The sequence below is a fragment of the Aspergillus clavatus genome, genomic scaffold (assembly GCF_000002715.2).
Source record: "Aspergillus clavatus NRRL 1 1099423829800 genomic scaffold, whole genome shotgun sequence".
Classification (NCBI taxonomy): domain Eukaryota; kingdom Fungi; phylum Ascomycota; class Eurotiomycetes; order Eurotiales; family Aspergillaceae; genus Aspergillus; species Aspergillus clavatus.
In genome coordinates, this window is record NW_001517099.1 from 987889 (window position 1) to 1250415 (window position 262527).

Genomic DNA, 262527 nt, shown 5'->3' on the forward strand with positions numbered 1-262527 from the left:
TGTCTTTAGTATCTACGGAATACGTAGTATCATAGTATGTCGTCGTAGTTAGTCTACTCCGTAGGAGGTAAATAAATTATAATTTATTTCTAGTGTCTATCTACGACGACCTACGTACACTACTGAGTCTCCATCTATCTAAGTAGGCACCACGAACTAACTAATAACTAGCTATGGTGCCAGATGACGGACTATGGAGTAGTAGTAGTACCATACATAATATTGTTTTTGATTTTTTTTTTTTTTTTTTTTTACTATTTTTATTATTTTCTTTTTAATTTGGTTTTCTTTCTAGACTGTGGTGGACTGGTGGCAGGTGATTTTCCACTTAATATTTCATATGATTTTTTTTTTTTTTTTAAATTAAACCCATGGTATTTTTATCCCAGCGATAAGTCCTGTCCTCCATAAAAAAATAAAATAAAAATACCCGGGAGGTATGTCATCATGGGTCAGGAACCAGACTCTTTAATATTTCTAAATTTTGTTTCTCGCGTGAACTGTTTCAAAATAAAACCAGAATGATTTATTATTTTGATTATTCCTGTGTTATGTATGATATGATATGATATGATATGAAATGAAATGAAATGAAATGAAATGATATGATATGACATTGATATGAGATTGATATGAGATTGAAAATGATATGGAATGAAAGACATGGTCTTTTGCCTTCTACAACACCTCCCTCCATTATTATTATCTCTCTTGATTTACAAGTCTTATAATCTGGGGCGGAAGATAACATGGATACACCCCTTCTCCGGTCTGCACATCACACCAGACGGCAAGAGACAAGAACAAGATGGTCCAGTCCCGTCCAGCTCCCGTTCCCCCCTCCCCTCCAGTCAGTAGGTAGAATACTACTACGGAGTAGACGAAACTGAAAGACTCTAATAGTAGAGAGATAGTCCTCTCGCATTTTAATATTTGATTCTGAGAAAGCGGAGACCTTCTTCGCACGGGAGGTGAAACTGCTTCCTAGAGAGGTAGGTCGGCTTGGATCTTGGACTGGAAGAGTGGGAGAGCGGGAGAGTTTGAGCAAAAGTATCCTCTCTCTCTCTTCTCTTTCTCTCCATCACGGACTCCCGTATCTCGCTCTACTCTAGCATGATAGCATCTCCAACTGACCCAGCGATGCGAAAATGTCGCGCTCTTCCTCAATTCGGCCACAAATTGGGTAAGATCAACCTTTTTTTTGATTCTGGGCAGACGATGGAGACTCAGTAATGGATCCCAGTGCTGCCGCTAATGGCGAAAGAGGGAAAAATCAAGACCCACCACCTCGGCCGGGGAACCCAAAGGAGTCTTAGTGAAGTGGCGCTCAGAAGAGCACGAGTTGGGAGTTTGGGGGGGCCTGGGCTGCTGGACGCACTACTCCGTATGTATAACGGACCAAGACAGTACCTACCGAGATGGGTACATAGGTACTGTATGGAGTATCTGCTGTGTATCGCTATCTCCCGTCAAGGTTGGTCCTCCAATAGTTAATCCCCTACATTATGCCCCAAAACAATTGGAAACGACGGACAGAAATCAATTTACCCATAGTTACTACCACTGAGATAGTGGTTACCAGATAGAAATGCGGAGAATGCAATGGGACGCCTTGTCTTACCATACACACAGAATGGTCAATGGATGCGATGATTCCATCGACCGTGTGGACGGTGTCGGCAAATACCGCAGCGGCGCAGCAGTGTCTTGAAGCCAGTAGGCATCCCAGGCAGTTGTCTCATGTTATGGTGTTGTGGTAATATCACAGACATACTAGCTGAGTGAAAATCGGTGATTGGTTGTGTCGAGATTGCCACATACAACTCTCTATATTCTACAAGCGAAGATTGGTGCTTTACCACCTCACCTGAGCGTTCGGAAGGAGGATGAGGGATAATATCAGTCCTCCAGTCACTGTGCCCTGATGACATTTGATCTCTCTCTCTCTCTCTCTCTTTCTCTCCCAGCTGACGCGCGCCTACTGATTGATCTGACCATCCAGCAGGTGACAACGAACATTCTAGGTGATAACCTTCCAAACGTTGTTGTTGTTGTTTTTTTTGGTGCTTTACGAAGAATACGGTGTCCTCCGTATCCTATCTATATCTACTAGGTAACCTTGGGTATCGCTCATTTACCAATGAAGCACACATACATCCCATCCAGCTTATCAGTGGCTCTTATTTTCCCATAGGTTTGGTGACTGGAAAGACATATGGGGTCCAGACTCCAGCCACTCATAGAACAGTTTAGAGACAATGTTTAGAGGTGGGGGCGGCGCTGCTCTTTTTTTCCCTTCCCACCTGCCCAACTTTTAGACTCGATAGATAGTAAAGTAAAGTCCTAACTGAGGTATTTTGAAACGAAAAACGAAAGAAAAAAAGGTGGTGTGGCAGTACCCTTCCCAAATTGTTCGCTGATAGCAAAAAAAAAAAAAAAAAAAAAAAAGACGTAGGCTACTACTTACTACTGGACTGATGATCCTGGCTCTAAGCCTTGTAGGTACCTAGTACTAGTAGTAAGTCATTGATTGTTGGCCATCCCTCTGGCCTATCAGATCATCAAGAGGCTTGTCTGTCAAGGACTTACGCACGTACTGTTGTCAGTTAAAGTGTGAAAGTACTAAGGTATGTTCCATTTCCATCCCATTCAGACCCGACCGCCAAAAGTTGGCAAAAAAAACAAAAGGTGTGCTGGGTTCTGCTTGAGCTGCATCGAACACCAATAGACTCTGCCCGTGATGGAAGGGATTGACTCGCCCGGCTAAGCTAGACGGCCCCGCTGGGATATTCCCGTTCGCCAATTTGGGGTTAGGGAAACGCTGGGACTGGGACTGGGAGGTGACAACCCACGCTGAGGGAAGATCATGATGGAAGATGCAATGGATATTGTATGGAATCACCAGAGCTCAAATCAAAGTTTTGGTGACAATTGATCCAATGAACCTATGGGATCGAAAAGACTTAGGTCATGGTGGACATTGATTCCAGCTAGATACTAATAAGTACTGTACTTCAACCTCAGGTTTCAGGAGGATCAGCAAGTGGGATGAGCGAGGTGAACTGTGAAAGGCAGTGCGAAATGTGATAGCCAGTCATGGATCAGAGCCAATTCCCCGTGCTACTACTGTACTGACGCTGCTCATCTAAATTTCAGAGTTTGCTGGGATTGGTTGACGAGGGACGGGTGTGTTCTCAACTTCTCCGACTTCAGCACGCAGTGATTTCTCTTTTTCCTGTTCCACGTCGCTTTAGGACGTTCCCTTCAGTCTCGGGAACCTACTCCGTAAGTCCCAAGGCAAAAGAAAATAGAAAAAAAAGACATGAAAAAAAATAATAATAATAATCCAAGTGACTAGTGACATGAATGCAATTTACGTCAGCAATTATTCTTCTGTGGCGACCTGGCGACCTGGCGACCTGGAGACCGAGTATCAAGATGTAGCAGCATGATTGATTGCTTCGAGCGGCGGTGAAACGGTCCTGAACAAGGGTCCACTGTGTGAGTCCGAGAGTATGGCATGGTCCTCTTCTCATGGCTGCTTCACTCTCACGATGGCTGCTTATCAGAACTATGGACTATCTACTACTATCTACTCTGTAGGTACCAGTCTACCAAGGTATTCTTCGCTAGGACCCGATTGGGGGCGGGGGGCACTGTATCCGGAATCAGTTCTACTGGAAATGATCCAGTCTCTTAATACTATTGTCATCAATATTATTCCACTGTGTAACTCCTCTGCCTCTCTGATCATCCTAGGCTGTACTCCCCGGGATTATTGAAGTCTACTTCGTCGGGTAAGAATTGCCTAGTAGTAACGAGAATATGCTAACTTATCGAGATTGATTTTCTGGGGAAAACGAAAACCTTCAAGGTTTGAAGACGCATGATAGGCTGGATCGGCCATTTCCAGTCCTAATTTTGGGGGCAGTCGAAAATTGGCGACAAGTTACAGACCGGAACTAACTGCTGATAGTCTGATAATGATACTCCGTAGTAGCGTTATGTATGTACATCCTCCGGAGTAAAGTACTACCTATATAAATTACTGTGGGCTCATGTGAACACCACCTCAGCAAAGTTACAAACCAACCAACCAAGATCCCGCCTTACCTCGGAAGCACCTACTTACGTCTTACGGCTGACGGGCCATACTGATGAGGTGTTATTGGAAATTTCGACCTGTTCCATCCACTTCCAACGGTAACTGCTTAGACGATCAATTCTGACCGGGCTACTGCAGGAACAAATGCGGAGACTGCAGATTGCAGCCTAATAGTTATAACTAAGTCTACCTACTGATATCGGCAAATCAGTGGAAGGACTCTCGGCAACACGTACACTCAGACGTCAGCCCTTGCTTAATCAGGATGTGACTATCAAATCAATAAATCGTCTCTCCCAGTCGCTCTCTTTCCCGGTCGATTCCAAATCACTAACTAGGTACTGAGAGTGGAAGGGGACACCGCTTGTCTCGGGCAGGTGTTCCCGAAAGAGTAACTCCAACGCCGTTTTTTGAAGTTCGAGGGACTTGCTCCATTTCGTGAGTTTCATGATTCAGATGGTGGGGACCTGCTGATCTTGATGCTTGGTGCTCATCATTTTTGCCTGTTTGCCTGTTCATCCATACCTAAACTGACGTTGAGTGTTCGACACATCATAACCCACTCTGATGTCGATTGTACTTGGTCTTATCATCTTGGAGGCAAGAGGGCCGGCATGATCAACAGCAACATGAAACATGATGAGCATACTCTAAGACTCTTAAGTTGGAATGATGTACAGGGCAGATGAAAGTGACAGGGCAGATCGTTCAAGCAAGGGGTTCGCATGAAAAAAAAAAAAAAAAAAAAAAAAAAAAAGAGTTGTCCTATGTCACATACATGTCTTCCAGACGCAATCGATATACTGGTTTTTTTTTTTTTTTCTTTCGTGTTTCTCTTCGGGAAGAGAGGGGGGGATAAAGAAAACAGCGTCAATTTGGAATTCAACGCCCAAGCACTTACCGTACCTGACATCTCTGTGCGACGCAAACCATCGCGATGGACCGAGTTGCCGATGATTGTTCCCAAACCAGGCTATCCAGACTCCAGACTCATTAATTTGCCGTTCCCACTATAGACAGGATTCACAATTGACCCGAAAAATAAAATGCTGAACAATCTAGTCATACTATCCGGACATCCATTAGGTGTCTAAAGATAGCACCGCCCTCGATTGGGTCGTTCCCCTGACCTTGAACGACGGGAAGGAAAGCTTCCGACGGCCGAAACGGTCCCTGGGCCTGATGTGCAACAATAAGACATCATCTCAACCTGCATTTACTTCCAGTCGTTCTTCTACGGGTTTGATGCCATATTGGAAATGAACTTATGCGCTGTTCTCCGGAGTCTAGAGCCCACAATGACCACCGACTATTTACTGACCCTAGTACTCAGGAGTTTAGTTAGGAGATTAATAATATCCTTCCTGCCTCTCGTCCGCGGACAACAACTACCGCTACAACTCCATCAGACAGGCTTACCCACCCATAATCTAATTGAGGCCCAGTACTATTCACGACTATGGGATCATATAGATTAACAGCCCATATCCACTTGACCAGCTAGTCCTGAACTCCTGATGCATAGAAGCCGCACCACTACCTTCGAGAAGAACAATGAAGCCATAGCTAACGTGCCTAGCTCAGCTGCCACCAATCTAGGAGACAACTCTAGCATCCACTGTATATTAATCGGGATGGATCATGGAGCCTCCTACTCCGTAATTTCAGGGCCTAGGTAGGGGACGGTCGCATACAATCATCTGACATCCGGAGGTTGAAAAAGCCGTAAGGAAAACTGGAACTCTGTAAGGAATGGTCCCTCGAGGGTGAATAGCATGAGAGAAATACTCTGTGTAAAAGAAACTACTTAGAGAATGGATTTATGTGTAACCAGTTAACCATGCTTTCCCCTGTTCATCATTACTACTGTTGCCACAACGGACAGTGCCACAGTCCATAGTTCATAGTCCATACAAAGAAAAGAAAAGAGGGGAAAAAAAAATAAGCCGTTGTCGCACAGACAACAAAAAAAAAAAAAAAAAATTGATTGAGGGATCACATTTTTCACTCTCAATTAGTGGCTATGGGAACAAAGCAAGAGGAACAGGAAAGAAGCTCGCCACCCGTTTAATATAGATATCGGATGGTTCCTCTGATTCTAATAGAGAGTTGATAGATCACCGCCGTTGGAGCATGTGATCCTACTGGATCGGTGGTTCGCGGGCTGTTTGACTGTTTGACTGTTGAAACTTGGGCGTCGCCAATTCGTTCGTTCGATGATTTGACTGTTGACAGCTCTCGATGACTTGCCGTGACAGATACTACTAAGGTCGAAGGTGGAGTGGGCTAGCTAGCGAGCAACAGGGGACTGCCAATGGTGCCAGACTGCCAGTGGCATCTAAACTCGTTAGCGGAATGGATAGCCGTTACTTACTTTTCCTCTTGGGGTGAATTATTTACACTACTCATTATTACCTGAGGACTTCCTAGTTCCTACGAGTCTACGACAGAGTACATGGTTACATTTTTACAGACCTACTAGTAAGCTACCTACCTACCTAGTTAACAGGCTAGTAACTCCTCCGTAGTCCGTACCTACCGCCATTTTACCCTCTAACTCCTTCCAAAGCCACATAGTCCGAGCGCATGATGACCGAAGGACTACCGTAGCCTAGAACAAATAGTTCCAACCGTTGTCTTGCATGATGGAGACGTCGATCGCTAACCGAGGCTGGTGGCATTGTCAAATGGAGAGTCCGAAAGAGAGTTGGAGTCTTGGAGACAACTGACAACACACGAAAAAACGCACGGCGATATTATTTTTTTTTTTTTTGCAGAGCTCTTTATTCTACGGGGTTTAGATAGATGCGGGTCCCGCATAAAACTCCAAACCTTCAGACTCCGGAGTTCCAGACTTTTCAAAAATTTCAAACAACTACAAAACTAGTACTTAGTAGAATGGCTATGCCGGTGTCCGGGACCCTTTTACTTCTTGAACCTTGGAGGTCCTGAAATACTGAAGATTACCAGATTGGGCCATTGTGGGTTTGGATGGCGCATCCGCGGATAGCGGACGGGGCGGTAGTCCGAGCCAGCGGCTTCGCGGGAAGGTCCTCGCTCTTCAGTATGGACTATGGACTAACTACTCCGTATGGGATTCCGGAGCTGGCGACCGTGCGAGTGAAAAGATAGGCCCTGGACGAGTGATTTATTTTTTTTTTCCGGACGAATCAGCTTTGGGGATGATTTTTGATGTTGTTGTTTTGGTGTTGTTAGGACTATGAGGACTTGGATGTCTGTTGACCGTTGACTAGTCACTTGGAAGATACTTTGTGTGGCCATATTATCATCTATTATTTGCATGCTAGATTCACTTCATTTCCCAGAGATCCATTTTGATTGAACTTTTTTTTTTTTTTGAAAATTTTCAAATGTCCGAGGTGCAGGATGGATAAAGACATCATACTATCATCCAATATCGCCAGCAAAAAAAAAAAAAAAAAAAAAACCCCCCCCATATCCAAATGACCGTATGATAAGTCTCAAATTTGGTTCCCAATGTCCACCGCAATGAACATAACCACTTAGCTTCTACTTCTCAATTAAACATGAGGACATGAGCATGCTCAGTTCCACAGGTACCTACCTATCCAAGTACCTCCTCCGTTTCCTGTCTCTCCATACTGTCGTTGCGATGGAGCAAAATCACATCATGCAATACCGGAGTGGGGAAACGGAGCTCTGTAGTCTGTACAGACTGCAGAGAAAGCGGCTTGGGACTTCCAGTACCATGGAATCTGGACACTTCTTGTTGACTAGATGGAGTTCTTTAGCCTGTCATGCCATGCATGTCAATTGTCAACTCAGTTCAAGATACCCTACGGAGTTCGTCTCGGATGTGTTCTGCGACTGCGACAGGCCTCTGAAAACTGCAAGGTAGCGTTCTCCTGCAAAGCTTATTATCAACGTACCAGATTACAGGGTCAAATACGAGCATACCTTATCGTATCTTAGGACTCGGTGCCTATCTCGCTCTCAGTATCCTCCACAGTCCGAGATAACCCATGGAAAACATCGGATCTTGAATGAACAGATATCTACGGAGTACGCTGCAAGATACCTCCTCCACTACCTTACCTCCTCCATTGTGTTATCATACAACCGTAATACAAGGCTGTTCTGCCTCTTCCTAACAATCAGTAGATATAGCTGCTAGCTAGCTATCAACGCCAAGCATCAAGCGAATAACAAAATAATTGCAAGCAATCAGCAGATCCTCCCACTTAGCTAACTGGCGAGGGCAGATGGGGGCACAACCCGTACCTGAGGAGTCCTTGACCTCAAATTGCAATTTGCAACCCATCTTGACGGTGTACTCCGTAGAGTGTAGACTAGACTAGACTAGACTACCCAGTACCCAGTCTCGCGGTCGAGCACCTCAAAGTAGAAAGGAAATGGAAAAAACGTAGAATGTTGGTAAGCTCAGCATCTGAAACAGACTATGCGCATCTGGGCTCACCAATCAGGGGGGAAGGTCGACTGACTTGGTAAACACCAGCAAAGGTGGCGACGATGCCCAGTTGGCGTTGCATCGATATTACTGGCAATTATAAATCCCGTGTGGATGTTGTCGATCCTCATTGATGCTAATGGTGTCTATAATCTATCTACCTTAGCACCTAGTAGTGGTTAATCTCGCTAGGAGGAGCAATTAATCTAGCGAATCGTTGGACTTTACTGGTTATTACAGAGTACTCCCTAGTCCCTACCAGCATACCTAGAGACTAAGGTAGGATAATATTACCATATTGGTGATGAGGTAATTGCCCTTGTAGATTCCATAGTAGTTACTCCGGAACTAGGTTCAGTTGCAATTACAGACCTCATTCCTCCAAACCTCAGACGGTTAGAACCGACGAGTCTAAACATTGTCACACCAGAGTCAGTTTTGGATCAAGGATAGAAGACACCTCGAACATTCGACTGCCTTTTGACGTGAAGGTTCACATATCAACAGTGCTCACTACTACTCGAGAGATACTACCTTCAGGTAAGATCTCGCCAGGTTTCAGAGATAACTAGATAGCAGGCAAGTGCCCTCCGGGTCATATGGTCAATACTCAATGCTCTCGAGTCTTTCTTGGTCACATCTACTCCGTAGGTATCTCTTTGCTATGACAATGATCCGGCCACCCCCAAGGTGGCGTAATATACGCATTATCTCGGGGTTTTTCGGGTGTGCATCACTAGCAATTGCGTTGTCATTGTCGCTCTCTCCGTACCACCGGACAACCTCAAGGAATCCGGAACGGAGTACCATCTTGTCGGTATGGCCTAGTTGGCCGCGGCACTCTGTCTATACATATCGTATGTCATTATCGACGCCTCGACGGTAGGGGGGGGGGCTGTCAAACATGCAGCAAAACAGCCCTAGGATCAACCCTCTACCACCGCCACGCAGCCATCTTCCTCGTTTGGGGCGTCGGATATCTGGAAGGTGGGCATCGCGGATGACAACTGACCTAGGACTCCATGCTAGTACGACTAATGCCTGTCGATAGGGCCTTGGAAATTATTCCACGATTTGCGGGGGGGCGAATCCAGAGATACACTACAATATGCGTGCTCGCTCGTGCCCAGTCCCTACTGGCTGCCATGATCTTGAAGCCGGGAATATATTGCTGTTATCGACGTGGTGGTCTATCTAGACCAGCCACAAATCCATACTAATTAACTGTGGCCACCGCCAATTTAATATGTACGAGGGATCCCACTAAGCGAACGTTTCATTGTCCCAGGTGGGTGGCCAAGTCGCCCTGGTGGCTGGCCCTAGAAGCAACCAAACTGATCCATCCTGATGCCGTGGGGGGAAGGACTGTCCAGTACTTGCGCTAATCGAGCGACGGGCGAGAAAAGAAGCTCGTTTGTCAGTGATTGGCAAGCAGAGATCATCAGCTAGGCCTTCAGAGCCTGCGTTTTCTTTCTTTCCTTTTTCCAAATTCCAACAAGGCACCTTTTACTAGTGGGGGGGGGGCTATTGTGATTGATCGTCGACTGAGACAGACAATCATAAGAGGGAGGGCAAAAAAAAAAACCTAGGTTAATGGCGTCAACACGTGCATCGTAACAACCGTCCCAGGGCCCATTCTGCTCCCACGGGCTGGACTTGCGAAGCTACTGCATGCTAAGTCTCTACGCGGGATGTACTCCGTACTCTATAGACACTCGACTGCACTAATTCGCCACGACTGCTTGAGAGCTTGACGACAGTACTACCTTACAGGTGTACGGTTGTACTAGTTGCAGTCAATGTGGGGAGGCCACTCTAAGCGCTTGTCACTACTGCATCGTACCGTAGATGGACATGCACTGCAGCCACCGCTTCAGTCTAAAGTTGTTCCTGCGCTGTCGAGCCATCAATGACCAACTGGCATTGGCTGTAGTGACCGAAGCTAGCCCATCCCTGGTATGTAGCTGATTTACCGGCCCGCTGATCGAGGTGGTTAGTGTTGAAACTCGAAGCCGTCTAGGACGAAAAAGTTGGGATCAGACTTCCCATTCCAAGATTCCAGGAATCCAAGGTCCTCGCGTCGTCGAGTTTCGCTTTGGGGGAGGAGGCTTTCGAAATGGGGCAAATGAACCATTGTCGGGATTGGAGATTGGGTGGCATATTGATTCTCGAAGGATGTCGAGGCTCAGAGAAGGAAAGTAGAAAGAAACAGAGTTTGGCTCGCCATGGGGAAGAATGCCATGGTTGTGGTGTTTCTGGTGCCTCCTCGAGACGAAACTCTAACCTTGATCTCTGAAGCTATTGAGAGCCGGGGTGAACTCTCGACCTGTGCCTGTCTTATCTTTGCCGACCCACGAATGCTGTTCGCTGGTGCGGGTGACCAGCTGGCAGCTGCTCCATGACCGTTCCATGTTTCTTCCCGTGATGCGATGGCGTCTACGCCTCTCTAACTAACTATGGCCTACGGTCTACGACTACGAGAGGCTCAGTGACGAACGGTGGTTCACAATCTCCAAGACTCTTTTCCACGACCCTTGGCGACATACAGAGTACAATTGTTGACGTCGTTTGGACAATATATGAAACCAGAGTGGAGGACAGAATGACTCGGGTAATCGGGTTAAGAGCCTTGTGAGGAGCCTGTCTCTCACTACCGGCGCCTCTCGCTTCATGGTGCTGTTTGTGTCATAGTGGTCCAGAAAACTGCAAATATCTATTGAGGTGTTCACCCGTGTCCCAAAATTCTTCAGGGCCGTGTGGGGAGGGTCTGCAACTACAAGCCCCTACTTGACTCCCAGAGTCCCAAGCGGTCAAGCTGGAAGGGAACCGGAGGCTCCGAACTTCGAAGGGAGCCATTCACAACTTTGGGGCCGGTAGCCGATATGGAGGCATGCAGACTCCAAAATGCAAATACCGACGGGAAAATCCCTAAATGGGAAGCTAAAGGAGGGCCTATCGAATAATATGGTCCCGATAAACCCAGGCGAGAACTCTATCTGGGTAGGATTTGCTCCATATCGCACTACTCCACAGTCCGACTACCCTCTTCCAGTTCCAGAGGCTCATACAGTCAGTCATACTTCCCAGACGAAGAAGCTGCTGTGTTTAAGTGTTATCGTCAGAGAGGGGATTTGCCAATCGAGTTTCGAAGCCGTGGGACGCCTTCGCAAGTACTCTATACGCGGCCACGTTTAGACCTGGAACAATGGGGGTATGGATATGGGTCTGGAGAAGGGCGAGAGATACGGCAGAATACGAAGATATGCTTGCGAGCCTTATCTGAGGCTTCTGAGCCGGCGATGACTACTGGGTTTTCTGAGTCTAGCTCTTCGAGTCCTTTGGTCTTGATGAGACAATGCGCCCTCGACAGTGCTACTGTTCTTCACCCATTTGCTGAGATTGGCATCTGCCGCTCCAATAGTCCAGAGCTGGATTCACCTCAAATCCACCATCACGAGAAGTGAAACCGATGGGCCTCCTGAGCCAGATGCCCAATTCCCAGAAGTCAGAACGGGGGATCACAAACAAGATTTGAAAACCTTTCTGGTACAGATCTCCGGAGCTAAAACAATGGTGGCTGGTCGTTCCCTGGGTCGGTGTCGGAGGTATTGCAGACTTACCATGAATCACGGTACTGGTAGTTAGAGAACACGAGGAAAGCTGGGGCAAACCCTTTGGGAGTTGGGCCCTGAAGAGCTGGGGCCTTGGGTTCTTGAGCTGTGTGGCTTTTTTTTTTCTCCTAATCCTTTGCCTGTGCTTTTTGAAAATCTGATTGCGAGCTGTGGGGAAGCACGGTTGCTATGATGCTCACGCCGGTACTCCGTGGTAGGTTCAATGGTTACACATGATCACCGGGGAGGTGAGGAAATCAGCCAAATCGAGATAGTTCAGCTTCGGGAGACGATAAGCTGGCACCTGGACCTCTTCCTGGTTGAAGCTCCCGAGAACTTGCAGCTGGATACGAGCAGCCGTGCTGAATGCATGTCTCGGTTCCAAGGGTCTTGCACCCAATCGCTAACACGCATCAGCATCAGCATCGCCATCAGCCAGCGTGCTGTTCTATCAGGGTTCGGAGGGTTCTCCTAGATCCAGACGGGAATGGAAGCACACGGCTATTCCCAACTCCAACGCCAACCAGGGAAGACTGATTGAAGCTTGTAGATAGATAGATAGATAGATAGATAGATGGAGAGAGATAGCAGACTTTTCTACTCCGCGTCCACACAGACCATCAAGGGAACAACCGGTGGTGAGACCGTGAGGACAGCCACATGATGCACGATGCCCGACATGAAGCAAATGACCAGCCACACGGACAGAAGCATTGATCCCTGTACAGTCGAAGCACGAAGCACAGAAGACAAAAGTTACGGAGTTCAAGTGAAACCATAGAGGGCTACGAAGGAAGACGACCGCTGCAGCTATCTACGGAATATCTGCAGTGTTACAACTTACAAGAAGCTTTGGCTCTGTCTGTCCATTGCGCGGAAACAGCTCCATCCAATCCTCGAGATTGCAGCACAATAAAAAATGTAAACAAACCGAAGGGGAAAAAAAATTCATCCCCCCCAACACCACCAGATCAAACCCAATAAATCTGCATTTTGTCGACGGCCTCAGTGGATGTGAAATTTGAGATCATGCTCCCAGTGGGAGACTCAGTCTCTTCCTATCATATATTCATCCATTTATCTCATCACAGGCCTACACCCTGTTACATTTCATGGTGTACTCCAACAAGGGAGATCTGATGAAAAGAAGAAAGAAGAAGAGAAAAAGAAGGAAATCTCCAAAGAAAAAAAAAAAAAAACAAAACCCAGAAATAATTCCAAACTCGCTTGGCCATACTACTACTACGTAAACACACACACACAAAAAATTCTCAATCAATTACATAATCCCCCTACCTAGGTAAAAATTCCCATCCGATCGGAAGAATCCTTTCTCCGTCATCCGAGAGGAAAATTCCCCAGCCCGGAGAGCATAAATAGCCTCGCACGCAGCCAGCCTTCTTAAAATTTTTTTCTTTTTCTTTTCTTTCTTCGTGCGGCGACGCAACTACTATTTCACCCGTGTTGCCTGGACATCAATTTCTCTGTGATGTATCCCCAGGTGTCAGTTGTGTCACAGACGAACGGAATTGCACACCGGTTCTACTTTATTGGTCTTTCTGAACTTCTTCCAAGGATGAGACCATTTGGTTTGGGATCGGACAAACTGCTTCTTTTTTCTATCTATCTATCCGTTTTGGTGATGATAGAAGAGGGCTTCAGAGTTAGATGTTTAGATAGTTTGTTTTTTTCTACACTACAAGAGAAAAATCTTAAAACGCATTTGCTGCAGGTGTTCGGTTTGCTGTCGTAATCATAAAATCCTAAGTAGTCTTCGCATGTCTGATTGCACATTCTCTGGCCGAGAGAGAGAGGGTATCATTGAATTATTCGCCCGGCTCGTCGCCGATCTTCTCCAGTTTGCCCATCTCCCTCTTCTCACCCGCTTCGCCAAAGATCCTGATCCTATCCACCCGCAGCTTCTCGCTGTCGCCGTCGCCGTCCACGAAGAAGACCACCAGCGACGTGACGTTCTGGAACTTGACAAACCGCAAGTCCACCTTGGCCGTCGCCGTCTTCGCATCCCAGTCCTCCGGCTGGATCGTCACGGTCTGCACGGGAGGGATCCCGTCCGCCTCGTCGAAGCCCAGCACATGCGATCGGTTCGTGTACAGCTGGACCGTCTTGGGCCGCATCGGTGCATCCTCGTCGTCCTCCGACGCAGACACACACGACGTGATCTGCAGCGAGTGGACCTTGAGCGTCGACTGGAACGGCACAAAGAGCATCAGCTGCTCGTCGGTATCGCTCTCGACCCAGTCCACGGGCGCGCCCTCCTTCGCCTTGCCTCGCTCGCTGAGCGCCGACGGCTTCGACGACTCGAAGAGTGTCTTGGCCGTGCCGAAGTCGCTGTCGCGGTTCAGCAGCTCCACGCCCTTGGGTTCGTGCTGGTCCGTGATGTCGCTGTAACCCTTGGGTGCCGCCGCGCCGATCCAGCCGTTGCCCCCGCTCAGGTCGCCCGAGGCGTCCCCGGAGTCTTCCTTGCTGGCTTCGGAGGCGAGCTTGCGGACTGCGTCAGAGAGGGCCTTGGGGTCGGCGCCGCGGACGGTCGAGATGGGGCGGCCTTGCTGGAAGACGATGAAGGTGGGCATCCTGTCGTTCGGTGTTAGTGCCTGTCCTGTCTTTATTTTTTTATCTGCCCCCCCTCCCCCGTTGCCCCATGGTTTGTTTTATGTTGCCTCCCTGGTGGGTATGTGTAGTTCTGTAGGTGGACGTACGCTGTAACGCCATAGGCACGGGCAATCTCCTGCTGCTGATCGACGTTGACCTTGGTGAATGTGATCCGGTTCGGGCGTGAGAGCTGGCTAGCCAGCTGTTCGTATGCGGGGGCGATCTGCTTGCATGGCCCACACCAGTCTGCGTAAACTATATCCAGGTTGGGAAGAAAGCAGTCAGTATCATGTTCGGAGTGAGGGCAAGGTAGGAAAATGCAGTTCTCGCGGGGTGGACGGCGTGAGCAAGCAGGCGCGGGGCGGGGAGGGGAATCAGCCATGGAGGAGGATGAGCTTACAGTCTGCCACGACGAATTTGGAGGTTGTCAGGAGGGAGCTGAATTGCTCCTTTGAGGAGATATGGATCGGTGCCGACATTGTGGCGGCTGTGATTCGACAAGAATGCAGAGAGGGATGGAGGAGAGAGGAAGTTGTTGACAGATGGAGGAGCTGGATCAGTGTTGGTTTTCTATTTCTGTTTTTGGGCGAAATATGTCATCAACAGAGCCCCCTCGGTGGATGGCAGGAACACTACCTGAGCTACTTATGCTACACCTAAGGCACTGATATAGGGAAATTGGAAATATTTCTATAGAATTTATCGTTCCCCTGAGATGTCGAGCATATGAAATTATCCTCGAAAAGGAATTTTCTAGCTACAAAGCCCAACTTACAGCGGCTCTCCGTGTTGTATATATATATCTCCCTCTCTCTCTTTCTCTCTCTCTTTCTCTCTCTCTCTCTCTCTCTCTTCAATCCCATCAATCCCCACATCATAGCCACCAAGCCCACGTAGCTATACCCCATAGATCGCAAAGCAACTCGCCTTGCCATGTACCAGTGTACAGTCGTACAATATGCCGCTCAGGTACCTGTCACCCTTGGGCTCGACCTCGCACCGCAGTCGCAGTCGGTATGATGTGTCTCACGTAGAAGCCATCGTGACTTGATCTCACAGGAAAGGGATAGTACTCTAACCATCGACCGACCACGCGATGATGCGACCACGGCATCAAGTTTGGATTCAGACACACCGTCTGAAAAGAGAAGCCATGACAGCTCAGCCCCCGGCTCCTGATGCCCTCGGCACTGCATCTCGACGCCCGTAGGAAGAACAAGTCTCTGCCCTCAGCCCCATCCCTTCCAGCGCAGGATATACACCCGCTGAAACATTCAGAGCCATAACCGCACACCAAGTTATAGTATCCTCCCCCCCGCCTCCACCTTCATCCCTGCCCCCCTTCCACGGCAAACAAAATCTTCATCCAAAGACTACACCCCCGACACCCAATCACCACCTCGCCCTGCTCAACCTCCTTCTCCAGATCCGCCTCGGTGACCAGAAACCCCCTCTCGTCACCACACCGACACCCGCGGAACCAGCGCGCTCCGTCCTCGCGCTCCTCACACTCCAAATCCTCCAGATCAACCACCTCCAGTCCTGTGTGGAAAGCCGCCGCCGCCGCCGCCGCCGCCGCCGCGTTCTCGCCTGCGGGCCCGCGCCCGACCGCGCTGGCCCGGTCTAGCCGGCGCAGGCGGTCGTACTCGGCGCGCAGCGCGGGGTCGGAGAGCGTCTTGTACGCGGCTGTGATTGCGTCGATGGTGACGGTGGGTGTTGCTTTTGCTTGGGTGGGGGTGGGGGGTTCGGCGCTCGGGGTTTTGTCCGGGTGGTGTTGGAGGAGGGCTTTGTGGTAGGCGAGTTTGAGCTGTTGTTTGGAGAGGGCTGTTGAAGGGGAGTAAGGGAGGTTGAGGATCTCGTAGTAGTCGTGGTCGTGTGTGATGGTGTGTGATCCCGTCATTTTTGCGTCGGTGGGAGCGGTGGGAGGACGAGTTTCCCTGGTGTAGATGGGGGAGTTGCTTATTCAAAAAGAAGCTTTGCAGATCCTTCGCTTCTTCGATCTCCTTGTTTCGTGGTGTATTTGAGGAGGATACTGATTAGTTTAGAATGAGCCGATGACTTCTGGTGGTGGATGGGAGGAACCCAAAAAATTGTTGGCGTTCGTCCCGCTGCCACCTCGGAGGTTATTCGATTCCGCTGCTCTTGTACATGGACAGTGACGGCGCTCGAACAGCTAGCTACCTTAATGGTCGGAACATGACTTTTTTTTCTTTTCTTTTTTACAGTATGAAACCAGTCTGTGGGCAACATAGAGCCGAAATGGTCTACAAAGTCAAGCCAGAAGGCTGACGGCCAGTACAGGTCAGTGAATATGTTCAATAGCATGGTAGACTATCCATCTAGATCTTCAGACATATCCCAACAAGATATCAAATATTCAAACCAAAGTCATGACAATTTTGTCACTTAATGGACATGGGCGACAGACCACATGTCGGATATCAAGATGCAAACTAACCAAAATGCATGCTACCAGGACAAATACAACGAAAAGAAAAACAGAATCAGAAGTTTTAAAAAGAGTTCAAGCGACCGTCTATTCAGAGGGCTTGAAGACATAGCGGTCCTCGGCCTTGCTGGTGAAGGGAACACCGAGCTCGAGGAGCTTGACAAAGACGTCCGAGAAGTCCTTGAAGAAGGCATCGCTATCCTTGGCATAGCGGTCAACGTGCTTCTTGAACTCCTTGTCCTTGATCATGGCCATGTCGCTAGGAAGCATCATCAGGGTGCTGGTGGTCTTGTCGGTGAACTGGGTAGGTCCGTTCCACTTCTTCTTCTGCCACGTCTCCTCGGCGAGGAGGCGGAAGAACTCGTTGGAGAAGACGGTAGGGCTGAAATCCCAGGGGCCATCGAAGCCAGAGCGGTCGGTGTGAGCACGGCCCAGGGCATGGGCACCCATCAGGGCCACGATCTCCTGGTCATTGAATCCCATGCGGTAGAAGATGTCGCGGACATGGCGCTGGTCCTTGGAGGCGTCGGGGAGACGTCCGTCAGGGGTGCAGGCAGCGACGTCCCGATCCTGACGGCCAGGGCGCCAGGGGATGGTGGGACCACCCAGCTCCTGGATGGCACAGGAACCGGCCAAAGTCCAGAGATCCGAGTAGGTGATCCAGGGGAACTGGGCCTTGATGGGCTCCAGGAAGTCCCGGGCAATCTTGAGACCAGCGTTGGCGCCGTGGTCGGATTCGGGAGCGAATCTCATGGTGGCACCGTTGCTGCCACCGGTGCCAGTCTCCTTGTCATATGTACCGCTTGCGTGCCATGCGAGGCGGACGAGGACCTATCGTGCGAGGATGGCATGTTAGCTCTGCAAGTTACAATGAAGGAACCTTCTGGTGGGACTTACAGGTCCATAGCTGCCATCATCATAGTCGGTCTCATTGGCCAGACGAGCAGCAATCGCATCGTACACCTTCTGGTAGTCCTCCTTGCTGGGGACGAAGTTCTTGGAGTCCACCGAATCGCTGCCGTTCAGGTAGAAGTATGCACCAGCACCACCGGCGACGGCCAGACCAGCCCACAGGAAGACGCTGGAGGAGGACTTGCCGGAGTTGGCCTCCGAGGCATAACCCCGACGAGAAGCAGCGCGGAAGCCCTGAGCGGGAAGAGCAAAGCGAGCGCCACGGACAGCGGGACGGAAGGAAGAGGTCGCCGGAGTGGAGCGCAGGAAGGCGCGAGAGGCAGATCTAGCAGCCGAGGCCATTGTGATGGAAGGCGAGGACAAGAGTATCAAGAAAGGAAGGGGATAGTTTATATGTATTCTCTCACGAAATGAAGGATAGAGAGTGAGTGGGTGTAAAGAAGAAAGAGTACGATAGTACGTAGTGAAGCAGAGAGAGAGAGAGAATCTGACAGATGGACAGAAGGGAAGAGGAGAAGAGGAGAAGAGGAGAAGAGGAGAGGAGGAGAGGAGGAGAGGAGGAGAGGAGGGTGGGAGAGGGATATCTACGACTAATAATCATAATAATCATAATAATCATAATAATAATAATAATAATCATACTCAGTTACTAACTAGGTAGGTAATCCTCCATAGTCCATAGAAACAAAACGCCGTGCACCAATGAAAGACGGCAGATTGGTGAGCTTCTGGGCCCGAATTCTTGACTCAGCAGTTTTTTCTCCGCATTTTCTTCGTCTAGTTCTGCTTTGAAGAAGGGATCGTGATTATGAGAGTCGAGGTACTACTGTGTAGTTAGTACCTAGTCTGGATACCAGAGCCATGAGAGGGGAGGCTGCGAATCTGTGGACGTGGCAATCGTCGGATCCATGGTGCTGAGGGCTCTCTTGCCTCTTGCTGTCTGGATGTCCTTCGAGTGTATACATCATTGTCTCTCAGGATGTTATCATTCAATAATCAACTAATCAATACTACGGAGTAGTATCCATCTATCCCTCTCATTGAAGGCATTGAGCAACGAGGATAGGGTGGATCCCCCAGCAACCATTGGTGATTATTGCATTACTAAACAGGAACACTCTGTTTCGCAATTTGCACAGATGAATAACCCCACAATTCACAAATCACAATCTGTTGGTGGTGTTGATGTTCGTGTGTTCCTGTGCTCTTGGGTATCTCCAGCAGTCCAGCTAGTCTTCTCATCCAGACTCTACTCGATTATTCATCAGCTTCAATAGTAGTTACGGGCTAGAGACTAGACTCAATAATATGAGATAAGCTGAATAGTTTCATCCCATCTCCCTCACTTCCTAGCTGGTGTGCCATATCGGATTGACGCCACCAACCCCGAGGGAGGCAGAATGTTCAAGCTACCTCCATCATCCTATCCTCTACGCACGCTCAGGAGCAGGAATAAAATCAATATTTCCATTTCTATCAATCAACACAACATAATATAATATAGGATGTCCGTCGTAAAAAGTCCTGCTGCTCGAGAGAGACGAACACCAGGGTGGAGTAGACGCAGCTCTGCTAAAAACTGTTTGGTTTTGATCTTCCACTGAACGAACAAAAAAAAAGCATACGACTTGGCCATTGAAAAGACTAGACGCCTGCTGTGTGGTTGTCAGATAACAATTGCAAACAAGACATCATCACGTCTTGGAAGGAGTCGAAAAGAAAATCTACAATAGTAGCTCACACATCAATGAGCAAGACAAGACACTGTTGTGTCACTTGTGTGTTTTCTGAATTGACTGGGTCAAAGAGAGACAGAGAGAGAGAGAGAGAGAGAGAGAGAGATGGAGAGAAGCAGAAAATTCAAACCGAGAAGAAGAAAACTTCAAGTGGTGGAGGAAGTCACCTGACTTAGTGCTGGGTCCACGATCCACGTGACCACTCCTTGGCAGCCCTTTATATTGCACCTCTTGTCAACAACTCTTTTCTCTCTTCTTTTTTTCTTCTTTTCTTTTCCATTACACTTTTCATAAACTACGAACGCATAATCAACCTCCAATTCCTTCCTATGGACCATAGGATGGCAGGTCATATTGGCGTACTAGAAGGATCCGGGCAGCACAAGGCTCCTCTACCGTACTGGAGTTTCCTTTTGGAGACTCTTTGAGTGCGATGGTGAAGAGCCACCTGTTGCCCACACATTCATTTGACTTTGGTATCATGTTGTAAAATTGAAGCTTTCAAAGAGAAAAGACACACGGGATAGAGATCCCGACCTCATAGTCATTCCGTAGTATGTCATGGAAAGTGCACCACCAATCCCAGGAATTCTGACCGCTTGGGTAACTTCACTCTGGTGCGCCCTGACTGATCGACAAAAATGACTATCGAATAAGTTCAGCTTCGAGAAGTGGATGCCAGGATCCAACGAAAGAATGTCACGGACCAATCGCGCACTTGGCACCGTGGTCAAGATTCGAGAATCCGGTGGTGTCTTGGACTTAAGAGTTAAGAGTTAAGAGGATCATGATGTCCCCTGGTGCGATATGGATTTATCTACCTACGGAGTATATATACATAAAGATAGCACTGGAGCACGCAGCCATCCATCTCCATACTCCATCAGACATGCCAGTTAAAAATAATAAGAGCACTGTTCTAGTAGAACCTCAACCAAGTTCTAGCTAGATCAAGTGCCTTCCTGTGCATCACGAACTGGTGTTGGCCACTGTCAGTCATCCTGCTCTTTTTCTTCCCCCACACCCACCATTGATTTGTACTATTATATCATCCCTGGCCACTTCTTGTCCTCTCCTGACCATTCCTCCTTTTCTCTCTTTCTTCTTCTCCTTCTCTCTAGCCGTTCATTATTCATCCTTCTTCATCTCTATTCATATCTTCCTTCGACCTGCGGGTCCCTCCCTACATTTCTATCCTGTAAATATGGTTGCCGTTCCTATTTAAGATTCCCTCCCCCCTATCTCCCGCAGACGGAAGCTCGGCCCGCTCGCTGCAACTTTCGCCCCAATCTTTGGTGAATAACCTCAGGCTTTCCTTGACCGGGGGTTTTCTTTGGCTTCTACTTTGCTGGAGATTCATTCATCTCGTCTTTTCTTGTCGCTCATTGTCTCCACAGGAGGATCCGGGTTCATCCTTCGAGGAACCGCCATCAACATGCCCAGCGCCGTCAGTAAACGGCAGCAGCAACGGAATGAGAAAACCTTGCAGGACCTCATCCGCTCAGTTCCCGGTAATGATCGATGTGCAGATTGTGGCGCATTCAACCCAGGTATGTCGATGCCGATGTCGAGTCGAACTCGTGAGCCCACGCAGTTTGCTAACAAACGCGCGCCTTTCCAGGATGGGCCAGCTGGAACGTATGTATACCGCTCGATTGTACACGACGCACCCGCCAGAATGAGGAAGCTGATTAGATGGGATATAGATGGGGATATTCCTTTGCATGCGATGCGCAGCTTTGCATCGCAAGCTGGGCACGCACATCTCCAAGGTCAAGTCCCTGAGCATGGACACATGGACATCGGAACAGGTGGATGTGAGTCGAACCGCGCTGGGGCAACAAACTGATAAAGACCCCTTCGCTAACACAAGACAACCCGTCCAGAATATGAAATCACACGGAAATAACCTCATGAACAAGATCTTCAACCCCAAGAGCGTTCCACCCCCGGTTCCCATGGATGTCGACGAGGCCGATTCGAGCATGGAACGGTATATCCGGCAGAAGTATCAGCATCGCTCGTTGGAAGATGGGAAACCGAAGCCCCCGAGCCGGAATGATTCTAGCTACGATAGATCTCCCGAGGGCTCACCACCTCCCCTGCCGCCCAAGTCCGGCAGGTTCCCCGGTCTCGGCTTGCGGTCCGCCTCCTCCACCTCCAACCTGCACCGGTCGTTGAACAGATCCTATGCTACCGACTCGCCGCCATTCCGGAGCGTATCCAATTCCCACTCTGGTTCCCAAGGTTTCGGCGCTTCCGTCCGTGACACAAACGATGCGTCGTTTGATGCGAAGATGACCACACTGAGGGATATGGGGTTTACCAACGAGCGCCGAAACGCCAGTGCATTGAAAGGCTTGGACGGGAATCTGAACAAGACAATCGAGACTCTTCAGAGGCTGGGAGAGGGTCCTCCCACGCTGGGACGGACTGCGGCACAAGTCAATGCTGCCAAAAACACGTCGGACAACCCGTTTGATCAGCTTGACTTCAAACCGGTCACCCAAGTCAATGGCTCCTACAACCCCTTTGACGTGCCAACTTCACAACCGCGGTTGCAATTGCAATTGCAACCACAACCTGCGCAGTCTCTGGAAACATCATTTCAGAATTTGCAGGTGTCACAGCCCTTGTTCCCGCACTCTACTGGGGGATATCCTATTAACCAGTCTTCACTTCCTCAGCCTCTTTATCAGCAACCGCTAACCCCTCCCGTTACCTCGACCTTCGCCCAAAGCACATTTGCCGCATCCCCACAAGCGTTCGACGGCAGCCAAAACCCATTCTTTCAGTCAGCCGCGCAGCCACAGGCCAGTTTCACAAGTACGCCGCTCACCCAGAGCCCTGGCGTGGCTCCGACGAACCCATTTTTCAGCCAGTTCGGAGCCTCGGGGGCTTCGGGTCAGCCGCAATTTCAAACAACCCCCGGAAGTGCATTGCACAACCCGCCCCGACATGCAAATACGATGCCAGCGGTATCTTCCACATCGCCTTTCGGGCCGATGTCATCTTTTCAGCAGCAGCAACAGCAACAACAACAGCAGCAGCAGCAGTATCCGCAGAGTCAACTGCAGGCTCATCTGCACTCCTTCCAGCAGGGCCAGGGCAGTCAAAACCCCTTCCACGCCATGACAGCCCAAGTTTCGCCGCAGACTGGTGGCTATCAATCTCAATACCAGTCACAACTACAGCCTGGACTGCAACAGACAAGCCAGTATCTTGCCGCACAACCCACCGGCCGCGTGGACAAGGGTAGCATTCTTTCCTTGTACAGCCTGCCCCCTGCACCAGGAAGCACTGGGATATCCCAACCTCAGCAATTGCAAGCCTCCTCAGGAGTGTCGCTGCAGCCAGCACCGCAGATGCAGCCGATGCCCAGTATCAACGCTCCGCCGCAAGCAGCTCCCCAGCCGACCGCTGATCCCCAATTCGGCGGATCCCGCAATCCCTTTATGAACGGGCAACCCGGCGCTGGCACGAGTTTGGGACTGACAGCGCCCCCGGCTCAGCTGAACGGCACCTTCCCACGAACCCACATGAGCCAGCAGAGCGTGGACATCAACGGCTTCCAAACGGGCCGGCACAGCCCAGACGCCTTTGCCAATCTGAGCGCGCGGTACGGTTAGCGAACCCCCCACCCCCCCCTGAGACTCGGATGGTATCCTTTCTTCTATGTATTTATTTTTTGCACCATTTTTGGGCAGGTTGGTGTCTGCATCATACCAAAACCGGCGTTTTCTTTTTCTTTTTCTTTTTTCTCCTCGGGGGTCCAGGCAATACATACATACAGACAGACAGATTGGAGACTGCGACCGATGGCTGGATCTTTGGATATCTAAGCATACCATATAGTATATATATATTAAAGTACTCTGTTCACAGACGGATAAAAAAATTTGGATAAGACTCAGACTCGGAATCATTCATCTTCAAGTCCACGCTAGATGCATCTGATCCAATGCGAAGGAGATGGCTGTAGCACGTATGTACAAGAGAAAAAAACAAAAACAAAAACAGACAAGGTATCATGCAGCGGAAAACAAAACACCCCTCCTTTTTCGAAACCCCTCAAGACCAGAGATCTCGATCCAAACTCTTCTTGCTCTTGCTCTTGCTCTTGCTGTTCTTCCCTCCCCAGCCCTTGAACCAGTCGCTCGTGCCCGCGCCGGCGCGCATCGTCCACGGCGACCGTGCCGTCCAGAGCTGTGGAATCGGGACACCGAACCAGGTCCGCCGCTTGGGCTGCCATGGCCACGACCACGAGGTGGTAGCCGGCCACGGCCAGGGAGACCATGAAGCGGACGGCCACGAAAGCGCGGGCAGGGACAGCGACAGCGACGGCGTGGACGAGAACCATGAGCGGAAGGGGACGAGGTCCCACCCCCGGTTCCAGTTCCAGCTGCGGTGCTTCCCACTTGCCTCGCGGCGGAAGCCTTCGACGATGCGGTCGAATTGGCGTTCGCGGGACTCGGTTTCGCGCTGGCGGGTGGCGGTGCGCCAGGCCTGCTGCTCGGCGGGATCGAGGCACCAGACCACGATGTCACCGGTGCGGCGCCAGTCGTCGTGCCAGGCGGTGTTGAAGGTGCGCTGGCATTCGGCGTAGGAGGAGGCGCGGAGGAGGCTGCGGAGGGTGGGTTCGAGCTGGGCGAAGAAGATGAGGTAGTCAGGCCAGTTGTGGGTGGTGCTGGGCGGGTTGAGTTGCGACTGCGACGGTGGTGGCTGTGAGGGGGAGAGGTAGGATGGTTTGCGGGGGATGTGGCGGAGGCCGCCGATCATGTGCTCGCGCAGGAACTGGGCGGGGTTGGCGTAGAACTGGTCTGCTTCATCGAGGTAGGTGGCTTTTTGGGCGTCGGTGAGGCCGACGGGAGGTTCGCAGGATAGAGCCCAGGCGTGGATGGTGGGGTAGACGAGGTGGGAGCGCCAAGGGGTGCTGTGGCAGGGCATGAGGAATCCTGCCGTGATGCCGCGCTCGGAATGGTCGTTGTTCGAATGATCCAGCGCGGAGGGTGGACTGGAGTGGGCATCATGTTGTTGCCGGAGGTAAGAGAGCGTGTTGAGTGGGCCGGATGCGTGCGTGATGGTGGTGTACAGCGCGATGACAACATTAACCAGCAAGAGAAAGATCAGAGTGAGTCTCCGGGGCATGTATGACCGTGACGAACGGAGCACGGCAGGCATGAAGTAGTCGACCAGCGGCGGCGCCGTCAAGATGTGGAGCGATGGTAGCAGTGGATAGATGAACCTCACTTCCTTGTGCGAGATGAGGGAGAGCACAAAAGGCATGATCACGCTTATCAATGCCAGCTGGGCCGGCATGAGCGGCTGCAACTGTCCCGATGCAGACAGTCGTAGCTGGGCCAAGGCGCGATACAGGCCGACCAGGGTGAATGGTAGCACCGTGGTCAGGAGGAGCGGGAAACCCTGCGAGAGGTAATAGTGCCAGTCATTCTTCCCATAGAAAACGGCCAGAGATTGCGCAATGTTGAAATGCAAGAATCGCAGGGGAGGAAAGGTCCAAAATCCGTAGAACAGGCGATCTATAAGGACCGAGAGGAGCAGGACGGCGGAACTGAAAGCCGTTAGCGACCATGTCCTATCTAACAAGGGCACGGTAGACTTACCCGCACAGCAATGCCTCGCGCACAAGGGTCTTTCTCTGTTCCCAAGAAGTCCGAAGCCATGCGACACCGGCTAGAGTCAACCAGATGAGGACGTTTGTCGGCCGTAGGATACATGCGATGGCCGCGAGGACAAGGCATCGGCGCAATCTGTACGTCGGTTAGAATATTTCTGCAACAGGGGAACTTATCCCGCTGTACCGTTTCGCCCGACTCGAATCCGCGGAGTGCTTCCTCTCACGGCGCTCCCTGCTGGCTGCGCGTGTCGTCCTCCGCTGTCCCGCCGATGAACTGGAATTTAATGACCAAGACCAAGGCCAGAAGTAGAGAGCGACGATGGTGATCGTGGTTTCGAGGCAGTTGGACAGAGTCCGGGTGGAACAGAACCACTGCCAAGGGCTAACCACCGTGAGGACGAGCTTGTATCCCAGTCCAGTCAGCCTCAGCCGCCATATTGCGCAACATAACAGAAAGAACTTAAACATACAGTAGCCCAGGCCTCGTAGCTTCGAGCACCATACACATATCGAGCCAACTTCCAGGTATAAAAATCCCCGACCCCGGCGATCACGGCCTGCGCGGTCTTAGGGGCGGCGACGAGGAGATCCGCGCGGGTTGCGGGGGAGAGACGGAGAAGCTGTGCGACGAGATCGGCGGCGGAGTAGACAGCGGCGAAGATGAGAGGATGGATGGAGGATCTCAGTTGGTGCTTCCATTCCTATATTATTCGTAGGGATCAATCGATTAGCAACCGGAACATCGTGACTGGCTGGTACGGGGAATCGTATGCGGCTGCCAGCAAGCGGATTTGTTGGTTTTTTGGGGGAGGGGGATCGCGACTTGACCACTCACCCAGGTTATCCAGGCCCCCTGATTGTCTCCAAACGCGGTCTTCCATGCGGGCTCAAGCGATTGGAAGAATTCATCAGGCTGGAAGAAGGTACGAACGGTGAAGGCGTTGAGAAGACGAAAGGCGATGAGGAAGAACAGGAGATTGGTGGAGAGGGAGGAAGCTGTCGTTGTTGACGATGATGATGACGATGATGGAGGAGAATGTTGCGGCCTCAGGCGCGAAACGGGGGACGACAACGAGGGAAACGAAGAAGAGGAAGAGGAAGAGAGTTGATTCCTCGGACGCGATGAGGACATGGTCGCCAGTCACAGAGCCAGGACGCGAGGACTAAACCAAAAACCCCCCGGGATATGATAACTCGGTATCAATTCCTGATTCCTGAGTCTTACTCCAGGCCAAGAAGTCCAGGCTGGCTGGGCCGGCAGAAAGCGAGGAGATCCGCCTTACAGTGGAGGCGCGGAAAAACATGAGTAATGGCCAGGACGACAATGGCGGATTCTCTCGGGACTAGCGGGGAGTAACTAGCAATCTAGGACTAGGAGACTAAGACCTGCACATTGACATAAGGCAGTTGAATGGACCACATCCTCAAGGTGTTAAGTGAGTGGTAGTCACCCGGAGTGGATCAGCAGCATCATGGCGGGTAGACCTGCACTTAGCGATCTCCAGCGGGTAAACCTGCACTTAGGGGTTCTGGAGAGACCGCTCCAGCGGGTCTTATCAGGTTATACAGAATGAAGAGCTGGAATGCTTTTTTCACGGTCTTCAATTCCAGAAACAGCCTCAGAGAATCTGGTGTGGCTGATCAGAGTATTAAAAGGGCTAAAAGGGCGGCAACTTCTTTCCTCTTCTTCCTCTCTTCCGGCATCATTCATTCTTCTTTCTTCCGCTCCCCCCCCCCCCCCCCACACTATACCCGTACCCAACTGTAACCCCATCCTTGATCCCATCTTTTTCTTCCTCCTCACAGTCTGAGAAGTGAGAAGTGAAAAGTAAAAACACTCCTTCATCATCATCTCCATCAACCCATACCATCCCCATCTAATCTTCCATCCACCATGTCGACCAACGGTACCAGATCCTACCACGCCTCCTCCACCAAAGAGGCTATCCAGGCCGAGAGCGAGTTCGCAGCACACAACTACCACCCCCTCCCCGTTGTCTTCGCTCGCGCTCAGGGTACTTCCGTATGGGATCCCGAAGGTCGTCACTATCTCGACTTCCTGTCGGCCTATTCCGCCGTCAATCAGGGCCATTGCCACCCCAAGCTGGTGGCGGCCCTGGTCGACCAAGCCCAGCGATTGACCCTCAGCTCCCGTGCCTTCTATAATGACGTTTTCCCCCGCTTCGCCGAGTTTGTCACCAAGTACTTTGGTTTCGACATGGTTCTACCCATGAACACCGGAGCGGAGGCCGTGGAGACAGGAATCAAGATTGCCCGCAAGTGGGGTTATAAGGTCAAGGGCATTCCGGAGAACCAAGCGATTGTGCTGAGTGCGGAGAACAACTTCCACGGACGTACGGTATGTCAGCGAGAGAAGGTGGACAGGTGAATTGATCTGAGCGACACAAATCAACTGACCAGTTTGTTTGCTTTTTTTTTCCACAAATCTAGTTCGCTGCCATCTCTCTGTCGTCCGACCCCGAGTCGCGCGAGAACTATGGTCCTTATCTGCCCGGTATCGGATGCACAATCCCCGGCACCGATAAGCCCATCGCGTACAACGACAAGGTCGCTCTGCGGGAGGCGTTTGAGAAGGCGGGCCCCAACCTGGCCGCTTTCCTGGTAGAGCCAATTCAGGGTGAGGCGGGTATTGTCGTTCCCGACAACGACTACCTGCAGGAGGCGCGTGCTCTGTGCGACAAGCACAATGTCCTCCTCATCTGCGACGAGATCCAGACGGGAATTGCCCGCACCGGCAAGCTGCTGTGCCACGAGTGGAGCGGAATCAAGCCCGATCTGGTCCTGCTCGGTAAGGCCATCTCCGGTGGCATGTATCCTGTGTCCTGTGTCTTGGGCCGCAAAGATGTCATGCTCACCATCGAGCCTGGCACCCACGGTTCCACCTACGGTGGCAACCCACTGGGCTGCGCAGTGGCCATCCGGGCGCTGGAAGTCGTCCAGGAGGAGAACATGGTGGAGAGAGCGGAGAGGCTCGGCCATGTTTTCCGCAACGGTCTGGAGGCCATCAAGAGCCCCCTCATCCAAACCGTCCGTGGCAAGGGTCTGCTCAATGCCATTGTCATTGACGAGTCCAAGACGAATGGACGCACTGCCTGGGATCTCTGCATGCTGATGAAGACCAAGGGCTTGCTGGTGAGTAGTCTGTGTGGTTTCGGTCGTGCGTTTAGCTGCTAATTTTCGGAACAACAATAGGCCAAGCCAACTCACCAAAATATCATTCGCCTTGCTCCCCCCCTCGTGATCACCGAGGAAGAGATTCAAAAGGCATTGGACATCATCGCAGAGTCTGTGTCCGAGCTCCCCAACCTCACGGGCGAGGCTGAGGACAAAGTCATCCCCAACGGGGAGAAGCATGTCAAGATTGGTCTGGATGATTAAATGGAGGTCGAAGAAAGGCCTGCAGCCTCATCAGGTCATCCAGGGACGTCTGCTACTCCACGCACAACCCTGTAGACGATGAGAGAAGGAACTCTTGTTGTTGGCTGTGCTTAGTGAGTATATTCCAGTCAGACACAGTCCAACTGTGTTCTAGTCAGTGGAGATGGAACGAAGCGAGTCTCCGTCCGAGCTGAAGCCGACGGTTCTTCACCTCGTCCATCGATGAATTTCCCATCCGCAATTGGGGGGGAGATGGCGATCTGATGTATGTGAAAACGCAGCGACGGAACCATTTTTATGATAGAAGCCGTGTATGATCCAATTGATGAACCATTTGCTATTTCTTCAAGGTCATTAAATACAAGAACAAGAATCAGTAGTTAAATCGACGTGGAAAGCGCAGCAGAAACGTTGCGCTGGCTGGGAGCCTGAGGAGGCTTGAGGTATTTAATGCGCAGCAAAAACAGTGCGCTGGCTGAGAGAGCCTGAGGAGACCTGAGGTATTTAATGCGCAGCCCCGCGTTCTCCTTTTTTCCCCTCTTCTCTTTTCCCCTGTCCATCGCTGGTCTTTTTTTCCCTCATACATTTTTGTAGCGCCTTCATCCATCCATTTCGATATTTAATATCGCTCGAAATCAACCTGGACTGGCTATCATCTTCACCTGCATCAAACCCGAGGCATCCAAACCCAAACAAAACAACAACCTAGCTACGGTTAGGACTCGATGAGCCAATCACAATGGCGTGAAAGTGGACGCTCACTACTAGAGCTTGACCCAAGGCTAGTTAATACCTAGTCTACATATTCAACACACATTCTTATTGTCATCTTGAAGGATAATAATATTCACTAGAGGATAACAGGTTTAAGAGTAAGAGCCATGGCTCCAAAAAAAAAAATTAAGTGCCGTGTCCAACGCAACGCACGATCATGATTTCGAGATGTCGCGCTGATCCAGAAGCTCAAGGTATCGTCCTAGCACCATGACAATGCACTCCTCGTTAGCACTTCACTTTCCAGTCAGGATTTCGCAGAACTAATTATGGCCGGCTTACCGGCCAACGCCCATCGCTACACGCAGCACTTCCAGCAGTCTTCTGGCGACAGCTATCTCATATTCGCCCTGCCCTGGCGGCAGATGACCATCTGCGACTACTGAGAGATACAGCATCAAACAGAGCCCAGGAGGAAGATCCCGAATATGTACCGCCGCATCGGCCAGGGTATGCTGGAGGAGGTGTGCGATTTGATCGAGCAGTGGTGGCTCGTCGGCACCATTTATTTTGAAGATGAGTTTGGTGAGTCTGAAATCGAGTTCTAGGCCCGTGTGGAAATGGGGTGGTTGGGAGGGGAGGAGCGTCTCTGCGTATTATTCATACTCGGCTTGAAGCAGAGGCATGGCTGCCTGGTGCGATATGTTGTCCCGATGGCGAGAGCCTGGCGCAGGTCAGTGACGAATCAAGCATCCTGGTTCTATCACTTATCCTCATGAGCGCCGTATCTATCATGTAACCAAGCGCCATCTCTTCCACAGTGCCCTTTTGATATCGCCAAAGCTAGACCTAGTCCAGGCTAGCCTGCTTCTATGCTACTATATGCTCACTCAGGGTATGATCGAAGAGGCTTCCATGGTCATTGCAGCCTGTGAGGGATTTATCCTCGCTACCTGGATTCTAAAGCACATGCTATCGATCATCCAGTTGGAGAGAGGGTCAATGAAGAAGAGGAGCTTGTCCTGGAGGTTATTTTCTCCCGTCAAACCTACCCGATGATCCCTTCTCCGGGACGGCACCACCATCACAGGATATACTGCGCAATACTGTTTTACTTTCTCTTCAGGTAAGAGCGCTAGCCTTTGGTGCACAGATTGGAGGTAAACGCTGGCTAGATCCGAGAAATTGATGTTGTTTGACAGCAGTACCAGACAGAGGAAACTCTGGGGCGTCCCCTCACAACTCAAGGGAGAGGTTGCTTCACTGTCACTCTAGTGAAGGGCAGCTGGATGCGGGAGATCATTCTTTCTGATTGGTGTCATTCGAACGCTCCTCATATGAGCACTGCAATGAGAGCCTGCTAGTGCTAGCAGTGTCGGTAACAACCCGGAATGACTCGATTGATATATACTTATATATATAAGACCGAGACATAGACAAGGACTTACTTTTTTGCAGCGCCCGCACTGAGGTAGACTTTTATCGCATTTTTTCTTTCGAGCTCTGCAACCAATGCATGAGCGGAGAGCTTTCTCTTCTGTCATCTATTAACATCCTTGGAGCAGCAAGATATATTTTGTAGCCAAGAACTGGAAATCACCCATTGACTGTCTGGTCTAACCAAACACAGGCTTATGATTATTCTCTGTTTCACTATTCCAAAAAAAAGTCTTCATAAAAATATCCTTGGTTACAATGAATTAATAATAATAACAATATACTTTTCTGACGACTCGGAGTACGTGAACAAGCTCCCCGATGAGGTAAGCGGCTAAGAACAACGGCGGACGGCCGCTCTGTCGTGTACACAGCTCACATGAGCAGTCTGGACTGCTCATATGAGCCATACCCCATACATGTGACCGCCAAGACCATTAATAAGCATTTATGGCTCGCGCGACCTAAAATATTACCATACTATCTTACCTGAAATCTAAATACTCATATTATTTTATCTGAAAATCAAATACAGAGTAAGCTTTAATAAACTTAAGAAATCTTAAAGTTAACTACTTTCTAAGTACTTAAAAACCTAAGTACTTAGAAATTACTTATTATTTATTTTTTTATTTATATAGAAAAAATATAATATGAAGTAACTTATTATACTTATAAAAGATAATAGATATTATTATTTTAAGTACTTAGAAATTACTTATTAACTATTTAATAAGTACTTTCTAAGTACTTACTAAGTAGTTAATATAGTTATCTTTTACTATAGTTATTAATATATATATCTTTAGTAGAGAGTAATATACTTATCTAATATAGATTATTAAAAATAATTTTAAGTACTTTCTAAGTACTTAAAAATTTTTTATATACTTATCTTTCTAAATAAATTCTAAGTACTTTCTAAGTACTTAGGTTTTTAAGTACTTAGAAAGTAGTTAACTTTAAGATCTCTTAAGTTTATTAGAGTATTTAATTTAGTAAAATAACAGAAAGGGTGGTGTGAGCTGAAATCTATTTTAGTATGGTAAAGGGTGGTGCGAGCATCACATGACTTATTCTTGTAATTTACAGATTTACTGCTCGCCGGAGTAAAATTACGAGCTCATCCGACCTGCAACCACCCGCTCTGTCTGCTCTGTCCAGTTTGTCCGCTCTGTCCGCTCCACGCTCGACATTAACATGACGCTTACATATTCAACGGCAGCTGAGAGAGTCAAGAGCACTGAGGGGCCTTGAGTTGGGTGGTATCTCCATGGCTCATTCCCAATGTCATTGACCATAAAAGCGTCGTTGGCACCGTCTGCTACGACATAAGAGATACAAATCAACGATCCATCAGAAGCTTTTCATCCTTCGCAGAAACCGACTCTGTGCGTCGTGTCTATCATTTCTACTGGGAGAAAATATGTCCAAACTACTGGTCATCTGCGGCGCTACTGGCCAACAGGGAGGCTCTATCGTGGAGACCATCCTGGGCGACCCTCACCTGTCCAGCCAATATCGCATGCGGACACTTACCCGCGATCCCAGCAAGCCCGCGGCCCAGAAGCTGGCTTAGCAAGGAGTGGAAGTGCTGCAGGGAGACCTAGACGATGCAACCAGTCTCGGAGAAGCTCTTCAAGGGCGCGAATGCTGCGTACGCCTTCACCGAGACGGTGCACGACGAGCAGATGAGGGCACGCGACTCCGCGCGAGGAAAGGCTCTGGCCGATGCCGCGGTGGCCGCCAGTGTCGAATTCTATATCTACAGCACCCTCCCCTCTATCACTAAGATCTCCGGCGGCGAATTCACACGCGGCGAGCACTTCGATGTCAAGGCCGAAGTCGAGGACTACATCTGCTCTCTGCCCATTCGCAGCGCCTTCCTTTCTCCCGGCTCGTTCATGCAGGTCTTCCTGGGCATGATGCTTTACATTCAGGACTTTGGCTACTGGGGTCCGGAGACTGAGGAACTCCTGGTGGCCAGCGTTGCAGAAGCGCATGGAAAACTGACTACGCTGGAGGGATTTTTCGACAAACACGGCGTGAATTTTCAATCTGGTCATTGAAAAGCCGCAGGGGGTGGGGTATACTTGGAATAGGAGATGTCTGCAAATATGTTGACTATAGAGTATAGACCAAGAAAACAGTGAATTAGCAAGATGCCAAACAAGTCTTATTTCACGATACTCTCTTCCCATGAGCGGATTACCTGATGACCCCTTAAAGCAGCACCGACGTAGTTTTTCTCCCCGGGAATAACAATAATATACCTAGGCACCTACCTCAGTCACATGACATAAGTCAGGTGAGACGTCCTTCTAAAAACCAATTTTAGGAATGACTATCTATCCTCCGTCGTACCCTTACAACCTCGTACCTGGCACAGAGCGCTAGGTCCTAGAGGTCATTTCGCCATGGCCTTCCAAGAGATGATTGACTACCTTAGGCCTGGGCCGAGGAGGAAAAACCGGTAAAGAGCCTGCTTCTTCGGATTTAACCAGGACTATCTCCTGGGAACATTGACTCTATGACGCATTGGGTATGGTTATCTTTATCATCGCCGATTTTTCGGCTGTTCGATGTCGCCTGAGCGCGATTATAAATCTGCCAGCCTCCCAGGTGGTATTTCTCCGGTCCATTAGGGTGAGATTGGGCAGAAATATCGTGGAGAAGGGCCGGATATCATAAGTTACTTACTGGTGCTCGTTGCCACTCGCCTGTACCTCATCGACAGTCATGCAATCATGACCCATGGATACTGTATCCTGAGATAACCGAGCAGCTAAAGGTTCCCCAAGTTGTCATTGAGGGTATGCGGTTACTTTGCGACCTTGTGTCGATAATTCCTATGCTTATTCATACATCGTCGCCCTTGATTGCAAGGTTAGGTCTCGTGCTAGCTCTTTGTATCAGACATCGTGGTTTGCGCATAAGAGCTTCACCTGATATTGGCAATCTTCTTCCGTTTGTGGCCATCAATCATCAACTAGGGCCCGTACTTCCAGGAACTAAGAGTCATCCCGGCAACGGATAACTATCTCTGAGAGAATCCAATTCAGGCAAAAACTCCTTGCTTGCCTCGTGCATTCCATCCGGGTTTACCTTGATCCTTACAGGCTGTTGAATTTCACCTGGGGCAAATCGCAATTTATGCATTGTCGAGAATCTGCTGTTGCTGATAGGAGGAATTAAGAGGCCTCAGGAAAATTCGCAGCATATCTCATTAAGCAAGCAGCTGTTATTGCATTCCCCCCAATCCCCACTGATGCCACACCTCGGACTGTTACGTCATTGTTCAGTATCAGGGATGGTGACTGTATAGCGCATCGACACGTTAAGGCCGATCAATTGGGGGTTTCTCGCTGGTTTATCATCGGGATGGCTGTGAATGTGAACCCCCCAACTCAAGTGGAGGTAGTGGTGCCAGACAATGAGAAAGCATTCGAGAATCAAAATCGAACAGAAAAACCAGACGCCAATGATGCTGTTCCTCAAACACGGCCCTCTATATGGCGCAAGCTGAACCCTCTACGACTGCAGAAAATACCCCCCGTCCCACAAGAGAGACAAGTAACCAAGGAATATGGCGCCAATATCTTTAGCCATATATTCTTCGAGTGGATGACGCCCTTCATGAAGGTCAGTAAGAGATTCCGAGTTTGGAAAACAATCCGAGTATTCACAAAGCTTGTCTAGGTTGGTTATCTCCGACCACTAGAACCACAAGATATCTGGACCGTCAACCCGAAAAGAGCAGTGGAGATCTTGTCAGACAACCTAGACGTAGCTTTCAAGAAGCGGATTGAACGGGGAAGCAAGCGGCCACTCGCATGGGCCCTGTTCGACAGCTTGAGAACCGATCTAATCATTGGCGGCGTGTGCCAGCTTGTCGGCATGCTATGTCTCGTCCTATCGCCATATCTGGTCAGGCATCTGATCGCATTTTCAACCGAAGCATATGCGGCTCACATCACTGGGAAACCCGGACCGTCAATTGGACCGGGCCTCGGGTATGCCTTTGGCCTCTACGCGATGCAAGTGTTACAGAGTCTCACCATGAACCAAGCCCTGTATCGAGGCATGCTTGTTGGAGGTATGGCCAAAGCGGCCCTTACCTCGAAGATATTTCTGAAAGCCATGAAATTGTCGAACCGTGCGAAAGCCGGAGGAAAGGCTCTCAAGAGCGCCGAGGACAAAGAGGATGCATCCCAAGCAACCAAAAAAACATCTAAAAAGGGTGCGGGAACTGCTCAAGGCGAGACGCCTGGCTGGAGCAATGGACGCATCACGACCTTGATGGGTGTGGATGTGGATCGCATCGACAGAGCCTGCGGCATGCTTCATCTTCTCTGGTGCTCGCCTATCGGCCTCATTGTCGCGTTGGTCATTCTGATAATCAATATTGGCTACAGCGCCCTTGCTGGATACGCACTCCTTGTTCTCGGCATGCTCGTACTCACCTGGGCGATGGGTCTCCTCGTGCGCTTCCGTAAAGCCATCAACAAAATCACCGATCAGAGGGTCACCTTGACGCAGGAAATATTGTATAGCGTTAGGTTTGTGAAATTCTTCGGCTGGGAAAGTAGTTTCCTGCAACGACTCGAGGCAGTCCGAAGGCGCGAGGTAGACTCAATCAAGAAACTCTTGTTCGTCCGACACGCCGTTGTAGTGTGTTTGGTCTCGTTGCCCACCTTTGCATCGCTGCTATCTTTCGTCACGTACGCATTGTCCAAGCATGGCATGTCCCCGGATCGCATCTTTGCGTCTTTGGCATTATTCAACGTCCTGCGTATGCCACTCACGATGCTCAATATGACGATCACGCAAGCCACCGATGCCTGGACGGCTATCACCCGAATCCAGGAGTTTCTTTTGGCCGAGGAAAAGTCGGACCCTATCGAATGGGATATGGGTCTAGATAAGGCCATCGAGGTTGAACGTGCGTCATTCACCTGGGAGCAGGTGCAAACCGCCAAGGGAGATGAAAAGAAAGAAGTGAAGCCGAAGGGGTTTCAGTCGTCGAAGGTAGCGCCCAGCAGTACTCCGGACACTACCAGTGACATGACAGAACAAGAGCCCTTCAAGCTTCGGGATATCGACTTTGATGTCGGCCGCAATGAACTACTGGCTGTGATAGGAACGGTCGGCAGTGGCAAAAGCTCATTACTGGGGGCTTTGGCAGGCGACATGCGATTGACTGCGGGCAAGGTCCGCATGGGTGCAACTCGATCATTCTGTCCACAGTACGCCTGGATACAGAATGTTTCGGTGCGGGAGAACATCCTGTTTGGTAGCGAGTATGACGAAAATTTCTATGACAGTGTGATTGATGCCTGTGCCCTGCGATCTGACCTGGAAATTTTCCCCAACGGGGATGAGACGGAGATCGGGGAACGGGGTATCACCGTTTCAGGGGGCCAAAAGCAGCGGATCAATATCGCCAGAGCCGTTTACTCACGGGCGGACATCGTCCTGATGGACGATCCATTGTCCGCGGTCGATGCCCATGTGGGGCGTCATATTATGGATAGGGCCATCTGCGGCCTGCTGAAGGATAGATGCCGGGTACTGGCGACCCATCAGCTTCACGTACTGAGCCGGTGTGATCGGATCATTGTCATGAAGGAAGGCGCTATCGACGCAATTGATACGTTTGACAATCTCATGCGAGATAATGAGCAATTCAGAGATCTGATGTCGAGCACTTCGCAGCAAGAAAAATCAGAGGATCCTGTCGATGGCCAGGATGGTGGCGAAGCGCAGCCGACAGAGCCGGCTCAGGGCCAGGCCAAGAAGGCCAAACCAGCTGCCGCCTTGATGTCCAAAGAAGAGAGGGCAACAGGATCAGTGGGGTGGAAGGTGTGGAAAGCGTACATATCCGCTACTGGATCGTTCTTGATCAACTGCGGTGCTTTTCTGGTGCTGTTGGCATGCCTCAACTGCGGCCTCATCATGACTGGATTGTGGGTATCGTACTGGACGTCCAACAAGTTTCCGGCCCTATCCACAGGTCAGTATATGGGGATCTACGCCGGGATCTGTTCGGGACAGACTCTGGCCCTCTACTTATTTGCTCTCCATGTGACGATTGCCGCAACCTACGCGAGTAAAGCCATGCTACAGCGGGCGATGTACCGAGTCTTGCGCGCACCAATGTCCTTCTTCGACACGACGCCTCTAGGACGAATCACCAATCGGTTTTCAAAAGATGTCCAGGTGATGGACAGCGATCTTGGAGATTCCATCCGCATGTTCGCTTTCACGTTCACGCAGATCCTCTGCACCATGGGACTGATCATCGCTTTTTACCACTACGTGAGTGGCTCATGAAGAGTTCTACTTATAGCTAGCAGACGCGCTAACAACTGTGACTAGTTTGCCATTGCCCTGGGTCCTCTCTTCATTCTTTTCCTCCTTGCCGCAACATACTACAGGGCATCTGCGCGGAACCTCAAGCGGCATGATTCAGTACTCCGCTCGACGGTGTTTGCCCGTTTCGGCGAAGCCATCAACGGGGTCGCCAGTATCCAAGCATATAAAATGGAAGGGTACTTCCAGCGCAACCTTCATGAAAGCATCAACTCTATGAACGGCGCATATTTCTTGACCTTTTCCAACCAGCGGTGGCTCTCGATCCGCCTTGATGCGATCGGCAGTCTTTTGATCCTGGTGGTTGGGATTCTGGTTGTAACCTCTCGCTTCAACGTTGGTCCTAGTGTATCTGGTTTAGTCCTTTCGTACGTCCTGAACATCACGCTGAGTCTGCAATTCACCATTCGGCAATTCGCCGAGGTCGGAAACAACATGAACTCCGCCGAGCGGATTCACTACTACGGCACCGATCTGGATGAGGAGCCTCCTCTCCACTTGGCCGACGTGCCGCCAAGCTGGCCGGAGAAGGGCAGAATTACCTTTTCCGACGTACAAATGCGGTACCGCGACGGACTGCCACTGGTGCTCAAGGGCCTCACGATGGACGTGCACGGCGGTGAACGCATCGGGATCGTCGGGCGCACAGGCGCCGGCAAATCCAGCATCATGTCGGCGCTATTCCGCCTCACTGAGCTGTCCGGCGGCAGCATCAAGATCGACGATGTCGATATCGCCACGGTGGGGCTCCTCGACCTGCGTACGCGCCTCGCCATCATCCCACAGGACCCGACGCTCTTCCGTGGCACGATCCGCTCGAATCTGGACCCGTTCAACGAGCACACGGACCTGGAGCTCTGGGCCGCGCTCCGAAAAGCGCACCTTGTCGGCCAGGAGGTGCCGGCGCAGGAGGACGACGACTCGCCTGACGGCACCCTCACCCCGCCCTCGGTGAACGAAAAACAACACGCACCGCAGCGCCTTCACCTCGATACCACCGTCGAAGAGGAAGGGCTGAACTTCTCCCTGGGTCAGCGGCAGCTGATGGCGCTCGCGCGCGCGCTGGTGCGCGACGCACGCATCATCGTCTGCGACGAGGCGACCTCGTCCGTCGACTTCGAGACGGATCAGAAGGTGCAGGAGACGATGACGCAGGGATTCCGCGGGAAGACGCTGCTGTGCATTGCGCACCGGCTGCGCACGATCATCCACTATGACCGCATCTGCGTGATGGACCAGGGGCGGATTGCGGAGCTGGGGACGCCGCTGGCGCTGTGGGGGAAGCCGGGGGGGATCTTCCGCAGTATGTGTGACCAGAGCGGGATTACGAGGGAGGACTTCCAGGCTGTTTATACTTGAATAGAAGGTATGTATATATATATATATATCCGGGGTGATTATAGAGCTGGATGTTGGCTTCTGCAATCGGACGGGTAGATTTGGGTTTCATGATATAGACACTACCTTTGAAAAAAAAAAAAACAGCCAATCGGGTCATCATATCCAGTTCATTGAAACATAATACCGGCTACAAAGCTCAAGCCTAGGGGAACCTAGCATCACAAAAGTCAAGCCTAGCTCCAATCGACAGTACTGGGTGTACAAGCCGTCTTGCCGACAGCCCTGTCATACCACGCATCTCCACAGGACACACATTATCAATCGACCCACGGGACATCGGCAGCTCCATCTGAGCTTCTTATTCGAGGAGAACGCATGCATAGCCAGCCTATCAGACTTGGTCTACTGTCCTTGGTACTTCGGTTAGGTACTGTCCTCAGTAATCTACCAGCTCAGCTCCTGGGGGGTGGTAATGGTACCCCATTCTGTTCTGTTCTGTTCCTGCTTGTGCGTGGTTTGCACGGACTGTATCCATGAGGAGTTGACTCCTGGAGCGCGAGGCAGTACAATGCCCAGCATGTCTATCCCAAACGTATATCTGTAGGACGGAGTACTTTCCCCCTACTCTCCATCTTCTCAGCATGGAAACCCAGCCCATAGGATAGACCAGAGGTTACCTGTGACCACACTCACACTCCCCAGGCCAAAAAGCTAGGCACTCTCTCCCCAAGGAACCATCCCCCGTGATCCAACGATTCAGGCAACTAGCCCCGAGTCCCGAGTCCGACGGGCCTGATCTGATCTGATTGGCATCTACCTATATCCCTTTGTGCCTGTGCCTGTGCCTGCGCCTGTGCTTGAGCCTAAAACCTGGCCACTCACTCCCACTCCCACTCCCACTCCCCGGATTAAGAAAAACATGGCAGCCTAATCTGTACTAACTCCCGCGACGACCACTTTTTTTTCTCTTTCTTTCAGGCACGGCGGTGGAGCCAATCTCAGCCCCTGTGCGCGTGCCTGCGCTAGCGGTTCCAGGAAATCCGGATGATGGGTTATGACTTATGAATATGGAGGAGGGCGAGGATAAGGTGATTGGGGATTGGAGATCTGGGGGGGGGGGGGAGGGGGGATTAAGCTTATTTTGACTTGTGGGCTGTGGTGTAGTTTGCTTTTGGACCCTGCTGTGGTAGTAGGTTGACAGATGTAGATGGTTATATATGAAGCATTCGAGACCCTTTCTTATACCCCCCCCCCCCTTCCCCAATCTAAGGGGGACTTGGAAAGAGTGTTGATAGTGATACCTGTGATGGTACGCATATAGGTAGAGACACACGTGACATGTATCAACCGGTCACCCTGTAGGACTCGGACTCGGGATCTCGGGGATTTTCCGCTCCAACAAAAAAAGTCTGGATTATTTATTATTCGATAAAAAAAAAAAGACCATAAAATGATGCTTTGAAATCAATCATGAGAATCAAGCTAAATTAGTTCTCCCTGTCTTTCTGCAGGGTCTGACTCACTGTCACAAGTCACAAGTCACTAAGTCATAGCCTGCCCCGACGACCCCGCTCCACCTCGGACCATTACTGGGAATGGGAGGTTCGTCGCAAGGCTGACTGACAGTCGAAAAGTACCAGACCCTGTCGGCTGTAGGTATAGGGGTGTGCACAGGACCTCAGGATTGACATGACGAGAGTGACGTGGTCACGCCATGGCGTAAGTTGAGTCCTAGGTGAATAGATAGATAGATAGATAGATAGATCGATAGATGAGAAGATGGAGGACTAGTTGACTGCTCACTACTAGAAAAGGACTCAAGAGATCGGTGGGGTTCGAGATGAGATGATGTAACATAAGAACAGCTGAGGGGATTCAATTCCTCTACCAGTCTAGTCTACTCTGTAGAGATCATATGAGTCAAATTCGTATTCAAACACTTACTACTCTGTAATAATAATGATTATTATTTATTGAATACTAAACCCTTATAGTATTATCAACCAAGTAAGAAGAGTTCCATACGACATATACTTCGGAACTCGGGGATTGCGGATATCCGGATTAACCAACACTTTGCCGATGCTTAGGTAATGCTGTCAGTGGACGGGTGCTTCGGGTTGCGGGTCCGAAGTCGGGACAAGTTGCCTGATTCGTTCTTATAGGAGAAAAGAGGGTTACCTTATGTACTACTATGTACTCAATTCAGTGCATAGCTGGAATAGTTCGTAGTACTCTGTAGTAGTGTTGGGATAAGCCTTGACAATCCGTAGTTAAGGCCCTTAAGGGAAGTGCCACAGTCCACAAGTCTACAAAGTCTACAGCCACTAACTACTAATTTACTAGTCAACTAGTTAGCAACTAGTTAGCAACTCTAGCAGAGGAGAGAAGTCTCGGCATCTTCAACAACATCTGACATCACTATCATTGATCACATCCTACATAGCTCTTCTACTACTACTACTACTACTACTACTACCACCACTACTACTGGTCCAAACTCCAGGTGGGAGGTTGGAGAGATATGCAGGCCTCCATCAGACAAGAAACAGCGGTCTGACAATCGCATCTCTCCAAAAGATCCTCCATTCTGAATCCTAAAAAGCTGACTGACTCCGGATCCTCTGCCGTCTTATCCCGTCCTGATTTAACGATCATTTCCTCCTCCACTTCCGAGGTTTCCGTGTGCTTCCAGATCTGGTGACAAAAGAAGTAGTAGGGGGGGGAAAATTAACCCACATGTTCTCCCATGGCGAGTCATCAATGGCAAATCTTGAATTCGGTGCCCTCTCATGGGACAATCGAACCGTTCGATGTGAAAAAAGCAGAAATTAAAATTGACAGGAAAAATTTGGCCCATTGCTTTGAATTGCTTATAAATTCCTCCTACGCCCCGCCCCTTCCAACCAGCATGCTTTTTGGGCTTATATCATTTACGTTGGACGACTTTCTTCTCGGTGTGCATGGGTAATGGGTTCACCAGCAGTTCAGCCTCTATAAGATATAATCCTGGCGAAACCCGATCTTTTCTTTCCAACAACCCCCTTCCTCCAGAGAACAGCTCAATTCCTTACTGCTTGACTTTCCATCAGATACTAGCAATTCTCTCCTCCCCCCCCCCCCCTCCCCAGGATGATGGAAACACAGACCGCAACCGCGCCAGTCTTGGCGTCATCGCGCCAGTCCGGACGTAGTTCCGACAGCAGTAGTTCGCTGGACGCCATTGCGCAAGAGAAACAGAGACTGGCCGCCGCCAACTTCGCTTCCTCGACGGACCGAGACCGTCCGGACCTACACAACGCCGCCTCCCCAAAACGGTGGAAGACCTTCTGGACCGCCTTCCGCTATCTGCAACACTTGACCCCCAAGCAGGTCGATGATTTCATGGCCTCCTACGTCATCTACAACCTGGACTGGTCCGACGAGAAGCAGATGATCGAGACGCTGGGCCCCAACTACCAGGACAAAGTCGGCGACTGCCTCAAGGCGTACTATGGCGTGCTCAACCACCTGTGCGCCCTGGGCGACGTCGAGAAGATGTACATCCCCCCGTTCATGAGCAAAAAGGCCACCGTGCTGGAGAACCAGCTGCTGTACGAGGAGTCGATCGCCCGCGACATCGGGCTCAAGGCCGGAGATCGCGTGCTGGATCTGGGTTGCGGCCGCGGGCGGGTGGCGGCGCACATGACGCAATTTTCCGGCGGCGCCCAGGTCACCGGCATCAACATCGATCCCAACCAGATTGCGCAGGCGCAAAAGTTCAACGACAAGCGCGGCTTCCGCAACAAGTTCGTCGTCCAGGATTTCAACTCCCTGCCGCTGCCCTTTGAGGACGAGTCCTTCGACGCCTTCTACCAGATCCAGGCCCTGAGTCTCTGCAAGGACCTGACCGTCCTCTTCCGCGAGATCTACCGCGTCCTCAAGCCCGGCGCCCGGATCTCGCTGCTCGACTGGGTCAGCTTGCCGGCGTACGATCCCACCAACCCGGAACATGCCGAGCTCATGCGGCGCGTCAAGCCGCTCATCGGCGCCGTCGGCACCCCGACCCCGGAGGTCCTGGAACGCGCCCTGGCCGACGCCGGGTTCACTGTCCTGAAGTCGGACAACGCCAGCTTGGACGGCTTGCAGGCCCCACTCATCGACACCGTCGACATCTACTTCCGATCCATGCGCCAGGTCATCCTGGGCTTGGTCAAGGTGCATGCGCTGCCGCACCACTTCAAGACCCTGATCAACCGTCTGTGTCTGGATGGCCAGGCGTTTGTCAAGATGGACCGCATGCGCCTGTGTTCCACGAGTTATCGGATCATTGCGCAGAAGCCTCAACGGTGATCGTCCCTTCATCCATCCCATCCACCTTGGATCCTCGTCTCTGGATCCCCGCGGACTGGAGCCGCATCATCAAAGTCAACACGTTCTGCTGGCGGGATGAGACCGGAAGAGAGGGGAGAAAAAAACGCCACACACAGACAGCAAACCCAAAAAAAAAAAAAAGAAAAGAAAAAGAAAAGAAAGGGAAATACTTATAATCCACTCCGTATATACACGGCACGCCGGACTATAATCGGCACATGTCGACCCCCAGCAGACTAGATCCTCAAGGATGAGAAATCTGCATCTTCCTGAGATGAGGATCCGAGGTCCCGGTCTAGCATCGTGGGACAGCCGACAACGTGGTCAAAGTGTCTTGGACTAAACTCCCACGTGTGTTCTGCAGACCCGGATACCTACCAGCTTGTCGGATTTTTTTTTTTTTCGACATGTCTCTCATCAGTCATCACTTCATCTCAGAGCTAATAGCCACTGTGTGGCCTTGTATAGATTTTTGCATTTGTTAGGGTAGCATTTGTGGATTTGGTCTAGTTGGTTTCTTTTATGGTGTTTTTTTTTTTTTTTGTTCCCTTTTTTTTTGGCGCCTCGAGTTGGATACCCAATGAGAGGGGGAGTCTGGAGGCTTCATTTTGAACATAGAGATCTATTTAATAGTATATAACTTACCGAGTATATATATATGGACAAATATCAAATATCAATCAATATCACTGTATATTATCTTCTATTCGATAGGTGAATGGGCAGATCACCCACTATCACCACCACCCCCACTGCCTTGCCCTTACAGCCATCCATTTGCGCACGTTGCGGCCAACCCCATGTAATCGTATACTAGATAGATAGTAGGCTGGAGAGCAGCTCTCTTTCAACTCTTATGATCCACTATCTCGTCCACATGTCTGGTTCCAACCTCCCATCTCACTATTCCCAGATGTCAGAGTAGGCGTTTGGTTTATTTAAGTCATGTTCTTCCAAGTCCAATATCCCCTCCCCCCCAAACTGGGTCCCCATTCTCGTCATGCTCCATCGCCCTGCCGACTCAAGTAATTATCATCACCTACGGTATTAATCCTACCAGTCAAACCAGAACGAGAAAGAAGAATGGGATTCATATTCCCAGCTCCCTCCCAGCTCTGTCATTGTCGATCAGCAGATCAGCACGATCCCACTCCCACGTTGTGTCCCACTGCTGCATAAGTGAGGAAGTGACTCCATCGCTCGAGTTATTATTTTTATTTTCTTTTTTTTTTTTTTTTTTGCTTTATCTTGCTGGAGAGCGTCATTACAGGCACCGTGCATTACTAGTCACTATCGTGATTTCGTTCGATGGTCTTTGATATATATGCCCGCCGGCCGTCCCGTACCGCGGTCATGAGCCCTCCCTCCCATTCCCATTCCCTCTACGACATCGAAAACTGGCCGCTCCCTCCCTCCCGTCGCGAAAGCACCTTCTCCTCCTCCACGGGGTCGTCTGGATCCGCCATCCTGGGTTCCCCGTCGTCGCCTCTGTGGCATTCGCCCCCCACCCCTGCGACCTCGCCGGGGACGCGGTCGAGGGTTCCCTCGCTGCACGAAGACGCCGTGCGTCTCCAGCTCCACCCGGCCGTTACGATGTATGTGCGCTCCCTCCCTCGTTTTTGACGTCTGCTCTGCGGAAAATCGTGTTGTTCTGACGATGGTGTTTAGATCGTTCGTCCGGAATAACAAGCTCTTCAAGCTGAGATACACCTACATCGACATCTGCAAGGATGTCACGGGGACGCTGAAGTGTTTCGAGCTGGGCGGCGGAGTTGGCCAGCAATCGCCGTTTATCCACAGCTGTAAGTCAAAAGTCCCTCTTTTGGGATCGAATCCAAATCACTCCAGGAAATTTTCAATCTCATAACCCAACCCAATGACTTGTAGTCCATGGCACGAAACTCCCCGTCCCGCACCTCGAACACCCCAAACTCTGCGACGAACCTTCCCTCCGCATCTCCTTTCTGGAGGAGCAAACCGTCCAGAGCAACTGCACCGTCTTCACCACCCAGATCTCGTACACTTTTGAAGATTGGCGGGGTATGTCACTTCTATTCTTTTTTTTTTCCCTCCCTCTTCGGGATATCTCTGTGTGGGTGGGTTTTGGGCCGCTAATCCGAGACAGACTGCGTGCAGTTCCAGGAACTCGTCCTCGCCGCGAAACTGGTCTTCATCGCGGGCATCGCTGAAGCGAAATCCAAAGGCCGCGGTGAAGAATGCATCAGTCAGAACCTACGGGTGCTCCGCGGGCCGAACGGGAAACAAGTGATGCTTTTCTTTGCAAATTCACAGCGCAAGGAGCTAAAGCGTTATGTCTCGATACCTTGTATGTGTTCCATTTGATTTACTTAATGCTCTACTCCCTGGGGGCTTTGTTTTTTTTTTTTTTTTTACAACGAGGAATCTGACTGGATGGGGGCAAATAGTAAACTGCATTGACACGGTCAACCCGGGCAAGAAGGCTGGTCGGCCGGTGGTGCTCGAACTCCAACCGAACTTTGACATTTTGGCGCAGATGAGGGTGTTGAATATCCAGTTCCTGGATGACCAGGGTATGTCCCATGTCCACATTCACCTCTCACAAATCACCGAACAGACCGGAACTGACGCTGACGTTGACATCGCTCCAGATCGCAAAGCATTCTGCGCCTTTCTCACCAATCAAATGCTATAACCTCGTCACATCCCTGTGGTCTCTGGCTGTTCAGGGAGAACCAGGGGCCGAGCCTTTTTTTCTTTTTTTTTTTATTTCCTGCACACAATCACACTACATACTACATCCGTTCAAATATCCCTCGCCAAAAATCGGCTGGCAGCGACGATTATTGGAGTACCGGATATCACCTGGACCCTACTTTCTTTTTTCTTTTTTTCTTTCTTTCTTTTGATTTATGCGGGTCTTAGCACGGAGTTCTGGGTTGCGGGGCATGGGGGGGGGAGGTATACCTATTATTGATTAACTTATATTTGTTGCACATTTTACATAGGAGCTCGGAGGAAATACCCAGGGGTGCGATTTTTCGTATTGGATGAAGGAGAGACAGATTTGGGCTTTTTAGCTATGGTACTTGCTTGTTTTTTCTTTTTCTTTTTCTTTTTGTTTGGACTGAGATGATGGACTACTGAGTAGTGAGTACTGACTAGAGTAGTTATCAATGCGCGTAATCAGCGCAGAAAATGAGACCATCCTAATCATAATAGTATATATCTAATAAAGTCTAATCCTTCGACCCAGACGCTATGATTACGAGTCAAATCCGACACACGTGGAAATGAGGCCATTGCATTGCGGTGGTTGTCAAGAGGATATACACAGTACTCCGTCCACAGCTATCATAGGTATCATAGGTATCATTCATATGTATGATATAGGGGCTGCAGGGACATGTCCGTATACCAAGATATTAACTGTATTCACTATTATTACTTGAATTGTCCACAAACAGGGCTATCGACTTTCCATCCCCTCTTGTCTTTATCATCATGTTACATAGTACTTATTAGTCCTTAATATTATGTCTTAATATTATTATGTCTTTCCCCTTGTAAAACAATCAGTCAATGTGACCAAGTGGACCCCCCCCCCTTCCAGCGAACTATTCCTGCGCATCGCTGCACGTGCAGATCAAGTGTCAAATTGCCTCTCTTCCATGGCGTCGCTCTTCAAACGCCCCACGCCCAGTAGTATGTTTATTGATCATTGTATAGTGTATCGTGTATAAAACTGGAGATACTAGATAGACTCTAGAGCCATGTCCTCCGTACAGAGTACAAGGCTAACTAACCCTCTTCCCTACTAACTACTACTAGCGAGCTACCAGACACGAGGCGATCCGAGCCTCGTGCCAAATAAATCAGCTAATGAGGGCCTTTTTGGCGTGGGTTGACCTGATCGGATCGGATCTCTGACCCCTCGAGGTTCCTCTTATCTACCATGTTTCTGGCTACGCTACCACTACCACTACATCCTCCTATGGCGACTGTGTTTGGAAGGTTGATGTTGATGTCGATGCCGGTCTACGACCATCACTACTTTTTGAAGCAGAGAACCCTTTCGATCTTGATTCTATTTTATTTCCTTTTGGCGGTTTGGGGGATTAGACATGGGGAAGTTGCGGACGAGGCTGTATAAGACCGACCGTGCGCGCGATTTCGAACATGAGCAGGTATGTCTGCAAGCGAAAGATTCAAGATGATTTCCCGGTTGGAATGAAATGGATTGGATTGGAATGGAATCGGTATAACTAATGCGATGATGGGGAATAGGACCGCCATGTTCGTATGCGCCAGATCTACGAAACAATCGACAGACAAGGCTTCCAGTGGATAGTCGTCCTGGTTGCGGGCGTCGGTTTCTTCCTCGATGGATATACGGTGCGTCGCTGGCCATCTTTTTTTTTTTTCTTTCAGAACGAACAACAACAGCAAGGGAGGCTGGCTAACTGCAATCCCTAGCTCTTCGCCAGTAACATGGCCCTGCCCATGGTCAGCTACGTCTACTGGCCCGACGACACGACCTCGAAACGGCTCGCGTACATCAACATCGCCACCCTGACCGGCACCTTGCTCGGTCAGGTCCTCTTCGGCTACCTGGCGGACCGCAACGGCCGCAAGACGATGTACGGTGTCGAGCTGATCTTGCTGATTGCGTCGACCTTGGGCGTGGTGATGGCGTCGCGCGGCGAGCACGACAGCATGAATGTGTTTGGGTGGTTGGTTTGGTGGAGGATCCTGGTGGGCATTGGCGTTGGAGCGGATTATCCGCTCAGCGCGGTGATTACATCGGAGTAAGTGCTTGTCCAGGACGGGGTGTTTGTTCGGAAAGACATGAGAGAGAGAAAAAAAAAAAAGGAGTGAGAAAGGCTGATGCTTTGAGTGAGGATAGGTTTGCTCCAGCGAAGCACCGTGCCCGGATGATGGCCACCGTCTTCTTCATGCAGCCGCTCGGCCAGATCGCCGGCAACATCGTGACCCTGATCGTCGTGGCCGTCAGCAAGGAGCAGGACCATGCGGACCTCACGCGCACCTTCGACATCATGTGGCGCTGGGTGGTCGGCATCGGGGTCATCCCCGGGGTGATCGCGACGCTGTTCCGGGTCGCCATCCCGGAGACGCCGCGGTTCCTGCTCGAAATCGAGGACGATCCCATCACGGCCGAGTTCGACGCCACCGCACTCTTCAACGAGCCGCCCACGCTGGACCCCGAGGACAGCTGGAGCCAGCTGCCCATGCCCGCCATGTCGATCTCGACGCAGATCACCGCCACCACCACGCACGCCGACCGGCCGTCCTCGCAGACCGAGATCCTGCAGCCCGCCACGCTCAACTCGCACTGGCACCTCACCCGGAGGGACATCGTGGAGTACTTCTGGACGGAGGGCAACTGGCGCACCCTCGTCGGCACCGCCCTCTCCTGGCTGCTGTTGGACTTTGGCTTCTACGGCATCGGCCTGTCCAGCCCGCAGTTCCTCGCCAAAACCTGGGGCTCGCTGAGCATCCACGGCCCCGCCCCCATCTGGCAGACCAACGACGCCCCGGGCGCCAACGTCTATCAGATGTTCATGGACAGCTCCATCCACGCGCTCGTCATCCTCAACATCGGCAGCTTCGTCGGCGGCCTGCTGCTCATCCTCTTTATCAACAAGATCGACCGCACCGCCCTGCAGAAATGGGGCTTCCTCGTCCTCGCGGCGCTCTTCATCGCCCTCGGCACCATGTTCATCACCGTGCACAAGGAGGGGCCCGTCGCCGTGATCTTGTACATCATCGGCCAGGCCTTTTTCAACTTCGGTAGCACATCCCCCTCTCTCTCTCTCTCTTTTCTCTTTCGTGGGTGATATACTAACCGACCCAACCCACCCTCACAGGCCCCAACGCAACCACCTACATCATCCCCGCCGAAGTCTTCCCCACCCGCTACCGCGCCACCTGTCACGGCATCAGCGCCGCCGCCGGCAAGCTCGGCTCCATCCTCGTGCAGGTCTTCTCCTCCTACTACAAGTTCGGCACCGGCCCCGGCGACGAGCCCACCATCCGCCACGGCTGGATCCTCATCATCTTCAGCGTGTGCATGATCCTCGGCGCCGCCATCACCCACTTCTGGGTCCCGCCCGTACAGCGCGACGCCACCGGCCGCGGCCAGTTCTGGGGTGGGAAACCCCAGTCGCTGGAAACCTTGGCGTTAGGCCGGCAGGGGTGGAGAAGTCGGTATGCCGTACAAGGGACGAGGGAGAGGGTGAATGGCTTTCCGTATGAGATGAGATAGCAGAGGTGTGGGATTTTCTTATTCGCTCTTTTTTTTCTTTTCCTTTCTCCTTTTCTTGTATATATATAGACTTGGATGGGTTGTAACTAGCCATTGTGGTTTCCGAATGATATCCCAGATTGGCTGCAGCGAGTCGTAGAGTTACAGGTCTAGTGTTGTATCTCAGCCAGCAGTATGCAAGTATTCGAGAAAGTGAATATTCAGGTACTGATGGGTGCATTCTCATTGGCCAAAAACAAGTGAAAAACGCCCGTGTTCCGTCAACTAACTTATCAATGGAAAGAAAATAGAAAAGAGAGAAAAAAAAAGAATGCATCATCCGTGAATCGAACACGGGCCTCGTCGATGGCAACGACGAATTCTACCACTAGACCAATGATGCTAGTTGTTGAATAACAGACATTATTTTTACCTTATAAGGCTAGCAACAAAAAAGGTAGAAAGATAATAAAACAAATGCTACAACTACAAGCAACAGCAGACTTCTGTATGGCACCGGCGGTTCCTGTCAATCTCACTTAGTCGATAACTCCTTAATCGCTGCTTGGTTCTCTCTCTGGACTTTGAGCGAGTGCGGCGACTCTTCTTCGGATGTCCTCTGGTTTACTTCGTGGTTCGACTCTTGTGGGCAGGGCATGAGATGGGTTCTACCTAGTACGTTTCACCGTTGGTTGCTGGGCATGATGGGGGTGGTATATATTGGTATCATGTGGTGTACTTCGGTCATGTTGGTTTTCTGCTTCTACCTGGTTTGCTATATATTTCTCCCTGTGAGACTATGCCAGTGCGTGAGTCCTTGTGTGGTTGAGGTGTCCTGCAAGCCTGTCTGTCAGATGTCAGGTATGTATATATATATATTCACCTGGCGTATCCCCAGCCCGAAATACTCTGGATTACAACCGAAGGCCCGGAGGGTTCTAGGTACAAATGGAGGGTCTCGGCTGGGATGAGGATTATACCGCAGGTCATATCCATATAAGCGTATTAATAAAAATATCATCTTCCTGCCAGGTAGGTTGTACACAGGGATAGATCTATCGGTGATATATGTCCAGCAGCTATTAGAATATATTCTCCTATTTGATATAACCAAATATCAACCAGCTCGTATAGCTCAGTTGGTAGAGCGCGTGACTAGTAATCACGAGGTCCGCGGTTCAAATCCGCGTGTGAGCATTTCTTTTTTTGTTTTTGTCTTTCTCTCTACCGTTTCTTGAAACCGAAATCGATTGATCGTTCGGTTCGGTTCCCCTCTGTCTTTTTTGATTTTCTTCATTTTTTTTTTTTTTTTGATATCAATTACCATTCCAATTCAACCTAGACTAATCATACATGTCAACTGCACTACGAACGCAATGTACAGCCCCCCCCCGCATAGTGAGGCGTCCCCTGCAGGCTGTCAAAGTTCCATTCATCCGCACAGCGCTTGCTAAGCTGATCTACAGGTATATATAGCGCTAGATAAGCTGTTCTCAAGATATACACCAGCAGTTTAACGCAATTGATCGACAGATCGTGCGGGGTGAGCGGGGTGCGGTCTCGGAGATGCTCCTAGCTGCTGGTGCTACCGTCCTAGGCCTTAGCTAACTGCCGGACTAGATCCTTTGTCAACTGGGAAAGACCACGACTTGTGCACTGATTGAATCGTCGAGAGACGTGGAACAGAGTTCGCACCTGTATACCCCCTCCTACAACAGCCTCAGGCTCTCGGCGCAATGGAGGACAGACAAACGGGGAAATGGAATTGGTGACGCCGACAAGCAGCAATGCCACTCCCCCCTGCTTGCTGAGGTCTCAAAAATGGGCATTGTTCTTCCTGTGCTGTACGCCTCGGCTGGCTGAGACACCTTATTCCCCGCACCAGGGCCGCCCCGCTTCCTGGGGTGATTACTTATTTGAGACGTTTTAACCTCGAGCTCTCCCTTCTTCTCTTCCATCCCACCCATCTTCTATCTCAGATTCGACAGAAACAAAATGACTATCCCGATCACTGCCCAGCCATCCAAAGACCGCGTGGAGCCGGACTCCGTCAATGTCCCCGTGGGGAAGTTCCCCCCGACGGCCTCATCCACGGAGATCGATGCCCCCCAAATCGCATCGGACGTGGTCGATAGGCTCAACAGCGCCCTCAGGCAGAAGGACTACAAGGCCGCTTCCAACCTGTTCATGGAAGATGGCTACTGGCGGGACCATCTAGGTTTATCGTGGGATTTCCGCACCCCCAAAGGCAGAGACAACATCGCCGGCTTCCTGGAAAGCGCCGCACAGCTGCCGCAGATTGAGATCGACCGGTCGTCTCCCATGCTTGCGCCCAGTGTTGGACCCATCGATGCGTTTGGGGACGTCTTCGGCGTCGAGTTCTGTATCACTTTCACGACGGAATCAGGGAATGGGAGGGGTGCCGTTCGGCTGGCGGAGAAGGATGGCGCGTGGGAAATATTGACTCTTTTCACGACTCTGAAGGAGCTCAAGGGGCACGAGGAAGCGGTCAATAGCCGTCGTCCTCTGGGTGTGCAACATGGGGAGCAGCTGGATAGGAGAAACTGGCAGGACAGACGGACAGCGGACTCCAATTTCGAGGGAAAGGATCCCGCTGTTGTGATTATCGGTACTTCAACTTTCGATTCTGAAGCGAGTGTCCCAAACTAACAGGAATAGGCGCTGGCCAAGCTGGTCTTACGGTCGCTGCCCGTCTCAAGATGCTCGGCGTTGATTCCCTGATGATCGATGAAGAGGACCGTATCGGAGACAACTGGCGACGCAGATACCACCAGCTCGTCCTCCACGACCCCGTCTGGTATGACCACATGCCATACCTGCCATTCCCCGCCCACTGGCCGGTCTTCACCCCCAAGGACAAGCTGGCGGAGTTCTTCGAGTCCTACGCCAAACTGCTGGAACTCAACGTCTGGACCAAGACCACGCTCAAATCGTCCGCATGGAGCGATGGGGACAAGCAGTGGACCCTGGTTGTCGAACGGCGGAAAGAAGATGGTTCGGTGGAAACTCGCACCCTTCACCCGCAGCATGTCATCCAGGCCACTGGCGCTTCCGGGAAGAAGAACCTTCCCACATTCAAGGGGTTGGATTCTTTCAAAGGTGACCGGCTCTGTCACAGCTCCGACTTCGCGGGCGCAAACCCCAACTCCACGGGGAAGAAAGCAGTGGTCGTTGGGTCTTGTAACTCGGGCCATGACATCGCGCAGGACTTTTATGAGAAGGGATATGAAGTCACGATTGTGCAGAGGAGCTCAACCTGTGTGATCTCATCCACAGCTATCAGAAAGATCGGGCTCAAGGGTCTGTATGACGAGAACGGCCCTCCCACCGAAGTCGCCGATATGTTCCTGTGGAGCATGCCGGCCGAATTGTTCAAGGCGCAGCAGATTAAGGTCACGGCCGCCCAGAACAAACACGACGCCAAGCTCCTTGAGGGACTGGAGAAGGCGGGCTTCAAGATCGACATGGGACCGAATGACGCGGGTCTCCTGATGAAGTACTTCCAGCGTGGCGGCGGTTACTACATCGATGTTGGTGGCAGCCAGCTCATCGTGGACGGCAAGGTCAAGGTGAAACAGGGCCAGGAGATCGCCGAGATTCTTCCGCACGGGCTCCAGTTCGCGGACGGCACGCAGTTGGAGGCAGACGAGATCGTGTTTGCGACCGGATACCAGAACATGAAGACGCAGGCGCGCCTGATCTTTGGCGACAAGGTCGCTGACCGAGTCCAGAGTGTCTGGGGCTTCGACAAGGAGGGTGAAATGCGCACCATCTGGAGACAGTCGGGACACCCTGGATTCTGGTTCATGGGGGGCAACCTGGCGCTGTGCCGGTACTATTCGCGGCTGCTGGCGCTGCAGATCAAAGCCCAAGTGGAGGGTCTGACGAGTGTGAGCGAGCGGTAGCGTATGATCTCTAGATAAGGCAAATGAAGAACAATTTTTTTTATCATAAGTCTCAACCCAACCACTTCTCCCGCGCCGCAACCCAAACCCCAAGCGTCAGTATCAGGGTGTAGACCGCGCTCCGGAACTGCTCCTCCGCCATTTTAGACCCGCTGGATGAAGCCGTACTTGTACATCCCGCCAAAGCCGCCAGCGGCATGCGCTCCCACCTACTGATCCGAAACCCCCGTCTCGTCAGCGACGCAATCCGCACCCTCCTCCGCGTCCTGGGCTGGACGATCCTAAGCACGAACTCCCGTCCCTCGCCGTCGCCATCCCCTTCACCCTCACCCTCACCCTCACCCTCACCCTCACCCTCACCCTCACCGCCACCCACAGCATTCTCCGACGACGCAGACGCAGATGCAGACGAAGACACCGACTCCACCCCCTTCCCCTTTCCGCACCCCCACTCCAGCACTCGCTCCCCATCCCGAAGCGAAAACCGATACCCGCCACCCGGCAGCTCACCCGCAACCCAGACATCCCCGGACCCAGGGAACCGCACCTCCGCCTGCGCCTGCGCCTGCGCCTCCGCCTGCTTCTTCCCAGCCCCGTCTTTCTTCCTCGACCCTTGGTGATTGTATATAACCCCCACCACGGCCCCGGCGCCCACTAACCCCGCATTGGCATCCCCATCCCCATCTCCATCCCCATCCCCATCCCCCGACCCAGCCGTAGCCGTCGACGCACACCCAAACCCCTCACTCTGCGTGATATACATATCCGCAGCGCGACACTTGGGCAGGTTCCGGGCGGGGCGGGCGGTGAAGCGCGCGGGCCGCCAGATCTCGAGGACGGGGAGGGGCCGGTTTGCGCGGGTGAGGCGCTGGATTTGGAGGAGGAGTTTCGGGGTTAGGCGCAGCGGGTGGGATTTTGGTGGGGGGTGGGCGAGGGGGAAGAAGGGGGCTGTGCTTGTGTGTGTGCTTGTGCTTGTGTTTGTGTTTGTGTTTGTGCTTTGGGTTTTCGGGTTAGTTTTGGGCTTTTGGAGGAAAGTATAGATAGGGTTTGGGGGTGGAGTGGAGAGGACCTTGGTTGGGGTTCGGTGTCGCTGGCGCTGGCGCTGTTGGTGGAGGAGATGGAGGAGATGGAGGTCATTGTTGATTTTTAGAGAGAGGGAGAGAGAGAGAGAGATGAGGTTGAGTTGAGTTGAATTGAATTGAATTGAATTGACTTGTCTATATGTAGCTTGTACTCTGAGGTCAGCTTGGGAATAGATAGGGCTAGGACGATAATTTATACTCGACGAAAATGCATCCTCCAATCTGGATAGCTGCGCTGGACGTCGTATTCGTAGGTCAGACAAGCTCTGGTATCAGCACAAGACAAAGAACTGCGCGATATTATTAGACAGACAAACAGACTAGGAAGGGGTCTAGATGGATAGACTCAAGCCATGACAAGGCTAGTCCTTAGTCCAGGCTAGACAGCGCTGGGCGCATTGACGAGTACGAGGACTTTCTGTTCTGGAATCTGAATGCCTCAATTCGTTCCGTCTGCCCGACTATCATCTCTATAGAAGCTTTGATTTACGAGTATGATCAGGTTGTGGCCTCAAACCTTGTGGATGCGCACAGCTTCAGGCAGCGAGATTCAATATCGCCAATCACAAGAGCGGATAATTGAATTCGATTGTGTCAGAGCAGGCACCCAGAAAACGAAGACCCACCAAGTGTTTTGGTTTAACACAACAGTTGAGTAGAAGTGGAGTGTTCTATTGTTGGGGCAGCACCTAGTTAGTATACAGAATACAACAGAGTCCTACAGGCTATTCCAACGCTCATCCACCTGTCGCAGATGTTCCAGCTTATCGGCCCACTCATCGTGGAACTCCTCGATTTCGATGCCACGCTCTCGGGCAACCGCATATAGCCGGTCGCACGCCGCCCGGGCTTCACGAAGTAGTAGCTCTGGTGCCTTGGCCTCTCTCTTCCCATCCCTGCTAGTCTCGGAAGGCAAGTCGAGGACAAACGCCAGCTTCTCTAGCTTGGGTAGGTACTCCTTTGACGCAAACGACTCGATCCATTTCTCCCACTGCTCCGACCGACACAGCGACACCGGCCCGCGGAAATAAAGCGTCGACAAATTCGGCGGAAACTTCGCGTAGAGATTCGGCAGGTACTCCGGGTCCTCAAAGATCTCGCCCACGCTGAGCCGCAGCGTGCGCAGGTTATCCAGATGCGGCAGAATGCCCACGAACATATTCTCCCGCGCAAAGTGGAAGTCCAGCCCGTGCGTGGAGCGCAGCGTCAGCGTCCGCAGATGGTCTACCACATGCGGCAGCGCCACCGCCATCCGGCACAGCGCGTCCAGCGCATCGTTCTCCACGATCTCGACGGTGTCCATGAGAACCTGCGCGGGCGGCTGGTTCGCCGACTCCACCTGCGGATTCGGCTTGCTGTACTTGTCTGTCATCCACTGCGCGACCAGCTCCGGGATCGATGTGAACTGGAGCCGTCTCTCCTCGGGTGTCCCCTCCCCCACCGTGATGTACTGTGGCGTTGCCTCCCCGCGTTCAATGGCGGCGCGGTGCGTTCGCAGTAACTCTGCGTTCGTCGGGCCCTCGAATCGCAGACCCGAGGTGAAAATGAGGGCCAGGTGCTTCACGCGGCCCTGGAGGATGAAGGGGCTCTGGATGACCTCGCCGCTGGCGGAGTCGATCTCGAGCCGCTCCAGCGGCCAGTGCAGGGGCATCTCCTTGTCGTTCAGGCCCTCACTATGTCCGCTGTCTAATTCCAGGTCGCGGACATTGGTGAAGTGCTCGCTGAGGATTGCCCATTCCTTGTCTGAGGGGGTGTTTTCCTCGATGCGGAGCGAGCTGGCGTCCTGTGGGATGTTCTGTAGTTGAGATAGGAGTGCCGATTTGTGGTTGTCCAGGTCTTGGCTGTGTGGACCTTGCACGCGCACTGTGGGGGTGGGAGTCTCTTTAGGGACATTTTGAGCCGCATCTACTGTAGCAGCGCGGAATTGTGTCAGAATTGGCCAGGATTTGGACAGCCCAGCGGCCTTGCCCAATGTTTTTCCAAGCGGCCGAATTGTTCTGGCTGTGGGCGGGAGAGACCACAGTCGCCCCTTGAGGCATGTAGATAAGTAGCGACTACGCTATTTTGTTTAGCTTTGATACGCAGAGTTATAAGATGGATGATACCTACCATGATGCTTTGACTTGCGAGATGCTGAGGCTGTTGACATGGAGTGTTGTAGTGTCGTCGAGTTCCGATCCATCCCTTATCGTCTATCGCTTATCGATAGCTTGTTTGTTTGGACTGTTTGTCTTGACCTTATATCCTGCCTGAAGTGGCCTGAATTGACCTGAATTGGATGCCTGAATCTATCTATTATTCACTCAAGATCGAAGAGCTAAAGATCCGTGAATGCATTTGACTTCTCACATCATTCACTCCATTTTCTCTTTTCCCCATTAATTTATTTCACCCATTGAGTGTTCTAATGGCCAATCATATCCTACCCCCAATGACTTCGCCAAACACATTCGTGACTCTGTCCAGTCCAACACAACGACAAGACCTTCGAGCTGAAAGGAGTCGGGACACCACTCGCTAAGTAATGATGATATAGCAGCTTGAAAATACACCGGTTCCAAAGGCTTGGAGACACGCTGTATGGGGGTACGGAGCACTCTCGCTTCGGACCGCAATAGAAAGCCTATCCTTCGAGGCGAATTCGTCGTTTCCAGTACCTCCTCCGACACCAGCTCAAGCGCAGATACTGTAACTGAGTTGACAGGCACTGTTTGAAAACTACGTCTCCAAATCTTGTCCTGTGAGTTTCATCAATAGTGCTGCTCACGTTCAACGTCTGTTGAGGCAACGCATGACTTCACTTGGCTTCAGCATGTCTGAGGACAGGCTAGCTGCCTACTTCCCATGTACTTCAGGAAGAGACTAGAACCTTGTTCTCTGCGCTTCGAGGAGCTTCAGGAGACAGCAAGGGATATACTGACTTCGATGGGACGTGTACCAGCATGAACTAATATCTCCCTCGAAAAAACTTTAGCCAGCTAGCTAGTTCGAATTTTAAGGACTCTACACATCCCAGTGTGAACAAACATGCAACCAACCTACATCGCAACAATCAATCCAAACACCGTATCATACAGAAACCAACCAACACCCTCAAGGTAAAGCAGCAACCAACCCCAAAACCCCCGCAACCAAAGGAAAAACCCCCCGAATCACATTCAAAGCCTCCCACCGATTCAACAAAGGCTCAACCTCCCTCGCCGGCAACTCAGCCCCAACCTTGGACTCCGCCTTTGCCTCCAGCTCGTGGTTCGTCCCCATCATAAACGCCAACGTATACGGGACAATCCCCACCGTCAACACCGCAGCAGCGCTATACAGGACTGTGCTGCCCTGCGGTGCCAGCAGCGATAGCGCCGTGCCCTCGCGCACACTCCAGGCCAGGTACAGGAATGCGGCGGCCGTGGCGGCCGCGAGGGGCGGGTTCTGCGCCTTGCCGCGGGCGTAGGCGTTTTGCCAGAGCTTGGCGGCAGTAGCTGGGGGGATGTTGTTTTCATGGAGGGCTTGGAGGATGCTTGGCGTGAAGCCTATGCTGTAGACGAAGATGTTGCCTGTTTGGTGTGTTTTAGTTGGTGGGATTGTGTGCTTGGTATGGGACCGATTGGGTTGGGAGTTTTACCTGAGAGCCAGGCAGCGCCGGTCAGGCCGACTACTTGGGCTGCGCGAAATGCGGGTGGGAAGGCGCTCATTGTGGTGTCTATTGAAGGTTCAATTGATATATTGAAGCAGTTGAGGTAGAGCAGTGGTCTTTATAGTTTTAGAGGTAAGGTTTATGACGACATGAATATTACGATTGGAGCAACCAGATATATGAACCAAAGCATCTCCATACACATTCTAGTGGGTAACCAATACTTTCATGATCCAAAACTACCGCGTCAGGCCATCTATCAAACCTTCGACAATCTACTTGACATCGTGCTGGTGGAATGTCGGACATTGGAATCTTCATCGGCTTTTGCGGCTTTTGGAGGCCGATAAGAACGGATACTCGGTGAATTTAATGTTATTTCTGTATATTTCTGGAGAGAGCTCTTAAAATTAAAAGAAATAAGATAAAGGAGGACAATCGGACAACTCCCTAAGGTATATGCTGACATGAGGTACGTTGAGTGCGATGCTGAGTAGAGAAGCATACTGATTTCATTGATTGAGAATAGTTAAGTCATATACAGAAAAGATATACCGGACCGAAGAGGTTTGGCAATCAACCCTTCTGACTCTTCTGGTGAAGGATGTGTCTCTGTCTGTGTTACCGGCTCTTTCTCATCGTGCTTCTCTTCTGACCCTTCTAGTGGAGGATGTGTCTGACTTCACGATCATATGGTCTCGAATGCGATCAGAGAGCACTGTTCACCCGGGACCCTACAGGCTGCCCGCCTGTATTTTATTGTTTTGATCTCGCCTCTTCTACCCCCTCCCACTTCCTTTCTCCTTTCGTTCCCTGCGGTCCGACTTCGTTGAGAATCATCCCCGCCCCCTTCTCTGGCCATTGGTCATCATAACGTTTTTGCTTCGAACCAGTTTATTCACCGATCACCATACACACTATGCTCCCTGCGTTTCTTCCTCGGAGGGAGGGAGCAGATGAGGAGGCCGCGAAGTGTACGAGGTCCTCCACCTGTGCCCTTCGGATGCTGATCGATGTAGTCACTCCCGAAATGCTCATACAACCTGATCTAACCGTCGTTAGGTTAATAGGTTCCAATAGTGGCGCTGGTGTATGCTCCATAATCGCTTATAACCTTCTACCGGCGGCTGATCAAGGTGCAGCCCCGTGTTCTAGGGTTGAGTTACTCCCCTGCCTTGTTGAATCCCTTAAAGGGAATGTTGTTGTGGTTGACCTTGTCGAGGAGCCATTTCATGGTGTGCTCTAGGCATTTGTCCTCCCCTGACTGGGAGGTGTCCGTGCTATGAAAGATGCTGGCAATTTGGGATCTTGGCTTTCTGCCATCAGTTCTATTCCGATTGAACTTAACCAGCTTGTCTTGCATTGGCAGGATGAACTCGTGGGGGCGTTTTGTCTGGTGTTGAGCGTCGGAGTCATGATTGAAAAAGGGGAGCGAGGGTCGCAGTTCCAGATGATTAGGTGTCTACCTCTCCCCTGCTGGGGCTTGAGCACCGCAACCCCCCCAGGAGTGGCATGGGCGTTCGTCCCAGAGAGGATCATTGATGTGGCTACTTGTCCAGTTACTGAGAAAAGCAAGCCAGGTCTTCTTGCCTTGCTTGGGGGCACACCACCATGATGAGAAGGTGTCGCGTCCGCGCGCACCCCCGTCAGGTAGGAAAGGGGTCCAGGTTGCCTTGCTCTGTTCCGTGGGAAAGGTGACTGGGCGTTCATGGATGTTGGGGACACCTAGAACGCTGTTAAGTTCTTGCAGGAAACCCCTCAGTCTGGATAAGAGCGTCTGAGGGTCGATTGGGGGTGCCTCAGTCCAGAAGCCCCCCTGTCAAGTCAAAAGTACCGCTTGGAGAGAAGTTCTAGCATTGTATGTTAGCTACTGTCTTATGTGAATACCCAAGATCTTGCCTTGTAGTCCGCATCAAGTGCTAGTTCGCAGTCCCTCCACGCCGTGCACACTGGTCACTAGGAATATCTTGTTAGACCTTCCCTTTCTTGGTTCATTGGACCTGGAACTTACCATATCACTCGACAAGGGCGATATTCCATGGACTATGTCCGATGTAGCTATCAATTTAGAAGCAGCTAGACCGTCCCTGGCTCAACATCCTCACCGCAGTAATGGGATTTTCTTTGGCATTCAAATTGTCGCAGGGAAGTAGAGAGAGGACATGGGTGCTCTGGATACCAGCTTTGTCTCGTTGGCGGCATATAATTCCCATAATAACGGCAGGGACATGGAACAGCCCTCGACTGGTGATATCTGGTGGGTCACCTGATCGTCGGGGTATCACCACAGGTCTTACTACCCAGGTGCTACCACAGTACCCCGGGGCATAGAAAGCGGAGCGTACATGTATAAGACGCGAGTGAAAGTACAATCTGCTCATGGGCAGCTTGATGAGGGTACTCACGGTCTCTTGGAGAACAGTCAGCCGCGCTTGTTTAAGGCGATTTGTAATGGTAGTGGTGATGCCGAAGATGATGGGGAAGATAGATGGTTGTTCCATTCTTTATCTTCGTTGAGCGAAAAAGCTATCTGCCTATCTTGCCAGTTGACCAATTGACATGCACGTTCTGTCCACAAAGTGTGACAAGAATGTTTGGCCAGCGCATGCGAGGACATCTCCACATGAGATAACACGCAGATGGTTGCAGAGCTATCGTAGATTTTGGTCGGCGCGCGTTGAATCTGGACCTGCATCTGTAGCGGATACCAAAAACGTGCAACGGCTACCAGGAGCAGAGGGAGCCAGAGAGGTGTTGGTCCTACCAGAGATGGAGCAGGAACTAGAACTGCAGGAGTACCACTTGCAGGCAGCGCAGCGGCAATGGCATGTGCGCAGAGGTAAGTCACCACGTGGAATGAAAGTAGAACACTCCCTATGCCAGAATTTAGTACGAGTCACCAAGTAGAACAGCTGGAGTGATAGAGATCTCTGTTGGGCGAACCTGTGCGGAACTATCCGATGAGACCCAAGCCAAGCAGACGATGACATGGATGCCACTACTAGATGCCTGAGAGGGCACTAAGATGAGTGGTAGTCGTTTTAAATCGTATGAGAGCACTCACCACGTTCTTCCTCAATTCTCTCCAGGGAAGCCTTGCGAATCTGGTAGATGTGTGATGGTGATAGAGTGAAGAAAGTGAGAATGTGTGGATGAGGGTAAGCAGGTAGTAACACAAGTAAATGTAAATAGGAAGCTGGTGGGCAGATACAATAGCAACAATAATAGCAGTGAATCGACAAAATAGAACATGGGTTCATCTCAACAAGCACCGCTTTGATATGGTCAATGGTGCGTTTATCGAGGATTCCTCTTCATGTGCAGTATTGGATCTCTTTCCTCTGCGCTCCGGTGCTGGTTGGGGTGGTGGTGAGTCATTAGAGCCGCTCTGTGAGGAAGGCTGTGGCAAGCCAGGACTGAAGGATGGTGTTCCCAGGTTTGATTGTATGCGGCCGGCCAAGGGGATATCTGCTTTCCATACTAGTCCATGTATGTTCTTGATAGTGTTGGGGATAGCACCAGGGATGGACCAGCACCTACCACTATTAGGTTTGATTAGGAATATGATTGGACCTGGCAAGCAGTTATACCCGATTTCTTCGTAAGAATAGAACCCACGGCAGACAGACACCACCAATTGCCATTTCCGGTGGTGGAAGCAACAAAGAAGAAGACGCTTGTCTATATAGGAGCAGGCTGACGAGCAAGAGAGTATGGACTGCGCGTGACTCTCCAAGATCTAGTTCTCATTCAAATATCAGGCGGCACCATTGATTGGAAAATGCCTTGAATTCTCACCAGAAGAGGGGCTGAAGCAGAATCTTGAAGACTCCCGGGCCATCAGCTCGATGAGTTTGAGGTGATAATCACAGGAAGATTCTTTTCTTCAACACACTGTCCTGAACCAATCAAAGTGTGTCATATGATATCTCGTTGAGGATGACTGCCCATTCCCTCACAGATCTCTTGGGAGCGGAAACAAGCAGCGCAAGCCTTTTGCTTGCGGCCCGAAGCCGCGTAGCGGTTGCGGCAACAGGCTGACGCAGCTTTGCCCAGACTGAAGATGTTCACTGGTTAGTACAAGAAGATATGACAAGTCCCGAGTGGAAGAAGCTCGTAAGTTCAGGAGCCAGGATAGCCAAGTACTCACCATCAAAGTTTTCACAGGCATTGATAAACGTCTGGATCACTCATAGAGATTTCAAGTGTGGGCACCTGAACGATTTTCCTCCAGGTGGCCCTCGACGGTGCTCATGACATGATGATCCAACACCAAGGGAACTTTGTCCGGTGGTGGACACTCTCCAGAAAAGCGAATTTAGGCATTGCAGCAAGGGCAACGGGTATAGAATAGAAACAAATGACGAGCTCGTATTCAGGAAGTCAAGCATGAGCCGGTCCAGAAGGTATGCTGAGGGATCTCCCAAATTTCCAAGGTGTTGCTGTAGCAGCCGTCGTTCTTTGGTTTCTTCGAGCTGTGTTCTGCGTGCTGCAGAGGGCCTAGTATTTCACATGCGATGTCAAAGCTTGAAGCTTTCCAGAAGGTCAGACCAGCTATGTCTAAAGGGTGTGCAGCTTGAAGACTTACCATCTCTTTGGGAGTTCAGAGAAGAAAGCACATGTTGGATGGAACTGCCTTGTCTCCGTATATGTATATATATATATATATATATATATGTAATGAGACAGAATGGTCAGGATGGTTCTGAAGAAGCTTGTCTATCGAAAGATGGGAGAGAGGGAAAGATGCGGGATTTATACTCAAGATGGAGAGAAAGTCTCATTCACTCCAGAGGGAATTAGAGCAGATTATTCAGTAATGAATCAAACAAACTCCATTCAATATGATGAATGATGACTCTATTGTCGGACGGATATTTGCATTGTAGAACTGCTCCCGACCAACGCGTGAATGGAGACGGTCAGCTCTAGGGCAGCCAACGTGTTGTGCAAATCACATAATTCTACTCTCATGCAAGCTCCCAATAGCCTGAGGTACAGTAATATCCTGAAAAACGCCTCTTGCGGTCAGTCTGGCTGATCTTTGGTCTACAGAGAACCCGACAGCTGACCGGATGGATGCATTTTGACTAGAGCGATGTTGTCTTCCGGTGCAGGAAGTCAGCAGGGCCAGAAAGACGCGAAAATAAAACAGCGATGACTTCAAACGAATTCAATAGTCATGAAATCAGGAAGTAATTCCTATTCCTCTATTGTAGAATCGCGGATGCTTCTGTTTCTCGACGCTGTGACCAGTTGGCCACTTACTGATCGAACATCTATCTATCTATATTCTATACGAGATTACAAACTCCAGGGAAACTCTCTCAACCACTCTGAACCGTTGAATCGGCCGTCTGACAGCCTACCTGGACGACGATCTCGCCATAAGCCACAGTTTTTGAACAATTTCATCTCCGTGGGAAATACCGGTGATGCAGGGATGACTCATACACACCAAAGAAAAAAGGACTCGATCAGAACGATCCAAATAAACAAGACACGGAAGGGATGGGGGAAACACCTTATGTACTAGTATTGACCCCTCCATAATCTCATCTCATCTCAACAGCCCTCGCACAACAAAAAAAGAAAAAAAAAAAAATATGACCCGCTGCACGCTCATCCCCATCAACCTCCACAACCCGGACGAATACGCCGAGCTCAAAGCCCAGCGCGTGCAATGTGGCTGGGACTCCACCGACACCGCCCTTCTCAAATGGCGCGCCAAACAAGACGAGAACCTCAAGTCCTTCTTCTGGATTACGGTGCCGTCCGAGTCCGCGCCCTCCAAGGCCATCCGCGTCGGCCACATCTCGCTCGACGCGTACTCCGACCCGCCCGATCTGGGCCTCGCCAGCCCGGACAAATCCACCCTTACGATCCAGAACTTCTTCATCCGCCCGGAGCACCGCGGCAGCGGGCTGGGGAACCATGTTCTGGCCCTGGCGGAGGGGATGGCGACGCAGGAGCCGTGGGGGAGCCCCCGGTGCCGGTTTGTGACGATTAATACGCTGAGCAAGCGGTATTTCTACGCGGAGGGGCCGGAGGGGAAGGGCATGTGGGCGCGACTGGGGGGCCCCGCGCCGAAGATCTGTAACGCGGAGTGGTATGAGCGACGGGGGTATGTGTGGTGGAAGTCGGAGCCGCGGTATCAGGAGCGGACGTCTGAGGGGGAGGAGGTGCGTCTGTGGGCGGATTTCATGCGCAAGGCTGTTATGGATGGGGAGGTGTAAGTAGATGCGACGGTGGGATTCAAGCAGGGATGCTGGACATCCAGTCCCTTGATGATAGAAGAGAAGGAAAGAGAAGAGAAGCATGATGATCGTCAGATAATCAAACAAATCTATGCAGGCCGTCGATCTCCATCGACAACCCGCCGTTAAGCTTCGTCAAGGGTTGAATCGTCTTTATCTTGTCCCTCTCGTTGTCGAGCCGTTGAGCATAATCCCCTTGCGTAGATCCAGCCATGATCCAACCACGCCTGGATATACTTCATCCTCCAAAGACATGCAGGATCGATCCTCATCTCAAGAACACATAAAGAGAGCATCCCATCCCGATCCCATCTCATCCCATCCTCACTCCATCATCATCAACAACATCAACATCACCACCACCAACACCACCACCCAAACTCCCTCCCCAAAATGCAGTTCTCTACCATCCTCTCCTTCCTCGCTGTCACCAGCCTGGCCATGGCTGCGCCCACGATTTCCCGTACGTTGTCCCCGCTTCCTACAAGAACCTCCCCTAACAGCATCTAGGCCGCCAGCTGGGCAACGGCGTTGGCGTCGGCGTCAACCATGACAACATCCCCATCCCTGTGACCGTGCCTGTCACTGTGCCCGTCAATGTGCCCGTCGAGATCAAGGATACCGACATCGCCAACCATGCGCTCGAGGATACGCTCAAGAACGGGGTGAATGTGGACGATGTCCTGAACCCGCCTGTCAATGCGGGAGTGCTCAGCAAGGGTGTCAACAATGCGAATGAGCTCAAGGTGCACCATTCCTAGATACAATAGGAGACGAGGTATGTTTATCATCTATACTTGAGGTTGATGGATGGGTGAGGAGTGGCTGATGTGGGCAGATAAAAATTACTGGTAGATATATGAGAGAAAGATGAGATGTATTTAGATCACTATAGATTCCGACTGCTGGTATAGTTAGTTGCATAGTGCATGATCAAAATTAATTATCTATGCCCTGGATTTTTCAAGACGACACCATTCCTTGTCATCATTGCCAAGTAAGACACGAGTTACATAGATCTATAATCCATTGTAAGGACAATGCCCGCCTGTATCCCCGGCTCCTCCTGCATGGCTGCTCTTGGGTTACAACGCTAAGCGCCTCGGTCGCTGATAACCAGCAGCTATAGCACCACCCTTTCGCTTGGCAACACGGCCGCCCTCCTCTGAATGGCAGGAGAACGATGAATCCCCTCATGTAATCTCCGTTGTCCGTCGGGGTCAGAATGATATGAGATGATTCTCTGGGCTGTGGTATGCGGGGGTGCAATGTTCCCCAAAGCATATAAGGTCCGCGTCTCAGTCCGCCGGGCTGTGAGCAATTAAGCAGCCAGAGAGAGGCCCGCCCAGGTTCCAAATATGAAGGTGTGTCGCATTGCCTCCTGGAGAGTTTTGTAATTAGGAGATAATAACAACAGCTGGGCAAGTGGTCCGTTCTTCTTCTGGTCGGCTGCACAGCTGCAATTGACATCCCTCGCAAGCCCTTCCCTCCCACGGGAAGCGGCCATAAACGGCTGACCTTTAACGAAACGGTCGTCAAGCCGGTCATTGCTCCCTCGTCTACCGCTGTGGAATGGATCTCCACCGCCGAGGACGGGGACTATGTCTTCCAGGATAGCGATGGCAGCCTGAAGATCCAGAGCATCGTGACCAACCACACCCAGACCCTCGTCCCGGCTGACAAGGTGCCCGACGACGCATACAGCTACTGGATCCACCCCAACCTCTCCTCCGTCCTCTGGGCGACCAACTACACCAAGCAGTACCGCTACTCGTACTTTGCCAGCTACTACATCCAGGACCTGCAGTCGTTCAAGCTGGCCCCGCTCGCGTCGAACCAAGCCGGTGACATCCAGTATGCAAACTGGAGTCCCACTGGCGATGCCATCGCATTCGTCCGCGCGAACAACGTCTACGTCTGGACTGCCAAGTCGACGACCCAGATCACCACGGACGGCAGCGCAGATCTCTTCAATGGTGTCCCCGACTGGATCTACGAAGAGGAAATCCTGGGCGATCGCCATGCGCTGTGGTTCTCGCCCGACGCGGAGTACCTCGCCTTCCTGCGGTTCAACGAGACCGGCGTCCCGACCTTCAGAGTGCCATATTACATGGACAACGAAGAGGTGGCGCCGCCGTATCCGCGCGAGCTGGAACTGCGGTATCCCAAGGTGTCGCAGACGAATCCAACGGTGGAGGTGCGCCTGCTGAGCCGAGCCACCGGAGAGGTGTCTTCCGTTTCGATCAAGGCGTTCAATGCCACTGACTTGGTTATTGGAGAGGTAGCCTGGCTGACCGAGACACATTCCCAGGTGGCTGTCAAGGCGTTCAACCGGGTTCAGGACCAACAGAAGGTGGTCACGGTCGACGTGCTCTCTCTCAAGACCAAAACAATTAGCGAGCGGGATGGTACGGATGGCTGGTTGGATAATGCGCTCTCCATCACGTATATCGGCCAGATCGGCGACTCCAAGGCGGAATACTACATCGACATCTCGGACGAGTCCGGCTGGGCACACCTATGGTTGTTCCCCGTCGCTGGAGGGAGGCCTATGGCCCTGACGAAAGGCGAATGGGAAGTCACTGCGATCCTCAGCATCGACAAGCAGCGCCAGCTCGTGTATTATTTATCAACGCAGCACCACAGCACTGAGCGCCATGTGTACTCGGTCTCGTGGAAGACTTTCACGGCCACCCCTTTGGTCGACGACACCGTCGCGGCCGTCTGGTCTGCCTCCTTCTCGTCCCAGGGAGGATACTACATCCTCTCCTACCGTGGACCGGACGTGCCCTACCAGGAGCTCTATGCCATCAACTCCACCAAACCCCTGTGCACCATCACCAGCAATGCCGCCGTGTATGACGTGCTCAAGCAATACACCCTCCCCAAAATCAGCTACTTCGAGCTCCGTCTCCCCTCCGGCGAGACCCTCAACGTCATGCAGCGACTCCCCGTAAGCTTCTCGCCGAGGAAGAAGTATCCCATTCTCTTTACACCCTACGGCGGACCCGGTGCCCAGGAAGTCTCCAAGGCCTGGCAGTCGCAGACCTTCAAGTCATACATCGCCTCCGACCCGGAGTTGGAGTTCGTCACTTGGACCGTCGATAACCGCGGTACCGGCTACAAGGGCCGACGCTTCCGCGGACAGGTCGCGAAGCAGCTCGGCCGCCTGGAAGCGCAAGACCAGGTCTGGGCGGCGCAGCAGGCCGCCAAACTCCCCTTCATCGACGCTGAGCATATCGCCATCTGGGGCTGGAGCTACGGTGGTTACCTGACGGGTAAAGTCATCGAGACCGACAGCGGTGTCTTCTCGCTGGGTGTGCTGACGGCGCCGGTGTCGGACTGGCGGTTCTATGATTCCATGTACACGGAGCGGTACATGAAGACTCTGCAGGAAAATGCGAACGGGTACAATGCTAGCGCAATCTGGGATGTAGCCGGTTACAAGAACGTCCGTGGAGGGGTCTTGATTCAGCATGGCACGGGAGACGACAACGTGCACTTCCAGAATGCGGCGGCGCTGGTGGATCGGTTGGTAGGTGAGGGCGTATCACCGGATAAGCTGCAGGTGCAGTGGTTCACGGACTCTGACCATGGCATCCGGTACCATGGAGGAAGCGTGTTCTTATACCGACAGCTGGCGAAGCGATTGTATGAGGAGAAGCATCGCAAGAAGAGCGAGGGACATCAGTGGAGCAAACGTTCCCTTGAATTTTAAATCCCCAGGAAACTAGCATAGTCAATTCATGATATTTGGTTTCAGTATATCTCCTAATTTGTTGTCCATCATGTTCCATCATGTTGGGGGGAAGACTTCAACTGCAAGAGAGTGACTTGGCGAAGAGAAGTATTGCGAGCCAGAGAGAGTGTTGGACCGAACAGGCAGGTGACCCGGGTCACATGACTATACTGACCAGAGACGGCGGAGTCATTCCACGTGACCATGTCCTCCAACGCGGTACGGAGTCGCTAATGACTACTACAATACCGCGCTCAAGCAGATTGCGTCCGGAAAGGCATTGCACTAGGCTGAGAAGCTGAGTATTCCTTCTATTCACTAGCTAGAATATCAATGGCTTGATGAGGTCTGAGATAGCCTGCTACTTGTCCAGAGGAGGGCCTTAAGAGGCATTACGAACGGGTCTCAAGATTCAATCCCCTAGGACAGGAAAGTTTCTGTATCATGTTAGAGAATCCAGAGCAAGATGTCCGATGAATATACTCTGCCAAAGTTGTCAGATTCCAAAAGTCAAGCAAGGCAGACAGATGGTCAGTGAACGTGGCTGTGAGAGTCTGCCTGCGGACGAGACATCCCCGGTCTAAGCCTCACCTCGTAATACTTTAAACCCCCCCAGTATCGTCTCACCTGTCCCTCAGTCCACTTGTTTACAATCAATCATCTTCTCCGAAAATGTCCCTGTCAGTGTCAGCAGCTGAGATTCTGGTCTCGGACCTCCCAACCAAATCAGTCACCTTGACACCGATCAGAGCGACCGTGGTCCGCGAGTTTAAAACCACGATCCAAGTGAGTGTTCCCTTCTCGGAACTTCTCGATTCCATGGCTAACCTGTATAGCCCGGCCAAAATGAGATCACCATTCTCGGGATCGACCCCAAGGTTGATGTGGATTCCATTCGCGTCGACGGCTCCGGCCCAGCCACCATCACCGACATCCAGACCCAAAAGGTGCCTCGACGGGAAACCTTTGAAGACGTCTATCCCGAAGACTCAGACGACGATGAACTGAGCGATCAGGAGCCCGATTCGGACGCCGACTACGGCATTGATGACTCGGAGCTTCAGGTCGTTCGTACGGAGATCGCAAGCGTCGAAGCCACCTTGGCCAAGGCTCGGGGCAACAAAGCGATGTCGCTGGCCGTGTCGAGCTTCATGGACGGCTACGGAAAGAATTTGAAATTGGACAATGCGGATGCAGCCAAGTTGAACGACTTCCTTCAGCTCTATGTCCAACAGCACTCGGTCGAATGCGAACGGCATCACAAGTCCACCGTCGAGATCCAAGAAGCGGAGAAAAGTCTGGAGCGGCTCCAACGGAAACGAGCGCGTCTGGAAACGGCCTACGACAAGGCTAAAGAAGCGGCTCTCAAAGATATCCGGGAACAGCACAAGAAGCGTCTGCGCGAGCGTACGGACAAGCTGAAAAAACAGCAGCAACTGAAACTTGAGCGGCAGAAATTCTGGACCACGGAAGTCAGTCAGGTCGTCGTGCACCTGGACAGCCACTCGGCGCTGACCCCCGGGTCCAGCCGACGCAGCTCGATTGTAGGAAAACCCGGCAGCGCCACAGACGAAGCGGACGTGACTCTGCGTCTGGCGTACGTGATTCCCGGCCCACGCTGGGTCTCTCGCTACGATCTGAGGATTAGCACCCCTTCCGCGTCCGCACAGATGATATACCGCGCCGAGTTCCAGAACACTAGCGCGGAGACCTGGAGTGATACCCAGGTGACCCTGTCCACCTCGCAGGCCTCGTTCTCGGGACTTGACGAGCCCATTCCCCACCTGCAGGGCTGGCATATCAAGCTGGAGCCCAATCACGGAGACGCAGGTCAGCCGTCTTGGGACAACATCTTGCGCAGCCTCGACGAGTCCGGCCATCCCATCCGCCCGAACCAGGCACTGGCGCAACAGTCGTACATGCAACAGTTGGCGCAAATGCAGAGAATGAACCAGGCGCGGCTGGCGAATATCCCTCGGACGCAGCAGGGCTTGCAAATGGCGACACGGCCGCCCTCTGGAGGGCTGTTTGGAGCATCTTCCAATGTACAAAACCCGCAGATGATGGCGCAGCAACAGGCATGCATCGAGCGGGGAGAGGCGCTGCACGCTTCGGCAGCAGCATCAGAATCAGCCCCGCCCCCACCTCCAGCTCAGCGTTACGGTGCTGGCCCAGCCCAAGGAGGTCTGTTCGGCGCGCCGCCAGCACCACCAGCGGCACCAATGGCCGCAGCCGCACCGCAGCCGGCTTCGCTTTTTGGAGCTGCCGTCAACCGAGCGCTGGGCTGGACCAACGACAGTGGCGGCGACCACCATGAAGGGGCCGATGACGCCGCGGGGCAGGATGACGACGACGACGACGACGACGACGACGACACTCGCTCGACGCTCGCCGCCACTGACCTGGAGCACCAAGACTCGGTCAAACAAGACTACGGCCTGACGACAACATACGACCTCCCCGGCCGGCGCACCCTGATCCCATCGAGCGTCTCCCGCCGCCACGTCCTCGCCGAGCTCGAGCTCAAGTCGCTGACGCTCACGCACATCATCGTGCCGCGGGTGCGCGCGGCGGCGTTCCTGCGCGCACGCATCCAGAACACCACGGCGGTGGGCATCCTGCGCGGGCGGGCAGGCATGACCGTCGACGGGACGTTCCTGGGGACGACGAACCTGCCGAACTGCGCGCCGAACGACGCGTTCAACATTTCGCTGGGCGTCGACCCGTCGATCCTGGTGACGTACGCGAAGCCGTCTGTGCGGCGCGTCACGGGCGGCTTCTTCAGCAAGGAGCACACGGCCGTGTTCCGGCGGGCGTGCTGGGTGAAGAACACCAAGGGCGCGACGGTGGATCTCATCATCACGGACCAGGTGCCGCAGAGCGAGGATGAGAAACTGCGGGTGCAGATCCTCGAGCCGAGTGGGCTGGAGAAGGAGGGCGACCAGGTGCGGATGACGATGGAGAAGGGGAAGGGGCGCGGGTCGGTGGCGCTGGGGAAGAACGGCGAGGTGAAGTGGCTTGTGAAGCTGGAGCCGGGCAAGGATATCAGATTGGTGCTGGAGTATGAGACCAAGGTGCCGCAGGGGAGTCAGGTTGAACTCACCAGGGCGTGATCAATCATTGAACCGTTCTATCTATATATACTCCAGTGCAACCCACTCTTATGAAACAAATCAAACTTGATTGATCCTACCACTCCAAACTCCCCGGCATCTTCCTCCCCGTATCCCCATCCCTATCCCCATCCCTATCCCCATCCCCTGTCTGATCGGTTACCCCCCATCTCTCCCTCCAAACCGCCACCTCCTCCCTCCACAAATCGTTCACGCACGGGTCGCACGAACTCCCACAACACACGCCCAGCCCCGGGGGCGGCGGGGGATCATCGTGCGCGCGGGCCGCCGCGCGCAGCAGCTGCTTGCGGCGCACATTTGCGAGCCGCTTTGCGGCTTTGATACGCGGGACGTCCTCGGGGGCGTAGAGGGGGGTTGGTATTGGTGATGTGGGCATGGTTTGATGATATCTGGATGAGTTAGTTTTTTTTTTGGTTGATTTCCAATGGGGGTGAGCGATGTTTTACTTTATGGGGTTTTGTTTGTTGTACAGAGTATAGATTATGATACCGTACAGCGTGAGGATGGGAAATGGGTAATAATGGAGATACAGTAAGTAAGTAGTATGGCAAGGCCGAGGGGAAAATGGAAGTACAGACTACAGACTATAGACTACAGACTACAGTACGGACTCTCGGAGTACAGTAAATTGATGGAGAACATCCCGGGAGTCCCCGTGGTGTGGAGTTTGGATGCGGAGTGTGGGGGATCAGGATCAGGATCAGGGAAGGATAAGAAGAAGAAGAATCAGAATGACAAGAGTAGAAGAACTTGGAGGGAGACTTATTGTTGATCGTGAATGCCTAGTTGTCTACAGAGAGGATTCAGCTTCAAGGCTATATGGTATCTTAATTCGTGTGGATATATATCTGAGTGCAGTGTGTATTTTCTAGGCATGAATAGGATCACTTCCCCAGGGAAGGGGGGGGGGAGAAGAAGAAGGTTGCCATGTCAGGCAACAACCAGATGCTTCGTCCTTGTCCCTCTTTTCATCACTTGTCTTTCAGTGTCAATATCATGTTTTCGAGGGACCATTTGCGTCTGCACCTAAAGGCTATAGGTTGCTCAGACTCATTCAGACTAAGCGGTGAACTGTAATCCAAGCTCAACGATGCGACAAACCTACGACAGTGATACAGAGGGAATATTTGGTCTCTATATAGGATAGAGCAGGAGCTTGTCCTCGGTACAGACCAAGTTATGTCTACTCCGTGGTAGTTATACTCTGTATATAGTTAAATATATCCTCCAAACCCTGATGTTCAACAGTCACATGACACCGTCGAACACCAGCAATCCTGCAGTCCGCTGCATATGCGACCATTCATAGTCACATAACCTAATGCTGCTGCTGCTGATACTGATGCTGATGCTGATGCTACACCGCAGATGACTGCGAAGCCACTACCGAGTGGAATATTCCCGTGGATTGTCAGCTGCAGGACGGTCTGACCTGACATCGGTGGATGCCGGCAATAATGGCGGTGACTCGGTATCTGCACTTATACCTATACCTATACCTATACCTATACCGATAGTCTACCTGTCTACTGGAGATGTGATAGATTGATGGATGGATGTGATATTTCCATGGATATGGGTAATAGATGTATCTCTGCATGTTCGACTTGACAATGAATTGTTGAGTGGTGACGTCTGCGATCCGGATGGCCGAATCAGCGGCTTAGCCGGGGATCCCTGCACCGAGTTTTCACGACCAACGAACGGCTTTGATATTTAGAGAGTACAGAGATAGAATACAGACACCAAAAGACAGAGGTCAAGCTCCCAGGAGTTAGTGGCCATTTTAAACTCTATATGTACAGTTTATTGAGATGATTGCTGGAGGGAAAAAGTAGTACATGATATATCAAAAAGACCACCACAGATTACCTCTCTAACACACACACACACGCCCTTGTCCAACGCAGTACACAACTGCGGAAAAAAAACAAGGGACTTCACCACAACTTTCCTTTCAAACTGTCGAGTTGTAATGGCGGGCGAAAGAAAAGCGGAATTGTCGTGATGTTCGGATGGGGGGGGAGGTTTTGTTCGTAGGCCCCCTCCCCCCTCCCCAAAAAAAAAACAAAGCCATTTAAACGTACTTGCACATCATGGCAACCATCAGGTCGAACAGACCGATGGCCTCAACGAAAGCGAAACCCAGAATGGCGTAGGAGAAGAGCTGGCCACGCAGAGCAGGGTTGCGGGAGACACCGAGGAGGAGGGCACCGAAGACGAGACCGATACCGATACCGGCACCACCGAGACCGATGGCGGCAGAGCCCATACCCATGTTCTGGGAGACCTGGACCATGGCGTCGGCGATTTCAGAGGAGTACGCGCGGCGGGACTGGACGTTGGCGAAGACCTGGCGAGCGTTGGCCTGGATGAGGCTGGGCTGCTGACGCTTGACGGTCTGGAAGGGGGTCATGGGGACGACGGTCTTGCGCTGGGTGGTGAAGGTGCGCTTGGGAGCCAGCTGCAGACGAGCGGCAGGGCGGGCAACCTTGGTGGTTGCGGCCATGGAGGTGGCCAGGCGAGAGGCAAAGACACGAGAGGAGGCCATTGTGAAGATTTTGGTGGTTTGAGATTGAGGTTTCTCAAGGTAGGAGAGGATGATGGGTGTGTGTGTGAGAAGAGAGGAGAGAAAAAGAGAGGGAGAAAAAGAAGTTTTGGGGGGGGGAAGAAAGGGAAAAAGGGAGCGGGAAGGGAAGGACTAACAGAACCGGCCGCGTAGGACATAAAATACTCAGCAACCGAATTTTCGCCTTTTTTGTTCACCCTGTTTGGTATTAGTGCGTGGTTGGGGAGCCCTAGACACTGAAGCTGTACATGGGAGGTCCCATAGGACCATAGGACCATAGTAATTTACCATACTGTATCGAGAAGTTCCCTTAGTTACCTCAGTTACCTCAGTTCCCTCAGCTACCTTTCCCTCAAGTTACTACAGAGACCAAGCAGGTATCTACTGTCCTGTAACTATCTCCCTCCCGGGTTTGTCCGGGTATTGGCCCAGCGGTGATGCTGCTGGTAGCCTGGTACAGCCAATTATTCAGGGTCCTTGCAGGCCGCGTTCTCCGTGATCCACCGCCCTTGAGAGAGCATCTTCCCTCTTTTTTATTTTTTTTTCCCCTTTGGTTTTCTATTTTCTAACTACCTCTCAACACTCTATTTCTATCGAGAACGGTTCAATTGACTTCTTCCCATAACTTCCCAGATTCCCATACCTGGGGAAATGGCTGGGACTTAGCTTAGTCTCTCGGGGAACAGGACGAGGACAAACGACGCAGAGAAGGAATCAGGAATGTCGTAAATTTTTTTTTACTTTCGCAGTGGATCCGAATTATGGGTCCAAGAGAGTGGAACGACCCACTTGATGGATCCGCAGTCAACCAATCATAATGCGCACCCGCCCCAGTTGACTCTAACTATCTTTCTCGGACTCAATCAAACCGGGCCGATTCGGACTGCGGCTCCACCAAAGCCGGAATTGGGGCGCCAGGAATGGCCCCAACAGGAAAAGCCACCAGAGCGAGGATCCAGGTCACCCGAGGAAATCGAAAGAAACCAAGGGCGAATCCAACAAATCACATCCAGCCACGGGCTTCGGATGGAGGGAAAATAGCTCCCCCCTTCCGAGGGAATCCTGTCTCACCGGGTTTGGAGGGATGTCTCCTAAGGATTCCTCTAGGACAAGGAGCTCTCAAAGGTCAAAGGGGTGAGTGAAGACTCCATAGTCCATACTCCGGACTCCATAGTAGTCAGAGCTCTCTCATCCTGGAGACTCCAGACTCACATCAGACTGAAAAAAAAAAAGAAGCTATGGACTGAGGGAAGGCTGGGTTATATATCTATCTATCGATCTATCCCCCTGAGCTATCCCTGAGCTGAAGCTCTCCCCTGATTCTGGACACATCAACTCACCGATACAGACGACACTAGCATGCTTCCGGTGTTTTAGCCTGGGAATCCTGCCTGATCATCCTTAGGTCATTGAGGAATTGCCTTGGAATGTGGTTCTCATACTTTTTTTTATTTATTTTTATTTTATTCCTCCGTACTCTGTCCTGGTCTTTGTGTCATTTATCTATCTACAGAGTACTCTGTATAAGTATAATAATATCTACACAGTACGAATAGATCCTCCATATCTTACATATTCACAGAGTCGAAGTGCAGAACCAATCAACATGGCTAGTTGTGTTATCCATGCCAGCTCCTGCATATCAGCCTCATCTGGTGCTGCCCCTGTCTGTTTGTTGAGTGCCTGACTGCCTGTTCTCCGGCATTTCCTGCTCCCATCATCATTGCATATGCAGTCTTACGTAACCCTGCCAACTGCATTCCAACCTCTTCTGCCTTCTCTCTCCTACAGACTGCAGTCCTACGAAAACTTCAATTGACCCAACAACAGAAACACTTATAGAGTCCAGAGCATTTATGGAGTACAGAGATATCATCATTGATTGATACCTTGTACCTTTACCTCTTCTCTCAAGCAGTTTGAGGATGAGTGATCTGGAGCTCGTTACCCGCATCCCGTCAGAACCATCCTCCCCCAGAAGCTTTCCTGCATTTACCCGAGCTTAGTCATCGCAACTGCAGCTTGCAACAAGTTTCCATTTGACACTGCTCTACAAGATTTACTGGTGAAACCCCAATCTAACAGGCTCGAAAACACATTGCATGTCATGTCAGAGTGCTCATTATTACTTCATATCTAGTCAGATGGAAGGACCCGAATAATCGAACGCTGTCACCACTCAAGATGTTATGCACTGTTAGCTAGCGGCGTCTTGAGACGGTCCCGTAAGAGACGGCGATTCATAATGACCCCACAGACGGTTGAACAACTCTGCCTCCATCCTCTCTGCTCCTTGAGGTTCTTCCTGGATCTGCCCCATCATGTCAGACCCTTCAGGAAAGTCAAACTCGAAAGCGGCTTCTCCCTCCCCACGCACATTGCAGAGCACCGCCTGTTCATAGTGCCATTGGAGTAGTGCATCCAGGACGTGGGTTGGATCCCCAGGCTGTCGACAGACTGGATCGAGGATCCGTCCATGAAGGTCCCAGGTGTGGGGTTGAAAACTGACTACTTTGTATCCGTCGTTAGGGTTAACTGCTAGAGAGTACCAATCCCAGAGATGATGGATGGCGGAATCGAGTAGCAGTCCGTTCTGGAGGGAATTGACCCCAAGGGGGTCATTATGCGTGACGACATGTTGGAAACCTTGGCTCGCAAAGATGCTGTCCAGAGCAAGGGGAAAGATGTGAGCGGCATCAAAACCAACCCAGATATCATGTTCCGCTGTCCTATTTATTTGACCCGTAATAACGCATCGTCCATCCCGCGCGCGAACTTGTTGGGCAAATGAAGCATTGCGCGCAGTATTGGAGAGAGACAGTGTCCTTGGGTGGTAGCACTTGTGGCTCACCTGCATTTCTGTGTCGGGGACAGAAGGAGTAAGAATGTAGCGGCCATGCTCCAGAGGCTGGTCACTGGGTACCACAGGAGCAGTCGATCTGTAAAGCCGAGTTTCGAATCCCCCAGAAGCATGGAAGACAAGATAAATCATGTCCAGAAATTGTCTTGTGGTCAAGGTGGGAGCAGCACTGAGGCCACCCTTGATCTCTCCAGGGGCGTGAGAGAACTCGATAAAAACATTACGGGTCGATGCACGACGGGAGGCCATTTCGATGACTGGTGACCTTTATGACAATATCTCTTCCTCTTGATGTGAGTTCTGTCGGTTGATGGTCAAGTCAGTCGACTTGAAGGATGATGTTCCTGATACGTTTACATCAAGAGCATCACATGATCACTTCCATGTATCCTTGAAGCTCCCATCATCTTGCACCATCCACCGACAGCACTCACATCAAGAGGAAGAGTGTTGACGATCACCGAGGACCTCACCATGACTGTCGCACGCGCCATGCGATATAGTTCGACAGGATTTGTCAAGGCTTGTTGATCTCGCTACACCTGAAGACCCCTAGGCTGCAGCTGCAACTAGGTGCAATATCTGATCCTACTAAAGACCAGAAAGGTGCCAGATCTTGCGTGGTATGACTCAATCAAGAAAATCGAGTCGATCAACAGGATCAAAACCCCATTTCGAGATCTGACGCATTCCAATTCTGTCACCACATGCCCCGGCACAAGGAACCATCAACTGAAGTCACTTCCAAGTACCAGAAGACTCTCGCGATTGAAAATTGAAGTTTATTTCTTCATCAACAAATAAACATTCAATCTGATGGGTGTATTTATCAAGCACGATCAGGATGCCCTGGCGGCAATGCATGCTCAATGTATACCTGCGCTAACCACCAGATGGAAGCATGACATCTGCCACTGCCATCACTGACGGAGTCAAAAGCCTCAAGGCTTGGGACGTAGACTCCGCTCATTCCTCTGATGACGGCATGTACCATGCGCAGGACCAATTGGCACTCCCAGATCGGGGTGATGCTGATATTGGTGGGGGATTGACTGACTCTGGAATGCTTCGCATCACAACAAGAACAACAACAAAAGGCACGTCTTTTGGCCGGCCTCCTGTCGCGGGTCCGTCATTGCCCTCAGAGCCCCCTTCGAATCTGTGACAGGGGCATCTCGATTATACTCCCAGCATCCGTACATTATCCGTACATCAGCACAACGTTGTCTTCCACTTCCACTTGGTCGACCTCCGCGACCTCGACGACTACCTTGAAGAGGAGCACCACTCTTCATACGACCTTCATTCCAATCACCCACTCACTCCACTCTGCCCACCACTGCCGGCTCAACAATACCACGACCAACTACCACCTCTCCCTCGACCCTACAACCCAGTACAATGTCCCCCGGCGCACAGGCCGGGATTGTGGTCGGTGTCCTCGGCATTGCTGCCATCATGCTTGGGCTTGTTTTCTTCTGGCTGCACCGTAAAAAGCGCGCCTTGCAAAGGGCTCTTCGCCCCGAAAAGTATCTCCCGCCAGATGACAAGTGCAACCCGGTTTCCAAATTCGCCTCTGGTCTCTATACTAGCAGCACGTCGACTATTTTAACTGTAGCGGAGATGTTCAAGCATCCGAGCAAGGAGCGCGCGACCTCCATCACCGACGCAGGCAGCAGCATCTACTCCACCAACCAGACGCACGGCGGCTACCGCACCTCGAACACCGTCTGGCTGTGGAAGCACCGGGTGGCCACATTCGCCGACCGGACGTACAGCGCCACATCAACGGCTCTGCACACCATTGCGGAGAAGCTCCACGCCGTTCCCAAAACGGAGGAGCCATGCTCCGACACCAGCAGTCGACACTCGCACGGCTACATCTTCGCGCAGGAATTCCGGCACCTGCCCCCGCCGCCGCCCCCGAAACCAGCCAGAGTCCAGAAGATCGTCTCCCGCCTATACCACAGCCACGGTTCCATCGCCAAGCCCGCAGCGGGCAAGCTCAGGTCCCTCGAGATGAACAACGCTGCGTCACCCTGGAGCAGCATGAGCGGTCGCAACCGGTACCAGGTGGAATATGACCAACACCAGTTTCCGCCACCGTGCGAGACCCCCGATGCGCTGGACCTGGTCAAGGTGCGCAGCGTCTCATCCGGAACCGTCGCTCTCAGTGATCCCGCCGCTATCAGCGTGGATGCGTTGGCAGGCCGCATCTCCGGCGAGAATCTGCCCCCGCAGCAGATGCGGAGCGCCAAGAGCGCGAGTCCCGCCCCATCCCACCGCTCCCCAACGCAAATGGAAGTCCCGTCCGTGAAGCTGTGGACGACGCAGATATTCCGCGTGGAGATGGATTTCGCGCCCCGCCACGACGGACACCTAGCGGTCCGCGAGGGACAGGTGGTGCGACTCGAGCAGATCTTTGACAATGGATGGGTAGGTTTTTTTTTTTTTTTTTTTTTTTTTTCTGGCTGAGATCCCGAAATCATGCTAACGTGGTGTTGCGACGCAGGCACTGTGCGTCCTTCTCGAGACCGATACGCAAGGCCTCCTCCCGCGCGCGTGCCTATCCACCTGGCCAATCAAGGAACGCCGCCACTACGCGCCCAGCAGCACGTACTCCGAGCGCGCAGGCGTCTCCCCGACGGATTCGCAGTCCATCCGGTTCTACCGACAGCATTCGCGGCCGAGCACGCCGAAGCCGTCGAGTGTGAAGAAACAGGCGATTTCGGCGTCGTTGTCGACGGTCTTCTGCGTTTAACTACGGAGCATAATTATCTCTATTGTCTTCTTGTGGATACTTCCTGTACATAGTATACTCATAGCATACCCCGGACACAGCCCAGCCTCCAATACCATGCACTACATCCAGAAGCATATCCGTCAGGATACCGCGCATGAGCCGACCTGCAGCCGCAGAGTTCTGCGGTAATCACTAGTTGTCTTTGACGTTTGGAGCCAGATCCGCTTCGAGGAGGAGGAGGAGATACGGGTTGGAGATCGAGGTAGAGGTAGAAAAGAGCCAAGACGGAGACGAAGCAGATGGCAGCAGTACAGTACGACGTCAGCGCACCGCATCGATGCACTCCTCGAGATGCTGCCTGCGGGGACCGTAGCATCCATCTCTCCGCAGTGGTATTTGCATCCTGCAAGACAGGGGAACGGCCTGATGCTGGGGGTTAGAGTTCCTTAGAAGGGGAAAAGAGGGAGCAAGCACTCATCACTCGGGCCCCGACACGAGCTGGTTGAGTATGGCTCCCCCCCGTGTGATTGTACAAGTAGCGAGCCTTAGGACCCAAGGAAGAATAAAATCCACATAGGGAACATGATTTGTAGACCGACGGGGTAAGTAGATCCAAGATTGGGGTTGCCATGAGCACGTTGTCTTAGCTTTCCAAATACAGGTTTCGCGTAAGCTGTGATGGATGATGACGCTAGATAAGTAGAGAGTAGAATATGACAGCAGCTTAACATGCCAACCAAGCACTAGGAGTAGAGAACGAAAGCTAAAAGTTCTGACCTTCGAATATAGAACGCTGAATTGAAGAGCATGGGGGTAATTCCGGGGGTGTTGCGGGGGGCGGGCGGGGGCGGAGAGAGTGAGATCGGAGAGTCTGGGGGGCGGAGCGGAGGATGAGGAGGACATCACCCAGTAGTGAGAAGCCCTAAATCGCGAGTGTCTACAACACTGCCTATCTCCAACTAATTAATAAGCTTGTATCATTCCATGATTTGGCTCGGATTGTCCCATGAATCATGATACTCAATTGATGGATAGCTGTAACCTCCCCACACGGGGTGATGTCATGACCACATCCCCAAAATAATAACCTCAGTTTTTCCATTTTGTTTGAATATTTCCATCTCAATTGTATATAGTAGCTATGACAAACGATCCTAATCCCCCAACGTCTCCTCTCTCCCGGGCGCTGTTCAAGTTCTCACCGCAATGGTTCCTCGTCCCCCAAGGCACCGGCAGCATTGCGCTGATCCTGTGGCAGCTGGACTATCAGTTTGGGGCTCTACACATCCTCTCCAAGATCGTCTGGATCTACACCATTGTGGTCCTGGGTCTGGGTGTCATCCTCTACCTCCTGCGCCTTATTCGATACCCCAAACACGTCGTCCATGAGCTCCGCCACAACCTCATCGAGACCTCCTGTCTCTCCAGCATCGCCATCACCTACACCAGCATCATCCAATTGGCCGCGCTGCAATACCGCGACTCCCACGGCGTCGGCATCGCCGTCTACGTCCTCTGGTGGATCGACGCGTTCCTCGGCGTCGTCGCCGTCATCGCCATCCCCTACGTCCAACTCCGCCTGCAGCCCTCCGGCATCGAACACCTCCCCCCGGCCGTCCTCCTCCCGCTCATCGCAGCCCTCACCTCCGCCGCCGGCGCCGGCACCCTCTGCGCCGCCGCCCCGATCTCCGCGCGCCTTCAAGTCCCCGTCATCATCGTCGCATACCTCCTGATCGGCGCCGGCCTGGCGCTCGCCCTCGGCTACGACGCCATCATCCTCTTCCAGCACTTCGCAGACGCATACCCCTGCGCCGATATGGTCTGGCAGGACATGATCATCTGCGGGCCGTGGGGCCAGTCCGGCTTCGCGCTGCAGATCCTCGGCGACGCGGTGCGGAAGACGTTTCCCGCGTACGGCCGCGGCACGCTGCTCACGCCGCAGGCGGCGGAGCCGATCGCCGCGCTGAGCCAGTTCGCGGGCGTGCTGTCGTGGGGGTTTGGCACGTTCTGGTGGTGTTTTGCTCTCATGAGTATCGTGCATACGCTGCTGGGGCGGCCCGGGGGGTGGAGAGCGACGCGGTTTCATCTCGGGGTGTGGTCGTTGGTTTTTCCCTGGGTGGGTTTCCCTTTTTTTTTTCTTCTGAGTATAGTAGTTCACTCGATGGTGGAGCTGCTGCTAATGGTGATGATGATGGATAGGGCGTGTATACGAACTGTGCGGTGTATCTGGGCAAGATCATGGACTCGCCTGCGTTCAAGGTGTGGTCGACAGCCCTCCTGATCATGTTGGTGATTATTGCGATTGTGTTGACGCTGTTCACGCTCAAGGGGATCATCACGGGGAAGATTCTGGGGTTGGAGAATGGGTGGAGGGAGGAAGCGTATCTGGATAAAGAGGCGTGATTACTCCTATAATGACATTGACGGCCTGTCTTCATCACCTACTCCGGGCGAGATGGACAGATACACCTGTGATCTATGCATTGACATCTATCCACTAGCTCTCTATGTCTATAATGTAATAGAGTCTATCTATAGGACCAAGGTCAAATCTCAGGTGCCCTATGAAAACTACAGCACCAAGCCACAAAGATGAAAGTTAGCCCTATTAGCTGAGTAGCTGTAGGTCCTAGAGTTACTCTATATACTCCTGGGGTTTTACCTCTATATCTCCCGGTTATCCTTCTCTCATAGGTATAACAGCTCACATACGAAGCCAGTAAGCCATATCTCCCATCTTGAGCCTCCTTCCTTCATAGTTAGATAGTGAATAGCACCATCAATCTATCTGCTCCTCTCATCTCTCTCCAGATTCCCCACCATGGCCCTTCCCACGCGAGCATACTTGGGGCTGAGGAAATGCCATGGACACATTCAGCGTCCGCTCTACCATTTAGCATCGCCCATCCGCTGCCTCTGGAGCCCCCCTCAACGATCCGTCGTCCTCATCGAAACTCGATCTCTCTGTCACTCTGTCTTCTTCTTCTTCTTCTTCTTCTTCTTCTTCTTCTTCTTCTTCTGTAATGTAAATCTTTGATACCGCGCGTCGCTTGAACCGTTCTCTCACTCGCCACGATCAGCAGCGTAGCCCACATCAACTCAACCCAGCATCAACTCTCCACGTCGTGCATGCTCTCCCGGTGGAAAGCACCCAGCGTCTTCAATCGGACTGATCGCATGTAGTGTGCCTGTTCGTGCGAAGGCTGGAACCGTGCCTCGTGGGTATGGGCTGGGTAGAGTTGGCGCGAGAGTGCGGCGCCCAGAGAGACGGTGGCAAGACAGGCCACGATGACGATGACGATGATAGCGGGGGTCGTGAGGCCCATATTTTACCGTAGTCGTGTCTTTTGCTGTGCTCTAGCAGTATCTTCAACGCGGTTTATCTGATCTGAAGTGGGGAGGGGAGAAGGAAACAACCTGACTGCTACTGCTTTGCTGCCTTGATGTCAGGCAGCCGCTGACTCTTCTTGCATGGTGATATCACTCTGATTGGTGCAGTCGCTTGCCTAGCTAAGAGATAATTATAGAAAATGGGCTTATATCGACTACTAATGGATCTATCTCTTCTTGAATGTCAAATTCAAGGCCCCCGGGTACAGTACAAAGTTATCCTGCGCCTTCTCAACAAACGCCCTCCCGTCCTCCCCCGGCGCAAACTCCACGTCGAAGGTTATGACTAGCCTGGCCACCGTCGCCCGCAGATTCATCAACGCAAGCGGCCGTCCAATGCAGCTGTACGGGCCGATGGTGAACGGCGCAAAAGCCCTCTCATCCTTGATCAGCTCTGGGGACTTGTACCAGCGCTCGGGGATAAACTCGTCCGCCCTCTCGTAGCATAGTTCGGCTGACAAGTTAGCTTCGTCTTGTGTCGATTGAACATAAAAAAAAAAAAAAAAACAACTTACATCGTCCCATGACATATTGCGGACAAGACACCGTCATATTCCCTGGGATATATACCCCATCCACCACGATGCCCTCCTTGGGTGTCCGCCGCGCCAACAGTCCCGGCACGGGCGGATACAACCTCAGTGCCTCATTGATCACCCCGTTCAAGTGGTCCAGGTGGGCGATCTGCGAGCCCAGAAACTCGCCATCGTCCGCACCGGTCGCATACGGCGCCAGCTCGGCGCGCAGCTTCGCCATCTCCCCCGGATGCCGCACCAGCTCGTAGAAGATACTCGACAGCGTCACGGCGGTGGTATCGCTGCCCGCGACGACGATCAGCCGCACGTCGCCGTCGAGGTCCCTCCGCTCCTGCAGCGTGGGGGCCCGCTCCTTGTACGGCGCGAGCAGCGACTCGCTGATGTCGGGGAAGTAGGTGTCCGTCTCGGCATCCACGCGCTCGCCCTCTCGGATCCGCTGGTCGAGTCTCTCGCTACAGAAGTCCAGCAGCCGCCACCACCCTTTGCTCGCGCCGGGGATCGCGAGGAGGAGCTGGGCGGCCCACGGGGGAAAGAACAGGCCGACTTGCTTCATGCCCTCGACGAGCAGGAGGATGGCCCAGTGTTCGTGGCCGGTGGCGAGGCTGTCGAAGCCGCGGCCAAAAGCCAGGTCGCCCATCACGTCGAAGCTGTAGAGGTTGAACCATTTGCAGATGTTGACGGGCGTGTCGGCCAAGTGGTGGAGCTGGTCGACGAGCTGCTGGCGGTAGACGCGGATGCGCTGCTCGTAGCCACGCAGCCGTTTGTCGCTGAACGCGGGGCTCCAGATGCGGCGGCGGGCGGCGTGCTCGGCGCGATCGCGGCAGTTCTGTAGTGGCTGGGATGGGAGGACCAGGTCGTACACAGAGTCTTTGACGCAGGCGGATTGATTTCCGTAGATGGCGGGGACGGCGGACGGGAGGATGAGTGAGAGTTCTGCAGGGCCGGCGCGCACGATGGGGCCGTATTGCCGATGAAGGGCCAAGAGGGTGGTATGGTTAGTGTGCTTGGGGGTGAAGGACCAGAAGCCTGAGAGGCGGGCGGCTCGAGGGCCTGGGAAGCGGCGCAGAGGATGGAGGAAGAAGCGGTAGACCAGGAGGCTGCTGTAGAGACCGGCGAGGTAGCGGAAGAAGATGTGCGAAGTTGTCGTCAGGGCGCTCGACCAGGGAAGATCGTGAATGTACTGGTAGTAGAGGGTCGTCGAAGCCACAGCAAAGACGAAGAGCTGCAGGTAAGTGACGCCGAGGAGGTGATGGTCGCCATGGCGGAAGTAGAGGAGATGGCTGAGGATACCAGCGATGGTCAGGATGGATGAATACATTGTGAGAACGATGACCTGTCCGGCAGCAACAGCAGAAGAGAAAAAAAAATGGGGTGTGAGCGTATTTAATCTAAACCTCCAACTCATCGCTCGTCTATTAATGGGCCATCTGACGTGAGAACAAGCTCACATGCAAGGATGCAGATATGCAGATATGCAGCTATACTAGTATGTAGGCCCCCCAGGAGTGGCTGAAACCAGCTCAGCCACCCGAGTGATCAAGCCTGATCAAGTGTATTGGAGAAGAGAACCTATATATAGAACTTAACAGGACTCGGAAGTCCATTTACAGAGCGGCAATAATGGCATTGTAAGCCGGCTTGGGGTTGTAGTTGCGGTCGAACAGCAAGGGCGAATTGTCCTTGCGCCAGGAGTTCTTGTCGGAGACACCCCAGACGGTGATGCCGATGCACTTTTTCACCTCCAGGCATGCCTTGGTCACGGCCACATACTCGCTGGGGTTGGCACCCTTGATATCCAGCTCGGTGATGGCGATTTCGGAGACACCAGTGGAAGCAAGGGCCGACAGAGCTGTATTCGGGGTCAGTACATCGAGGATCAAAAGGGGGAGACATGGGAAGACTTATCCCTTAACGCCGGATGAGCCACCTTGACTAAGATGGGATTGCGAGCCTAGAAAATCATCAGCGACATCCGCGTGAGACGAAGACAGACCGTCAACTTACCGATGCCGTCGATGGGGATCCCAGCAGCCAGCCACTTCTTGACATGCTTGACCATAGCCTGGGTCTTGCCATAGTTGGCGGAGTCGAGGCTATTGTTATCGTGAGTATATACGTCTTTTTATATCGGCACAGGGAAACCTACTTGTAGTCGTTGATGTACAGCTTCGCATGGGGATCGACGGCGCGCGCCGTCTCAAAAGCAATGCGCACAAAATCCTCGCCCAGCACACGATAGAAGACACTGTTGCGCAGGCTGCCGTTCTCCTCGAAGATCTCGTTGACCACGTCCTATACCCCATTTAGAACAGTCGAGCCTCGCGTAAGAAGGGGGTGGGGGGGGGGAAACCTACCCAAGCGTAGACCTGGCCCTTGTAGCGGCTCATGACGGTGGTAATGTGGTTCTTCAGCACCGAGGTCAGGGTCTGCTTGTCCGAGATGGCCTTAACCCACGCGGGGAGCTGAGAGTACCAGACTGGATGGACCGATTAGAACTGTTTGAGGAAATGGATGAAAAGAGAAGAACATACCTAGGGTGTGGCCCCGGACCAGCTTGCCATTCTGCTTAGCATAGTTGACCTGTTTCCATCAGCCCCTGTACCTACGGCTCTCCCTATGAGATCCAAAGAAAAAAGGAGGAATACCAGGTGATCCGCGCCGGCAAAGTTGAATTTTCCCCGGGAAGCTATTGCAAAGTCAGCTCCGTCGACTCGGGGACACTTCCCCCGGAGGAAAACATACGCTCAGTGGCATCCCACTTCATGCTATTCTCGGGCGTCAGGGCGCCAAAGTCTGCCTTTATGATGGCTGAGTTCTGCGGGATGGATAGAGTGTTCTGGTCGCCGCAGGTGCCAAAGTACTTCTTGCCGTGGGACTTGAAGGCATTGTTGATGCTGGAGGTCTGGCGTATGTCGATGGCTGCAGCCGAGCCCAACGAGAGGAAGAGCGCGCAGCTGAAAATCTTGCTAAGGACGACCATAGTGCTGGTTGATTTTGATACTGAGTGTAGAACAAAAGAAAGAATGTGAGTGTGATTGACGGTGGAATGAATGAATGAATGAATGAATGAATGAATGAATGGATGGATGTAGTCTGATATCGATGGTTCCTCGGTGGAATATTCTCTGTCTTTATACACTCTCGACGATCCCTTTCCTCATCCTGTCACGGAATTCGTTTCGTCCACTTCCCCCCGGAGCCTGGCCGATAGATTTAGGCTGATTTTCTGTCTCCGCCCAATTTATATGAAGCTTTGTTAATTTGTCTCAGTCTGAGACTCGCCGTGTTTCAGCTATGATCCCATTGCGCTGTTGCCCCCCGTTCGCAACTTCGACGAGATACTGTAGAGGGCAGGTGTTCTTCGGGATTTCCAGACACAGAATTACCGATTGTGCATATGTCAAGTTAATATATTCTGCTCCGTGGACTCTTAAGCTAAAACCAGGAGGCATCCTTCATCAACCCATCCCGCCGGAGTAGGGCTTCCCTTCCCAACATGGTAAAACGCCGCCTGGACTGCAGCTCATCCTTGATATCCGCTCAGGAGCCGATTGACCTGATTGAGCACGGCTTTCATCTGAGCCCCTAAGCACTACTGTCAGCGTCTGTCTACACTCCGTCGAAAAAAGAAACATCCAGAGAAGTCAATCTCACCCCCTTTCTGATCGGTATCCGCCCCATATCAGCCCACCCCATTCCCAACACCCATTCGGGTTCGACAGCATCGTGCCCCCCCTAGATGAAATGCAGAGTATTATCCTGGTATCCACCATAGCCTGCGGAAACAGGACGATCATCTCGTTCGCATCCGCCCACCGCAAATACCCGGTATTCCGCACAAACTTGTCCCCAATCTTGCCTCGGGCCAGCTGACACCCCATGCAGCGCAACATGCAGCGTGCACTTCGTCCCGGCCTGGCACGCAAGAGGAACATCCACATACCCCGTGCCATCCATCCCAGCGGCGCCGTACGACCCCGTCTGCTCGAACGCCAGCGCCGACCCGGATAGCGCCCCATCGTTGCGCGCCTGCAGGTCGCCGTAGAGTCACTTCAGCACCGCGCCTGCCCCGTCGTATCCGCGGTTGCTGATGTATGGCGAGCTGGCCGTGCCGCACGGATTCTCGCCGTCGCCGTCGAAGTCCGTGGGGAAGGTGTGTGCGGCACCCTTAGTGATGATGTAGGTCATGTTGCTGGCGTCGACGAAGCCGGCCAGTTGTTCCTGCAGCTGTGCCATCACGTTGGGGCCGACGGTTGTGTCGGCCGTGCCCACCTGCAGGTAGACCTTGCGCTGGGCGAGGTTGGAGACCGGGGCGATCTGGTTCCTGCTCCAGGAGGTCATGTGCGAGGTGGGAAGGGTGAGTGAGGGGATGTTGTTGTATATGCAGGTGAAGTACTATTTTTAGATCCGATATTCCTTTGCGGAGTGCAGACTGAAGATGCGGGGCTCCCTAGATTCCTTTGGCATGCTGAATTAGATGCTGGCAATGGATTGGCCAACAAAGCCTCGGCTGCGTCTATGGCGTATTTCTGGTTCAAAACTGCGGGGATTTCTCTGTCCTCGTCCCTCTCCAACTCTTGAAGCCACTTCGACATGCAACACTCGGATCCGTCGTAAACAGTTCTCCAGCTGCGATGCCGTCCGGGGGGGGCAGTCGGTGTCAAGCGGAACCGACAGTGCAGTTTCGTAGTATGTCTCCTTTGATGGGTTGACAAACTGCAGGATTCAAGTTGATGGCAGCGTAGTGGATGGGCGGTACCCAATCCATGAATCGGCTCCAGAACAACAACTCGCGCTCAATCGCCCCAGATACTGCCCACTGGCTGCAGGCCATCTATGAGAATATCTTCGAAGCGGTGTTTGGCTCGTGGCTGGGCAATTACAGCTGTCCCTTCGCGTGGAGACGTGTTCCAACCTCCTCACGGCCCCAGCTGACACTGACGCTTCCCTCCAGATTCGGCGAACACGGATGGATACCCTGGCCACAAGCCAACGCTCCTCTCCTCTCCTCTCCATCAGCATCGCCTCTCTCTCTGCCGCCAAGGCGGGTTGAGACGTTTAATGCTACGTATCGGCCGTCAACGGCCTTTATTAATTAGTACTTTAGATTCGAGCTCTATAATATCTCTAATATTAAGTTTAGTATCTTAATTTCTTACTCTAGAAATTAAGATACGGCGGTTGCCGTTCCTGGGCGAGGTGACCAGACTCCGGTGGTGTGAGTTGGGATGTATTGTTGTTGTTGTTGCATGGGCTTTGTGTATATGTGTGTGGACTTGAGGGACTTGCTAATGGTTGACGGCTGGGTATCCTCTGCAGTGTAGCCTTACTCTCCAAGGTTTTTTTTGTTATTAAGCATATGCCGCCTGCTAAACTCACTCCGTACTGACTGGCCTTCACTGCTTTCTCCTACTCTCAACTACTTCCATTGACCTTGCTCTCTATGTACCTCCCTCTTGGACCACTCTCATAATCTATATCCCTATCAATCCCTCTTCCTTCGAGTGAAACAAAAACTCGACAGGCGATTGGCCATTTGGGACATGCCTCTAGACTAGAGTCTTCAACTCTAGGCTTGAAGAATATAGATGTGACAAGATGGGAGGAGGTTCAACTGCATTTGTATATTCATTCAAATCAAGTGTGATTTCTTGTGATATGTGTGGAGTTAAAGCGAAGCTATGTTCTCCTTTATGTACAGAGAGTTCCAACCACTTTATCAGACGTCGAATTTCGAGCCGTAGTTCCAGTCAACCAGGAATCAGGATTACTGCGTTGGCGTTGGCGTTGGTAGTTGTAGTTGTAGTTCTGATCCGATCATCCGGGGTCTCCAGATCCTGCATCTTCCAATCTGATCACCCGTAGACTTAGATTGCCAGGACACCCAAGCCGATATGAAGATGCCGGAACGAATTTCCTATTCCCGCTTTTGCTTTCGAAGGGATTCGGCCGGGCCGGTGGTATGCGGTTGGTGGTACTGTGGAGCCGCCGATTAGGGCAGCTTGGGAGTTGGGACTTGGGTATTGGTTTAGGGCTAAGCCTAGGGCCGCCGCCCCGCCTCCCCGCCGTAGTGACATAGTTTTCCCGTTTCTTGGGCTTCCACCACCCCGATCAAACCGGACCAGACAGAAACAGGAACTGAGGGATTGAGGACAACTCCGAAGATGGAGTGTATTTTTGATTATGACGTGATGTGAGAAATATGCATGTGGATTATTCATTTTGATTTTTTTTTGTTTTCCTTTCACGATTCAGCTTCGATCCGATCGAGCTGGCCGTGGAGGAAGGCGCGCCCCTCTGTGTTGGCGAACCCGCCGATCCCGAAGGCCGGGATGATGCGACACATGCGAGTCAGGGACGCGCCGATCCAGTCGCGGCCGACGCGGCCGAGACGTTCCTTGGCGGGCAGCTGGATGGGCCGGTTGTAGAGGTCCAGGCCGAGGAGGTGGATTGGGGTGCTGATGAGCTGGATGGAGGCCGGGACGGCGAGCTGCGCGATGAGGATCTTGAGGTACTCGCTGGAGGCGATGGAGTCTGGGATTGAGGCGGAGACGAGCGGGGGGAGGTTGAAGGAGCCGAAGATGGTGAGGGCGTCGCGGACGAGGAAGGCGGAGTAGGTGGCGAGAGGAAAGGAACGCGTGACGGTGCGGATCTTGGGCGGCGTGGCGGCAGCGGATGGAGCTGGTGTAGGGGTGGGAGCTTTCGCGACGGGAGCCTGGTGGCCGAATAGCTGGGCGAACTTGACGTCCTTCCAGATCCCCACGGAGGAGTTGACCACGAAGGTCGAGAGGAAGGTGGTGGTGCCTGCGATGGCATGGTCGACGGCGGGGTAGACTTTGCTCAGGATGGTCTCCGTGGCGTTTGCAGTCGCGAAGGTCGCGGTGTAGAGGGACCAGACGAGAAGAGCCGGCCGCGATGTGAGGAAATTTGCAGGCTGCGTGATGGAGAGCCAGAGGTGTCGGCGAAAGGCCGGGAGAAGCGGTTGGTTGTAGGATGACTTCTCGACGACCAGTCTGATCCTTGTCAGTGACGGGATTGGGCTGGCCCGGTTTGCGGTCACCACTCACCGGTCGAGGATCATGACAGCGGGAGTCACCAGGGTTGCTGATCCTGCAGCTACCAGCAGATCCGCTGTCAGGAACTCGGCGAGCTTGTTGCGTTGGCCGCCGAAGGGGAGTGAGTGCCGGACAGGGTAGTCTTGATCCATGTCATCTACTGCGACGGTAATGGATTGTAGACAAAGGATGGGAGAGATTCAAAAAAAAAAAGAGAGACGATGTAGAACGCTATTGATATGCAAGTGGACTAGTAGGCGATCTCATAGTTAGCCACACAGCCGAACGAGGGCGTTGACGTGTACATGGACATGGATTCAGACTCGAAACACACCTATAACGACGCTAAGAAGATGACGAGACAAGGAAAAGAATGACGATAGAGACCAGGTCCAACCGAGCAGGCACAAAGCACACAGCACACAGACAACAATCCAGATATATCTATCTTCTCTACCCAGCTGAAAGCCTCCTTTGGCAACTGTTCCATACCTCTGAGATGGCCCATTTTCGGCGGTGGTGGCCAATCAGACTGCCACCGGGCCGGCAACCCGGGTACAGTCGGTCGGTGATTGTGGTGAATCTCTGCTAATTATTTAGTATTTTATTTATATATTGATTGGCACTGACGGCGAATGGCTCTCAAAGTGCCGATAGGGAAAAAAATTGGGAACAAGCGATACCGAAAGCCTGTGTCTAGGTTGTTATTGGGAAAGCTTCTGCTGGGAAGTGGATCGGATTAGCAATTGTATCGACCTTGAAAACCGCCCAGCCAGATTGGGTGCTCCTTCTAGAAGACTTGGACGATCTGCATCATTGTGATTACTTAGGGTTGGTCTGTGGTCTGTGGTCTGTGGTCGTAGTTACTGGTCAATCGCTCAGGCACCAAGGCTGCTGAAGATGCCCTAGTGACGAGCCCTGTGCCCTATTACTCAATTGGGCAGTATACCCCGCGGTCTTCCAGTCCTCGCGTTGTACTGTGTAGTGAGTCAAGGCTGACAATCCTGACTGCCCCTCGCATGAAGTTCAGATACTCCTACCCTACCATGGGACTGGTGGTGCAGCTGAATGGCTTCTGTATGCCATGCATCGGATCAACTTACCCCTCCCAAGGTCCATGAAGAGAAACAGGGGCAATGCCACTACTCCGTAGTGACTATGGAGTGCTGTGACGAAAGAGACCCCGCCTAGGACGTAACACGTTAACACTCAACAAGTGAACAAGAGGCAAACGTGGCCAGACCAGGGGCGAGGTGGCTCATAGCCTCAATGTATGAAGTGGTACAAAAATAGCAAGAGAACATGTGACTTGATGCCTCAGGCCGCAACTCCGTCTCTGCTCAGGGGTAACTGGAGACTGGGACACCGCTTCTTGGGTAGAGCAATCATGATGGTCATTATTAAAAACTAATCCTTTCATCAACTAAGTAGCAATTTGATTAGGCTCATGAGTGAATAGCAGCCTGTAAAATATACCCAATCTCGCAACGCAAATCTATCATCATGAACGGCGGCAACCTCGGCCAGTCCCTGTGGAGCGTAGTCAGTCGTCGAGACGTAGGCCCAGGATCTCATCGCTCCGTGGTGCCGCCCGGTGAAGCTGAAGCATAGCATCCGGGTCCAGCTCCCAAGTAAACGCCATGTCGAATTTCGAACGAACCGGTTATATGCAACCCCTTTACATAATCACACAGCAGGAGTTCTGCTTCTTCGCAGACGTGTAGAACATCTTGCTCTGGGCGCTGAGTCCCTCACTCTTGGAGACCAGGTCGTCGATCTTCTCGCCTCGTTCCAGAACCTAACAACGGGTCAGCGACCGCTAACCAAGCGATCTTCACGACAATCAAGACTCACGCTCTCGATGGTCTTGTGCAGCACGATCTTGGTCTCATCCAACTCCTTCTGAATCTTCATGATACTATCCACTTCCTGCGGGTTCTGATAGGTGGTGATGTAGGTCCTCAGTGCGGGGAAGGAAACCGGGTTGCGCGAGGCGCCCGCGGTGGGATTCTGGGACAGGAACTCGTCGAGGACCTTGGAGAGGATCTGATGCGCGGCGAGCGAGGGGTACTCGTTATCGCTGATGATAACGCCAGCGATGCCTTGGGTGCGGGCGTAGACGTGGAATGTGAAGTCTGTCTGACGTTTTAGACGAAGCGGGCCATCGCCTCTGATACACTGCGCAACATACCCTGCTCTTGGATATCCTGTCTCTGGCCCTGTTTTGTGCGCTCGGCCACGGTCTTGCTGAACATGGTCATGAACTCGCTGATGCTGCCGCGGGTGAAACGGGAGTAGCTGCTCAGCTCGCGCTCAGCGCAGAGCTCCACAGCGGGTTGCTGGGCATTTTGGAGGATCTACCACGAGTTGAAAGGGTTAGATACAGCACAGAGAGATCGGGAGTTGATGGCCTACTCCGATGTAAACAATCTTCATCGTGACGACGGGGGTTTATCTCTAAGATTGACTGACGTCGGCAGAACAGCTGGCCCAGATCAGGTGCGGGGAAGACCCTCGGAGCGGAAAAAAAAAGGGGGAGCCTGTTCTGCCACCGCCTGCCGGTTTGGTTTCATCGTTTCATCCCATCTGGCCAGGACTCGAAGCATCCAGGGAGTCGATGGACAGGGAGATGTTCTGGATTGCAAGGGTCTACCATCCTGGACTGTATAACGAATGTGCACTCAATCAGAGGCTATCCTTAGAAAGGTGTATCCCCATGCTCCCAGCGATCCCTCACGAGTGTTGTTGAGGTGTGGCTGTTCTACCTGAATGTATCCCTTGCTGTGTGGTATCCAGACCGGTTCATGCTTCTCATTGATGAGATCAATTCCAGCGATCCTGAGCGATAAATGGATATGGTAGTACCAGGGGTCACATACTAAACAACTGCCCGAGCAACAGCTCCATATCTCGGGCTGATATGGGAGTCTACCCACATTCCACACTCTCACGCTAGAGTGCTCTCCCCGATGCTCAGGTTTTCTCCAGGGATGGCATGAAAGCTGATCGTTGATTCATCCCTATAGCCCTGGCCCTGGAATGATGGATCAACACGATCTAAATAGTCAGTCTTGATACTGGAATGTAGCAGCCTCCAACCTTCATAACCAGAGCGTTTTCCTCTCGACAGCACTTGGTCTTTCCCTTCTTCACACACACACACACACACACTCTCTCTCTCTCTCTCTACCACTAGTCATAATGAAGTTTGCTCTTAGCATCGCAGGCCTCGTCCTCGCCGTCTCGGTGGCCGCTCGCCCCGGCTCGAGCCCCCAGTTCCCGATCCTCCCTAGCGGCATGACCGTGCAACAAGCTGCGGAAAAGTGCGGTGACCAGGCACAGCTCTCCTGCTGCAACCAGGCCTCGATGGGCGGCGACAGCACCAACATCGACCAGGGTATTGCCGCCGGTCTGCTCAAGGACGTCCTTGGCGGCGGGAGTGTGAACCAGGGCGTGAATCTGTTCCATCAGTGCGCCAAGCTCGACCTCCAGAGTGAGTCCGCGATTCAATCGGTTTTGAATATACGATGTGCTAAGAAGACAAGTTCCAATCATTGGTGTTCCCATCCAGGACGCACTGAACCAGAGATGCAAGCAGAACGTGGCTTGCTGTCAGGCGCCCAAAGCGGATGCGGTAAGTACTTTTTGTTCTCTTTTGCAGAGAGGCTCGTGCTAACACTCGGTGTAGAGCAACGACGGAGTGGCTCTCAGCTTGCCTTGCATCGCACTTGGCTCGGTTATTTAGATTTCTCCTAGAGGTCCTGAGCTGTATCTTTCTCCTGTGACGTTTCTGTCTTGATGTATCCATTGTAATAGGATTGAATCCAATTGTCTATCACAAACACGTTCCAAGCCACGAATATACATACAAATATATATATGTCTCTCTCTGTCTGTCACACACATGATCTCAAGCCATCCCCCTCGCAAAGATCATAGACCTACGCCTTGACCCTCGGCTCCCGCACCATACAGTACAACTAACCAGTCAGCACACATACTTCGCCAACAGGGGCGGGCGAGGGCGAGGGCTTGGGTTTAAAAAAAAAAGGAGGAAACATACCTTACACGCATCCCAGCCATCAACACACTCAATCTCCCTCACCAACCGAAACCCCATCTTCTCATAGATGACCAAATTCGGCTCCCCCTTGGAACTCTCCAGATAACACGGCACGCCCTCGGCATCCGCGCGGCCCGTCACCACCTCCACCAACTTCCGCCCCACCCCCATGCCCCTCAAGCCCTCGCGCACCGCAATCACGTTACAGAAGTAGTAGCCGCGCGGGTGCGTCCACAGGTCCGCATGCGTGCGCGCCTGCAGGTCCTTCCAGATCCAGTACCGGCGGAGGTTGAGCCCGCCGCGGCCCCAGAACCGGAGGTTCGAGAGCAGCTGGCGGAAGGAGAGGAGCCAGTCCTGCGTCCAGGTGGACCAGGAGGGGGGCTGGGCGGGCGGGTGCGGTGGTAGCCACCAGCAGACGCCGACGATGGGGGAGGCGAGCGCGGGTACGGCGGGGTGTTTGTCGGTGGGCGTGGGCCGGTATTTGGCGACGTAGATGGGGGCGTTGCAGTTGAGGCCGTGCAGGAAGTGGGCGGTGATGGAGGCGGCGTTGCGCTGGGGGTTGAACTGTATGGGGTGATGGGAAGTCTTGTGAGAATACGGGACTTGGGATTTCCGCTGGGGAAAAAGGGGAAGAGGAGGAGGAGAGAGACGTACTGTGGCCGGGTCGTCGAACATCCAGCGGAAATACGGGTCGTCGGCGAAGGCCTTTTGGATGCAGACTACGGCATCGGGGATGTCGCTTTTCGTCAACGGGAGGATATCGATGGCCATGTTTGATTTATTGATTCCAATTCAGATTCAGATTCAGATTCAAAATTCAGATTCAATTTCATTCAATTCAATCCAATTCAATTTCTACTGGCTCTGCGAGTAGGCTGCGATAAAGATATAGTATAGGCGTGTGAGTGTCGGCGGAGCGGCATAAGAGAGATCGCCATCTAAGGGGGCCTTGGCCTGGCTGGAAGCAGCTGGAGGGGGGGGGGGGGGAATGAGGTTGTTCAAGAAGACGAAACGATGCGTTGGATAGAGTATCAGTCAGTCTGGAAAAGTTCTCTGTGTCTGTTCCATTCCCAATCATCAGACGGAGGCAGGGTACTATCTTATAGACGAGTCGATGTCCTACAGTGGCGGTCACGAGGGGATCCGTACGGGGCAGTTCCATGCGGTTCTCCCAAGAGGATCGATCTATGATGCCAAATAATCGCCGCGGCCATTGAGGGACCAGCCCTGCAAAAGCCAAGTCGAACGCCTCGTACGTCCACTCCATCCCGCCGCAGACAAATCACAAGGGCCGCCCATTCGGCCATCCTGTCTGCCCGCTGCGGGATCGCCAAGGCTCTAGGCGGAATCAGGCAGGTTCTTGCGGTGGGAGAGAGTTGCTTATCAATAATACTAGGAGTAACTTACTCCGTACGGAGTAGTCAGTCCTGAGTTGTTGCTAGCCCGTAGTGTAATTCGGTAGTCTGCGGGGAATGTGGATCGGATATCGCTTCAGTTGTGGAGTTTGTCTACTAAGTACTTAATCGTCGCGGCTAGATTAGCAGATTGAAGATTGTAGATAGATAGAGACGAGAGAATCTAGAGATAAGGAGGATTTGATTTGCTAAACGACTGTGGGCTCATCGATTTGACCGGACGAGAGACCGAAGCTTTGCAACAGGTCACACAGTGGAGGCAGTATAATCTCATTCCCATGTCATTCTCTCAATAATAATACAGCAAGCAAGGAACCCATAATCCAATAAAGCTTTGCATCAGGTTGCTTAGTCGGTGTACATAAGTACGAGGGACTACTACTAAGTCGGTAGCCTGCAGTTCCAAAGCCCCAAAAGCAGCCAATCTAGCCATCGACAAAGGACACGCTTATCCCCGGGCCTTTTTTTTTTTAGATTCGATTGCGAGGACCTGCCTATTATTGAGGGTCCAGATCTCGTTCACCCATCATACAATACAACCTTCGCAAAAGCTGAAACTTCTACTCCGTACGTTCTTCTGTAGACACCGGATCAGGATCCCTAACCATTACCACATATCGCTGACTCCCGTCGCCACCATACACCGAGTAATCCATCACAATTTCACCAATCTCCGTGAATCCATACCGGCAGTACAGCGGATACCCTTCATCCGTTGCCTCGAGATAAATCCGTGCTCCTATCTCATTTGCCTTCTGCAGCCCCCACCTCAACAGCGCCGACCCAACGCCCTTGCCCTGATGCTGCGGATACGTCGCCAGCAATTCCAACACTACAGTCAAACCCCCTTGGATCAACATTCAAAGACAATGTAATAAAATAATCTAAAAAAAAAAAAAAAAACTCACTGATATCATCCTCCTTCGCATGCGTCGCCCGCGTCTCCTCCAACACCTTCAGAAACTCCTCATACACCGCCAGATTCATCCCTTGCGGCCGCAGCTCCTCCACCTGGGCGGCCTTGGCCCGTCCCTCGTCGGAGATCGCGATCGCCCCTGTCTCCCGCGCGGGACTGGACGCCGGGAAGAGCCACCGCGCGGTGCCGAGGATCTGCTCGGCAGCATCGGTGGCGACGAGGAGGTGGGTGCGCGGGTTGGTGAGCTTGGAGAGCCCGCGGGCGTGTTTCATGGGGATGGCGACGCGCGGGTCGACATTGCGGAAGGTGGCGCGGTAGAAAGGGCCGTGTTGGAAGCTGACGATGTTGATCTCGGCGAGGGTGGGGGTGTCGGCTTCGGTGGCGTAGCGGATGTTCATCGTGGTATGCGGTGCGTAGCAATATTTTGATCTTTCTGATGGATAGAGTGGGAGGGTATTATGTATGATTATTATCGGCAACGCGGGGACTGAAAGAGGCCAAGTATAAAAAGCCCGATGTGGGGAGGCATGATGGGCCACGGCACTAAGAATGATAGTAAGTCGGTGTTGGGGCCGAGGTGGGAGCGGACGCTGACAGTGACTCACTTTTTTCTTTCTTCTTTCGAGATAGATAGAGAGAGAGAAAGATAGATTATGTATCAAGAATACTGGATGGGCTGGTACATGTAGGTAGACTAGATAGACTACATCGCAGCGACTACTGTTCCTTATCCACATCCTGTATACTACTGTACATCTATAGACAATAATGTGATTTTCCCCCACAATATCCTAGCCGTGACTCGTCATCTTGGAGATATTGATATCAGGAAGATCTCCTCCCCTTGCAGTCCAGTATCGTCATCCCCGAAAAATAACCAGCCCTACATGATCTCATCCAGCATGCACTTCTCTTGACCCCTTGCACTCCAACCATGATATAAACCCCAGTCCCCAAGGGAATAATAGTGAATAGATAAGTACCCAGGCCTACTTCCATCCCAGACTCCCTCCAGAACAAACCACCAAGATGCAACTCTCCACCATCCTGGCAACCACCGTCCTCCTCTTCTCCTCGGCCGCCATGGCCCAGAGCTGGGGCAATAACTGTCTCCCCGAGTGCTATGTGTACAGCCGCGACGCCGAGGCTGCTTGTCCTAAGGACCATGCGGCGATTGGTCGGCAGGGACCGGTATGTCTGATCTTGTGGGACAAGTGTTGGTCTTGAGATCGAGGCTGATGTTTGTGATCTAGGGATGCTTCCAGTGCTGTGAATCGGTTTGATCGATATGGAACGCTATCAGGCAGTTAGAAACAGAGTCATCAACATCAATGGTATCCGGTACTCATTATTTTTTTAGAAGAGAGAGAGAGAGAGAGAGAGAAAGAATTAAGCCCATTTCCCCAATACTCCCATCAATACCATCCCAGCCACCAAGGCCACCCCCCCGATCAACACCCGCCCCAGCTTCGCATCCATCATCTCCCCTCCCTCCATCACCCAGTCCCGCGCCCACATATCCACCACCCCAACCCACACCAGGATTCCCGCCGACAACGCATCCAGCGTCCCCAGCGCCACCAGCGTGCTCTTCTCATTCCCATTGAACGAATGCAGCACCCCAAGCCCAATCGCCATCCCCACCGGCGTGATCACCGCAAACGCCCCCGCCATCACCGCCTTGTGCGGGAACACGCGGCCCGGCAGCAGCGCGATGCGCGCCCCGAGCGCCAGGCCCTCGAAGAACTGGTGGAAGATGATCACCACCAGCAGCGTCTTGTAGAACGAGTCGCCCGCCACGACCAGCGTGAGCCCGATGAGGATGCTGTGGAAGATCACGCCGGCTTCCATAACCAGCACCGAGAGCTGCGTGTTGGCGTGGGTCGGGTCGAGCGCCGGGCCGTGGTTGTGCCCGAGCGAGGTGAGCGTGTGGTGGTGCGGGGTGGGTTCTTTGGTCGATGATGGCGGGGAAGGGCAGGTATTCGCGGCGCAGGACTTGGCGCCGCGCGCGAGGATGAGTCGGTGGCCGATGTATTCGAAGAGGAAGGAGAGGAAGATCCCGGCCAGCACGACTGCGGAGGTGGTGGCTTCGTAATCCAGCTCGCCGAGGCAGTCATTCGTGAACATGAGGTTGGCGTGGGTGTAGAGCTGATCGGTTAGTTTTGTTCTGTTTTGTGTGTGTGTGTGTGTGTGTGTGTGTGTGTGTGTGTGTGTGTGTACACCTTATGTTGGAGGGAAATGGACATACATGGACAAAGGCTGTGGAGAGGATCACCCCCGTGCCAAACTGCTTGATCGCCGTCGACAGCACCCCATTCAGCGTCTTGGAGGGCAGCTTGACCAGCGCCATGGGCAGAAACACGCCAATGGAACTGGTGACCAGGACCACGAACAGCGTGCCAACGCGAAGGGGCACGTCGTAATCGCGTTCCCGTAGACCACAGGACTTCCCATGTGCGGAACCGGATTCGGATTCCCCAGCACCCACGCAGTGTCTAGACGCATATCCATTAGCATTCAGGATCCAAGCATCATATTTGACGCGAAGCAGCAAAACATACTCAACACCCGCGTGGAAGTGGCAGTTCATCCCCTCCTTGGAGGCTTGCCCGCTTGATTCAGACTCAGAGTGAATCTTGGCGCTCTCTTCGAGGATCTTGACGTCGTTCCCTTCGGGGTCCATGCAGTATCTTGTCTCCGGGTCAGGCTAGGCTAGTCAAGACGAACAACATGTGAATCTGACTTACGTCGCTCCGTCGTGCGAATGGCAGCCCGTATACTGTGCTGGCAACTCCCCGGTCGGCGTAGATGCCAGCGACACCTGCACCTCATGTCCATGGTCGTCGATGCAGAAGACCTCGTCGCCGTGGCTGTGGCAGCCCGTCACGGCCGAGGAGTGCGCGGAGGCTGTCGTGCTCGCTGTGGTGGTAGCTGGGATAGTCGCTGTGGCGGGAATCAGCGTCGAGACCGGGGTTTCATTCCCATCGGAGCCGTAGCAGTACTCGATGCTGCCGTGGGTGTGGCATCCCGAGTAGGACTGGGCGTGGACAAGGCCGATCAGAAGCGACAATACGAGAGTTTTGGCCATGTTTGGCGCGGCTGTGCATGTGTACGATGAGCTTGGAACATGTTGCGCAGAGGATGCATGGTATGGATATATTCTTATAGCCCTGGGAAACTGGACTGGGGATATGGGGTCCGTCCACGCGGTTCCCGCTGGGAAGGATTTTCCCACGTTTGACCACCACACTAACCACCAAGGTGTCTATCGCCAAGGAGAAGGATGGGCTGCCAAGTCGACGGGTTCGTAGAAATACTGGTGGAAAGAGTGGATTGGATTGGTCGAGTCCGGTTCTCGCTTGTCTTACTCTCAAGGTACTCGATCCAAGACTCTTGGCGGCCTCCGCCGTGGATATCTTGGCGTGGATGAATGTTCCGATGCTGATGGCGGATATCGACGATTGGTTCTTGAAGTCAGTATCACTACGGGTGGGAGAGAAGCTCAGCGAGTTGTCAGATTAGTTGATGGGTTTTTCTCAATTCTCACGCATAGCATCCGGATGTACTACAGCATGGTCTTGATCTGATCATAGCACAAGACTGATATGGGAAGGCTAGAGGGTTCAAGAGCACGCCGCACGGCCTCCTTCTCCAGCTGAGAGAGGGGGGGGGGGGAAAGACTCATCTGGCAGCTGCTTGTCTCTCCCAAGGTTCTACTTGGCAGCGGGGCCCATATACAAGGAAGCAAGCCATGCCATCATTCGACTACACTCGTCGGCCAATCTGACCGGGATGTATGGCTCTCTGCCGTCAACAATGAGTACCGCGGAGGATAAGCCGTCCCAACCTCCAAGTATAAAATCCACGCGAGCCGTCGACAGAATGACGATGTTGATCAACCAACAAGGCCGTCCTCGATCTACTTTCCTACCATCACAATGGCTCCCCTCCTCCGTCTTCTCTGTCTCCTCCCTGTCGTCCTAGCTCTCCCTACTGCCCATGTCCAGAGAGAGTCCCCCGACAAGCCCGCGCTCTCACCGTGGAACGCAGGTGCCACCACTTCCTTCGCTATCCACTCGAGCTGCAATGCCACGCAGCGCCGGCAGATCGAAGCCGGCCTCAACGAGGCCGTCGCGCTAGCCGACCATGCCAAAGCCCATCTTCTCCGCTGGGGCAACAGCAGCGACATCTACCGCAAGTACTTCGGCGACCGACCCAGCATGGAAGCCATCGGCGCGTACGACGTGATCATCAGCGGGGATAAGAGGGATATGTTGTTCCGCTGCGACAACCCGGACGGCAACTGTAACCTAGACGGCATGTATTCCCTTTCTTTCTTTTTCCCCCCCCCTTTTCGTCCCTCTCTCTCTCTCTCTCCCCTATATCCATCCATAGATAAATGACTAACAGAGTAATCAGGCTGGGGCGGCCACTGGCGCGGCAACAACGCCACCGGCGAAACCGTCATCTGTGACCGCAGCTACACCACCCGGCGCTCGCTGCTCACCATGTGCGCGCAGGGCTACACCGTCTCCGCGTCCGACACGAATACTTTCTGGGCGGCGGACCTGATGCACCGCCTGTACCATATGCCTGCCGTGGGGCAGGGGCGGATCGAGCACTTTGCGGACGGGCATGAGGAGGTGCTGACGCTGGCGAAGGGCGAGGGAGACGAGCCCACGCATGACTCGGAGACGCTGCAGTATTTTGCGCTGGAGGCGTATGCGTTTGATGTTGCGGTGCCTGGCGTGGGGTGTCCGGGGGAAGTGCAGGAGCATGAGCATGAGCATGGGGAGGCTGCGACCAAGACGCAGACTCAGAGTCCGACGACGTCTACGGATGTGCCCGCGGTAAGTTGGATTTCCATCTGTCTTTTGAGGGGGTTCTGGCTGATCGGTGGTAGAATTGTCATACGCATGAGGGAGGGGTTCTTCATTGCACGTAGAGAATGGGTGTTTGGTGAGAGATTGATGGTCGGTGAGGTGCGTTTGGAAAAATCCATTCCAGTTATGCGTGATTTCTATATGCTATGTTGTTAGGAATGGTTGGATTTCCTCATATGAATCATATGTGGAACATCTATCTATATATATAGATATATAGATATATATCTCCCACTAACCGTGGGGTTGTACGCTTATGCCTGACAAGGATCTCCGAAGAGACTGAATATGATACTGGATATATAAAATAGTATAGATCAACTATCAACTTGGCATGATACCTGTACTGTACAGCTATTGAAGCATCGACTACGATACACATCTTCTTTCGAGGAGTCTGATATTCCCACCAGCATTGATTCCTATACTCGAACCTACATCAGCAGCCGATCATATAGAGGTACTAGATAGTCTTGCATCAGATAAACCTACAACAGCTACCGACTTCTCCCCACTAACATCTCTCCAGCCGCCCCGGCCTCCCACACTCATGCTATTTATCTGTCCATGGGGGCCGTGTGTTACTCTAGAGACAACATATGCATTATGCACAAGATATACAGTCCTCTATGCTTCGAATGTAACCATAATCTCTCGCAGAGAGGACAAAAGCAGAAGATCAAGGGGGTTAACTCCGGTGAGACCGTTGAGTGTTGTGCCGTGTGTGCTTGATTAACCCTTGATTCTGGCTTGGGGAGCGATATGCAAGGGCTGGCGTGGTCCTTGCACATCATCTCGGGGATTCCTATACATAGCCAGTGGCAGAGATATTGTTTCAAGAGGTCGTACAAGGGTGTGTGGTATCGATATCATGATGACCATTATTCTGGGTCGTCGGGGAACCAGTAAGCACAGACAACTCTGAGACGTTTGATGGGAAACTACAGCGACATGACATTGTCATAAGAGATAACAAGATATGGCACAGGTATAGTATACCCGGCAGGAAATGTTCACTTGATTGGACAACGAGATGCTCATGAGCGTCAACCCAGTTTGAAGTTCGGCAATGCTACAAGCGACCACATATCAGACAATGACTATTCTGAAGATTTCTACAATGCTGTGTAATCGCTGGACGGTAGCATGCAGATATGACCGCATTCCTGCCACACAGTCTCCTGCTCGATGCAGGAACAGAATTGAATTTCGCTGGTTGAGAGTTGCGACGATCAGGGGCGCAGAACTATATGTAATGGAAATATATCCCAGGGCCGTCGGAAACCCAGCTTATCTCTAACCTAACGGTAGGATTGGAATAACCGACATATCTATGTCATTTGGGTACTCTCTCCGAGCTGGGAGTTGCACACAGATCTCTCATCCATGTTCTGGTTCACAGTAGATGGAGAGTACCTACAGAGCACAACGTGAGCGGCGCTCTCGTAGCCTGGTGTCGGCTCCATGATTTATTTGCATGTTTTCAAAAGTTACCAAGGGAATCAGGGGCTGGCACCGCTGGATATCAATGTAGGTAGTCAACTAGTCATAGTATATCACGCCACGGGTGAATTTTGAGTTGTAGACCAGGCAACACTGGGGAATGCTCCATGAATTCGAACCTTCTCCTTCAACTATGGTAACTGGATCATATTCGTCAAGACAATTGATTTTGGGCTCCCGCTACTCTCTCTTCCCCCCCCTGAATACAGCCTGATAGGTCATATTGACTCGACCATTTTGAGACCGAAACCGAGCAGCACATGGGGGCAGCTGCAGTGCATGACTGACCCCTTCCCTGCCCAAGTCCAAGACCCTGATCGACGCTTGTCTTTGAAAGATCAAGAGGAAAGCGAGACTCTTTTTAATTTTAATTTTTTTTTTCCCTTTTCCCTTGGGGTAACTAGACTACTATTACTCTATTTACTACTTACTTTCTGGGGCATGTTTGGCCTGAGTTGGTTGATTGGAATTGTCCCTCCATCTATCTGCTGCCTATGACTACTACTAGTAGTAGTAGTAGTAGTACCAGTCAACCCATCATTCCCCTTGAATTGACTGCTCCTCTTTCTTCTTCTTCTTCTACTTCTTCTTTTGTTGTTTGTAACATTTCTCTCTCCTATGGTATTACCCCTCACGATGTCTCCCTCACTACAACTGGACACCCGAATTTCAGCGGATGAGAAACTCCCCTCATGCTCGTCCAAAACGCTCGTCGCCGCGCCTCCTGTGCCTTCACCGATCTCCCCCCAGGACTACGACCCTTCCATCAACGCAAAGCCATACTCCCCTTTCTACCGTCATGCGACCCTTACAACAATCCCCATGGACGGCCAAGTCGGCCAGCCCACAACAACTAAGACCGCCGCGGTGCTCGACGGCCCATACGAGCTGGAAAGCGCGACATCATGTCAGAAGCAATCAGAAGAATCGCAGAAAAACCGAGGGTCGAAACTGTGGGAACAGCGACGGCGACGGTGCAGCTACTTTCATTCCCTCCCGAAGAAACAGCGGTTGACGATCAAAGTGATTGTGGCGATTGTCACCGTGGGGAGCATGGTCGCCATTGCTCTGGGAATTACAGTTGCGGTGGGTGGAGGGGTGTGGAAATCAGATCATCAACAAGGGGCGATTGGTTCAAGGTAAGCAATTGATCATTCCCATAGGGGTTTTCCTTCTCTATTCTGTTGTGTTTCATTGTTGTGGATGTTCTGGATCACTAACTCGAAGATCTTGGTTCTTTTTAGTTGAAGTTGACGGGGAAGTGTTCGAGTATAAACCAGCCGCATCCACCCTTTGCGGCAGAGATGATCTTGCCTGGATACCGACTACGCTGGACTGACAAGCGTGCCCCTCCCCCTTTAAAAACAACGTTCAGAAGTTAGGGCATCTCGCGTCGACGATAGTTAGTGGCTTAGTGCTCTATCGTCTCCAGAAAACAACGGATCGGGGAAGCTCTAGCAAGCTGGGCTGCTGGGCAAGGGGCCAAAGTACGAGATGTCCAATGCAGTTTGGCAGGAAAAGGGGGGAGCATCTTTCTCCCCAGGGTTTGGTTGACGGAAATTGTACAGAAGTCAAAAGGCCCATTCTTTTTCTCTCTCTTTTCTTGGCATGTTTCTAGTTTACTTGGGAGATCCAATGTGGTGTAAATGATTTGCTTGGTGAGAAGAACTACGGACTTTTTTTTTTTTTTTCTTTTGATGCGAAATAATGGGAGTCTTCCCATGGTGGCTGAGTTTGAGTGCCTGAATGCCTGAATGCCTGGGTGCCTAAGCCGGGGTGCCTGAATACCTTGTTGCCTGGCGACGGAAGAATGTCGGCCCTCCGCCCCCAGCACACGTGACCCACACAACACTACAAAAGCACACATTCTTCGGCGTTCGTTTTGCTTGTTTTCTTTTTCTTTTCCTTCCTCATCAAAAAGTTTTCACAGAACCTGCCACGACCGCCGTCCAGTTTTTTATCCCACGACGGTGTGTTGCCTTCGATCTTCGTGATCGGTCGGTTCTGAAGAACAATGCTTTCCTTGATAGGAAGTTTGCCTTCCGTTGGGTCCTCTTCAGTGAGGGCGATGGAGGGTGAATGTCGATGACGGGACACATCTTTTTTTTTATTTATCTTCAGTTTTACTCGTTTGATACGTACACCATAGATGAATACCATTTTTGGATTGCTCTTGTGATCATCTCCACTGACCCATTGGGCTTTCGTAATGCTGAATTGCTTCTGTATACCAACCGGCATGGGGATTGTTCTTGACCACCGCTTCGGTACAGCGGCAGGGCCTGGTATTTTGGTCTTGATGCCTGCATACATCTGGTCGTCCGTTAAAGAGACCTGGACCGTTGGTTGTTGTTGACCTTGTTTACTGCCAGGTTACCCGGACAGTGTGTGGCCACCCGGGCCTTTAATGGTTCCAATGATGCAGGAACAGGCGAATCACTCGTCGATCTTTCTGCATGGTGTTGTCGGGGAATTCCTCAGCAACATCAATCCAGAGGCAGTTCCTCCCTTGTCTAGGATGATGGCTCCAGACTCGTGTTGGATCGACGCAGGGATATGCCGCCGGTATGTCCCCGGAAGGGGCTGCGAGCCCCGACTCAATCGATCATTTGCTGTTCCATGTATGTGAGCACCTCAGGCCATCCTGTGGGTGTATCTTGACTGGATCTGGCCCTGAGGAATGTCTAGGATTGCCCTTCTGAGGCTTTGCTGAGTCGCTTTGGCCACTCTACTACGCCGGGCATCACCGTTGCGCTTGCCATCTGGGCCATTCCTGATGACATTCTCCCAGACCCCAACAAGGCCTTGCCTTTGTTGTTTGTTTAGCTCGTCATGTCTCGACGATCTGCATGCCTCGGGTTAAATCAGGGAGGGGAAAAGACTGATAAAAGGCCTTGAGCCTGGTCCATGGGAAGTTGGCCATACGACACAGCAGCCGACAAAAAGCTTGGTCTTTACGTTCCTTTGCTCAGATTTGTTTCTTGATTTTGTCTTACCGTCTTATCATTTCCTTGGCCTTTTGGTCCAGTGTCATTCTTTCTATTACTTAATAATAATTCAGGATTTTCACCATGAAGGGCTTGGTTGGAGGTATCCCTCTCGCGCTGCTGGTGGCCGCCGTGGCCAATGGACAAGCGGTTGGAAAGCGACACGCCGGTGGCCCAGGGACTGTCATCGGCGGTCCCAGTGGCGAGGATGGAGGGAACAGCGCTGGCATCGGCTTTGACAGCACCTACTCCTCCACCGTCAACGAAGCGTACAAGGACGACCACTCGTTCGATCTGAAGAACCATGTCGTGACTCCTCCATACCCTGCGATGCCCGGATTCCGCAAGAGAGGAGATCGCGGTGGCGTCGCGATTGGAGGCCCGTCCGGCAATGATGGTGGAAACAGTGCAGATATCGAATTTGATAGTGATTACTCCTCCGCCGTCAACGAAGCGTACAAGGACGATCACTCGTTCGATTTGGAGAACCATATTGTCACTCCGCCGGTCCCTCCCATTGCAGGCTTCCGCAAGAGGGGTGACCGCGGCGGTACCGCCATTGGAGGCCCATCCGGCAATGATGGTGGAAACAGCGCGGACGTTGATTTTAAGAGCCTCTACTCGTCCGCAGTGAGCGAATCGTACGAGGATGACCACTCGTGGGATATCGACAACAAAATCATCACCCCTCCGGCGCCTCCCATGCCTGGATTCCGGAAGAGAGGCCACGGTGGTGGCACTGCCATCGGCGGCCCATCTGGTGCCGATGAGGGTAACAGCGCAGGCATCGGACTCAATAGCAAGTATTCATCGACTGTGACGGAGTCATACAAGGATGACCATTCCGTGGACATCAAGAACCATATCGTCACTCCTCCCCCGCCACCATTCGGGCACCCAGGATTCCGCAAGCGAGGTGGTCGTGGCGGCATTGCAATTGGAGGACCTTCCGGCGATGACGGTGGTAACAGTGCCGACATCAAATTTGATAATGACTATCTGTCTGAGATCAACGAGAGTTACAAGGATGACCACTCATTCGATCTGGACAACAAAATTATCACGCCTCCTGCCATTCCTGGCTTCCGGAAGCGAGGTGGCCGTGGTGGTGTTGCCATCGGAGGCCCTTCCGGCGATGACGGTGGTAACAGTGCCGACATCAAATTTGATAATGACTATCTGTCTGAGGTCAACGAGAGTTACAAGGATGACCACTCATTCGATCTGGACAACAAAATCATCACGCCTCCTGCCATTCCTGGCTTCCGCAGGAGAGGTGATGGAGGGAACTCGGTCGGTCCCAGTCACAAGGGGGAAGGGGAAGAGAAAGAGGAAAAGGATGACACTCCCGGCGCCATCCGTGGGCCTGTCGGGGATGACGGCGGCAGCAGTGCTGATCTTGACTTTGATGACACTTATACTTCCCGCATCGACGAGTCCTATGAGGACAACCATTCCTTCGATCTGAAGAACCATGTGGTCACTCCACCCCATAGGCCGATGATGCCTTTTGTGAAGCGTGTCGGCCCGACTGCGATTGGAGGACCGAGTGGCAACGATGAAGGGAACAGTGCCAACATTGAGTTTGACAGTGACTACTCGTCCGTGATCAATGAAGACTACAAAGACGACCACTCGTTCAGCTCCGACAACACGATCGTGACTCCGCCCGTCGTTCACCCGCCCCCGCTCCCACACGGCCCTGGATTTGGCGGCAGCCCTGGCGGGCCCCCTGCCCCAGGCCTCGGCGGTGGCCCTGGTGGTTTCCCCGCTGTCCCGCACCCCTCCGCTCCTGCCCAGCCTCACGCCCCAGGCTTTGGCGGTAGCCCTGGTGGTTTCCCCGAGCTGGGTCATCCTTCTGTCCCTAGTCAACCACAGATTCCGGGATTCGGAGGTGGCCCCGGCGGTCCCCCTGCGACTGGCTCTCAACCGCCGCATACCCCAGGGATCGGAGGCGGCCCTGGTGGACCCCCCGTTGCTCCGCACCCCTCCGCTCCTGCCCAGCCTCACGCCCCAGGCTTTGGCGGTAGCCCTGGTGGTTTCCCCGAGCTGGGTCATCCTCCCGTCCCTAGTCAACCACAGGTTCCAGGATCTGGTGGTCCCGGCGGGCCTCACGAGCCCGGGCACCCCTCCAATCATGCTCCTTCGTCAAGCAAGCCATGCAGCACAGCGACTGTTCGTGAGACCATCACCAGGGTCGTCACGGACGATAATCATAAGCCAACCGCACCCGCTTTTCCTCATCACCCGCCGCAACCGAGTGTTCCCTCCATCCCAGGCCACGGCCTCAATCCTAGCGTCCCATCGGTCCCCAACCATACGTCAGCACCGGTACCAACTGCTGTGTCGCCGACGGGCGAGCCGAGTGTCCCTGGCCATGGACACCACGATCCTGGGTTCTCCAAGCCCGAAGCCGCATCTACGCCATGCCCGACCCACAAATCCGAGGGCTCTCACGCAGCGCCGAGTCACCCTGCTCATCCTGTCCATGAACCCGGATTCTCGAAGCCTCCGGCGCACAACACTCCCTGCCCCAGCGGATGTCAAGGCTCACACGTTGTGCCAACTGCTCCATCTTACCCAGTGCATCAACCCACCGTCGCTGCCCCGGAAGGTGGTGTTCCGAGCGCCCCGTCGTTTTCTATCCCAACGGGCGGATATTCCAACCCACAGGGTTCTTTCGGATCCCCCAGCTCTCCCTCGTACCCCGCTCACGTCTCTGTGCCCCATTCTGGAGTCCACGCTGAGCCGTCAGCCAGCCACCAGTACGCCTCTACTTCGACGGTCACTGTGAGCCGTCCTTCGTCCTTCGCCGTGGTCCCTGTGCACGTCCCCAGCGCAGCGGCCTCGGCAAGCGCGACCACCCCCTTGCTCCAGCGCCCCAGCGCTGCTGACCCCTGGAGCAACCCGGACCCGTCGGTGTTCCCCCATGCCAGGCCCTCGGCCACTCCCAGCTCCAGCCCGCTTTTCACCGGTGCTGCCGGCCGCCTTGTCCCAGCTGCGGGTGTCATGTCCGCCGTCGCTGGTCTCGTGGCTGTGCTGGCCTTTGCCCTGTAATGGGGTTGATCGGGCCTTCTGAAATTTAATGTCTCCATTTCGTTCTCCATGTCACTCGTTTTGCAAGAATTTGACTCCGTAATGTTTGGTGACCTGTGTCCACGCCGCTCGCTTGAATGTAATAATTTCCTATGTGGTAGTATACACGCAGAATGATTTTCTCCTCATTTTGAAATCTCCATTTGTCCGTAAACCCTGAACCTGTAGACAGAAGTGTTTCTATTTGGATCCCTCTCCCAGCCATCCCAATACATCACCAGCCCTAACCCTCTTCCCGTACCCCAAAGACACCCATACTCATCACAATTTCCCATGCTCACACCTTCCAATCCACGGAACATACTTTTCATCTTGGTATCCAGCTTCCAGACTCCAAGGTCCCCACCCAAGACCCACGGGGTAATGTCATGCTGCATGCAAGAAAAGCCAAGTCCAAACCCCCCGCCTCCACTTCAGCTCAACTGCCAAAAAAAAAAAAAAGGCCCGTTCAACGAAACGAAACCAACGTCGAGATTACTACCCCCGCCGCGCATCATGGCTGGCTGGGTTTGATACCGCTACATGCGCTCATCGCCTATCACATAAGATAATGTACATGACTAAGCTAAGCCGATCGGCCCTGGGGGGCGGATGAGCTCAATCAACCCCCTCGGTTTGGTTTCTGATCTCATACCGCCATCATCGCGCCGGACCTGTGGACATCAATCTCGGGTCGGTGGTGAGTATATAAGGCGCTGGAGGGGATCGGTTGGGAACTTTCGTCTTAGGATTTGATAGAATCGATTTATCGAAGACAGGTTGCGAACGCTGCCCTGTTTCCAAACATATTCGATAATAAAAAAAAAAAAAAAAAAACGAGAAAAGGCATACAACGGTCAGATTGGAAGATCATGTCTTCAGGCGCTCATAGAGGAGGCACCCTCTCCGAGATGGCCCAGCACGGCACCTCCATCCCCAACGACGCGGGTCTCCAGAACACCATCCCCTCCGTGCCGCGGCCGGACCAGAGGGCCGAAAACCGCCAGTTCGATAACCAGGGGCTCGCGGAGCCGTCGCAGGCCTTTGCGGCGGACAACGCCACTGATTTGCCTCGCAGCACCAAGGAGATCGGTGCGACCGGGGAGGTCGTCACGGGGACGGGCGATGCGTTCCCGGCCACGGGCGAGTCGAAGAGGATGACGTATGATGCGATCGATCCTGGCGCGAGGGGGAATTCGAGGACGATCAAGCATGCGAATCTGAACCGGAGTGCGTTTGATCGGTTTGCGAAGGAGGATGGGAATGCGGGTGACTTTATCGGGGAGCATCAGATTCGGAATGAGTGATTTGATGAGGTTCTTTGTTTCCAGTTTGATGTGATGTGTTATGATAATTGATCTGCAATATTGGTCTAGATGCATTAGAACTCCATTGTGGTTTGACACCATTATACCGGTGTAACAGGGGTGATGAATCCCTGGTAGATTTCGTCAAGGACATCTCTTTTCCTCTTTCGGTCAGCCTGCTCGGCCTCCTCGGCTTCATCGGGCTCTCCCTCTGTATCCCGGGACACCCAGGCGCGGATGGTCCCATCGCCGTGAGCCGAAAACATCTCCAACCCTTCTCCCGAGCCCCCATTCCCGCGCCATACAAGGGAGTTGATGCGAGCCGCACTCAACGCGCTCGACTTGCCACGAAATTGCTGCCGTCCAGCCACGAGGCCAGGTACCTTGAGACGCTTGATGAACGTGCCCTCGCGGAGCTCGAACATGAATATCTCACCGCGGTCGTCGTGCTCGTTGAAGTTCGGCCACAACAGTGTCTCTTGGCCCGGAGCTGTCAGTCCTCGGGGAATAACGAGTGGGGCTCGCTCAGCCAGATGTGAGGAAACGCCGTTCCGTATCCGCGGCCCGAAATGGACGAGAGTGTTAGCGCCTGTCGAGGCGTTCCAGACTCGGACCCGAGCATCCTGGCCGGCAGTGACGAGGTGTGCACCGTCTGATGTCCAGCGGACGCCTGTTACTGCACCGTTGTGGGCGCGAGCGTCCGGCGCGAACGCCGGGCGGCTTTTGTATGACTCCGGAGCACATTGCGGAGGGACAAGACCAACTGCGTCGTCCATATCAAGTGTCGCAATGGCTGAGTTATGGCCGCCCCTGCGGACGTCAAACAGAATCACACGGTTGTCGGCGGACGCCGAGGCGAGAATGTGCGGCCGGTGGGGGGCCCACGCAACGGAGAGCACAGAGGAGCTATGGCCCGGAAGCCCATGGGTAGATAGACCAGACCGTAGGTCGAGTAAGCGCACAGCTCTGTCTGATGTGCCGACCGCAATAAGAAGTGTTGAACCAGAGTGCGACGATAGAGAATGGGAGTATGGGGTGGCATCCAGTGTGAAAGTATGCACGGGAGTGATAGTATCCAGCCCTATTGCAGAGAGCTTGAGTGTCCCATCACGGGCGGTAGTCAAGATCGTAGACGGAGTTGGATCGAACGGATATATCGAGACCGAGGTGATGGCGTGGGTATGAGCATCCTCGTGGGATCCTTTGCTAACGGATGCAACCGACCTGTGGACGTAGTCCAACTCGGAGCCTCTACTTTCGAGATCCCAGAGATGAACTGTGGGGTCTGCACCACCAGATACCATGCTGTTTTGTTGTTTTATTAGCATATAACCGACCCATGTCATTTTTTGGTGTACCCATACAATCGTCCATCGTTCTGATCAACGGCAAGGACATTCACGCCGGCTCTATGAGCGACGATATCACCGTCAAATGCCCCCAAGTCATAATCAGATTGTCCTCCAGGAACAGTCTTTTGGCTCGAGAAGCGGATTCGGGGAGCTGGTTCAAGCTGATGGACCAATCGGGTGGTTTGCGCAACATGGAAGGTTGACGGGGTGATGGACCCAAGAGTCCTGTTCAAGAGATATGAATTCATTCATCAGGGATCAACCGCATACAATCATCAGGAAGATACTGGAGTGTGCCAACATTCATGACGCACTTGGCAATTGGCACAGTCGCGTGGTGATCGTCTCTTATCGTGCTGCGGGGACGGAGAAATGTTAGGCCGAGTTTCCACTTTTGGATCATCACAAGAAGCAAAAAAAAAAAAAAAAGACAGACACATATCGACATCCATTCGTCCTGTGCTGTGCAAATTTCGAATGGGTCACTGGAAAGTCCCCTGATGCTCGCGCACGGGCGTCCTTGGTAACATCAGGACGATGTCCTACGGCAAATCCCTTGCGTTGAGCCAAAATGCTTTTGTCCAGCCTCCCGATCAGCACGATGTGCTGCGTGCAGTGTCCGAAGAGACCTCGCTCAAGCGACAGAAGCGTCAAGCTAATGTCTACGATGCGGTAGCTGGTCAGTGTAACGGCTCGACTCCTCGATGGCCTTTCATTGACATGTGACAGCTCGGGTGAATGCTCATGGTTTCCTGCCGTCGGCTCCGTACGCCTCGAAGCTTCGCGATACGGCATCCTCCAGCATCATCCCTGTCCGGCCCGAAGAAGTTCTGTTCCGCCGACAGAATGCGCCCATCCGCTACGAAGAAAACGACTTCTACTTTGCAAACGAGTCTCTACCCGTTGATCGCCCTCTCCCCAGTTCTGAGCTGCTAGAAGCGATCCATTCTTACGCAGCGGACTTCTATGAGCATGCTACGGTCGACAGTGGTCAGGACGATTATCAGAGTATGGACGAGACGGCCCTCATTGCCATGGGGATTCTTTTGGAGGAGATGGCGCGAGACTCTCTGGGTGAAACCGGGGATCTGGTTCTGGTGGAGGGAGAGGACATCCCCACTGACGAGGATCGCCGCCCCTCTAAATCGGCGGTCCGACGGTCCGGCCGCAAACGAGCAAACACGAGCCAGAGCATGATCATGGCGAGTTCTGGCGACGATTTGGATAGTGTTGTCAAGAGACGACGGTCCAAGAGGCGCCGATTGACTCAGAGGGCGTCGACTACTGAGTTGGATACGGAGGTCGATGACAGGTTGTGAAGGTTGCTAGTCTTCCGATACGTCCGGTGTGAAATTCGACAGATATACGGTGAGGGATTTTAATCAACCCAATCCTGGCTCTTCAAGCCTCTCGGTCTCCACTACGCCCGACGCGTGTGATGCTTGGTTTGGCAAAGCTCTTTGTGCAGGAAGCTTGGACATTAGCATTAGCGTTGGCATCGAAGGATGCGATTTCTGGGGAGGTGGCTTTTTTGGAGGAAAAGAGAAAGAAGAAGAAAAAAAAATGAATATTCTCTGTGTGTTCTTGCCATGCTATGATCTGTGGCTATATGGCCTGAAACTCAGGGGATATGGAAGTGGTCGTCTATTATACCATCACAGGAGGCGAAGAGTGACATTTCCTTTGCTTACCAAAGACAAGGACTGAATTTGACGATATTGTAGAAGCCGAGTTCTTAGCAATGGAATGAGATGAAACCATATTGCTGTGGTCGTCGAGAGGGTGTTGTTTCTGTTGTGTTGGGACCTGAGGCAGCTTCACCTGACATCAGGTACTCTGTCTCTCGTTGACGACTCCTCTGTAGTGTCTCTAGAATTGTATGCCATCAACCATCCAATGATGCACCATAAAATCCTCATTTGAATCGAAATCACGCTTGAACTTGCTTGAATAAGATTAAAACGAGCCCTAAATCCTCTCACACGTCTGAATCGACGACTCATCATCTACCATGGTTTGCTCCCCGGCTCATTCTTATCGTCAATGCATTCTACACAATGTGATAATACTTCCGTATACTCAAAGAGAATCCTACAATAGAAAAAAAAGAAGAAGAAAAAATACTGATTCTAAACGGCTCTTAGCCACCGAAACTCTCTAAAAGCGCCAAAGAAGACTTGATTGTCGCGCACCTCCGGTCCACACGCACGTGCCACACGCTCAAAGACCTCGAGAAGATGCTTCCCTCGGTGGCTTCGATCAACGGCATGCAGGTCAAGGAATACATCCAGAATCTGACGGACGAGAACAAGATTCGGGTGGAGAAAATCGGAAGTGGGAACTGGTACTGGTGTTTCGGCGGGGACGAGACACGCGAGAGGGAAGGGCGACTGCAGCAGCTCCAGAAGGAGGTGAGCGTCCTACAGGCCAGCTACGAGGAAGCCGCGGCCGATCTGGCGGCGAAACGGGCGCAATGGGACCAGGAGGGAGGAGGGGATGAGGGAGAAAATCGGGCAGAGAGGGGAGAGTTGATGCATCGGAGGAGTGAGCTGCAGACGGAACGGACCCGGCTGCAGGCGCAGTGGCTGACGGCGACCACGACGGTGGGAGGAAAAAGCGTAGCGCAGATGAAAGAGGAGACTGAGACGTTTCGGCAACAAGCGCTTATGTGGACGGATAATATCTACGTGCTGGAGGAGTACATGGGGAAGTTGACCGGCGGGGACCGAGAGATCATGACGGCGGTGCAGAGGGAGTATTACGGGGACGAGTATGTGGAGGGGGAGGGACTGCGTGAGTTGATCAGTTGATTCAGAATTATTATTTAGTATTATTATACAGGGAGTTGTGAGGTATCTCTCTCTGGACCTTTGACTACTCTGTATGTGCCTTGACTGTTGACATGACTGTACATTGTACAAGGACCGCGGACTGCAGGCGAGGATATACGGAGTACTACAGTACGTGCTCCTCCTAATCATCAATAATACTCAATCAATCAAAATCTGACTATTTTTTTTTTTTTTTTTTTTTTTTCCCTCTCTTTTCTTCTTTTGATCCCATGCATATGTGGAGAGAGTAACTTTTCAGGGTGTTTGCATAATCATAAATTTCATAATCCTAATCCTAATAATCAGGAGACACGAGAGCAGTTCAAACTAGACCCGGTCTAAAGTCCCCCAAGAGAAGCTTGACTGTCGGCTGCACACAAACCCGTTGGTTTGTTGTCGTCCCTCCGTTGCTTATCACGAACTTGTCTTGTCTCTTCTTTTCTCTCTCTTTCCCCCTCTGTCTATTTGTATTATTCTCTAATCTCTCTTTGGTTTATCCCAAACTTCTTCTTCTTGATGCATGATATTGATTATTACTCTGCATATTAACTATCCTTCGCTCGTACCCTCTTCTTCTCATCCTCCCCCGGCCCACTCCAGTCGAAACCTCCTGTTTGAGTTTCTTGTGCCCAATCCCGTGTCTTGCATCAAATCCGCATCCCCGACCGACTGGATCTCCCCTCTTCTTTGGCGTGTCTGCCACTGACTCGCTTCATCCTTCCTCCATTATTCCAGGCCCCCCGACCGTGCGAAGGGGGAAAAAGTAATAAGATACAACCAACCCAACCAACCAAAAAAAGAAAAGAAAAGAAAAAAAAAAAAAAAAAAAAGCTTCGACGCTTCCAAGTCTCTCGCTTGTACCGCCTGCGTGCTTAGTGCTTCCAGCTTCGCCCATCGTGCTTAGCTTACTCTGTACTGTGTCTACTGTGTCTACTGTCTCCCCTTCATACCACCTCCTCCACGCCTCCCCCCGAAGAAGACAGTCTATCGTCGGATCGTCACTCAAGGTCATCAATTTGTCCCTGATCCACAAACGCGAGAAATGATGCAGGCCTTTCCGTTGTATATGCTTATAACTTCCTGACGTCCTTTCTCTCTCTCTTCTCTCCCTCCCTCTTTTCCCCCTTATTTCTCCCTTTGTTACCCTCGCTCGTTGCGCCTGGAAGTGGGTCACCCCTCCCTCTTGACTCTTGCATCTCCGGACTCGAAGCAACAACCAACAATATTTGTTCCCCTGCGCGATTCTCCTTCCGCTGGATTTCCGCGTAAGATCGCATCTGCGCCCAACGGGGATATCGGGGTTACTGGCATTTGGTTCTTGCCTGAACCTGCCGGCGTGCCGGCGTCTGGACGTGTCGGGACATTCAGGTTTGGGGAGAATTTCGAGGTTCCTGTGATACCAAGGTGCTTGGACTTAGTCGTCTGACCATATCTCCGTCTATCTCGCTCGACTATCCTGGGTCGGCGACATCTACTCCTAGTATAATTGGGATTTGTTTATAGGGGGTTTGCGGCTTTTAGCGGTACCTTTTTGCGTTCGTCTAGATTCGTTTTTTTTTCTTTATTTTTTTTTTCCCCGGGTTGCTTTTATCTCTCCCCTCGAAAACTTCCCATCGCTTCGTCGTGTATGGCTTGAGCGCAACGCGGTTGTGTGCCATGTCAGTCAACTCCGCTCCCTCCCCGTCCTCCTCTTCGCCGCTCGGTCGGAATCGAAGTTCGCTATTATCCAAGATCCGTTCGCCGTTCAGTCACCAAAATCGCAGCATCGCCGACTTCTATGTCGAACCCGACGATCCGTGGCGCTCCTACTTCCCCGGTGATGTGGTCAAGGGCACCGTGGTCCTGACTGTCGTACGACCGGTTCGCATAACACATTTGGTGGTCTCGCTGCATGGACACGTCAAGGTCTTCAAGAACACGGTGGCTTCGGGAGAGCTGGATGCCGAGGTCGGGAGCCTGGGTCCGGGACGCGGACGTCGAGGGCCGGAATACTTGGGCAATGGCCTGGCTACCCTGTTCGAAGATGAGATGGTTCTCTGCGGTGACGGACGCCTCAAGGAGGGAGTGTACAAATTTCGCTTCGAGATGTGCTTCCCTCCGTATGCGCTCCCCAGCAGTATCAACGTGCGTGACTTACTTGCCCAATCTGGCATCGATCAGTGCTTTTGGATGCTTGCAAGTGAGGCTAACCCCAGACGCGACCTCTAGTTCGAGCGAGGGACGATCTCCTACGTGCTTACATCCACCCTAACGAAACCTACCACGATGAACCCGACGCTGTCCTGCCGAAGGCGCATCAACTTTCTCGAAAACATCGACATCGCTCCCTTTCCGGCCCCCAAGGCTCGAATCGTCACCCTCGAACCTGTCTCCAAACGCTCGAAATCGAAGGGCAAGGCAAAATCGCTGGAATCGGATACGGCTCCGGATACTCCGTCGCGGAAGTCGTCATCCACCAGTGGCGGGACGGTTGGAGACAGTCGACCTCCCCTGAGCCCGGCCCCCAGCAATGTCAGCTCGTCGAGCCGCCTCAGCAACAGCAGCCAGAGCTTCCAACTCGTCAGTGACCCAAGCTCCTCGGGGACCGGGGTCCGCAATGGGAGCATCACACCCTCGATCGGTGATAAGACCATCACCGCAAAGACCGAAGTCTTGCGGGCTGGCGTGCTGCCGGGCGACACGTTACCGATTATCATCACCATCAATCATTGCAAGCAAGTGCGCAGCGCGCATGGGATCATTGTTACTTTTTACCGCCAGGGGCGCATCGATCTCCATCCTGCCCTCCCGGTCGGCCCGACAGGCGAAGGGAAAAAGCCTGTGTACGAGGACTACTACCCACGGTCACGGACCGGGCTTGGGGGGCTTTCCATCGGCACCAGTCGCACGAGCAGCGTCTTCCGAAAAGATTTGACCCAGACCTTTGCTCCGCTGGTGGTGGACCCCACCAATATGACCGCGGTCGTCAAGACTTCGATACGCATTCCCGAAGACGCCTTCCCGACCATCACGCGCACGCCGGGCGGTATGATTAATTTCCGGTATTACGTGGAGGTGGTGGTCGACCTGCGCGGCAAGCTTACCTCGCCGGAACGGTTTCTCCCCCGATTCCACATGGTCTCGTCGGGGAGTAACTTCTCTCCCAGTGGCCAAGTTCTCAACCCGAGCGACGCCAACGGGAACGCGGTCACCACGAATTGGGCCGGCAATATTCTGGATACCGCGCAGATCCGTCGCGAAAAGGGAGTCGTGGCGGTCGCATTCGAGATCGTCATCGGAACACGTGACTCGCAACGGCGCAAGGAGGCTGCTGAACGCCCGTCGTCCCTTGCCGCCGGATCTGACGTCCAGCCTCAGCCACTCTTTGTCGAGCGGGACCATCTGCCGATCGATCCCAGTCCGATACCGAGTGCCGGGACGGAATTCTCGCGGCAATCCGACTACGGCTTCCCTCCCGAGCTGCCATGGCCCGAGCATGGACTCGATACGCCTCAACCATACCACTTCCTGGGGGAAGTGATCCCCACCCCACGTTCGGAAGAACCGACGGATGAGAAGTCGCGGTTACGGCACGCCGAGCAGACGCTCTTACCCAGTCAACCACCTGACGAATCCGAAGCCGGGCCATCGCGGGGTCACCTGGAACCTCCCACGGCTCCTGTGCTACCCGAAGATGACCACATCCACGGCTACCATCATCTTCCGTCGCCGGTGGAGAACGGGCTTCCGCCGCCGCTCGTGCCTGCCGAATCCGTGCAGACTGTGGTTGCCAGGAGCCGTGCGACCGCGTCGAACGGGACTCCAGTAGTTCCGGGTGAAGACAAGCAGGAACTGGAGCGACAGCGTCTCCTGATGGAAGCAAGCGCTCCTGAAGACATGGATGTCTCGAATGGACACTCCGCCGTTGAAGGTCCCAGTGCTCCGGTCTTCCACCACAACGACGACGAGCAGCTGGTGGGAGGGGCCGCGCATGGAGACGAGTCACTCCCGCGGTACCAGAGATGATGGAGGCTGCATATCAGGCCCGTCCACGACGATGTATGACTTTCATTGTTTGTATTTGTGTTCTTGCGTGACTTTTTTTTTCAGCCTGGGTTTGGATATACCTCGATCTTTGCATTTTGATTTCTCTCTATTTGTTCTCCTCAAGGTTCGTTAGGAAAGATACCATTTTGTTATTTTATTAGGGAATATTTTATTCAGTGTCTGGGGGATCTGGGGGAAAACGAACCCAGCACACTGGTGGGAGTTGAACGTGGATTCTGAGCCGCATTATTATTTTGTCGATAGGGAGCATCATTCGCAGTTATCATGATGTCGGAAGGATTGCATAATCGAATCGTGTCTTATCTCTGGGACAGAAAACAATTCAAAGGACTAAAAGCCTCCTAATCGGATATGATCATGAATTCATGAAGATAAGGAACTATCTCCTCCATCGGTCCCCAGCCTCGGTTTTAGTACCTACTACTAGGCTTCCCACAGGCTGGGCTTGGCAGCGTCTCTAAGCCGCCACAGCGACAACTTGGCTCTTCTCTCTCTCACTCTCTCTCTCTCTCGCTGTCAGCTTTCTCCTCCTCTCTTCCTTCCCCTGGCCTCACTCTCCCCAGGTTTTCCGTCCATTCCATCGCGAACATTTTCGCATCATCATTTCCATTTACGGATCTCCCAATCCTCAACTCTCCCCTCACTGCTTAGTCCAAACATCCCATCAACCGCATCCACCATGGCCTGGAACGGGTCCTTCGCGACGTTCCTAATCGTCTGTCGTAAGTCCACCATCAATCACCACCTCCTCCCCTCCCCCCAAAAAACTAACTAACAACCCCTCCCCCTTCCTCCAGCAACATGCTTCTTCCTCGGCATCATCTTCTCCCTCTTCCCCTACGACTACCCAATCCTCTGGTCGACCGCGCCCACCCCCGCCGCGCACTACGACTACCTCGAAGCCCACCTCCGCTTCCTCCACGCCTCCCCGCCGCTCATCCCCCGCATCCTGCACATCGTGATCTTCCTCGGCCTCGCCGGCCTCGTCAGCAAGCTCTACAAACCCTCCGAGTCCAACATGCTCTTCGACGGCGCCTCGCTCGTGCTCTACATGTGCGGCGTCACCGTCTACATCGCCAACATCGTCAAGGGCCTGCGCCTCGCCTCCGCCGGCGTCTACGGCGAGGACCTCGCCTCCGCCGACGAGGATAAGGGCCAGATCCTCGGCCGCGAGGACTCGCTCAAGGTCCTCTCCGCTAGTAATACCATCCTGGCCCTCGTGCTGGTCGGCGTCTTGGTCCTGCAGGCCGGCCAGTGGTATGCCGATCGGAAGGATGCCCAGGAAGTCGAGTCGTTGGCTGGGAAGGACGCTGCTGCCCGGGTTGTGGTGTCCGGGGCGGGTAAGGAGGCCGCTGTGGCTGCGGCTGGGGGTGCGGGTGCGGGTGCGGGTGCGACTGGGGCTGCAACTGGGAAGCCTGGGAGACAGGGGAGTTTGAAGAAGAAGAGTAATTAGGCGGTTAGGGAAGTTTTGGGTGTTCTTCTTGAGGAGGGAGGGTGGTTGTGTTTGTTAGCTTTTTTTTTTTTTCTTTTTTTGATGGGGGAGTGAGTGTTTCTGTCGCTCGTTTGGAAACCGAGGGTTCGGAAAGAGTGTTGAGTTCAAAAGGTGTATGAATGCGTGCCATGGCTATATCTACTTGGCTAGTTCTATGTACATGAATATGGGATGTATCAACCACACCCGTGATGGAATTTCATGAGGATCATATAACACGTGGGACGAAACTTTCAGAGTGCAGATGCAAGGAGGGGAATCATACGGAAAAGGAAAGAAAAGAGAGCACAGAGCGGGAAATGAGCAGCAAGTCCGCCAGAGACCATCAGCAGCGGAGGCCAAAAGCAAAGAAAAAAAGGGTCATGATGTCACATATGCAATGTTTCAGGAGCAAACGAAAACGGACTCCGCGGCAGATCAGGGGACCGCGGACTCAGCGCTTTGGCGAACAGGTCCTCGCCCGAGTCGGCACTCGAGGTGCGCGCGAGCGTAGTCATGGACGCGAAGCCACTGCTGTGGTCGCCGGTGTTCTGCTGCGCTTGGATGAAGTCCGGGGGGTAGTGTACTACGGTTTTCACGGTGGAGTCGGGGGCGGGGGAGTTGGACGCAAGGTTGGAGATGGATTGGATGCTGTGGAAGGAGTTGAAGGACGAGACAGCTACGTCGGGCGACTGCGGGGAAAGAAGATGGTGCGTGTTGGATGCTGTTTCAACCGTTTAGTTCTGATACCCTCTGGCACAAAGCGGAAGCCATAACAACAACCGGAGGGGAAGGAGGTCATACTATCCATCTTCGGAGACAGCTCTCGCTGGCTTGTCTGCAACTTCAGTCCGCGGAGCTTCTCGCCCAGTTTTCCTCCCCCACTACTGGGAGACACGGGGGTGGTGGGACCCATCGGATAGCGCGAGTCCTGGGCAAGTTGCGTCTGGGCCTCTGATCTCGCTCCCACGCCGAAATTGCTCTCGATCCACTCCTTCTCCTGCAGCGCCATGTGCAGCGCGATGCCCTCGGCGTTGCTCATGCACTCCTCGCGGATCTCCTTCTCCAGGACCTGCAGCCGCTTCTTCGCCCATATCGTGTGCAAGACGCCCTTCTTCCCCGCCGAGCGGCCTGTCGCGCCCAGCTCCGGTGGGAAGATGGCAGGGAGCGGGTTCAACTGCAGCGAGTTCGTCCTCGGGGTGATCGTTGTCGCCGAGGTCGAGGATGTGGCGGGGGGTTCGTACGAGAGGGTCACGACCGGCGGGATGGTGACATGAGGCGGCAGCAGGAAGTAGAAGCGGCGGGTATTTTCGTTGGTGCGCTCGTCGGCAGGGAGGACGGCCTTCTTGCCTTCCCAGGCAACGTGCCAGGAGCCCCCGGGGGAGGTCGAGGAGCGGCCGAGGTCATCGTCCTCCCATTCGATCATCAGGATCTTAGTTCCATCATTTCCTTTTCCGGCCTCGAACTCGAAGCGGGCCAGCGCTGTGATGTTCAGGCCTTGAGATGGTCCGCGGGGGGTCTCGAGGCCGGCGAACTCAGTGTCCGGAGTGAAAGGCGGCGAGATGGTGTGCGACATGGCGAGGCTAGACTTGTTGTGGGAGGGATACATCACTGCAGGGCGCTAAAGATAGGGATGAGAGAGGTTGATTGGGAGGAACAAAGTTAGGGGAGTTTTTGGGGGGGTTAGGGAAAAAAGAAAAAAGTGTAAAAAAAAAAAAGAGCTGTGTCTATTTTTGATTCCTTCGTTCTTCAGGAGACTTTTGATGGGCAGGCGCGTAAGATGGGAGATGACAGGAAGACTGACCGTCAGCCGGGCAGAGCAAGTCGTGAGCGTGAGAGGTACATCTGAAGGGCAGAAGAGTGAGAGAGAGAGGGAGAAAGTAAGTAAAGAAGACAGCGAGGAGAGTGGATCACGGGAAGGTGGAGGGGAGGAATTGCATCAATAATAGGCTGTGAGTGTGATGATTCCCGGCTACTCTTGTTAGTTAGTTAGTTAGTGAGTGAGTGAGTGAGTGGTCAGTTAGCTGGGTTCTCTATTACTTCCTTCTCCGCTCGTATCATCCAATCTTTGGTGGCAAGAGAGAGAGAGAGAGAGAGAGAGAGAATGTCCTCTGTAGAGGCTGGGGGGGACGAGTACGACGCATGGAGTCGCCGTTTCTCTTCGACCTTTGAGGGGGATGTTCTAATTATAGATTTACAGCCTGCAAGAATGGCCTTGGCGCTGGATGTCTGACTCTTTACGCCTACGACATCACACTGCCCCTCTCGCCTTCTTCTACAACTCCTGATTCTATCTCAGTGGCCTGGATCAGTTCTTGCCGGCGGGTGTCATAGCGGTGTTACCGTGGACTTCATGCCGCATGCCACTACTGTTTGGATCATGAATCCGGTTTTCAGATAGATAGATGCTGTTCAGCCGTCGAGTCGGGACTTGACTGTATGGCTGGGCTGATCGAGATTCTCGCCATAGAATGACGACTTGTTAAGAGCGGGACTAGATAAATTAATGGTTAGCTATCGATGTATAAGCACTGTCAAAGTGGACGAACTCACAGTAGAAGTCAGTGAAGCGACACACACTGAAGACGAGGGCTTGGAAGACCCTGGACCAAGTGAAGCACAACGTTTAGCTGCTCCTGACAGCCAGTCCTCCGTCTCCCATGGACAATATGTATATATATACTCATTATATATCTCGTAGAAACATGGTCTGTCACCGTCATAGCGAAAACAGCGCCTCGTATAGTACAATACCATACACAAATGCAGAACCATCAAACCCGTTGCAGGCCAGTGAGGTCAAGATATAGTCACAAATGAGCATGACGAGTGACGGCGATTTCTTGAATGATTGGAGGGGATGATCGAGAAGATGTTGCAGATGGACGGTGAAGAAATCCCCGGCAGGAGAAGTGCTTGATGGAGCATCATCCAGCAACCGTTCTCCTATGGGGGGGTGAAGAAAGTTCTATTTTTGTTGCATCTGTCATGAAGATCTCGAGTGAGAGGCAAGAAAAACAAAAGGTGATTGGCTTCAGAGATAGTCGATGCGGGAGACCACTGCATGCTGTCTGTTCAAGCTGAAGATATGCATCGATATCACACCTGGTGTTGGGGATTACCGCTCTCACCTGCAAGTGACGACCTCGGCTCCCTAGGGAATAGTATATTCAGAAGAGAACAAGGACTCCTCCGAATGGCCTATTATTAGAATCCGCGCTTCGGGATTGACCATTCACAAAAAGGCATCACCAGCCCGAAAGTCTCGTGTGAAGAGTGATGTTGTCTGTCTGTCGCTCCGGGTGATGGACAAGGCGACCGGTTCCAGCTGGCAGCGAGAGCCAGTAGATCTGGGATCTCCTGATTCGGACCCGAGTGGACTGATAGAGAGTCAATAAATTGGTCCTTGGCTGTGATATTGGTTGCACGATGACGATGTGTGGCCAATCCAATGATACATCTCGAGAGCAAAAATAATTTCTGCTTCTTTAGTTGAATATCCGTAAAGTCATTCTGCAGACTCATTCTCTGTCATGGAAGATATCTCAGCAGTATATAGCATTGACCTTGATATCTATTGTTGCCAAATTTATCTCCTCGCGGCCAGCCAAGCCACAAATAGCATCGAGAAGCCTGTGTGATAAGAATAGAACAAGATGCAATAATAGTACATAATACAGTCAGCAGATTGTCCCCACCAGCCTCGCATTGAGTAACTACACAGTACACATATGCTCAAATCCCTGCTGGGGCATTTCAGAAACCCCTCTTCTAACCTCTTCCTCTATTGTCAGTCATCGAGCAGATCACTGCCTGGATTGCCAAAATATCTTGTCGGTAAGAGGTAAGACCCGGGAGTCACTCCATCACCCAAAAGAATGCTTTCAATCCCGGTCAAAATTCGTCACAGATTTAAGCTACAACACGAGTAACAGTACTGGGACTCTTTGCTTTTTTGTTGTCAATCACTGATGGCCGAGAAGGAAGATCACTGAGTGGTTGCTGGACGCGCTGTGATCCTGGACTGAACAGATGATTCGTTTTGGGCTTTTTAGATCACAGCGCCAAAGCGGCTACATTGTGTGATATCATGCATATACTCTTTTTTTTCTATTGCCTTCCTTTGAAAGTTTGTGTTTGTTTGACTGGCTATCAAGCATCTACCAAGTAACCTTACGTCGAAATAGACACTTCTACAAGATGTGCTTCGACTCTGGGATACTCCAGTCAGTCTGTCAATCGGAGGACAAAAGGAAAACCACACTAGCACACTTGCGCAGCAGATCAACACTCAGTATCTCCTGAGTCCTGAGTCCTGATACATTGTATCCAAGAATAGCTCCCCAGCGCTTACCGATTTGCACCCTTGAGGTAGAACAAGCTGAAAAAAGGACTGTAGGTAGTCTGTAAAGCCCACACATCAATCCAATCCCCGCAGACAAAATCCCACCCCCAGCTATCCATCAGCCAATCGCAGCTGGAATGTATCCCCATAGTTCAATATTGGATCCATTTAGCGGGTCCATTTACAGCTCGTTCGAGGTTAGCGCCGGCGCTTAATTGCATCTGCCACGATACCCCATGGCGCTGGAACAGTCCCGTTCTCGGCGCTAATTGGCTGTAGCCTGGCGGATGCAGGGTGATGGGGAGCGCCGGTGATATAGAACATGGTGGGTTGGATGAGTTGATGGTGACTAACACAGAGATTTCGAATGGATGGAGGGGCATGGGGACGGAGGAAGTAGCAGAAGGGGGATAGGGGGGACGTACTTTGCGAAAAAAAAAAAAAAAAAAAAAAAAAAAAAACTCAAATCCCCTTCCTAAGTATGAAGTTGATTCAGTAGTGAGTGATTGTGTTGGATAGAGCCTGCTACCTAGGTGGTCTGTCACGTACACATGTACTAACCGTCTTGTAACAAGATACATTCTCAATAGTCAATCACTAGACTAGACTGCATGTCTCTGATCAGACTATGTTTAGCACGCACCATGGAGATAGGCCTGTGTGGTTGAAACGTCTCGAACATCCCTTCTCTCCTGGTGGCCTGGGGCTTCAGGCACATACAGAAAGGGCAACAATCTCCGGTACGGAGAGCCCTGCCTCAGGAAAGGTATATGTCCGAGCCGGCAAGACTGCATTCGTCACAACAATCAAGACATTCAGCGCGTCTTGACTCCCAATCACGAGTGAGAATCTCGCGACAGAGGTGCTCGCAACTGGCCAGCTGCTGCTGTGACAGAGAGCAGATACAGCCACAGAGGGTAGATGCGCTAATCCCTAAGCTGCGGGTCTAGAACAATGACCGTAGAAGATACTGTAGCTACTCTGGATACAACTGCTAGATTCTTAGGACTACTACTGACTATCGAAATGAAGGGGGCGCGAGAGCAACGGGCAATAATAGTGGTGCTCATCCTGGGATCATCATCATTGTTCGTGTTCTGTAATCGACGGTATCCGTAAATAACGGTACGTAATACAACGAAACCTGCGTATTGAGCGTCAAAGCTTCAACAACAACCACCATCAACCCATCCATGCACTTGGAACTTGGTTCAGCCTGGAAGATGTCTTCCCACTGTCCATCGCGCAGCTAAAAGCTCACCACAGGCCCTATGCGTGGCCATCTCGCACCAAAACCAACTTCTCCGCAACAAAACGAGTCCCAACGGTCCGAATACATACAAATGGCTGAGAATGGCCCCCAAGAACTACCGCCAGGATCACACCTAACGCTGTTGGATCCCTCCCCCCCCCCCTCCCAGGCCTCCCAAATGCCGACTCGCAAGGACTCGCTTTCCCGCGTGGCAGCGCGCCTGTTTTAAACCGTTTTTTCTCTCCCTCCCCCTTCGCGCCAGGGAAAATGGGTAAGAAAGAAAGAAGTCCGAGAGCCTCAGCAAAACGGTCCAATCACCGGGCCTACCGCACACCTGGGACGTTGGGTCGCCGGGGCCCGGGTGTCTGGCTCTTTGTTTGAATTCGGGGCCCAAAGGTGTGCACTACTACGCAGACGGATCCTACGTATCGACGTATCTTCGCACAAAGAAGAAGAAAAAATCCGAACAAGCGTGGCGGCTTCTGTGCTCACCGGTTAGAGTCCCTCGGCCAGTTATTGCCTCTGAGCGCTGTTGGAATTGGGGGGGGGGGTCCCTCGATTTCCGTGGGTTTTTTTTTTCTTTTTGGCCGGGGTTGGGAAACCAAACGGGATGGATCATGGATCACTGAATCTCCCCCTTGTCGGACACGTGGGACGAGTGTAGACTGTAGAGCGAGAGATGGCGCACCGGATGGATCCGATAGGCTTGTGGTTGTATGTTATAGAGCTGGACGAGTCGAGGATTGGGAGACTGCTTCCCAACCGAGGGGGGGAAGGGAGGCCGTGGGACCAAGCGACTGGCGCGTCTGCGTGTGTAGATGGAAGGATGGTGTGTTCAGTGTGATAGATGGCATGCTTGTGTAGTATGAGGCTCTTGGGTCTCGGAGTCGATCCTGGGTTTCTTTGTTTGGGAATCAGAGGCTGTCGGTTGTTGTTGGTTGAGGGGGATTGGCTGTTGGGTCTGGCTTTTTTTTTTTTTGTATCGGTTGGTAAGATTTTTTGGTGGATTGGATGTCTGGCAGGGAATGTAGTGGCATACTGTCCGCAAGACATGCTCAGCTTTGATCAGCAACAAGACTACCTAGACTTTGGAAATGTCAAGTCAGTTGACCATCACTCACACAGCAGCTTGGTTGTCGAAGGTATGGAGGGAGGGTCCGCGATACCAAGTACGAAGGTTACACTACTACATCAAAGATAACGGGGTATGCCTGATTACTGTGCAGCGTATATGCAATAGACAGTGTCATATTATTATCCCATTGAGAAGTTCAACATAGTAAATTTGCACCATATGAAGTTCGAAGACCATGTGCTTCGCCAGACTCCCCAACACCAAGCCCTTACGCTAAATGACCCGACCATTCCCCAATTAGACCCAAGTAACCATAAGCAAGGATGCCAGCTCTCAAGACTCTTTGTCCTCCTGACACTTCCTTCGCTTCCCCTTCGGCGGGGCTTCGAGCTGCGTCCTCTTATAGGTCACAGTGCGAGTCACCACATGGCGCACGCTGACTCTGCCGCTCGCGCTCCGCGGCGCATCAAAATAGCGCAGTTTCCAATCCGACGGTGAGTAGGGAGAGCGCATGGTCGTCGCACTGCGAGGGGACTCTGTTGTTGGCGAATACCGCAGTGTTTGGGGTATGCGCAAGCGTCTTAGACTCGTTGGGTCTCTTCTCGGCCCCGAGACTGGTGCCGTGAAGGGCGTGGGTGGTGGAAGCGACGCGGTGGCAGACCGCACGGGATCGTTGAAGACAAAGGAGCCGCTGATTGCGCTGGCCGGCTGTGATGTTGGCGAGTAGGCAGCTCTGTCAAAATGATAGCCTGAGAAGCTCACCCCCGCACTGGCGGGGCTCGAGAAGACGGGTGTGAACGCCTTGAGGAATTCGGTGTAGGCCGCAGGGGGCGTGATCGGTGTGGAGATGCCATCCTCTTGTTTCACACCGTCTGAAAGGCTTGATGACGACTCATTATGGAGTTCCGAAGGGAACTTTGTGGTCTTGGGGGTCTTCAATGGGTGAAGTATTGGCTTCACGGACGGCATTTTGAAAGAGTCACGCTCTGGCGAGTATTTCCAAACGTGATATCACGGGTCCAAGGTTCTGTCAAGCAAAATCACCCAGTCGCGTCTGGAGAGTCGAGCGTGGAAGTAGATATAGAGTAGAGTAGATATCTGGTCAAGGCGGCTAGGCGTGAGAGAACCCAACGACCAATATCAAGCAACGCAAAGCTTGGTGGTATAGTCAACACCAAAAAAAATTTGTAGGAGAAAGCAGAGGGAGATCCAGAGGAGGATATGCTTTTCCTTTTGATCTCTGACTGGCCTGCAGCGACAGCACCGAAGGATGTGGGAGAGGAGCGAAAGATGGACGAGGATTGATTTATCTACAGCGCTCGAGAGGCAGACGGATTACCGGTACGATACGCGGTAATGACGTTTGACGGGCGTATCCGTACGATACAGACGATGGCTGTAACAAGACCGTGTCAGTACATCACACGCTAAGCCCAGAACAGCCTAGCCCGGCATCCTCCGCCCGAAGTGCGCGGCTGCAAGTCTGTGAGACTGCGACAACGCAACACGTCGGCTGCGAATCACAGCGCGATATTGACACTTGGGAGATATACTCACTGTTTGATATGGAGGAGGTCAGGTAGAGAGGGCTATGTCCCACGAGGATGGCGAATTCCAAAGTCCGGAGGATGAGGAATGCAGAGGACAGGAAGAAGAGGGAGGGGTTCGTTTCACTGCTACCACGCAAGACCTGACTATACCTCACAACCCAAGAGCAACAGTGATGGGAAAGACGATCGTGAACAAGATTTTTCCCGAATAGAATCGGCTCCATTGCTTTCTCTTATATAGAATGTCTCTCCCCCTCATCGTAATATTGACGCCATGCCCAAACCCGGTCCATGCTGGGCGCATCCTCCGCATTGTCGCGCGCTATCTGAATCAAGCCTCGGACCAGTTTCGACTCAAGATCTACCCGCAACAACATCCACGGCCCCCTTCTGTCGACCTGGAGACGCTTCCTCTCGTCTCGCGCTCCCCAACCCATAGAGAACCCCTCCCTGGGATTCGCTGTCCACCTGCCCTCCCTGGTTCGTCGAGCGTTAACGCGCACAGGGTCCCATTCAGGCCTGGTGGCGGCTCGCCCAGCAACATGACATGCCCAACAGGGTCAGCAGAGTTGCCCACTCACATCCGCTTGACAGGTCGGCTTGATCCTCCGTGGCGGAAATCCCTCATCCTGCTTGACTTGTGCAGAACTGCAGAGTGCAGATAACAAAGCCTGCATGACCCCTCTCCTCTCTCCTTCTCCCCCATTCGCTCGCATTTCCCCCCCCTCTTTCTTCCCCCCAGGAGCTACAGGGCGGCTGTGGATCAGATCGGCGCTTCCGAGTTTCTTCACCACCTTTTTTTTTTCCTCTTCTTCTTCAGGCAAGCTCTGCCAGCTTGAAGATAGCCCCGGCGCGAGCTCTATCCCCCCGTCTGCTGCGGAGAATAACTGCAGGATGCGGGCGTCTTTCTACGCTGCTACGTGCTTGGCGCCGATGAGTGTGTCGCAATACTCCGTGCAGAAATGCGTTGATTCGATAGCCGATATGTTTGTTTACATGTGGTGTGTCTATTGTCTACCTCTTCGGGAGGGGGGGAGGGCGCGGGGGGCTCGCCGCTAGGGAAATAAAATCATGCTTGACGCTTTCAAGCTTGATGGACTCAATGTTGAGACTGTGTGGTTGGACCAGAGTTGTCCCTGGCTGCGCAGCTCGGTGGTGCAGATTTGCTATATTTACATTTTGCTAAGGAGCTTAGGAGGGAACCGCTGCGTCAGAAACAGACGAGACGTTCATCCCAGACGCCCTTATTCTGCATCAGAAGAGAAGCGCAGAGCAGCACGCGCGGTTGACGGGCAGTTTGACTCACGACGGCGACGGTCGAGGACCCAGGGACGCTCCCTCGCGCTGGTGTCAATCCGTCTGCCATTGAAGGGATCTACTGACTTGGCTGGCTGGTAAGCATCTCTGTTGCGGAGACGACTTCGGCAGGATCACCCCGGCATTATCCAGGGATCCGGTGAGCGTGACCATCCTGAAGGATCATGACAACCACAGGAATCGTTTGAATTTCGCACACTGGCCCCCCCTGCAAGGTATCAATCCGTTTCAGATAGTCTGCAACATCCCAACCTACAACCAGAAGCACATCCATAGAGTCAAAGACAACTGCACGTATGCATACACAGAACGGTGCCAGATGCTATATCCTCGTTTTGTCAACGCGGGGCTTGCTGTATCAGACATATGACTGTTCCAAGCGAGCTACTCCATCGGCGCCCTCTTCCTCTCTTCCCCCCACCTTCCTTGCGCCGGCCATTCTCCCTCCGCTCATGTAGTAGAGTCATCCACAGGCTGTCTGGCAACTACCATCGCAAATGCTGTTAAGCATGAACGGCTTCCTCTGATAATCTTGCAAAGGCCAAGTCTCGACGAATCGACGGGTTTGTATGATTCCTGCGGAATGTTTCCTGGATTCGTTCTTCGCGGGGAATCTAGTACCACCCTGTTGGTTTCTAGCTATGCAGTGTGCTCATTCTATGAGGCTTTTCTGTGGAGGTGAGAACGGGTAAGGTATACCGAGGATGGGGTGGATGGGGATTCGTGAAGCACCTGTAGATCTGATGAGATGAGGAAGTGTCAACCGATGTAAGATATCACGATGCCTGGACAGGATTCTGCCTGGAGGCCGGAGGGGGGATTGATAGACTCGAGCATGTGGAGTGCGTCAATTGAAAGGCAACAAGATCATTACTGCTTCTAAGAAACACTTCTACTATGCGAGCCACAAGAACGCTTAAGATAGTCCTACACAATACAATCAAAGGACATGTATACTCGCCAACTCCAGAAATCTGCATTGACTCATCCCAAGAACCACAAACTGGGTGGGGGGGAATATAGGTAAGGTAGTGATAGCTGCACGCAAACAAGAACCAAAGCAAAACCAACAAAATCATCCAAATCGTCACACAATATCAGCACCAGAATCATATCGTCAATAGATATCATTCCCATCACAAGAATCATCAACAACAGCAAACAACAACAGCAAACAACAACACCAGACTCCACATCCATGTGCTCCAACGGACTGGAAATGACTGTATATAATTGCGCCTCTGGAATTATCCCGCATGTCCAATGCCCACGTTGCCTGGTGGGAAAATGCGTGCATGCTGGAGCTCCCGCCTGCCCTGCAGAGGGATCTCCGCAGCAACTGTGAGTAAAGAGAAGAGAGTGGAATAGGAGACTCCATGGAACCAAAGCCGAAACTAACACTCTCCAGAAATGGAAGAAGAAACACTTGGTTCCTTTCCTCTCAAGGAGACACCACCACGCGAACCGATGAGAATACTTTGCTTCGGAGTCCAGCACCGGACGAGCATCGGTGTGACGATCCCCCATTTCCCTGCATCAAGTGTAGTCCGGAATCCCCAAGTTGGGTAACCAAAAAGCATGAGTCCCATCAAGGGATCTTCAGCTCATCATGAGATGCAACCCCATGCAAGAATAGAAGTAGAGAAGAAAAAAAAAAGGAAAAAGAAAACGAAGTAGGTCAAGAAATGAAATGGTCTTTTTTTTTGCTTCTTGTTTTTTTCTATTTTCAATTAGATCAGCAGATGGTGCCAGCCATTGCGCTGCATCACGTCCCGCCAGTGGACCTGCTGTTTCTTAATCTCTCTCATGCCTAGCCCAGCACCGCTGGATTCCGGGGATGCTGATCTCTCGACCTTGGGAACCGGGCTACCCGATGACGATGTTGTTGATGACGAGGATGAGGTCTCTTCCGGAATGTAGGGATTCTCCGTCGGATGATCGTCCGTGAGCCTCCAAACCTCCTGCAGCAAGCGGTACATGCGGCCGAAGCTGCCCAAGTCGGCGTGATCACCCAGCAGCGCAGCGCGCTCTGCAAGGACTGCTCGGAATGGACTTGTGGGTGCGGAGAACGCTCCGGTAATCAAAAGAGGCCATACCAGAGAGCGGTCGAAGCCGTTGGGGCCCGAGGGGATGTAGTTCAGAGTGTCGGCGACTGCGGCGACCAGATTGAGGTTGCTGGGCTGGTTGCGGTCAAACCCAGGGACCAGACTGCATAGGTAGATTCTCGCGGCGATGCGGAAGACCGTGGTGATGTTCTTGGAGAGGACATCGGGGCGAATCGCTCCTGTGGTGGGTGAGTATGGGTGCTCCAGCGTTCGATCTGCAGGTTCGGTAAATTCCAGTTGTCGTCCGAGAGCCGAGACGTGCGAACAGACCGCCATCGCGTCGACGCGGCCTTCATTTTTCAAGGCATCCAGGCAGGCGATCTCGGAGATGAGATACATGACCCGGTCGTCGCACCCCATGAGCTCCCGCAGGCCGGATGACGAGCCGCTCAGATGCTTTGAACGGTAGGTGTGCGCGAATTGTGGCGTCTTCCCTTCCATGGTCGAGCCGAGGATGTCGATCCAAGAGGTGAGTGTCATGCTGAAGGGAGGGGCGATGTACGGGTTGCCGTCCGGAACTGCTGTCGGGAGGCCGAGCCTGTTCACAAGGTTCGATGCTGCTTGAAAGTGATCAAACCAAGGAATATCAGGGAGATAGTCGTCCGCCGGACCCACGGAGCAGTGGAAGAAGATCATGGCCAGGGTCGCATCCAGAATCTCTTCATGGTTGATATCTTCGCCAAGAGCCTGGCACAGGTGAGAAACGGCTTCGAAACGATGGCGCATGATGTCGTGATCGATCTGCTCACCCACTATTCCTTCCGTGGTCTTGAGGTGAATGGCGGCAACGCTAAGACAGCAGTGAAGGTAGCACTTGTTGGTCTCCAGGGCGCGCAGAATGGCTTGGGCTCTCGTGTGGCCGCGCTGGTGAGCCTCCACCACCGGGAAGATGATGCGCAAGACATTGTGGATGAAGTGGTCCAGGAGCGGCCGGTCATGATCACTGACGGGGATGTTCGACTGCAATAAGGTGTACGTTTGTCCGATGCTCTGTTCGCAAAGCGCAGGGTCGATACCTGGAAGGGCCGAGGTCTGTGGGAAGTACTCGTCTTGAAACCATTCTTCTCCGGGAAATGTGGGAAGCGGCGCATTCAGCTGGGGAGCAGCAAAGGTGCTGAAAGTCGAGATAGATGAGTCGTGACGCAGCGGTGCATCGTTGATGAATGTCTGTCGTTCTGTCTTGACATCAATCTCATAGGGAGCATAAGGCGCATACGTCTGTTGGCTGATACCAGGTGTTGGCAAGTGTGATGAAAATAGATCGTAGGTCTCTGTATAGCCCGGGCGATTGAACTCGAACACGGGGGATAGTGGCGAGGTGGCAGGCATATTGCGACTGCGGGCTAACGGATCTAAGAAGGACGCCGATGGTTGGTAAGAATGCGAGAAGAGAAAGCAAGAGAAGTAGTCCTACCAGTAGTCGACCCATTGCGCTCGTTCATCTTGGTCTGCTTGATCTTGTTCTTGATGCGCTCCTTCTGGATCCGCCTCTGTTCAGCATTTCCCCACCAGATGGGCCGCTTGTATTCGCATTTGACACAGAGATTGCTGCAAGCACCGCAAGACGGGTGCTTCTCGTCACACTTCTTTCGGCGCAGACGACATGTGAAACAACCTGAGTTTACCATGAGACAACCATTCCAAAAAAAAAAAAAAAAAAAAAAAAAAGGCTAAAACCCGGAGGACCGTGTCGAGGTCAATGGAGTAGTAACCCACCAGAACGCGAACGCTTGTGCAACTTGATCATCTTCTCGGGCGTTCCCACGGACGCTCCTTCACCGGACGAGGACGACTGGGAATCGATCACCTTGGCGGTGTTGGGTGTCGCTGACGACTTCTTTTTCGATGCGGCCGGCATTTTGTATGTGGATATGAAAAGGGCGCAATCTGGATGAATCGATTGATTGTTTTTGGTCTGGCACGAGGTACAAGACTGGAGTCCTGCTGGGTATAAGTGGAGAGCGAAGTATTAAGTCGCAAAGCCGAACCAGCAGCCTTTGCTATCTATATTAGATATAAAAGAAAGGAAAGGCGCGGTAAAAGCAAAGGACAAGGCGATGGGATAACTCTGGTGAGGTGAAGCAACTATAGAACATTCGGCGATGAGTCTGCGGGATTGAGGTATCTTTAAAACCCAGGAACCCATCGGACAGGCACGCCATGATGTTTCTATTTTCGACTCAGCTCAGATAGCCGAGCACGGCGGAAGGATTTGCAGAGAGCGAAGACTCACAGTGAGCGGGGGGCAGAGGATGGCAGGGGAGATCATCCCCGGCGCAGGACACTAGCAGGGGACGAACAGGAATTAGCGGGAGAAATGGTGAGAATAGACCTGCACGGACAAGGGCCCTGATGGCTAATTTTGGACAATTTGCGATAGTCAAATCTGGACATTTGTTGCCTGGGACTTTGGCGCCCATGCAGGACTCTGGCTTCATGGCTGGGGGATTGATTGGACTGCGACTCCTCTCACGGTCTGTGCCCCCATCAATCCATGCTGGTAGCAGGAAAAATTGGTGCAACTCTTAGGCAGGTTAATATCATGACTCCAGTCTGCTTCTGCTCTTTGCTTTTTGCTTTTTTCTGCCGGGGATATGTTGTTTTGCCCGATTACATTGGAGCGCTGCTTGGGAGGGGGGAGGACAGAAGCAGGTACGGCCCAGGCTGTCCATCCATGCTTCGGACGCTGTACTCTGTAGATAGATACTGTGCGACTGCTTCGGTGGGAAAGGAGAACATGTCCCATTCTCCCTCCGTGACCTGTGTAAGTTGAGAGTAATTAAACTGGACCGGCCAATGATACGGACTCGTCCACCCTCATGAACTTAGGGTTTAGTGTTTACCAGTTTAGGAAAATGTGATGGCAGTCATCCATAGCCATTCATCGTATTCCAGTCTAGGCTCGTTGAGGAGATGGAGTGATCAGAGTCACTCCATCTCAACTAACTAACTGACAGGGCCAACCGATAGAGCGACAATCACCAATGAAAGCCCCTCGATGAGGTGATTCGATTCTGCTGGTCTTCCGAAGGAAGATTAGCATGGTCCCGTCACTGATATCTAGTGGCAGGACTGGCAGTAGTCCAGACCAGGGTCATCTGGTCCGTCTGGCCAATAAACGCTCCCAAGGACAGTAGTCTGTTAGTAGGTGAAGTGCTCTGAACCTCTGGCAGAATGACCAGTTGGAAGCTTTGCGGGGCTATCTTTAGCGGATTATGAGCCAAGCTTCCCTTCTGCGGTATCGATTGGCTGGAGATGTGATCAGGTAGTGGCCGCCATCAGAGTTGTGTTGTGCAGAGCGGGAAACCCGCAGCCAACCGTGCCAGGTGGAGAGAGGATTGGAGCAGTTTCATTGGATGATAGGTGGGAAACAGCTCCTTAATTAGCAACAATTAGCCGCTGCGCAAGAAGGGTAAATGCAGGTTAATTACTCTTTATCACATCTGCTGCAGTCTGCAGTCTGCACCAAAAAGTGACTAAACTCTCCCAAGTCCATATCATCTGTCACCCATTCATTGCATTGCATTGCAGCCATTTCCGTATCAATTGCTATTAATATCAAGTTATCATCAAGTCATCAACTCGTGATCCCTGTCCATCACAAGTCTTAATTAGTGAGCAATAATAATACCTGCCCAACAACACCAACAATCCAAGTGGTTGGAGCACCGGAGGATTGTTCACTAACACTCGAAGGATGAAGTGACTTGTGGCTGGTCTGCACACTCGATCTCGAGTCACACCGTCAACCCAATCACGCAAACAATCTTCTTGTACTCACTTACATTGTACATTGTACCCTTAGTAGACTTCTCATTCTTGGTTCTCTTTGTCGTACAGAAGTTGACGGTCTCTCGCCTATCTAACTGGAAGGAAGAGTGACCTCCTATTTCTCGCTTCACACAAAGATAGCCATAGACCAGCTCACTTCCTTCATTTCCGAGCTCATCCTACCTTCGCTCTCAGAGTCCCCCAAGTGTCACCCGCTTGTGAAGTTTCTTATCACATTCCTGCAGCTGCACATCTTCGTTGGAGAACCTTAGCGCAATGCTACGAACGCCAATATACTGGACTGGGCCAATCATAGCGTACAATCCCTAGTTGACGCTGCTGCAGGATCCTGGTCGGACGCACAAGCCAAGTTGTGACATGTACACAGCGCACCGCGGAGTATCTAGTCTACGCATCTCTCGGTTCTCACAAAGTGTTGGACTCAGCAATTCCTGAGCGACAATCATCAAATTCACCTTCGATTCTGTTGGGGAGAAGGAGTACTGTTATATCTACTGCATGTGCTTATGAGAGCTCATCTACTGTAAATTAAGAAGACATTCGAGTATCAACATCGGCCCACCGGAAATAGCCTGATAGTCCCGATAGGTACTTACTATCTCTCTACTCTGTACATACTGACTGTCAAGATCTTCATCTTCATATGCGGCCTGCTGCAACCAAGTCACATTAACACTAACCACGTCCGGTCATTTACCTCTCAACCCCGAAAAATACCTGCTTGACTTCTCAATTATCCTTGATATCACGCATTTCCTCTTCAGTGCGGTTAATCCATTCAGCTGGTTGATATTTATAGCAGAATAGAGTTCGACAGAGGGAAATTGGCGGTTAGTTAACCTGTATTCTGTTGCTTACTCCGTATCTCGGTGTTGGAGCGGACATAGTAATGGTCGTAGGGTGTTTCTCCGCGCATCGGACGATCAGGTTGATAGGCAGAGGATGCAAAAAAAGCCGCATTCTTGTCAGTATCGATGTCCTGGGGCGTCAAGTCTTCAGTCTACGAGACGCTGTATGATTCGCTTTGATCAACCCAACACAGTAGCGAAGGAGACAACTGTTGACAATAACGAATGGATTGATAATCTGCTACGCTCGATCTTCTCGGAGATCAAGATGCTTCGCTTCAATGTAGGGTAGGTTACAATCATAGCTCAAACCTTAGCACTGTGTTGCGGCCGTTGCCTTGCATCCATAATTAGCCATGTGCGATCATCTGCTCTCCAGATGCTTATCCCCTTCCCCCTAGAACGTGAGGATTCTTTCCAGAATCCCCCGTTCGAGGCTCGATCTATGTCGTTAAGCGCCAGAGGGATCCTCAGCGCTTCCTCCATGCTTCGTCCTGGGCCACGATGCTTCTCTGCTTGAATCCCTAAGCGCTCTGATCAGAAGGCAAGTCCCCCGGGCTGAGCATGATCAAATCAGAAGTAACTAGTCCTATTTATGTCGATGCTCATGAGGATATTCCGGATTCTGCTGTTTCAGATGCTGAAATTCATGCTTCATCCGTTGGTTGACCGGTTCTCGATCAGGGTAGAGAAATTGTGGCTGGATCTTTTAATGGCCGGAGGATGACCCGTATCCTGTTGGCTGAGAGCCATACCTCAAGACAGCTTCACACGGTGCCTTCTGAGTTGGAGTCTGGATCTGTTTCGTAGATGTCCAATCTGTGGAATGTTGATCTAAGTATAGGGATGCCCAGCTCACCCAGTACTCCAGAGTCCAGACATCATGCATGAAGGTATCTGGTAAGTAGACTAATATCCTATATATCTTGCTAAGATAAATCCATATCTCGATGGTTCCACCACTGGAAAGATTCGAGAACAATTTTGCTGCGGCCGCTATTGCAGGCGCATCTAACGTCACGTTCTTCCTGGCAAGCAGTAAGCCAGGCATGGGATTGCTTGTCTCGAGTGATCTAGAGTTGTTAATTAGCTTTAGCCTCTTCATCCATCCTTCAATCTCTAGCAGGTTACTTATCGTCAAGCACATAACCCCTCGTCGAGTCAATGGTCAATATATATATATATATATATCATGACGTAAGGTTCTAGATGTTCGCTGCTGTTAGGTTGTTAAGATTCAGAAAGTACATATTGTTGCAGATATCGAGTTAGTAGTACAAATAATTCCCGGGCTCAAACAATTCGATTAGAATCGAATAAATGGCCGTAGATGTTGGATGCTGAAGGAGTGAGATGTTGAGCTGGTGTGTTGCGGGCCTGGAGCCTTGTCACATGCAACAAGTTTAAGGCTTACAGTGGATGACTACTGGACGATCCTCCACTGAATATGCCCTGGATAGCTCCGACTGCCCGCTGTTCCAGCACATCCCCGCCGAATTACAGCTCTCTATCTCTCCCTTGCAGAATTGGATTGCATACGTCTTTAGCATGCTGTAGCATGCTGTTACTGTCGCTATGTTCCGCTTACCGATAGCCCGCGCTCTTGTCCGCAGCGCCCCGGCTACATCTTCATCGTACCCCATACCGCGCATCGCATCCTCTATACTCGAACCCGCCTTCTCACCCGGCCGAACATTCCGACAGCCGTGTCCCCCCTTCACGACGCTCAAGTTCTCAGCAAGAGCCTCATTGTGCTTCCCAAATCGATCCTTCTCCACCTCTGCCACGCTACGATTCGGCAATGCCAGATACCAGCGATTTAATGGCCCAAGGCGTGAGTCGCTTTTACAGCGATTCCTGCGAAACGCGAAGCCATACCACTTTGTCATCATAGGCGTCGTGATCGGCGGCGTGTACACCCACAATGTTGAAACCGTAGAGGTGAGAAAAGCTCCCATCTTCGATTGCTGGTTCAAGGTTACACAGGCCGAATTGCGGTGATCATCGACTTCCGCGATAAGGCTTCGGAACAAGGAGCTCGGAATGCATACGTTGGGCTCTAGTCTTGCGCTTTCCCTGACTCTCTGTCTTGCTTAGATGACCGGTCGCCGGCGGTTCAATTGTATCTCCCACCAGCAGGAGATCAATATGGGCAAAGAGAGCTATGAAGAGGTTCTGAGATCGACTCGAGGAAAGATCCTCCCGGAGAACCATCCGCTTACGATGACGGTGAACCGCGTTCTTCGTAGGTTGATACCCCAGGCACCAATTGAGGATGCCGATTGGAGAGTCCATGTGATCAAGGATGATGACATGGTCAACGCTTTCGTTCTTCCAGGGTATGCAATTCTCACGGTGGTACCCGGTTTTGCGGTCAACCGGCTAACTGCATATATAGCGGGAAAGTCTTCGTCTACACGGGCATCCTACCTATCTGTAAAGATGAAGATGGATTGGCGGCAGTGCTGGGCCACGAAATCGCTCATGTGGTCGCCCATCATCCTGCGGAACGTATGAGTAACAACCTCATCACAGTCGGCTCGGTGTTCCTTATATCCCTGCTCTTTGACATCTCGGGACAGATTCCTTCGCTGCTGCTTAATCTGATGTACAGCTTGCCCAATTCGCGAACGCAAGAGGTAAGCTTTGTGGACGGTCTACTGTATGTTCATAAGTTAATGATTGAACAGGCTGAAGCAGATAACATCGGTTTGAGTATGTCTGATTTGCTAGCCCTGATTCCACAATGCTAACCAACCCAGTGATGATGGCGAAAGCTTGCTTCGATCCAGAAGCTGCTGTTGGACTGTATGCTGATCCCAACGTGATATTTTACGGCAGTACTGTCGACATTAGCCTACAGCACTGACAATATTACAGTTGGGCCCGTATGCAGAAAGCAGAGGAACAATCACCACCTCAATTCCTCTCAACACATCCATCGGTATGCCGTGGTTCATTCCCAACATAGAATTTACTGACATACCTCACAGAGCTACAACCGCATGGAGGCAATCCGAGGATGGTAAGCTTCCTAGCTTGAGCAAACTGCTCTGCAATACTCTAACCATATTGCAGGCTGAACAAGGCCGAGATTCTCTATGAAGATAGTGGATGCAATACTCTCGGCAGCTACAGTAAGCAACTCCCAGGCTCTCTCCTTTATGAATGCCACTTAGCTAAAATGATTATGATAGTGCCTGGCTTCCGCCAAGCTTCCAATGACTACTATGGTTGGTAAGCATGAGTTGACAACAGAAAGACCTTTTTTGTATCGCAGACCATGAATCTGTCTGTAGTCATGAGGTTACGACTATGTAAAACAAGATATGATAATCTCAATTATGCCATAGGAGAGTACTCATTCATAAGTAATATGCGGGCGGGATGCCTTGGTAGACATCCCGAAATGGAAATGCCCTAGCCCCTCCAGATGCAAACTAACCAAACACCCGCCCGCCGCCAGACCGTCTCGAAAGCTCCATCAAAAAATCCCAGAACAGCAAGCAGCTTGTCCAACAGCACTTCTTTGTCTTCTTCTTCCCTTCTTATCTACCTTTTTGTCCTGAGGGGTAGTTTCAGTCATCATGTCGCTGTCTATGCCTGGACCTAGCCAGGCGGGTCTTTTCAAGCCCGGATATCAGAGGTAAGCGAGTTCGATTTGTGGACGTCCCATGAAACGGGTGCGCATGACGAATCAAAAGGGGAAATGAAGATTCTGGGATTATATCAAGTGTCTCGTACGGGCTCCTGTAACTAATTGACGGGCATTATAGTCACGACGCAGAAGATGGCGCCGTCATCCGTAACATCGAGGCCTGCCAGGCCATCTCCAAGACGGTCCAGACGTCGCTTGGTCCCTACGGCCGCAACAAGATCGTGATCAACCACCTGCAGAAAATGGTCCTGACGTCGGACGCCGCTACCATTCTCCGCGAGCTGGATGTCGTGCACCCTGCCGCTAAGCTCCTTGTCATGGCCAGTCAGCAGCAGGATGCGGAGGTGGGCGATGGTACTAACCTGGTGATCATCCTGGCGGGAGAGTTGTTGAAGAAGGCCGAGGAATTGCTGCGGATGGGATTGAAGACTAGTGATATTACCCAGGGTTACGAGAAGGCACAGAATTATGCTTTGAAGGTACTAGAAGGTGAGAGAGTTGATTTATCCATTCCTCGCCGCATGCTCAGGGGCTATACATCGATTGTCTCCTTGCGGGTGCGTGCCTTCATTTACTGATCATATTCCGATTGTTTCAGAACTCGAGGTCGATCGCTTGAAGGAAATGCGCTCTCAGACGGAACTCAGCAAGGCTCTCCGTACAGTGGTCGCGAGCAAACAGTCCGGAACAGAGGACCTCTTGGCATCATTAGTCGCGGAGGCAGTTCTCGCCGTTCTACCCAAGAACCCCGTCAACTTTAATGTCGATAACGTCCGTGTGGTGAAGATCATGGGTGGTAGCTTGGAACAATCGCGCGTGATCAAGGGTATGGTCTTCGGCAGAGAGCCGGATGGTACCATCAAGAAGGCCCGCAAGGCCAAGGTCGGCGTGTTCAGCTGCCCCATTGATATCTCCCAGACCGAAACCAAGGGCACTGTGCTCTTGAAGAACGCTCAAGAGATGCTCGACTTCTCGAAGGGCGAGGAGGACCGCCTGGAGGCCGCTATCAAGGAGCTCTATGACTCCGGCCTTCGCGTTGTCGTTGCTGGCTCCTCTGTCGGTGATCTGGCTTTGCACTACCTCAACCGGTTCAACATCCTCGTGATCAAGATTCTCTCTAAATTCGAGCTGCGCCGGCTGTGCCGTGTTGTCGGTGCTACGCCGCTTGCTCGTCTGGGTGCCCCGATGCCCGACGAGATGGGTAGCGTTGATATCGTTGAGACTACGGAGATTGGAGGTGACCGCGTGACCGTTTTCCGCCAAGAAGATGCCAACACCGTCACCCGGACCGCTACTATCGTCCTGCGTGGAGCGACTCAAAACCACCTCGACGACGTCGAGCGTGCCATCGACGACGGTGTCAATGCCGTCAAGGCCATCACCAAAGACCCCCGTCTTGTTCCTGGCGCTGGCGCTACTGAGATCCAGCTCGTGGAGAAGATCTCTGCGTTTGCTGACAAGACCCCGGGGTTGCCGCAGTACGCCATTCGCAAGTACGCTGAAGCCTTTGAGGTCATCCCCCGTACTCTTGCGGAATCCGCCGGCTTAGATGCCACCGAGGTTCTCTCTCGTCTCTACACAGCTCACCACCGCACAAACACAGGTGCCGAGTCGGAGGAGGAATCGGAAGAAGGCAGCTCTGAGGAGGAAGAGCCCTACTGGACTACCGGTGTTGATCTGGAGGCCGGCTCCTCGACCGGCACTTTGGATGCCGTCGACGAAGGCATTCTGGATCTGATGGCATCTAAGAGCTGGGCTATCCGCCTCGCTAGCGAGTCTGCCCGGACAGTTCTCAGTGTTGATCAGATCATTGTTGCCCGACAGGCAGGCGGACCCAAGCCGCCGGGTCCCAACCCCAACTGGGATGAGGATTAAATGTTGCAGTAATATGACGAATGCTTTGTTTATAATGGGATCATATTGCAGAATGCCATTAGAGACACGATCTTATGAAAAGTCCATTGATTGAAGTTTTAGGAGAGTGTGTATTGAGGTCTGCGAGAGCTGGCGGTAATCCTACTGATATGAACTCGGTCGAAACCAAATTTGATAAAACCATAATCATCTATATTCAGAATTATCATGTCTGCTCGATATTTTTTTTCTTCTTCTTCTTTTCTTCTAAGTACATTATCAGTTATAGAGAGACGTGCTCTTGTCGTTATCGTATCCATCATCAAGGAGGTGTATCACGTGATGAGTCTGGATTTTCCGGGCCGAAGCTCGACTTTCTTTTTCATGAGCATCGGTTGATCGCGTTTATCAAGGCATTCCACCGTCCCTGTCCATCTCGCTCCCCTCCGTCCGTCCCATTTCGACAGTCAATCTCGCGGTTCATAATGTCGCTCTCTTCGCAGATTGCAGCTCGCTGCTGCAGATACCTTGCCCGGCCCTCCGTTCGCATTTCTTCCACCACATATCTGACCCAGCGGACACCCAGCCGGAGGTGGCAGACGACCGAAGCGCAGGCTGCTGCTCCTGCCAACCCCAAGATTACCCAGATTGTCGACCAGATCAGCCAATTGACGCTTCTGGAGACGGCGGATCTTGTTGCCAGCTTGAAGGTTTGTGATGTCCCTTATATGAAAGAACTCCCGGTGCATGTCGCACATCAGTTCACCATCCTTTTTTGTCACAACTCGACAATTGTTGATTGAGGACTGCTGCGAGCATGACAGTGATTTGAAAAGTGGCTTCAATACTGACGATTGGCTTTTTTTTTGCAGTCCCGCCTGAACATCCCCGACCTCCCCATGGGCGGTTTCGCCATGGCTGCCGGCCCTGGAGCCGGTGCCGCTGCCCCCGTTGAAGAAGAAGAGGCCGCCCCCGCCGTTCAGGAAAAGACTCTTTTCAACCTGAAGCTTGAGGCCGTGGACGCCGCCTCCAAAGCCAAGGTCATCAAGGAGATCAAGGGTCTGCTCGGCCTCTCCCTCGTTGACAGCAAGAAGTTCGTCGAGTCGGTACCCAAGGTCATGAAGGAGTCGGTTCCCAAGGAAGAGGCCGAGAAGATCATCGAGACCCTCAAGGCCGTCGGCGGCAAAGTCATCATGGAGTAAATCAACCGATGGGGGTCGGTTTGTCTGTGTCAGATGGAATATTTCTTGCTTTAAATTCAGGCCAGACCATTTCCTCTTTTCTCTTCTATCTGCTCTGGTGAATGAGTGATAGCGGAAGGAGGGACTTGTAACGGATCTGTACGCTGTTGGTTGGACTGCATCATCCTGCTGGAGTTTATGTCTCGCGCCCCGCCTCTTCTTTGTGTGTTTTATTCCTCCGTCATATATCTCCACAAGGTTTTCTGATTCAGCTGGAAAGCGGGAAAAAGGCGGCAAATGTACATTATCAACTGTTTGATTTGGACAATCTGGATACAAGATGGAAGGACAGTTTCTCTTTCTCGTCGGTCCTGTATGTTGACTATGAGCCTATGCGTTGTTGTCTTAGATACCGGCGATAGATGGGATTCTTAAATGTATTATTATTGCTGTATAGGCTGGGGAAATCTCCCTCATTCCACATTATCTGTCAATATTCACTTTTCCCACGAGTAAGTCGCACGCCTGATACTCTCCTCCTTCCGTTTCTCACCTCCATCTTCATCTTCAATATCAGCATCCACATCAACACACCGTCAGACAAGCAAAGTAGTAGGTGTTTTCCCACTGGAGCTGCATCATTCGAGACCGCTCGAACGCATTTGGCACTGAGCAGGAAGCAGGTGGCAAAGATTACTTCCTGAAGGGCGAACTATTGGCATTTACTTCGATCTTCTGCCGTTAGATGAGAAAGACCGATATATGGCCAAGCCAATATACAAGAAAGGGATTCCTGATAGTACGGCTTCTTTTTTCTTCACTCAACTCCGCTCCCCTCACATCAGTTGTTCCAAAGTATTATGCGAATGTTTACAAAAACCCAAGGGCCACGATCGTGGCCTCCATTTGCGGGAATTCTCCATTCTGGGATGACATCCATTGCAGGTCCTTCTAGGAGGGGGCTAACGGCTTTTGTTGTTTGACTTGCGCGGGTGTCGAACATTCGGGCCAGTAGTGCCTATACTTTGTACTCGCTTGTTTGGGTGTTCAGTGCCGTCTATAGTAGAGGAAGGGTGCAGGTGTGGTTCTCTACGGAGTTTCTGGGTAGTCTTGTATATAAAACAAACTATTTAGGCACTAATACAAGCAGTTAGTTGGTTAAACTGCTTCTTTGGCATAAAAGCAAGTTTTAGCTATGGTCGAATCTTCTCCTTAAACTATATATCTACTTCAATTACTCTTCTTCTTCCTTCTGCCCGTGCGATAGTAGTATACTTCCGGGGTTCTAGAGCGCGCCGGGTATCGCAACATTGGCAGAGCTCCAAATTTCTTCTCTCCGCCATATCTCCAAATCATCAACTCTTCCGCAGACTGAAACCCATCTTCTACCATGTCGGTTCCACGAACGTCCAATTCTCTTCGCACTTGGTCAAGGCCTTTTCGCCAGCCTACCCTCTCACCCCCCACTTATTGCATATCAACACACGCCCGTGTCTCCGACCATCGCTCCCCTCACATCCGCAACTACAAGGCCGTCCCCTCACAAACAACCAGGTCATTTCAAACCTCAACCTCCCGCTATGCCGCTCGATCTCCAGCGGTCCGCCGGGCCCAGGACCGAGCTCAGGCTCAACGAAGTCGACCCGTATACTCGAGCGATGCGATGTGGACTCTCCCCGCACACGGCGACCAAGCAGCGCGACTCAGGTACTTGAACGCCAACGGCCCGCTCGTATGGATGCAGGCGCTGAGCGAAGGGTTTCTGGATAAAAATATCGCCCAGAAGACTTTCATGGAGATTGCGAGGAAGTTGCTAGACAGAGCCTACAAGCAGCCCCCTTCCGGGGCCGCGATCCAGGAAATCTCTCCAGGTGAGATTCTATCCCATCCAGCTTTCACCCACATGGGATATTCCCTGAGAGGAGAGAAAGCAGCTAGCTAACCGCCCTCTCAACAGACGTCGACCTCGTCTTCCAAATCGGCTACATCGTCTCCGCCGGCGACCCAACCTTCAAGGAATGGGTCCTCGCCTCCTCCACCCGCGCCGGCGCTCGCATCCCAACCCTCATGACCGCCTCCCGCTACCTCAGACAAACCGGCGACGTCGCGCCGGTCCGCACCCCGGTCCTCGAGAATGTCGAAACCCTCGCCCTACACGACCGCGATCCACGCGCCATGGTCGTGCACGCCCGGGTCCTCGGCCGCCGCGGCCGGTACACAGAGGCAACCGCGCTCATCGAGCAGGTCATGCGCACCATCCGGCCCAGCAAGACCCCCGAATCCGGCGACGGCGGGTTCGCAATGGCCAACATTGAGGCGCCGTGGGCGGTGTACGCGTGGCTGAAGGAGAAGACGGGCGATCTGGCTGGCCGCGAGGAGGTCGTGCGGGTCGCCGCGCGCAAGTACCTCGACCCCAAGGCGCTGGTCGAATATGCGGCCATTTGCATGCGGCGCGGGGATCTGAAGACGTACGAGGAATGCATGAGCCAGGCCGCGACGGCGGGCAACGCCGACGCGTGCCGCAAACTCGCCAACTTCTACTATCTCACCTCGCTGGGCCGGTACCCGCGACGTGGCACCAAGGAGACTGTGTCGTCCGCCGAGGCAACGACGCCCGCAGAAGAGGACAAGCCTCGGGGTCTCTGGTCTTCTATCACCGCATTGTTCGGACCCCAGTCGCACAAGGAATACCGCAAACTAGCTCTGGAATGGTACGAGCTGGCCTTCAGCCACGGCAACCTCGCCGCGGCCTTGATCCTCTCCGTGATCCTGCGGGAAGACGGCAGTGCCAGCCGCGGGCTGCATTTCCTCCAGCAGATTGAGAAATCGCCCGAGCTTGGGCCCCTCGCTCAGAAGATCAAGTCGGGCTGGGACGGTCAGCGTTATGCAGTCGATATACCTGCTGAAATGCTCGATGTTTGATCTATCGCTTTTCTCGTAAGGCTCTTTTCTTCATATCTATATACGCTGTTGATACCCATACATAAAGTATATTGTTTCTGGTGTTGCTCTCTGCGTGCGTTGTTGTTCACCGGTCAGCTCAATTGTTCGTACCTCTTCGTATACAGGTCGCTATTAGCAGTAGCAAAACAATTAAGGTTAAATAAATGCTCAGGAAGGTGGTCTGCCATCGAATGCCTTGGTGCATCTCTGCCACCAGTTTACCAAAAGAGTGTGATTTGTATACCATCGCAAGGATTACTATAGAACAAAAGCTATCATTGACCGAAGAAAAAAAAAAAAGTCATTTGTAAGTGGTCAATTATCATAACAACTGACATACTTCTCATAAATTCGTTAATGCACGCTTTTTGAGCGGAAATGGTATATAGCTAGTCCCACAAAGTGGTGGAAGCAGGAATCCGACGCCCAAAAAAACTCCATCTTGCACCATATGTCCAACCGAAACCTGTATCATTGATTTTGGTTTCGCAAGGCCAACGTTCTGACGTAACTCATCTCCTTCTTCCCTTCCCCTTCCCCTTCCCCCTGGTTTTGAGTTCCACGACCCCGAGCTCTTTCAGGGCCTCAGTGAGAGGCGACGAATCTCTCATTCCCGGAAAGTCCTTCGCCGAGTATACTCGGAACGGGTCTGACCATACTTCTGCGAGAATGGGCATGGATTGCCCCGTGTCCTCTACAAGCCCCCAGTTCATCAGCCGGAACTGGAACCGATAGACACCGGCGGTCCGAATTGAAAGATCAGGAAAGACAAAGAAAGTAGCAGGAATCCGCCCTTGAGCTGACTCAAATCCGGTGGTGGAGCTGGATCTTCTCTCGATTTTCAAATCCGGAGTAGTGGGATGAAGAGGTGCCGTCTCGGAGTCTGGGTCTGCGTCAACGTAGAAGGGGGAGACAAAAGCCTTCCCCGAAAGCAACGGTGTCGATTGGCCTGGAGCGTTTTCCTCGGCTCGTTGTGTGACAGAGCGTTCTTCTCGGTTGGGGCCTGTTCCATCCGCTTCAGGCGACCCTGGCCAAGAGTGACCCGTCACCGGGAGAAGAAGACAGCCCACAGTCAGCCGGGGATCTTGGAGAATGTCTAGATCGACTTGAGATCGTGCATTGAAGTCCGTAAGCAATATCTGTACAATTGGCGGCGGATCAACAGGCCGCCTGTCTCTATCGCCAGCACCGCAAGCTCGAGCTGCTATGGGCTGCTGTCGAATATATAAATGGTATCGCGAGGAGGCTGACGCCCGCCTTGGAGGAGGCGAGGGCTCCGGGGAGTGGTGGAGCAATTTGTCGAACCCCAGGGGTATACCTGGAGGGCCCTGGCGTTGGGTCTTTGGAAGCTGGGGCTTTGACAGATTGGAACTGCCTTTTGGCGTCGTGGAGTTGCTACCAGGAACTTCGGGATGAACAGGACTAGGCAAGGCCGTAGAGCTACTAGACCAACCAAAGATACATTGTTAGAGAATACTGATTACTTGTTCAGTTTCAAACTGCTTTCTTTCCAGCTTCGGGTACAGGAGCCAATGACTTACCGAGACCCTGCCTCGTTTGTATACGCGCCAGGGCCAATAGAACTGCGCCCATGGCCGCGACTCGAAGATCCATAGTGTGGGAGGTGGAAATTTTCTGCGTTCCTAGGCTGACCGCTTCGTCGCACTCTGATTTGAGGCAGGGGCTCCGCATTGATAGGGGTCGGACTATCCTTCTGGTCTGCACCCCTCGGGTGGCCGCTTCGTCGCACGTTCAACTGGCTCATGGAGCCAGCATGGGAAGAGTTAATCCCATATCTCTGCTCTGTGCCGCTATTCCAGGGTTGTGCAGCCAAGTTGAACCGGAAGTCGGCAGCAGTGGGAACAACTGCTGGGTCAATTCCCTGGCTGCCTGAGAAGAAAAAACGAGCCAGTGGGCGTCGACTCAAGGCTCAAGGGGGTTGAACTTCTGAAACCCAGTTGCAAGTTGGAAAGGCTGCAGTCAACGATGGATCATGGAGCAGACAGAAGCGATCTTAGTGTAACCGGTACGTCGGATGCCACGTACGGGATATTGATTGATTGGTCATGCAAACACAGACGTCTCTCCACAAAAATCTATGGTTTCCTCGCGATCCCAAGCTGCAGAAATGCTCGGAGCCCTGGTGATCGATTGATATATCAGGATCCAGGAAGAGTTGGTCGTGCACACTGCCCATCAATATCGAATGTGGATGTCTCCGACAGAACTAGCGAGTAGCGGTCGGGAAATCCGTCAATCTCGGTCTGATCTTACTCGTAGTTGAGTAGCCGGGTCGCTGATCATTGAGCAATAGTCGATGCGGAAGTTGCGAACAGAATTCCCTGCACTCCGATGCGTGTTATCAAATCAAAATGTAGCAATATCCCGAGTAAATCCTATCAGTCTACTGAAAGGCGCCTCAAGGGTTGTCTCAGTCCAGCGGAGAGTCTGGTTCTCATCAGTGCATTTGTCGCGGAACCGACAGCTGATGAGTGTCCGGACAAGAATATCCAATGGGTTAGATGCTAGGCGCATGGTTAGTTCTATAAACAGTCATTCTGTCAAATCATCATGCAGCGGATGATTCGAAATGCCAGAACTACGTTCCTGTGTTCCCAGCACGGACCATTGAGGGTCTTAGAGGATCGAATCATTGTGCCACAAATTGAGGATAACGACAGTCAAGACGAGCTTGACTGATCTCCCCACAGCCGCGAAAACCTGGAAATCAGTCTGGCAGATCCCAGAGGGGTGGCAAGGTGTTCTTCGGAGTGTGTCCACTTAGCCAAGCCGCAAGAGCAAGGTTGATGCGAGTAACCTTGAATTGTCCTGGAGCAAGTCAATAGTGTTAACTCTGTGATCCCCAGTCCAAGCATTGACACAGTCAGAGTAGTAGGTTATCGCTCTGTCATCAGTGCCATCTTCCACCCCCCCAGCAGAACAACATGCATGATATGAGAGCTTTTCAGACGAAATAGATCATCTCCATCTTTGTTCCTTTGCATCAACTGGTCAGACCCTGTAATTGACAAGGCAGATCTTGTAGAGGCGGTGCTGGGAGTGATCATTTCCACCATATTTTTTCTGTCCCTCACATGTGTCCCTGTTCCTTGGTCTAGGGGATGTATGTAATGTAAGCGAACTAATTCATGCAAGGTTGCCTTGTCTGATAAAAAAGGTTGATAAGTCACATCTTTGGCTCAGTCCAAGTTCATTCGACGATTTTCACGATTGTATCTGCTAATGTTCGACGGCGCAACTGCAATACTCCGTAGTCCGTAGGTAGCAAAAATTACCAGTCCCCATGATATCCTGGTGCTTTTGACCACAGCGAGATCGGCGGCGGTGAACAATTGCATCACCACGATGATTTTCCGTCCTCGAAGATTAAGATGTAGAATACATTTGCAGTTTTGCACACTATGCAGTATGTGATTGAGAAAATCTTACTGCACTCGAGGATGTAGAATATCTCCATCGTGTTCACAGCTTCATGGACTTTTGCGAAGCTTGGGTAACCTTGGGTCCTAGTTTCGCAGATCCGCTGCGATGTATCTAGATAGATTGTGTTATAATCTGATCAACGTAAGGTCGAGGACTCAGGCGACAATTGGCGTTCAGTAAGGACTGTAAAAACCCTAGAGGGAAACCTGGGTCTTTTCGGATCGGCACGGCGAATACTGTCGTCCTCACTTCAAGCCGGTCTTGTAGAACGATATTCAGCTGATAGAGACATACCGCAGGATGCTTCAATGTACTCCGTAGTGCGCCACGATTTGCCGATGCTTGAGCTTAGGGGGTTTTTTGGGCTCGACGACACCCTGCGCCTCGAGCAAACAGCGAGTCAATCCCATTCGATAGGGTATGTAAGGGAATCTCATTTGATCGTCGCCGTTGGATGCAGTCCGTCGATGGATTTGAGTAATTAATTGTGATGATTCAATTTGGCGATCAAGTGAACGAAGAGATGACTGGATGGCGTCGATCTTCATCTCGAAATAGAGTCGATAGCACTGTATCACCGGCTCACTATCACTTCGCTATTGAATTGAATCACCTTATTGGGAATATATATTCACTTCTCTGGAAGAGGCGTAGTCGATAGGTCAGCGTGTTCCTTACTGCAGTTCCAGGAAGGTGAGTTGTGAAGACAAAGCAGAAGAAAGGGGTTCCAACTTCGCCTCGTGGGTGGCCCAAAACGGAAATAGCCTCATAGCAGGCTGCATTGAAGAACCGACCTTCCAGCAATCAAGTAGACAGCCTCCGGGGGCCAACCCAAGGGCTCGGAAAATATTTCTTATATATCTCTTTTGAATGCCTTGGCAGATCGTGGTACTCATGGTGAGTTGCGGGGCACGTTTTTAAAGAGTCTACGGTTCTTCCATGGACGTTCTTAAATGCTCACAACCTCTCTTTCAATAGGAATCGGTGTAGATAGTTGCATCCCTCTCTACTGAATTTCCTGCTGAATTCTACGAACTAGATAGAAGATGAGGATACGAATCGAGGATCGTGATCAGCCAACCCGAAAGCTCAGGATAGAGCATCTACAAACAGCGATCAAGTCTCATCACAAAAGTGAACTAGTGATTCGGGGTTTCACATGAGCCACTCCAAATTGCGTTGCTGGCATGGACTGTTTGCCCTGAATCTCGTGGATCACCATGCAGGAAGACCCAAACAGGAAAAAGAGAACCATACAGACGGGAACAGCCCAAAAAAGGGGTAGCAGATTCCAGCCTTCAGCGAACCAGCTCGGAATCTCACCAGAGTCCCAGATAGCAGTTTAGCTGTAGGTTCGCATGCCGCATGACATCGTCCGAGATCGAAAGCAGATGCCAATCTAGATCGCGCTAAGGTGAGTGGACAGATCTCACGAATTGATCCGCCGAATAGGGATCCGTTAAAATGGCGCTGGGGGTTTCTGACGGTAATTTGCTCCCTTGCTCCCTTGACATTCAATCGGTCACAGAGACTGCCTTTTTGGTGGTTGTCACACTGTCAAATCCACCCTGATGTATGTTGCCAAGGATTGCTTCAAGCCACAGATGACAGTCTAGGTGCATTGCCGACGCCAGGTGCAGGATCCTCTGTTGGTATGTGAGGATGTGGGGATGTGAGCCCGCCACTACCCTGTGACCAAACCTATGACTTTTGATAAATAGGTTGACACTGTCCTTGGCTAATAGACAGGGATCTGATTCTGGCTGGTACAATCCCACTGCTGCGTCTTGACTGAAGGTCCATGATCGCTTACTCAATTAGCTTGCAGTACGTATTTAGATGTTGATGATTCTCATGGCACCAGATCCAGGCATGGATCTACGTCAACATAGCATCTGCCCACATCGATGCCTGGCGAAGGAGGAAAGTTCCAGTGCTGGGGCTCGTATCCATCGCAACATGGTTCAATGGCCATCACTGCACTGAGACCAGGTGGTGGTTGAGGGATATGTGACTGGGAACCCGAGCTGATGGGTCCTTGAGACTTCCCTATAAAGATTGCCAACAGCTGGCCAGAAGTTCGGTCCAAGGCTGCAATATATCCTGATTCCTTCCACTCAAGCGCATTTGCCAAAGGGTTACCACTGGACGATTTTGGTCGCATGACCAGAGAACCCAGTTGCATCAGGTGCAGTGGGCGTGTATCTGCAGAGGATAATCCGGCATTGTGAGGGTCCAGTCGAAACAAGCCCACGGTAGAAGGTGGCAATAAGATGGTACCATCAGTACTCTCTGGACAGAAATCCATAAACTCAATCGGGCAGCGATGAGGTATCCAGGAGAACTCTAGTGAGGTGTTTCCAGTAGATGATAGAACGATGGGGATCTCCCCATCGTCGTGTTCGTCTAATGCATGAGCAATCCTTCCAAAATCTGCCAGAGATTTGGAGCGACCCAGCGCTTGAATCTCAGCAATCAAGCGTTCGGTGCTTCCATAGCCAGCACTGTCTCCATCCATAGTCAGCAGAGGCTGCCCTGATGCAATGCAATCAGGATCCGATATTTTAGTGTGCAGTTCTTTTCTAGGCATCCACTCTATGCCAAGTCTTCTTTCTATACGCTCGAGCGAAACCTGAAGTACCTGAATGTATTCTACCTCTCCAGAAAGCCGAGGAAGTACTTCACAAATCTGTCTTTCCTGAAGAAATACATTCAGGTCTTCATAGTTCGAGATATACGGAAGAGTACCATTGGCGTGTTGCGAGATTTGACTCAGATAACTGGCAGCTATACTGGAATTGCCATTGTTGATCAGGGCTAAAGCACATGTATAAGCGACATGAAATTCGTGCTCTTTAGATTTGGAAGATAAACGCCTGAGGAAGCGGTTCCACATGCTCTGGATTAAGTCTGTACTGCCGAGCTTGACGAGCAATGAAAAATATCGATTCATGAATGTTGTGGAGCGATGAGGCTCGGCCCAGTAAAGTACCCTGTCCAAGGTGAAGCGCGGAGTAGAGCCGTCATTGGACTCTCCAGACACTTGACTGAGCATTAATTTAGTGTTGGGGAAATTACCTTTAAGCTCGAAGGATTGGAGAGAGGCATTAAGCGCATCGACCAGGGAGATACTGGAATCCAGGTCCAACCGCTTGTAGCTTACAGCAAGGTAGCCTTGGACATGCCGCTCGATTGCAGTTGCGGAATAAGCGAGGCAAGCATAGTGCAGCCCCAGAACATATAAGTCCTTGGAGACTGGGACACGCATTTTCTCCAGCTTCGAAATGATTGCATTGAGCACAGCTAGGATCTCCCCGGCTGGATGTTGTCGATGACAGCGTTCAAGAGCTTGTGCAAAAGGCTGGCAGTGATTTGCCTGCAACAGTACGCAAGCATTACCTCCATTGACATGTCGTTCAATAAATGTCTGTAAATGGCGGAGATTCCGAACATCGTGTTTGAGACCTCTGAAGAAGACCTCCTTATCAACTGGGGCGGTCTCGGAGTGGAAAGAGCTCCACAAGGGCGGAGGTACAGCACTAAGGGGCCACTCCCCATGGAAGATTTCCTTGAGATGTTCGTCCAAGTCCGGGTTCGACACATCTTGTGTCAGAGTCTTTGTCGTCCCCGTCAATGCAAAACGGAGTATTTGCGATGTTGTTGGCTCGTGGTTTGGTATTTTCCTTTTAATGTTTACTGACACCAGACGAGACTGTTGCTGCGGAACATAGGCATAGCTCTGCCGGAGGGCGTGTCTTTGTAGTGAAAGGCCAATTCTGTAGGATAGGCGAGCCATAGTCCTCTCAACCTCCGCTAGGATATCATATATAAGGAATTTGGAGCTCGAAATAATTGCATGGTGAACTGCGAGTCAATATCCCAGAAACACTAGCCCATCGTGAAGGCGGTAAAGGGTGTTGGAAATCACCGACTTCAATCCCGGAACCGATTCTCCATCATTTACCAGCTTTGCCTCACCCACTTAAAGGTTCGCTATCATCGTCAAGCTTACAGAGACCGACGACTTATTCCCACAAAGGCATCTACCAGCAAAAGATTTCCTCCAAAGTCTCTGGGCGCATCCAAAATTATGCCTCTCGAACGCGGGAACGAACAGTCCGCAGCAAAGCCTTCCGACGACGTCGCCGCCGACCAACCTGCATCGTCAAAAGAGAGTCAACCTGAAGTTTTGTCAGAAGAGCCGCCCGCTGAATTAAAAGAAGAGAGTAAAGAGAATGATGCCGCTGCCAAAGCTCGTCAGAGACAAGAAAGATTCAAGGCCCTTCAAGCTCGTGCGGTAAGTTAACATATCGTCATTGTTGTCGCCAAAACCTTAGCCTGCGATGCTATCAATCATCTGCCTATGTACTGATATAATCCCAGAAAAATGCAACCGAGCGTAATTTGAAAGAGACTGCTGCCGAAACCCAACGTCTGGCCACTGATCCTACACTACTTTCTTCGTTGTCGCGCAAACATGCATTTGCATCACATAATCTCCTCAAGGCTGATACGGAGGCGTCTGGGGAAGATTTCGAGCGCAAGAGAGCATGGGACTGGACTGTTGACGAATCTGAGAAGTGGGATAAGCGGATGGAAAAGAAACAGCGCCATCGTGATAATGTTGCTTTCCAGGATTACACACAGGATGCGCGCAAGGTGTACAAAAGGCAGCTGCGCGAAATGCAGCCTGACCTTGAAGCTTATGAGAGGGACAAAATGACCGCGATTGAAAAAGCAGCTGCAAATGGCGACCTGGAGATTGTCGAAACCAATGATGGTGAAATGATTGCAGTCGACAAAAATGGGACCTTCTATTCGACAGCAGATACAGTCGGATTTACGGACAATAAGCCTGATCGATCTGGTGTTGACAAACTGGTAGCAGATCTCAGGAAGGCCGAGGAGGTACGATTGAAAAAGCGCAAGGAGCGTCGCGGTGAAGAAGAAGCCGATGTCACATACATCAACGAGAAGAACAAGCAGTTCAACCAGAAGTTGGCTCGCTTCTACAATAAGGTATGGTCGTTGACGCAGTCTTTTGATCTGCAGCTAACATATTCTTAGTACACCACGGAGATTCGTGACAGTTTCGAACGAGGCACAATGATTTGATCCATTTTTACCCGATTTAGTCTATTATACAGTGCTGGACCACTTAATGTGAGTTCAGACATTACCCATGAAAGGTCAACCTGCACAGACTCCTGCGGACGCGTGTTACTTGGCAGCTGAGCATCAACTTGATGTGACAAATCTGGCCAAATGCTTCGCTCCTATTTCCGCTGAGGCTGCATCAAAGCATGCTCTTTCTCCAAAATCTGGTTGCCAGATTCTCTATTTGCTTTGTTCCCACTGCACCGCGAACGGATTCGTCTTCCAATGCCTCCACGACAGCATCGGCCACAAGATCCACCTGGAATGGCTTATCTACCATAGCACCAAGAAACCGAAGCTTGTTGCCAATGAGCGCATTGAATTGAGAGGCAACAAACCCACCCAATGCGATCGGCAGCGTGAATTTCCTGCTCGAATCATACATAAACGGTGGTCGGATGAAGACGCTTCGCAGGTCCGGTAGTTCAGACGCTATGGTTGACTCGGCCTCTCTCTTGGTCGTGATATATCGGCCAGGAAGGATTGGTGTTCCCCCAGAAGCAGATATGTACACAAATGTTGGAACATGTTCCCTGGATGACTCTTGGGCTAGTGCAATTGCTTTTGTCGCCAGTCAGCAATTCAAATTCACACATCCTGGCAATCTGATCACTCGAATAGAACGTACCAGAATCTCTGTTCATCAGCTCGTACGTTAGCCGGCCGTCTCTTTCTTTGGGCTCCAGCGGCTCTCCCTCCCGCCTTGTAAGGGGGTTTTGACTACCCATCTTCGATGAACAGAAAGCTCTCTGTAGACCGCTCACAATGGGCTCCTTTCCCCGTACCACACCCTTGTAATCCGCCTCGAGAAGGATGCCCATGCTGTGCACCACGGCAGTGGCACCATTCAGAAACGGCTTATAGGTCTCCGGCTTCAATATGTCCGCCTTGGCCCACTCTACCGAATTTGCCCAGTTTGGTCGATCATAAGAACTGGTTACTGTCTCCCATCGCGGTTCTCCAGATCGACTGTGGTGTATCAGCAAGGGACATTGTGGATAATCTCATTTTATAAAGGAAATGGTACCTCAAAGACGTTACAATCCAGCCTCTATTGACTGCTGATTTGCAAATTCGTGATCCTGGCAGAAAAGCATGTATCAATATAGTGTTGTTTTCCTGTTGCCGTATGCATATCACACCTAGAAAGCCATTTCCACCCGCAACCACTAATCTCTTCGAAGCCATTTTGTCGAGTAGTTATTAAACACCAGCTCTAACCGTGGCAAGTGTTGTCAGGTCCGCTTTCAATCACAGAAGAACAAAAGATGTGCCTTTTATGGTCATTTTCTGGAGCTCAATCCGAGAAACTAGCCAAGCTAGAGCTGCGGAACGCCTGTTTCCGACGATCGTCATTGATTGATCGATCTCCGATAATGTCACGTGCGTACTGGGGGAAGAACCTCTCACCAGTTCGCGACAAAGACGCGCAGGTCGAGATCTCCGCGCTTCATCTGCATCCCATCAAATTTGCCACAATTCACATCCAGCTTTTCAATAATCCAGTGCAGAGATGCCCTCGGCAACGGGATCGAAGCGCGTTAGGGTTCGTACCTGTGAATTTTCTCTGAATGTGGAATGAGTACTAACATTTTGTCTCTGTAGGGTGTTTCGATCTTCAGGCCGTTCGGTATGGCATTTTGCTTTCCTGCTACTTCCTTTCTCCCGGCGTTGTTTCTGACTGTTCCCAGTATTCGGCAGTGAAGCGCAACCGTTCGACCCCGAAAAGAAACCCGCCAACATCCCTGCCGACCATACCCATCAATGGCGCGTGTTCGTCAAAGGAGTCAACGGCGAAGACATATCCTACTGGCTTAAGAAAGTGCAGTTCAAGCTACACGAAACATACGCGCAGAACGTGCGCACCATCGAACAACCGCCGTTCGAGGTGACCGAAACTGGATGGGGTGAATTCGAGATCCAGATCAAACTCTACTTTGTCCCCGAGTCGGGCGAGAAGCCGCAGACGCTATGGCACAGTCTGAAGTTACATCCATATGGCCCTGATGCGGAGGGCAAAAAAGAGCGCAGGGAGCTCGTATTCAGCCAAAACTACGAGGAGATTGTGTTCAATGAGCCTATGGAACCGTTCTACGATCTTCTCACTGGCGGACCGGCGGCACAGCAGCCGCTGAAGGGCAAGGGAGGGAAAAATACCAAACAGGCTGCTCAGCAACGTGGTGGAAGATCCGCCGAGATCCCGCAGAATGAGACGTCCGACAATCCCTACAGCAGGACGACAGAGAACAAAGAATTGGATCGCCTGGAAGCGGCTAACAAGACAGTGGAGCAAATGATCAAAGAAGAGAGAGAACAACTCATTGAACGCGAGAAGAAGCTGGCCGAGCTGCGAGAAAGTGAAGGCCTCCCCGCCACTACGAAGAAGAGATGATCATCGCCCTACTCTGAAATTTGCGTATTGAAAGAAAAAAGCCCGTTCATCTCTCTTGAGCCATGTCAACCGTTCGTCCTATGGCGTGGTAGCATATTCTGGGCTATTCCCACACCACACACACTCCCTGCGAGTAGAGGGTACTTCGCCAGTCTCATAAAAAACGCCGTCTCCAATAACGCAATGGCTCAGGAAGCAATGGGCAAGGCGTGCTCTTGGCCATCGAAATAATGTGGCATCCTTGGTATTACGTGTGATGCGTCATCCTAATTTCGTCTCCAATCTGACTTGTTCGGCGTACTGGGATTGGCAGGGTTTGTATGATAACAAACGAAGAGCTGATGTATTCACAGCCTCCTGGTGCTCCCAAGATAGGGATGCTATACAGTATCAGCCAGTACATAGTGCACGGTGTCAGATAAATAATTAAACATTTAAGCCAATGATACAACCCAAAATCCATGCCATTAATAGCTTCGTGTACCAGGCCAGGTGGCGCTCTCTAAGCTCGATAGACAGAAATTAAGCTTCAAGAATGTATACAGCGAAGTTAGGAACAGGCCTGGTCTGGAGATTGGGAACTTATCCAGTTCTGTCTCGGTGAAATCCTCAAAAGCCTTCCAAATTGACTATTTGTGATCATTCCGGTTCTGCTGAGGGCCATTGAAGCTCGATTCGATAGCTTTCCGCTTCCGTATCCGCTTCCGGCTTCATGCTCCGTTGGGAACCGCGCCGTCCCAAAGGTTTGAGTGAGAGAATCTGCAGATTATCATGTGCGCCGTGGTTCAAGTTACTATTGGCATTCTTAATGAAGTAAGGGATTCGATGTGTCCAAAATCCAGTATCAAGTCTATATTTCTGTGACCTTCTGTTGAAAAGGCCTGATCATTTGAACAATAACAATGCGCCTCCCATACATAAACCCTGCAACGCCTCAACCCATGCATAGAGCGAAGTACTAATCAATAATAATATGTCGTTACTGGGCGCCTCGGTGCGATTCAATCTGTGTAGTTCGCTGCAGCTTTTGTCGTGTCTCGGGTCTGCTTCAGGAATGGAATCAAGTCAGTTCCACCAGTTCCACTATATCCTGGCGCAGGGGCTTCATCCGAGCGCTGTGCTTGAGATGCTGCTGTGACAGTGGCCAAGTTGACTTCCACTAATGATTTGTGAGTCGGCTTAGTCCTCGCTGCGGTAATGATGTATCGTGACACCATTTGAATGTGCTTATCCCGGAATGCACCCACAGCCATTACAGCTGTGTTGTATGCATCGCGCACCTCCGTGTTTGGCTTGTGACCCATTGCATACTGACGCACATTGGAAATCCGGGTCAACATTTCTAAGAAACGTCGGTGAGGGCCCGGCATGTAATTCCGCATGTCCTGAGTTTGAAGAGAGTCAATTTTGCGAAATCTAGAGCCGAGAGGATGAATTTTGATCCACATACCTGGATGTAGCCAACTGCACCCTTGGACTGGCCTTTTGACTTGGCCTCCCCTGTAGCCGAATGCTCAATTCCCAAAAATATGTCGAACGTCTGGATCAACGAGCTCTGTGCATTGCTCCCACCGCTGTACTGGTGCCACTCCCCATGACCTCCTAGGTCATAAAAAACACCCTTCGGCAGACCGGCCGCGGCCATGTTCTTGCTGCCAGCTAGGAAAGGGCGTAGTTGATGGAAGAACACCGGCGGACTGCATTTTTCATACATCCGTTCTAGGAGTATCCCAAGTTCCTTGAGACCTTCACTGAGTTGATGTAGCAATGTCGCGACTCGTTGCGAATCATCTATTGTGGCGGCATATACAGCGTTGAGCATCAGGGGAATTAGTTCTGCTCCTTTAGCCTCGATTGCTACCGAGATCACGAAGAACCATTCTTCGTCCTTTGTTCTAGTGAAAGAGTTGATGACTGATAGATTGTCAGGATCGGTGATATCGAGATCAGGAGAAGTCATTTTGAAATTCCAGAGGTTCAGAGCAGCATAAGTTGCGCATGGTGGCAGTTCTAGATATTCCGATACCTCGAGAAATGGGCGAGACACTGCGGGTGGCAGAACCTAGGACACTATAAGAATAACGTAGCTAAACTCGAGGGAGCAACGTACATCCTTCGGCCGCCCACCTCCCCAGATATAGGCATGGGTGATGAAGGCAAGCACAACATAGGCACGCCGCCAATCTGCATCCTCTTGCAACCTAGAAGTTGAGAGTACGGGAAGGCTGTCCACTGCCTGTCGTATAGTTCCGGCCTCGATACGAGTTGGTAGGTCATTGACTATTTCTTCCCATGAGGAGTAATATGGGTCTTGTAACTTTTGAAGAGGAGGAATATCGGGAAGAAAGGCATGTTGGGAAGAAAGGCCGTATTGATCGAGCGCGATTTCCGGTAAGTTAAGCATATCGAGTGCTGATTTCAAGGGCAAGGGTTGAGTGGCAAGATAAAGAGATAATTGGGGATGAGACAAGGATAAGTACTTATTGAAAAGAGAGAAACATTCACTCCATCATGTCGAGGCTGGAATATATGGACAAACGCTGTGTAGGCGGAACTGGACCGGATCAAACCCGGAATGAAGACGATCTGTTGCTGTGGGCTTCATAGCCAAAGAAAAAAGAAAAAGCCCATCTCGGTGGATAATGAGATTCGACCTGCAGAGCCAGGCTGCAGATAACACCTTGACCGTCATCTTTGTTGGCAAATCGTTCTTTCCGTGAGAACGGATGCGAGGCGGAAGCGGAGAGAGACATCCGGGATCCGCCAGGGTTGAACGAAAGGGATGGAAAAGACTTGTGTATAAAGCAAGACAATTTTGGTCGATTCTCTTCAAAGAAACACTGTTCGATTGCTGCTAGCCCAATCTGGTTGAAATTGGCAGAGAAATTCCATTCGCCATGTCGACTACCACTACATCATCCAAACCTGAGTTCCCTGCAGATGCGGCAACGAAGGAGTATGCGGCCTCTCTGGATGCTTCAGATCCCCTGGCGGGATTCCGTGAGAAATTCATCATTCCTTCAAAGGCAAACATTGCTTCGAAAAAGCTGGCAAAGCCCGGTAGGTTCTCCCATTCTTCCTGGTGAAGCGACCTTGATTCTGATTGACACTTCCCAGGTCTTTCATCAGAGCCATGCATCTACTTTTGCGGCAACTCGCTCGGTATTCAACCCAAGGCGACAGCGAAGTATCTAGAGGCTCAATTAGACACATGGTCATCCATTGGTGTATCCGGGCACTTCACCAATGTTGAAGACTCGCCATTGAGGGAATGGCAGAATCTGGCTGAGCAGGCAGCCGAGTCCATGTCGAGGGTTGTAGGAGCAGCGCCGGAAGAAGTTGCCGCAATGGGCACCCTGACAATGAATTTGCACTTGTTGCTGGCGAGCTTCTACAGGCCAACTGCCACCAAGCACAAGATTCTCATGGATTGGAAAGCGTTCCCCAGCGACCATGTGAGCTTGAAAATGAACGTACCTAATTCCCATGACAACCTCATTAACACCGTCCTAGTATGCTATCGAATCACACATCGCCTGGCATGATTTAGATCCTAAGGAGTCTATGGTGCTCATTGGCCCAGACGAAGGAACTTTTGAGATCCCCACCGAGAAGATCCTATCCTATATCGACCAGCATGCGGACGATGCGGCCCTTATCCTGCTTCCGGGAATCCAATATTACACAGGGCAACTGTTTGATATCCAGAAGATCACCGAATATGCCCAATCCCGGGGACTTGTCGTTGGGTGGGATCTGGCCCATGCATACGGCAATGTTCATCTGAAGTTGCACGATTGGAACGTCGATTTTGCGGCCTGGTGCACGTATAAATATGGCAATGCTGGGCCTGGTGCGATGGCTGGTCTTTTTGTCCACGAGAGACACGGCCGAGTTGATTACAGAGAAGGGGAAGACTCGCCAAAGTTCCGTCATCGTCTGACTGGATGGTATGGTGGTGACAAATCAGTGCGGTTCAAGATGGACAACAGTAAGTCTTGCATCGGTGCAAATGCACTGGATTGGTGAACCTGGCTAACTTGGTGGCAGACTTCAAACCTATTCCTGGGGCTGGTGGCTACCAGATCTCCAATCCTTCTGCTATTGACCTTGCATCCTTGTGTGCTGCTTTGTCAGTCTTCGATGAGACATCTATGGCTGAGCTGCGCAGGAAATCCGTTCTAATGACTGCATATCTAGAGCACCTTCTGCTGAAGGACACCACAGATGAATCACGATTGTTCGATATCATCACGCCTTCCGAGCCTGCCGCTAGAGGTGCTCAGCTCAGTCTTCTCCTTAGGCCCGGGCTACTGCATAAGGTTGCGCAGCGATTGCAGGAAGCAGGAATCATTTGTGACAAGCGAGAGCCAGGTGTTGTCCGCGTCGCTCCCGTTCCTCTGTACAACACATTCACTGAAGTGTGGACATTTGTTGAGCAGCTCAAAGCAGCTTTGGAAGAGTAAATTTTTATGAAACATGATTTCCTGGGCTTTTCGGTGTTCAGCCAGTTGTTTCATTGCACAATGTCATAGATGATAGTCGTCTCGAATAGATATAGAGGACCTCTATAGAAAGGAATCCAAAATATTGCCATTCCAATACATCTCATCATGATCCAAGGGCCCAACATAAGCCTGATATTATTGGACAAAATCTGGCAGTTACATCCACCCAAGGAGGATACATCTTCTGGCTCGCGGAATGACCACTGATACGATCTTGAAGCATCCAATGTCCCAACGTGCGCATGTTCTAGCATGCTAGGTCGCGACAATTTTTTTCGAACTAGATCAGTGATGGATCCATACACGTGTGTACTGACCCTCTTCATCATCCACCGTGATAATGTCAACTGGTGGACGCCCGCCTTTTGGGTGGCCGTGCGCTTGACTGAATCATAGCGGCATCGTCCAATCTTATTCGGTCCTTAGGCTCTGTCTGTTTTAGTGAAGGGGCCAATGGGATACTTTGATGGGGCCATAACGAATCAATGCTGCTTGTCTCTCCTTCAATATCTGGGATCGCATCCTATGCTCCTGGCACGTCTTTCGCTGATGATTGATGGAGAGATCAGAAATTTCCTATTCCTTCCCTATTATCACTGCTACGCAAGAACTCTTGTCCTTGGGAGAAGAAGTTTGTGGCCAAGATCGACAGTTCATCGTTGAAGAAATCTGGTTGCCGAGGGGAGATTGCCGAGTTCGCGGTATAATGTGGCCCAACAGGCGGGGTAGATTGAAAGATATACTCTGACAATCGTGACCCTGAATGTGACTGCTCTGACTGTGAGTTTAGGCGAGTTGGTTCTGGCAGAGGAGATGTTTGCGATACTTCAACATCGAGAGTAGGAGGTTCACAGTATAAGGAGTCGCCAAACAAGCGACGAGCAGAATCCAAATCCCTGTTCGAAGAGTATTCAAGTATCTCCCAGAACCGTGACAAATCGATCAATAGGCTCTTATTCTGTGCGCCCGGCTCCGGTTGATAAGAGGCCGATACTGCCCCTTCCAATCTCTGCAGTTTGTCTGCCTGTGTCATGACTCCCGTCAGTCGCGGTTGCAATTGGTAGGAGGGCAATCAAACGAAACTAACCAGCTGGGCCATATGTGGCCATCTTCGCCCAATACCCTCCACAAACCTAACGCATCTATAAAACCGGTCCCTCTTTTCTTGTCGAATTGTTTGGTCTTCAGTAAAGCTCAGCTGCAGTTCAATCGTAGCCACTACAGCCGCACTATATCCGAGTAATGGGTCTGAGACAACAAATGATTTTTCCTCGAAATAGTTTATGAAATGGATGATCCATGTTGTGTGCGATGAAATCAGGTCGGAAGTATGTTGCAGAAATATTTCGGGGATAGAACTGCGAAAGTTTCTGAGGCCGAGGGATAGTAAAAGCGGGTGGTTGAGAAGACACAGATTAGTATGGTAGAGGAACTGATTCAAGAACCAGGGGCCCCAATATCCTCTATTGGCTTGAAGTTCCTCAGGCGTCCTCTCGCTGAGATTTGCAGGCTTAAATCGATGAATATAAGGCATGCGTGTTTCCAGATCCATCTGTAACGTGATGATCTTGGAATACTCTGACTGTGAAGACCAAGGGGGAAGATTGCTGGGCCTTCCATGCCGTCGGACATACATTGCAGATTTTGCAAACATCTCAGTCAAGATTATCACGTAGGCGAGAATACCCTGGTCCTCCATATCAGTGAACCGAGCGTCGTCAGTTGCATTACTTGGCGAAAATGGCGGACGAGGACGTTCAGGACTTTTCGGAAAAGGAGGGAAGGTCCCATCCGGAAACCCTCCGCTATCGAACTCGCCGCCATGGAATCGTTTCAGAAGGCAAATGCTCCAGAAGCACCGTCGACGCTCTTCCCGGGCCACCGGAGATAGTGTGATATGAAATTCGGATCCGAGATTGGCACATTGTGCTAGATTCATTGCAAGACTGCTGTGTATGCTGGACCGGTGCGTGTTGCCATCTAAAACAATTAGAATTTGGAATATTTCAAAACAAGAAAACTTACTCGAAAAGTCTATCAAACTGAGAAGACATAGACATTGGAGAGTGGATAGTTCAACAGGTCCCTCTGAGACTCTTCTCATAACCAATCCTCTGGCTACCTCGGTATAGCCGCTAATGAGATTCGCAAGATCGGTAGAGTTCTGACAATCTTCATCGGAAAATCGAATGCCCAGTGCAAGAATGGCATAGAGAATCTCGGGGTCACGAGTGCTGAGACTACCGAGGAAAGTTTCCCTGTGAAAGAGAGGAAGGGGTTGAGACTCGCAGTATAACAGATAAAGATCCGCAACGGTGAGAACTTTCTCCCATGTTGGAAGTGGGGTAATGGGGTTAGTAATTGACGAAGTAACTGGATGATTCATACAAGTCGGCATATGTGAGGATGCAGGCGTCCTTCGTTGTCCATTTCTAGGGCTATCCCGTCTAGATCAACATTTAGTGCTCGTCATGATGTAGATAGGACGTGGAACTTGCTCTAAGACATCAAGTACTTCCCCAATCTTGGCCTCAAGATTTCCTAGCCGATCCTCCTAAGACATTATCAATGAATACGAGATGGACAACGATATGAGATAAATTCAAGAGCTTACCAGATTTCGGGACATTTGCATCTCTGGAGCATCGACGGCAGCAAGAGTCACAGGAGGCGCCGTCTCATCTGACGAGACGTTTGTCAAAAACCTCCGTGTCTCTCCAGCGTACGCACATCTCTGGCGTAATCGCGCGCAAAGGGAGCAGACCGGCTGCTCTCCTGGACATTTTGCCTTCTTGCGCCTGTGTGCCGAGTGAGCCAAGAGCATTTACCATCAACTATGATCATTTGGATATGTTCAAAAAAGCTTACCTGCACGGTTCACATGCTTGCCGTACACGTTTATGAGGCCGTTCTGCAGATGCTTGACTCATATCAACTATGTGCTAGGATTGAGATCTTGTTGTCCTGGGGTTTGTCTTCAAATTATCAGTGCATGGACTCCCTCCTAGATGATCTGCGGTTCCCTACAGAAGTGTTCCGAAGCATCTTCCCACCAAGGATTGTATATAATTTATGTGATCGGACGTCAAACTCTTCTTTATCGCATGTATGATTCGAAGATCTAATTGATGGCCCACCGAGTTTCATACAAATGATACTCAAATGTAGATAAGACTGAGTTCACTATCTTGGGTTGGTGGAATAAGAGGGATCGGATTACTAATCCCACCATCGCTGCTCTCACTCAAGCAAGCACGAATAGCTTATATGAGTAGGACAAGCTATTAGACCGTTTTGTAGGATACCGAGCGTTACGGCATGAGAATAATTACAGTGGGCTTATCCGTGCATAGTGCAATATAGAACAGCAACTCAAGCGGTGTTTGTGCTGGAAGGATTTACCAAAGACCCCTTTCGCGGCGATGGATGAAGCAACGATTACTGTACGTATGTGACATGGACTTAAATCCAGACTCCTCATACCAAATGATGGTAATGTTGCATGTCTCAATAATAAGATGCTGATGACCTCTTCCATTGACGCCCTGGCTGATCTTATATACAACGTCGTAATATTTCCTCAACCAATCCGTCTGTTGAAATAGAAATACACCGCCAGTGGAACACAAGGGACACTATCCCGCAATTGTGAGAATTGGCGAAGATCTCATCTAATCCTTGCCGAACCAAGTCTTGTGGCCCTGTGGGTAGGTTAGTCGAATATTGCGCCCAAGATGTTAGGATAGTGTTTGGGTGATATCGCAATGAGTAAAGGGACACTGACAAAGACCATACGGCACATGGCATAGGTGGTAGCTGAACAATATTAGCCATGAACGACTTCATCTCGTCTCGACAAACTTACCAATGCCCATGCCATAAACGGAGATAAGGTAGGGGTACATGACATAGCCGCTACGCTCAGTCTTTAAGAGAGAGAAAACACCAGTCAGAGAAAACATAGTCACTCCATAGTGTGCGCGTATATCCAACAATCAACTGACCTTCCACCACTGACGCTTGCCGTCGTGCTGCTGGAACAGACGTTGGTAGTAAGGGACACGGTTTTCGCGGAACACGAATCTGAATACCAATGAGGCGGAAATTAGCCAAACAAGCCCAATTGCGCGGTAGCCGAAGTGAACTCGAGCGAGAGCCAGCAAAGATCGCCGGACAAATTGGCATTCATCCCACCACCACAATCAAAGCCATGTCGACGACCGAGGGGAATTGAATTCAGAGAGACCTACCCGGCCATGCGGGGAGCGGTGCGGAACATTTTGACGGTGTGAAGATGCTCTTTCGCAACTTATGAGATAGGTGGACGGAGTAATGGTAGAACAGAAACCAGCAGCAATGATCAGTCGATGTCGTGAATTGTGGATCCGAATTGGAGCTGCAACTCGAGCCTCAGGTGACTTCCCTCATTCTTCCGCCATCCGGATTAAAGGCTTAGTAATTCTCACGTGACAACATTTACGGTCTATCCTGGAACTGAATAGTGCTCCAGTCCAAGAAAAAGTGACTGGCTACTCGGAGCTTGGTAGTTAGCTGTATGCAAAGTGACCAGGTAAATCTATCTCAACCTTTTGCCTTGTCCTCGATGTGCTCGGTTTATCGATCATTGGAATGCCAATGAGAAGGATGCTCAGGGCCTGCTCCGTCATCTTACTTTCCTATCCTCAAGACTCATGCGCCCGGCTCTCCTTCGACTCTTGAAGAGGCCATCCGCTGTCTCGGTTCTCGACTCCCTAATATCAACGCCCGCTGGGATTGAACAATGGGAGCTCCGGTCCAAATGCTTACGATGTCACTTGCGGAGGGTACACCAAAGCGCGGGCGCGCAACGTTGCAAGCTCGCTCAACCCGTCAACGAGCAATCTTCCTCTCAAGATCAAACATCCGCCTCGCGTCCGTCCAGCTTTCGTGTGTATGATATACAACCACATCAACAAACGGGGCCTATATGCGCTTCGGGAAAAAATTCAGCTGCAAAGGAAATTCCATTACGTCTTGATCTGCAGCCGGAGAAGCTCGAATTTGAATCGGACATTGGCCACACTGAGAACATCGGTTCCCGATTAGTAGACGATCCTGCTCATCGCAACAATTTCGATCTCTGGGAGCAATTGCTGCGCTACCGGCAACGGCACTATGGTGACAGAGGGACCTTGGATATATGGGTGGCTGTAACAGATCGAGTTGATAGCATGGATCTTCCTGTTGTTGGAGCACAGGCAGATCTCTTCTGGCAGAGCTTCATAGACCTGGGGCTCAAACGAGAGGTCATAATGAGGGAGCTTGTGGATTATGCACATGGACTGTGGTCGAGGACCGGAAGGCGATGGGACAAATTCTATGAGAGTGTCATTGGCGGATTTCTCGAGCGCGGCATGACACAGCAGGCTTCTAGCTGGCATAAGAAACTTCATCATCCTCATCTATCGTCCCCGGATGATATTGCGAAAGTCCTAACACCGGCGCTGGCACTTTCCGACGAGCCGACGAGAATTATAATGGCATCGAGTGTCAAACGACGCCCTGTGTCTCCTGGCATCAACGCCTTCAAGAACATATGTCGTCTCACCGACGGCCACCAGATATACGATCATGCCATCGGACAACTGTTGCGGGCAGATCGGATCGAGGACGCGTTTTCAATGCATACGTTCCTGATTCAACGTCAGGACCATCCACGAACCTATGAGGCAATTCAGCGCTTACTCCAATGTGCAAAGGAAAATAAACCGCGCAAATTCTTTGAAAAGCTCCAGGATTACACCAAAGAGCGCTTTCCAGCTGAAGGCGAACTGACCGGGGATACCGATTCGGCTAAATCTGACGACACAATCGAGCTGTCCAGGAAAGTTTGGCTGGAGGAGAAACCGTTCAAAGATGAGTTTGGGGCACGACTATTTGCGACCAAAGCCCTAGCATTTGAGACGATCGTGGCTGGATTACGAATGTTTGGTGTAAGAGCGATCGGGCCGCAGTCATTGCGAGAAATGGCCATTCGAGTGCATGGGAGTCAGGATCTCCTGGCCAAGTTACAGGAACTTCAGAGAGCTGGCATCTCTATCGGTGATACAGTTTTTGCACGACTGATCCGTAAATTAGCTTCGGAAAATCGTGACATACTTCTGTCGGATCTACTCCATAGCGACCAGCATCCCGACGTACTCGAAGATGCACAGATGCAAGAGTCCCTGCTTATATCTTATTATATCGCCCGCGATTGGCGTCCCTACAACATGACGCTGGCTATACTTAGCGAAATATCCCATGATGATCCCCAATTATCCAACATCCACTTTAGGAAATTTATCGCCTCCGGTGAATGGGCATCTGCATCCAGGGTCGTGGATGACATCGCACTGAACAACAGGGCACTTTCCAAGGAAAGCGTGGATTTCATGATCAAACATACGCTTACTCCACGCAGACCTGGCGTCGGGCCGGCGCAAGGGACAAACTCGTCCCCTACCAACGAAGTCGCTTTCGTCCTCCGAGTTCTGCGGCGCGTCGTCCCAGCGGGCACACCTGTGTCTCCCGAGCTTTGGATTGAAATGCTGAAACGACTTGGCATGACCAACGAGTGGGAGGAGCTTCGCAATTGCTGCTTGTGGTTAGCCCAACAATATTCCTCTGTTGAAAAGCAGAGAAGTGCGATGTCAGTCGTCATGTCTTTGACTGAGGAGCCCAAAATCAAGCATGCTGATCAGTCCCGCGACCATGGTGATTCAGTTCTACAAAATGTCTTCGACAGAAATATGCAGGCAGCTATCGTCGCCTGGGGCTTCAAAATGCGAGTCTCTCCTGATCCCAATCATAAGGGGTACTGCGCTCTAGGACTCGAAGATCTAGTTCCTTGGGTAAGAGGCTTAGTTCTGCTACGTGAACTAGAGCAAAGCGGCATCCATTTGTGGACCAACCGGATCCAACGGGCTTGCCGACACCGCTTGGCTGTTCTCTTCGGCCAACCGCGGCAGTCTAATCGACATATGAACCGTATGTTACGGCGAGAGAACCCATACGACGCGGAGCGTGTGATTACCGACATCAACCGTGTTTGGAAGGATCCAGCGTTGTTCGATGTCCGAGAAGACGATATGTACCGACTGATCAATCCTCCTAGTTCGAAGATGTCGCAACGCAGGACAAGGCGAACGTTGTGGAGAGAAGCATGCTTGAAAGGAACAGCCTTCGTCGCCACTAAATGAACTTGTAATATAGATACCAATTTGTACATATATAGATCGATACCATCTTGAAACTGTTTGATTCCTCCTTGTCGAGATGAATCCTTGATAGCATGCCAAGTCCGCACGTGAACGCGACCCAGGCAACAGCCAAATTAAACAGACAAATGGCCAAACATGGTTTCGCTGAGCCACAGAATGAGCTCGATGCTTTTTCTAAGAATAGACAAGAGTCCAAGAAGCGACGCGGCCCAGACTCACACTTGCTGTCCGATTAGTTTTTATTCGATATCCATGGTTTTCTGAGTTCTGAATGTCTCTCTGCCGGGAGACTGGCCCACCAGCACTGTCAGATCGACAGAAGACCTCCAATCTGCTCAAAGCTTCTCACTTTCAGGTGGAGATCACAACGTAATCTTGTAATGTCAGAGCAGTCAGCCATGGTGGTCGTTGCTGCATAGTAACTTGAGCTGACAATTTCACAGACTAGGTGGATATTCTCGATTTCCTGGCGCAGAATTATGTATTCAATAGTCAACCATAATAAACAGACTTCGTGAATCCGGATCTCTAGCTAACTCATTCAGTATCTGGATGATTTGCCCCTTTCTCAACTCTCATCTATCTACTCCATCTTCCATTATTCTCAGACTTGTAACCTTGCATCCCTCTAATCCATGAAAGTTTCACAATACCTAGCGTGTTGCCCCTTTATAGTTCCTGCCTGAATAACATTGCTTTGCATCTTCTCGCGGGAAGATCATCTATTATCTATCGCGTTCTTGACCGACATCTTCTTATCATTAGCAAACTGCAGTCAGGATGTTAGGACTCGGTGCTCTCGCGCTTTTACCCCTCGTGTCCGCGACGGCCTTGCTTCCACGGCAAACAGCATGCAACAATTCTCCAGATCTTTGCGCCAAGTCGTACGGCAACATCACCCATCTGGGAGCACATGACAGTCCGTTCATTCGAGATGCATCGACGGGTCAATCGACGGCTGCCAACCAGTAAGTCCGACAAGGTTACGACAGGGGTCTGGGGGGTGACTGACTCGGTTCTGTAGATACTATAACACTACACTACAGCTCGACGCGGGAGTTCGCATGGTCACGGCGCAAGTACACCAGCAAGACTCGGAGTGGCGCTTGTGCCATTCGAGTTGTCAGCTGTTGGATGCAGGGAAATTAAGTACATGGTTGACTGAGATCAAGAACTGGTTGGACGCAAATCCAAACGATGGTACGTTTGTAATGTACATGCGATTGATATCCATAGCTGGATCCAAGCTGACATTTCTATCTTTCCAGTGGTCACAATTCTGTTGGTCAACTCTGATAACGCCTCTGCCTCCCAGTTGAACTCGGAGTTCGTGGCTGCGGGAATCGTTGATTATGCATATACACCATCGTCGACATCCGCACCGAGCTCTTGGCCTACGCTGCAGACATTGATCAATAACAAAACTCGGTTGATGGTCTTTGTTGCGTCCTTGAGCTCCAATACGGGGGCTCCCTACCTCATGGACGAATTTAGTTATATATGGGAAAACCCGTACGACGTGACATCGCCGTCCAATTTCTCGTGCAATCCCGACCGCCCATCGAGCGTCAAGAATGATATTTCGGCTGCGGTCACGTCTAATCGTCTGCCGCTCATGAATCACTTCCTGTACTCCACGACCATCCTAGACATCCAATATCCGAACTCCAGTTACGTGGCGACAACAAACGCTCCTTCTGGAGGTACGGGAAACCTCGGCGACGCTGCGACTAAATGCAAGCAAGCCTACGGCCGTCAGCCAGCCTTCATCCTGGTGGACTTTTTCGACAAGGGCCCAGCTATTGATACCGTGGACAAACTCAACGGTGTAAGCTCGCCTGTTGGACGAAAGGATCTGAAATCGAGTTCATCAAACGGGAGCACGCAAACAAGCTCTGCCTCCACCTACTCGAATGTCTTCAGGGGATTAGTTGAAGTTGCTCAAAAGGCACGATCCGGCGCGAACCCCAGTATGGCAGATTGGGTTTGGGTTGGAGGTGACTGGGGCAGTTTGCTCGGCGGCGGCATCACATTATAGCTGCTTTGGTATTTGCTATCAGTGCGTTCTTTTCTGCCCCGTTCTGAAATTCATTACGGACGGATTTATTGCTGGGAACATCATGCATGGGTTCGGCGTTGGGGGAATCATCATTCTTGCAATATATAGCTCGGGATGTCAAAATCTTGTGTCCATAGACGATATCCGATGTAAGTAGTATAGAAACAGATTTGTACCGTTATGCCCAAACGCCCTCGCAATGCTCGATGCTCGTACACTTTTTCCTTAAGGCCAAGGCCGCTGCATCAATCCTGCGCCAACAGCTGCCGCACCTTGTTCACCTTGTCCTCGAACGACTGCTCCTTATCAGTCCTAAAAACGGAATAATAGTTAGACCTCATGACCGAACAAAGCACGCTGACGTGGGACAAGTAAGCACAAACCTCGATCCAACCCGAATATCAGTCTGAATGCGAACGACACCCTGCTGATGCAACAGCGTATGCGCCTGGCCAATAACCTGGTGAACCTTGTCCCAAGGACCTTCTAATATTCCCATAAACACCACAGCATTAGCCCTCAGCACAAACCAACGCCAACGACGTAATTTGACTGCAGGAGAGACACGTACCGAGCGTCGTCCCGGCCGAATGCATCACGTATTTCAGGCCGCATTTCTCGATCAGGCGCTGCACGTCGGCGATTTGGGACGAAACGGAGGCGGACGAGGTTCCGATCTGCAATTTGCCGGAGAAAACAGGGACAGCGTTAGCATGAGCGATTAGCTAGCTAGCATGTGTAGGTGTGTGCTGGCTGGCTTTGATAGCTCGGATGCGATGGAGGATGACCCGGGCAACTTACCGGGATCAAGCAGAAGTCTGCCGTGCAGTGGGCGGGAGTCGGGATGGAGGAGATGTCTGCAGAGGCCATGGTGGAAGAATGAGGTTCTGGTTGGTTGTATATCTGGATATTTGTCGACTTGAAAGCTGAGACTTCCGTGGGAGTGAAAGGCTAAAATACGGGATACTGGTGTCTCCGGACTCTGGATGAGTGCAAATTGCATGTGTCCAGAATGCGGGGTTTGGGAAGTGTAGCGGGGCAATCGTCTCAGTAACAAGATGAGTTATAATTTACTAGTTGAGTATGGATTTCGACTCATACAAACTACAGCCTACATTTGAGCTGAGGTTTAATAGCCTCGCATTATTGCATTCAATCTGTTTGAGCAAACTCCAATAGGTAGCTTCCATATCGCCTTTGATGGCAACCGCGATTGCCATTCTAGCTTCGGTACATGGAGCCGTGTCCCTTTTCTGTATCAACAAGGCGACTTGTGTAACTACGACTAGATGTCGGCTTAATCCTCCGATTGATGCGTTGCGGAACAGCCCATCCAATTGATCAATATGTACAGGAGTAGTGGTGTTGGTATCATGAAGGATCTTCGTCAACTAGGCGGCCTGGTACCATTTGATGATGGATGCTTCCTTGCTCAAGCCGAGACGACGGATTCATCCACCAGGCTGAGCTGGTAGGTAAGTCGGAAGTGATCTGATTATTCTTGTTCCTCGCTTCCTTGTCTTTTGTTTCTTTCTCTTCCCCCGATTTCCGAGCTGGTCCTCTTTGGGATTCGACACATCGCGCTGCAGCTTTTCGTCGTCAAACATCTCCCTGATCCCAGCCGAGGCTGTTCCAGCGTCTTTCTATTGCATATTAAGCAAGAAATATAGACAGAGGAGCAAGATAAGCAAGGCCAGGGTCCTCATATGACTGACCGCCGTGAGCCATCATCATCCAATTATCCAGAGCAACAGAACTGGGACACAAAGAAAGACGATCATTGGCTTTATCTGTTAATTCTGCGTCTTTCTTTGCGAACTCTTTCTGTGACTTGATAATAGACTTGATGACTTGAACGAGGTATCATATCGTGCCTCATAAAGTTGTCCAAGTTCATTTGCGGCTGCTTGAATCCGCTCGCTAGGGAGAAAAGCGGCGGGTTGATCCATGGGACGGTGCAGGACCATTTCAAACTGAAGTTTATCGTGGTTACTAGTCTACTGAGCGTCCATCTCATGCAATCTTCATTATTTCCGCCCTCCGTATTACGCGCATGATCCTAGTCCGAATCCTTTTCTCCCTTTTCAGGCTTTGGCTTGATTGATCTGTGATCACGCTGTTGCAATTCATCCACTTTGGTTGACGGTAGCGAATTGTCGTTCTTTTCTCCCACTTCATTGACCGCCTATTCGTTCAAACCGGCACGCCATCGTCTGTCGGCGTGCCCGACGCCTTGCCATTGAGCATTTGATCAAAGCATCAACATACTATTGCCCAGTAACCAGCTACCACCACGTCTCATTGCTTTTCATCTCAAGGACTATTCGAGAATACACGTGGAACACTTCATCAAGGCTCATATCTGACGCGTTCCCTTGGGACGATCTTCAAATTCCTTGACGACACTACCCTGGCTGGCAGTAATCTGATTGGCATGGAACTTGCCTAAGAATCTCAGGGCCAAGCGCCACAGATGCTACTACATCGACAACCCATCTTTTCGATCTTCTAAATCTAAACCCCTCTTGGACTAAAACGATCCCGGGCTTAGGGGTGATCCTATCCGGTGGGTTTACGACCTGTCATCCTGTGACACTGCTTCCTTCGCGCTTTCATTGATGCTCGCGAATGCGTTGTAAAGTGTAAAGCAGTAGGCTGAGGTTGTCATAGGCCCATTAGGATCCCCGATTCCGCTGTCCGACTGGGGTCTCAGCGTTCAATCAAATCCAGGAAAAAGAAGTAAATCGAAACTGTCATATATTAAGCCTCTGACGACCTTGCTTGCTCATGATACCTATCTGGAAATGCTGCAGATCTGAAGTTCTGGCTCATTGCTCTAGACGACCCTCCTATCCGTGCTGAGCTCACATGCTTGACATCTCAGAGTATATTAACCACCATTGCTTAGCATCCTTCAAGAGACAAATTCCACTTATAGTGCCGCGAGCATTGTTGCCCTTGGCAGTCACTCGTTCTTACCGGGGGGCATTTTCGTCCTGCCCAGGCATATCATCGTCAAACAGACAATGATTCTTTTACGGAAACGAAGTGAAATACATCAAATAACGACTTGACGAATGACGAAACCCGGACTGCTGGAGCTCCCTGCTGGAGCCCAGCTCGTCTATCTAGCTGAAGGCGGTGCTAACATCATCTATCGCATCGTGACAATATCTCACTCTCTGCAAGACGACTCCACGGAGCTCCACAATGATCATGGAAGTCATTCCAGTGTGCCTCCTGAATTCAAGGGAAAGCTACTTCGGCTTCGAAAGGAAAGCAGGACGGGAATCTCCTATCATGAGATTGTGCGGAATTTTGACAACACCATCCGGCCCTTGTTTAGTCCAGATGAATTGGTAGACCAAACGCTCGTATATCTTCCGAGAGGACTAATTCAACATTGCAACGAGAAACTCCGAGCGGCGGAGATGACTGGCAAGCGGCCCACGAAGCGACATGGTGTGTATCTTTCTGATATGGAACCCTGTGGTCTTCTTGTCACAGACATGACAACTTTCTGCAGCCCTGGAACAGTGCTTGCTGAAATGAAGCCCAAGTGGCTCCTGCAATCACCTTCGGCACCTGCAAATTCTCGGAGATGCCGTACCTGCGCCTTGCGGGACATGAAGAATTATCAGGCACGGACAGCGGGTGGATCCGGCGAGCGGTCATTCTGTCCGCTAGACCTGGTTTCCGACAAATTCGAAAATGTCTTACGTGCAACCAAGTATGTGCGAGGCTGCAGCGATCAGACCCGACTAGCAAGGATTCTCTATCGCAATCCTACATTGCAAAAGCTCCTAGCCCATCAGAAAGGCATTCATGACGTGGGGCTCAACGGCCCGTCGGCGCAGTCGCTAGAGAAGTCCCTCGCAATGACATTGAGGGACTGTACGATGTTTGTCAAGGTTTTTTTTACTTCGCTTATCTGCGAGTAATGAGGCTAATCTCATACAGATGCCGCGGGACGGCAAAGGACCCGTTGAGATCCGTCTCGGAGACTTGGATCTCAAGACCGGCGCCGGGGGCAAGGCACAATACTGGCACGACCTAGAAAGCCAGTTGATTACTGATGGCTGGTACTTGGGCACTCGCAGTGGCTTACATTCGAGTGAGTGTGCGTTGCAGCCTTCTCGACCTTAATACTATGATACCCAGCTTGATTCTCTTCTTCGACTTCACCATCCCCCACTTATACATTCTCACTATTATGTCCGCTTCTTCGATCTGAAGAATTCTACTCATTCCACTTGCTTTGATCTGGAACTTTATCAACGCATTCTGACTATAATTTCTCCCGCCAGCCTTTATCGCTCATATTCTTTCCATGCGTTTTGTTTACCGTTAGCTTGTCATCTTATTCACGATGTGGGGTAGAAAGAAAGTACTTAACCTAATATAGCAGGTTTCCTGCTCATAATCTTAAATCATTCTTGTCTGATGTTTTGAGTTGTTATCTTTTTCTTCACTCTTCAGGCTGCAGGCTGGAGAATTTACTGATGCCTGAGGCCTCATAGTATTATATCACGTGATGAATGGCTTATGCTCATTAAGCTTACCGCTCTTAAATGATGTCATTCATGTTTATCATTCACCGTGCTCTATAAAAAGTGGAATTATTAAACCAGGTAAAGCTACAATTGTGTAGGTATACCGGCCATAATGGAGTCGCATCGGTTTCCTCGATGCAAGTTGAATTTGAGCGATAACTGAGCCGTTTTTGACCTCATCCCCTTCTGTAAGACTGTGCACTGAAAAACCCACCCATCCTGCAATTTGATCGTCCAAGCTCATTCTATGAAGAGCTTCAGCAGATCCTTCGTCTTTTCCATCCTGATATGAGACTAATATACTCCAAACAAAGAAATTCTATGCTTTCCCCTCATGTCTTCGATAATGTGATACGAACTGGTGAGAAATCATTAATAAGCCAATGTTCCATTTTTCTGCGCTTATACAATGATGACTACAAATTAATGATCTCGGGCATCCGCACCAATATCCTCTAACAACCACATACAGGGATGATATATAATTGCGGGGTCATCCCATTATTCCAAGGATCTAGAGACTAGATCGACTAGGGCAAGAGAATACATAAGTCCTAATGATGTCTCCCCGACTTCTTCGGTCCGCTGTACCACCCCTCCGCCTCATTTCCCGAAGAGCTCCCCTCGCTTCCCTATCATATAGAAGACCCTTCTCGAGCTCGCAGATACACGCAAACAAGATGTCTACCGCAAACACCGACACCCTCATCGAGCTGGCCAAGGGCCGGCGCACCATCTATAAACTCGGGAAGAACAGCCCCGTCCCGGACTCGAAGATCGAGGAGCTCGTCAACACGGCCATCCTACACGTCCCCAGCGCCTTCAACACGCAGTCCACGCGGCTCGTGGTGCTCCTGCACGCCGAGCATGAGAAGCTCTGGGACACAGTCATCGACACCTTCATGGAGCTGGTCAAGAGCGGCGCGGTGCCGGAGCAGATCTGGAAGAACCAGACGCTGCCGAAGCTGCAGGGGATGAAGAATGGGGTTGGCACGGTTAGTTTCCTCCATTTCCTCCGACTCCAAACATCTACTGATGAAGCTCCTAGATCCTCTTCTACGAAGACCCCGCACATATCGCCCCCTTCTCGGAGAAGTTCGCAACATACAAAGATCATTTCCAGTCCTGGGCCGAACACTCCAACGCCATGCACCAGTACTTCCGTACGTCTCAAAAACCCCCTCCCTCCCTCCCTCCTCCTCCCCCTCCTCCACACACGCCCACTTCCCCTTATCCCTCCACTAACCCTGCCCAAAACAGTATGGACCGCGCTCGAATCCCTCGGCTTCGGGGCAAACCTCCAACACTACAACCCTCTCATCGACGCCCCCGTCGCAAAGAAATGGGACATCCCCACCGACTGGCGTCTCATTGCGCAACTCGTCTTCGGCGGCCGCGAGGGCGAGCCCGGCGAGAAGACGCAGAAACCCGTTGAGGAGCGGGTGAAGATTTTCGGCAAGGCATAAATAAATAAATATCAGAAGAAAATTAGATTTAGATATATACATGTATATACAATTAGATATATAGATAAGAAGTATATACAATTAGATATGATATATAGATAAGAAGCAAAAGGAAAATCATAACCTCATCACTCCATCCACCCACGCTCACCCCAGTGACCACCTTCACGGCCGCCGTCCACAGCCCTCCCCTGCGGCCCTCGCCCTCGGAAAGTTATAGTAATCCTCATACCCCTGCCCAGCACACCGCGCCGTGGGAAAGTTATAGTGATCGTACAGATCCTCCTTGGCGGCGAGCACCCACCCGGAGTCCGAGAGTCGCTGCCGCAGGCCCTTGAGATCGAAGATCTTCTTGACCTTGATGCTGAATTCGCTCATGGTGAGGTATTGCCGTGGATATATTTTTTGTTTTTGATTATTGGATTGATTCTTGAGAGATGCGATTGAGAGAGGTGTTTTGAGGTTGGTAGGCAGGGACTCCGTAGATATTGGGGGGGTATTCGTCGTCAAGTCAAGCGTCGCTGCTCGTTGTATATAGAATATAGTAGATGAAGTTGGTGGGGCAGCGAGAGCGGATGCTTCCTCTGGTACTGGTGGATCCTTTTTTCTTTCTTTCTTTTTTTTTTGCCAATCTATATAGGAGGACTTGGTATCGAACGACTTGATATAGAATGACTTGAAATGTATTGAGGTAGAAGAAGAAGTGCTATGTCGGATATGAAGGTAGACGTCGCATAGATCGATCGATCAGAAATGCTATAGTGATGTGAGCTGAAACTCTGGGAGCTTTCTCTCGAGATCTCGGTTTGTCGACTACTCTTTGGAAGTGTCATTATATATATCGGCCTGGACCGAGTTATGTCCTTGGTACATTGCGAAAATTCTCCTGAGTGGCAAACGCAGTCAAGCTGTGTTTCCCGAGATATCACCGAACTATCTACACCCAGTGCCCAGGGGCAGCGAACGTCGTAAATAACGCAAAATATCATTCGAGAATCAGCAATTACTCACCACTACCTAAGCAGACTGATTACTATACTTCATCAAAATGCAAAAAAGAAAAGGGGAAAAAAAAAGATAATACTACGCAGGAAAAGGGGGAAAAAAAAAGAGCCAAGAAGCACAATTCCAAGGAAACCAGCTCGTCGCCTAACGGGATGTCCGATACCAGTACTCCTTAGGATCGCCTAAGCACTGTCCAACGGTGACCGCTGGGTCATGAGTCAGCAATATCACAGCGTGTGGAGATCAGGAACGCTTACTCTGCAATCCTCTGGCACGGATTTCTTCGAGCATTGCTCTTGTCAAAGTAGTCACCGTCTGTTCATGCACGTCATGGGCTAGCACGATGCTCCCTCCCGCATTGAGTTCATTGCGGAACTTCTCAAAACTGCGGAAGATCAGGTCCGGATGGTCATTCTCGTAGTCCTTCGTGTCAATGCTGGCCATGATAACATGGTACCCTAGATCACCCATGGCAGACAACACCAGTTCGTTGTAGGCAAAGTAGGGAGGTCTCATATACGTCGGATAGAAACCAAGGACGCTTATGAACGCTGCTTCCAGCTGGGTCATTTGCGCAACAATGGCATTGTAGTCCAAGGAGGTCAAGTACGGATGACCCCAGCTGCCGCATACAATAGTCAGTTCACGTTATCCCGACGGCCAGCGATTGATACATACGTATGTGATCCAACCTGATGACCTTCCTCCAAGATACGCTGGACGACAGCGGCGTCTCCATATAAACTACCAAGATTCTGTCCATTGAGGAAGAAGGTCGAACGAGCACCGTACTCACTGAGGAGTTCGAGGAGATCGGGGGTGAAGATGTACGGCCCATCGTCAAAGGTCAGAGCAACTGTACCAGAAACGGTGCATCTGTCGATCAGAGCCCCGAAAGGAACAAAGGAACCACGCGTCCCAACGGTAAGATTCAGAGGAGATGCCCAGGTTTGGTAAAAGAGAGAGGCAGGAGTAATGAAAAGAACGAACGCGGTCCACCAATTGGTGAAAACCATAATGGACTGGTCTCTAAGGGACAGATAAGAATGGATAAGAATGTTCGCAATTTATAACTGGAATATAAACCGAATATATAAGAGGGGACCGTGAGAGAGGGTGTGTATAGGTAGTAGAGACTGAGAGGTTTGGAGGAGGACGATGAACCGAGAGAAACATCTTCTGACATTTATATCACGACCTGAAAGACTCTAAGTTCCGAATTCGAGCTGATGGTTAGATTGGAAAGAGCACTGAGAGATGTTAGACAGAGAAAGGACGCTCAGGCCGAGGATGGCATTCAATTTCTGTCAACGTCTCAAGAGCGGGAAAGCGTAGAGGAGAGAACATTATGCATATGGACACATTTATTTCGAAGTGAATATTATAATAATATCAAGCAAAAGAAGCAAAATTCATACTCTCCGTAAACGATTTCGTCAAGTCTACTACTGCGACGTCAGCAAAACATTGAAGCAAATCTTCTGCACCAGGAGAAAACCCCTCCCGCTGCTTTTCGCACCCTTTCATAAACAAATGGACGTATGAACACAATGATATAGAAAGGTCAAATGTGCATCGAACTGGTTGCCCTTAAAAAAATAAAAAATGGAATGGAAAATACCCGGGAGATCATGCTCTCTTGGTGTACTTCTTCATAGAGCGTCTCTGTCCCTTTTGAGACTCACGCTCAAGGAACTTCCGCTGCTCTTCAGCGGTCATGCCGCGAAGGAGTCGCTCCCGCTCCTCCTTCTTGATCTTCTCGACAGCCAGCCGGCGCTCTTCCGCCTTCTCTTCCTCATCGGCGCGGCGCAGCTTCTTGATCTCTTCTTCACGGACGTTGCGAATCTTGCGCATCACCTCAGGACGGAAGTGAGCGGAAGCAACAAGCTTGTCCGGAAGACGGAGGAACTGGTTGAACAATGGCAGAGTGGCTGCGTAACCAGAAGAAGACGAGGGAAGAGTGACACAAAGGTGAACGCGCTTGCGGGGGGTCGTTTCCTCGATCCTGTGGAACAGCCCCACCATTAGTCTCAAAACAGATAAATTGTCTTTTTGGGAGGTAGATTCTTAACTTACTTGGTGGGCTTGTCGATAGGCTGATCAGTAATAATGAGATACTTGAAGTTGTCACCGGCCTTCTCAATGGCCTGGATCAACTCGGGAGTGAGAAGAGTTTCGGTAATCTCAGCGCTCTCTGTCATCACAGTCACCCAGGGGGGCAGCTTCGCGTTGTCCTTAGTAAAGGTCATGGAAGCATCGTAACGGTCCTGGCGGAAATTGCGCATGTGGTTCTTGTGCACAACAGCCCAGATGAATCCATCGTAGGTCGAATTGTTCACCTTGAGCGACGAAGTATCCTTGCCGGGAACAGGCACGACATCCTTCTCCTTGCCATCAAAAGTGTAGGCGATCGCATCCAAGGTTTCAGTGGGAGCCTGCCAGCTGTCGAAGAAGAAGCTGAGAGCGTAATCCGACCAGTAGATGATGGGATTGGCCCGCTTGGGCAGCTTGATGGTCATGTCCACAAAAGCAACGTTCTGTCTACCCGTCGCATAAGACGCGAACTCCTGGGCCGACTTCTCCTTAAGAATACTCTCCGGCGAGGCGAGTTCGCCCGCAGCAGCATCACCCCCGGCAGTCGACTTGTGGATGCCGTCGAATCCCACGACCGCGAACTCGTTCTGCAGAGCTGGCGCATGCGCCTGCGCCCATTCTCTAGCTCTCCGTTTGTTCTTGCGTGTGCCCCAGAGATGAAAGACGACAATCAGAAAGAGTAGTGGCATAACCATTGCCTCCTGCATGAAGTCCTTGGGCGAGGTCCGCTCCCAGACTCGGTACCATTTTGTATAGGGGACGGCGGTGGCACCCTGGGTGTCGAGAGCAGGGACCGACGACGACGAAGCCGCTACAATGGACACAGGGGACGGCTCAGGAGCCTTCACAAAGTCCGCGAAGTCTAGAACAGTGACAAGATTAAGTTAGTCGAACGCATGTCAAGCAGGAAAAGGAGCGAGTAGTGCCCCATCAGATGGACAGCAGCAGCACTTACCATCCTCGACTTTGGCTGGATTTGAGGGTTGAGAGCCGCCAAACATATTCTTGAACACGCCAGCCATGGTTGATGGGGGAAAAAACAAAACAAAAACCAAACTGGCTTCCGAACCCGCAATGATAGCAACGTGGCGGAGAAAGGAGCGAGGGAGGGAGCGAAGAGGGATTGGGAAAGGGTTGGGGTTCGATTTGACGTTCGTCGCAAAGCGATCGGAGCTATGCTACCTTAGGTTGTGGAGCCGGATTCTGGGTTAGCTCCGTTGACAGAAATGCCCGGGGACAAGTAAAAATACAGAGCTGTGTAAGCTATTTAGATTTTGAATGAACAAAATAATGAATGCATGCAATGATACAGATTGTAAAGAGAGAAAACCTCAATTAATGCATTAGAACTATGATGCAGAGGTGAGGTAGACAGAACATCTACGCACACCATTTTTGATCCCACCATTCCATCCCAACCCGCATACCTCCATAACCTTTTTTGATAATAAAAGAAACACACATAAATCAATCAAAGAACGGAGAGAGTGGGCTGACAAGATAGAGATACACAGTAATGAAACAAACGAGTGAGTGAAGGAGTGGTATCCCGCGCAAAAGAGAAAATAAAAGGACAGAAAATAGCAGAAGCCTCATGGCAGAGACAATTAACGCCGAACCCTTTTAGGAATACAGACCAATGTACACAAGAACTAAAGCTCGCTCCCAAACACACATAAAAGGGACAGGTAGATGAATCGAGATGAACAGCATTAAAAGAAATGTCGTAACGGTCATTAAAGGTCCCAGACTTGCTGGAACTGGGTGGCTGTGGCCTTTTGGAAGGAGGAGGAAGAATAAGAGAGAGGTCCAGAGAAGCAATCAGTGGCCGTAGGCCGGCGGTGGTGACTCTTCTTGGCTATGGCGGTCCCAGAAGCTCCCGCATGCATTGGTCGCCATGAACTTCTCGTCTCGCATGCGACGGGCAATCTCTCCGGCAAGTCTCTCGACCAGCGCTTGATCGACCACACGGTTCATAGGATTGTCGTTGAGGAAGGGAAGGATTGCAGATGGTAGTTGTCGAGGAACGCCGGTAGACGAGCCAGCGTCCTGCTTTTCGTTGAGGTAAATGCTCGGAATTTGCGCGCGCATGGTAGCTCGGGGTGTTGCACTTGTGTCCTCGCTCTGAGTAGCCTGCGTGGCCGGATCCGATGTGGATGAAGGTCCTCCCATATCGCGCATCATTTCAGCTGCAATGTCGCGACGGGGCGCAGGTCGAGAAATGCTCATCCGGTGCCGATCCGGGATGATAGGGAGGTGTAGATCATTGTCGGGCGACAATGGTGGTGTCACTGGATCATCCGACTGTTCATTCAAAATGGGCAATGGAGCTGAGCAGACAGAAGGAGCGCTGGTAGATTCGGTAAATGCGCTCTCGTCGCTGACACTGGGCGCATCGTCGGTGGTCTTTGGACGACGAAGGTCCACAACACGCTTCTTCCGCTTCCGTGAATGTGCCTTGGAATGACGGCCGGCTCCTAAACTCAAGCCGTAGCCACTGAAGGTATGCGACGGTGTTGAAGATCGAGTCTGCATTGATGCGATACTGGCAGAATCCTGGAAGGAAGACATGCTGCCGACCTGGGAGTGTGTTCTCGAGAGAACAGGTGACGTCACGCTTCCAGCGGCGTCAGTCTGGTCCGTCGGCGAAGTCCATGCACGATATACGACCTCTCGGATGGAAGGTGTGAAGAGCGACAAGGTTCGTTGAGAATCCGTAAGAGCTGCGAGGCGCAGAAGGTTCTTCTGAGAGAATAACGAGTGGGCCTCGACGGAAGAATCGAGGGAAAGCGATGCGATATCCGATTCATCCAGGGCATGTCCGAGTGCGTCCACGGGATCTTGCGGTGGACTAGCCAGAGGATCTTGACCAGGGCCTTCCCCGTTCGCGGTTTCCGCCTTCTCAGCTTGCGTCTCGAAGTCTTCCCCAGCACGGTATTCTGGAACCCATAACCGGAGAGACAGTCGGTGAATGATGGCGGGTAATTCATCCATGAACAAAATGCGGAGCTGCGCCTCGATTTCCTTTTGCAAGAAGTCGCGCACAAATGGGATTGAATCAAAGGTGGATGAAACCTTGAGCGACTCGAGTGGGTCATTCCGGAAAACCACGGTGATGCCCTTTTGCTTCGAAAAGACCAGGATTACGAAGCCGGACAGTTTGATATCGGAAAGTGTGATCTGAAGGGGGATGGTAAGGGGAGTACTAGAGAGTAGCAAGACGAAAATTAGATGGATCCAAAGCAGAAGGCAAAGTATCTGTTACTCACGCGGCAGCTAATGGCAGCGGCGTTGCGAAGGACGGTCTTGTGAGGAGATAGGTATTCAGCGGATTCGCCTGAACTCGAGTCTTGAGCGTCAAAAAGGCATCACCCGAGTATGACATCTTGAAGATGCCTCGAAACCGGTCCTCTGCTAAATCCCCGATCTCCAAGATTTCCAGCTCAGGCGGAATGGACCCAAGGTTAAGCTCCGTTACGATGATGTCGTCGACGATAATGGGCGGTTTTGGCGACTTATTGAGGGCCGCAGTTAGTAGATCTTGCGCACGAGTGTAGAAACTCGCGTCTGCCATCAGCGGCGACCAGTTGAAGTTGAACGCCATGGCAAAGCATTGAGAGTACGGAGTTTTAGATGTAATCCAGGGTGCGCTAAGAGTTAAAAAAAAAAAAAAGAAGACTATCGCCGTATGATGGAAATAACGGCGATAACAGAGAAAAGGAGTTGGAGAATAACAAGGCGATGAAAAAAACAGAGATGAAAGGAAGAAAAGAGGGAAGTTGATCTGTGATAAGCCTAAAGAGGCTGCGAGAGAACCGGGAAGGAGGAAGTCAAGGGAAGAGAAAAAAAGAAGACTGAATGATGAAGCGAAGATTCCCGAGGTCGCAGGCGTTCCCGGCGGTTCAGTGTGGGTATTTGGTAATGTCAGTACAGAAAAGGTAAGACGACTCGCGTGATCCACGCGACACCTGAATTGAAAGTAGATAAATGATCACTCATATGTCAAGAGTACTATATTTCAGAGATATCACTACTTAGAACTTTACAGTTGATCTGGAGACTAGAAGACTACTCGAGCTGTTGCTGATGCGATGTTTCAGGGATGAAATCGATACATGGAGTTGCTGGAGGTCTCCGTCGTCCGTACTCATCTTACGATTCTCCAAGGAGGCGGGAAGTCAATAAGGCAAATCATAATAATAATAATAATAATACGGAGTAGGTACTATCCGTTACTGTACGTTAATAGCAAGACAAGAGAGAAAATTCAGCTGGAGAAAAGCGGCAACCCGGAAAATAATACGTCACTTGCACACTGGATGATTGCGATGATATGCAGTGAATCTGCAACCATTATGGAGTCCAGCTACTTTAGAGAACAATCAAATTTGTTTATCATAGAGGATGATGGATCCGTACATCGTCCATCTTCTCCATCAATCATCCACTATGATTTTATCTTGATAATAATGGTATACAAAGACCCAAGACTCCCAAGACTACAATTATCAACCATCAGTACAGACTACAGACTACCTTATCTACTTTAAGTACTCCGTAACAAAATAACAACAGTCTTCTCCTCCGCTCGACCGCCAACAATAATATAATAATAACTAGATAACATCGATCTTATTGATACCCCTTACTACTCCGTAATACCAATCTTTCTCTTCCCCACATCCTGATTCAACCCACCCGTATCACCATCAATGATGTGTCGTCTCTAACTGGTTTGCCGATGTCTAAGATGGGTTCTGGAATGTCTGGACTCTAGCCTCCCGTTCAAGTAATTGATGGGCCAAGACAGTTGAATTTTCGCGGATCGCACGACCCCTTTCCCCCGTATTATTATTACTGTTTGAAATGGCGAATTTTGACCACGGTCTTTGTCTGAGTTGTAGACGACTCAGTGGCAAATGGCGATATTTATTTAGGTACTAGACAATCGATCATTGCATCGCCGGTTTTGTTGGAGTCTTAAGCCGACCAGCATGTAATAATGATGTCTCGGCATGCACACCAACCGTGATAACCCGGACTTGGAAGGGCCATAGCAGACAACTCTCCTTTGTATGGCTACTCTATCAATTACCAAGGCGTAGAACACAGCACCTGACTCCATAGCCTTGGGGAGTAGTTATCCCATTCACACATGGGATGGATCCAATACAAATACATCATGCCTTTTCGAGCATTATCTATCTCGTGGAGGAAAGAAAGATGATCAGGGCGCTCGGGATCACTTTCCGTGTCTACCTTCGTCCTAAAAGCAGGAAAACGTCTGGTGCTCAATGTTATAGCCTCCTAAAAACTCATCCATGAAAGCCTCACACACAAGAACATGCAATGCATGGACATGTGTCATATGGACTGCTTGCACCATCAGGCTATGCTCCTCGGTCCACGGTGCGAATGCGGGGTGAACACACACCCGTGAAGCTAGATAAGCATGCAGAACAGTCCAACGGGATGGTGATATCCAAGGTTTTCCATTCGTCACGAAATAACTGCTTGGATAGAGCGGTTGTGGGATAGAGCACTCGCACCAGCCTGTCAGCACGTGTAGCCATGGCCATGGTCTGTGGCCTCCATGGATACAAGTATAACCCATGCATAGATTGTAACGAGCAATCCAGACATGACCACTATTGAAGAGCAGCGACAGAGGTGCACACTGCCAGTCAATGCGATGATGCAAACCATACTCCTCACGTGACTATACACATATGCCCCAGCAACCGTGGCACTAATCCACTCTGGGAAGAATGTCAATAGCTGTGGTGGACCTCAGGGTCGTCCTTCAACACTCGCAAACAGCGACTCACTGTCGAGAACGGTCATTTTACGTTAATCAAGGACTCGGATTTACTAGTGCCAGAGCTAGGAGCAGAAAAACCAGACCCTCGCCATGCCGTTATCGCCTTCTCCGACTCCTGGAATTCACCCACCACCAGGATTATGGAACTCCCAACCAGCCACAAAGACACGCGGCGCTCAGAGGAGGGTGTACGGCAAGCGAAAGGCGGACGCACCACGAGCGGTATTCGATCAAAGAAGCCCGCTCAAGGGACTGGAAAAGGCGACAAAGAGAGCAGTGCGCAATGCCGTTGACCAGGTACAAGAGAAACTGGCCGAAGTCACACTAGACGATTCATCAGCGAGCTTTAAAAAAGGCGAAAGTACCGAGAGCTCCCCGGAAGCCGCAAATGAGGAGGACAAACAAAACGCGGCTCCATCACCAGGGTCTCAATCGCCAGAGGAGGAGAGTATTCCCGAGCCATCACCCGTGAAGAGCACGCCCAAGTCGCAAAAACGCTATGAGACTATGGTGGAAGTCAGAATTACTCCGAGACGCATTGATATCATTACCCCACCCAGGAAGAAGGAAGTGAAGGAAACCGATACAGAAGGCAAAACTAGGAGAACAAGGCAGAAAAAGCCTACACCACGTCTGTCCTCGGGATGCGTCGAAGATGAGAAAGTGAACAACTACGTCCGTGCTGTCCTTAATGAGGCCTTATCTCCAGTCGCCGCTCATGGCGTCCAGAAATTCGGCTCATGGGCAGCCCGAGCCGGCAATATGCTGGAGGTCGTGAAACTGGCGGAAGGTTCTTACGGAGAAGTGTACAAACTGCGTTTGCGCGAGGAGATCTGCAAGAAAGAGATGTCCAAGTCAAGACTTGCTCGCTTAAGGGCCTATGGCGATGGCGTGTTCAAGGTTGTCCCTTTGCGTGCGCAAAGCGGTCCCGGTTCGAAGAAATTCACGGGCATTGAGGAGATAGTCTCTGAGGTCAAGATGCTCAAATACTTGGATCCCATTCCGGGTTTCGCTCGGTTTCGGGAAATTCACGTTGTGCAGGGCCGGTTTCCGGAGTCGTTCCAGAGTGCCTGGGATCATTACAAGAAGACCAGGGATGATTGTCTGAATCCCAATCCTTCGAGTAAAAGAGCATATCCGGACTCGCAGCTCTGGGCGGTCGTGGAGATGGATGACGCTGGCTGTGAGCTTGAGAAGTTCTCGTGGTCTTCAATATTTCAGATCTACGACATATTCTGGGGGGTTGCGATGGCTCTGGCACGAGCTGAAGAATATGCGTTGTTTGAGGTAGGTTTCTTGCGAACATCCACTTAATTGAGGTTCAGGCCTGACTTTCTGAAGCATCGGGATCTCCATCTTGGAAACGTGTGCATTAAGACAACTCGCGCGGATGGCTGCATGGATCCCCCAACAGATACGGATATTATGCATCAATCATGGACGAGTGACTTCGGACTCAGCACGTTGGAGACCACCATCATCGATTATTCGCTTTCTCGTGCAGAATTGCGGGCTGTTGGAGAGACGAACGAGGTGGTGGACATTGCCTCATCAGATCTCGATAAGAAGCAAATCTTCGATGCAATTGGCCGCGACGAAGACGAGGTCTTGCTGAGAAACACATATAGATAGTAAATCTTCTCCCTTTCCATCGAGTGACAGCGGAGATGTTAACATGTTACAGCATGCGCGCGGAAGTCTACCACGGAAACCCCACCGATTCCCAAAAGACCCCCGATATCCCGGGCATCTGGGCTGAATATGCGCCCAGGACGAATCTTGTCTGGCTGCTATTCATCCTCAAGAATCTCCTCAAAAACCGAAAGGCCGAGCCCTCTCCACCACCACCACGAACCACGAGGAAAGCTCTAGCTCCGTGCACTCCCAACAAGAGCCTACAAACCAAAGCTGCCACGAAATCCGGCGTAAAAGCAACCAAGCCCCTCGTGACCCAGTTAAATTCCACTGCCGCCCAGAAGGTCACGCAGCTGAAAACGACGCTCGAAGAGAGGTTAAAGTCCATCCTGGCCCTTCTCGATCTCGAAAATGGCCATGAGGATATGTGCTGCGCTGCAGATTTGGTGGCCTATGCCATCGACTCGCAATGGTTGAGCGAAGAGGATTTCTTCTAGCGTTTTTCTGTACCGTTATACTTGCATCTTGCATTATGGGGTGTTATCTGGATTTAGCATGGAGTTTTTTTTTTTTTTTTTACCTATATACCATATCCTTATATAATATCGGTGAGCACTGGGAGTCATCTCATGGTGACTGGATTGCATGTGGTCTGGAGTTGGCTGGATTTTGATAGACTTAGCATTTCCAATTTTATTTCGATCTTTATACCGAATGAGAATGGATATTCCAACACAAGCTCGTAGGTATGTCCAGTGCTATAAGTTGTGCGATGGATGTTACTTCTGGTGTGATGTTAAAATTTGGGGAAATATATTTATTCGTTCTCCGAAAATGAGAGATCAGTCATGCCAAAAATCCGAAACACATTTGAACCAAGGAAGTTCAAGAGCAAATAAAGTAAAAAGTAGAACAGATCATTTGAGCATTTGAACAGCACTACTTAGCTACCACTACTGGTCAGCAAATCACATCATAGTCTCTCTGTTCCCTCCATCAGCAGCAGAAAGTTTCACGTTTAGTGCAGGCCGACACCACAAGTTATACGACTCCTGCTCCGCCCAATCCTCACTTTCTGGACACAGATCCATATCAAAATGCCACAGAACCTTAGTCAGAATAAGACGCATCTCGGCATTTGCGAGGCTGCACTGAGTCAGTGGCTTCGGTCAATAGCGTGCCAGCACAGACTGGTATGAAAATGCCACTTACTGCTGACCTAGACAGTTACGAGGCCCGTACGAGAACGGCTGGAGCGCTTCTTTCTTGTCTCCTGCGAATGGATTATCTGCCTCGTTCTCGTCTGCCTGGTTCTTCAACCAACGCTCAGGGACGAAAGCGTCCGGCTCCGCGAAGTTCGTGCTCGAATGGAAGATAGACCAGAGGGATATCGAGACCGAGGTCTACCAAACTGTCAGATGAGGAGGGGATGGAAGTTGGTGGGCCGTGCGGGCGGCCGTCAACTTACACCTGCGGGCACGTAGGCCCCGTTGATCATTGCTCCTTCCTCGGGGACAAGGCGTGGTAGCATTGCGGGAATAGGAGGATATATCCGTAGACTCTCCTCGAGGACGGCGTTGAGGTAAGGGAGCGTAGCGATGGAAGAGAGACTGATCTCCGCCGGGTCTTGGAACCTGTCCCGTACCTCGCTCACCAGTCGCTCGTAAACACGCCGGTTTTTGAGGAGATTGAAGGTACAACCCGAAAGCAACGCCGCCGTGGTTTCGCTACCAGCCAGGACAAAGGTCGCAGCGTTGGCATCGATCTCTTCGCGCGACATGCGGCTCTCGTCATCCTTGTTCCTGAGTATGTAGGATATGAAGTCCGGACGGTCCGTTTGGCGCTGCAGCCGACGATCGACCTTGTCTACGACCAACTGGAAGCTTGCCTCTCGGCGCTGGTGCAGGGACCTCGGCACCAACAGTTTCGTCAGGGGAGCCAGGAAAGGAAAGAACCAAAGGATCTTGAGGTAGACGCTCAGCTTCACGGCGTCGAGCATGATGGATACCCACCAGTGATATTTGCTATCCTTGAGACAGTCAAATGGCTCTCCAAAGGCAAGGTCGCCGATGAGATCGAAGGTGGTGTAGTTGTACCATCTGGTGATATCGATGACCCCCGAGCGCGAGCTTTCAATACATGCCTGCAGCTTCTCGACAAGCAAGTCCGCATACGTGTGTAATAGTGGCTCCTGATCCCGCAAAGCTTTGTCCGAGAATGCATGGGAGACTAGCCGTCGCATGCGAATATGATCAGACTCCGGAGCTGTAATGATTGCATTCACCCCGTTAGGAGTAGGGACATAGAGAGCAGGATCCTTCGCAAATGTCCTTTGACCTTTTCTCGTCCTATGTCCGTATATCTCTTTCCATGCCTGTGGGGTCCGGTACACTAGAGCATTGGGGCCGATGCGAACCACGTCGCCATACTGGTCATGGAGATCTTTGACCTTTGAGTGAACTATACCACGAATCTCCCACACAAGGAGCGGTATTGGGGATATAGCGGCAAGCTTTGGTCCCGGATATTGACTTAAAGGATGGAAATAGATGGCATATATTGAATGAGGAGCAAGATAGCTTAGAGCCTATGAGCGATTAGCATGATTGAGCAGTTCTTTCCCTGGCTCGTGTACGAACTACTAGAAGCCCCAATTTGAATATCGCCCAGAGCGATATGCTCTCTAAGATGTAATGTAGCCAGAAAGCCATGCCACTCGTATGAATTAACCTTCTTCGTAGCAGATCTTCTCGTCTGATGTTGGACGTTGAGTATAGAGACTATAAGGAGGTATGATAAGAAATCTCCTGAGGGTAAACTTGAAGCACAATAGTCATTTAGAAGGATATCAAAGCTTGAACAATATGGTGTATGATGAATGAACTTGCTAGTTGGGTACCCCATCTCTATTGATAAGCTGATTGTCTCGTGAGTCAGTTATGAGCTGGCAGAGAGCAAAAACTTCCATTACCATGTCTAGAACCCTAAGCAAGGAGAAATGGTCTCCATTTTGCGATGGCCAATGAACGCTAGGATGAATGCATTGAACACATGATGAGCAGGAAAGTGCCCTGGTCTTAGACTGGGTATCATTAATAGACACATGTATTGACAAGGAGCAATTGAGAGATTCTTGTCAATGGCCTACTGCTGCTGACAACAATGAGAACAAGGGGACCAAGTCAACATAAGAATTCTAGGCATTCATCTTTTTGTTCTTCAGTTGGATCCTTGTTGGCTTTCAACTCAAAAAAAAAAATGCAATATTTCAGTCAAGTATGGGATACCGAGATTCCGATGTACTGTAAGCAAAGCCCACCTTAATCATCTATAGTCAAAATTCCTCCAGGGAACATTCATATACTGGCAACGAGGAAGCTCATGAGACTCCCTGCAGCCAAGCCACCCACCAAGACCATGCTCATGAACCCACCAGCGGCCTCTCGTTCGTCTGCAGAGACCCATTGGCCAGCTCCCATCATACAACTGCTTCCAAGGTACCCATTGGAGACACCGAAGAGCAACTGTACCACAAAGAGATAGAAAAAATCACTCTTCACAATGGCCCCTCTTCCGCCAATGTTACAAAGCAGGTACAGTGGAATGAACCCGAGCCGCGCGACTGCCATGATGAAAACAGCCCAAGGATGATGAGCTAGTGACAGACTAGGGACGATGACAGACACCCTTCCGATCAAATCGCCGACGTTCCATATGAGAAAAGCCAGCGGAATGAAGACTTCTCGAGAGAATAATCGTGATCCGTTGGGATCTTGCCGTACAGACTCAATTCCGACCGTAAAGACGGGGAATACCATCGTGGCTGCGAAACACAGAAATAGAGCCAGTGAGAGGAATTGAAGTTTCTTGAACAAAGTCCAGAGACTCACTGTCTTGTGAGCATAGTCAGAAGGAATGGTGTCACTCTGTCCGTCCAACGACGGGAGGGACACACTCGACCGCCGCCTGACAAGAGAAAGGAACGCAACCAGTGACAGAGCAGCGACAAATGTTGCTGTAATAAAATACATGAACGCGGATTTCGACGATGCCTGCGGCAAGTCTTGTCCCTGTTTCGCCGGCACCGCCAGGGCAGAGATGATCTGTACCACGCAGGGGAGAACCCCTGCAACACCCTGGCCCGCCATGATCGCCTGGGTATATTCCTCTCTTCCATAGCTAGACACATAGGCGAAGACACCATTCTGATTGACGCCGGTTGCTAAGCTGGCGCCGAATACCATCAACATCAAAAAGCCGAAGTACGATCTTACTCCGACATCTGTCAAGATGACCGTCGAAAATGCCAACAGCAAGAAAACAACCATGTTGATCAGCAGGGAAAGCGTTACTCGTCTTGGGTAGGAAGCTCCTTTCTGCAGTTTCGCAAGGATGAATGACGACCCCAGATTGGTGATGGTCGAGACGGTAAGAATCGAAGGTTGGAAGTGGGTTACTGCCCAGTTGTCCGATTGGAATCGCAGATAGAAATACGGCGCTGCAGCGAGGAACATGTTCCTATTCCATTCAGATGGTCAGGATATGGGAACAAATCGCGACAATCCAGAGACATACCATGCCCACAGCATTGAAACCCCAAGAAGGAAGAAAACGCCATATTCGTATCTGGAGAAAGGAGATTCATTTTGTCGTCGAGAACAGATCGACTCATGGTCCTCGTTGTCAACCTCAACTGGGTGCTCTATCGGCTCATAAGCCGCCGGACGAGCAAGTAACTGCCGGATGCGATCCATTTGTGTAGTTTGTAGTGTTCTGATTCCTTCCCAACAACGGAAAAGGAACGGGGAACGAAATTATAGATTAATCCATGTTCACAATTATTGATGAACGTGACAACCTTCGGTTTTCCTTGACGACGGGGTACTAGCTGGTAATCACTGGTTGAGCTGATGCTGTCCGGAGGAAACCTGCCAAGACCGATGACTTTTAGCGTCATGTGCTCCCTTACTTTGTTTTGTGCTGTAAGTATAAATGTTCAGACTTTGGAAGGTTATGTAGATATCTCATGCTCGAGTCTTCCGTCCAAGACTACAATTTGCTTGAATCAATAAAAGCCTGTGCATGATGGCTTGAAGTCCTTGCATACCAAAATTGCTTAGGCTTGAACGTATCAAATCATCTATTCACAGTCAGGACCCTGCAGGAATTGGTCGTCGCCAAATGCTGCCGTCCTTGGGATTATGACCCGTCTAAAAAAAAGCTTATAGACACAAAAATGAAGAAAACGTTCTATAACACCAATAATTCAAACACAGGGAGAGTGGGGTGATGTGAGAGATCAAACATGCTAGGAAATGCAAGTGGGTTGATTTGCTGCCAACTCTGTTAGAAGCCTTTCCAATCATTTTTCCCGTGTCTCAGAGTCAGAGGAGATATTGCTTTCCTCTAACACGTCAGCTCCGGCGTCTTCTTTCTGCGCATCCCATGTCTCCTCCGGTGCTACAGAGTCTGTCAAAGGATTGACCGGCTGATCAGGGCCCTCCCCGCCGCTCATCTGCCACTCCATCAACTTGGTGAACGCCCCATCGGGGCGGGCACTTAGTTCCTCATAGGATCCCTGTTCAGCTACCTTTCCATCAGAACCCAGAACAATAATGGTATCGGATCTCTTGATTGTTGAGAGTCGATGCGCGATGCTGATGGTAGTATTGTTGCCGCGGAGAAGTACAGCAAGCGCGCTGTTCACGAGTGTCTCGGATTCTGCATCGAGTGCAGATGTTGCTTCGTCGAGAATGAGGATATCGGGGTCCTTGACTAGAGCACGCGCAATTGCAATACGCTGCTTCTGTCCACCAGAGAGCTGAGCTCCTCGAGGTCCCACCTGAGTATCGAGGCCGTCCGGCTAGATGCACAATTAGCTCAAAATTAAATAGGATTTCAGCACTCTGAGCAACTCACAAAATCGCTGATGAATTGACAGTTGGCCTTGCGCGCTGCCGCGATGATTTCAGATCGCGTAGCCTGAGGTTTGGCGTAAGAGATGTTCTCAGCGATGGTTCCCGAAAACAAGACTGGTTCCTGTGCAACGACACCAATTTTTCGTCGAAGCGATTTGGCGTTCATCCCACTAATGTCTTTGCCGTTGATGAGAACTCTGCCTTCCGTAGGGTTATAAAATCGGAGCAGGATGGACGCAATAGTCGATTTTCCTCCACCAGATGGGCCAACAATAGCAACATTGGTTCCTTGTGGAATCTCGAAGTTCAGATCCTTGAAGATGGGGACTGCTGGCCGAGTAGGGTAGCTGAAAGACACGTTCTCGAAGCGGATAGGGCCACGGGCAGACACAACCTTTTCACCCTTAGTTGGGGATATGGTTGGTTGACGGTCCTGAAGCTCGAAAAGCCGACTAGCGGCTCCTACACCTTTCATCAATTCTGAATAGAAGCTTGAGAGACCGAACATGCTGGAACCCGCATATGCTGTGTACATTAAAAAGGAGGTTAATTCACCAATGCTGATGGCACCGGATTGAACCATGCCTCCTCCAACATAGAGTAGTGCCAGTATAGTCATATTACCAGCAAGCCCAGTCTACGTTCAGTCAGATCATCACAGTCAAAAACAAGAAAAGAGAATCACATACAGAGCTGAAAAACGTGGCGCTGATCAGGGATTCCTTTTTGCCAAGTTCGAAAATCTTTCGCACTTGGTTGTTGTACCGGTGAACCTCTAGTACCTCCCCGGCGAAAGACTGACTCGTCTTCACATTGCCCAGACGTTCCTCGGCGATCTTCGTCAAGGTTCCTAAGTTTCGTTGAACTTTACGACTCAGATTTCTAATCGCCCGTCCATAAAAGAAAGCACCGAGTCCGATGGGAGGGAGCAGAAGAGCCAGGATACTCGAGAGCTTGAGACTGACATATGCCATCAGACCAAAACCAGCTGCACCGCTGACTGCCGCACGCAAGCCATCAGACAAATTTTGCGTGATACTTTTACCGACAATGATGGTGTCAGAGCTGAGACGAGAGATCAGGTCACCGACACGATTCGCATCAAAGAATTCCGCATCTTGAACGAAGGTCTGACGGAACAACTTCGAGCGAAGTCTGGCAACAATTCGCTCACCGACTATGCGCAGAATGATAATGCGACCGTAGTTCGCTGCAGCGCCCAGAGTGAGGATTCCAGCCAATGCACCATAGAACATAGGGAGGCTAAGGCCGAAGAGCTCATTCCCCCCATCCTCATTGGATTTCGTGGCCGTATCTATAATCTTTCCGATGGAAAACGGAACAGACATTGTGATACCAGACGAGACCAGTAAGAACAAGAAGGCGAAAGCAAGCTTCTTCGCCTCCGGTCTGGCAATCAGGAGTAGCCTCCATATCTCCCCAAACCCAGCTTTCTTCCCAGCAGCACCATCCTTGGCCAGCTTAGCCCGGAGATTTACCTGCGCTGCTTGCGCAGCTCTTTCCGAGAGCTCAAATCCTTTTTCAATGTCCTCGTACTCCTGTTCTTGGACCGGGTATTTATTCGCTTGTGGCTCGTTTTTCGTCTCGGTTGTCGATTTTGCATTCAATGCTCGTTGGGTGGTGAAGAAACGTGATACATTTGCATGTTTTGGTTGATGTGTAGCAGAGTGCATGCCATAATTATTGGCATATAACGAGCGTATTGTTTCGAAAGGTCGACGTTGGCGAAGCCTGTAGCCGTTGCTTAATGACCCGGCGATACCCGAAAACTGTCGCTTGAGCCCACTGAGATGGCCGGTCCCAGGAAAAGTCAAACAAAAGTCTGAGCATACATCTTGAAAGGCTCCTCGTTGAGATAGGGCGGCTCGCTTCGTGGTCAACCCTGGAGCCCAGGAGGGGAGCGACCTAATCCCGCGCATCTGGAATTTTGGAGATGAAGCGGAATCGGACGTGGATTCAGAATGATGTCACGGAAGAGAAGCAGGATGCCATTCTCTCGTCACAGAAACGCTGATGATGTGCAACTCATGGGATTGTCTGTGTCGATTTGTTCCGAAAGGGTTGACAGGCGCTTGAAGGATTGATGCGATGGAAAATGCGAGCGTCAGCTGGCAAAGAAACTATTTGCTTGTTCGGTCTATCGGACAGGGTATCGGAGTCAGCAAAGCGGCGCTCCTATGCATGCGATTCTGCCATTGTCAACCGCCTTCCGCAAATGTTCTGCTGGGATCGAAGCTCATCGAGAGCTTTCGATGTGTTCGATCTTGGAGCTTTCGTTGCTTCATCCCTAAATTGTTACTGGTTCGAATTTCTGCTTTCGAGAGCAGCTCTTGATTCGCTCAATCTGAACCTAGGGCTATAAAACGAGCTACTTCCCTTATTCCTAGATCATTACACCAGCACTCTTCCTTCATCTTGAACGTCATATATTTTGTTATATTACCCCGCTTATCCCACCTTGAAGCATACCAACCCCAGTCTCACAAGCTATTGATCGTCACGAACCGCCCCAATGGTCCTAGACTACAGCAAATGGGATGCCCTTGAGCTTTCCGATGATTCGGATATTGAAGTCCACCCTAATGTTGATAAGCGTTCCTTTATCAGAGCCAAACAATCTCAGATTCATCAGCAACGGCATCAGCGCCGCGTGGAGATCGAGACTCTGAAGTATGAACGTATCATCAATGACGACCTGCTCTCACGGATAGACAAGCTTCTTGCATCGCTTCGCGAGCATGATGGTTCCTCGCGGGATCCCGAAGAGGTAGTCTTCCAGGTTGTTATGGAGTGTGCAAGCAACCCTGCCCAGGATCAGCCCCCCCCGGCCCCGGAGGGTGTCCATTCCCAGGTGAAAGAGCAGCCGAAGTATTCGCAGATGCTAAGCTCTTTGGTAGACCAAGTGAAGAAGGAGATTGGCGAGCTGAGCTCTGAAAATCGTTTCCAGTCATACATCAAGGGTGTAGGAGTTCACAAGGACAAAGTAGAGAGCTTGCAGAAAGAGTTGTTGGCTCGGCTTGCGCAGCTAGAGAAAGAAGAGGCCAGCAAAATCACGAGCGACATGCTGCATACCGGTTTCGACACCTCTCATGTGTCGAAGGCAGCCGACAAGGGAAAGACACCGGCTACAGCCTCGGCCAAACTGGGATCGGTGGAACTGTTGAATCCTAGTGCAGTTCAAAGCGACGCGAAACACGCTGATGATGATGAGCCCGTCGATCCGGATGATATCAAAGCCAGCGACTTAGCGAAGAAATTTGCTCGCATCAACCCGAATGACTACAGATCGCTACTTCAATTCATCACTGAGCACCCGGAGATTGTCGCAGAAAAGGAGACGGATGGCTTGCTGGTCGAAGCCTTCAATAGCCAGATGGAAGGAAAGGAAGATTATGCTCGTCAATGCGTTCATCAGGGTTTGCTGTTGCAATACTGCCGCTCTCTGGGCCGGGATGGCATTTCCCTCTTCTTCAAGCGGTAAGTTATGCCGTCCAGTTACATGACATGGACGAATATCACTGACATAAATTCGAACTAAGGATTACAACAAAAGATCACCAAGCATCAACACTCTTCCGCAACGACGTCAACGAGACCTACAACAAGATCAAGACCCGTGCTGCAGAACTCTCTAAAGATGGCTCGGCGGCCAATGATCCTGCTGGAGTGGAGCAAATCCAACTCCATGCCGTCGATCCGAATACTAAGATCACGATCAACATTCCGCCTGCAGAGAGCAATGACCCGGTAGATATCGAAGCACGCAAGATCTTCGAATCCTTCTCGAAGGAACTCCAGAAGGCATTGGCCTCGGAGTCGCTGGACGAGGTCAACAAGGTGCTCGGTGAGATGTCAGTCAGCGAAGCAGAGGACGTTGTCGAGAAGCTTGGGGCTGGCGGTATGTTGAGTCTTGAGGAGGGAATTGTTGACGCAACGACAGAGGAGGGTAGGAAGAAGCTGGAAGAGATTGAAGCTGAAGGTAGAAAGGAAAGACAAGTTGAAGACATAGGAGAACCTGGTGGGGATATTACAGAGCTGGATTGAAGATAACTAACGTATATCAGCTACCTGTACTCAATTCATTGTGCTTTATTACATACTTAGTCGCAGGCATCTACTTTCCTTACTAGAAACGCCAGCTGTAAAGCATACCACTATACTTTGAATCGTTGTCCTGGGCATATGATTCACAAATGTATTTGGCTGTCTAGAGCAAAAGGACGAAGCACTAAGAAGATAATTGTTGAACTAGTCGTCTACTACATACATTTGATGAAATGAATAAGAGGATGGAACTGTCAAAATAGAGAAACACAAGTGCTAGAATAATATGTGGCAACGACAAAAGAGACAAATGCTGAGATTGCACCTGTGGCTAGTACAGAATCGTTAGAAGAGGAAAGTCTGGTGCTTGGATCTGGGCCAATCGCATGAGCATAATAGGAAAAGAATGGGCACCTCAACCGAATGCTTGTGTGATGAAGTTCGTGATGAAGGCCCTAGAATGATATAGGACAGTGTGTATTGTCATTAGATGCTTTATTCCCTCCTTTTTCCCGATCCCTGAGCCTAGCGACAAGTAAAAGTGTCATCCGCGCCATGTGACTGCGCTTGTTCGAGCAATCTAAATTCCAGTGACGCCAGGGGCGTTCTGGTCCTTCTTCAGGTCCAGCAGCAACTCACGGAAACGCTCCTTGCCTGATCCGCTAGCCCCGCCCTTTGTGCCTTTGCCGGAAATGTCGACTAACTTCGCGATACGTTCCCAGCTGGTACCGCCGGCAGAGGTATCCTCTCTGTTAGCGAGAAATTGTTCGGCATCGGCACGGGTTTGAGCCCGGAGCTTATCGGTCTTGTTATTGTAGGATACGTAGAAATCATCAATATCCTCGCGTGCCTTATTAATGGTCGCTTCCTTCTTCTCATTCGAGATCTCCGCGCGCCGGGTAATCTCTGCGTCTCGTCTCTCACGCCATTCCCTTTTATCATGTCCTTCGTTAGTATGTGACGGCAGGATTGACGAGCAAGAAGATGAAGGTAGAATACGAACCGAACGGGCTCTGGCTCTTCCGATGGCTCTCCATAGGAAGCGTATCCAGTTGGCGGAAATGGGGCGCCGGTTCCGGTGATTGTACCGCCAGGAGCAACTTGCTGTGATAGAGGTGCATATTAGTGCATCATACTCCACATTGTACTTGGAAGAATATAGTACCTCATTTTGTGTCTCAATAGCAGGAAACGACGACTCAAATCCGGAGATCTCCTCATGCGCGGATTCGCCAACCGGGGTTTCCTCCGCACCACCCAGTAGATCGTTACCGGTATCTAAACTCTCCGCCGTAGCAACGTGGTCTTGAGCAGTGGCGAATTGTTCAGCATCGTCTCCAAGCATAGCGCGCTCCCGGGCTAGGAAATCATTTTCGTCTGATGGGTCGTTGGTTTCGACGACGTCCGTCTGACCTGGATGTCCGCCAGTTAGCATCATGGGGCTACTAGTGGTATGGATGCGGGCAACTCACCCGCAGAGAACTCCTCCAACGAAGGGAAACGGTCCGCCATGCTTCTGTAATGTCTAGAGCTTTTAAATTGGAAATAACAACCCACAAGTGCCGTAGATCAATAGGGATGGGCGAAATGAGGATGTGGTTGAATCTCAGGCTCCGGCTGGTGTTTAGTAGAGGTGTCACTGAGTGTTGATTGAAGCCCGGGGATTCTGCCGCGGAAAGCGGTCAGGGAGCTTGGTCTAGAGCTGCGACGAGCTTCACTTTATGATTCACTTTCACTCTACAGGCGTTACAAGCGTGACAATTGTTTGAACATATTCTCTTGTAGGCTGTTAATGCGCACCTTGCTGTGAGTACTCTGTTTTGCCTCCGAGAAACACAATCTCAACGCCAATCTTCAGACCCCTGAAGCTTTACCAGGAGCGCAATTTCCCTGGACCTTATCTACCTCGTCATCATAGCCATTTAGCAAACTCGATCTAGCTTGTTATCAACATGGCATATACGGATGATGCTGTCAAGGCCAAGCTTTCTGCGCTGAATGAGACCCAGGAGGGCATTGTGACTGTCGCGCAATGGGTCATGTTTCATAGGTAATCAAGATGACACCTACACAAGTTCTAGATACTGATTCCAATTCTGTGTTTCAGACGACATGCCGAACGAACAGCCCAGCTCTGGCTTCAGAAGCTTCGCGATTCACCCGCACCCAAACGCCTGAACCTGATATATCTCGCAAATGGTATAATATCCGCCTGTAGGAAGTCCTCACGATAGGACTAACGAGTGATTTAGAGGTCGCGCAACAGTCTAAAGCCAGACGGAAGGATGATTTCATCATTGCATTCTCGCCAGTCAGTGTTATCGGCTATGGTTGAAGGTGAAATGCTAACACAATTTAGGTCATTGCGGAGGCCATGGCAATCGCTTACAAAGGTGCTTCGAACGATATCCAACAGAAGCTTCGACGCGTTGTCGAAGTGTGGAGGCAGAGATCCATCTTTGAACTGCCTATTCAGGAAGCTGTAGAGGCTCGCGTAGATGGTAAATGCTCCCTTGTACATTTGATCAAGCATTTCATTTTAACTGATCTATTGGACAGATATCGACAAGTCGCGGTCGACCACTAAAAAGCCGCTCTTAGGCGGTTCCCTGTTTTCGAGTTCCTCTGGCACAGTCCCGTCTGAAATTCAACCCCTGGTTCCTCTACAACTGGCTTTGTCGAAAGCGACAATGACATCCGGCGCATCTGCTACTGTAGCTAGTGCGGAATACGACAAGATGAACGATCCCACTGCGACCATCCCCACACCCCCGGTCCACGCCGCACGTCTAAGCCAGCTATTGAAAACCCTTGCCAACGCTGAAAGCTCTGTCTCCGAAGTGATCAAATCGCGTCTGGCACTTATTCAAGGTCTTGAGAAGCTCCTTGAAAACAATCGCTCTGCACTAGCAAAAGAACAATCTTCCCTTGCACAATTGTCTGAAAGGAAGACCGAGACAGAAGGAAAGAAACGAGATGTTGAAGATAGCATTATGAGAGGGCTGTCTGTTGAGAGCCCGGGCTTGGCTTACCTTGGCGACACTGGAGCAGAAGGGCAACCCATGGCACGTCCCGAAATTGAAGCTTTAACACCCCCTCCTGTGGAGGCGATTACTCCTGTCGGCTCGCCAAAGCAAGATCCTCAAGACGGAAACGTACCGACGATCGAGGACGCACAAGTCGATGGCAAATTCAACCTTTCAGGCTTTGGACAGTCCGGCGATATTGCCCTACCAGGTACCGAACTCCCTGGCCTATCCACTATTTCTAGCCAGCTTCAGCAAGGTAGTCCCAATGGCATCAACTCTAAGAAACGAAAAGCGACTCACGGCGAGGAAGACTATGCACAATTTGCAAGCGGTGACCTGGACGCGGATATCGCAGAACTGTTGAATCAGGAGGGCAATGCACAAAACTAGCAAATACTCGCTATATGTTGAGTTGTTACCGAACTCTTGTCCCTAGCGAATCGTCACCGCGAACCTTATTCGTGGTATCTCAGTCTCATTCAGAATATACTCGGTCCTTCAAAAGGTTGATATCAGTTATCGGCGTGAACGGCTTTTTTCGACTTTTTTTTATTCAACCCATTCGGTCCTAAGTATTAGGCTGGATGTCCAATAGGTGGGTATTTTGGCCATATCTTATTACAAACAATGTCTCTTTTTCATCTTATTCCATAGCGTGGTGGCCAACAATTCAAGGCTTGTTAATTGTACATTTCCGAACTAGTTCCCTTGGTCTATATATTGCGGGAAGATGGGCTGAAGTCCAGATATCGTCCCATCCACTGTAATACCTGTCTACTAGAAGCTACATACGTAGGCCTGGGGCGGATTGAGGTAAAGACGATAAAATATTATGCATTATTCTTGTCATGACAATGACCATCACGCAAGACTATCGATGTATATCCGGTTCAAAAAACTTGTCTACTGTAGACGGGATTGAGAACGGAGGCCTTTTACGGCGGTAAATAGACGTGGGCATTCGGGCGAAGACACTTGGTGGCTGTTCAACTGGTGGAGGGGTGGGAGGAGCGGGTGCTGGAGAACTGTGCCGCTTTGGTTTCACGAGTAATATGATGATCATGCCTGCGATTAGGATGACCAGTAGAAGAAGGACTTTGCGTTTGGTTGTCCGTCGTTGGTAGTTGGTAGCCTAGGAGTAGTGCATGTCAGGCTTTGAAGAGAGAATAGGGGCGCTGTTAGTGTTGGACATACCACTTTCAACTCCTTATCAGCGGCCTTGACCTCTGTTCCCATCCGTTCAATGTTATAGTCTATCCGATCCAGCATAGTTCCTTGATCGATGACCATGGCTTGTAATTCTCGAAAAATGTCTGACAGTTCGATGATACTCTTGGCGATATCGTTGATTTCCCGCTCGCGGTGCTCTATGGCTTCGTCGTGCTGACCAGCAAGCCGCTGTGATGTTCGCATGAGCGTTGATTGTGAAAAAGACTTGTCTGCGTCGGACTCCATCAAGGAAGGATCCATGTAAGGATTTTGCGGTGTAGGGGCGCGTTCAAATGGCGCTGCTACACCCTCGAGTCCTCGTAGTTCTGTTCAAAGACCGGATTAGAACAGTTTCTTCAAAGAGCGCGGGACGGCGGCAAGGCATACTTTTAAGATAAGTACTCTGTTTCTTGCGAAACCGAGCACTGGCCTCTTGCACCCGGGAAGCTAGTGATATCTGAATGTTCTTGGCCATGGTCTCGTCACCCGCGCTCACTCCACCCTGCTGTTTGGCGTCGTGCACCATCACCTCGATCCTCTGGACAGCCTTCTGACACTCATGGAACCCGCGCGTGATGTCTTGTGTGAGTCGCTCAATGACATGCTCCTCCTGCTTCCTCACATCCTCGTCGCCAAAGCCAGGTAACAGATGCTTCTGATGCAGCTTGTCCAATTGTGCTGATTTCTGTGCGATGTCTGCAAGCAGCTCCGTTACCTCGTCTTGCACATCCACCCAGCGCGGGGGCAACAAGTCCATTTCGATAATCGCATCGCCATCGTCTTCTAGTCCCCCGGTCTCGGAGATGAGTCGGCGGCTTTCTTCTGGTTGTGATGATGTATCGGTGAAGCCGTTCGACGGGCCGATATAACGTGGCTTCTTGGCTGGGTGATGCGCAAACGATTGACGGTAGGAGATATAACTAGGAACCAGAAAATTATTGTTAGCTTAGCTATCAGCCGAGTTAGAGCTCAGGTGCCAATACAGATTCGTGCGATCCCGCCACATTGCGAAAGGCAATCTGGGGTTGACTTGTTTCTATGAGCTGTTGTTGGCCGAGGATGCTGCTCTAGATTGACCTGGTCATCGTTTGCGAGGGTCGGAAATTCAACAGGGAATGCTATTGGATAGTCTTAAGAGAAGTCAATCAACCACAGTCAGAGCATAAGGATCTTCGCAGCGCAGGATTTAGAGCCGCTATTCATCCCATCAAGGTACATCCATCTATCAGATAGCTCCATCTCCGAACATGTCCCACGTGAAGGGGCGCTGCTAAATGACACCAGTCCCGATGGGGTAAAGCCGTTTCGATACCCGTAACCGTCCTGTACAGTGTTCTCCCCACATCATCCATGGTCATGAGCATTTATTCTTCCCTGGTTCACAGGAAAGTGTCAAGCTGCAACCTCGCCCGCATCGCAAAGAGTTCTAGAAAGATGATTCACAATTCTTGGCTTCGGATATGAGGCGTCAACAAGGCAGAATCAGTAAGAGCGTGTTGATAACCGCCTTAGTCAATGTCATCCAGCATAGCCTACCCGCCAGGCAATACTCTGGAGATGTTGCTTCACACCTAGGATAAATATATTAGGCTATGATGTACTCCACGGGACCAGTTTGTCTCTTGGATGCAAAGGAGTAACATGAATTTTGTCTGGATCATGGCCCTCGGGAATCTCATACTTGCCTTACATAGATAAGCTTCTGTTCCTGAGTTTTGATTGATGCTTGACTTTCTGCGAAGATTTATTATATCTATGGAGGGGATGATCCAGCAATGAGGTACCAAGGCTACCATATAGAGAAATTTGTCCAACATCCCAGTCGCCCAGATAGCAAACATTGACAAATGAACCTAAATGCCTGAAAGACGACTCTGATTGCAAATTGGCAAGCCATGTAGGAATTAGTACCACAGCCTCTGTCTCTACTACTGCGGCTGGAAACGCAATACTGGAATGAGCACCGCCACTCATATCTGCTGACTGCTAAGTTAGCTAGAAAACTGGTTGCCTTTGGTGAACTGGTAGAGCATCCACACTTGGCAAGGATTCCCGAAGTGTTATCACTCATGAGCACCACGTTGGTAAAACTTCAAGGCAGTCAGGGGTAATAGAATAGCGATACAAGATCATAGACGCCGATATTGGAAGATTGCTTTTTAGTCTAGTTGATTCATTCAGTATTGCCCAGACTAACTATGGACTAAGGCCATGAAGTTGATGGGATGGTGATTGGTGGCTGATGCTAGTAATATACTCGACCTTCAGCCCTTCAGCCCTCTTTCCAGGCGCTTTGACCACCATGTGGCTTTAGCAGGTCACGTAAGCGACTGCCTGGTTTACCAGGCACCTAGGCCGCCAGGCTTGTTCTCTGGCGGGTCCCGTTTATTATTGTCGACTTGGCTCAAGTTCCCCTTAAACAACGCTTGCTCTTCCTCATCACTGCTCCGACCAAACCACCGGCTATCCATCCGTTTTGCATCCTTGTCGTTCTGGACTTCTGTTGAATTCTATTCCTCTCGCACTTGCAAATTATTTCCAACAAATTTTCACAATGGTATGCATTAACCCATACTTGCTCTTCCCAGTTCTGCTGAGAATCCCCCACTTTGCGGGGCAGATCTACCTACATGAAGTTTTGATCAAAGTTGCTGACTGCTTGATTTTCAGGCCGATTCTTTGACCGAGGAGCAGGTTTCCGAGTACAAGGAGGCCTTCTCTCTTTTCGTAAGTGATCCTGCCTAATTCTCGAATGGTCTATGAGTGAAATTCGGGCCATGTTATGTTCTTGAAGGCATTCACTTACATGGGATTCTCCGATCTGTACAGGACAAGGATGGTGATGGTTAGTTCGGCCTTCTCTTCCAAGAACCACCTTCTATGCGACTACTTCCGGCCACCGATATTTCTATTCTCCGTAAAGGAAGCGATCCATGTTTGCTGATGTATTTCTCGTCGACCTGCAGGCCAGATCACCACCAAGGAGTTGGGTACCGTTATGCGCTCTCTGGGCCAGAACCCTTCCGAGTCGGAGCTCCAGGACATGATCAATGAGGTTGATGCCGACAACAACGGCACCATTGATTTTCCCGGTATGCGATACTTCCCACCCGAATCACTCAGAGAGATGAATATATATTGACCCGCGTTCAGAGTTCCTCACCATGATGGCTCGGAAGATGAAGGATACCGACTCTGAGGAGGAAATCCGAGAGGCTTTCAAGGTTTTCGATCGTGACAACAACGGTTTCATTTCCGCCGCGGAGCTGCGCCACGTGATGACTTCGATCGGTGAGAAGCTTACCGATGACGAGGTTGATGAGATGATCCGTGAGGCGGATCAGGATGGTGACGGCCGGATTGATTGTATGTTGACCCTTGCGATTCAAACTATGTGGAGCGGACCTGACGGCTAACTATTCCTAGACAACGAGTTCGTCCAGCTCATGATGCAAAAATAAGCGTCCTATTCTGGTCGGTGTGTTCATTTCAGTTAGTCTGGTGTCAATAAACCATGTCATCTCGTCCCGTCACGATTTTCACCTTTGCCTGTAGTTGATGGATTTGAGTACAGCTTAGACGGCTGTAGCGGCTCTTCTCTTCTTGAATATCATTTCTTGCTGGAACTTCTGGATTTATGTATGAATCTACATGATGATGAAACGCCTCAGTAAGAGTTGGACCATCGGGCCTCTTATTCCCCGGTGTGTTTGGTTCTGTTTTCTGCTCTTCTCTATTTGATGTGCTTATTCTCCGTCTGCCTCTTGTCACCACGATTCGCCCCTGTTCACCTATCAGCTTGGCTTTTAATTGAGTTTCAACCCTCGCTTGAGAAAAATTCATTCCAGAGGTTGGAATGGTTCAGGATTTGAACATTCATCGTAACTCCAGATAATTGAGTCTCGCTTGACTTGTGCAGCACGCTCGGCTTGCAGACTGTATCAACTCAATAATGCCACAGGACTATTCATCTATAAAGATCCTTCTTAATGATACTACACGGGTTCGATGGAAGCATACAGATGGTCACATTTCACAAAAAGGGTTTTCTGACAACGCACATGCACATGCAGCCCCCACATGCTCATTCTTATCTATTGAATCTGAAGATCTCCATGAATTGTCTCGCCAAGTCCGTTCCTGCATCAGGGTCTGGATCTTCATCTGTACGCACCATATCACCATTATCATTAGTTGGCGACCAATCTCCTCCCTTCTCTTGCTGTTTCAGCTTCCTTAATTGCTTTTTCACCTCTTTTCCCACGTCTGGCACGAGAATTGCTTCGCGTGCCCCATCAATGCCTAGCTTGGACCAGAACTCGCGGATCAGTGCGGCAGTCGCAACATATTCGGCATCAACATCTGTGTCCTCGATGCTGCTGAACATCGCGAGATCAATCGCAGAGTCGTGGTCACCAGCAGAACTGTCAGTCTGGGAAAGGCTGGATCCTCTTCGAGACTGGGAATACTGGGTCGAGATCGACGTCACCAGTGACGGACCCCTCCACTCTATTTCTACGACGGTACCTCGGGGCCGTACCGCTGGCTGTGTCTGACGCACATCGCCGATACGTACTCGGAAGTCGCCGACATCGTAGACCGTGCCTCCGGGGACAGCGACCGTATGCCGATGGCACCAGAAGGGCTGGCATGCGTAGACAAAATGCTTGAATAGTGTCCCGCACGACGGCAGGGGTACAGTAGCCATCACCAATCCAGAGCCTTCTGCGGGAGCTGAATTGGGCGTCCCAGGATGTGCGGGCTGCGTTGCACCTGGAGGAGCAGTAGCGTTAGAGTTGTTCCCGCCATTCAGACCGGGGGTTTCGGGGTTTGGTGAGGTGTAGATGAAGCCATGATTGGGGTAGTAGGATAGTGACAGGAACTGCATGTATCTGGGCTGAGCTGATCGTTGCGGTGTCGATCCAGGTAGACAGGAGGGGGTGTCCCTCATCAATTTGTGCTCCAAGGCCCACCGGCCGATTGCGAGAGGCTCATCTGCCACAGCAGAGTGCAGACGTTCTGTAACAGTCGCAAACGCTGTTGCCGAATTTGGAGTTGATGGGATGAAGAAGACTCTGCGGGGGCTGTTAATATCAGATAGCTAAATGAAGCCCAAGCCGCACATACCCTGTGATAGGCATTTTGTATGTCAGGCGTAGAGGGTTTCTAACAAATGACGAGCACCGACTAGAAGACCGATCGAGAAAATGCAATGTCCCTTGTATCAAGCACGCTATTCATGAAAGACGAAATGGGTATCGCTATTATCAAATGCTCAGAGTATCTCGATGCCGTAGGCTTCAAAACAGGGGACACGGCTAGCGGCCCTGCGCAGGATACTCTCCAATTACAAAGCCCTAGCACAGCCTTATAACGAGATACGAGTCCATAGACTCTCGAAATTCACTTCCTTTGTTAGCACGTATGTACTGTGTAGTCAACTTCCTATGGCCGAGGAGTACCTGATGTGTTACCGGCAACCTATCAGAGGCCGCAAATTCCAAAAGAAAATATTATTCCAGATTTGGCAGAGTTTGCCAGTATAGGAGGTAGTGGCCTTCACCTTGAAAATAATGGTAGCTATAATTTATTGATATCGATACGGAAAATTGAGGGTATCCTGTCTAAATGGTGATGTTACTAGCAAATCCACTGCTCAGATGTCAAGGTGTCAAGGCATCAACAAATCAAACAAAGCAAACTATTGAAGGATGCTTGGGACCAGCCTCCTATCAGCCATATACTACGTATGCTCCTCCACCCTAACACTACTACCATGATACCATCTCTCATTCATAAGAATGCTACATGCAGGGATGTGTCTATGGCGCTAGAAACCCCTTTTCGACATACTAGGCGGCATCTCGAAGCATTTGAGTCTTTCTATTTTGAGATTCAAAGGATCAAGGATAAATCAACACCATTTATTTCCGGTCATGCCAAGATGCGGGACTCGTAAGAGTGTCTCTAGTCTGGATCAACTGGTCAGATGCCCAATGCTCACTGGTTTGTGATGGTCACCTCGAGAATAGAATACCTGCACCCACTGGGCCCAGAACTTTACTTGCTTCTCGCAACTTCGCAAGTTCTCCAGACCCTTTAGGGTCTTAGGGTTTAGGGGACCACCTGTCTTACGCAATAAGACGATCTGTTCATTCGATTGACATGCTTGCCGTCAAGTTCTCCAACTCGATGAATCCTATTTGACAGTTCAATATTGCCAGTTTCCACGCCAACAACTGCAGAGTGCAGACCCCTTGTTTCCCGCTTTTAAGCCTTAAGGGTTCTTAAATCTGAAGGGACAGGGGCCCAGCAAGCTCAAGAAGTCAAGATTCGAGGTCATTGCGGGGACCAGGAGGTCTATCTATATTTGATTCCCCTTACTCCAAATTTCGAGCACCACTTCGTACTTTGCTGATTTAGCTAAATAATAATCCATCCTTTTGTCCTCCAATGATTTATCAAGAGGTTTCCGAAACAAGGGCGATCATGGCGCAGAGACCTTTATGACTCCACTTTACAAGAGAGCTGTCGACTTGTCGTGTGTGCAACCGCGCATATACAAAGTTCCTCTCCCCTCCCTTGAAGGTCTCGTCCCTCATACACCTCCAAATGCTGCGCTTTACTCGATTTCTACTACATAGGAATATCTCTCTTGCTTAGGCAATGCTGCAACAGTATATCCAAATGCTGTCCCTCCTCGTTTTCAATTGATTTTGAGCTTTCAACTGCTCAGCCCTCTCCTTGTTAGACCTGACGAGCTTCGACTGATAGAGCGCCGTATTACTTATCGCCATGGTTTTCGTTCGCAGGAGACTTGTCTTGCCAGCAATTCTCTCAATATTCCTAATATACTTGCTTTTTTCTAGTCTGCCGCCTGGCGCGGAACCTCCTCTTACAAATGCTTCCGCTGAATATCTCCCACACCCTCCCCAGAGCGAGAACCGCATGCGCTGGACGAAACATGCTGAGAAGCACCCTGTATCCAGTTTCATTCCGCTCCCTACATCTGCGCCCTCTCCGATTCCTCGCATTCAGCACGATTTCCCGAGCGAGTCATGGTTGGGTCGGAGAAAGAGGGTCAATAGACAGAAAGTTGTTAAGGAAGCCTTTGAACATGCCTGGAAAGGATACAAGACGCATGCCTGGCTGCGTGATGAGCTGTCACCCCTAAGTGCTCGCCATCGGAATACATTTGCCGGTTGGGCTGCTACTCTGGTCGACGCCCTTGACTCGCTGGTTATCATGGGTATGGAAGATGAGTTCCAAGACGCGCTGCATGCGCTGGAGAAGATCGATTTTACAATGACCGACGCTACTCAGATCAATGTATTTGAAACCATAATCCGATACGTAGGGGGACTGCTCGGCGCCTACGACTTAACCGACGGACGATATCCGATTCTCTTGAAGAAGGCAGTAGAACTAGCTGACATGATCTACGCTGCGTTTGACACGAAGAATAGAATGCCACAGTCCCGCTGGCAATGGACCAGGTAAGGAAACTTGTCGCATTCCGTCCTTTTCTTCTGAAAGCAAGCGACTGGAACTACCAAATCCCAATCTCCGCCTTTGTGTCCGGAAGGATTTTGTTGACTAGGCCACAGGTCGGCACAAGGCTTAGCCATTCAACCTAGCCGAAATACCATTCTTGCGGAACTGGGATCTCTGAACCTGGAGTTCACCAGATTATCCCAGCTGACAAAGGACCCTAAGTACTACGATGCTGTTCAGCGGATAATGAACCTTCTCGAGGACGCCCAGAATCGCACTAAGATCCCAGGCTTATGGCCGATGATGGTCAATGCGATTGATTTAGAATTCACCGACCCTCGATTTACCATTGGTGGAATGGCCGACTCGACATACGAATATCTTCCTAAAGAACACATGTTACTGGGCGCTCAGACAAACCAATTTCAAAAGATGTATGCCGCCTCCATGGACTCGATCAAGAAGTACCTGCTCTTTCGTCCAATGACAAAGGACGGCCAAGATATCCTATTCGCTGGGAATGTTCACACAAGTGTTTCAACCAAGATCCATCCGGAGCCTCAATGGGAGCACCTGAAATGTTTCTTCGGAGGCACTGTGGGGATTGGTGCCAAGGTCTTTGACCGTCCAGAAGAGCTGTCGATTGCACGAAAGCTGACAGATGGTTGCATTTGGGCATATGATGTCATGCCTACCGGTATCATGCCGGAAACTTTGCAGGTTAGCCCATGTCAAAGCATGGAATCCTGTGAATGGGATGAGCAGCAGTGGTATCAGGATGTGAGGCGGCGTCTGGCCCGAGGTTCAAAGGCGGACGATACTGTGAAGGAGGCCAAAGCAATCATCAAGGAGAAGGGACTTCAGCCAGGCGTGACAGAAGTCTCGGATGGCCGATATTTGTTACGGTATGCAGACAACCGATGGATCCCGAACACAGTCTTGCTAACATGTTCTAGGCCTGAGGCTATCGAGTCCGTGTTCATCATGTACCGAATCACTGGCGACAAAAAACTTCAGGACGATGCGTGGAGGATGTTTCAAAACATTGAGAAGATGACCCGGACCAAGTATGCCCATGCAGCAATCGATGACGTGCGGAACGCGCATTCCGCCCAATTGGACTATATGGAAAGTTTCTGGCTGGCAGAGACTTTGAAGTATTTCTATCTGATATTCTCCGAGCCAGATCTTGTCAGCCTCGATGAATACGTGCTGTATGTGCTGGCTATTATTTTCGCGGAGAACTGAACTTGGCTAATACCTTTACAGGAATACGGAAGCCCATCCATTCAAGCGTCCATCAACTCGTACGTAGTCTGATTCTGAAACTACACTTCCGTATATATCCCCTTTCGTCTCTTGATCACAAGTTGTAATTTGCATTCTGGCGAATTGGCGTTTGACATATGTACATTCGGAGAGAACAACTCTGGCAGTTCTATTTCTCCCATCGTTGAAAATTGAGTTACTGATACTAGAGAAGTATCATCTCGCATGGGGATGCTAAAATATCCCATCGATTTTCCCTACAAATCTATCCCTTCCTTCAACGAGTATCGCAACTTATAAGGAAACGGTTGTTTTTAGTACAAGATGCAGATTCATGGACCGCTACCGAGATAACGATCCCAACCTTGTGCTTCGGTACTCAGACTTGCATCCGATTTCTTTCGATTATATTCAACCGAGTACTGGACATCCTTCCGGATGATCATTTTGGAGCCCCTGGCACATTCCGCGGTGATTATCCCCTGTTGTTCCACCAGTTCAATGGTTTCCGTGGCCGCTTGATCAGAAGCAAGACCCCCTGTCACCTGGTGCCCCTTCTCGCAATCCCCCCGGTTCTTCTCCTTCTTCATCTGCTCCCACCACAAGGACCGCCATGTCCTTCTCTCTTCTCCCGGGAGACCGACTCTTGTCCGTGGCGCAGACGCAGAACCGCCCTGGGATTTGGACGCGGAGCTATCACCCTTCGGCGTGCCGGAGGCATTGCTGTTCTTCAGGTTCGAATCCCCGGCTGTACCGTAGTTGGTGCTTACGGCTGCCATGAAAGGGCGCAGGCAGAATACGCTGCACGCGGTGAGGGCGTAGTTGAGTTCGACCTGGGACCAGATCTTGGAGGTCACGACGGAGAGAGTGGGATCGGGGGAATGATAGTGGCCCTTCAGGGTGTATATGTGGAAGACGGAGAAGATGATTAGGCTTGTAGTTTGGTCAGTGGTCTTTGGTTGTGTGTATCACAGCCTTGGGATAGACTTACGGGAGCCTGAAGAAAAAAGCAGAGCCAATGGTGAATTTGCGCCTGACGGGCATGAAGAGGCCCTGGAGCAATGTGACTGCTAGAGCGAAGAGGATTAGTTCGGTTAGTATGTCCATTGCCGTGATGAATGCCCATCGTTCGAGCTGCGCTCCATTCGTATGAATCAGTATGTCCCCGGTGCAATGTTTCCTTGAAAATTTCTCGAGGCTGCTTACCAGATGTCGGCACTGCCCTCCTGAGGTCGTCCAAGGCCGATTCATCTCGCAGTTAATAGCGAGGATGAAGGCACTCGGAATGATCCATAGGGTGCACAGGACGAGAGTAGCCCATGAAATTCGATTGTGGACTTTCTGCGGGGTGAGACGTAGGTAAATGCCTACAACACAGCACTTGGAGACATAGATTGTGATAAGGTAGAGAACATCGCTGACTGTGATCAACTGAAATTGTGGTGTTAAAAGATGGAAACATGCACCGTTGGGTCTTGCGACTTGCAGCTGGGCTTTACTTACCGTCTGGATCTTATCGATTTGATATTGTTCTAGCAGCTTGATCGATGTCCCGAACCCCTGCGATGCAGCCTCAAAGACAAGTGAGGATTGTATTATTGCGATAAGCTGAAGACATGATGGACGAGATCAGTCCATGCTAGTACATGTTGACAGTTAGGATTCAGAAGCTTACAGTTGCTCCAAGCAAGACATAGTCATCAGATGCGAAAGGAGGACAAAGTGCCAGTCGCACATAGACTCGAATGAATAGGCAGACCAAGGAGACCACCAATCCCAAGGCGGCCGTTATGATGATCCAGGCGCCATGGTGCAGGTCATCCACCACCTGGAATGGCGGCGACTGTCCAGGAGGAACGTACGGGCCCATCGCAGCATGAAGCTCAAGATGGAGCTCAGCTGGAGAAAGGAGGGATATTGACCATGGCAAACAAACGCATTGATGACGGCGACTAATTTTTTTTTTTAAAATTCTCTTAAAGGAATCTCTCAAATTTGACTCAATGCAGGCAGTTTTATGGGCAGACGCATGATTATTTCTATTTTGGCTGGTCATCCTTCCTCAACCAAGGGGAAAGAAAGTCCTATCAGGTATGTGGTGCACGCATGAAGAGCAAGTCGTGGCTGGCAGGTCTCAAGACTCCATTTGTCACACAAACAGCATTGCTTTCAGACAAATCCCGTCGATGGATCGGTGCAGGAGAGAAAAAGCAACGCCTGCAGCCAGTGGGATGGGCTGTGATGAGGCAGGATCATCCATACTTGACTGGACGACTCGATCAAACGAGGGAAAGGAAGAAGAGCCATGTGGGAAAGTGACTCAATTTCGAGCACACAACGACGTGAGGAGACGAGACATTTTGTGTCTCTGCGCGCTGGGACTGTATTCGATGACCATCATCGATCTCCTTCGCAAGCCACATCTACCGTTTACACCGAGTGATTAAGCTCAACCAAGGGGGAACTTGCAGGCTGCACCTCTAGCCAGGGTGGCAGGTGCTGTATTGGAGGCTTTGAGCCGGTCTCGTGGTTTCAGCCAAATATGGTCGCCTTGTTTGATCTTTCTTTTTCACTATCTTTTCTGATGCTGACTGCTGGGTCTTTATTATTGTCCTCACCGTCGGAACAAAAGTGAAAAGACTGCTGCTGAATCTGGCGAAAGGGGATGACCGTGTGATCACCATATGACCAGATAGACAGATATGTTACACAAAGGCTACGTGGGGGATGTGAGCTCTAACTACTTGATACAAGCTTGGTACTTGGTAGTCTGCCTCCTTGTCACTTTTTGGGCGCGCTGGGACATGGCCACACATTTCTCATCAAAGTCAGCTTGCACTTGGGATAAATCGGAAACCAACACAGTACACACCCTTCAAAACACACAAGTACGGCATTCTTGCTTAAACTCAATGGAAAATGGAATGGAGACTCAACTTTCTTTTCCCTCTTTGGCCTGGTCGTTTGTTATGGCTCCCTGTACCCCTTGGCATCATGCAAGGTGCCTTTCAGCAAAAGAAACCACAACTCAAACCCAGAGTGCATTCAACGGATCGCCGTCATATTCTAAAAGAGCACAATGAGGTATTACTACGATCGTGTACTTTCTCGAAGCAGTTGATGCAGGGATACATAATTATGCAATGTTGCACTGGTGCGTCCCATCAGTCTCCAGCCTACTTTAGGTCTCTGCTCTCCTTCCCACATGGCTGGACACCTTGACCGTTCTCCTTGCTTCAAAAATGGACTTTATTGGTTTATGTCTGCTCCGTGCTTCTGAACCGGCTTTTTCCATCTGATGCAAACAAGTGCAGAGTCAAAAGCTTTCTTTATCAAAGAAGAAGTGCTCGCTTGAAATCCGAGCTGTATGCGGCTAAACTGACCTCAATGTGGTATTGACGGGTGAAATCTGAATCTCTTCGAGGGCCTGTCTCCTCCTGATCGCTATGGCACCGCAAGACAGCCAATTAGGAGACAACATTAACGAAGATCAGATGCATGATGACTGTGCTCAAGGGTCCGGATATGCTTCAAAGGGCCTCGTTGCCCCGAAGTACATGGGCACCGTGGCAGATCAACGGGATATGAGCGCTTTGGGACGAGTTCAAGTGCTACGAGTGAGTTGCTTCTGACTGCAAAATTTATAGGCACTCTAACGATGCTTTTCAAATAGAGGAACTTCCGTTTCATATCAATTCTCGGTTTCGCCTGTACACTTATCTGCACGTGGGAAGTAGTCTTGACGTCTGTCACCTCACCTGCGCCATGTGGTTTTGATTCAAGTAACTGACTCATGCCTTATAGATTACTGAGCTCTGCCCTGACCGATGGGGGAACTGCAGGATTGATTTGGGGCTTCCTCATAGTCACCGCAGGGTTTTCTCTTGTTTTTGCTAGTATCGCAGAAATGGCCTCGATGTAAGTACTGGAACTTCACTTATCTCTCTGTTCTTAGCTCACTGATAGGTCACAGGGCTCCAACTTCGGGAGGACAGTATCATTGGGTGTCTGAATTCGCTCCTCGCAGAGGCCAAAAGTTCTTGAGTTATATCACTGGTAAATCAAGAACAATCGCAGTTGGGAGTTGCACTGCTAATGTCAAAGAACAGGTTGGCTCTGTGCAACTGGATGGCAGTGTGCTATTGTGTCAATTGCATTTCTCGCTGGCACAATAATCCAGGGCCTAATTGTACTCAACGACCCGACATATGACTTTCAGCGATGGCACGGAACGTTACTTGTCATAGCCATCACCACATTCTCAATCTTTTTCAATACGTTCCTAGCCAAGAATCTTCCTATGGTCGAAGGGCTCATTCTGATCATCCATGTCGTCGGGTTGTTTGCTATTATCATTCCGCTGTGGGTTCTTGCTCCTCGAAACAACCCCAAAGCTGTATTCACAGAGTTCAACAACGCCGGAGGGTGGAGTGGCGATGGTACTGCTACACTGGTCGGTCTTTCGACCACAATTACGTCCATGATCGGATATGACTGCTCTGTGCACATGTGTAGGTGTTTCCGTCATCCAGAATCCTACATTGTTCTGGGTCTCACTAAAATCGATACACAGCGGAGGAGATTAAGGATGCTTCAGAGACACTTCCAAAAGCAATGATGTCTGCCGTGGGAGTAAATGCAGTGCTAGGACTCGTCATGATTGTTACCTTGTGCTTTACGCTCGGGGACGTAAATAGCGTCCTGAATACTCCGACTGGATACCCCTTCATCCAAATCTTCTATAACACCACCAACAGCTATGCAGCAACGAACACAATGACTGCAGTTCTAGTCATTACACTCACGGCTAGCACAATCACCGAAGTTGCAACAGCATCTCGCCAGCTTTGGTCTTTTGCTCGTGATCAAGGATTACCTTTCTCCTCCTTCTTTGCATATGTAAGCTTCTTTGCTCATACTCGTAGCTCCACACCACGCTCCGAGAACGTTGCTAATCTCGATCAAGGTCACACCTGGATGGAACATCCCGCTCAATAGTGTCATGGTCTCTCTCGCCGTTACCATCCTTCTCTCGTTAATCAATATTGGCTCTCAAGTTGCCCTCAACGCCATTATTTCCCTGACGATCACATCTCTAATATCGGCCTATATCTTATCAATTGGCTGCGTCCTCCTGAAACGTCTGCGCGGGGAGGCCCTGCCGCCTCGTCGGTGGACTCTTGGCCGATTCGGCATGGCGATCAATATTGCCTCTTTGGCCTTCTTGTTTCCCATCTTCGTTTTCTCTTTCTTCCCCTTGACAAAAACAGTAGATACCAGAACGATGAACTGGGGTGTTGTCATTTACGTTGGGGTGGTAGCGTTTGCATCGGTTTATTATGTGATCTGGGGACGATATATTTTTATTGCCCCAGTGGCACTGGTGAAAAGAGAAGGCCGGTAACAGCTTTGAAGATCTTGTTTTAGTATCAATTTGGGCACTTGTATCATCATCTTTTCACATTCTGTAGCACTAATAACCATATGGAGCCACCACCTTGCGAGTCAGTTTACCGTGCCCTGTTAACAAGCACCTATATTGTACCTGTGCACAGCGTGGACAGGTTATAGACATCCTAACCAACTTTGCCAGTGGGCATACCTTCTGTTACCTTGTAGATGTACTCTAGAAAACGCCTTTATGATCTCAGTACAATTCGAAAGACCGCTACTCCCAATACCTGCTAGTAGGTAAATAATAAGCCAGATTATCGGGTTACTGACGAAGATCAGCTAAGTCTCTGCTGGTGTAAGGGGAAAAACCGTCCCTATTCGTCCCTCTTTTCTCTAGAGCTAACTTAGAGAGCAAGTTTCGTCGTTTTGGTGCATGTTGCTTCGATGGAACTATTGGAGCCTAGGCCTTGGTGGCGGGATTCAGGGAGAAAATGTTGACAGCGTTGATCTGTTCCGCCTCCTCTTCTGGGGCTGGGAGGAAGAGGTCGATAGTTTCTGATGGGTTGCATCTTGCGGGAGATCACAAGTCGTCTACTTCTGGTGATTCTTTGCCCCCTGTATTAAACTGGCTTCGACCAGATGTACTCTCTCAGTCAAGGAATGAGGATGTAGCGCACACAATAACATCTTGTGCCTGATGTCAATGTACCTTCTAAGATTACGAGATGATAATAGCCTGCTCTCGGGAGTATTGGGATGGCTGGCGGTGATATGGTATAGTATGTTTCCCCTTTATTATTGGGTATGTGGAGGATAGCTTCGATGTTCTTGCATGTCCTTTATCAATCACTGAATTTCAAACTAAATGCTTACATACCGCTAATAATTTCGATGCAGATTGCAGGCATGGGGTATGGACCTAAAGCACCGCTATCTGATTGATATGATCAAATCCGACATCGGCATGTCTCCACTTTCCGAAGTAGCGTGTCACATGAATGGAGTCGGAATGCCAACAAATACACTGATGTCTAAGGGAGATCATGAGTTGCCATATGCCTTTAGAGGACTACTACTGTGTATACCATTAACAGCTGATAATGAGACAATAATGGTGAGTCAAACCACATAAAAAAAAGTGACTTCGTTTGCAGGATGGAAACCAACAAGCGAGCTGTTCGGTTAGATAAAAATGAAGTAATGGCAATACGGACATTTCCGGATCAGATAACCCACATACCAACCGCCCGGAAGGGTGACAGGGTCTCTTCCAAAATCCCAACCGTTTTATCACCGGATGGACATGATCGGCTTCCTGATGGGGATCAGGGTAATATAAAGCAAGTGATCAGTATTTCGCTAATGTAATTCAAGTGGGTAATATATATTTATATCTCAGAGAAAGATAAATAGACTGATGCGAGAGTGATATCCCAGCCGAGAACCCGACGTAATTGTTTCGTACGCTTGCAAGATCACAAGGGCCAAGGGATGTTTGCGGCCGGATCAGATTAGATCGATGGACGGTAAAGACGTATTATCACAGACCGGTTACAGAATCAGAACAACTGCCTTGCTATAGCCCTTCGAGTGCTCAATGGGCTATGCCAACCGTCAAGATAAACGATTACTATAATTGGGCTAGATTCGTGTATGCTCAGTCATCCATTCAGCTGCTGATGATTACTATCTGACCTTTATTTGGTTGCAGTATCAGCTCGGATTCTCCGCTCAGCTGCAGAAGGCGGATCTTAGTATGAGGGGAAGTGGTCAAGATCAGATCCTCAGATCTGGGGATCAACTATATCTTAGTAAAAACATCATGATAGAAATGTAGGGGCATGTACCGGTGGTTTGACTCATGGTATCTGATCTACTCATAACAAGATCGATAGCAGTGTCTTTTCACATCCAGATACTACTCAGACACAGTCAGACCAGACTCCATTACGAGAAGGAGAATTACATACCAATAATACGAGATAGGACAGAACAGGGAAACGATACCTTCACCTTACCGACGACTGCAAGTGGCGATTTTGAAGACTCCAATTCTTTCTTCGCGCATTTTACCTTCTTCCACTCGATTTATAACAGTTCTAGGATTCCTTGATTTGGATGTGCGTCTTTTTTGCATCTAAACTGATCCGACTGTCGATTTTGAGCAGTCATGGAGCTGGTATTCGATCTCTGAAGACCTATCTATTATTACGCACCATTACTTAGCGCACCAGCGGGACCACCATCCCGGCATCGGTTTTTCGCCCCCCAGGCCTCTCGTCTCCCGCCATCATTCCACTCGCTCCGGCCGACAATTATTCGCTTGGTTGAGTCCCAATCCTTTCCTCCGCGGACCATATTCTTCCTGCATGCCCACGGCGATTGTGGCTCCCATCCTGTTCCCAGTCAGACAGTATTCGTCCCTTAATCGCCGGTTTTAATTAACCACCTTATCATTCATCTCAACTTGCTGGAGATCTTGACCAGTCAACCTGTCTCTACTCGTCAAGCGCCATCTTCCCTCCTCCCCATCCTATTCTCTCAACCACCTTCTCTCGCCAAGAGCCTCTTTTATTTCACTTGCGGAATCTTCTGACCGTTCCAATGGGTATGTTGGCCTTCCAACCGCTCGTCGGATCGCAATTGAGACTGATCTCGCTGCTAATTTGTCGCTGCCATATTTAGTTCACGCCGTCTCTCCTCCAACATTGTCCTCGGCCATGGCGTCGAAGTTTAGTCTTTCCTCCAATGGAGAACATCGAGCCATTCCGGTCTCCTCTACCTCACATCCGGACAACCCGGTGCCGGAAGAACCTCGCGTTCGATCACTATCGATTACTGCTATGAGCTTCGATGGCTCCTCGCCTTCCCAGCAAACCGAGTCGTCGACTGATTCAGATACACCCACAACACCTCTCACTCCTCTCGAAGAAACCCAGCCCGATGTTCAAGACCGGCGAAAGTCCTCAGATGACAGCGCCAATGGGCGCCAGAGACGGGCATCCACTGTCCTCATTTCTCAGAACTCTGAAGATATGAGAAGGGTGCTAGAAAGTGTTGGCACTGCGGGTACACAGAAGGTCCAACCTCTTTGCTGCGGCGGTGGATGTTGCCGTAGCCAGCCGTTGACTAAGATCGCTCGACCGGTTTCGGGGGTTGAAGTTGTCAGCCCTCCAGACAACGAAGCTTTCAAGCAATTGAATCTCAACATCAACTATCTCACACTGGACAGTGAACTTACAAACATTGTTCCCCTCCCAGAGAAAACAGTATCCTTCTCTCCTGTTCCAGCTTCTGCTGTCGATATGAAGCTGGGCTCTGCCGACCATCCACCCACTTTCGTCCAGCCACACCCACCCTACAACGTGTATGCAGCACCCTTATATCATGCACGCGAACTTACCAAGCCCGGTGCAGAGAAGCGGACGTTCCATTTCGATATTGACGTGACCGATTATCCCGCCGAAAGCGGAAACGTGGACTTTGTTGTTGGGGGTGCAATTGGCGTCTGTCCCAGGAACAAGGAAGAGGAGATCGAGGATATTTTCAACATGCTTGGTATTCCCAAGTCGATTCGCGACAAGAAGGTCACCTTGCACACCACTAAGGGCCGGTGGCCCACTATTTGGGGCGATGATCAAGCTCGTGATCTCATCACCACCCGTAGGGAGCTCCTCAGCTGGTGCTCCGATATCCAGAGTTATCCACCCACAAAGCCTCTCTTCCGACTGCTCGCCGAGTATGCCAGCGAGCCCAACGAGAAGAAGATTCTCATGTTCCTTTCTTCAGCGCAAGGCCAGGGAGCCTTCTGTGATCTTCGCACCGGATCATACATCACCGTGTCTCAGTTGCTTCATGCATTCCCGTCTTCTCAGCCACCTCTGGATTATCTCCTTTCCGTGCTTAACACCTTGATGCCTCGCTTCTACTCTCTGTCGCAGGACCCTCTCATTTCTTGCCAAAGGGAAGGCTCGGAATGCCGCAAGCTCGTTGAGATCGCGGTATCTGTGGCTGAGACCGATGACTGGAAGGGTGGTTTCCGGACGGGCGTCGGATCGGGGTACCTCGAGCGCCTCGCCAGGCAGGTGATTGAGGCCGAGCAAAAGGGTCTTGACCCGCGCTCCCTCAATCTTCATCTCCCCATGTTCCGCGGACTCATGGCTAATCCTCTGGCTAAGCGATTCGCGTCCGACGGACCCATGCTCCTGATCGGCGCTGGTGTCGGTATCGCGCCCTTCCGCGGGTTCGTCCAGCGACGTCTGCAGTCGGCCAACTGTGCCAACAAGGTGTGGGTGCTGCAGGGAGTGCGCGACTCGCTTCTGGACGAGCTCTACAGCGGCGAGTGGGGTGTCGAGGAGGACAAGGTGCGCACAGTCGTCCAAAGCCGTCGCGGCGAGAGCAAGTATGTCCAGGAGGAGGTCCGTCACCAGGCCGATCTAGTCTGGTTCGTTATCAACGCTCTTGACGGGCGTGTCTTTGTCTGCGGCAGCGGGAAGGGCATGGGTGAGGGTGTTGAGGCCGCCCTCGTCGATGTGGCCATGGCCAAGGGAAACCTAAACCAGGAGGAAGCCAAGCTTTTCTGGGAGAATAAGAAGGAAGCTGGTCAATATATTGCCGTAAGTTTTCCTCTGTTTAAATTTGGATGACCATCAAACACTAATGACCTAATGACTACCTAGGAGACATGGTGATCTAAACATGTACATTTGAGTCTCTTCTTTGCATTCACTTCAACTATCTTGGACACGCATCGCCGAGTTGATCTCGGCTTGTCCTCGTGGCATATACCTTTTTTTTTTCCTGTTCAAAATTAAACACTCGCGATCTTACTGTTCTTTAACTGTCGCAAAAAGCAGTTGGTTGAGTACACTGTTCTTTTTTCTTTTCTTTTTCTTCTTCTAAAGATCTATCTGGTTGGGTTTAGCGGGATGGGCTCTGATATTTTCATTTTTGATCTTGTTCGCATTTGACTCCGACTTCAGTTACTGAGGCTACAATGGGTATATATGTATCTACATCATAGATCTAACATAAGTGGTAGCAATACCAAAACATTATTTACTGTGACTGACTTGCTATGAACCCTACGGCCTGCGACTCTGCTCTATGCCGAGAGAGGCTCGCATGTTGATATCAATCAATACTTATCGACTAAGTACCGGATATGCAATCACCCACACCATCCAGCCATTACCAAGAAGAGGGAGAAGCCGTCCAGCTTGCATCGCGTGGCAGATTGTACCCAACATAGTGAGCCGAGTATCTATAGCCATTCCACTCGATTCCACGTCAAGGTTTCCGAGTGTGATACGAGGCAAGAAATTCGGATAACACCACGATGATACGGATACCTCACTGCAGAGTGAGGTCCAAGCATCGGACGATTGGGACCACATGGTATGGATCACTGTGACCAGCAGGCGCCCTGTCAACCATGTGAAACGGTCCTAAAATTAGGAAACAGACTTTTACGAGAATATAGATAAAATTCCCTTGGTCGCCAAGAGATGAGTATCAGCGAAGTCGAACCCATGGAGAAACCTGCCTGAACACCAAGCCGCTTCTCCGCTGCAACGAGTCCTGCTGCTGCGGCGGCGGCGGCTAATAATCACCGCTTCAAGTACGGAGTACTTCGTAGGTGTAGCAGAATGATTCAGACAAAAAGCCACAAGCCCTAACCGCAAGCCCGGTCAGCTGTGTTTTTCTCCAAAATTAAATTCCCTGGCACAATTGTCGTTCGTCAATATTCAGCCCCAGGCAATGGTGAAACGGTCTGATGCAACCACTGCAGCTGACACCGTCGTTCGTCTGGATCCTTGCCCGAGGAAGGGGAAAAGAAAGAGACACATGGGCTGAGCAAAACGTCAAACCGTGGTCTAACTATGGCTATGGGCATGAACTCCTGCACTGTGGGAAGATCAGCTGTCGATCATCCATCCACTCTCTTAGATGGATGATGGATGATGGATGACGAAGGCGAAACGTCTCAATAGTAAGTTGTTTTCCACTTTAGTTTTCCACCTTCCAAGCGCAGAGCGGAATGGAGTTCCCGTCGGTTTGGCTTGGAGATGAAACGAGGCTGGATTCTGGAACGGCGGCGTTGCGCTCCTGGAATTCTGCTAAGTATCAGGGAACCAGGAGACTCATTTTTAGTATGGGAGGACTCCCTCTATATTTCTTGTCGGTCTCAAGAAGTGCTAGACGGGGAACCTCCGCCAGTCTGGGAGTCGTCACTCGTCAGTTGACAAGTCGACGAACCGGGGTTGCTGGCTAGGTTTGGAACTATAGAATGCAATGTCAGACTATTGAATTCAAAGCCGCTGCGGGAAAGGTCGGAAAATATCTTTCCTCTCTTCTTTTCCCTCGTTGCCCTTTGAGCGTGGCAACGGCGATTTGGAATCTCGGGGGGATGTCAATGGCTAGACTATGATGTCAGGGGAAGGCAGGAGTCAGTCATAGAGTTGTTGGAGAAACGAGAAGAGATGGTAATGTTGGCTTTTAGCCGGGGTTGTAGGGGGGATGAAGTTCCCTACCTAATTTGGTAAACTTGAGGGCTCACCCACGCCCAAGATGGGAGAGAGTTAGGCCGGTTAGCGCCGTGCATTTACTTACATAAACCTACTTCAGATCGAGACATCTCCATCGATCAGACTGAACGTAAACTGAAAGAGATGCGAACAGTTCGACTCCTCACTGCCCTTGTACAGGGGCTACAGGCAAATGTTGTGTGACTGTGGTGGCTCTGAGGAGGAGAGGAGTATCTAAAAGCGAAACCCAAGTACCAGGAAACGATGCGGGTTACACGACAGCCGGCCATGACAAATCCCAGCTGCAACCCAGGCCGATTCCCGTCACTCACTTCGATAAGATAATTGATTGATTGATGGATTCTGTGCTGATTGCTTCCTGGTCTGTCGCATGGGCTATGAAATGCCTACCTGTACCTGTGCCTGTACGCTGTACGCAGTCCGCAGTTCGCAGGACGGAGCACAAGAGCTAAGAACAACTCGTACTACATTCCGACCAGCGTCCACCCATATGAAACAGCTCAATAATAGCATGTACGTACCCTGTACACCACAAGATGCAGATGCAAAGTGCACAGTACAGGTAGGAGGTACATCCAGGCTACGCTCTACAGGGTACAGACATTCCGATCCTACCGTGTCTCAGATAGACTAGACGTTCCATGAACCCGTTCTGCGAGATCCAGAATTGATCTACGCCCTTGCTCCATTTCATGCACGATCCGAGTCTTCTGACTTGTACAGTGATTGGATCTTTTTGCAAAGAAGGGGGGGCAAAGACGGCTCTAGTCCACCTAGGTATGTGTAGACGCAGTGATAGAGGTGGAATTGATGTTACCCTCGTACTGTACTCTGAGTAGATGTCAGAACTCTGGAACCCTGAAGGTTGTGAACAGACGTCGTCATGATCGACTTCCAGATTGAAAATTTCAGACTTGATGACATCTCTCCCACTAATTTGAATACCCCTGTAATAATAATAATACCGAAGAATTGTGAAGAACAATGAATAACCCACGCGAATTATCTACCTCGTGGCTGCTGATCTGCCTGGAACTGTCACTGGGACTATCTTAGTCTAGGTCTACTTACTGACTTAGACTCTTAGTACTAGATTGACCTGACCCAGCCAAAACTCTACTTACCCATCCAATGTCGTTGACTGGCTTCTTTGGCCGGACCAGAACTTCCGTTTTTTCAGCGCGCGGTGTTGACTACCGTTCTCAGTAAGAGGACAATGCTCTTTTAAGATATCCCTCCGGACTCCGATAGTACTACGTAAGTAGTTAGTCTAGTAGTAGTAAGCACTGCTTCTTATTACTATATGATATTATCAGCCAGCTTAATTCTGACACCCAGATCGCCGTTGGGCTTTGAGAACACGAGAGCATGGCAATGTCAGTCAAGTAGCTGAGTCTTCGGCATTGTGAGTGCTGAATTGCCGATTCAAAATAATAGTTAAATGTCAACTGCACTCAAATACTTGAACGCCCATATCTCGCCCTATTATTGGGGAAGATTGGCGAACTACCAGGTTTTCACTCAATCAACTGGTTTCAGGGCAGGTTTGGGATACACAACGGCGCTCTTAGTCTTGGGCCCTGACAGCACGTCTCATTTGATTGTACTCCGTATCTGTGTCGCTCATGTCTTCGATCTCGATGGAGCCGAAGTCAATAATGTACCGCTCATGAACTAGCGTACCTCATTCGAAGAGTACCAAAAACAGGGCCCATCCTGACTAAGGATATAACCAGCGAGTAGAAAGGCAATCTGACATGTCCTAGCCATCCTAGCTCACTAGTACCATCTAACTACTCCTTAAATATCACCCATACTCGTGGTTGACAACTCTCCACCCGAGTCCACTAATACCACTAGATTTTTCCACCACCCATATCATTTTTGCGTCGTCTTTGTCTTAGCATGGACGTGGCGGCGCCCAGGGTCAAAATTTTCGGCCTGAGTTCTACGCTTAGTCTCCTCTTCTTTTTGCTGTTAGCTGCAAGCCCGATGCCGTCAAGCCCGAGCCCCCAAGGAGGCAAATGAGCTTATCCTAGACGGACTTGATTGTCCCACAGAAAACAAGGTCAAATCCAATACTACCCACTCGGGTCCTCATTTGGCCTGGTTTTCTTTTGCAGTCGCAAATATGTGTGGATTGTATATGTGGACCACGAAACTGAGATTTCCAGAGGCTCAGGGGATTAACTAGTGATTGCCCGTCCATGTTTGCAAGTATCAGGCTAGTGGACGAAAAATTGCAAGCCTCGTGTGGTTCCTGTCAATAGAAATTATCAGAACGATGAGAAGAGCGCAAGTGATCCTTGGTTCAGAGCGGATCCTCAATCAAGTGGCCCGAACTCTGGATGATTCTGGATAGACTGTCAGTCACTCCTGTGTCAGTGTCCAATATTGCGACAATGCACAAACCAGTTCGAATTTTCTGCTACTTCCACAGCCATGGAGCAAGGACAAGTGTTTCCACAAGTCGGACCGAGCATGTAGTACCGGCTCCTCGCCATCTTCCATAAGACTTTCCAAGAAATATTTGGAATATGTGGTTCCTCCCGATCCATGGCAGGCTGGCTTTCACTATCCACCCCCTAGCCGACAAGCTGAGATGTCATATGCACGGGGCAATGGATCTTTCATGTTTACCTGCTGGACAGTTGGTGCACCAGACAGCGGACCAAGGCGGGCGCCCACTGATCACGCCAATCGATGGTTGGTCCTTCTGCGAGGCTACAACTTAGGTAGTCCGAGGATCAAAGCAGCACCCTCCTACAGTACTTCATAGATACTTGACAGTGAGTATGTACGCGCTGTACAGATGCCAAGTGCCAACGGAGGAATTCGTCAATCAATCGATCTATTAATTGAATCAATCACCTGGCCCTCCTTGTTGCTCCCCTTCATCAGTAAATAATTAGAAACTGGATGCAAGGAAATCACAGGTTAGTTTGCTCTGTCCTGGAGAGTCCCCCAACTTCCGAGGCTATAATAATTGGGGTTGGCGGGATGAAGATGTGAACGAGAATGATGTGCAGATGGGGACTAGCGCTCGATGACAATTTGCAAAGTACTCCGTAACCATCAAGTATTGACAGGTAGAGAGAGAGAGAGAAGGGGGGGGTAAAAAAAACAAAACAAAACAAAACAAAACAAAAAAAAGGAAAAGAAAAAGAAAAAAGAAAACGTCGGCAGATCTGGTACGGCCATTCAGCATGCACCGATTGCAGCCCGTCTCAGGGAAGGTGGGGCTCATGCAGCGGAACTCTTCGGCGATCAACCCTTCCCTGTCCAGGAAGTTGGGACACCCCATTCCGGTCTAGTCGGGGGAGAAGGCGGGCTGCCCAAAGCCGCTGCGATGTCAAGTTAGTTAGGGTTTCCCTGTCACCCAGCTGGGCTTTCACACTTCCCTTTCATCAGTCGCCAATTTCGTCTGATCGATCTCGATGTGACGCTCTGAGCCGTCGATCGGTTCTTGCCTGTTGCTTTTTCACATCTCCAACTGGATACCATCTCTCCATCGGATTTGGGGCTTTGGGATTTGACTTCGAAGTGACACTCTGTAGTCTGTACATCATAGGTAGTGAATTGAGTTCTGAATGCTTTTTTTTTTCTCTCCCCTTCTTCGATCGTGGTTCTGTCTTGCTATCACTGCACTTCATCTATCGCGATATGACCTGGAGTTGACTCGGAATTTTCTTTTGTTTCTTTTAATAAAAAGATCGCTCTATAATCTGTTTAACAGTCAAAAGTGGTACACTATCCCCGTTGTCATTGGTAATACAGTAAGAAGCGTCGTGAGTCCTGACTCCTGACACCAGCCAGTGGCCAACCTCCGCGTCCTTCTGACACGATCACCATGTGGAGCCAACCCAGTGAGGGACACTCAGCGATCGCCTTTTCAAATTTATGAGCAGTAAAAATAAGAATTATTCTAATAATAATAACAATCACAATAATAATACTAATAATAATAATAATAATCACTCAATGACAATCATCATCAGCATAGTTACCTCGATCTCCCCTAATATAAGTTATGTGCCGCCTAATCAACTCCAGTCTTCACACCAACTGAACCTTAGCCAGGCGTCTCCAGTGTAAAAGTATCGACTCAGCTGCGCCCAGCTGAGTTGGGGTGCAACATGTGTGTCAGTATGTCGGATTAGCAATTTATCCCGACTTTGATCCTAGGTACGCCCCCTCCGTAGTCCCTATGTACGGAGTACTATCAGCATTTGTTATTGAAACAGATCTCAGCCACCATTCTTCGTATCGAGGTACTGTGTAGTACTACCTTTCGATAAGGTACCACGTTTATTGGCTTAACTTTCTTCTGGAAGATATTCCCTTTCAGTTCCCCACTCTATATTGATTCATGATTCATTCCAGAAAGTAAAACTTACAAATCGGCCCCCCCGGGAGATAGATATCTATTATCATCTTAGTAAGTAAGTATTCAAATTTACAAGATTGTTAAAGGGGGGGGGGGGCAACCTTCACTTGGGATGTAAATACCAAAAGCGCCACCACATTTTGCGATTTACTCCTGTGGATCCGTACCGCTGTACCCCAGGAGTCCAGGGAAGACCACCAATGTTCTGGGTATTACTAGCGAGTTTGGAGATACGAGATAAGTCGTATGCTGCCTAGATAGATAGCCTCGGTCACCCTACCATATGTCAACAATATTATCTGAGAGTGTTACTTGGAAGAGACAAAAAAAAGTCAACATCTATTGACGGATCACTAGTGCTTCGTAAAAGGCTCTAGCTGTTTTCTGGAAGGTCAGCTAGCAAGCAAGGCAGTAACAAATCAGTTGGTGTGACTGATGGAAAGTTTCAGCCTAGCCTGCCCATTGATTAATTGATTGATTGCCCACCTGTCAACCTCTTGAGCAGATCAAAGAACAGGGCAGACTTTCTCTTGACCGAGATCCAACAATGATATTCTATGTCTAGAGCAATAATGTGGCACTGGGGCAATTGTGCATCTTAGACCAGGTTTGCGCTTTCTTCCAAGATGGCCTGATCCCCTCCATTGATTGGGGTGTCAACCTACAATACCGTGCGTAAAATTACACACATATTTAGTCAGGTAGGCCTAGGTACCTTGGACACACAGTCACCAAAGTCATGATGGATGCAGGCTGCACGGAGTAGACAGATATCCATGTACCCTGCAGCGTGTAGCCTCCATGTCATGTCGCCGTTTAATCTGTTCATTGAGGGGTTATGGTCTCCCTGCAGCGTGACCTGACGGTAGATAAATGGATAGATAGATCATTGTCATCTACGTACTGCAGATTCGAGCAGGCAGGCAGGCAGGCAGGCAGGCAGGTAGGTAAATGTTCCATCTGTGATCTTTGATCATGATTTCAACTAACTGCAAAGGCGACGGACTCCAGATCCTTGGCCCCATCTGTCAGTCAACCTTAGACCAGACAACTGGGATCAGAATTTGTATGAGGGGGATCTGATGAAATGTAATGTTCATGAAGATGAAACTCTGTTTTCCTGCCTATTTTCTTTTCTTTTTTCTACTCCGTACCTCCCTGTGCATTAGCTCTAAGCCTCCGCCCAAGACTCCAAGTGTTCCCAAGGCCAAACTCCAAACTCCAAATCTGTCTACTTCCCACCCCCCCTCAATCCCCTCCTTCCATCATCCATCCCCTCATCAATCAGTCCCCGCCAGCCAGCTTATTGACCTAGTGCTGATTAATCCTAACAAAACCAACAACAACAATTACGGAGTATGATGATGAGATAGTAATGAATTTAAAAGAAAAAAATTCCACCATCTATAATAATATGGATGACTTGTATTAATTATGCATGCTTTTTTGGCTTGCAACGGAGCGAGTGACGGTCTCCTGTAGTTTGTGGCTACAGGACCCACTTTCCACCCACGATCATCAGTCTTCTGGGATCCGCCTCTTCTTGCCCACCCTCCCCCCTGGTTCTTACCTGCTTCCATATAAGGATGGCTCAGCCAATATGGATAATGGAACAGCTGATGGGTCCTGCGTTCCAAAGACTCATGCCTATTAAGGGGAAAAAAAGAAAAAGAAAAAAAAAAGTTAAAGTAACAATACCAACTTTCTTACAAATAATACAGGTAGTCCTGCAAGATTTCCAGCATGCATTCATTTACTTATTCAGATGTGAGTAGTATTACTTCCTGGTAGTATTATGATTATTACTGCTGTTATGTACCACTCTGTACCTACTCTCCTACAGCCTATTTACATGAAGGACTACCTACTCGACCTAGATTGAATCCATTCTATATGTTTTGTTATCCCCCTTTAGTGGAAGTACCATTAGTCAGTGAAACAGAGGAAAGGAGAGTGGAAAGATTTAAAAAAAAAAAAAAAAAAAAAAAGGTGTGAACCCCAGGAAGAACAGATCTTGTCCAGCCCCGATCTATGCCTCATACTCTTTGCCTTGCATAACCTTGGTTCAGCTGTCTCCATCGTCATCGTGAGCGGCAATAATGTCAAGATACCGATCTGTCTGACTACTCTTGAGTTCTGGTAAGAGACTAGAAAGGTAATAATTAATTAATAGGTAATTATATTAATATTAATATTTGTCGCCCAATCCCCTCCGTCTACTTACAGAGTACTCTATAATAGTATCTTCTTCTTCATCGTCATCTTCAAATCGCATCTCCGCGTCACTTTTTGCTTTTTTTCGACATCTCTCCTCCTCTACTGGATGTTGCATTCTCCAACTATCTATCTATTTGACTTAACTATCCTCTTGACTCCTCTGTCTGCTTTTCTTTCCCTTTCTCTCTTTGGCCGTCCCCAGACCTACATCAAGGGCGTCAAGATCGACTACAGCATTGTTTTTGTTTGCACCTTTTTATTATTTGCATTCACCAGCAGGCAGTCACAAGTGTCTGTATTGGAAGAATCGTGACCAGCACAAACATCGAGTGCTGTGTAAAAGCCGCGGGTCGGCTGTGGTTCGAAGACCGTCTCATTCCTCCAGGTTCTCACCATCGCAGTACACTTGACTTGTCCGAATTAAGTTCGGGTCTTCGCCATCCACGCCAAACTCACAGTGTGGTTGTCTATGTCCCAGTACGGTGAGGTGCACGAGAAATCGGGGGAAATGGCCATTTCATACGCAAGCGGACTTCCAGCCGATCATACCCAGGCCTTGCCCTCGTTTCGAGAGGTAAGATGACTAGTCTCTTTTGCTCTGATTTCTGTTTCACATCACTCTCATGGGGCACTGAGAAACTGACTTTTTTCTAAGCTCCTTCCTCCTCATCTCCACGACGAAATCGAGTCCGGCTCATATCTCTCCCGGCAACCGGCGTCTCACGAGCGTCCTCTATCAGCACACCATGAGTTTGGATCTGGGTCCAGACCCTACGGCGCCCCCTCAAAGTTCGCAATGGGAGACGCTCGCGACTATTCTATGACCGGAAGCCGAATCAGCGAGCCCCATCATAGCATGTTGGGGGAGCGTCCGCCAGTGCAGGTACAATTATCTGGAAATGCAGCACAGGGAGCTGCCGGTCGCGGTCCCAGTCCTATTCTTCCATCTATTCGGGATCTGCAGTCGATCCCCGATCGCGCTTTGGGAGCATCAACTGCAGGACTGCCGGAGCACCGTGGACCATCCCGCTCGGATGCGTTTGTGACTCAGGAATACCGCGGTAGTGCTGTCGGCGCGCCTAATTACGCCCCATCTAGCTTGTCGGGCCATATGGGCGAAAGAAGAGGGGGAGATTCCTATCCCGCCAACGGCATGCCAGCAGTCATGCACAATCAGCCGCCATACCACTCTTATCCGGGGATGATCTATCATAGCGATTCAGAGCAGGCCTCTCCGCAATTATTACCACCATCACAGCAGTCCAACTTTGGCATCCTAGGCGAGTCGGTGGACTCGAAGAATAAGCGTAGGCGGGGAAACCTGCCTAAGCCAGTCACTGATATCTTACGCGCCTGGTTCCATGAGCACCTGGATCACCCGTATCCCAGTGAGGAGGATAAACAAATGTTTATGACCCGCACCGGGCTCACTATCAGCCAGGTTAGTCCATCGAGTGGGTTGGTCTTGTAACGTGCGTCTTGCTAAACTAGAACCCCTGTAACAGATTAGCAACTGGTTTATCAACGCGCGGAGGCGACAGCTGCCTGCTCTTCGGAACCAGATGCGAAATGGTGCCAGTGACCTTGAATCTCAGCGACAGTCACCCTTCAGCGACATAGAACAAACGCCTGCCGAGTCGATGCCCTCGCCCCATCGATTCAACGCTGCGAATAAACATTGATCTTTCCCGACCAATAGGGGAGCCCGGAAATGGGGCTGTTAGACCTAGGTCTTTTCACGAATCAATGGACATTGAGCATGCTCAATCACAAGTATACGAATCTCTTCCTTTACGCTTTTATCTTCGCAGATGTTGGCAGAATACAACGAGCCGAGCCCGAGTGAGACTAGTCACATCTAATCATGATACCCCTCAAGCCTTTTTTCCTTCCTACGTTGTTGTTGATCCTCCACTCGGTCAACATAAAACGGGCACGCATTGTATGTCAGTGCTGGAACCAATGGCCCGGCCTTGAGTTTCTTACCTCATCTTCCCCGAACTTCAAACCTCCAACGGATATGCATTTCAGGTGTTTTATGGATTGTTATTTACCTGGTCTACATCTAATCTTCATCAACATTCGCATGATTTTTTTCCATTCTAAGTTCTCTGATTTCTTCTGCTAGTTTTTTTTTTTTACTTTTTCTTCCTCTCCCTCTCCTTTTTCTTCTCCCTCTTTTCGTTGTTTGGGGTTCTGATGAGTTGCAACGTTGAGCGACGTCTGTGCATCTGAACGATCTGTACCAATATGGATGATGTGACCATGTCATTTTAGAAATTTTTTACCCACTACCTTTCGCCCCCGTCCCCTTCCCCTTACGCCCTTCTTGCATTCCGTTTCTACATCCGTCTCATAAATTAGACAAGTGCGAAATTTTTTTTTTCCTTTTCCTGGTACCAAACAAATGGCATAAGTGATGCCCTTTTTGGAGAAATAATCTTGAAGATTTTACTTCCGGTCCACTTTGCAACAGTATGCCTGCAGGGCTCCCTCTAGGATAAACAACTGCCACATTTCTGCAGGCCAAGCAGTTCCAACACCCGAAGGAGGATAGCAAGTGCACAGACTCTGCAGTGCCACCATGGCAGCAGCCACCTTCCGTGATTCTTATGATCCCTCCATGAGCCTGTGAGCTGTGACACAACAGGAGGGTTCAACGTAACCCCCATCCCCTCTGCCTCTACCGCTGTGCATGGACTCGGGAGGAGAAGACCATGGAACTCCAGAATGCCCCGATTATGAGAATTAGGAGCCCGGTTCTTCCCCTGCTGCTGAAGGAACCATGGTTCGAGAGATCACATCCATGCTGAGTCAGATTGGTCCACTGCGAGGTAGTAATTGACACTCTGGATCGTGCTGTACTCAACTCTGGTAACTGGAAATCTGGATAGACAGAGCCATCCTCTGTCGTGATTTGCTGAAACGTTTCACGCAGATCTACGGCGGGCACTTCCAGTTCCCAATCCCTGGATCCAAAGTGTCGGAACTCGGAACAGCTGTATCGCCACGAATACATGCCGAAATTTTCAAGGTTTTCTTTTGTGATTAGGATTCAATGTCCCTAGCATCCGACTGGTGTGCTTACTGATTCCGCAACAAGTTGATTCCGGGAGCTTAGTTTGGAAGATTACATTCGTCTTCGGGCCAGCACGATTGACTTTTGTCATTGAACACCATCCAGTTTAACCTAGGTTTCTCCAAATTGAATCTTTTGAGACAAACACCCACGTGACTCACGGCATTGGTCTTGACGATCATGATTTAGACTGGCGAGGCTGAGCCAAGTGGATAAGCCTTTCGTGATTGTGGGCCACAGTATGGAGAACCTGAGACTGTCTGACTCTTAAGTGCACCATGCTCTTTCTGCACGACGAAAACCATTTGCCATTTCGCATTATGTGGCTGAGAAAACGGGCTCGGCTGAATGCCGGTACCCAAAGTCCTTATCATGCTGGCTGGTCCACCGATTTTAGGCAGGTAGACACATGCCACTGCCAACCCCATGCAAGAGCGAGCTGGCAGATGCGGCAGCTCGACCGTTTTCTGTGTCTCCCTTAAGCCTTGCAGAGGTTGAATGCATACGGAGTATCGTATTGGCATATGCTGTGATCCATCGCCCTGTCAATGGCAACCCCCATGACATGACGACCAACTAGGCAAGATGGACGGCACGGAGGAGCGGGTAACGCAGCCAGTCACGACCATGCTTGCTGCAAGAAGCACAGGGGGAAAAGCATAAGGGGGACGCGGCGATTCACGACCCATCCGATCTATCACATGGCGGTGAAGTCTTTCGTTGTTTTGAGCGTCCTCTATGTATCTTGCCACTCAGAATGCAGAAAGCGAGGGATAGACAGTCCCTATACAGTATACTCACCGAGACTGACTACTAGGCCGTACGGCCGAGTTGGTACGACTGCACTATCGTTTACTCGCGCCCTTAAAAGCTGTTGTAACTTGTAAGTTGCAGTATGGACAAGCTCTAGCCCCCATCCACCCCCCCTTCCCAACCCAATATAGTGATCAGAAACACCAAGACGCCCGAGCGTTTAGCATCTGAGACCTTTTCGGTGGCGAACCGGGGCGGTGACGAAGAACCAACCTCAGGCCTCAGCTCCTGAGTCCGTGGGGGGCTTGACATTCCGAAGCCCTGATAGTCGAGCTGTCGAAGAAAGGAACGAGGTCCGATAGTGCATCGATCCCGAATTCCCGATAGAGTTCCGTCTAGGTGGTAAGTTTGCGACTAGCCGAGTCTTGTTTGACACATTCTGAGGCGGTGCAATTACCATTTTAGGGGATGTGTGGTTCACTGGCTTAGCTGTTGACCAACGATTTCGCCGGGCTTGAGAGCGCGGACTACCTTACTCTTATTGGCATTTGTGGATACCAGGACAGTTAATACTTACTGCTACTAGTCACTATACAGTACTTACTCCGTAGAGAAGTGGGCAAAGACATTGTAAGTTTGTAACTATTACCGAGCACTGGAGATTTTCAGCTCAGCCTGCATACTCCGTACTTTATTAAATTCTCTTGCCTAGATACACAACTACTCCACTTCCTAAAGATATCACTCCACCGTGTCTGCTCCTGCGAATGCAAGAATCAAGGAGTCAAGTGTCCTGACTCCGTCCTGAGTAGGGGTGGTGTATGTCAAAAATCTGGCCAAAATGTCAAAAATGTCAAATGACAAGTATCACATGATAAAAGTGGATACCACTATATAACTAATGGGAGAGTAGTATCTTAAAATCTAACCAATCAGATTATATAATTTTTATCACGTGATTCCAGTAGCCAACCAGAATGAACTAGGAGATGAGACCACACCTTATCAAAATATATATTGGATAGTTAATAACTTACTATAGTTAAAACTTTCTCTGACAAAAGATTAATTACTTTTGTCAGAGAAAAAAAGTTAAAATGACACGTCATTTTTGTCATTTTGACATTTTGACATTTTGAATACCACCCTTACTCCGGAGACCCGAGTGTCCTGCAAGCGTAAACCTGGAAACCAGGACTTGACGCACCCCACTTTTGTGTGTAGGGCAGCAGATGCCAGAGAAGGTTAGGGGGATCGCCAGGATCAATAATACTAGTAGATTAGGACGCTATCTGGGTTGTGTTTGGTATCTTAATGATATCTAAATAACTATATACTCCGTAGTAGGAGGCTAAGGAAGTGCTATCTAGATGCTAAAGTAATCACCTATCTAATCTACTTAATTGATATGACCTGTTTATATGAGTAGCTACTAGCTAGGACATAGTTCAAACTGTGAATACTAAGTAGATAGTATCTTAATATCAAGTAGGTAGCTTTCAACGAACGAGGATACCCACCGAGATCCGATGTTTTGTGGCACTGACAGCCATTCCTATAGACTGACTCTCCTCCTCCTAATCTGTGGATGAAGGGAGTACGGTATGTCTGTGTGTGTTGGTTGTACTTAGATATTTGCAGAATGTTTCTGCAAGGTTGTTTACCCTGAGTAATGGGGTATTGAAGTATACAGCACAGCCTATCTGCGCGGCTACGGTAGTTTCGCCACCTCCCCACCTCTCACTCCCCAGGCCTGCACCAGCCACCTGGGCTTCAGATCGGGCATCTCGATCTTAATAGTCACCACGATGACCTTCGCTTCTATCATCAATGATTCATCATAATATGGTTCTTTTTTTTTTTGTTTTAGATACAGAGTACAGATATTGTAATACAGAGTATCTACTGCATGCTCGTCGACAAATACGATCGGAATTACCCCAGCACATACCAACCAACACCTACGTAGTATGCTCCAATCCCTGGTGGACGACGATGCAGCTGTGAATGCAAGTCCGTCACACACGGATAGATTTCCCCTCCAATAGCCGAGCGCAGGCCTTGCTTCTGCGATTAGTACCGGACGATAGATCCAACTATTGAATCGATAATGTGTAGATACCCCTCAGAAAGACATACAAGTTGTCGCTGCTCCTGTTGCACAGGTACCCGTCCCGAGTAGCCAATCACATGTTTATATCAAGGACATCTTTCGCCTTTGTCCTGCACCGCACAGGTACAGCAGTCACTGCATAGCATAGCATACCACAGCATGCCCACAGTCACACAGTCCATTCGAACCTCGATGCTCATACCACATCCAGTGATGAGAGCAAATCCCGAGCCGCGCCTCGCTGCACTTTCCAGTTGCTGATCCTGGGCTCACCGTACAAATGTCTTTGGTGAGTACCGTGCTGTTCCCTTAGTGGTGGGGAGGTGACTATGTACTTACATGTCCTAGTGCCTAGGTGGCAAAACAGAAGCCATCGCGGGGGATGGAAACAACTTCCACTGCCTAGCGCTTGGTCAGGTCTGCAGATGCACCGCGTCGGGCGGTCGGGCATCGATGGCTTGCATGGGACATGGCATTCATGATCACAGCACTCAGACTCGGATCTCATTGAGACGCGGGATGTTTCATTGATCATGGGTGCAAGCAAGTCCCGACATTCGCTTGTTGGTGCACTGTGTACCCGGACGCTGTCTCCATCTCCAAGTATGATGCATCGCGCTTCCACATTCTTCGCCTGTGAAATTTCCTGTGCAACAAGGGCCTGAAGATCGTTCTTTTTGTCTGATGTCGTTCAAGAAGATCTGAGATCGTTTGGCCATGGAAGGGGGCCCCCTACTATGATATTGAGGAGGCCGTGTGATCTAGCTTCATCACTACTTCGGAGTGATCTCGGGATGCAAAAACTGGATTTCAGCACTTCCACATCAGAATCTCCGAACTGAAGGTTCGAACGATGGTCCTACAAGAGTCATCCAGATCAGGTCTTACTCCCTGTCCAGTCTCGCTTGGCGACTGGATCACTGCTTCCTCTCAGTGCCATCTTCCTGAGTGGGAACACGTTCCAGGGACTCTGGTCTCGTAAGTAAATGGCAGCGCAGGCGATGGTTCTGATTGCTCCCGGCTGCCCCTGGTCCTATACAGTCTGTAAGTCCACAAAATGGCTCATGCTCTCTGCGGCGGCTTGATCAAGAACGACACCAATGGACCACCCTCTCAGAGCAACGTGTTAGAGCCCAAACCGACTCGTCAATTACTAGGAGTCGGCGCAGAGATACAAGCCACTTGTCCGGCTGGGTGTGGACCATCTGTGTGCCCTACGGTCCCTTAATGTATTGAATGCGAACAAGAAATCCTGCAATCTTTACTGATCAAGATAGCGGCTATCGAGAAGCAATCGATCCAACGGGCCTATGCTCCGAGTAGAGAGGCGACGGTCATCATTGCAACCAATTGACGGGACTCGATCCGGTTCACCAATCTGTGTCATCATGCACAGCGGTCATCAGCTCTGCAACCTTGGGATATAGCCTTTCCTCCCAGCCAGCTTCATTGAAAGCCACCACGATACTTTCGAGGTGGGTGGAATTCATAGCTGGCATCTCAGAGAACACCATCTCCTCTATCCTCCAAATGCTTCTCGTTTCCACACATCTCGATTGTTGAGGGAATGCTCGCCACGCTGCACACCACTGTGCCAAACAACCCAGTGGCAGAATACTTTATCTGATCACCAAAGTCCTGTCTCAGAACTATTGTATGACTCCACTGTGGAACTCAAAGTCCAGACGTAACGGAACACTTCAGCCTTCCGAGGCAGCCGACCCATATTATTGTTGGTGACCCCTTTATAACAAGGTTGCGATCATGAAGAAACCGCCTGTTCGGAGTGTCTCCTCGCGCTGGGAAAGGTCCCACGGACCCCGTGTACGTAGAAGAACGGCCAATTGGTCACTACCGCCTTTGCGTGAAGGTTAGCATCGCTCATCTCATGGACTAGTGTCTTTCAAGCCGGAGGCCGAGGAAAACGTTACTTGACTCTGCGTATGAGCAATTTCGGCGTGGATACTCAAGTCCTCATTGACGTGAAATTTTCAACTCTGGCTGGGGTGTGAGAGAGTTGGAACGAATTGGGAGCTGCTTCTTCCAAAAAGCATTAGGTAAATGCATTCCTACAAGGCGAGACATGCCCAGGGGTACTCGTTATGTTACACTGGTCGCAAGAAAGGAACTCGTCGGCTGCCTGAGGAAGCGAATGTCATGTGCCTAGAACCTTTTGCCCTCTCGCAGCTATCCCCAGTATTTATACAGCTCACAGAACCACAGATGAAGAGGTCGTTCTTCTCTCAATTGTTCATCAGATCGAGCGATACTATCGTTGCTCTTTGGCCTCTCGCTCTATTCCGAAGATCTTCGATCCAGGAGGTGATCTACGTACTTTATCGTTGATGAGCCCTGTCTTCCACATTTTTTTGTGTCCTGATCAATGGCCAAAAGCCTCGAAAACCTTACTTCACACGGGGGCTTGATCACATCATCGGAGCATCACCGCAAGATCCATAGTGGAATCTGATGGGGTGAAATCTGCGAGGTTGGCCACAGACATTATTTCCCTCATAGCGATTGAGACACAGAGATTGAGATTCCATCTGTGTGTGCCTCCTTGGGCAGGCAGGATCACCAATTTGTATTCCTTTCCTGAGTCTCGATGCAGGAAGAACTATTGTTGCCGATTGCCATGCGGTCTTCAAGGAGAACATATCGACGAACCCATCCGAGCATTCAGCAATCAGAACTCACGAAGCCCTGGTAGGTCAATCGCAAATTGATACTCCGGCTGCAGGTACAATCCTCGATAAGAATTGCGTTATCTGAGTTTCACGACTCGGAGCTCCCCGAAGCTCTCTGTCATTCTAATTTGCGATATTTTCTCTCGATCGTGGTGGTGTGATGGTCGACCTTCCTTTTCGAAGGCTCGATTGGACGCATCATGGCGCGATAGCATGTGAGACACGCACATCCGATGCAACCATTTTATCAGGCTAGTGGGGTTCGGCCAGTTGCCAAGATGGGCCGTCAGTAGACCCCCACTGGACCACTTGAGCGGCACGGCCGCACCACAAGGGCGAAGAAACGAAGGCTGGCTTGGCATCAACTTCAGAGTTGACGGCTGATTGGCTGACATTCAACCATTTAGAAGATGGCTGTCCCTGTGAGCGCGCTAGCCACTGACCCCTGTTCTTCAAGACCGCCAGTTCATGCTTTGAGGGTCTTGTCCAAAGTCCAACAGAACAAGTTACGGAAGCCGAGGGCATTGGTGCATCATAGACTACTAGCGGCAGGGACTGATCGGAATACTTCCCACCCCAACGCTCAGACCAATGCCGTCGTGGCTAGCTACAAGCTAGCTTACTACTACAATGTTACCTTCCAGAAAGAGCCATAGCCCGGTGGCCGAGGTAAAAATTTGGCGCTAAGGATTGCTTAACAGCGTCTCGAGACAGGACAGGTGACTTGGCAAATGTCAATCGCTGAGGGAAAAGGAGTGCGGCTTGCGACTTGAGCAGAAGTGGAATGGGTTCATTTTCCCAGATGGGATTAACTCGGTATCGGCACTATCCATATATACTAAGTCTTTTGGAACATCCCATTACAAAGATGGTTTTCAGGCTTCAGCAATTCAGCTCACGGCTTTGGATCCACAAGGTCAGCCGGTGCTTGTCGGTCATGACCCTGAAATCAACCAATGTCCGATCACGACGTGGTTCTACACTAAAGATACCTACATCCCCGGTCTGCGCTACTGATAGTCTGGATGCCTCCCACTAATAATACTAACTAGTAATCGTTCTCACCTCACCACTATGGGAAGCAATTACCTGATTGCTTCCACCATGAAAGCAGGTTGAAAGCGAATCAACATTGCAGGTCGGCCCATGGGCCTCGACAACATGAGTGGACAATGACGCCTCATAGTACAGAGTACAAGCTCGTCCAGGGACTGACTGGTTACTGGTGGCTTTTGTCGCTGCTCCGTGCTCCCAGAGGACGTGCATCGTCTGCTGTATCATTTGCGACGGATCTGAACGTGGACGGGCTGAGATTAATTTCCGACGATGCAATAATCAACCGCATTAATACCGTAGATAACCGTTTGAATCCACCGTCGTTTCCTCAACAGTCGCAGGGTTTGGAATAGATAATGAATATCATCGCACTGGTTGGACCGATAGATACAGACGACTTTCGGAGCGATGGTCACGATACTTTGAGGCGTCTGAGTCTGATACTCATGATCTGCCTGATCCGTTTGGCTATCCTAAACCTAAATGTTCGGTCCCCTTTTTTTTTTTTTTTTTTTTTTGGAGTTTTGTCTCGCATCAACCATCATGATGGCGCAAACTGGAGACGGGCCAGCAACTTGAGCGGTATCTGAAATACTATTATCAAGCTGACCGCGACGTATTATTATTGTTGTTATTACTATTATTTTTATTATTATTATTATCATTATCATTATCATCATCATCATCATCATCATCCGGAGAAATCAATAATGGCCATCGCAAAGCAAGCATTGCTCCACTGGGGGGAAATCAGGCCCAACCACCTTATCCAACCTTCAAAATCTCCGCAATCTTCGACCATGATAAGCAACAGTTGTCTATCAACAAATCAAAGTGTCTCAAATCGGGCTTTTCCTACTGATTCCGTGCTGGATTTCCTTTTTTTGCCCCTTCAATTTCCAATGTACTCCTCTCATCGTCTTGTTGGCGGTGGCTTTCTCTCACTATCCGGTTCTCCTCGGATGCACAGGGACTAAGGATGGCGCATGTCAATCAACCCCTCTTTGACTGCAGCCTGCAGTATCGCTACAACCTCTTTCTGGGCTCTCTACTTTTCTAGAAGCCCGCTAGAGGCGCCGCTTGGTTGCATCGCGCCCCTTGGTTAGCTTTTACCCCAGGTCTAGGATGGATTGGTTGGCCGCAGGCCCGCAGCAGCCCCCATCAGCCAGACGGCCAGAGTCTATTTCGTCAACGGCCAGCAGGCTAACACCATTGCCCTCCCCTTCGGCTCATCAGGGACTGTTATAAGGGCTTTTACCTCTCTCCACATATCCAAGCTTCTGGTGATGTGCGCTGGATCTTCACTTCTCGCTCGGTTCCCTCCACTCCCTGTTGTTGCTCTCCACCCATTTGTCACTGTGAATTGTTAATCAATAATCCATCTATCCATTGAGAGCCAACTTCTAATGCCATGACGCGCACTACTACCCTTGAGGAGGTCAAATTTGAGATCCCCACGTGGGACAACAATAATCATATTGAAGTCGCCGATGGCAGTGGTCGATCGGAGTCCAATGCAAGCGGTGACACAATTCGTCCAAAGGGTCGCATTCGACGATCCATGACGGCTTGCAATACTTGCCGCAAGCTCAAAACCAGATGTGATTTGGATCCTCGGGGTCATGCTTGCCGTCGTTGTCTCTCGCTCAGGTTAGTGTGCTTTGCTGCATGTCCCACGCACCGACGAGTTGAAATAGACTTTCCCCGGCATGAAACAATCAGCAATCGGTTTGAAAAAAAAAATCAAGCTCAAAATACTAAAGGTTTTGTTTCCACAGGATAGAATGCAAGCTACCCGATACAGCCGAACGCTTCCAAGACAACGCCTCCATGTGGTCTGATGCCACAGCAGCTATTCCGTCCATCGAGGAGCGTCTGAATTCCCTCGAACGCAGCATGACAGAAATGACCAGCATGATGCGGCAAATGGTGGATCGATCGCCCAGTATTTCTGGCAGCTCTGTCTCATTATTAACAAGGAGCGGGCTCACTGAAGAGACTGCTTCGGTCGAAGGAAGCCAGCCTTCCTTCATCGCTCCACGACCAATCCGTCTGATCCAGGAACTCCAGTCCGATTTCCTTGGAGAGCCTAATGTCCTCCCTGCTGAGTCGAGGTCACTGAGTGAATCTTTCAGCAATGGTGTTTTAGATCCGAAGTTGTCTTTGAAACTGATTCAGCTGTGGGTCATCCCGTTCTCCTCATTGGAGTATCTGAACTTCGTGGAATGTGGGCTAATAGTCTACGGCTTGATCTTCTAGATTCGTTGAGCATTTCGGTTCTTGGGTCTCCATCGATAGCCCGTCAGACATTCATAACGATTTACGACCGACAGATCCGCTACTGTACCGTACGGCCTGTCTGTTAGCCTCCCGCTACGTTCCTGGGATACCTTCGTCGGTAATACAGGCTGAATACCTTCAAATCCGGCATGCAGCAGTCAATATTCTCTGGAATTCCCAACCCATGAAATACGAGACATTGCAAGCACTTACTCTTCTCTCTCTATGGCCAACAACCATTCAAAAGGAGGCACCCATGGACAGCTGGTTGTTGAGCGGGATCTCAATCAACCATGCCATCATCTCCTTTGACTTCCTCAACCACGCTCCTGCTGAGCTGATTGTTGATAATGATATGGTCGCCAAGCTACGACTATGGAACGCTTTATGTTTGACGCAGTTGCAGTATGTATAGCCCCTATTCACCTCAATCCCGTGATATGTGTTAAGAACCCGTTGGTATAGATTTGCCATTGGAAACGCCCGCCCCTTCCATATACAGCAGAGGTACCTTGAGCACTGCCCGCGACTTCTTGAACACCCCGCCGCGACGTTTGACGATGGGAAAATGGTCGCAGAAATTCAATTATACTTGGTTACATCAAAGCTGCAAAACGACCCCCATCGCATGCGGTCGGCAGAAATCGAATACGAGGAGATCGAACGGTGGAAGATGGAGTGGGCACATCTACTCAGTAGGTGGCTCTATGCTAAACTTGGTACACAAGCAGACTAACCGAAGAACCTTGTAGCCGGCGAACAACACTCTACTCTTGAGCTGAATCTCTGGTACTGCCAACTGCTGCTCTATCGAACTGCGATGAAATGTCAATGGGAGTCGGAACCTCTTGTTTCAGAAGTACTCCGGAATGCACGCCTCATCATTTCCAAATTTCTGCTCGTTCGGTTCTCTACCGCTCTGGGCTTCGTTGACCAGACGTACTACATCGTGGGCTACGCAGCCCTGAACCTCTGCGATTTCAACCCCATGGATCCGCTCATTGATCAGGTCCAAACATTTCTGCTCCATCTTTCACCGAACGAAGATCATATCGCATATCGGTTCTCATATACTATCTCGGAACTCAAGCGGCGGTGCACTGCGTGCCCCAACCCCAATAGCGCAGTGAAGGGCGCCTTTGGGGATGCGCGGAAACTGAATCTGGGCCAGTTACACTTCATGCCTCAGGTTCTGGACACCATGATGGGCGACTATAGCGCCCTGGAGCAGCTCATGCCCGAGGTGTCCCCTCACTCCTTGCCCGACATGCTCAACAATGTGACAGGCGAATTACAAGCGGGCTATCGGACAGCGATACTTTGACTGTGATAAGCCTGCGCAGGTGTTTTGCAGGTACTAAGGTTGGATACAGGACTTAATAATGGTTGTAAAAACTTTATGACAGTTGTGGCGTTTGATGTAGTCGGTCTCTTCTCTTCTCCGGTGTGAAGCAGAGCTTCCTAGCCTTTCCCCCCCTTCGAAGTGGGCAATCTCCACCATCATGTTTTCTCCTTTCTATTTCGTCTTTCACTTGAGCTAGCTATGATGACGTGATAATCTATGCTATATTAATGATCGAGAAGATACTGGGTGTCCGAAAGCCTGGACCCGTCGCCTCTCAACTCCCGGAAATAACCACAGAAAGCCACAAAGCAGATACCTTGACAAAACTGCGCATCATGAGGTCTTTCTCCTCCTTGCTGTTTATTCCCTGTACTGAACCCTGAACCCAAACCTTAAACCCCCAACTAAGACAATCACATGTGACAATCAATAAACACTATACCTATCTCGAGTCTTTCCTTGGCAGTCTTTTTTTTTTGTTTTTTTGTGGCTGTACGCACTACGCACTCTGCAGAGAGATGAGATAGGATAGTATCATAGTAGTCAGATGCATTACGGAACCACACCCCTAGGTACTAGGTAGTCCTCCTAGTCCTAATCCTTCAGTCTGAGACCACGCCACTACTATATACATACATTAATGTCTCGCATCCTGGAGAACGTTAAGGCTTAGCACGGCCATTTTATAGCCCCCCTCCTCCCCCGGTAGAGGCTTAGATAGAGCTAAGAGCTCAGGCCTCTAAGGCTCAAAGCGAACTAGAGCTAGTGATTGAGGATGATAAAATTCTCTGCATGGTGTATCTTCACCCTATCTACTCCCATGGGGAATAGATGGGATGAAGGCTAGGTGCGAGGTAGGGACTCGTGTAGGAATAGTAGGGGATTGTATGTACAGAGTATGTCAAGTAAAAACGGGAAATTTCAGGGTGAGGTTCTGGAGCGGAAAGTGGAAGTTAGCTAAGCTACCACTGGGATTTGTTTTTTTTGGATTTGAGTACTTCCTCGGACTTGCGAGTTTAAAGATGATCGATCAAAGGGAGTTCTGGGAAATTCGGAAATCAAAGGAAAGGGGAAAGGACAAGACTTGAGATGATAATTGTCTATTGGAATATACTCTATCACACATACATATATATATGTATAAGAACAAAAAGCTCCACAAGTATGTACGTACAACAAGCGAAGTTGACAAAACTCTTCATACAGTAGTCAACTCAAAATGATATCCACAACGAAACAAAACATCTCCGCCCGAGACCTCATTAAAGAACAATTCATCCTCGAGGCCAACTTCGTTTGGCTCAAGCACAGATCTTGCTTCCCTCGAGACCGGCGGTCGGGTAGAACACCCGGGGCTCGCCACTCTCCATGGGCACGGGGATGTTTCCGTTCGAGTCCACGGTCACCTTGGTGCAGGTGTAGATCTCGGTCAGCTTATCGCCGGACTTGTAACCGGATCCGCCCAGAGAGAGCGTGTACTTTTTGCCAGAGGCTCCGAGGTTGGAGAGCACGGTGATGACCTGGGATCCATCGGTGCCCTTGCGCAGGGCGATGGTGGAGGTGTCCTTGTAGATGGCGTTTTGCTGCATGGCACGGGTTAGCCTGTGGCGATGGGATTTGACAGGAAGATGATCAACGTACCTTGTAAGTCACATAGGCCTTGTCCTTGCTGACGGCATGGTTGCGGATGGCATTGGAGGCGGCGATGAGCTTGTACAGGTCGCTGGTGGTCGAGTAGCCGGAGAGCCAGACTGCCTCGCGGTTTGCGGGATCTTCGCCACCCTTGTAGTGCTGCTCCTGGCCGGCGTAGATGATGGGAATACCGTCTGCGAAGATCGTGAATGCCGCGACGTTCTTAGCAAGAGATACATCGTCGGTGTATCTGCGAATCAAACCATTAGCGTTTGCTGTCGGAAACGAAGGCGGGGTCTGGGGAGAACTCACGATGCAAATCTGGGATTGTCGTGGTTCTCGATGAAGGTGCCCAGCAAGGTTGTATCGGCGCATGCGGTTTTGACGGTGCCAATCATGTTGTAAAGATCGTCCATGCTGCCACTGGTGGACTGGAAAGCCTTCAGAAGTGGATAGTAGCTGCTTTGGTCAGGAATGCTATGTTATCACTAGACGTTTGCTTTCGGGACTCACATGGGATAGTTGAGGACTCCGTCCATAACTTCCTGGTAGGCGCAAGTGTAAGACGGATCTCCATCAAACACTTCTCCGATGCAGTAGACGCCCGCTGCGTGGTTGTAGCCTGGCCAGAAATCCTTCTGGACGTGCTTCACAGTATCGATGCGAAGGCCGTCAACTGTGTCGGGTCAGCCAGCATCCTTAGGGGCTATCAAGCGAGCAAAGTCATACTGGAGTAGTTAGACACCAAAGAGCCCACCCAGTCGTACCAGATCTTCTTGACTTCATCCTTTGTGGTGTCAAGATCCGGCAAAGACACAGTATTGTCTCCAAGCCAGCAGTCTTCCACCTGCTTCTGGTTCTTGTAGTCGGTGACCGGGCAGTACGAGTGGAAATACTCCTGCGAGTTGAAAGGGTTGAAGACGCTATAGTTTACCGAGTTGCCTGCACCGGCGTAACCCTACGTCTCGTTAGTAAAGGGTCGGTCACGAAGCTAAACAAACCACTCACCATGTGATTGGCGACAACGTCAACCATAAGATACATGCCGCGCTTGTGAAGAGCGTCCGATAGGGCTTTCAGGTCCTTTTCAGTTCCATGATTGGAATTGACCGCGAAACTATTCACATTGGGTCAGAAAACACCACAGCGCTGAGGAGCAGGAGAAGCCTTACATGTCTTGCTGCCAATATCCATGGTAGGCTGAGCCATACGCCGTATGCTCTTGCAATTGTTCCGTGACAGGTGTGATCCAGATAGCCGTGAAGCCCATTCCTTGGATATAGTCAAGCTACATTGACAAGCACACGGGTCAGTCGCTATAACAAACAGCTATTCGTGGAGAGCCCTTCTCACCTGATCGATGATACCCTGCCAGGTGCCACCACAATACCCCTGTTTCACGTGTTAATGGACCATGCTATCTGGAGGACAGACTTCGAGAGACTAACCCGGTCTTTGGTATCACACGGAGCGGTCGTGGAACCGTCACTGCGCGCAAATCGATCCGTGAGGAGGAAGTAGACAGACTGAGACCGCCATTCCGCTGGAGTGGCTGCGAGAGCCGTTCCAGCGAGGTAGGCAAGACCTAACGAGGACCAAATCCGAGGCATTATGCGCGTGTATTAAGCGACTCTGAGATGTTGTTCCTTATCACGGGTTTGAATGAGCGGAATAGCGGGCGCCTGGACAGGCTTTTATATGTCTTTCCCCTCGCTCGCTCGTGAAGAAAGTCGCAATTGAAGAGTTGGCGGGCAGTATGGATCAAAGCACACTACGTATCCACACCCATTTTGGAACCTCGAGAAGCAAGAATTCCAGAATGATTGCCCTCAGAAACGGACTCGAGTGCCATTAGGGAGTGAAGGAAATCCCCTGCGAATTCCCGCCCCTGGTCGTCCGGTACGAGGATCTGCGGTCGGTATTCACTTCGAGGAGAATTTCAGCTCCCTTGCCGGCCAGCTAGAGGAAGATCGACATCTCTCGTCGAAAGTTGATTCGGCATCGTGCATGGAAAAAGAGACCGATCGTATGAGGCACCGATAGGCGGAACCTAGTCATATCAGGGGGGGATTCCATGTGTTCAATGCGGGGAAGAATTCGGACTTCATAGAGAAATGTGAAGGATTATTTTTGTAGCAATAATGATGCATTGTGAGAGGTCAGAAGCAACAAGTGATGGTGCTGGTGATGGACGCGTGAGCTGGTTGGTCTCTTGATGCTTTCACGCGTCAAGTCAGTCAGTCACAGACTCGCAGCTCTTCCAGCTGAGATCCTCGTTTGTTTCCTTTCATTTCCCCTTCTCTCTTCCCTCCCCCATCTTACTCCTCCAAATTCCAACCAACATAGCCATCCATTAAGAGCACAGAATCAGTGAAACATGTGAAAACTGTGCTAATGACTCAATTATAGCCTGGTTTGATGATTTGGACGATGAAACTCCGTCCCCGAGAAAGACACGATGAGAATGAAGCAGTTCCTGACGATCAGTTCCGGTCTCCTGACCGTTGTCTGCGGCCATCTGAACGACAACCCCGCTCAGATCGTAATTGCTGGAGGTGCAATAATACCTGAAACAACGGATCCTATCGAGTCATGGCTGAATATGGAGATTCCGTACGCTTTTGATGGCGTGTTGAACAACATTGGTCCGGATGGTGCCAAGGCGACCGGCGCCGGCTCAGGCATTGTCATCGCCAGCCCTAGTCATAGTAATCCCGATTGTAAGTGGCTTTGTCTCGTCGATCGTCAATTTAGATGTTTAGTCTACTTCCCCTATGATGGTTGTGGCTGTCGGAGAATTCGGAGTTGAGTCGTTGATAGATTACTACACCTGGACTCGAGATGCTGCCCTTACCATCAAATACTTGGTTGAGTCTCTCGCCTCTGACGACGATCCCGGGCTTCGGAGAATCATCGAGCGATACATAACGTCGCAGGCGCATTTACAAACCATTTCAAATCCCTCTGGGAGTCTTTCAAGTGGGGGTCTGGGGGAACCCAAATTGAGGGCCGACGGATCTGCATTCCATGGTCCTTGGGGTCGTCCTCAAAGAGATGGACCCGCGTTGAGAGCAACAGCGTTGATTGCCTATGCCAATTTGCTGATTGTACGTTCATCTGCCGTCCATGGTAGTATCGCCTTCTAAAAAGGCAATGCTCGGTGTTTAATAGCTTGGCATAGGATCACGGGAAGTCTTCAACAGCATACTCGACCGTATGGCCAATCATTCAAAACGATCTCTCTTATGTTACGGAGTTTTGGAACGCAACAACCTTCGGTGAAGCCCTCGCCCTATACTTGGAAATGTCGAACCTGCTTTACTAACAACGTGAGTAGACCTTTGGGAGGAGGTTCGTGGCTCTTCTTTCTTCACTACTGCGGTGCAGTATCAGGCGCTTGTTCAGGGTGCGTCTCTCGCCCAGAAACTGGGAGATTCGTGCCCACACTGTCAAACCCAGGCGCCTCAGATCCTTTGCTTCCTTCAAACCTTCTGGACTGGGTCATCTATCTTGGCCAATTTTGGCAGTGATCGCTCAGGGAAAGACGCCAATTCCCTGCTAGGCACCATCCACACATTTGACCCCAATGCAGGCTGCGACGAGCACACCTTCCAGCCATGCTCTAGTCGCGCACTGGCAAACCATAAGGTGGTCGTTGACTCCTTTCGCTCGCTATATCCAATCAACTCGGACATCTCGCCGGGCCAGGCTGTGGCCATAGGTCGGTATCCGGAGGATGTCTACCAAGGCGGACATCCGTGGTATCTATGCACGTTGGCTGCGGCAGAACAGCTCTATGATGCACTCTACCAGTGGGAGCTGATGGGGAACCTCTCCATCAGCGACATGAGTCTTGTGTTTTTCCGCGACCTGTACCCATCCACGGCGACAGGAACGTACTCCAGAGGCACAGACACATTCGCAGCCGTAACTGCCGCTGTCAAGGTCTATGCAGACGGGTTCCTACGCATCATAGTAAGCCTCAACCCAACCCCCTTTCCAACCAATGCAAGCGCTCACTAAAAACCTATCTACTCCGTAGCAAAAATACACCCCATCTACCGGCGCCCTCGCAGAGCAATTCTCTCGCTCCGACGGCTCGCCTCTCTCCGCACTCGATCTCACATGGTCCTATGCCGCCCTTCTCACAGCCCATAGAGCCAGAGAGCGAGCTCTAGTGTTAAATCCTACTACCACCTCACCACCTCGCTCCCCTTCCTCTACAATCCCTCCCCCGCTGCCCCGAACTTGCACCCCATCCTCCGCAAAAGGACCATACGTCCCCGTTACGAACGTCACATGGCCCCGTCCCACGTGCCTGACCCCCCCGCGCACCGTCGCTGTCCGATTCAATGTCCTCGCATCCACGGTATTCGGCGAGGATATCCTTCTCGTCGGCTCGATTCCCGAGCTGGGCGAGTGGGATGTCCGGAACCAAGGGCTAAAGCTGAATGCGAATGCGTATTCGGGCGTAACGCCGCTGTGGTATCGGACTGTGATGCTGCAGTCTGGTGTAGATTTTGAGTTTAAATTTGTCCGTGTGAATAGGGATGGAGAGGTGAGATGGGAGGAGGGGTTGAATAGGGAGAGTGTGGTTCCGAGAGAATGTGGTGTGGTTAATGCAACGATTAATGCAGTTTGGAGGTCATGAGGATATTTAGTAATGATGTGATCTATGAGGTTGGTTTCGGGCATTCCATTTGTGATTTTTTGTTTCCGGTTATATACATTGCCATTTTCGCATTATATTTGTTCATTATCTCGTCAAAAAGGCAAATTGGAGAACAAAACTTTGTTGACAAACTCGCTTATATATATAATGCAACGGGGTTGGCTACAAGCCACACGACCTGAATAGATACCAACCACCACAAATAATTTCAATTTACCACTTCAGAATCCAATCCTCAGCCCAAGCCCCGCGGGGCGTCAGCTTCTGCAGTCCGCTCACGGTCAAAACCTGGGAGGTCGCATTATACTCCACCGACTCGGGGGGGACCCTGCGGCGGTTGAAGGTGACGCGGGCAGGCTCCTTGGCGACACCGAGAACAGTCACGCTATCCAGACTATTCTTCTCGCGCCAATCACCCTTGGCCGAGACCTTGATGCTCGAGTGGGTAGCCGCGAACTCCACGTTGAGGGTCGAAGACGGGTTGACGCTGCTCCCGTCGTCGAGGTACAGCTGGCCGGAGGCGGTCTGGTTACCGTCCAGAGCGGCAAGCAGCGACCAGGGGGTCTTGCGGGCGTCGCGGGTGGTAAGAGCGGGCTCCTGCATGGGCAGGATGCTGCCGCCGCGGACATAGACGGGGATGTGGCCCAGCGGGGCCGGGATGGTGGTGTTGACGCCGGGCTTGGCGTCGACAGCGGCCTGGGTGTACCAGTCATACCAGACCTGACCCTTGCCGACGCCGGGGAAGACGCCCTTGACTGTTTTGGCAAGAGGCTCGAGGACGGGCGTGACCAGAATGGATGGTCCGACCATGAACTGGGTGTCGACGGCGGCAAGGGAGGGATCGTTCGGGAACTCCCATGCGAGGGCGCGCATGACGGTGGAACCGGTGGTGTGCGCCTGGTGGAACAGAGTGTAGAAGTATGGCAGGAGGGCATATCGAATGCTCATGGCAGTCTTGGCTGCTTCAGTGACGGAGGCCCACCGGTAGGGCTCCTGCGAAAGAGCCGCGAGAGTGTTGTGGTTTCGGTAGAATGGGAAGAAGGCCGATAGCTGCATCCATCGGTTGCAGAGTTCCTCGTCGGTGTTGCCATTGAAGCCACAAGTATCAACACCAAACATGGGAATGCCAAAGAGAGAGAACGACAGAGCCTGCGAAATGGAGTGGAACATAGAGCCCCATCTAGAGTTGTTATCACCGCCCCAGTGACCGGCCCATTTCCCTGAGCCGGCAAAGGTGGATCGGCCGATGATGAAAGGTCGCTTCTCAGTGAAGACCTCGAGCAATCCCTGATAAGTGGCGTTGAGGATCTGATGACCCCACAGACTGTGCACATCGTACTCCTGAACACCATCCACGTGGGTGGCGTTGGGAGAGATGGCATGGACAGCGAGATCATGGCCAGATTGAACATGGTTGATCACGTAAGGGGGATAGTTGATATCACGGACACCAGGAGTGGGTGTCGTCCGCAAGTACGAGGTCGTGGTCGAGCTGACGTCGGTTTGGGTCGCAGCAGCTGCAGAGGACTGGCTGGCGGAGGCAGCAGAGGCAGAAGCAGCTTCAGTGGAGTTGGTCACATTGAAGGCCTCGGGATAGGTATACTCAATGTTACCCGGCTCGCCAGGAAGTTGAAATGGTGGGTGGGCGGGGTTCAGGTGCAGATTTCCTGTCCCGCAGCTACCAACGCAGAAAGAGGAGACTTCGCTCATGTCAATCCAAATGCCATCATACTGCACTTTCTCGAACCAAGTGACAAGCTCGTTGCTCCACCATTCCGCTGCTTTGGGGTTGTGCCAATCAGGGAAGACTGTGAATCCGGGCCATACAGCTCCGATATAAAGGCTGCCATCAGGGTTCTTGATGAAAACATCATCCTTGGCTCCTCTAGCATAGGTGTCGTACCTGAAGTCACGTCTGTAAGCATCTGTTTGAAAAGCTGGCCAAATAAGACACAATGACTTACGCGTCAGACGCATTGTCAGGGTTAGGGATGTAGATGGCGGAGTCGACGATGGGGACCCAGTGACGCCCTGATTTGTGAAGTCTGTCGAGGAACTCCTCGCCTTCATCGTAGGGGAAATGGACTTGGTCATTATCGAAATCGCGGTAACCACGCATGTAGTCAATGTCGGTCCTGGGAAAATGCGTTAGACACCAAGAGCCCATATTTTCTTACGAAGAATTGAGCTCACCAGATATATTCGAGGGGAATCTCAAACTGTTCAAAGGTGTTTACGACTTCCTCGAGTTCAGACCAGCTGCGGTAACCCCAGCGGCATTGATGGAAACCAAGGGCGCTGTACTGTTGCATCGCAGGCAAGCCAATCGTGGTGAGCTGGTAGCTCTTGGTGACATCTGCCTGAGTGGGACCTGAGTAGAAGGTCAAATCGATGCTTCCACCGATTGTCCGCCATGTAATGTTGCGAGACTGCAGAATAACCTCCTGTCCATGTGCATTTCTCAGGAACACGCCGTGGGAGAAGGACTCATAATCTCCAGACGCATCGGCATCATCGGTGTTCACAAGAGAATATGAGCCGTTGGCATCTTTGGTATAGTATCTCGTGTCGAGGTAGAAAGGATGCTGTCCATAGATGTTGCTATTGGTCCATTGTGAGCCAACGAGATCAAGGATTCATAGATTCTAACACATACTCATCAATCGGGTCTCCGACATCTGCCGCGTAGGTGGTCAGGGTAGCGTTTCTCAGAAGCCGCAGCTGGGCCATCCGCTCCCCCAATCCATAAAGATTATAACCCTCAGGCAAAGCAGACACAAACTCGATGAACTGATTCTGAAAGACCAAGACCGAATCGGCTGTGTCAAACAGGGCATCCCCAGTTGCCTTCCGGATGATCTTGATATTGAACGAGGGGTCATTGGACCACTCGATCTCGAAGTCACTTTGAGAGACGGAGGCGTCGGCAGATGCTTGCGCTTTGGGTACCCGGTCCTCTGGAAGAATGTACCAAGAGGCATTAGAGCTATCCACATGGGTAGGGACAATCTGGATATTCAAGCGATCCTTCGCCAGAACTTCCACCGAGAGACTCAGCGAGTCAACGTCAATCCCATAGGCATTGCACGGCTCGCCCGCAAGCTGCAGGCTGGCGGTGAAACCCCGTGATGTCTGTTGCACATCCGAGGCCTTATAGCCTGGACAAACGGACTGCGCATTCACTGCCAAGGGGTCATCGATATTGGCAATCAACTGAGCCCCATTGTCAATGGACGAAGGCAAAGTATGCTGCGAGTAAGCTGCGGTTGCCGTCGTACTAGGAGCAAACGAGTGAACCGCCGCTCCGTAGGTCGACGGGAGGAGCCAAGCACTGGCAAGAAGGCCTACGAGACTGGCCATGATGGATGCTATTACTACAGACCAAAGAAACAGACGGCTTTGCTGGTGCGAGTTACTGATATTTATACGACTGCGAGAAGCGGAACATGGCCGCTCGAGGATCACTTGCAGTTTGTGTAACGATCCCCACCTACATTGCTCCTGTGCGGTATGCTGCATTTCAGTGCGCTCTGCAGAAACATCGAGAAGAGGAGAGATGCAACGATACGGAGGACATCTGCTTGCTTACTCCGTCAAATGACCGAGTCTTGACTCGCAAAGACCCCATTAACTATGGGGAGCTGATGGGGATCTCTGATAAAATCTGGAGCCCCAGTCAAAAGACGGAACATCCACTCACAGTCGCACTACTCCATCTGGGGATGGAGCATTCCCCTCGAGGCCTCGACCCATTATTGGGTCAAGCCTCTCTTGGTGATGCGGTTGGCTGGTTGCTTAGCCTTGCTCAGTCCTCTCGGCCTCTGTGCGGGGGGTGGGGGGTTCCGTAAAAAGAGGAGTCGTCATTAGTGCTTAGCAGAGTAGAAAGAGGTAAGTAAGTGGGATGAAGGAAAGCGAAACCGGAGGTTTAGTTACACACTTGGACCTTTGGAAGCGAGCTGGCAGCGTCGTGGAAGCTGACAGATGGGGTAATATCAAGTATGGCGGACCGATGGTTATGTTGGAACTTGAAAGGGGGGGGGAACTGGAGCCCGGAGAATCCATTCTTCCCGAGTCAGGTGGGTGGTCCGTGTGGTGGTGGTTGTATCGCATTGTTCAGTAAGATACAGGATTGATACGACACAGAATTACAGGAAGCTGACGGGAAGTCGGGCACCGTACCGCGATTATTACATGTCGGACCGAACAATGGCACCGCACGACAAATTCCATAACGGCTGGGCCGCTTGGAGCCCACTTTGTCGCATGAATTCGTCGACAGTCCAAACTCAAACCCTGAGAGATCCAAGAATCAGGATGATCAAATCGGCAGCCTTTGCCACGGGTGGAGTACCCAGTGATATCTAATAATCTAAGACTCTTAAGTCACGTTTCATTGGGGATGAATGAGCCGATGAGCCACCCTGAACCAGGAGCCTACGGAGTAGTACTAGGAGAGGAGGTAACTACTCGGTACTGGTTCAAGCAATCCCACTGCAAGTGAGTTCGAGGACCAACGACGGAGTATGGAACCGAATGCTCACTAATCGCTTTCCGGCCGGGTTCTACACCTTCGGTTGGAGAGGGCAAAGCTTGAGGCAATTTGGTGTGTTAAGCATTAACTGCTTCTGTGAAGGCCTAAGGTGGTAGGGTAGTCACTAGTTACTAGGTAGTTACTAGGTAGTTACTACTAGGTACTCCGTAGTTACTACTCCTGCTTGAGGCTACTACTCTGGAACTGCGAGAGGTTCTCCTAGTACTCTGAGTAGTGGGACTGTGGGAGCTCTTGTCTCCTGAATATCCACTGCTGATCATCTGATCCGAAACCCGTGATTGGGTCATGTGTCCGACTATCCCCCGACGAAACACCCATTCTGGCTTAGGCTTCGTATCTTCATTTGACAAATCCTGCATTTGCTTGAGTACTACGGAGTAGTACTATGGAGTATGGATTCTAGCTACCTACAGGCTACAAGGCCTAACGAGGACTACGACTCCTAGATGGTTATTAGATTGCCAACCACCACGATCTAATCTAGGTGTTGAGCTGGCATCATCGACTCACGGAGAACAACCCTCTTTGCATGCTTCGGTGAGAATATAAGCCCTTCTCCGATCGTACGACGTAATGATCAAAGTTAATGCTGCCACTGTTGACTTTGCTTCTACACCTGTTCCTGTCCCTGTTTCTGTTCCTGTTCCTGTTCCTGTTCCTCCTCACGCTATCACTTTTACTGCTGATGACAATCATAATAATAATGATGATGACAATCTCACACTTCTCTCATCTGCCATGCAAGGCGATTCATATCATGAAACTTGGCCGAGTGTTGAGACCCCGAATGAACCTGTCCTCACTTCTGAAGCAGCCGACTGATTGACTGATCGCCTCAGGATCCTGAGGATCAGCCCGTATCCCGGCACAGTTGAACCACGGAGGATCCATAGCTCTGTAGGCCATGACTACTACTGAGGACTACTGGCTTAGTGCTACTACTAGGTTAAGACACTCAAGGTATGAGAGGGGAAAGCATCTGTATCGCTAGTTGTCGATTGTCATCCTCTCATCTGCTCGGCTTCCCGAGCTCTCCTCCAAGACGCGTTTCATCTCGGCACAGTGGCACAACCTCTCATGCAATTTGCAAATGGCCACCTCGCTTGGAGCTACGCTACTGTTTTTAGGTGCAATGGTTAGCAGCGGGGCTAGCGTATGTGCTACTACAACTATTCCCTGTCGCCCTCTGATATTAACTGGAAGCCAATGACTCTATGGCCACTGGCCACTAGCCACGGAGTCATCCTGATTCCTGCCTGGGCCATTGACGCAGCTAATCAACTATTAATGGACAACGATTAGTTCAGGGGACAGCTAACCCAGCTTCGCCATCATACTACTGCTACCGACATGGATCTAATAATCTAATGCCTGTTGCCTACCACTTAGACAAGGTTTGCTTTTGAAAACCACGCATGCACGACACCATGTCTGGCAGTCCGGCAGCCAGAATGATATGCGGCTTTCATTTACCATAGGTGCCTGGGTTCGACCCTGGACTCACGGCACTCGCCTTTTTAACTCCTGCATATGCCGGTGGCATCCGGGGGAAATCGAAATGATGTCAATTTCAAAGTGAGACCTGTGGAGCTTGGAGATTGGGGAAGGGTCTTTGAATCGTGTTAGTAGTTTTCAGCCTTTTGCGTTCTCTTTCCGAGCCAGGAAAAAAGCGTTATTCTCGCTTCATGATCCATCCGGCTTAGATGGCGTCTCGACTTGTGTGAGGAGAGGAGGTGAAGTGGTGAAGTTGACTTTCAAAAGGCTTTCCGATTCGCGAATGATACACAAAGTCTAAGCTTACCTCTTACTCTTTTCTGACTCTCCTCCGAAGCCTTCGAAGCAATAATCCTGTTCCGTGAACGTTCTAGTGAATATTTAATATTGTTTACGGAGTAGTTTGGTGAGTTTGTTAGTGCTGGGCTGGACAACGCGGGGTCAGGACTATCAGTAAGATTCCCGTACCGGCGGTGTAAGATAGCTTACACACCTTACCACATTGGGCATTCAGGGTCTGACACACCCCGTAATCACCATAATAATTCAATACCACCTGACAATACAATCAATACGCTGATTACAGCCCTGTCGGTCCGTATTCTCCAACCCTCCTTCGGCTTGGTATCCCTTCAGGTACCTGTCGAGGACTCTGCAACTAGGGTCAGTCTCCAGGCACAACAGGATGTAGTCAATTCATCTAGTCAAGAAGAAAAAAATAAAAATAAAAATAATAATAATAATCATAATAGTCATCACCAGCAATCTATTTACTGCTTCATTTTTTCTCTATCCTCGCAGCTCCCCGCTTCAATTTCCCCAGGTTTTCTGCTCTTTTTTATACTTTTGCTTGCCCCGGCTTGGTCTGACGAGTTCAGTACTTCAATCCCCTAGTCTTGCTCCCTCTTCATATCGTGCTGGTCATGGTGAATCTTTGATCAACATTTCCCATCGTTTGTCCACACGCACACACACAAACAAAACTCACACATTGCCTCACACAGATTGGGCGTACAATGATCTCAAGACAGTGAGAAGTGACAATAATAACATCATCAACTCTTGACCTTCTTTTATCTGTCCTTCTTCATTCTTCGTCTTCTTTTCACTCTTTCATCTGTCCGATCCTGCGTTGCGCTCCTCGTTACAATGAATTCGCCTAGTGATACCCCAACCAAGCCAGAACGCAAATCGTTCAAGCAGGCCTGCGATAACTGCAGGCGTCGAAAGATCAAGTGCTCGAGAGAGCTTCCATGCGATAAATGCTCGCGTCTCCTCCTGTCCTGCTCCTACAGCGATGTGCTGCGCCGCAAGGGCCCCAAATTTCGCACTCTCTATCCTCTGGCTCCCATTCATCCACTCATCTCCAGGCCTCGAGATGCGCTACACTACGACCCAAGGCAACATCCTCTGGATAAGGAGATGCTTCAGGACAATGGAGTCTACCAGATGGGTGCCTCTCCCACCTCTCCGCCGTTCTCGGTGATCGATGCCCAGTTCCAGCCACAGGACTTCATGGAACCGTTTGCACGGCTGCCTCCTCCAGAGCTGGTCTCTTCTCCTGAGTCGACCAATTCTCTCTCGGATTCGGGAACTGGTCATTTCTATCCGTTTGCAAGACGTCTCTCTTCGCCGGTGCTTCTTGCGCATGTGAACGTCTACTTCAAGTATCTGTTTCCCATCATGCCAGTGGTGCGCAAAGATGAACTGCAGGCGGATTGCCACCAGCCAGAAAGACTGACTCCCCAGCGATATGCCTTGCTAGCAGCCTTGTGTGCTGCGACCCATATCCAGTTGAAGCTGGATGGAGCCATGGCAGTGTCCGACCCATCTGCCTTTGGCACGGACGGACAGTGCACAATGTCAGGGGAAGAGCTGCTGGCCGAGGCGGTACGGGCGAGAAAGGAGTCTGATCCCACGGACGATGTCAATATCGACAGTCTTCTGACATCCTTCTTCGTGTTTACTGCCTATAGCAATCAAGACAAGCAGGAGCAAGCCTGGTTTTACCTGAGCCAAGCCACGTCGATGATTTTCACACTTGGTCTGCATCGGGAGGCGACCTACGCAGAATTCAGTCCTGAGGAAGCAGAAGAGAAACGCAAGGTTTTTTGGCTACTTTTTGTCTCTGAAAGGTGAGTGTCTTTAAAGACCGATCGATCCCAAATCACGCACTGAAGAATGATTTTGAGGAATCTGTGCTAACATTCTTGTGATGATTCAGGGGCTACGCACTGCAACAAGCAAAACCGGTCTTGCTTCGCAATTCCATCCACAAACCACAGGTCCTCTCCTCTGAAGACCCTATTCTCGCCTATGGCTTCGTCAACCTCATCAATGTCTTTGAGAAGTTGACCCCCAACCTCTACGACTGGGTCTCGACCGGTGGTGGCGACGCGTTTTTTGAGATGCCCCCAACTTCGGCCATCCAGTCCAGCCTTTGCAAGCCCATGTCGCTAGACGGAGTCGTCGAGATCCAACGGGTCGACATCCTGGTCACCCAGCAGTGGCTGCAGGTGATGATGTGGAAACTCTCCATGACGCACGCCACGCAGCCAGGATCTCGCGACGATGCTGTGCTTCCATTCCACCTCCCGATCCTTGTCGGCAAATCCGTGATGAATGCCATCAGCGCAGCCTCCCAGGGTTCTGTCGACGCCCACGGCATCGGAATGGTAAGTCTCCCTCATCCCTCCATCACCAGACTCAATCTCGCTAACACGCCTTGCCCTTCAGGAACAAAAACTCTTCGACGTGGGCATGGCCGTCGCAGACGTCACCCGCTCCCTCGGCTCCAAGGCCGCGCAACACCTCGCCGACCCGCGCGAGCTCCTCTGGGCCATCCTCAGCACCCTCTCCCGCATCCGCGGCGCCCCCTCCTACCTCTTCCCCACCCTCCTGGAGCGCTCCAAATCCATCCTCGGCCTCGACTGCTCCGTCAACACAAGCAACTTCCTCCCCCTTATGGCCGCGAGCGCAGCAAACCCCGGCGCCGCTGCCGCTGCCGCTGCCGCCGCGCCCCCGCCTCCCTTCCGCAACCAACATGCCAGATGGGACCTCCTCGCCCCGGCCGACGAGCAGCAGAAACCAGACGAGGCGGCAGAGCGCTCTGTCGCGCAGCAGCAAATGCCCGATATGACCTTTCACGATACCCATTCCCATACCCATGCCCATCTCCTGCGGCGCGCAACGGTCATCGATTACGAACATTGAACGTTAAAGATAACCACCTTTTTTTTTCTTTTAAATTCCCTTCCCGTTTATCATAGAGGACAGTCTGTTTTGTTTTTTTCTTTCCTTTCCTTTTCTTCTCTCTCTTCTTTCTGTCCATGATGTAGATAATATCTCTGGCGTTTTTCCCGGTTGTGTCTCAGTTCAATACCATTTTGCAATTCTCATGGCCATGATTGGTTTATTTTATTATTATTTTTTTTTCTTTATTCATGTGGATACCTATTTTATCTTTTTTTTTTTGTCATCATGAGCTTATGTACATACATAACTTTCTTAGGGCTTGTTTGGCTTGGTGATCGGTATGATATAGATGTACAGAGAGGTATTGAGTCATGATTGCTTTTTCTCTTTTCTGTTTCCCAGTTAGGTTTAGGTTGGTGGTCATGACCCTTAAGAACAAATACAATGCAAATACGCAGTTGTCTATCAATTACTTTGGCTCGTTGGATGCATGCTAGACTATCCTTGAGACTCATAAACAAGGAACGAATAAGGATGAGGGGGGGCGGAACGTCTCTTTGATCTGTCGTAGCGTTCGAATTGGAATTTGATATCATACACATGCCCGCAGAAACACACAAAAGAAGCAAGACTGAGCATTAAAGCTGGGAATATTGCACCAGACTCAAATCGTCAAGACCAACCAAGCAATCTCTATACTCATGCATTCCCCTGACTGACAGTCTATAAACAGCATGTGTGCGAGCTTTGTCACCCCTGGTAAAATCATACTCCGTAAACTGCATGCTCTTCTTTTGTTGAAAAGAAAGACAAGAAAAAAATTGATTATGTACGGGGACAATCGCCCCGTATGGCGTAAGTCAATAAGTGTAATAGAAGGCTTGCTGCTCCGGAAACCCATGGAATCATTAAATGGGGGGGGCGGAAGGAAGTAATAAGAAGAAAAACATTCAGGCGTTCTTCCAAATCAATTCGAGAATGCGGTCTCCCTTCTCGGAGTCACGATGAACGAACCACTGGCGCACCTGCTCGCCGTTGAACAGCGAGTCTTCCAGTAGGTAACTGATCTTGCCCGTGTCCTTGGGGCGGAGGGGTCCCAGTGTGTGCAGGTACGACTCGTCGACAGCGCCGTGGTCGCCGCCCCAAGAAACCTCCATGGTCCGGTCGTTCAGGTCGTGCTCAGTGCTGTACTTGACAATAGAGAAGCCGTTGGTAAGGAGCCAGCCGTCGGCGAACTGCCACTGCCGGAGGAAGCAACTGTCGCCGCAGAGGTTCGTGATAGTGGTCAGTTGGGCCATGTCGGCCTGGAACCACGACTTCCAGTGGTGGACGGAGAGCGGGGGTTCGCGCCCGGCCTCGAAGAAGCCCGACACGTCGCCGCGCATGTCCAGCTGATGCAAGCGGTAATCAACTGTCAACCGCGTTTCGGTGTACTGGTAGATGCACATGGAGATCCTCCGATCGCCGGTGTGTGGCATTTCCTGGCACGCTTTGATAACTTCAGGGTCGCTCATCTCCGTCACCAGCGGTCGGGACAAGAAGACACCCGCGCCACCGAATCCCATCAGGCCGAAGAGACCGATCTGCGGAAGACTTTCCGAAACGCCTCCAATGTATTGGGGCTTCCGATCATCATACCGAGCCAGCGCATCGACCAGCGCCGTTATGGAGGGGAAAAAGGTATCGTCATCGATTACGCAGGCCCACCGCGTCTGCGACCGCATGTTCTTGGCCAGGTGCGCCACCAGCGAAAAATACCGTGTCTGATATTCTTCCCCAGACTCAGTCACCAACAGATTGATCCCTAGGCTGTCCGCCTTGGCCCGAACTTCCTCAACTCCTTTGGCTGGTTCGATCAGAGCGAAGATGCGCGTTCTAGTATAACCCGCCCAGTGAGCGAAGGCATCCAGCGAGTCGTTCAACCGTCCTAGTGTAGTGGCGACGCCGAAGTCGATATGTGATGCGTCCACATTCGCCGGTCGAGGGGGGACGGGCACAGTGATGGGAGGAGTGATGTAGCAATCATCCTGCGACTGCGAATCTAGAGTTTGACCATGGCTGTTTGAGATGTGTTGCTGCTGTTGCTGCATCAAAGGAATATCGAGGCGCTGCCTCGTTGGCAGGTTCGTCTCCGCGGCTGACGCGGCAATCATCTCGCGTCGCTCATACTGAGCCAGTTTATGAATATCCAGACGGCGCAGGAGATCAAAGTCGGGTTCGCATTTGACATCCGAAGTGATGGTGATGTTGTGGATGACATCGGTGGTTTCCACGGGCAGAGGTCCGACTTGGGGCCATAGATAGAAGGAAAAAGCGCCCACGAGCAGCAAGGCGATTGAGAAGCGCAGCAGCTTCTTCTTCCACAGCCATGATGGAGCCATCACCGGTGTGTGTTTCTCCTCTATTTTTGAAAACATGTTCTTCATCTTGTAAAATTTCCCCGTTGCTTTCCCAACAGACCGATCAGTGTGTCAAAGCCAGCATTAGTATCTCAATCGATATATCGACGACTGAGAGCAAGCTTTTGAATGGTCAAGACTCGTATGTGAAGATCCGAAGATCGTAGTAAATAGGAAGAATGAGAAAGTCAAGGAACCGGGGGAATAAGGCACGGGTGGCGATGCGGCCGGCGAACCACAAGAGGAAGCAATACAGATGAACGGGAAGCGAGAGAATCAGCAGTCGAGAAGTAATTATTAGAGGTAAGTTAAGTGAAAAGCAAGTTGGTGTACGGCAGAGGAGCAGAGAGAGAAGGAGGAAAGGAAAATCATCCGGCTCAACCTAGGTTTTTTCGGGGGAAAGCGCAGGTCGTAAGTACAGGTGCCTGGACCACTGTCATGGATGTTGTACGGTTGTACCTAGTAGTAGTATGGAGTAGAGGGATATTGGGGATATTGGGGTCCTGTACCTACTAACTAACTTGTTCCCTTGGTCTTGTCTAGAAGCAAAGCGAATTGGCGTTCATCTTTAGCAGTTAAAAGTGGACCAGAGTTGACCCGGTGGAGCAGGGACTTTTTCTTTGATCCCTGAAGTCGAGTCAGTCAGTCAACCGGAGCATCAGAACTAGAGAACTAGAGAACTAGATAGATAGCAGGGCCAGGACTCAGTAGATATCTAAGAATAGGAAATAATAGGATAAAAATCTCTGTCTGCATATGCACACAGCACACGTGCATCTTGCATCTCCTCATCATGGAGGCGTCATCTGCGTCTGTCTGTTTTTGATGCTTTCGGGTGCTGGTAAGAAACCGACTGACCTTATCAGATTCTGCTCCCATTTGACATTCAGCTCTTAAAGTCGTGAATCTTAAATCTTATCCAGTCGACGGACTGATCATGTTTCAGACTTAGCTTTCTTGGCTTGAATCTATATATATATAAGTATCTCACGAATCGAACCACTTCATATTTGATCCCTTGGACACTGGAATCAAAAAGAAAAGAAGTCCATGCGATCATCGCCTCTAAAAACAGACATCATGACGCGCCATCCAGCGGATCCCTTGGGAATATCGGATGAAGCTCGTTCGGTTTACGCAACAAAGGCGAGTGGGGGCAAATGACGACGATGCCCGAAGATCACTTGGCTGTTGGCAGTTGGCACTTTTCATCTGTGTTTCGCTGCGGAGATTGGAGTAGAATGTACGCAGTAGATACTCCATCACTATCGGAGCAAGGGAGGGAATTCTGGCTTCATGAGCTGTCATATCCTTTCTTGCTGTACGGCAGACAAGTTGTTATTATTTCATGATCAAAAGTGTAAAGGATTTAGGAAGTACTACGGAGTAGGACAGTCATATTCACGTGACCAGAGCGGACACGAGTCAGCTCTTCCTTCTCCATAGCCAGTAGTCCATTCCAGCACCCCAACAGTTTAACACACGATGCTACCATGTCAAGCTATCGATTGGACATCCGCAGCAGCATCTATCACGCCATCATAAAAGCAATGGACCGAAATTGAACCCAGTATCTTACAGCACTCAGGAACAACGGCTCTATGTCTGCTGCAATAGTCGGCCTCTGCAGACTTGCTGAGCAGCGAAATAGAAACCATGGTGTCCGTTTCAAGCATGGGGACGAAGAAGTGCTTGAAGAAGTGCTCCCAAGCACTGGATTTGACCAGAAAAAAAAAAAAAAAAAAAAAAAGGCTCAATTGGCGTTTGAATGAGACCGGGGCAAATGACCGATAGTCGGCAATGGGTATCACTACGGTTTGATCGATGCACAAAGAATGCTCCAATCTGGGACTTCGGAATCCCAAAAAAAGATTGCTCTTCGATGTCTCCGTACTCCGTAGATCACGCGCTTAGGCTTATTTGCTTTGGAGTGGGAGCTGACAACAACGAGGGTTTTCCGTCAACCCATCACCCCGAGAGCAAACTATTGATGTGATCTCCCCGGAGTCAAGGATACCATTGGGTAGTTAGTCACAAGTCACAATTCAGAAGTCTCTAATTCACCCAACCCATGTTCAACTACACCTAAAGTAGAGCAAGATCACTAAAATCCTGCTCAGATGAGTGTAGAATCCAAATACTTGGAGGCTTGGAGCATAGATAGATACCCGTGTGTTGTGAGGACTCTTGGAAGAGGAATGGTTAGTCATCGCAAGATTGTTACGGAACTCAGGAAGTACCAAGAGCGCAAGTTCCCAATTAGGGAATATCTAGACTTCCGCACACTGTGGCATGTGGAGGA

At 50.8% G+C, this 262527-nt stretch overlaps 93 protein-coding genes and 2 non-coding genes across 95 annotated transcripts, besides 116 other annotated features; 49 read left to right on the forward strand and 46 right to left on the reverse strand.

The window, feature by feature from the left end:
• Positions 1 to 232: 232 nt before the first annotated feature.
• Positions 233 to 276: a microsatellite.
• A 274-nt stretch (positions 277 to 550) lies between these two features.
• Positions 551 to 635: a microsatellite.
• Positions 555 to 625: a microsatellite.
• Positions 607 to 641: a microsatellite.
• Positions 642 to 1935: 1294 nt separating this feature from the next.
• Positions 1936 to 1963: a microsatellite.
• Positions 1964 to 2424: 461 nt separating this feature from the next.
• Positions 2425 to 2448: a microsatellite.
• A 948-nt stretch (positions 2449 to 3396) lies between these two features.
• Positions 3397 to 3427: a microsatellite.
• A 1406-nt stretch (positions 3428 to 4833) lies between these two features.
• Positions 4834 to 4861: a microsatellite.
• Positions 4834 to 4862: a microsatellite.
• A 2669-nt stretch (positions 4863 to 7531) lies between these two features.
• Positions 7532 to 7553: a microsatellite.
• An 879-nt stretch (positions 7554 to 8432) lies between these two features.
• Positions 8433 to 8454: a microsatellite.
• A 2326-nt stretch (positions 8455 to 10780) lies between these two features.
• On the forward strand, positions 10781 to 11518 carry ACLA_048450 (uncharacterized protein; the record flags this gene model as incomplete). The annotated part of the gene is made up of 2 exons (XM_001271800.1): positions 10781 to 10925; positions 11277 to 11518. The coding sequence occupies 2 exons, from the start codon at positions 10781 to 10783 to the stop codon at positions 11516 to 11518; spliced, it is 387 nt and encodes a 128-aa protein (XP_001271801.1).
• A 1195-nt stretch (positions 11519 to 12713) lies between these two features.
• Positions 12714 to 12741: a microsatellite.
• Positions 12714 to 12749: a microsatellite.
• Positions 12750 to 13992: 1243 nt separating this feature from the next.
• On the reverse strand, positions 13993 to 15255 carry ACLA_048460 (thioredoxin-like protein 1; the record flags this gene model as incomplete). Its single annotated transcript, XM_001271801.1, has 3 exons — positions 13993 to 14758; positions 14884 to 15031; positions 15177 to 15255. 3 exons carry the CDS (start codon positions 15253 to 15255, stop codon positions 13993 to 13995), a joined length of 993 nt encoding a protein of 330 aa, XP_001271802.1.
• Positions 15256 to 15578: 323 nt separating this feature from the next.
• Positions 15579 to 15628: a microsatellite.
• Positions 15579 to 15629: a microsatellite.
• A 474-nt stretch (positions 15630 to 16103) lies between these two features.
• ACLA_048470 (diphthamide biosynthesis protein 4) lies at positions 16104 to 16676 on the reverse strand (the record flags this gene model as incomplete). Its single annotated transcript, XM_001271802.1, has 1 exon — positions 16104 to 16676. The coding sequence occupies one exon, from the start codon at positions 16674 to 16676 to the stop codon at positions 16104 to 16106; it is 573 nt and encodes a 190-aa protein (XP_001271803.1).
• Positions 16330 to 16357: a microsatellite.
• Positions 16330 to 16358: a microsatellite.
• Positions 16677 to 17312: 636 nt separating the features above from the next.
• Positions 17313 to 18479, reverse strand: ACLA_048480 (peroxidase; the record flags this gene model as incomplete). Its single annotated transcript, XM_001271803.1, has 2 exons — positions 17313 to 18056; positions 18123 to 18479. The coding sequence occupies 2 exons, from the start codon at positions 18477 to 18479 to the stop codon at positions 17313 to 17315; spliced, it is 1101 nt and encodes a 366-aa protein (XP_001271804.1).
• Positions 18480 to 18643: 164 nt separating this feature from the next.
• Positions 18644 to 18705: a microsatellite.
• A 23-nt stretch (positions 18706 to 18728) lies between these two features.
• Positions 18729 to 18770: a microsatellite.
• Positions 18729 to 18773: a microsatellite.
• Positions 18729 to 18778: a microsatellite.
• Positions 18779 to 19942: 1164 nt separating this feature from the next.
• Positions 19943 to 19978: a microsatellite.
• Positions 19943 to 19987: a microsatellite.
• Positions 19988 to 21308: 1321 nt separating this feature from the next.
• On the forward strand, positions 21309 to 23502 carry ACLA_048490 (putative GTPase activating protein for Arf; the record flags this gene model as incomplete). The annotated part of the gene is made up of 2 exons (XM_001271804.1): positions 21309 to 21423; positions 21611 to 23502. 2 exons carry the CDS (start codon positions 21309 to 21311, stop codon positions 23500 to 23502), a joined length of 2007 nt encoding a protein of 668 aa, XP_001271805.1.
• Positions 22891 to 22929: a microsatellite.
• Positions 23503 to 23944: 442 nt separating the features above from the next.
• gpi10 (putative glycosylphosphatidylinositol-alpha 1,2 mannosyltransferase) lies at positions 23945 to 26643 on the reverse strand (the record flags this gene model as incomplete). The annotated part of the gene is made up of 5 exons (XM_001271805.1): positions 23945 to 25445; positions 25498 to 25644; positions 25696 to 25913; positions 25982 to 26212; positions 26347 to 26643. The coding sequence occupies 5 exons, from the start codon at positions 26641 to 26643 to the stop codon at positions 23945 to 23947; spliced, it is 2394 nt and encodes a 797-aa protein (XP_001271806.1).
• Positions 23974 to 23997: a microsatellite.
• Positions 26644 to 27405: 762 nt separating the features above from the next.
• Positions 27406 to 28910, forward strand: car2 (ornithine-oxo-acid transaminase; the record flags this gene model as incomplete). Its single annotated transcript, XM_001271806.1, has 3 exons — positions 27406 to 27870; positions 27963 to 28664; positions 28725 to 28910. The coding sequence occupies 3 exons, from the start codon at positions 27406 to 27408 to the stop codon at positions 28908 to 28910; spliced, it is 1353 nt and encodes a 450-aa protein (XP_001271807.1).
• Positions 28911 to 29307: 397 nt separating this feature from the next.
• Positions 29308 to 29425: a microsatellite.
• Positions 29426 to 29962: 537 nt separating this feature from the next.
• On the reverse strand, positions 29963 to 30310 carry ACLA_048520 (uncharacterized protein; the record flags this gene model as incomplete). The annotated part of the gene is made up of 2 exons (XM_001271807.1): positions 29963 to 30215; positions 30291 to 30310. The coding sequence occupies 2 exons, from the start codon at positions 30308 to 30310 to the stop codon at positions 29963 to 29965; spliced, it is 273 nt and encodes a 90-aa protein (XP_001271808.1).
• A 1451-nt stretch (positions 30311 to 31761) lies between these two features.
• Positions 31762 to 31821: a microsatellite.
• Positions 31822 to 32203: 382 nt separating this feature from the next.
• Positions 32204 to 32244: a microsatellite.
• Positions 32245 to 32487: 243 nt separating this feature from the next.
• On the forward strand, positions 32488 to 32640 carry ACLA_048530 (uncharacterized protein; the record flags this gene model as incomplete). Its single annotated transcript, XM_001271808.1, has 1 exon — positions 32488 to 32640. One exon carries the CDS (start codon positions 32488 to 32490, stop codon positions 32638 to 32640), a length of 153 nt encoding a protein of 50 aa, XP_001271809.1.
• A 34-nt stretch (positions 32641 to 32674) lies between these two features.
• On the forward strand, positions 32675 to 33130 carry ACLA_048540 (uncharacterized protein; the record flags this gene model as incomplete). Its single annotated transcript, XM_001271809.1, has 1 exon — positions 32675 to 33130. One exon carries the CDS (start codon positions 32675 to 32677, stop codon positions 33128 to 33130), a length of 456 nt encoding a protein of 151 aa, XP_001271810.1.
• A 1312-nt stretch (positions 33131 to 34442) lies between these two features.
• On the forward strand, positions 34443 to 38792 carry ACLA_048550 (ATP-binding cassette transporter YOR1; the record flags this gene model as incomplete). Its single annotated transcript, XM_001271810.1, has 3 exons — positions 34443 to 34703; positions 34761 to 37379; positions 37440 to 38792. The coding sequence occupies 3 exons, from the start codon at positions 34443 to 34445 to the stop codon at positions 38790 to 38792; spliced, it is 4233 nt and encodes a 1410-aa protein (XP_001271811.1).
• Positions 38793 to 39653: 861 nt separating this feature from the next.
• Positions 39654 to 39677: a microsatellite.
• An 836-nt stretch (positions 39678 to 40513) lies between these two features.
• Positions 40514 to 40546: a microsatellite.
• Positions 40514 to 40547: a microsatellite.
• A 574-nt stretch (positions 40548 to 41121) lies between these two features.
• Positions 41122 to 41147: a microsatellite.
• Positions 41148 to 41225: 78 nt separating this feature from the next.
• Positions 41226 to 41265: a microsatellite.
• Positions 41226 to 41266: a microsatellite.
• A 640-nt stretch (positions 41267 to 41906) lies between these two features.
• On the forward strand, positions 41907 to 43106 carry ACLA_048560 (class I SAM-dependent methyltransferase; the record flags this gene model as incomplete). The annotated part of the gene is made up of 1 exon (XM_001271811.1): positions 41907 to 43106. The coding sequence occupies one exon, from the start codon at positions 41907 to 41909 to the stop codon at positions 43104 to 43106; it is 1200 nt and encodes a 399-aa protein (XP_001271812.1).
• Positions 43107 to 43254: 148 nt separating this feature from the next.
• Positions 43255 to 43294: a microsatellite.
• Positions 43295 to 44338: 1044 nt separating this feature from the next.
• Positions 44339 to 44367: a microsatellite.
• A 113-nt stretch (positions 44368 to 44480) lies between these two features.
• Positions 44481 to 45801, forward strand: ACLA_048570 (uncharacterized protein; the record flags this gene model as incomplete). Its single annotated transcript, XM_001271812.1, has 6 exons — positions 44481 to 44722; positions 44796 to 44929; positions 45015 to 45167; positions 45253 to 45453; positions 45554 to 45679; positions 45758 to 45801. The coding sequence occupies 6 exons, from the start codon at positions 44481 to 44483 to the stop codon at positions 45799 to 45801; spliced, it is 900 nt and encodes a 299-aa protein (XP_001271813.1).
• Positions 45802 to 45981: 180 nt separating this feature from the next.
• Positions 45982 to 46012: a microsatellite.
• Positions 46013 to 47230: 1218 nt separating this feature from the next.
• ACLA_048580 (phosphate transporter) lies at positions 47231 to 49392 on the forward strand (the record flags this gene model as incomplete). Its single annotated transcript, XM_001271813.1, has 5 exons — positions 47231 to 47293; positions 47394 to 47501; positions 47583 to 47914; positions 48013 to 48917; positions 48995 to 49392. The coding sequence occupies 5 exons, from the start codon at positions 47231 to 47233 to the stop codon at positions 49390 to 49392; spliced, it is 1806 nt and encodes a 601-aa protein (XP_001271814.1).
• Positions 47333 to 47363: a microsatellite.
• A 311-nt stretch (positions 49393 to 49703) lies between the features above and the next one.
• Positions 49704 to 49774, reverse strand: ACLA_048590. Its single transcript has one exon. It is a non-coding gene; the product is annotated as a tRNA-Gly (tRNA).
• Positions 49775 to 50495: 721 nt separating this feature from the next.
• ACLA_048600 lies at positions 50496 to 50568 on the forward strand. The gene has a single exon. It is a non-coding gene; the product is annotated as a tRNA-Thr (tRNA).
• A 798-nt stretch (positions 50569 to 51366) lies between these two features.
• Positions 51367 to 53297, forward strand: ACLA_048610 (uncharacterized protein; the record flags this gene model as incomplete). The annotated part of the gene is made up of 2 exons (XM_001271814.1): positions 51367 to 52000; positions 52051 to 53297. The coding sequence occupies 2 exons, from the start codon at positions 51367 to 51369 to the stop codon at positions 53295 to 53297; spliced, it is 1881 nt and encodes a 626-aa protein (XP_001271815.1).
• Positions 53298 to 53349: 52 nt separating this feature from the next.
• Positions 53350 to 54060, reverse strand: ACLA_048620 (uncharacterized protein; the record flags this gene model as incomplete). The annotated part of the gene is made up of 1 exon (XM_001271815.1): positions 53350 to 54060. One exon carries the CDS (start codon positions 54058 to 54060, stop codon positions 53350 to 53352), a length of 711 nt encoding a protein of 236 aa, XP_001271816.1.
• Positions 53618 to 53663: a microsatellite.
• Positions 53844 to 53877: a microsatellite.
• Positions 53848 to 53877: a microsatellite.
• Positions 53967 to 54002: a microsatellite.
• A 186-nt stretch (positions 54061 to 54246) lies between the features above and the next one.
• Positions 54247 to 54292: a microsatellite.
• Positions 54247 to 54301: a microsatellite.
• A 144-nt stretch (positions 54302 to 54445) lies between these two features.
• Positions 54446 to 54470: a microsatellite.
• Positions 54471 to 54475: 5 nt separating this feature from the next.
• Positions 54476 to 54508: a microsatellite.
• Positions 54476 to 54513: a microsatellite.
• Positions 54514 to 55097: 584 nt separating this feature from the next.
• Positions 55098 to 56491, reverse strand: ACLA_048630 (uncharacterized protein; the record flags this gene model as incomplete). The annotated part of the gene is made up of 2 exons (XM_001271816.1): positions 55098 to 56408; positions 56489 to 56491. 2 exons carry the CDS (start codon positions 56489 to 56491, stop codon positions 55098 to 55100), a joined length of 1314 nt encoding a protein of 437 aa, XP_001271817.1.
• A 981-nt stretch (positions 56492 to 57472) lies between these two features.
• ACLA_048640 (DUF1772 domain-containing protein) lies at positions 57473 to 58068 on the reverse strand (the record flags this gene model as incomplete). Its single annotated transcript, XM_001271817.1, has 2 exons — positions 57473 to 57930; positions 57999 to 58068. The coding sequence occupies 2 exons, from the start codon at positions 58066 to 58068 to the stop codon at positions 57473 to 57475; spliced, it is 528 nt and encodes a 175-aa protein (XP_001271818.1).
• An 840-nt stretch (positions 58069 to 58908) lies between these two features.
• On the reverse strand, positions 58909 to 59244 carry ACLA_048650 (uncharacterized protein; the record flags this gene model as incomplete). The annotated part of the gene is made up of 2 exons (XM_001271818.1): positions 58909 to 59053; positions 59177 to 59244. 2 exons carry the CDS (start codon positions 59242 to 59244, stop codon positions 58909 to 58911), a joined length of 213 nt encoding a protein of 70 aa, XP_001271819.1.
• Positions 59245 to 62656: 3412 nt separating this feature from the next.
• Positions 62657 to 62686: a microsatellite.
• Positions 62657 to 62690: a microsatellite.
• A 926-nt stretch (positions 62691 to 63616) lies between these two features.
• On the forward strand, positions 63617 to 64246 carry ACLA_048660 (GNAT family N-acetyltransferase; the record flags this gene model as incomplete). The annotated part of the gene is made up of 1 exon (XM_001271819.1): positions 63617 to 64246. One exon carries the CDS (start codon positions 63617 to 63619, stop codon positions 64244 to 64246), a length of 630 nt encoding a protein of 209 aa, XP_001271820.1.
• Positions 64247 to 64302: 56 nt separating this feature from the next.
• Positions 64303 to 64327: a microsatellite.
• Positions 64328 to 64560: 233 nt separating this feature from the next.
• Positions 64561 to 64591: a microsatellite.
• Positions 64592 to 64596: 5 nt separating this feature from the next.
• Positions 64597 to 64643: a microsatellite.
• Positions 64644 to 64660: 17 nt separating this feature from the next.
• On the forward strand, positions 64661 to 65028 carry ScwA (the record flags this gene model as incomplete). Its single annotated transcript, XM_001271820.1, has 2 exons — positions 64661 to 64730; positions 64778 to 65028. 2 exons carry the CDS (start codon positions 64661 to 64663, stop codon positions 65026 to 65028), a joined length of 321 nt encoding a protein of 106 aa, XP_001271821.1.
• Positions 65029 to 65625: 597 nt separating this feature from the next.
• dppIV (prolyl dipeptidyl peptidase DppIV) lies at positions 65626 to 67985 on the forward strand (the record flags this gene model as incomplete). Its single annotated transcript, XM_001271821.1, has 2 exons — positions 65626 to 65631; positions 65685 to 67985. The coding sequence occupies 2 exons, from the start codon at positions 65626 to 65628 to the stop codon at positions 67983 to 67985; spliced, it is 2307 nt and encodes a 768-aa protein (XP_001271822.1).
• Positions 67986 to 68678: 693 nt separating this feature from the next.
• ACLA_048690 (uncharacterized protein) lies at positions 68679 to 71119 on the forward strand (the record flags this gene model as incomplete). Its single annotated transcript, XM_001271822.1, has 2 exons — positions 68679 to 68792; positions 68843 to 71119. The coding sequence occupies 2 exons, from the start codon at positions 68679 to 68681 to the stop codon at positions 71117 to 71119; spliced, it is 2391 nt and encodes a 796-aa protein (XP_001271823.1).
• Positions 70349 to 70381: a microsatellite.
• Positions 70352 to 70380: a microsatellite.
• A 76-nt stretch (positions 71120 to 71195) lies between the features above and the next one.
• On the reverse strand, positions 71196 to 71516 carry ACLA_048700 (uncharacterized protein; the record flags this gene model as incomplete). The annotated part of the gene is made up of 1 exon (XM_001271823.1): positions 71196 to 71516. The coding sequence occupies one exon, from the start codon at positions 71514 to 71516 to the stop codon at positions 71196 to 71198; it is 321 nt and encodes a 106-aa protein (XP_001271824.1).
• Positions 71231 to 71265: a microsatellite.
• Positions 71232 to 71266: a microsatellite.
• Positions 71517 to 71711: 195 nt separating the features above from the next.
• Positions 71712 to 71743: a microsatellite.
• A 719-nt stretch (positions 71744 to 72462) lies between these two features.
• Positions 72463 to 72499: a microsatellite.
• Positions 72466 to 72498: a microsatellite.
• Positions 72500 to 72622: 123 nt separating the features above from the next.
• Positions 72623 to 72651: a microsatellite.
• Positions 72652 to 73217: 566 nt separating this feature from the next.
• On the reverse strand, positions 73218 to 73691 carry ACLA_048710 (ATP synthase subunit C family protein; the record flags this gene model as incomplete). Its single annotated transcript, XM_001271824.1, has 1 exon — positions 73218 to 73691. One exon carries the CDS (start codon positions 73689 to 73691, stop codon positions 73218 to 73220), a length of 474 nt encoding a protein of 157 aa, XP_001271825.1.
• Positions 73692 to 73757: 66 nt separating this feature from the next.
• Positions 73758 to 73841: a repeat region.
• Positions 73842 to 74021: 180 nt separating this feature from the next.
• Positions 74022 to 74055: a microsatellite.
• A 1851-nt stretch (positions 74056 to 75906) lies between these two features.
• Positions 75907 to 76818, reverse strand: ACLA_048720 (HNH endonuclease signature motif containing protein; the record flags this gene model as incomplete). Its single annotated transcript, XM_001271825.1, has 1 exon — positions 75907 to 76818. One exon carries the CDS (start codon positions 76816 to 76818, stop codon positions 75907 to 75909), a length of 912 nt encoding a protein of 303 aa, XP_001271826.1.
• Positions 76819 to 77970: 1152 nt separating this feature from the next.
• Positions 77971 to 79330, forward strand: ACLA_048730 (uncharacterized protein; the record flags this gene model as incomplete). The annotated part of the gene is made up of 2 exons (XM_001271826.1): positions 77971 to 79005; positions 79082 to 79330. The coding sequence occupies 2 exons, from the start codon at positions 77971 to 77973 to the stop codon at positions 79328 to 79330; spliced, it is 1284 nt and encodes a 427-aa protein (XP_001271827.1).
• Positions 79011 to 79035: a microsatellite.
• Positions 79011 to 79036: a microsatellite.
• A 1123-nt stretch (positions 79331 to 80453) lies between the features above and the next one.
• ACLA_048740 (putative malic acid transport protein) lies at positions 80454 to 81715 on the forward strand (the record flags this gene model as incomplete). Its single annotated transcript, XM_001271827.1, has 2 exons — positions 80454 to 81428; positions 81512 to 81715. The coding sequence occupies 2 exons, from the start codon at positions 80454 to 80456 to the stop codon at positions 81713 to 81715; spliced, it is 1179 nt and encodes a 392-aa protein (XP_001271828.1).
• A 572-nt stretch (positions 81716 to 82287) lies between these two features.
• Positions 82288 to 82331: a microsatellite.
• Positions 82288 to 82332: a microsatellite.
• Positions 82333 to 82422: 90 nt separating this feature from the next.
• On the reverse strand, positions 82423 to 82638 carry ACLA_048750 (uncharacterized protein; the record flags this gene model as incomplete). The annotated part of the gene is made up of 1 exon (XM_001271828.1): positions 82423 to 82638. One exon carries the CDS (start codon positions 82636 to 82638, stop codon positions 82423 to 82425), a length of 216 nt encoding a protein of 71 aa, XP_001271829.1.
• A 231-nt stretch (positions 82639 to 82869) lies between these two features.
• On the reverse strand, positions 82870 to 84556 carry ACLA_048760 (cytochrome P450; the record flags this gene model as incomplete). The annotated part of the gene is made up of 2 exons (XM_001271829.1): positions 82870 to 83156; positions 83218 to 84556. 2 exons carry the CDS (start codon positions 84554 to 84556, stop codon positions 82870 to 82872), a joined length of 1626 nt encoding a protein of 541 aa, XP_001271830.1.
• A 286-nt stretch (positions 84557 to 84842) lies between these two features.
• On the reverse strand, positions 84843 to 86218 carry ACLA_048770 (endo-1,4-beta-xylanase; the record flags this gene model as incomplete). Its single annotated transcript, XM_001271830.1, has 8 exons — positions 84843 to 85087; positions 85166 to 85189; positions 85243 to 85331; positions 85385 to 85530; positions 85593 to 85714; positions 85770 to 85818; positions 85884 to 85924; positions 85981 to 86218. 8 exons carry the CDS (start codon positions 86216 to 86218, stop codon positions 84843 to 84845), a joined length of 954 nt encoding a protein of 317 aa, XP_001271831.1.
• A 64-nt stretch (positions 86219 to 86282) lies between these two features.
• Positions 86283 to 86318: a microsatellite.
• Positions 86283 to 86327: a microsatellite.
• Positions 86328 to 86973: 646 nt separating this feature from the next.
• ACLA_048780 (putative polyhydroxybutyrate depolymerase) lies at positions 86974 to 87579 on the reverse strand (the record flags this gene model as incomplete). The annotated part of the gene is made up of 2 exons (XM_001271831.1): positions 86974 to 87267; positions 87298 to 87579. The coding sequence occupies 2 exons, from the start codon at positions 87577 to 87579 to the stop codon at positions 86974 to 86976; spliced, it is 576 nt and encodes a 191-aa protein (XP_001271832.1).
• Positions 87580 to 89482: 1903 nt separating this feature from the next.
• Positions 89483 to 90445, reverse strand: ACLA_048790 (uncharacterized protein; the record flags this gene model as incomplete). Its single annotated transcript, XM_001271832.1, has 2 exons — positions 89483 to 90251; positions 90306 to 90445. 2 exons carry the CDS (start codon positions 90443 to 90445, stop codon positions 89483 to 89485), a joined length of 909 nt encoding a protein of 302 aa, XP_001271833.1.
• Positions 90446 to 91126: 681 nt separating this feature from the next.
• Positions 91127 to 91151: a microsatellite.
• An 820-nt stretch (positions 91152 to 91971) lies between these two features.
• ACLA_048800 (palmitoyltransferase YKT6) lies at positions 91972 to 92729 on the reverse strand (the record flags this gene model as incomplete). Its single annotated transcript, XM_001271833.1, has 4 exons — positions 91972 to 92091; positions 92148 to 92428; positions 92485 to 92650; positions 92709 to 92729. 4 exons carry the CDS (start codon positions 92727 to 92729, stop codon positions 91972 to 91974), a joined length of 588 nt encoding a protein of 195 aa, XP_001271834.1.
• Positions 92730 to 93443: 714 nt separating this feature from the next.
• Positions 93444 to 93464: a microsatellite.
• A 30-nt stretch (positions 93465 to 93494) lies between these two features.
• Positions 93495 to 94038, forward strand: ACLA_048810 (hydrophobin family protein; the record flags this gene model as incomplete). The annotated part of the gene is made up of 3 exons (XM_001271834.1): positions 93495 to 93786; positions 93839 to 93927; positions 93982 to 94038. 3 exons carry the CDS (start codon positions 93495 to 93497, stop codon positions 94036 to 94038), a joined length of 438 nt encoding a protein of 145 aa, XP_001271835.1.
• A 196-nt stretch (positions 94039 to 94234) lies between these two features.
• On the reverse strand, positions 94235 to 95127 carry ACLA_048820 (GNAT family N-acetyltransferase; the record flags this gene model as incomplete). The annotated part of the gene is made up of 3 exons (XM_001271835.1): positions 94235 to 94273; positions 94357 to 94920; positions 95011 to 95127. The coding sequence occupies 3 exons, from the start codon at positions 95125 to 95127 to the stop codon at positions 94235 to 94237; spliced, it is 720 nt and encodes a 239-aa protein (XP_001271836.1).
• Positions 95128 to 95139: 12 nt separating this feature from the next.
• Positions 95140 to 95187: a microsatellite.
• Positions 95145 to 95209: a microsatellite.
• Positions 95146 to 95182: a microsatellite.
• Positions 95147 to 95181: a microsatellite.
• Positions 95171 to 95210: a microsatellite.
• Positions 95211 to 96331: 1121 nt separating this feature from the next.
• Positions 96332 to 97085, reverse strand: ACLA_048830 (GNAT family N-acetyltransferase; the record flags this gene model as incomplete). The annotated part of the gene is made up of 2 exons (XM_001271836.1): positions 96332 to 96603; positions 96680 to 97085. 2 exons carry the CDS (start codon positions 97083 to 97085, stop codon positions 96332 to 96334), a joined length of 678 nt encoding a protein of 225 aa, XP_001271837.1.
• Positions 97086 to 97716: 631 nt separating this feature from the next.
• On the forward strand, positions 97717 to 97970 carry ACLA_048840 (uncharacterized protein; the record flags this gene model as incomplete). The annotated part of the gene is made up of 2 exons (XM_001271837.1): positions 97717 to 97878; positions 97941 to 97970. 2 exons carry the CDS (start codon positions 97717 to 97719, stop codon positions 97968 to 97970), a joined length of 192 nt encoding a protein of 63 aa, XP_001271838.1.
• Positions 97971 to 98048: 78 nt separating this feature from the next.
• Positions 98049 to 98075: a microsatellite.
• A 1-nt stretch (position 98076) lies between these two features.
• On the reverse strand, positions 98077 to 99775 carry zrfC (putative ZIP Zinc transporter; the record flags this gene model as incomplete). Its single annotated transcript, XM_001271838.1, has 4 exons — positions 98077 to 98835; positions 98936 to 99182; positions 99249 to 99377; positions 99435 to 99775. The coding sequence occupies 4 exons, from the start codon at positions 99773 to 99775 to the stop codon at positions 98077 to 98079; spliced, it is 1476 nt and encodes a 491-aa protein (XP_001271839.1).
• Positions 98861 to 98904: a microsatellite.
• Positions 98861 to 98905: a microsatellite.
• Positions 99776 to 100625: 850 nt separating the features above from the next.
• On the forward strand, positions 100626 to 101632 carry aspf2 (major allergen Asp F2; the record flags this gene model as incomplete). Its single annotated transcript, XM_001271839.1, has 3 exons — positions 100626 to 100992; positions 101107 to 101537; positions 101591 to 101632. The coding sequence occupies 3 exons, from the start codon at positions 100626 to 100628 to the stop codon at positions 101630 to 101632; spliced, it is 840 nt and encodes a 279-aa protein (XP_001271840.1).
• Positions 101013 to 101066: a repeat region.
• Positions 101633 to 101767: 135 nt separating the features above from the next.
• Positions 101768 to 101798: a microsatellite.
• A 1780-nt stretch (positions 101799 to 103578) lies between these two features.
• Positions 103579 to 103598: a microsatellite.
• A 40-nt stretch (positions 103599 to 103638) lies between these two features.
• Positions 103639 to 103664: a microsatellite.
• A 45-nt stretch (positions 103665 to 103709) lies between these two features.
• Positions 103710 to 104216, forward strand: ACLA_048870 (uncharacterized protein; the record flags this gene model as incomplete). Its single annotated transcript, XM_001271840.1, has 1 exon — positions 103710 to 104216. One exon carries the CDS (start codon positions 103710 to 103712, stop codon positions 104214 to 104216), a length of 507 nt encoding a protein of 168 aa, XP_001271841.1.
• A 1928-nt stretch (positions 104217 to 106144) lies between these two features.
• CweA (putative GPI anchored protein) lies at positions 106145 to 109117 on the forward strand (the record flags this gene model as incomplete). The annotated part of the gene is made up of 1 exon (XM_001271841.1): positions 106145 to 109117. One exon carries the CDS (start codon positions 106145 to 106147, stop codon positions 109115 to 109117), a length of 2973 nt encoding a protein of 990 aa, XP_001271842.1.
• Positions 106964 to 107329: a microsatellite.
• Positions 109118 to 110046: 929 nt separating the features above from the next.
• ACLA_048890 (uncharacterized protein) lies at positions 110047 to 110442 on the forward strand (the record flags this gene model as incomplete). Its single annotated transcript, XM_001271842.1, has 1 exon — positions 110047 to 110442. One exon carries the CDS (start codon positions 110047 to 110049, stop codon positions 110440 to 110442), a length of 396 nt encoding a protein of 131 aa, XP_001271843.1.
• A 101-nt stretch (positions 110443 to 110543) lies between these two features.
• ACLA_048900 (WD repeat protein) lies at positions 110544 to 112042 on the reverse strand (the record flags this gene model as incomplete). Its single annotated transcript, XM_001271843.1, has 2 exons — positions 110544 to 111747; positions 111807 to 112042. The coding sequence occupies 2 exons, from the start codon at positions 112040 to 112042 to the stop codon at positions 110544 to 110546; spliced, it is 1440 nt and encodes a 479-aa protein (XP_001271844.1).
• Positions 112043 to 112331: 289 nt separating this feature from the next.
• Positions 112332 to 113113, forward strand: ACLA_048910 (uncharacterized protein; the record flags this gene model as incomplete). Its single annotated transcript, XM_001271844.1, has 2 exons — positions 112332 to 112473; positions 112524 to 113113. 2 exons carry the CDS (start codon positions 112332 to 112334, stop codon positions 113111 to 113113), a joined length of 732 nt encoding a protein of 243 aa, XP_001271845.1.
• Positions 113114 to 113805: 692 nt separating this feature from the next.
• Positions 113806 to 114604, forward strand: ACLA_048920 (putative GAJ protein; the record flags this gene model as incomplete). Its single annotated transcript, XM_001271845.1, has 2 exons — positions 113806 to 113853; positions 113939 to 114604. 2 exons carry the CDS (start codon positions 113806 to 113808, stop codon positions 114602 to 114604), a joined length of 714 nt encoding a protein of 237 aa, XP_001271846.1.
• Positions 114605 to 115417: 813 nt separating this feature from the next.
• Positions 115418 to 115455: a microsatellite.
• Positions 115456 to 116281: 826 nt separating this feature from the next.
• On the forward strand, positions 116282 to 118630 carry rim8 (pH response protein PalF; the record flags this gene model as incomplete). Its single annotated transcript, XM_001271846.1, has 2 exons — positions 116282 to 116749; positions 116834 to 118630. 2 exons carry the CDS (start codon positions 116282 to 116284, stop codon positions 118628 to 118630), a joined length of 2265 nt encoding a protein of 754 aa, XP_001271847.1.
• Positions 118631 to 119158: 528 nt separating this feature from the next.
• Positions 119159 to 119184: a microsatellite.
• A 167-nt stretch (positions 119185 to 119351) lies between these two features.
• ACLA_048940 (putative secretory component protein shr3) lies at positions 119352 to 120125 on the forward strand (the record flags this gene model as incomplete). The annotated part of the gene is made up of 2 exons (XM_001271847.1): positions 119352 to 119394; positions 119470 to 120125. 2 exons carry the CDS (start codon positions 119352 to 119354, stop codon positions 120123 to 120125), a joined length of 699 nt encoding a protein of 232 aa, XP_001271848.1.
• Positions 120024 to 120083: a microsatellite.
• Positions 120126 to 120532: 407 nt separating the features above from the next.
• Positions 120533 to 121719, reverse strand: ACLA_048950 (uncharacterized protein; the record flags this gene model as incomplete). Its single annotated transcript, XM_001271848.1, has 2 exons — positions 120533 to 120867; positions 120948 to 121719. 2 exons carry the CDS (start codon positions 121717 to 121719, stop codon positions 120533 to 120535), a joined length of 1107 nt encoding a protein of 368 aa, XP_001271849.1.
• Positions 121720 to 122126: 407 nt separating this feature from the next.
• Positions 122127 to 122158: a microsatellite.
• Positions 122159 to 122220: 62 nt separating this feature from the next.
• Positions 122221 to 122246: a microsatellite.
• Positions 122221 to 122247: a microsatellite.
• Positions 122248 to 124919: 2672 nt separating this feature from the next.
• Positions 124920 to 124948: a microsatellite.
• Positions 124920 to 124949: a microsatellite.
• Positions 124950 to 127148: 2199 nt separating this feature from the next.
• On the reverse strand, positions 127149 to 127784 carry ACLA_048960 (uncharacterized protein; the record flags this gene model as incomplete). The annotated part of the gene is made up of 1 exon (XM_001271849.1): positions 127149 to 127784. The coding sequence occupies one exon, from the start codon at positions 127782 to 127784 to the stop codon at positions 127149 to 127151; it is 636 nt and encodes a 211-aa protein (XP_001271850.1).
• Positions 127785 to 130831: 3047 nt separating this feature from the next.
• Positions 130832 to 130864: a microsatellite.
• Positions 130865 to 131412: 548 nt separating this feature from the next.
• On the reverse strand, positions 131413 to 133645 carry ACLA_048970 (Zn(II)2Cys6 transcription factor; the record flags this gene model as incomplete). The annotated part of the gene is made up of 3 exons (XM_001271850.1): positions 131413 to 133139; positions 133202 to 133402; positions 133504 to 133645. 3 exons carry the CDS (start codon positions 133643 to 133645, stop codon positions 131413 to 131415), a joined length of 2070 nt encoding a protein of 689 aa, XP_001271851.1.
• Positions 133430 to 133454: a microsatellite.
• Positions 133430 to 133455: a microsatellite.
• A 3953-nt stretch (positions 133646 to 137598) lies between the features above and the next one.
• Positions 137599 to 137618: a microsatellite.
• A 384-nt stretch (positions 137619 to 138002) lies between these two features.
• ACLA_048980 (M48 family metallopeptidase) lies at positions 138003 to 139668 on the forward strand (the record flags this gene model as incomplete). Its single annotated transcript, XM_001271851.1, has 9 exons — positions 138003 to 138368; positions 138525 to 138766; positions 138826 to 139066; positions 139118 to 139142; positions 139190 to 139235; positions 139308 to 139371; positions 139421 to 139452; positions 139506 to 139564; positions 139625 to 139668. The coding sequence occupies 9 exons, from the start codon at positions 138003 to 138005 to the stop codon at positions 139666 to 139668; spliced, it is 1119 nt and encodes a 372-aa protein (XP_001271852.1).
• Positions 139669 to 140014: 346 nt separating this feature from the next.
• Positions 140015 to 141960, forward strand: ACLA_048990 (chaperonin-containing T-complex subunit CCT8; the record flags this gene model as incomplete). Its single annotated transcript, XM_001271852.1, has 3 exons — positions 140015 to 140073; positions 140204 to 140574; positions 140684 to 141960. The coding sequence occupies 3 exons, from the start codon at positions 140015 to 140017 to the stop codon at positions 141958 to 141960; spliced, it is 1707 nt and encodes a 568-aa protein (XP_001271853.1).
• A 464-nt stretch (positions 141961 to 142424) lies between these two features.
• Positions 142425 to 143141, forward strand: ACLA_049000 (mitochondrial 54S ribosomal protein bL12m; the record flags this gene model as incomplete). Its single annotated transcript, XM_001271853.1, has 2 exons — positions 142425 to 142649; positions 142812 to 143141. 2 exons carry the CDS (start codon positions 142425 to 142427, stop codon positions 143139 to 143141), a joined length of 555 nt encoding a protein of 184 aa, XP_001271854.1.
• Positions 143142 to 144510: 1369 nt separating this feature from the next.
• On the forward strand, positions 144511 to 146042 carry ACLA_049010 (uncharacterized protein; the record flags this gene model as incomplete). Its single annotated transcript, XM_001271854.1, has 2 exons — positions 144511 to 144991; positions 145078 to 146042. 2 exons carry the CDS (start codon positions 144511 to 144513, stop codon positions 146040 to 146042), a joined length of 1446 nt encoding a protein of 481 aa, XP_001271855.1.
• Positions 146043 to 146575: 533 nt separating this feature from the next.
• On the reverse strand, positions 146576 to 148260 carry ACLA_049020 (velvet factor family protein; the record flags this gene model as incomplete). Its single annotated transcript, XM_001271855.1, has 3 exons — positions 146576 to 147503; positions 147605 to 147953; positions 148110 to 148260. 3 exons carry the CDS (start codon positions 148258 to 148260, stop codon positions 146576 to 146578), a joined length of 1428 nt encoding a protein of 475 aa, XP_001271856.1.
• A 3099-nt stretch (positions 148261 to 151359) lies between these two features.
• On the reverse strand, positions 151360 to 153303 carry ACLA_049030 (uncharacterized protein; the record flags this gene model as incomplete). The annotated part of the gene is made up of 1 exon (XM_001271856.1): positions 151360 to 153303. The coding sequence occupies one exon, from the start codon at positions 153301 to 153303 to the stop codon at positions 151360 to 151362; it is 1944 nt and encodes a 647-aa protein (XP_001271857.1).
• Positions 153304 to 153597: 294 nt separating this feature from the next.
• Positions 153598 to 155088, forward strand: ACLA_049040 (pre-mRNA-splicing factor SYF2; the record flags this gene model as incomplete). The annotated part of the gene is made up of 3 exons (XM_001271857.1): positions 153598 to 153804; positions 153891 to 154526; positions 154681 to 155088. The coding sequence occupies 3 exons, from the start codon at positions 153598 to 153600 to the stop codon at positions 155086 to 155088; spliced, it is 1251 nt and encodes a 416-aa protein (XP_001271858.1).
• A 1089-nt stretch (positions 155089 to 156177) lies between these two features.
• yaf9 (YEATS domain-containing protein YAF9) lies at positions 156178 to 157056 on the forward strand (the record flags this gene model as incomplete). The annotated part of the gene is made up of 3 exons (XM_001271858.1): positions 156178 to 156210; positions 156270 to 156294; positions 156356 to 157056. The coding sequence occupies 3 exons, from the start codon at positions 156178 to 156180 to the stop codon at positions 157054 to 157056; spliced, it is 759 nt and encodes a 252-aa protein (XP_001271859.1).
• A 1001-nt stretch (positions 157057 to 158057) lies between these two features.
• Positions 158058 to 159460, reverse strand: ACLA_049060 (indoleamine 2,3-dioxygenase; the record flags this gene model as incomplete). Its single annotated transcript, XM_001271859.1, has 3 exons — positions 158058 to 158441; positions 158507 to 159118; positions 159167 to 159460. The coding sequence occupies 3 exons, from the start codon at positions 159458 to 159460 to the stop codon at positions 158058 to 158060; spliced, it is 1290 nt and encodes a 429-aa protein (XP_001271860.1).
• Positions 159461 to 159953: 493 nt separating this feature from the next.
• ACLA_049070 (kynureninase) lies at positions 159954 to 161522 on the forward strand (the record flags this gene model as incomplete). The annotated part of the gene is made up of 4 exons (XM_001271860.1): positions 159954 to 160116; positions 160174 to 160511; positions 160570 to 161047; positions 161107 to 161522. 4 exons carry the CDS (start codon positions 159954 to 159956, stop codon positions 161520 to 161522), a joined length of 1395 nt encoding a protein of 464 aa, XP_001271861.1.
• A 607-nt stretch (positions 161523 to 162129) lies between these two features.
• On the reverse strand, positions 162130 to 164494 carry ACLA_049080 (putative C6 transcription factor; the record flags this gene model as incomplete). The annotated part of the gene is made up of 5 exons (XM_001271861.1): positions 162130 to 162588; positions 162652 to 163544; positions 163590 to 164011; positions 164192 to 164362; positions 164433 to 164494. 5 exons carry the CDS (start codon positions 164492 to 164494, stop codon positions 162130 to 162132), a joined length of 2007 nt encoding a protein of 668 aa, XP_001271862.1.
• A 782-nt stretch (positions 164495 to 165276) lies between these two features.
• Positions 165277 to 165843, reverse strand: ACLA_049090 (cytochrome c oxidase subunit 7; the record flags this gene model as incomplete). Its single annotated transcript, XM_001271862.1, has 4 exons — positions 165277 to 165380; positions 165430 to 165490; positions 165569 to 165647; positions 165815 to 165843. The coding sequence occupies 4 exons, from the start codon at positions 165841 to 165843 to the stop codon at positions 165277 to 165279; spliced, it is 273 nt and encodes a 90-aa protein (XP_001271863.1).
• A 528-nt stretch (positions 165844 to 166371) lies between these two features.
• ACLA_049100 (uncharacterized protein) lies at positions 166372 to 168784 on the forward strand (the record flags this gene model as incomplete). Its single annotated transcript, XM_001271863.1, has 2 exons — positions 166372 to 166494; positions 166589 to 168784. The coding sequence occupies 2 exons, from the start codon at positions 166372 to 166374 to the stop codon at positions 168782 to 168784; spliced, it is 2319 nt and encodes a 772-aa protein (XP_001271864.1).
• Positions 168785 to 169585: 801 nt separating this feature from the next.
• ACLA_049110 (uncharacterized protein) lies at positions 169586 to 170843 on the forward strand (the record flags this gene model as incomplete). The annotated part of the gene is made up of 3 exons (XM_001271864.1): positions 169586 to 169773; positions 169830 to 170005; positions 170074 to 170843. 3 exons carry the CDS (start codon positions 169586 to 169588, stop codon positions 170841 to 170843), a joined length of 1134 nt encoding a protein of 377 aa, XP_001271865.1.
• A 266-nt stretch (positions 170844 to 171109) lies between these two features.
• Positions 171110 to 171734, reverse strand: ACLA_049120 (thiamine-binding protein; the record flags this gene model as incomplete). Its single annotated transcript, XM_001271865.1, has 4 exons — positions 171110 to 171176; positions 171248 to 171350; positions 171436 to 171541; positions 171666 to 171734. The coding sequence occupies 4 exons, from the start codon at positions 171732 to 171734 to the stop codon at positions 171110 to 171112; spliced, it is 345 nt and encodes a 114-aa protein (XP_001271866.1).
• A 2207-nt stretch (positions 171735 to 173941) lies between these two features.
• Positions 173942 to 175010, forward strand: ACLA_049130 (inositol-pentakisphosphate 2-kinase; the record flags this gene model as incomplete). Its single annotated transcript, XM_001271866.1, has 2 exons — positions 173942 to 174775; positions 174825 to 175010. The coding sequence occupies 2 exons, from the start codon at positions 173942 to 173944 to the stop codon at positions 175008 to 175010; spliced, it is 1020 nt and encodes a 339-aa protein (XP_001271867.1).
• Positions 175011 to 176097: 1087 nt separating this feature from the next.
• On the forward strand, positions 176098 to 176883 carry ACLA_049140 (nitroreductase family protein; the record flags this gene model as incomplete). The annotated part of the gene is made up of 3 exons (XM_001271867.1): positions 176098 to 176412; positions 176466 to 176580; positions 176678 to 176883. 3 exons carry the CDS (start codon positions 176098 to 176100, stop codon positions 176881 to 176883), a joined length of 636 nt encoding a protein of 211 aa, XP_001271868.1.
• Positions 176595 to 176629: a microsatellite.
• Positions 176884 to 177048: 165 nt separating the features above from the next.
• ACLA_049150 (uncharacterized protein) lies at positions 177049 to 177261 on the reverse strand (the record flags this gene model as incomplete). Its single annotated transcript, XM_001271868.1, has 1 exon — positions 177049 to 177261. One exon carries the CDS (start codon positions 177259 to 177261, stop codon positions 177049 to 177051), a length of 213 nt encoding a protein of 70 aa, XP_001271869.1.
• Positions 177262 to 178032: 771 nt separating this feature from the next.
• On the reverse strand, positions 178033 to 178904 carry ACLA_049160 (chitin deacetylase; the record flags this gene model as incomplete). Its single annotated transcript, XM_001271869.1, has 3 exons — positions 178033 to 178094; positions 178146 to 178510; positions 178567 to 178904. The coding sequence occupies 3 exons, from the start codon at positions 178902 to 178904 to the stop codon at positions 178033 to 178035; spliced, it is 765 nt and encodes a 254-aa protein (XP_001271870.1).
• A 613-nt stretch (positions 178905 to 179517) lies between these two features.
• ACLA_049170 (CCDC47 family protein) lies at positions 179518 to 181004 on the reverse strand (the record flags this gene model as incomplete). Its single annotated transcript, XM_001271870.1, has 3 exons — positions 179518 to 179893; positions 179965 to 180844; positions 180938 to 181004. The coding sequence occupies 3 exons, from the start codon at positions 181002 to 181004 to the stop codon at positions 179518 to 179520; spliced, it is 1323 nt and encodes a 440-aa protein (XP_001271871.1).
• Positions 181005 to 181803: 799 nt separating this feature from the next.
• On the reverse strand, positions 181804 to 183586 carry ACLA_049180 (MDM34 family protein; the record flags this gene model as incomplete). Its single annotated transcript, XM_001271871.1, has 2 exons — positions 181804 to 183187; positions 183252 to 183586. The coding sequence occupies 2 exons, from the start codon at positions 183584 to 183586 to the stop codon at positions 181804 to 181806; spliced, it is 1719 nt and encodes a 572-aa protein (XP_001271872.1).
• A 585-nt stretch (positions 183587 to 184171) lies between these two features.
• Positions 184172 to 184196: a microsatellite.
• A 1697-nt stretch (positions 184197 to 185893) lies between these two features.
• Positions 185894 to 187935, forward strand: ACLA_049190 (uncharacterized protein; the record flags this gene model as incomplete). Its single annotated transcript, XM_001271872.1, has 3 exons — positions 185894 to 187090; positions 187145 to 187434; positions 187488 to 187935. The coding sequence occupies 3 exons, from the start codon at positions 185894 to 185896 to the stop codon at positions 187933 to 187935; spliced, it is 1935 nt and encodes a 644-aa protein (XP_001271873.1).
• Positions 187936 to 188406: 471 nt separating this feature from the next.
• ACLA_049200 (cytochrome P450) lies at positions 188407 to 190149 on the reverse strand (the record flags this gene model as incomplete). The annotated part of the gene is made up of 4 exons (XM_001271873.1): positions 188407 to 188584; positions 188651 to 188841; positions 188907 to 190025; positions 190078 to 190149. The coding sequence occupies 4 exons, from the start codon at positions 190147 to 190149 to the stop codon at positions 188407 to 188409; spliced, it is 1560 nt and encodes a 519-aa protein (XP_001271874.1).
• Positions 190150 to 190794: 645 nt separating this feature from the next.
• On the reverse strand, positions 190795 to 192192 carry ACLA_049210 (nucleoside transmembrane transporter FUN26; the record flags this gene model as incomplete). Its single annotated transcript, XM_001271874.1, has 2 exons — positions 190795 to 191956; positions 192014 to 192192. 2 exons carry the CDS (start codon positions 192190 to 192192, stop codon positions 190795 to 190797), a joined length of 1341 nt encoding a protein of 446 aa, XP_001271875.1.
• A 608-nt stretch (positions 192193 to 192800) lies between these two features.
• Positions 192801 to 195296, reverse strand: mdr2 (ATP-binding cassette permease mdr2; the record flags this gene model as incomplete). The annotated part of the gene is made up of 3 exons (XM_001271875.1): positions 192801 to 193301; positions 193358 to 193993; positions 194046 to 195296. The coding sequence occupies 3 exons, from the start codon at positions 195294 to 195296 to the stop codon at positions 192801 to 192803; spliced, it is 2388 nt and encodes a 795-aa protein (XP_001271876.1).
• A 593-nt stretch (positions 195297 to 195889) lies between these two features.
• ACLA_049230 (Hsp90 co-chaperone CDC37) lies at positions 195890 to 197421 on the forward strand (the record flags this gene model as incomplete). The annotated part of the gene is made up of 2 exons (XM_001271876.1): positions 195890 to 196854; positions 196917 to 197421. 2 exons carry the CDS (start codon positions 195890 to 195892, stop codon positions 197419 to 197421), a joined length of 1470 nt encoding a protein of 489 aa, XP_001271877.1.
• A 580-nt stretch (positions 197422 to 198001) lies between these two features.
• On the reverse strand, positions 198002 to 198933 carry ACLA_049240 (clathrin light chain CLC1; the record flags this gene model as incomplete). The annotated part of the gene is made up of 4 exons (XM_001271877.1): positions 198002 to 198353; positions 198425 to 198525; positions 198587 to 198834; positions 198894 to 198933. 4 exons carry the CDS (start codon positions 198931 to 198933, stop codon positions 198002 to 198004), a joined length of 741 nt encoding a protein of 246 aa, XP_001271878.1.
• Positions 198934 to 199373: 440 nt separating this feature from the next.
• On the forward strand, positions 199374 to 200840 carry ACLA_049250 (CTD-interacting domain-containing protein; the record flags this gene model as incomplete). The annotated part of the gene is made up of 5 exons (XM_001271878.1): positions 199374 to 199471; positions 199529 to 199620; positions 199674 to 199732; positions 199781 to 199922; positions 199981 to 200840. The coding sequence occupies 5 exons, from the start codon at positions 199374 to 199376 to the stop codon at positions 200838 to 200840; spliced, it is 1251 nt and encodes a 416-aa protein (XP_001271879.1).
• A 481-nt stretch (positions 200841 to 201321) lies between these two features.
• Positions 201322 to 202665, reverse strand: ACLA_049260 (t-SNARE syntaxin TLG2; the record flags this gene model as incomplete). Its single annotated transcript, XM_001271879.1, has 4 exons — positions 201322 to 201582; positions 201645 to 201985; positions 202047 to 202579; positions 202643 to 202665. 4 exons carry the CDS (start codon positions 202663 to 202665, stop codon positions 201322 to 201324), a joined length of 1158 nt encoding a protein of 385 aa, XP_001271880.1.
• A 1548-nt stretch (positions 202666 to 204213) lies between these two features.
• On the forward strand, positions 204214 to 205120 carry ACLA_049270 (calmodulin; the record flags this gene model as incomplete). Its single annotated transcript, XM_001271880.1, has 6 exons — positions 204214 to 204216; positions 204330 to 204386; positions 204489 to 204504; positions 204626 to 204751; positions 204813 to 205025; positions 205086 to 205120. The coding sequence occupies 6 exons, from the start codon at positions 204214 to 204216 to the stop codon at positions 205118 to 205120; spliced, it is 450 nt and encodes a 149-aa protein (XP_001271881.1).
• Positions 205121 to 205749: 629 nt separating this feature from the next.
• ACLA_049280 (uncharacterized protein) lies at positions 205750 to 206800 on the reverse strand (the record flags this gene model as incomplete). The annotated part of the gene is made up of 2 exons (XM_001271881.1): positions 205750 to 206734; positions 206787 to 206800. 2 exons carry the CDS (start codon positions 206798 to 206800, stop codon positions 205750 to 205752), a joined length of 999 nt encoding a protein of 332 aa, XP_001271882.1.
• A 1365-nt stretch (positions 206801 to 208165) lies between these two features.
• On the forward strand, positions 208166 to 210468 carry ACLA_049290 (glycoside hydrolase family 47 protein; the record flags this gene model as incomplete). Its single annotated transcript, XM_001271882.1, has 5 exons — positions 208166 to 208200; positions 208529 to 209155; positions 209267 to 210058; positions 210110 to 210367; positions 210423 to 210468. 5 exons carry the CDS (start codon positions 208166 to 208168, stop codon positions 210466 to 210468), a joined length of 1758 nt encoding a protein of 585 aa, XP_001271883.1.
• A 286-nt stretch (positions 210469 to 210754) lies between these two features.
• Positions 210755 to 212292, reverse strand: ACLA_049300 (uncharacterized protein; the record flags this gene model as incomplete). The annotated part of the gene is made up of 4 exons (XM_001271883.1): positions 210755 to 211355; positions 211414 to 211556; positions 211629 to 212030; positions 212098 to 212292. 4 exons carry the CDS (start codon positions 212290 to 212292, stop codon positions 210755 to 210757), a joined length of 1341 nt encoding a protein of 446 aa, XP_001271884.1.
• Positions 212293 to 213868: 1576 nt separating this feature from the next.
• Positions 213869 to 215826, forward strand: ACLA_049310 (putative GABA permease; the record flags this gene model as incomplete). The annotated part of the gene is made up of 7 exons (XM_001271884.1): positions 213869 to 214039; positions 214096 to 214166; positions 214227 to 214340; positions 214396 to 214478; positions 214532 to 214933; positions 214996 to 215321; positions 215389 to 215826. The coding sequence occupies 7 exons, from the start codon at positions 213869 to 213871 to the stop codon at positions 215824 to 215826; spliced, it is 1605 nt and encodes a 534-aa protein (XP_001271885.1).
• Positions 215827 to 218536: 2710 nt separating this feature from the next.
• Positions 218537 to 220462, forward strand: ACLA_049320 (FAD binding domain protein; the record flags this gene model as incomplete). Its single annotated transcript, XM_001271885.1, has 1 exon — positions 218537 to 220462. The coding sequence occupies one exon, from the start codon at positions 218537 to 218539 to the stop codon at positions 220460 to 220462; it is 1926 nt and encodes a 641-aa protein (XP_001271886.1).
• Positions 220463 to 225480: 5018 nt separating this feature from the next.
• Positions 225481 to 225516: a microsatellite.
• Positions 225481 to 225528: a microsatellite.
• A 762-nt stretch (positions 225529 to 226290) lies between these two features.
• Positions 226291 to 226338: a microsatellite.
• Positions 226291 to 226339: a microsatellite.
• Positions 226340 to 227666: 1327 nt separating this feature from the next.
• Positions 227667 to 227694: a microsatellite.
• Positions 227667 to 227699: a microsatellite.
• A 1017-nt stretch (positions 227700 to 228716) lies between these two features.
• Positions 228717 to 228739: a microsatellite.
• Positions 228740 to 229437: 698 nt separating this feature from the next.
• Positions 229438 to 230650, forward strand: ACLA_049330 (homeobox domain-containing protein; the record flags this gene model as incomplete). The annotated part of the gene is made up of 3 exons (XM_001271886.1): positions 229438 to 229542; positions 229624 to 230409; positions 230474 to 230650. 3 exons carry the CDS (start codon positions 229438 to 229440, stop codon positions 230648 to 230650), a joined length of 1068 nt encoding a protein of 355 aa, XP_001271887.1.
• A 3259-nt stretch (positions 230651 to 233909) lies between these two features.
• Positions 233910 to 233938: a microsatellite.
• Positions 233939 to 239152: 5214 nt separating this feature from the next.
• Positions 239153 to 239174: a microsatellite.
• Positions 239175 to 239273: 99 nt separating this feature from the next.
• Positions 239274 to 239329: a microsatellite.
• Positions 239275 to 239352: a microsatellite.
• Positions 239303 to 239350: a microsatellite.
• Positions 239317 to 239351: a microsatellite.
• A 715-nt stretch (positions 239353 to 240067) lies between the features above and the next one.
• Positions 240068 to 242260, forward strand: ACLA_049340 (C6 zinc finger domain protein; the record flags this gene model as incomplete). The annotated part of the gene is made up of 5 exons (XM_001271887.1): positions 240068 to 240306; positions 240435 to 240836; positions 240916 to 241341; positions 241402 to 241631; positions 241689 to 242260. 5 exons carry the CDS (start codon positions 240068 to 240070, stop codon positions 242258 to 242260), a joined length of 1869 nt encoding a protein of 622 aa, XP_001271888.1.
• A 1322-nt stretch (positions 242261 to 243582) lies between these two features.
• On the reverse strand, positions 243583 to 245523 carry ACLA_049350 (alpha-amylase; the record flags this gene model as incomplete). Its single annotated transcript, XM_001271888.1, has 9 exons — positions 243583 to 243864; positions 243923 to 244163; positions 244226 to 244372; positions 244427 to 244589; positions 244643 to 244871; positions 244922 to 245030; positions 245086 to 245201; positions 245267 to 245305; positions 245362 to 245523. 9 exons carry the CDS (start codon positions 245521 to 245523, stop codon positions 243583 to 243585), a joined length of 1488 nt encoding a protein of 495 aa, XP_001271889.1.
• Positions 245524 to 246371: 848 nt separating this feature from the next.
• ACLA_049360 (putative glucoamylase/glucan 1,4-alpha-glucosidase) lies at positions 246372 to 248564 on the forward strand (the record flags this gene model as incomplete). The annotated part of the gene is made up of 5 exons (XM_001271889.1): positions 246372 to 246633; positions 246734 to 247020; positions 247095 to 247191; positions 247251 to 247888; positions 247956 to 248564. The coding sequence occupies 5 exons, from the start codon at positions 246372 to 246374 to the stop codon at positions 248562 to 248564; spliced, it is 1893 nt and encodes a 630-aa protein (XP_001271890.1).
• Positions 248565 to 248798: 234 nt separating this feature from the next.
• On the reverse strand, positions 248799 to 251945 carry ACLA_049370 (glycoside hydrolase family 31 protein; the record flags this gene model as incomplete). The annotated part of the gene is made up of 4 exons (XM_001271890.1): positions 248799 to 250488; positions 250550 to 250720; positions 250779 to 251186; positions 251242 to 251945. 4 exons carry the CDS (start codon positions 251943 to 251945, stop codon positions 248799 to 248801), a joined length of 2973 nt encoding a protein of 990 aa, XP_001271891.1.
• A 1296-nt stretch (positions 251946 to 253241) lies between these two features.
• Positions 253242 to 253271: a microsatellite.
• Positions 253272 to 253752: 481 nt separating this feature from the next.
• Positions 253753 to 253796: a microsatellite.
• Positions 253797 to 255348: 1552 nt separating this feature from the next.
• Positions 255349 to 255382: a microsatellite.
• Positions 255383 to 255780: 398 nt separating this feature from the next.
• Positions 255781 to 257844, forward strand: ACLA_049380 (putative C6 transcription factor (AmyR); the record flags this gene model as incomplete). Its single annotated transcript, XM_001271891.1, has 3 exons — positions 255781 to 256766; positions 256856 to 257306; positions 257368 to 257844. The coding sequence occupies 3 exons, from the start codon at positions 255781 to 255783 to the stop codon at positions 257842 to 257844; spliced, it is 1914 nt and encodes a 637-aa protein (XP_001271892.1).
• Positions 257618 to 257660: a microsatellite.
• A 932-nt stretch (positions 257845 to 258776) lies between the features above and the next one.
• On the reverse strand, positions 258777 to 260252 carry ACLA_049390 (glycosyltransferase family 31 protein; the record flags this gene model as incomplete). Its single annotated transcript, XM_001271892.1, has 1 exon — positions 258777 to 260252. The coding sequence occupies one exon, from the start codon at positions 260250 to 260252 to the stop codon at positions 258777 to 258779; it is 1476 nt and encodes a 491-aa protein (XP_001271893.1).
• A 633-nt stretch (positions 260253 to 260885) lies between these two features.
• Positions 260886 to 260909: a microsatellite.
• A 1043-nt stretch (positions 260910 to 261952) lies between these two features.
• Positions 261953 to 261975: a microsatellite.
• The last annotated feature ends 552 nt before the right edge of the window (positions 261976 to 262527 follow it).